Source organism: Xenopus tropicalis, chromosome 1 (genome assembly GCF_000004195.4).
Source record: "Xenopus tropicalis strain Nigerian chromosome 1, UCB_Xtro_10.0, whole genome shotgun sequence".
NCBI lineage: Eukaryota > Metazoa > Chordata > Amphibia > Anura > Pipidae > Xenopus > Xenopus tropicalis.
In genome coordinates this window covers 42110398-42374895 of record NC_030677.2, presented here as the reverse complement: position 1 = coordinate 42374895, position 264498 = coordinate 42110398, and the positions used below count along the sequence as shown (strand labels likewise).

Genomic DNA, 264498 nt, shown 5'->3' with positions numbered 1-264498 from the left:
GTGTGAGATTTTTGTGAGTGAGATGGCAGTGCATCTCTCGCATGCTTAAAAACCAATATTGTTGTTTATCCTATAGCCCATTTACGTAGATTAGTTCAATGGTCATCCATGTTTTTGACTTACCCTCCAACAATGATTGCTTTCTTTGCATGTTTTTTGTATATCTGCAACCATATTTGTCAAATTTTGTTTGCCCTTTAGTATGCTACCCTACTGATTGCACTTTCTGCACCCTGTACAAATTATAACTAAAAGTAATAGTCTCTGATGCATCAAGATACTTAACTTGCAGATGGAGGCCCTATCACAAAAAAATGCCAAGGTTTAATGTGCATATAAGTGTTTGGGACTGTTTTGATTTCGTCCCATAGTGGGACACCCAAAAATTTATATTGCAGAGCATATGAAACTATGCTTTCCAATAATAGAGATTAAAAACATATTTCTTGAAAAGAAGGGAGTAAACAGATTATTTCTCCAAATATTTGCAATTATCAGGAAAAACAAAAACAGTTTTTTTCAATGATATGAACATTTGTGTTATTTTTAGTTCAGTCTTAAAATATAGACATTATTGGGGACTTTGATAAATATCTCTGAATGTGAATCACAAGGCTTTTTACAAACACTTATAGCTGTCCCTTGCCTATCAGCATTCTTGCAATACTGCACCTACACACACAAATTCCATATGCACACAAATTCCCTGCACACACATAAACACACATACATCTGACAAAGTAAGGTCAGGGCTGGAGTAAATAACGATGAAGCATGGGAAATGCATGCTTCTGCTGCCTGTTCTATATTTACCCAGAAGGTAAATACAAAATTACATTGCCCAGAATTACCAATCCAAGTACAAACAGAGCTGTTGAGATAACTTCAAACAGACCCAGAGTAAGTATCAATGTATATCTTTATGTATATAGCGCAGCACCGTAAAGTTTTCAAATACTATAGTATAAAGCAGTACAAACAGTGCAGTAAAAAAACATTTAATGGCACATGATATGTATCTCATAGAACATGCAATCTAGGTGAAAATGAGTACATTGTATTCAGATTCATTCATGGGGTCTGACCTTTAAGTCTATCAAAAATCTTGTTGAAAGGAGAACTAAACCCCAAGGAGTTGCCTAATAGGAGTTGCCGGTGGAAAGCCCTTCGCATTGCTTGCAGAAGGAAACTTTGCGCGAATTCGGATTACGGAAGCGGTGCAAAGGGCTTTCCACCGACGACTCCTATTGTTGTTGGTGTCGGAGCAGTTTGTTGCCCGCAATTGCAGAGATCTATCGCGGGTAGCTCAACCACTTTGTTAGTTTTTACCCTAAAAGGAATCTGACTAGAAAAACTGTTTATGTCTAATGAAACTACTGTACTAGGCCAGAGGTTATGCAGCCCTTTAACAGCAATGATCAGTGCCTTCAATATTTTCTGCAGCAAAGCCATGGCTTTTTCTAGCTCAGTTTTATTGGCTATACAGTCTGGTTAATTCTTGTGGTTCCCAAACTGTGGGGCTACCCCACTAGGGATGTCCAGAGCAATGGTTTTTGGGGGTTCAGTCTGGAGGTCAATAATAAGATTTAAGAACAATGCCTATTACTATATATATATCCTTTTGGAAGCCCAGTGTGAACAAAACTTAGGGAGATATTTGGAAGAACAATAGTTGTAGTAAATATTCTTCAAACTATAGCTGAATGTTTTTATACATCTGTAACCTTAATATGAACTAGCGGGGGCTCTCAAATTTTAGACATGAAAAAAGGAACCAGAACTCAGAACTCCAAGTACAACTGAGAACATTCTTTCTATGTTTGCTCCTTGTGGTAGCTCGCTGTACACTGCTTGACTTGCCATGCTAAGTGGTGGCTTTCCTGGTTTAAATCTTTAAATCAGTCACCTGTCAGTATTCCTGATGTGAATACAGCAGAAGCAGATCCCTTGGTATTCAGTTTTGCTTATTTCACTGCATCTGTCTGTAGCTGCATCTTTCTTGAACCTACACAGAAGGTCACCAACCCATATTATATCTGAATATTCAGCCTGGTTTATTCCCTTTGGTTCTTCTCTTAGTTGTGAAAACAGGAGGTTGGGTTTCCAGGCCTTGACCCTTTCCCAGCCCTCTATCATGCAGTATAAATAGGGTTTTTAGGATAAGGTTTTTCTGCAGAAATCCCTTAACTGTATTACTTTACTATTAAAAGAATTCTAAAATCTACATTTAAATTATTTTTCTGCTATATCTAAGGGATTCTGTAAGGATTTTTATGGTATACTTTTTATTTTTAAATTACACTTTTTTACAAAGCACATAATTCACTCCACCATTTAAAATGTTATTCTTAAACCAACAAATGTATGTTTTTTACATGTAATATTGGTGTGTAGGTGCCATCTCAGTGCATTGTACCTGAGTCTGAGCTTTCTGAAGGAGCCACACATTAGAACTGCTTTCAGGTAACCTATTGTTTCTTCTACTCCATTGTAACTGGAGGAGTCCCAAGCTGGACTTGGATTTGTTACTGTTGAGTGCTAATCTGCTATCTTGCTACCTTTCCATCGTTCTCCTGAGTGGCTACTGGGGGGGGGGGGTTTGATATTACTCCAACTTGCAGCGCAGCAGTAAAGTGTGACTGAAGTTTATTAGAGCACAGGTCACATGGCTGTGGCACCCTGGGAAATGAAGAATACGGCAAGCCCCATGTGAAATTTTAAAATTAGATATAAAAAATCTGTGTTTTTGAAAAATGGATTTCAGTGCAGGATTCAGCTAAAGAAGCTCTATTAACGGATGCGTTTTGAAAAAAAACTTTTTCTCGTGACAGTATTCCTTTAAAAAGCTTCTTCTAAATTTTTTTAGAACAGAAAATACCTGTGCTAGCATAAAGTTATAGCTTTACTTTGTAAAGAAAAAAAACATAGGTAGCATTGTGTTCTGAACAAGAGGCAGCACAGGGCTAACTCAATAGCAAGGGAAATATGGTATGGGGTTAACCTCATATTTGGGGCTAGAAAGATGGAGAGGTCAGTGTGTCAGTAGGGGAAGGAGAGTGGGCAGAATCTGTACAGTGGCGTAGGAAAAGGCTGCACTGGGGGTGGGGGGTCAAGTTCTGACTAGACATATCCATACACAGAGGCGTATGTGCTGGTGATGAGTTGGATTCAGAGATACTCACTGGGTGGGAGTGAAGGATAATATGGGTGTGCTTTAGAGGTGTACAGGGGTGGGAGAGAACACAGAAGCGTATGAAGTGAAAAACACTGATGCAAAGATTTGTGAAAGTGAGACAGAGAGGAGGCAATAGCTGATTAACTGGGGAGAGAGAGAGGCAGGACTGATGTAGTGAGAAAACGAGAGGGGAAATATGAGGAACATGCAAGGTAATAAAACAGGATTCATTTTTCATAGAATCCTTTGGCCCTGATATGGAGCTTGACTAAGAATTATAAACACAGACACACATATATTGATCTATAGTTGTACATATACTTTTGAATATATATATACACATATCAAACTTTTTAATATATATACTGTATATTTCAAACGGGTTAGCCTCTCACTGTTTTTTTCAAGTTTGAAATGAGATCATCTGGTCAATTTACAACTCTATAAATCAAAGCTTTCATTTTGTTTACAATTACGGGTACTAAAATGGTAGCAAAACGAGGTCACCATGTGACTGGTGAGCCCATCTGTCAGTGGTATGATTAGAGGCACTGGGAGGTGTGTGAGGGGAGTGTGGGGGGAGTGTCTGCTGGCGAGCAATCATTTTCGGGGATGACAGTTTCTCATGTTCCATTACATACAGAACTGGAAGAATGCAGAGTAGCTTGGCAGCCACGGGCAGTTAAGTAACAGGTGTAGCCACTATCACAAAGGTTGACAAACTTCATTTCAGTAAAAGTTATGGCAATTCCAAATACCTTTACTCGTGGCATACAGGGTCTTAATCAAGGTTTACATAGCTGAGATGTTATATGAACTAGTTAAGACTAGCGGCAATATATTGTACATTTTCGAAAAATTTATGTATTTTATTAAATGTGCACTTTTAGATGCTTTTAATGTATTCTGAAAGCTGCACAAAAGCATTACTCCAAACTAAAAATTATTCTCTTTGTTGCTTTCTGCTCCCCCTACTGGAAGGAAGCCATAAATCATCATCTTCATTGCCCTGAATTCATTTTTCTACCTTCAATCATTTTATCTCAAGGGGCCATTTACTAACCGTCGGATTTTTGCGCTAACATAAGAGTCACAACTTTTTTGAGATTTACTATGTGACCAAACAGCTAATCAATTAGCCAGCTAAAACTTGCTGAGATCATATAGAAGTCAATGGCATATGCCCTTTCCCTTTTCTGAAAGATACTTCTTTTGCCTCAAAACACTGGTTTTTGTGTGACAATTCAAGTTTTCAGGTGACAATTTGAAAAAGTTGCAGTTTCTGCAGCCTTTTCAGTTTGGAAGTAACAGTGGTGGGGTAGAGGTGTCCAAAGAATGTCCAATGTTCTGAGTATGGATCCTGTTAATGCTGCACACTATATTGCACTGCTATTAATTTGCTCTGATATATTGATTTTACTTGTTTACTAATAAATATTTTATTCTGATTTAGAATCACGTAAAACATAAGTTGCTTATCCTTTTAAACAACCCTTACAGAAGAGAAATACATCATTGCTGTTTCATCATGTGTGTGTTTTAAGTGCCCTTAGTTAAAGGAAAGGTCTGTCATCCTATATTAGCAGGGAATATGAATTGGTAATGTGGGACATTCGTTGTCTTGAATAGAGGTCACCTGTCAAAAATGCATATTGGAGTGTATTACTAACCTACGCTTCAGGTGTGGCCACCTTAAGTGGCTGTGTTTGGTCAGATTTATTTTGTTGTGAATTTTATGCCTTTGGCTCACAAGGGACCCTCAAATTCATATGTGTTATGCAACTGGTAAATATTGGTTCAACTGATATCCTTCCTTTTCTGTAGTGTTCCTGAATTAAAGAGGCAGTATTCACCCCTTTCAGACTTTTAGTTTCAAAAATATAGTACCTACCCACCCCACACTTCAGTCTACACAATGTATAAACTTAGATTTATTCTTAGTTATCAACCTACTCCCTACTAATTTATGTCCACACCCTCCTTTTTAAGGATTTCACCAAGATAGCCAGTAGAACACTTATTGTATTTTTGTAGTTTGGTAAAAACAACAAATGAAGAGTGGTATAAGTGTAATGCCTTTAATGCCAGTGGCTAATCCGATTGGTTGCACACCGTGCATACGAATGACGTCAGTATGCACAGGGCGCAACCCTATAAGAGGGCCTGTCGCATGGAGACAGAAGTGAAGAGGTGTCTTATAGCCAAAGGAGCTGCCGCTGCCGAAGGAGCAGCCGCTGCTGCTGGAGGACCCGTCTCCGCCAAAGAAGGAAGAAGATGCTGGAGGAGTCGCAGAAGGAAGAAGACGCTGGAGGAGTCGCAGAAGGAAGAAGACGCTGGAGGAGCTGCAGAAGGTAAAAGGTGCCAGAGGAGCCGAAGAAGGAAAAGAACGCCGAAGAAAGAAGACGAAATCCACAACACACTTTAAAGGTAAGTCCCCCTGGCCACCAGTGCTACCCCCTGGCCACCAGTGCTACCCTCTGGCCACCAGTGCTTTTAGGGGGTCCCTGGCCACCAATGCTTTTAGGGGGTCCCTGGCTATCAATGCTTTTAGGGGGTCCCTGGCCACCAGTACTTTTGGGGGGGCCTGGCCAGGCAATGCTTTTCATGTCTGTGTGCCCTTTGTACTAATGGAGGGGGGAGGGGCTGGAGGGAGGGGCTAGGGACGAGAAGGGGGACCCAGAAAATGTTGTTGTGAGGGGACCTGTGCAAATTTTGCAAAAATTATTTTTCCCTCAGTTTCTAATACAAAAATCTGTTTTAAAAGATACTTCACATTTTATACTGCTTCTGGGGATTCACATTCAGACTTTCCATCTGCTCTTGTCCCGACAGGAGGTAATGCAAATGTTTGCACTTTGGGGGTAAGATAACTCTGCATCCATTTTGCTGATACTGTACTACCAACAGTCAACATGATGTCCTATTCATTTCAGCTTTAGACCAAGAGACCAAGGAGGTTATTTATAATTGGCTCAAACAGCAGTCTGCTAGGGCAAATTAAATATGTACATGCACAAGTGAATGCTCTTACTAAATCCAAGTGGAAGTTTCTGTCCCAGAACAATTATAAAATAGAAAAGGGAGAATTAGTTTAATTTTAGCTTTTGCAGAGAAAACAAACAAACAATCCAATTTGTTACTACAGCACTTACTGGATGTGCTAAACCTTTATTTTGGCAGGTGTTTGAAAGAAACAATGTTCCCATTCTCACAGAGAACTATTTCCCTCTAAGCATCCCAGGGAAAAAGTTTGTTCTATTAAATTAAAAAATGTTCCATGATGTTTAATACACCCTCTGTTGGCATGTGGGTGCGGACTAGTGATCTTTTCACAAAGGCATGATTTTTGTTTTGAACTTGAAGAGATGATATTTATCTTTTCCACTCTTTTGATTGTTTTGGTTTTTTTTTCAACCCTATGTAACTATAAGCTTGCAAGTGATAGGGGACAGGATCTGGGTCCCAATAATTTATAGGGTTGGGATAAAACAAAGGGAAAAATATCTAATGGGCGACACTACAGGAATGGGTTCATCTGGTGGATAAGCAGGTGTTTTGAGAAGTTAAACCCCCAAACAATGGTAAGGGTAACGCAACACGGAGCTGATTCTTGGTAAGCAGTTTGCCACTTTCCCATGTGGCATTAGCCTTAAACCGCTTTGGAGAGGTTGTGGTGGGACTGACAGTCGAAACTATAATGTTTACAAATGATGAATGGTTTTACTGAAATGCTCCTATCAAAGGCAGGTTGATTTTATGTGTTTATAGAAAACATTTCAGCACTAACAAGCAGCGTGGCAGTCCCCAGTTGCATGTATATACTGTATATATATATATATATATATATGTATATATATATATATATATATATATATGCATGTACATATAATTACTAAACATTTACTAATTTAAGTTTAAATTTACAAAGTTGTGCTCCATATGGTAAGTTTTGGTACTTCCCTGAGCATAATCTTGTCCTATACTTTTACTCTGCCTTAGGCAGCTGTTAAAAATTGGGCTCCCAATGTGCTCATGAGATTATGCATATACATGCCAATGTAGCTTATACAGTTTTTACACACTTGCATGCTTGACAGCTGTAGGCACAAACACTTTGGAGTAAGGGACACTATAGCCAAAAACACTTACAACCATTATATATCCCCTTGGTCCTTACACTCCGATTTATCATCATTCTCACTTACACATAAAACCAGTTGTGCACAATTCATCCGCAAATGTACTAGCAATTTTCCTTTCCCTAAATGCAGCCAACAGATGGCTGGCTTTCTGTCATACTGCAGAGATTTTGTTTACAGTCTGACTAATTTATGTCTCACAGCTATTTGCACTGGATCATTCTGGCAGACCAGCATCGTGCAGCACTGACATATGTTGCTATGTATGAAGCTAACAGACCTGAAAAAATGCAACAGTGTCCTGCAGAAACTTACTGTGCAAAATACAGTGGCAATATTCTTTTCCCGATGGCCCAAACATTATACAGAAATATATGGAGGACAGCTTTTTGTTCATTTTCATTTTAAAGTGGAATTTTGAATGTTATACAAAATCCACTAAACTGTAAAGGATGTGTAATCATTCAAAAAGAGGGTTTATTACATTTATTTATGAGAATAAATGGTTTGAGTGTGCATTCTCAACCTAACATTTTTTTTTGCTGCAAAAAACTCAACCGTACTGTTTGAAAGGTGCATTGCAAATTGCTGACTCATGATGGAATCAGCCAATAAGAATAGTTGAGATCTGTAAGCCATTTACATGTCATCAGTTTGTTGGTTGGAGCTAAAAAAAATGATAGGCTAAACAACTCTCAAAGAAGCCATTCATTATCATTATCATCATTTCACTACTTGTGGAACCCTAAAAATGAATGTGGCTAAAAATGCCATATTTTTAGGACTTCAAACTTGTCACTGGGGGTCGCCATCTTGGAAACACTCACAAGCTCGGTGAATTCTGAGCAGCTGTTGAGAAGCTGAACTTAGGGGTTGTCACAAATTATCAAGCAGATAATGAGGTTTGCCTGTAATATCAGCTGATGCTACATGGATGATTATTAAATTCTGATGCTGATTGCACTGATTTCTGAGCTGCCATGTAGTAATTATTTGTATTAATAATTAATCAGCCTTATATTGTGAACATTTATATTCTATATATACAGTATATTGTAAGATAAGCTCAGTAACTGACAGCAGCACAGAGCATGTGCAGCCCTAAAGGGCTGTGGGTGCCTTGGGCTAGTACAGAACCCCAGAACATAATGTACAACATTTTAAGCCTACTTCTTTAGTTAGGCTTTAGTTCTCCTTTAAACAGCTATTATAATCTCTTAGATGGGATCAAGTGCAAAGTACTGTTTTATTATTACAAAGAAAAAGGAAACATTTTTTTTTTAATTAGAATAATTTGCTTATAATGAAGTCTATGAAAGGTGACCTTCATGTAATTTGGAACTTTTTGGATAATGGGTTTCCAGATAATGAAGTTCCATACCTATATTAACCATATTATTTTCCTTAAATGTTTCTAGCTTAATGGGATTAAAGTTCCCTTTACTTTTCCTTCCTTCTATTTTACACTAAGGTAAAAAAAAAAAATTCTGAGAACACCTGGGATAAGGAAATCACTACTGATATAGCTCCCCCTAGTGGCTTTTTGTATTCCTAAAAAATATATACTTTTTTCTGCTGTTCCTGGATTCTATGGTATTAGATGCAGCAGGTTCTGGCTTCTGCAGTCCAAACTGAGCCTTTCAGCCTTTTCCATTTGTACTTAACTAACTCTCCCTTCTTTTTATAATACTGGGGCGGGGGAGCTTGCTACCAAAGGGACTTACCCTAAATTAGCCCTGGCTGAAAAAACTTGGCAGGTCATTGTTTTCAGCAACAATTAGTTTTTGTCTATTTTAGCTTTATAAATATGTGCTAATTTCCCTGGAGTTTCCCAGCTGGTGGGAGTTTCCTTGTCGGTGAATTTGTGCTAAAATTTTGACCAGACATTTATCTTGATAAATATATTCATAGTTATTTTTGTATCCAGTCAAAAAAAATAGCAGAAAGCCTTGTAGTAAACCAAGCCCCAAACCATGTTTACCAGGACAGTTAAGGCTCATGTACAGGATCCCTTATCCGGAAACCCATTATCCAGAAGGTTCCAAATTATGGAAAGGCCGTCTCCCATAGACTCCATTTTAAAGAAATGATTCTAATTTTTAGAAGTGATTTCCTTTTTCTCTGTAGTATTAAGTATTAGCCCCCGTCCCCCTTTGTACACCTGAAGCAATGGCTTCTCCAGCCTGCTCTTGTACAGCAGCATTTCCCCCATGTAAAGCAGCACTCACAGATACACTATCAACGTGGCTTTGCACAGAGACATTCCCTCCAGCATTCCCTTGCCAGACTCAGGCAAGTGCTAACTCACACACTCACTTTCCATAAGCAATTGGGAAACCTGTGTCAGTCTCTTACATGTCATCCAACCTTTTCTTATTGTCATAAAGTTCCTTCCATGGCTCTATGTAACTAAGTACACTTTGTATCTGTGTGTCTGTCTCCTCATGTTCTTTATTCAGTTGCTCCAGTTCCCTAATAGCAGCCTCTCTTCTCTCCCCCTTTAGCAACTTAGGGCTCTGGCACACGGGGAGATTAGTCGCCCGCAACAAATCTCCCTTTTCGCAGGCGACTAATCTCCCTGACTTGCCATCCCACCGGCGAAAAAGGAAAATCATCGGTGGGGTGGCATACGAGGCGCCGCGATTTCAGCGAAATCGCAGAAGTTGCCTTGAGAGGAAACTTACGCAATTTCGCTGAAATCGTGGCGCCACGTATGCCATCCCACCGGCGATTTATATTTTGTGAATGACCTTGTGGGTCTGGGAGGTTAGTTTTTCCTTGGAAACACCCTTTACACAACCTCTCAGTATGAGGGTATAGCTGGGAGCTCCCTTCCCATTCTGCTGATCAGCTGCTGGGGGGAAAGGGAGAAGGGATGTTATCACTCCAACTTGCAGCGCATCAGTAAAGAGTGACTGAAGTTTATCGGAGCACAAGTCACATGGCGGTGGCATTTTTAGTAAATGAAGAATATAGCTAGCCCTATGTGAAATTTCAAAATGAAATATAAATAATCATTATTCCATGTGGAGAAGCTATATTAACTGATGCTTTTTGAAAAAAAAAATGTTCTCCCATAACAGCATTCCTTTAAAGGAGAAGGAAAGGTAAAAACTTAGTAAGCTTTATTAGAAAGGTCTATGTAAATACAGCCATAAGCACTCACAGAAATGCTGCACTGAGTTCTCTGTCAAAAGAAACACAGATTTATTGTCTCCTTTTTTGTAAACATGTTCTTGTATCAGACTTTTCTCTCCTGCTCCTTAGGAATGTGTAATATGAGCTACAGCAGGAAGCTATGAAGACCAAACTAAAATGGCAGCTGCTATCGTAAACAAACAGAGAAAGCTTCTAGGGCTTTTTACTCAGGAATGATAAAGTTTTCTGTAGAATAAATATATTGTTCTAGGTGGCACTAATGTGGCAAATCTATTGGCAGTAAATGCCAAAATGACTTTCCTCCTCTTTTAAATGCATGTTCAAATTCTGTTGATTCTTCTTTGCAGTGTCTTGCAGATGTAATGCCCTGATCCATTCATGGAACATCCCCTCTGTGAAGCTTCCTTATTTGTCCTAGAAGATGCTTAAATTTGCATGCTTAAAATGCACAAAGCAACTGGATGCCGGTGAAATTTGAAGAATAAACTTGAATGTTCTCTACTGCAGGGTCCAAAAGTCTTTACAGAGCTTATACTTATAAAAGGGTTGTTCACCTTTCAATTAACTTTTAGCATGATGTAAAGACTGCTATTCTGAGAAAATCTGTATTGGTCTTTATTTTGTATGGGTTTTGAATTATTTAGGTTAATGTGTACCAGCTCTCCAGTTTGGAATTTCAGCAGCTACCTGGTTGCTAGGGTTCAATTTAACCAAACAACTAGGCAGTGGTTTAAAAGAGAGACAAGAATACAGAAAGAGGAAGGAAGGCTTAATTAGAAAGATAAGTACAGGTATGGGACCTGTTATCCAGAATGCTCGGGACCTGGGGTTTTCTGGATAAGGTGTCTTGAAAAAAACTTGAAAAGTTGTAAGAATAGGACATTCTATAACATACTAAAAGTTAATCTGAAGGCGAACCATCCCTTTACTCAAGATTCAGCATCTTGAGACATCTTTCTATGAAATTTAAATATATGTAAATATTCTGTTCCTAAACAGTTTGTTACTAAGAAATGCATTTCACAAATAATGTACCTCTTGCCTGCCAGCGAATATTTGCTTTTCTGGGCTGGAATTGTAGTGCTGGCACTTTGGTCAATTAGAGCTAGTGCCATACATTCTGCAATTGACAACACTTGTAGCACTAATTTAAATTGCCTTTATCAATGAATACTGGTAAGTTGCTGAATTCAAATGCTCTCTGTTAAGAGTTTTTGTTGTTACCAAGAAAAAAAAAAACATTGAAAATATTTTGCAGCTGTTTGTAACAATCTCAAGTGAGCTTTGTAAGGCGGGGCAAGGCCAAATTCACTCCTGAGTGCTGAAAACTGAAACCAGCACCAAATTGTGGCTGCATTGGAAGTTCCTAAGGGAAAAGTGCAATGCAAGCTGCAGACTTTTCAAATCCAAGTTATTTTTATACAAAGTGAGATTAAGCAGATCTGAAGTAACCACAGAATTGTAAGCCAGCCAAAACCAAGAAAGTCTTATCCTAGATTTATAGTATAATCAATATATGATAGGCAAACTTCTTTATGGGTAAGTAATAGTTTTACAACAAATGTTAATATTTAGCATGGCCAAACAATACTGGCATTTTACTGTTGAAGAATATCTTGATTACAAATGAATGGCACTTTGAGTTTACATTTGCAGTAGGACAGCTATTGTGAGAAGATGGCTACAAGAAACATAAAACTAACAGGATCAGTGGGCAGTGAAGGCCTTTAGGCTGGTTAAACTCTTGATGGCAGCAAGATCACTCTTGGATCTAACTGGAAACAACCCAACATACCAGGCCTACCAACACTAACCACAAAAATAAACTGGATTAGAGCCATGGAATCACTCAGAGATAGACTCCTGGACGGGAGCTATGAAGGGGAACTGGAGTGGTATCCCTGGGCCCAGTACTTGGAGAGCCAGCAGACCAAAAGCACTGCATAGGAACCGGTTGAGAGCCGGTAATTCCTACTTCTCTACCTCTATCCTACCTAATATACCAATTTTCACTATGCAATCAACTGCAGCATGATAGAAATGTGTTACAATCATGATAACACAAGGAAAATGTATAAAGCTACTGATTTACCATCCTTAAAGTCCACACTGTGTTTAAGAAGGAAAAGCTGTTTATTTGTATAGCTGACCTGTTGATTGTCCTTTTCTTTCCTAAAAAATTAATAAAAATTTCAAATTAGAAAAAAAACTCTTGACTAGGATGGCACTTACTGCAAGAGAGAGACCTGTGCTCTGTGTACTGGTAAGTGGCTGCAACTTGAATTCTAAACTAGAACACAGACAGGAATGATGCTGAAATTAGACTTCATAGGTGCTGCAGAGAATGGGAAACTGAGCCTGTGCCATATTAATATGCAGGAGTAAGAAGTCCTTCTGTTAGGTTCACAGAACAAGTAACAAAGCGGTTGTAATACTGGTGTGTAGGCAGCCATCCCATATCTACCACTTTTAGCAATACAGGTGCCAGGGAGCTGCTATCTTAGTACCTTCCTATTGTTCTGCTGCTGAACTTGCAGCTCAGCAGTAAAGTGTGACTGAAATTTATCAGAGCACAGGTCACATAGCTGTGGCACCCAGGGAAATAAAGAATATGGCTAGCCCCATGTGAAATTTCTAAATTAAATATTTAAAAAATCTGTGTTTTTGAAAAACAGATTACACTGCAGGATTCTGCTGGGGAAGCTCTATCAACTGATGTGTTTTGAAGAAAACATGTTTTCCCATCACAGTATTCCTGTAAACTAAGAATGTAATAGCAGGTGACTCATATTGTTCCAATGTAAACTGGTAAGTAAGGAGTAATGACCAGAGTAAAACCATATATTGACAGTAAACACAAAGTTTTGTTGACTGGTATTAATAAATATATATTTATTTAAAATAATATCTTATTTTAAAATGTAATAAGAGTAAAACTGTATATTAAGTCAACTGACTTACAATACATGTTGCTCATTATCTAATTAAATTGTGACCTCTTTAATAGTGCAAACACTAGGTTGTCCCATTGGGAGGCCTATAGCACTGCAGCAGTAAGTTTCTGGCATGGGAGTAAGTGGGCATGGTGCAAAGGTAGAGCAAATACTGGGATATAATATATACCTTCTTACATCATGTCTGAATTTGAGCTTTTCTCCAACAGACTCTTGGGGGCCCATTTACTTACTCACGAACGGGCCGAATGCGTCCGATTGCGTTTTTTTCGTAATGATCGTTATTTTGCGATTTTTTCGGAAAATTATCGCGACTTTTTCGTTACCAATACGATTTTTGCGGAAAAACGCGAGTTTTTCGTAGCCATTCCGAAAGTTGTGATTTTTTCGTAGCATTAAAACTTGCGCAAAAAGTTGCGATTTTTTCGTAGTGTTATAACTTGCGCAAAACGTTGCGCCTTTTAAGTTTTAACGCTACGAAAAAAGCGCAACTTTTCGCGCAAGTTTTAACGCTACGAAAAACATCGCAACTTTCGGAATGGCTACGAAAAACTCGCGTTTTTTCGCGCAAATCGTATTGGTAACGAAAAAGTCGCGATAATTTCCGAAAAGTCGTAAAGGCGCCGAAAAAATCGCAAAAAATACGAAAAAGTCGCAAAATGTTCGTTTTCCAATCGGAATTTTTCCAATTCGGATTCGAAATTCGTGGGTTTGTGGCACTGCCCATCTATTTCCTCTTTCGATAGAGGTTTGTCAAGGTTCTGTCCTAGGCTTTTTTATTCTCTTTATATACTTTCTTCCTTAAATAACTAATCAATTCATATGGGCTGTAATAATACCTCTATGCTTAAAAGAACAGCAACACCAAAAAAATGAAAGTGTTTTAATATAATGCACTGTTGCCCTGCGCTGGTAAAACAGTAGTGTTTGCTACAGAAACACTATTATAGTTTATATAAACAAACTGCTGTGTAGCCATGGGGAAGCCATTCAGGCTGGAAAAAAGGAGAAAAGGCACAGGTTACAAAGCAGATAACAGATAAAACACTATTGTATTCTACAGTGTTTATCTGCTATGTAACCTGTACCTTTTCTCCTTTTTTCCAGCTTGAATGGCTGCCCCCATGGCTACACAGCACCTTATTTTATAAACTATAGTAGTGTTCCTGTAGCAAACACAAAGTTTTACCAGTACAGGGCAACAGTACATTATATTTTAATTACTTTACAACATTTTCATTTTTTGGTGTTGCTGTTCCTTTAACTATTGTTACCCCCGGCATCATATGGTGGAAGTCAATATTGGAAATCTTTTAACTAAGGCAGCCACCAATATCTGCAAAGGAGAGCTTAAACATAGGTATATTGGCTACAAGAAAAACACTACAATCGTCATTCAGGCTCATTGGGGTTAACCAAATGTTTAATAACACAACCTCTTTTTTGTAGCATATTATTGCTATTTCATGCAAAATGTCTTGACACTGGTGTGTCAGTGGGTGAATTTGACTTTAAAGTTGCCTCTGGGCTCCTCTATTCTTTCCTGGCTAATGGTTTGGCCCACATTTTCAATAAAACAAGGCCACTGTAATAGATAGACATCATGTGCTTGACAGGCCGCAAAGCTTTTTAAACTGATCACATGCTAAAATATAATAATATAAATACAGGTATGGAACCTTTATACAGAATGTTTGTGACCTGGGATTTTCCGGATAACAAGTCTTTCTGTAATTTTGCTCTTCATACTTGAAGTCCACTAAAAATTCAGTTAAACATAAAATAAACCCAATAGGACTGCATTGCCTCCAGTAAGGATGAATTATATCTTAGTTGGGTTCAAGTACAAGGTACTGTTTCAATATTAGAGAGAAAAAGAAAAACATCTTTATTAATCTGAATAATTCAAATAGATTCTATGGGAGATGTCATTCCCGTTATTCAGAGTTTCTGGATAACGGATCCCATATCTGTATTGCTAAACCATTTCCTTATCTTTTGTCCTTTTGTATAATGCCCCAATACTGCTGAATAAATTCCTCTAACTACGTACTTTGTCTGCAATACTGCGTGACATAGAGGATGAGCTCACCTTTCTGGGCTTTGTTGTTTGGTTTAGAAGTCTGATTCTTTTAATGCCAGCTACATGAGTAGTAATACATACTGCCTTCTCTTCTTGTAATCACCATAAATCTCTTTGTAAGCTGTAGTGCTGCTTTTCCATATATGTCTAGCCCTCAAATATTGACTCTCAGTATTGCTTTCAATATATGGGGGCTATGGAAGCTTGTGGACAATAACATGTTGCAATGTGTACATTTTACTTTAACATTCATATAATTTAGTTTTACCATTTTAAAAGTATAGGTAAAACCAATTTGTACAATTTAGAGCTGTCAGATAATATTCAGAGCTACTTAAAGGAAAACCCCCAAACAGTTTAGGTCTCTATAAAAATATACTGCATAAACAAGCTCATATGTAAAACCCGCTTCATTTAAATAAACTATTTTCATAAAAATCTATTTTTTTAGTAGTATTAGCTATTGGTTACTCCTAAATAGAAAATTGCCATTTTAAGAATTTAAGGCCATCTCCTGGGATCATAAGAGTCACAGTGCACACAAACAAGCCAAGGCACACATACATGCTAGGCCACATCAGCCAATGAATGGACAGAGTTCTGCCTTTTGCTTCCACACTTCTTCCTGTTACAGTCAGAGCTGCATTATTTCTGGTCATGTAAAGACACAGACCATCACAACATGGTGGATCAAGGGAATGGATGTAAAAGGGCATTATTTAGTGATATATATATATTCCAGTTCCAGTTTGGCGAGATTCTTTAATAGGCAACTTAACATAATATAAACTACCTGTTGGTTAAGTATTCATTCTGGGGGTATAGTTTCCCTTAAGTAGTGGGGTCTGCCAACCGGGGGCCCCATACCCTAGCAGATTGTATTGGGTTATGTAGGTGACCTTGTACATGGGGAAAGCATTGTCAACCGCTTTCAATGGGCAAGAGTGGGGGATAAGCAGACCCCAGTTGAGCACTACTGCCATCCTAGCATAGAAGAATGCATTGGTTCCCCGGCTATGTCCTCTACCAGTCCCAGAAGGCAGGCATCTGGTGATATAACATTAGACAGAAATAAACATTGCTTCCTGAAGTCAACCACCAACCGCCTGTTGCCCGCAGCTGCACTGGGGACTGGGCGGAAGATTTTGACAGACATTTAAATTTTCCACCCACCCAGTCCTCAGAGAAGAAGACTGTGTAAGAGTGGGTGGCGGCAGTGGTGGTAAGGCATGAGTGACATGCTGCAGTGGTTGCAGTGTGGAGCAGACAGCCGGGGGTAAGTGTGGGGTGGGGGTGGGTGGAGGTGCAAATACTAGGTACTAGGGATGCACAATTTTTAAATCTGGCCCTGACTGGAAGCAAGGCTTAGCTCTGCTGCTCGATTTGGAGGCAATTGTCTGTTGGCATGCTGAGTAAATAATTTTTGGAAATGCTTTTTTTTGACACCCCCACAAGGATGCCACTCTAGGTACAGTCTCTTTGGTGCTTGTATGGTAAATATGGCCCTGGCTCTAATGAGCACAGCCATATGTCCTCCTGTAGATTAAATCTGTACGACTACAAAATACACTGGCACTTTATAAATACCTTTTAATAATAATAATCATAATAAGCTGCCAAAATTTATATAATAACCCCATGCAAATGACCTTTATTCTATTTTTACAGCAAGAGATCAAGTTAGTGGAGTGCTTTTTTTATGCACTGAATTATTGTAAAAAAAAAACATGGAATGCTCTTAAAAATATCCTGTTTCCCAAAATATCTATGCTAATTAAAAGCAGAGATAAAATCTAAAAGAAAAAACATAAAAATAGCCCCAAATTATCGTGGACATCTGTTCCAGCAGCAGTGCCATGCCTAAATAGCCTATGCAAGGATCGGTTCTCACGGGTTGTGCCAGAATCTACACAGTATGAAGGGCAGAACTACTCATTGGACCAGAAAAAAAATGTGTTATCTGAGTAGCTATAAATAATGGACATTCTCACTATGCAGTTCTGGTTGGGATAGCATGTCAGGCCATGCAGTCAGCTGCAGAAGAAATGTCAATTTTCATATATTTGAAAAAATCTTGGCAAAATGTGCAGCTCATTTGTCATTTGGGAAACCGATATATGTACAAGTTCGGAAGGTCTTGGGAAAATTTAAACATATAAAATCCTCTGACATATGGTCATAATTAGCAGTCTGTCATTCTGTATGCCTCAGATAATAAAGTAACATGTCTCCCTGAACTGCCTTCTATGTGAATTGGAGAAGAGGGCGCCTTGTGGTTTTGCTAAAGTGCCCATCATCCTTGAAACCCTGCCTATAATATATTCCATCTGCCTGGCATTTGGCAAAATAAAAGTGGGTATTGCATCAAAATGTGTTCCTTGCACTTCTGTATAGTTGTGTTCTGCACCGCTTAGTCCTTCCTGCCTTCCATTCTGAATCGAGGGCTGCTGCATCTGTTGATTCAGGGCATCCATTGAGCTACTGACAGTACCTGTATACCTTTGTGTACATGCCTTTATGCAGCAACCCAGGCACGATTAAATTGTGTTACCTGGACTTGGGTTTCGTTTCTTCTGCTATGGTGACTATTCACTGGGGTGTTACTAACATATTGGCACCTCCTAGTATATTACTCTTTCCATAAAGCTGCCCACCTGATCTTACTATGTAGGCAATTGCAGAACATTTGGCTCAGGGCCTACAATGGCCTTTTCAGCTACCAATGTGCCTTGCTGCTCCTTACATCTGGAATGCCCTCCCTGATCTCCTCCGGAGAGAATCCTCCCCCAGTCTTTTTAAAACCAAACTAAAAGACTACCTTTTGGAGCACTCGCCCAGCACCTGATCTGGGAATCAGCACTTATATTGTACTGTCACCCACTGTGACCTACAGCACTTATATTTGCCTATTTGTGTCTGTAAGTTACCCTCCCATATAGATTGTAAGCTCTATGGGGCAGGGACCTCCATCCTCTTGTGCCTTTGACTCTTAACTTATTGCAACTGTTACTTTATCTTGTATTTATTTGTATTTATTGTTATACTTTGTATTTATCTATTATCTTATTAACCCCGTTTGTATTAATGTATTCTACTGTACAGCGCTGCGTACATAAGTAGCGCTTTATAAATAAAGATATACATACATACATACATACATACATACATACATGACGCGCATTCATCCAGAGTCAGCAGGAGAGTTGTGTATGACGTGCGTTCATCCAGAGTCAGCAGGAGAGTTGTGTGTGACGCGCGTTCATCCAGAGTCTGCAGGAGAGTTGTCTGTGACGCGTGCTCATCCGAGTCAGCAGGAGTATGCGCTAGGCCAGGTATGCACGGACACATGTGGAGCGGTGGAGGGAGGTATGTCCTTCAAAGGTAAGTCCGGCTACGGGGAGAGGTGTGCGCGTGTGAGCATTGTGATGAGCCTGGGGTGGAGGGTCAGCGGAGGAAGCAAATACAGTTCCAGTGACTGTCATATTACTTTTTATGTGCACCCATGGAATGACCTTTAAGGCAGCATGGCACTTGATAATGTCATTTTTTATCCTCTATTGGCATTCCGTGGCCCTGAGTTGTCCTCTATACTATACACGAGCACATCTAGTAGAAAATAATTGAAGGATGTATCTGTGCTCTCTGTGACCCCCTCAATAACTTTCTATTGACCGTCCTGAATGTTCTGATTCCCAGTGGAAATCTTTACAGGGGTGGGAATCTGTTAGCTGATCTAACACATCAATACTGTATTGCGCATGCACTTACTCTCGTCCGGCTTCGGGGAGAGGTGTGCGCGAGGAGCGCGTTAAGCCAGAGTCAGCAGGAGTGCGCGTAAGGCCAGGTATGCATGGACACGTGGATGGAGGGAGGTATGAACAGAGACAGGTGGAGGGAGGGAGGTATGAACGGACATAAGTGGAGGGAGGGTGGGTGCGCGCAATGAGCGCGTTACATCTGCACAACGAGCCAGATTAAGTAATTGTTACAATAACTTGTTATTTACAAAAATTAAATTTGTACTAAGTCCAGCTGATCTAACACATCAATACTGTATTGCGCACGCACTTACTCACGTCTGGCTTCGGGGAGAGGTGTGCGCGAGGAGCGCGTTCAGCCAGAGTCAGCAGGAGTGCGCGTAAGGCCAGGTATGCATGGACACATGTGGAGGGAGGGAGGTATGAACAGAGACAGGTGGAGGGAGGGAGGTATGAACGGACATAAGCGGAGGGAGGGTGGGTGCGCGCAATGAGCGCGTTACATCTGCACAACGAGCCAGATTAAGTAATTGTTACAATAACTTGTTATTTACAAAAATTTAATTTGTACTAAGTCCAGCATCAAGAATTATTTTGCCCTTGTAACTACTATTGTAGTACTGTGGTGCGACTTGTACACTGGGGTCCAAGTACTTGATAATTAGTATGGCAGCTTCCTTAGCCTTCCCAAACTTTCTTTTGTCTGCTGCTGTAGCATTTTTCTTTCCCTAAAGTTATCTATTTATTTATCTGTTATTTGTTTGTTTATTGAAACTTAGCAGTAGCAGTTGTATCTTTCACCCTAGGCTTATATTCGAGTCAATAAGTCCAGTTTTCTTAGGTAAAATTAGGTACCTCGGCTTATATTCGGATCGGCTTATACTCGAGTATAGTGTGTGCCATTGTTAATCCCATATTGAAACAATGACATTTTAAAAGGAACATATTGTGCAAAAACAAAAATGTGTCAGTGCATTATACCACTCTAAATATAGAAGGAATGTGAGGAAAAGTTGTTTTGGGCTGATTTTGTGAACAAAAACCCTACTAATCCCACTTTCTACTGGCTCCTTTTTTCAGGCTGCACAGAAGAACTAGCGCAACTCAGCACAATGCACTGTAAGATAGGAATAAGCAGCTAGGCTGACCTGATAGGGAATTTAAACCTGTCTTTATTTGAATGCAGGGCTCTATAGTGATAATAAGTGGTTGATTCTAAAGATTGATTATAATAGTGATCCCCAAACAGTGGCTCAGAGGCAACATGTTGCTCCCCAACCCCTTGGATGTTGCTCTCAGTGCCCCCAAACCAGGTAGTTAGTTTTGAATTCCTGACTTGGTGGCAAGTTTTGGTTGGATAAAAACAAGATTTACTACCAAATAAAGCCTCCTGTAAGCTGATAGTGTGCATAGAGGCTGCCTAATAGCCAATCTTAGCCCTTATTTGGCACCTCCATGAACTTTTATGATGCTTGTATTGCTCTCCAAGTCTTTTTACATTTGACTGTGGCTCACGAGTAAGAAAGCTTGGGGATTTCTGGATTATAATAATAATTACAGAAGCCATAAACTCTGCTGTATCTTTCAGGAGTAGGGTGACCAGATCCAGGGCTGCCTTCAAGGGGGAGAGGTGGTACAGTTGTGCCGGGCCCCGTGAAATCTTCCCTAATGGGCCCGGTTGTGTTGCAAAAAGTTGCTCAGATTGCGTAAGTTACTTATAAAGTTACGTCAAAGCGTATGCAATTTAAATAACTTCCACAAAAACTGCCTAGAAAACTATGTAACTTGCCTAGAAACGAAAGTAACTTGCTAATCAAGCAAAGGACAAAGGCTTTGCAGGGACAAACTCCACTGACCACCGGTGAATTAAAAACTAAAGGTAAATTCCACTGCCCCTAATGAACTGACTGATTTAGGCTGATGGCAGATGTGGCGTAGGGCGGATATTTTCGGCAATCGTTTTTCCGCTGAAATATGCATAAAAACGTGAGAATGCAAAGTCTCGCCTTTTTATGCGTATTTCGGCTACATGTGCCTGCACCTGAGCGTATTTCATTCATTTGGGTGCATGCAAAAGGTAGGCGATTTTTACAGTAGCGGGGCATATTTTCGTTTTTCCGCTTGCCAAAAATATCCACTTTACGCCATGTCTGCCATCAGCCTTACTGGCACATGAATTATCCATTTTAACTATTTATATGAACTGCTTATTATAGAGCAACATCAGCTATTTATATTGAGATCTATTTACTGAATTGTATCAGTGTTTTCTACATTAAAGTGATACTGACATGAGAAAACTACTTTTCAAAATATGAATATACATAAAAAGCTACCTATAGGTCGTGTTGATGGTTTTTCGCTGACAGGTTTGGTTTTGTAAGTAATTGTTACTTGAAGTTCCTAAACCTGACTGTTTTGCCAACCTGACTGTCCCTTCCCAACCTGTCAGTTATAGCTTCTAATGCTAATAGACAAATATGGCCGCCCCCTCATAGAGGAACACAGAGGATCAGACAGGTTATGTAAACGCATCAGACAAATATTTTTATGGCAAAATTATAAATTTCTTGTAAAGACAATGTTATGATAGATGTAAAAAAAGATTTAATTTCTGGTGTCAGTATCTCTTTAACTTTTTAACAGGGGACTGACGGGTTATTGGGCCCCACAGCTTCATCATTGGGCCCCTAGTTACCTATAAACTGACCCCCAATTAAAATACTGACGTATAAGCACATTGATTATTTTTATAAACTACAACTGACTAGTTTTTGGGCCCCTAAACTTACAGTTTACTACTTAGTAACATCAATCATTTATATTGCACACAGAAGGGGTGTGCCCATATAAATGACTTGCTCAGGGTCCAAAAGGTTCTGATAACTTGAAAATTCAGGGGGGCCTTCTTCACCTCTTGTATTGGTTATTGATTGCTTTATATGTTACTCTGTATGTCCAATGTATAAAACCCACTTATTGTACAGCGCTGCGGAATATGTTGGCGCTTTATAAATAAATGTTAATAATAAAAATCTAATAAATACATGTTTCAGGGCAGCACTGATTGCATTTAAAATAATCTGTAATCAGTTTGGATTTTTTAGATGTTACCATGAATTTTTAAATTATCTTGTCGCCCTATTCAGGAGCCTCTCCTATTTAGAACCCCTGCTGCATAGGGTGAGAATGCTCTGGGCCACACCTGGATATGGTATAAGCCCCTCCAGAAGAAGCATTGCCGGTGACTGTATATTGAGAAGTGACCGACATTTTGGGGGACTTCAAGGGCCCAATAGTGTTCCACACCTTAAAGCGGCCCCCAGCACACTGACATAGCAATCATACCACACGGGTTATTAGTGTCATTTGGCTCTGCGGATGTGCCCGATGTGAGCAGCTCAGGCCCCACACAGCACGGAAGCCCCCAGGCCTATGTAGCGGGAGCACCTGGAGGGGCGGAGCCTATGATAAGCAGCCTGACATGGAATGACACATTCGCATCACCGGGAAAGGGGGGAGCAAATGGCTTCTAGTGTGTCACTGCCATAGCGGGACGCGACATCCCTGGATTGCTGCTATTGCGCCAGCCTCGGCTCCTGCGCCCCGGGTTTCCCTCGATATGGAGCACATCAGGCTTCCCAAGGTTAGTGGCATCGGGCTTGAACGCAGTGAGGCAGCTGGAAATATAGCGGTACATGGCCTGCTCCGTAGCTGCTCACCAATTCATTAGCTGGGGGGGGGATGTATAAGATCTGTAGGCTGGCGCATCAGTACGGATACAGGCCCTGCCTTTGTATCTCAGGCACCGAATGGCAGATGGATCAGTCCTGCATCCCAGCATCCTCAGGCAGTGCCTGCAGTGTGCCGATTCAGGGCCGCTTGTAGGTGGGAAATAAGGGCCTTTGCCCTGGCACTCACAACATCTGAGGGACCCAAAGGCTATGTAGAAAAATGCAGCCGTGCGGCTCTGTCAGTGGGATGCTGGAGACTTGCTGTAATGCTTGTGGGCCACTGGTTGTCCAGCCATGAATTATATGATTATTTCTCCCTCAGATGAGGGGACCCAAGCTTCTTACATTGGCAGGGACCCTTTCTCTAACCCCGCCCCCCCCAGTTACCCAGCACCTGTATCCGGAGGCGATAGGAAGCTGGCAGCACATACCGATTTGGTGGCCAATTCTTACCATATTCCAACACTGAGCGTGTATGTAGGCACCTTAGGGCCAGTAGCAAAAGCTCACTCTGCAATTCTACCCAGCCTGAGCATTTCATCTATGTATGGCCAAACATATGGTAAACATATATATGGTACATTACAAATCTGGGATTTGTTTTGTCTGTAACACAGGGTCAGGCTGGCCAGAATACCAGAACATGTCCAGGTAGACCCGACCCTCGTGGGCTTAGACGGTACCCATAAGCTGCATCTTATTTCCAACATAAACCAATGTAATTCCTGTAACATTTAGCACTGTCTGGGGGGCCCTAGGTTGGCCAGTCCAACACTGCTCCTACACTCATTGTCAATTTCTTCCACCAACCCTAATATCCATTATAAGCATTGCCTTCCACATGGAAACCATTCAGTGAAACCATTTAAAGGAAAAGGAACGATAAAAACCACTGGGGATGCTCCTGTTAGAAAACCGCACCAGCCTGGGGTAGCTGTGACATAGCTTTTCAGTCTGTCTTCATTCTTCCAAAGCCTTGGGCTGGTGCATGTGCAGTAGGTTGAAAATGACGACTTTCTTGTTAAAGTTCAGCTTTTCACTCTACTGTGCATGTGCGATTACAAGGCCATCAATTACAATCATTGGGGGATGCCTATCATTTGGCATGTTGCCTGTGATTTTTAAATTTTCTTCTACTTTAATGCCATACTCCTTTAAAGGGCACCTATCACCCCTATTGTGTTTCCCCCACCAGAGGTGTGGGCTAATAGAGTAGCCCAGTGCTGGCAGGGTAAGTTTTTTTTAAAAAACAAAAAAATATTGTTTCCCCTATCTGGAGTGTGGGCTCTATCAGCCCACACCCCTTTGGGGGGGGGGGAAACAATATTGGGGTGATAGGTGCCCTTTAAGGACGGTGTCATATGTAGCAATTCCAAACATTTTGTTGCGTGGGCATGTAGTAGGACCACTAATGGAGTCCAGCAATTGCCACTGAATTTAATGAGAAGCAATTTGTTGCCCACTAGTTAAGCTATTAAAGATTTGGGCCCATAATTACTAAGCATGGCATTGCCCTAAACAGAGATGCATCCTGATTCTTTCACTACATGGTACATTTATTCGTAAGTGATACTGACATGTTTCTTTAACTAAAGGGAACATATGTATTACTAATCATATATCACAGCACTGTCTTTGTGGGCAAATCTTGCTTCTTAGCCCCTCTGCCCAGTGGTACTATTATAGTACTCATTTGCAATAGTGCAATAGTTTCCTTACATCATGATTGGCTCAGGGAGGTACAACCTTTTCATAGGCTGGAGTAAAAACTTGCTCTATGTGTTCAGGCAGTTTATGCCAGAAGGGTGTATTTGCTGCTGGAATGAGAAAATCTTAGGGGCAGATATGGTAGAAACAATTGACCCTTCCACTGCTAAAGTGCTTATCATGGCTTCCCATAAAAACAAGAATAACTTACAAACTCCTTCTCTTAACCTTCAGGGTCCTTCGTTCCTCTGCCCCTCACTATTTCTCTTCCCTTATGTCTCTGTACATTCCTGGCTGACCCCCTCCACTCCTCTCAGAGTAACTGCTTTTTTGCCCCCCCCCCCCCCCCCACTACTACTGCAGTTTCGCGAGTCTTTTTCGGCGATTTCCGGAAATCGCCCCGCCGCGTCTGCCATCCCGCCGGCGACTTACATGTTCGCCGGTGGGATGACAGGGGTAGGCAACTCGGGGAGATTAGTCGCCCGCGAACAGGGAGTTAATCGCGGGCGACTAATCTCCCCCGTGTGCCAGAGCCCTAAACCTTTTTGCCTTGCTGCTCCTTACATTTGAAATGCTCTTCCTCATTCCATCCAGAGAGAATCCTCCCTGAGTCTTTTTAGAACTAAACTTATATTGCAGTGCAACCCACTGTAACCTACTGCGCTAATATCCTCCTATTTTCAAGTTACCTTCCCATTCAGATTGTAAGCTGGATGGAGCAGGGACTTCCATCCTATTGTCTCATTGATTTTTAACTTACTACAACAATACCTTGTATTTATTATCATACTTTGATTTTTTCTATTATTGTATTATCCCTCTGTTGTAATAATTTATTGTTCTACTGTACAGTGCTGCGTACATAAGTAGCACTTTATAAATAGAAATAAAATAGGAGTCAAGGTTGAATGGCCACCCATTGCTTCAGCTTTCCAAAGTTGCCTGCAGGAGGAAACTTTGCTTAACTTTGGAAATCTAAAGCAATGGCTAGGCCTTTCCAACCTCCCTTCAAAGTTAATGCAAAGTGTGAATTGTTGGAGCTATTTTTTGAGAATATGAAAATTAAAAAGCCTCATTGTATCTGGCAGCTCCTGCAGCAATCTAAACTGCCATAGGACCAAGTATTAATTACCTATGCAGGTGGCCTCACTTTTTTTGCACAGGGTACTTACTATCCCCTAGCTGTTAGGCCACTCTGCTCGGCTCTGGAGGGAATAGACAGGGTTCCTGAAACCAGCATAGTTTTCCTACAGCTGCTGCAGCCACTCTTCCCCCATGTCCCAGTCTCATGGTGCTGTGAGTGATCTAACAGAGACAATACTTGGAATAAGGGTAGCTGTAAAAAAGCTTTCCAAATTCAGCATATATAGCAGATATTTCAAGTAAGGGTGTGATGCATTTTTTAGCAAAATAGAAAATTTTAAATTACTGGTATAAATACATATTCTGCTGTGTTAAAGTGATACTGATACATTCCATTTTTTTTAAATAGAAAGAAAATATAAATGTCACTATAACTTTAAAAATCATCCTGCCCTTATTTTCCTTTCTGTTTAAATATATTCCAACCCACAGCCCTATGTTACAAACTTTGGCAGCCCTTAAAACCTGGTTGCTCCACTGAGCTTTTATGCCAGGCAAGGGCATGGTGCAAAGACCTGACAGACAGGAATATAGCCAGAAAGAGAAAGACTTTTGGAGTTTGGCAAAGGTATGTAATGGCGGACTGCAGAAGAAATTTGCTCTGAACACACAAAACTGTCAGAGATAGTGTTAAAGTGATACCAACACATTTCTATAAATAACCCTGGAGCTTGTAAGTGTTGTTTTGATGCATAGATTGGTCCAATTACAATTCTGCATCCAGAAATAATTTCTTTAAATCCTGTTTCAAGCTGTTGGAGATTGCTGCTAATATAGTTTGTCTTGTTTGATATGCTTCATATTGTTGGTTCAGCTATTAAAGGATCCAAATATATTTGAAACATATTATTATATTTTTTGTTTTTAAAGGTTGAAAATGTCCGTTTACTTGACCGTATATCCTCCAGGAAAGCTGCATTGGGGACCTTATATCTGACAGGAACCCACATCATTTTTGTGGAAAATATATCTGAAACACGTAAAGAAACTTGGGTATGTTAAAGTCTGAGAATTAAGTATAACTTTTGTGGTGGTGTTGGATTTCTGTGGGGTAAACCTCTGATGTACTTCTGTAATTAGCAATTACACATTCAAATATTTTATTAGATAGATGCTGTTAATGAGATCCAGAACCAGAATTAAAGAGGGTGGCCGGAAAATAAAAGAACAAATGACATCCTTGATGTAATAATGCCTTGATCTAACCTAATACATCTAATAATCTAATAAATCAGTAATTTATGATTTCATCTGTTATTATACCCAGTAGGTCACACTCCCATTATCATTCTGTTATTATCGTATTGCTTATATCAGTGCTTTCTTGTTTCCACTGTATATCTACCTTTCAGACAGCTCCACTAGTAGTGTACCATTAAGCTCAACTTGAGAAAATTTTTGGTTTAAATCAAGTCTTCTCCTCTATTCTTTATTTACAGATCCTTTACAGCCAGATCTCTTCTATTGAAAAACAAGCAACTGCAACCAGTGGCTGTCCCATACTTATCCACTGCAAAAATTTCCAGGTTATACAGCTCATTATCCCTCAGGAACGAGATTGCCATGACATTTATTTATCCTTGGTACGACTGTCAAGGCCAGGTAAGGCTTAAATTGGAAGATGCGAAGAATCTCTGTTCAAGTACTTTACTTAATTTCGGAAAGTCTTCCAAAGATGAATTAAAACCTCAAATGTGTCTCACACTTTACCATAGAATTCATAAATATCAATATAAAACATCTTAGCATTAATGACTTGATTTTTTTCGAACATGTCTAGTAACTGCCAGAGCAGTTGACCAGTCAGATATTTCACAAGGTTTTTTTTTTTCTTTTTACATGAAGTTGTCACCCCAAGAGCTCTACAGATCATTCCCCTCCTCCTGTTCAGGGCCTGCTTGGCCTCTATTGCCATGGATTTCTGGAGTTAATAAGCTAATCCAACTTCTATGAGCACCCCCCAGTATGGGAACTCTAAGCATAATGACTATGATCATGGCTTTATGTACAATATTGGGTAGTGACTGACTATGATCATGGTGTGCCAATTAGAGCCATTCTGTTCCCAGAAGATCAGCAACTTACTTGCAAAATAAACTTTAAGGGGGGCTGCAAGATTATGTCCTACTTATAGGTAAAATTCCAATAATAGCTGCATGTTTTAGTCCAGGTGTCTGAAATCTTGGTTTCCCTAGCTGCAGTATAAATCTTCTGATTAACTACCTCACAAGAACCGGGTAGTTAGAAAGAGTTTCAGTTTGTCCTCTTTAGCTCAAAAAATAACAAAAACCATAGTTTAGCACTATTTAGCCCCATTAATAGCAGCTGTCCACATGCTCTATCTGCAAATAAGTCTCGTTTAGCACTAAATAGAGTGTAGCCAATTGAAGATTGTATATCAGAATAATGGTTTGTAAGATTTGATAGTGTTTAGTAGTGTAGTGTTTGATAGATATTGCTGATTGTGATAGTGTATATATTTATTTTTCCAGTTAAATATGAGGAGCTCTATTGCTTTTCTTTCAAACCAAATTTGGACAAGACAGAGCATGAAGAAGGTTGGAAGCTGGTTGACTTGAATGAAGAATACAATCGCATGGGTCTTCCAAAAAGTCTCTGGCAGATGAGTGATGTAAATCGCGATTACAGAGTAAGTAAGGAGACCTTGGCTTTTGGGTTTTCTCCATCCAGAGAATGTGTTTTATCGTCTGGTATCCTCTCTACACTTCAAGAGAACCTGAAGAATTGCTTTTTCTACTCAAAACCTCATTTATTGATCCTTCAGTCTATTGTTTGAGCCACTGCCCAGGTGCTAGGATTAGTAAGACCCAAGTATTCAGATTAAACTGTTAAAATGAATCAACAAAAAGTTAAATAATTGAAAAACAATTAAAAATAAATAGATTAAGTTTCAAAGTTTGCTCCAGGTGTAGTAACAAGAAGCAACCAATAAGATACTTACTTTCAAACGATGGACCAGTAAATGTTATCTTTGTTTGCAATATGTGACAAGAACTATCCCAAAATTCACACCTTTTACTATATTAACCTAAAAAACTAAATACCACTTGCAACTTGGCTTAGAAAGCCATTTTGTACAGCATGCTACACATAAGGGCTCTGGTACACGGGGAGATTAGTCGCCCGCGGCAAAACTCCCTGCTCGCGGGCGACTAATCTCCCCGTGTACCAGAGCCCTAAAGGGGAAGCCCAACATTTGCAGTGTTTGTGCTTGCTTTAATTGCAGAATTTGCGCTGCTCCACTGTAATAGGTGTTTGCCTTTATGGAGATGCAGATATTAGCAACAGGGAGAGAAAATCAGTGATGACAGCACAGCGTCTAGTCTAGTGCATGTTTACTTGCCTGGTCTCATCCTCATTTGCTTGCCATTAATGATACTGGCAAGCAACAGCATTAATACAGTGCAAGTAAAAGAGAAGCTTTTAAAGCTGTTCTATCCTCACTGATTCTCTCTAGCCACTGCAGATCTATATATATGCATCTAATGTAGAGATAAGGTAAGCACTATACTAACAAAAATGCCTCCTTCATACAATATTTGTAGTTAATCTATTATAATAAATGTTACTTTCATAGGACATCCCCTTTAATATTAAGGTGAGCATCCCTTCCTTCCTATTTATGGACTTATCAAAGGAAAAGTGAACTGCACATAACCCTGACATAAAGGAGACTTTAAAGTAAAAAGAGGAAGAAAAGAAAGTGAAAATCTACATAGGAAGGCACCATAGATATAAATTTGTAATGTAGAACCCAGCAGAAGTCCTTAAATTATGTCTCTGACATCTTTATATCGGATACAGAGATACAAGGAACACTTGGGTTGATGACACTTTCTGTATTAATGGAGAGGTTCACAACATTAATTGGCAGATTTATCAAAATGTGAGATTAGAGCTCACCACAGAAAAACTCACCTGCTTTCTATTCATTCTTATGGGATTTTTAGAAGTGTATTTATCAGTGGGTGAAAGTAAGAGTTTTCCATTTGATCAATACACTTTTAAAAATCCCATAGGAGGAATGAAGTGAAAGTGGGTGCGTTTTTCTGAGGTAATATCTAATCTTACATTTTAACATCTGCCCTTAACTGTCATTTACAACCCATAAGTGCTGTTGTAGTTGTGCAACGTTCGGCTTAGTCATAGCAAGAAATAGCTTTCTTTTCAAGGAATTTACATCTAAAGCTACTCCTTGCAATTGGATATCTTTTTGTCCAGCACTGATACTTCCATCCTGCTACCTCTTGGGGATTGTGTGCATGGCAACCATTACTGCAGGGAAACACTGGAGCTACGACAACCCTTGAAAGTGGTGGTAGTTACATACAGAGTTCTCCCTGCAGCAGACTTGTGCCTAGAGGACTGGGTGCAGACATCATTTTGAGGGTGAGCAGTGGAAGTGACTGACGAATGTTGAATATTTTAAGCTCAGCTGCGTCTGATTCACATCAACGTATATGCACAACTGTGCATGTTTTTAAAGCATTTGTACATGGATACCGGTAAGCATTGGTGGGCCAGCATGCACGCGCAGATTATCGTACATCATATAGAGGCATAATTACCCTATAATCTGTTGCTGTTTCTGCTGTGATATTTTGATTTGTTGTTTGTTGATATTTTGAATTCTACTTTTTAGGCTGAATATAAGTTTCTTACATACACACACACCAAACCAAAAACAGTTATAGTAACCTCAAATGCAAATGTTTTCTGGCTGATATGTGTAAAGGATCATTTTACCAAATATTGGTATTTGAAATAAAAATGTATAGTGAAGGTATTCATTCAAATGCAAGTATATGATCTTGGCTTACTGCTTGCTGTCTTCTTTTTAGGTATGTGATTCATACCCTACAGAGCTCTATGTTCCCAAATCTGCCACTGTGCCAATTATCGTTGGCAGCTCAAAATTCCGGAGCAGGGGAAGATTTCCCACACTTTCATATTACTGCCAAGATAACAATGTAAGTATTTGTTCTTTATTCATTATTCATTTTAATTCTAATTAGCAGCAAAAGAATAATAATGATTGTTATTACCCATATTATGGAACAGGGCTGCTATAGAGATTGTCAAGTAAAGAGACTTTTGCCTGTGTTTACTTGTCTTTTCACCTCTACATTGTGGCAGTTTCTACTTGGTTTCTAAATATTGTTACAATAAGCGCAACTCGCTATGCACAATATACTATGTATCATCACATTCACTTGGTATCTGTTGATGTACATTTATCTTTAGTATTTGCATTTATTTTGTTGTTATATGGACCATACTATAAACCATTTTTTGATCACTTTTTTCCAAAGCTGAAACTATTCTAGAAAATATTGCACTAATTACCAGGCAAGTCTGTAAATAAGGCTTGATTGCACTATAAATTGTGTTTAGCGTAATGGTGTAAGTCAGGCAGAGGCATCTGAACCAGCTATCCTGATGTAAGCATTTCACAAGAATTTTAGGCTTGTTACACTGGGCTGTATGGTTAGTTGAAGCATAGATGAGAAATATTCAACTACTGATATTTAATAAAGCAGCTTCTTCCACTTTATTCCTAATACAAAAACTGCCTAGATTGACCAATTTGTGGGGCAGATATTCACTATATTATAATACAAGTTTGGGACTATTATCCAGAACGCTCGGGATCTGGGGATACCCACCATTTAAGCTGGCCATACAAGTAATGATTTTTCCTTCCTTAAAAGTAGAAGGAAAGGCTAATAAGGAGTTAATCTCAAGCTGCAGGCATACCTTAAGTTCTCTCAATAGTGCCCTTAAGTCTCCCCATATTTCTCCTGTTCAGATTATCAAAAGCCTCATTGGAAAAAAAAACACTGAGCTCTGTAATGAAACTTCCCATAATTCCTCGCTCCTGCACCAAGACCAAGACCGGTGAACATGCTCAGTGTGTAAGACTATGAGGAAGCTTCCTGCTGATTGGCTCAGATCACACATTCCTAAGGGGGGGGAGAGGGAGTTCTTAGAATTCTTGAGGGGGGGGGAAAAGGAGAGGTAAGAGAGGAGAGAGCTCTGTGTCTCTGGAACGGGAAAACAAACAGACAAGAAATCCTGTATCTTTTGAATGAGAGCTCAGTGCAGCATTTCTGTGAGTGCTTATGACTGTATTTACATAGACCATTCTGATAAAGCTTACTAAGTTTTTACCTTTCCCTTTATACTTCCAAACAATGTTGGTCTTTATGAAAAAATGTATTGCACAAACAAGCTCATATGTAAAACCCTGCTTAGTAGTATGTGCTATTGGGTATAGCCCATCACTAAATGGTGGATCAAGAGAAAGGATGTAAAAGGCCAATATTTACTGATATATATATTCCAGTTTAGCGAGATTCTTTAATAGGTCACTTAACATAATTTGTCTTCTTTGTCCAATTGTTTGCAGGCCGTGACCCACAGTTTTTCCTAGCTTCAACTAGAAAATATTGCTTGAAATGGTAATTTTCGTTAACAAACAGATAATACTGTTAAACGATTGTTCCAAGTTAAGCTTGCTTGTATTACAACAAAAATATCTTTTAAAAATCCTCACATGTATGGCCAGCTTTACTTGTGCCAGACAATACAGACAACTGACACAGCTGATGTTTCAGGGTCCCAACTGCATGATTATGATATATGTATGCAAACCAGATTATCTGCCCAAGGCTTGGGGCAGGACAGTACCCTAAGAATATATTGTTATGGGGTATAGTATCTTTAAAGTGGACCTGTCACCCAGACATAAAAAGCTGTATAATAAAAGTCCTTTTCAAATTAAACAAGAAACCCAAATTCATTTTTATATTAACACATCCAAACCCATTATAAAGGCATTTAAAAATCCCAGCTGTCATTCATATATTGCCTGCCTACCTTGGCGGGGCAGACAAGTACTTTAACTTTCATTTCAGCTCTCACTTGCCCCCTCCCTCCTAACCATCTAATTGTGTAGCCAGTGCATGGGCCTGGGCATGTGGTCCCCTATTTTGGCACATACACAAGATTTTGGGGTGATACAAAGCTTGCCTTAATAACAGTGTCCACAAAATGGCACCTGCCTATTTTCTATGATTGTGTAATTCCAGGACTGACGGAAACAAGATTTATATTGCGTATATAGTATAAGTGAACTTTATTTTGCTTAACAAACACAATAGAAAATTCAAATTCAAATTATTTCTTAGGGTGACAAGTAACACCACTGGTTCTGTGTTTCTGTTCGTGCCTTCATCCTGCAATGAGTCAGTGGGCGAGACATGTAGAAGAACAGGCCAGTGTGGTTTACTGGAGAGAAAAGACTTGCTTATACTCTGCCTATATTTTCTTTTTACTGTGCTTAAGCTTTTTACTGTACTGTTTCTTCCTAGAATATCTGTTTTTGACATTTTAAAATAGAACATGGGGACTGCCTTACCATGGTTTACGGCTGTGAGAAAACTATTGTTGATTTTGTCATATAGGCTTCTATTTGTCGAAGTAGTCAGCCATTATCTGGCTTCAGTGCGCGGTGCCTTGAGGATGAACAGATGCTACAGGCTATACGGAAGGCAAATCCTGGAAGTGATTTCCTTTATGTTGTTGATACACGACCAAAGGTAAGAAGCAGTATAGGATAGCCCTCATACTAGATAGCACCCTTATCCATTTCATTCTAGGAAGATAAGCTCATCAGTTGAAGTAGTTTTCATAGCTGCATTGCTCGCTTAGTTTTTCTTATAATATGGACAGATAGCACCTTCTGTGACAGGATAAGGAGTTTAATAACAAGTGGAATAAAGCCATTAACGAGTTTTCTTTAAAATAGAATGTTAATTTCAAGCCTCAGCCAATATTGCTCATCTTTCATAACATGCCGTAGAATAATGGCTTGCCAAGTTTGATGGAAATGACCAGTGATACTGATCCATTGGGTAATTTTTCTCCACAACTCAACTCCACCCCCCACCAGTCGCTTTGTAAACATGTCCATAGCATTAGTCACAATATCACAGTTAAAGGTTTAGACCTGGAGGGGTTTACAACCACATGGAAACAGTGCCGACAGAGTAACATCTTAATAATAAATCGATTTCCTTGAGCAACCAAGCCTAATTAAAGTACAGGTTTCCATTCCTTTTTTCCGGAGACCCATTTACCAGAAAGCTCTGAATTACAGGAAGGTCATCTCCCGTAGACTCCATTATAAGCAAATAATTCATACTTTTAAAAATGGTTTCCTTTTTCTCTTTAATAATAACACAGTGTCCTATACTTGACCAAATTATGCAAATATACCTAATCCGGAAAACCCCAGGTCCCAAACATTCCGGATAACAGGTCCCATACCTGTATAGTGAAAGTGCTGCTAACCAAATATGCAGATTTTAGTTATTTTACTTCAATCTTCTTAATCTTCAAGTATCCATAAGATTGCTTTTCTCTCACAGTTATTGTTGCTATTCCATGCATTCCATCAAGGCTCTACTAAAATCAGCAGTCTGGTATATATTTTAGTGCACATTTTGTTGATATGTTTATCTTTATACTGTACTGGTTTTATAAATGTTGTCCTGCACCAAGGTACCTCATAACAGAGCTCCAGTAGGAAAAGATTTTGCTTATTGCTCATTACATTCATATCAGCATTAAGTTACATCACATTATTGACCATTGTACTTCAGGATATGCAGCAAATATAAACAGTAAAGGTGGCAGAGCAGATTGGCCTTTTATAGTAAAGCAAACTGCATTGCATCTCATACTTATGGTTACTTTCTTATGGTTTCCAGTAATGTTCATAACCCAGACATTTAAAAGAACTGACTGTTATTGCATCCTTACATGTAAAGTGCAATTAAAATATATTTCACCAAAAGTTCATATTTACTATTAGTGGAGTAGCTGCTTTGGAGCCCAGAATCTTAGGAGCCTATTCTGATTTTAGTAGTTTTAGAGTTTTTTGAAATCACAAAAAGTCTTTCCACTAAAACCACAAATGTCTAGTCATTTATTAAAAATTCTGAAATGCAAAAGCACAAACAAATTAATATGCGGAAGAAAACGGAACACAAAAACCCAGGGCTGTGGAGTCGGAGCCGGAAGCAATTTTGGGTACCTGGAGTCGGAGTCGGCAAAAAATGAACCGACTCCGACTCCTACTAAATTTAAATGGGAATAAAGAAAAAAAAAATAAAGCAAGTTTAAATGTCCCAATTCACAAACAGTCATAATTAATTACTTCTCTGCTATAAGAATAAAGTCCAATGCACGCAATGCATAAACGAACACGTTGAGTGACCATAAAGCATGCTTTTCATTGACTGTATGCTCTCCGGAGTCGGAGAATTTATCTACCGACTCCAAAGCCCTGCAAAAACCTAAAATTTTTCGGTTTTTGGAAGAATTTTTGTGGGCTTAGAAATGAACCCCTTCTACGTGATTTTTGCTTTTAGATGGTGTATTTTTGTCATTTTTTTGTTTTTTCAATTAATCACAAGTTTTTAGTTTTTGTGTAATTAGAATAATACACTATTTTTAGCACTAAACACCACTGTTCATAAAAAAGGAAAAAAACAGTGTTAGTAAATGGGCCCGTTCGAGTCCTGTATATAGAAATGTCAAGTGATTTTTGACTATTTCTTTGTGAAATAAAGTTCAAAGTAATCGCTTATCCAGAGTTTTACTGCCTAATCTGCTACTCCCAAACTTTATTCCACACCCAGTTTAATTATCAAAATGTTATTTAACATGTATAAGTATTTGTATTTTCGTTTTCTGTATCCAGCTCAATGCAATGGCAAACAGAGCAGCAGGGAAAGGATACGAGAATGAAGACAACTACTCCGATATCAAATTTCAGTTTATTGGCATAGAAAACATCCACGTCATGAGGAACAGCCTGCAAAAAATGTTGGAAGGTAAAGCCTTGTGTGTGTATGGTTAGTAAAGGCGTGCTTGTTATGCCCTGGGATTTTCTAGCCTGTGAGATATTGCTGGAAGCTATTTTATTTACCCAAACTGAGCACAGTTATAGGTTCTGAAGTGCTCAGTGCTCAGCTTCACTGCAGTCTTTGTATGTACTATAAAAGGTTCTGGAGGCCTTTACCAAGCAATCAATAGTAAATGCTCAGAATGGGGGATGGGGCTTATTTATGTATGTATCTTTCTGTCAGTAGAACATCTTTAAGGAACAGGTTTGATCTAAATACAAGTGACTGCTTTATCTTAAAATGGTGCTTATTCCTTTCCATTTCTTATAAATGTTTTCAACTGAAATGCTGGCTTTTCTGTGCACTACTAATGAAATATTTACACTTCCATGAATGTCCTTTTAGGGCTGTGGCACACGGGGAGATTAGTCGCCCGCGACAAATCTCCCCGAAATGCCATCCCACCGGCGAAAATGTAAATTGTGTTTCCTCTCAAGGCAACTTCCGCGATTTTGGGGAAATCGTGGCGCCGTGTATGCCATCCCACTGGCGATTTACATACTCGCAGGTGGGATGGTATTTTGGGGAGACTAGTTGCCTGCGACAAGGGACATTTGTCATGGGCAACTAATCTCCCAGTCTGCCACAGCCCTTAAACAGAGTGTTCATCTTGTGACTGTACTTTTCTGCATTCAATGCCTGTATTAACTGTTTGCGTAGGTTTCCTCCCACACCCCAGAAACATGCAGGCAGGTTTATTGTCTCCTGATAAAATTGACCCTTGTGACCTGTAGACCTTGTAAGCTTCACAGTAATCTCTCTGCCGTGGAATATGTCAGCGCTGTATAAATAATGCATAATAATAATAGACACTTAGGGGCACATTTACTAACCCACGAACAGGCCGAATGCGTCTGATTGCGTTTTTTTCATAATGATCGGTAATTTTGCGATTTTTCCGGCGTCTTTACGATTTTTGCGTAAAAACGCGAGTTTTTCGGCGTCTTTACGATTTTTGCGTAAAAAACGCGAGTTTTTCGTAGCCATTATGAAATTTGCGCAAAGTCGCGATTTTTTCGTAGCGTTAAAACTTGCGCGAAACGTCGCGCCTTTTAAGTTTTAACGCTACAAAAAAGGCGCGACTTTGTGCGCAAGTGTTAACGCTACGAAAAAATCGCGACTTTGCGCAACTTTCGTAATGGCTACGAAAAACTCGTGTTTTTACGCAAAAATCGTAAAGACGCCGAAAAACTCGCGTTTTTACGCAAAAAAGACGCCGAAAAAATCGCAAAAAATACGAAAAAGTCACAAAATGTTCGTTTCCAATCGGAATTTTTCCAATTCGGATTCGAAATCGTGTCTTAGTAAATCAGCCCCTTTAATGTAAGGGCTTTGCTACCTTCCCTAAAACATAACCTATGAGAGACTGGAAAGAAATGCACCCTTATGATTGATGATTGTGCATATTCACATCTTATAAACGGCTGATAAAAATTATTTACTGCTCCTTAATTTGTTCTGCTGGCTTCCTCTGAAGGCGACCTCTAGTGACATCTAGTAATGGGATCTCCAAGAAAGTAGAGCATGCGAGAATCTATATTTAGATCCTGTGCGTCAGTAACCTTTGGTTTGTTAAATAAATAGATCAATAGACAAATGATTTTCTATTTAAATTTCGCAGCTAAAAACATACAATATTGAATAGTAGAGGCCATTAAATATTTTTCTGATCTTATTGTAACATTAAAATATTTCTACACAGATTTTCAACGCATCTTGTGAAATATCATTTTGAATAGAAAGCTCTGTTCATTGAACTAGAAATTCATGAACAGTTGAATTTTACTCAGAGCTGCCTGTAAGGCAGAGATTTTTGGTTTAGGGATGCTTGCCTCCTTGGATTAATAGAGATGTATATAGAGACTTTGCCAACTGCAAGGGAAAGCTTGTGGAATCCTCACAGATTTTTCTTAGGTCTTCCTCAGAATGCCACAGGTGACATATATAACATACTTTACCTATATATATGGTCTGGGTTGTGCAGGAGCCTTATTATTGTACCGGTCTCAAATTATAGATAACTTAGATTCAACTTGAGAGATAACTATTCCCAGATTTCAAACTCAGGTTTGCATGCTGTTCATAAGCCGAAATAAATCCTTACATCATACCTGTGTATGAGCCACAAATGCCTATTTATAGCCAGGGAACTTATTGCACAAAAACAGAAAGTTCCACCACCCCCATCTGTGTATGCTTAATGGTTTGACCTACAAATCAAGAGGGAGTAATAAGAAACATGAGGAAATTATTGGAGCTACATAGGGATATTCCCAATATCTTGATGGGTTGTGGGATAAAAACTTTTAGTGATTCCATTACTACTTCCCTTTTAGATATAACATAATGATAAATATTATTATGTAATATGTAACTACCAATAAACTGCCTGAATTACAAAACACAGAAGAAAGGAATGTGGATCTACAATGTAAAAGGCTTAATAGCCACTGATTTATCTGAATTTCTGTTTGTGTGTCCCATCAGAAAAAAAAAAACGAATTCCCAGACTTGCTAGGCATAGTGCTTGGGAGAGGTCATGGCGCATCAGGTGTGCCTTTCATACACTTATCAACTGATCTTAATGGATCTTTGTGAAGTTCTGAGATATCCTCTTCACTCAGCTGGACATTCATTCTTTGCAAGCGGAAGTGCAACAACTCATTGTTATTATTAACACAGCCCCAGTTATGCAAATAATTCTGGTTACACTTTGTTTATTATGGAAGCCTTGTAAAAATTGTTGGAGCTTTTGCCAGCCTGAAAATATTCTAATAATAATATACAATATTTTTTATAGCTTTGGCATTTAGAAATAGTAACTTCCTCTTTCCTGGCTTGTTTTGTTTCAGAACCAGGTTAAGGAGTACATTCAATTGTTTTTGCCTTGTAGGACACTAGAGGAATGTTCCCAAGCATGAGTGAATGTCTGCTATATCCTCTGAGAACCAAAACTGTGGTAGAGATTTGTCTATACTAGACTAGACCCACTCACACTGAAATATTTAGCACTACATAATTCCAGTACTTTTGTAGGTCTGTGTTTAAAGGGATTCTATCTTATCACTGCTAATAATGGCTTTTAATGGCTTTTAAATAACAGCTTTTAATTTAAGCAAACTGCAGCTTTTGTAAGGGCCCTGGCACACGGGGAGATTAGTCGCCCGCAACAAATCTCCCTTGTCGCGGCGACTAATCTCCCCGAAATGCCATCCCACCGGCGAGAATGTTAATCGCCGGTGGGATGGCATACGCTGCTTGTAAAAATAAAAAGGTACGGTGCTAAAGGAGAATCCCTCATATCATTGTTGCGTTTATCCAATCAGTCTTCAGCCCTTACCCAGATACAGAGCGTTGAGTTTGTAAGCTCATTGGCACATTTTTTTTTTAATTTGCTGATTATGGTGCAGTGCAGCATATTAAAGATTTGAAAAAAATGACAGCTGCAAAATAAACAACAGTAAAGTATGTATCTTAAAGCTGCTACAACTTTGCGAAAAGTAGCCAAAGCGTTGGTTATATTGCTTTAATTAATGGCTTCTTTAGTAATAATGATATCATTATATTGGTGTGCACCACCAGTTTGCGGTTTTTCAGCCCTCTGTTTGGGTTATGGGGCATAATGGCTGTAATACATAGCAAAACATCACTTCCAGCAGTAAGCTGCATAGGTTTTCCCTTGGCTCAATCCCTTTTCCCTAAATACCTAATAAACAAATGGAAAAGATAGCAATCAAACTAAAATGCAAATCAGAGGGTGGTACACAAAATCACTTACCCCACACCATATTTGCATTATGCCATCTCAGCATATTTTATTATTCAAATGAAGCAAAAACAAATTGAAACCCCTCTTTTTTATTTTTCCTTCTAGTTTGCGAGCTTCGATCTCCTTCTATGGGAGACTTTCTTTGGGGACTGGAATCATCTGGTTGGCTAAAGCACATCAAAGCAATTATTGATGCTGGGATTTTCATTGCAAAGGTAACCTTTAACCAAGCTTATTTTTTCAAATGTATTTAGTGGATGGACTGAGAGAAAAAGTTATATCGACGTGTTACTTTACTCATAATGTCTAATAACATAAGTTTGGTTTCTAAATACCAAACCTGGCAATACCCTGCTAAAACCGTGATAACTTGGTAAAATATTTATACTATCATAAGTGTATAAATAGTATTGGATTACTTTTTTTCTTCTTTTTTCAGTTTTCTTTACAGAATTATCTATCAATCTCTTTGCCTATCTAAGAACTTTGGTGCATGTTTTCTCCAGATGGTTTATGAGCAAAAACCATGTACTTTTGTGTTTTTTATTGAGTCATTTCATAGTGCTAACTAAAATCACATTTGCCCACAAACTAGTTACTGTTGAACTGTATGGAAGTATCTGGCAGAGGGCTCTTTTTATACCTGCTAATGAATGTTGCTTTATTTGCAAAAGTGTGTGTATCAACTAATATAAATACTGATAAATCAACTTGATTGATTGAATGTCTCTATCTACACTGTATAACTTATGTGCAGTATTTACGAAGAACTTTCTTAATAGAATGTTCCCTGTTCTGTCAGGCTGTGTCAGAAGAAGGAGCCAGTGTTCTTGTCCATTGCTCAGATGGATGGGACCGGACAGCCCAGGTTTGCTCTATTGCCAGTCTTCTAATTGATCCTTATTACAGAACCATAAAAGGATTCATGGTAAGTGAGTTTAACTCTAGCTAAATTTATACCTTGCATCTCACACACAAAAAAATATTTTTTGTTTTTGGTATCTTATGTTCTTTCGGTTCTGTTCAGCTGCTGACATTTTGTGAGCTTCTTGACAATGTTTTATTTATTATGAATTCTTTTTTCTTAGGTTTTAATTGAAAAGGACTGGATTTCATTTGGTCATAAATTCAATCACAGGTAAATCTTAATTATATTAATATTATTCCCATTACCATGTTGGATAGGGATCATAAGCTTGTTAGTCGTGGATAATCTATGGTTTTTGGTATCTCTCGGGCTAAACAGGGAAGCGGAAGCTTCACCATGTTTGATTCTTGAGAGGTAGATGCATTACCAGTGTGCACAGAATGAAACATGGAGAAGCCCGGGAGTGCAGGATGAGGATGGAACCCTTTTAACTTATCGAGATCTAATTGTAGATCAATTTAATAAATACTTCCAAAACACATATGCCTCTGCATCTTACTGTTCCATAACCAATCACCGAGAATATCTACCAGACATTGACTTCCCTTTAATCTCCCTGGAACAAGCAGCATGGTTAGACAGATATTTCTCTAGAGGAAATCAAATATGCTATATCACACACCCCATCTGGGGGCGCTTCGGGCCCAGATGGTATCCCCATTGAATATAAAGCTCATATTGATATTCTTTCCCCTAAACTAGACTAAAGCATTTGACACAGTCCAATGGCAATATATGTGGGAGGCTGTGCCACGATATCTGGGTCCCGGATTCTGTGCTTGGATCAAGCAACTGTATAACCATCCCCAGGCTAAAGTCTTAGTTAATGGGGTGCTCTGAGTTGAAATAGCCCCCCAGTGTGGGACAAGACAAGGTTGCCCTTTATCCCCAATGTTCTTCACCCTGGTGATTGAACCATTGGCTATCCAAATCCAGGCATCACTGGCGAATGAAGGACTGAGGCTACTTCTTTATATGCAGATGATATGCTCATCTATCTGGCAAACTCAAATTGCGACCTTTGGATTGTTTACAGGACTGCAGATTAATAAGACTAAATTGTTTATGGGACTCCAGATTAATAAAACTAAGTTATTTTTCCCATAGACCCCCATTCCGGTGCTCCACAAACACATATTGAGCAACTGCAGGTGGTATCTACCTTTTAAAAATAATGATTCACGAAGATTTTTACTAATCTTACACCAATTGTGCAGTGTCTCATCTCCAGAAATTCAGGTGTGGTAGGACCTCACCCTCCCAGGTAGAAATAACCTGCTTAAAATGATATTCCTCCCAAAATTCACAACTCTCCTGTAATCCTGAAAGCCCAATGGTTCAGCCACATTAATAATATAATCTGGGGATTTCTCCTGGATTGATGCACACCCCCGCTTAACATGAAAATCCTACAAGTGCCCAGCACCAAGGGAGGGTTGGTGCTACCAGACTTCAAACTTTATTTATGGGCAAGACAACTCGTCTATGCTCACTGGTGGTTCACACTAGTGGCAGATAACCCTGCTGTCATGCTTGAAACTGCAGCCCTGCAGTCCGTGGGAGCACATGCTAGGCTCCCTTACCGAGGCTCCTTACCTACTACTGCACTCTTACCCCAATGCTTGCAGTGATTATGACTTTTCAGAAAGCTTTTTGACTAACACAGGGATCCCCTCACATCTGGTCTCCCTGAACTCCTCTGTGTGGTAATACAACCCTTGCCTCCATGCCTGAGGTTAGTCAATGGGCAGATAAAGGCATTAAAACATTACAGAACATAGTGCAGGAACTGAAGCAATTTGTGACTCTCCAAGAAGAATTTGTGCTGCCCCTGCCATGTATTTCCATTTGCAATTTAGGCATGCCTTTTACGCCCAGTTTTCTCACCAGACCTTACTTACTGTCTTGAGAAAAGCTCTGTCAATGTTCTAAATTTTACTAAGGCAAGCTACCCCAGACCCCTTAGCTAAGGTCAATGGTAAATGACAGTGCGATAACAGACCTGGATGATGAAATGTGGGATGAAGCTCTCAAACAGGTTACAGAAATAACGATGTAAGCCAGAGACAGGCTCATTCAAATTACATTTATTAACCGTGCCTGTTTAACACCCTACAGGCTCGCAAAGCTGTACCCCCAAACATCAGATCTATGTCCCAAACTCAGCAGTAGGCTTTTTCTTCCATGTTTTTTGGGAATGCCCAATCATTCAGCAACTATGGTCTGTGGTTCTGAAATTATTAATGAAACACTATATTTTCCCAACATTCCGAGGTTATGCTTACTGGGTGGGGGGGGGGGGTTGCTAGACGACTTGGGGCATCATATCATCATATTAAAGGCTGTGTTACTTGCATTTGCTATTTTATCTAAAAAAAAGACATCTTGTTAAAATAGAAGTCCACTGCAGCTCCTTCTCCATCAAAAAATAGTTAATGATGTGCTACCTAAATATAAACTGGTTTACATGTCCTGAGGCTGTCCAGCCAAATTTAATGCAGAGTGGGAAATGGTTAAATGCACAATCCTTGTGAACTTGCTAGGCTCGCATATGCTTTCTACTTCTTTCTTCTTTTTCTTTATTTTTTTTTTTTCTCCTTTCTCATTCCTTTGTACTATTGTTAAAATGTTAAAACTTTAAATAAAAACATGGAGAAGTCTCAGTTTCTCTGGTTGCTCTCATAATTAAATCAATATGCTAAAAGTGTGTTCAAAACAAATAGATATAAATATTTTCAATATAAATACTCTGAGACAATGAAGTATTTATATTTCAGGTATGGAAATTTGGATGGTGACCCAAAAGAAGTATCTCCAGTAATCGATCAGTTTATAGAGTGTGTTTGGCAACTGATGGAACAGTTCCCGTGTGCATTTGAGTTTAATGAGAGGTTTCTGGTTCACATTCATCATCATGTTTACTCCTGCCAATATGGCAACTTCCTATGCAACTGCCAAAAGGAGAGGAGGGAAATTAGGTAAGTTCATTAGCAGAACTTTTGCCAACATTGGCAAAAAAAAAAAAAATTGTGGTTCCTTCATGCTTTGCTGTACAGGAATGGGACCTGTTATTCAAAATGCTCGGGACCTTGGTTTTTCCAGATAAGAGATCTTACCATAATATGGGTCTCCATATATTAAGTCTACTAAAAATTAATGTAAACATTAATTAAACCCAATGGAATTGTTTTGCCTTTGTTAAGGATTAATTATATCTTAATTTAGATCAAGTACAAGCTACGGTTTTATTATTACAGAGAAAAGTGGAATAATTTTTAAAAATGTTAATTATTTGATTAAAATGGAGATGGCCTTTCTGTAATTTAGAGCTTTCTGGATTATGGATCCCATATCTGTAGTGCTTTAATTGGGCAGCAAGTGGTACAAAAACCACCTGATAAACTTTATTCCTTTATAATTACTGCATTTCCTTAGCCATGTCTGGGGGTAAATAGCCCAAGTACAAAGTGAATATAAATATTTGTTGGAAATTATTTCTGCTGTGCACTAACATTATTTTATTGTGTTGAAGGCTTTACTGATCTTTACTGTTCTTTCCCAGAGTCCAAGAAAGAACCTACTCACTTTGGTCGTACTTGTGGAAGCAGCGCCTGGACTATATGAACCCACTGTACCGAGCAGATCACAGTCAGACGCAGGGCACCCTGAGGCCAAACACTTCCCCCTCCAATTTCAAGTATGTACATGAATACAGGGCTACACTTAATTTGAGTTATTTTTCATAGAAAGCGCCATGTGAAACTTAAGTAAAAAAGCTTTCTCTATTGTGACCAACTGTTTTCCAGTTGTCTTGTATTATATGAAACTGCAGAAAATGGTGGTTTGTTGACCACGTTGATGATAGTTAACCTCACCTATATAAAGTTTTGAATGTTACTTTTAAAACATTTAACTTAGTAGCTATCCCCCCTTGTATACTGTGGTTTCCACAAGTCTGGAAGGTTTCATAGATGTGCCAGGTATTCCGCAATATTTTGGGTTTATTTGTATGCAATAAATGATTCAGACCAAATGTCTTCAAGTTAGTTCAAATAAGTAACTGTAATTGTTGTTCTCTAAGAACTAAATATGTGCTCCCCTTAAGTATTTAGGTTTAGATTCCGGGACTTTGCTGCATCCACAAAGAGAGTGCTGAATTAATAATAACTGCCTACACAATGCTGCACTGGGTGCCTTTAATTACGGATTAGCAATTTGGAGCATTTGACCCCCTCCAATAGACCTTCAAAACACCTTTGTGCCATTACCTGTAAACACTACAGGACATCTGTAAAACAGACTTGTTGCATGGCTGATTGGACAAGGACCCACTTGAATAGTTGGCTGGATATAAATCATTATTCTAGAACCATTATGGTGAGAATATCTAGAAGTATGATTTATTTGCCAATTCATCTTAAGCTCTCTGTCAGTTAAAAAAAATAAGCATACGGGCAAAATTTGGTATGCAGGACTTCAAAAAGATGTATAAATATATGAAACATGGCTGATTAAAATGAAAACATAGAAAATGTGGCACACTCCTAAAATTGTTTATTAATACAAAATTGAAAAATCTCATCATAAAACAATCCCAATTAGTTTCAGGAGGGTTATCATTAGGAAACATTTTTAGAAGGCACAAAACACATTGAGAACAAGCATTAATATATCCAGATCAAGCAGCCAGGGTCAAACAGTGTCATTAGCACTGAATGCCACCTTGACATAGTGTTCTAATGACTATAGAGCACAAATGTTCCAAGCAACCACTATTGATCTTGATACCACCAAAGTGCTTCAGAACTATGGTGTAATGTATGTGTTCCAGACATGGAAAGAAGTAGAAGGACTCTAGGACAAATCAAAAACAGCAGGAAGGCAATTAGTATTACAATATAAATTATATATAGAGGATATGTATGAAGATCATAGACCAAAAATATGAATTATTTAACAAGTCAAATAGCTGCAAAATATTTTTTGGTATCATTAGAATGTCAAGATGCCGTCCCAAGGTCTAGTTACCAACACATCCCTTGCAAGGTCTATGATATGGAATATACAATATAGCCCTTCAGAATTGTTAAATTTGTGTGCATTTAAGGCTGGTAAATTTGTTACGCTTTTTGACACACAGAAAAATATCGGGTCTCAAAATCCCGGTTTATAGTTGGTTGGTTATACCTGGTTTATAGTTGATGATTGGTTTTTAGTGGTTTTATGTTCCATGCTGTTTCAGATTCTGGAGGGGTCTCTACAATCGATTTGAGAAAGGCATGCAACCTCGCCAGTCTGTGACTGACTTCCTCCAGGCAGTAAAAGAAGAGACACAACAACTAGAGGAGGAACTGGAGTTCATGCAAAAGGTAGTGGCCTATTTACGCATAGGTTAATTCTATACTTGAGCTGTACACTACATGAATGAATAGACTTGCTGATGTGCATTGCAGATTTCAGTTAATAGTTGGGACCAAACCATGACAGGCCAGTCTCTTAATGACAATCCTATAATCTATAATCAATTTATTGCCAGTGTGCTCTTCTGTGTTACAAATGCTACTTGCATACATAGTCGCCCGCGACAAATCTCCCTGTTTGCGGGCGACTAATCTCCCCGAGTTGCCATCAGAGAGCCGTCAGTTGCCATCCCACCGGCAAACATGTAAGTCTCCCCGTGTGCCAGAGCCCTTACAGTCTATGTTAAAGTGATAGCAGTCTGACTTCCTAGTGATGACTTCTTATATTTATGTGTTTACCTGCTATGTAGTCAGTCCTGCAATTTAAACGACCCCTACAAACTGATCAAAGCAGATTTGCCCAGGGTTATTGAGTAAGCATCATTTACAAATGCTACTTGCATACATAAGATAACAGGTGGTGTAATTTAGGGGTTGATATCATTTAAATAAATAAAAAATATATATAGATAAATATTTTATTTTCTTGATTTTAGAGATGGCAAAAATTTGAGAGCCAGCATTTAAATGGCACAAAGAGCTTTAATGAAATCCATGAAAGCGACAAATTGCAGATCTGTGCTACTGCTTACACCTCTGCTAACAGTCCCCAGGATTATAGCAGCACCCTCAAATCCTTTCCCTCCCGCAGCCCCTCACAGGGTGAAGAGGATTCTGCCCTCATCCTTACTCAGGAACACTTGAAGAGCTCAGATCCAGATCTGTCTGCAAACAGTGACCAAGAATCAGGCGTGGAGGATTTAAGTTGTAGGTCACCAAGTGGAGGTGATTCATTACCAAGTGAAGACAGTGGCAAAGACCCGGATTCAGATGAAGCCATGTTCCTGAATGCTTAAGCCCAGTTATAGGAGTGGCATTGTCTGGGTGCAGTAACTGCCCAACAGGCACACAGTGTGCAGTATGAGGGGCTTACTGTGTTCAGCCTCAAGATAAAAGATCATTTTTTGAAATGACATTTAGAACCACATAAGGGAAATATTTATTCTAAAATACAGTAGGTAGAAGAAACTGGCAAGAAGAGTAAATATGCAAGTGCAGTGACTGTGGCATGCAAATCCTCATCTAGTTTCATGGAGTAGATCAGACAAGGTCAGTGATGTTTTGCAGGCACAGAAATCTCATGTGCTATAAATCTCATGTGATTCACACCTACATCCCTACCCATGTGTATTGCTGCACATCTTTTCTTCTCTACTTCTGTATTTATGCCAGGAATGATGGACATTTGGACATTCCCAAAGGAAATTGCTTGAACCAAATTCACTTGCTTTAATTCTGGGCTGAGATTCTGTAAAATGACTATTCTGCTATTGGTTAACTAGATTTTAATAATATATTTGGGAATTCTTGTGCCACATTTAATAAATAGTAAGTTGCAGGGTATTCAGCCCTATTTTCAATTATTTCAGCTTTCAATATTCTGACTCTAATTTTTACATTTATTTTTTGTGGCATTAAATGGGCAGATTCTGAACTGCTCCTGGATTATTCATGGTTAGCGTGTAATTGGTATCTGCTGCAATACCTGGTGGAGGGGATGTCAAGGACCTAAAGGGACAGGATTGCACAGGTGGAAGGACCAAAAAAAGGTAAATTTACACAGGAATTGGGGCAGGCCAGGGGAGGAAGGAGATGGTGTTAGAAATTTACTGGCAAGTACATTGCTGGTAAGTTGTAATGTCGGCCTCGACCTTGGCTGGTATTTTATCAACTAGGCCAGTAAAATACTGACCAGGTACCATATTGGTACGGGGGCTCAAGCTAAAGGCAAGTGAGGGTGAAAACTGGGGCTGTTTACTTTCTTAGATACACCTGAAAGCCCAGCTTGAAGGTAAGATTTGGGATGAATATTTATTTGCTGTCTTAGATATTCATAAAACTGATACATAGATATTTTCCTGTATCTGTACTCAATGAAATAGTGGGGGACCTGACCAAAAACTGGGTTTGACAGCCACTGCCTATGGAGTAGTTAGATGCCTATACCTGCTGGTTGTTGTTCCCATTGCAAGTTAAGTATATGTTTGTGATAGAATTGGCTTTTCTACATTATAATGTTGCATTCCCACATGTGTAGAGTGGCAGAAAATAATAGCTCACCTGGCTGCAGTGCTTATATATTCCCTGACCATATGCACTGGCTTACACCATATAGTACAGTTTATATCTTTCCATGTAGGCAGAACTTTCTCTGCTCCTTTCTGGGATTCCAGCTCCTCATCTGTTTCAGTTTCTATAGTGCAGTCACTGAGACTATGCTGGCTTCAGATTTGTCTGCCTATGGCTCTATATGGTTAACTACTTTTAGTCACTAGCAAATTGTGATTTTCCTAGAAATGTTTATTAGGTTCATCCAGGCTGTTGCATTCCGTTTGTTTTTTGCATATTATTTGCATTTGTTGTTACAAGGGGACCGTCTTTAGAGAGTTTGAAAGAAGAGCTGACATTGTTTACTGGCCACACGGAGGGGGATGTAATGATGTGTATATGAGTGTTTGGCAGTTCTGTTCAATCCTGCAAACACTACAGTGTATTTATTAGCTATATGTATGAAGTAATTAGCAATTTTTATCCTACCTGTCTATGAATCTGCCCCTTGTACCATTCTCAGTAAAGGATTTTTGGAACCTAATACTTTTTTAATAGCCACTTGCGCTGCTATGAGCTGCATTGTGTGAGCTGCAGCTACACCAGGATGCTTGGGTATAGGGTTAGGTCTCCCTGATATATATCACAGCCTGAGTGCCAAGTGCTGCATTAATCCCAGTAGTATCAACAACCATGTGTCTGTATTAATATCGGGAAATGGGCTGCTTCTTAGGCAGATTCCCCTGTGGTTATTTCCAGTGGGGTACAGAGTTTTGCAAGGCCCCCTGGCAAAAAGGTCCCCTCTTCCCCTGATAGGCTCAGGCAGGCAGAAAGAATGGAGAACCGTACAGCTCACAGGCATAAGGGAGAGGTCGGGGGGAATGTGGGTTCTTACTGAGCTGGCCCTACTTCTCCCCGGCCCCCCCCTCCAAGGTCTCAGGGTCTGCTGTATAGCAGTTACACCACTGGTTAGAAGCATTCCAAAGACTTTTATAATACTTGCTACTTTCAGTTAGTGCATTTAAAGGGGTGTGAGGGAACATAGACAAAGTCCCATGTTATGGCACAAAGCAATACCTAGTTAGGCATATTGTAAGTAGGGTTGCCACCTCACCCTTTAATAGTGGCCATATATTGAGTACACAACCTGCATGACTAATTTAGATGCATGCTGCATGGCTGCGCAAAAATGAATTCAGTCTGCAACAAGCAGACTAAATTAATTGCTAAGTAGCCATGCAGGAGGTCTATTCAACTGGTGGATGTTTTGAAGGGGTGATGTGGCAACCCTAATTATAAGGCATATTACATCATGTACTAATATTTGCCTGGTTTTAGACATAACTGCTGTGTGGTATAACTAAGTAGGTATCGCCCAGAGTTCTCCAGTGTTAATGCACTCATATATCCAACATATAACCCAAAGAATATCTTGGGTCGGAGTCAGACATTTTGCTGCTTGCACCCACCGTTCTATGCCCAGTCTCAACCCCATCTTGACCCTGCCTAAGGTTGAGAAGAGACTTGAAGGTCCAAGCTACCCCATCAGCAGATGTCAGAGATGAGGTTAGAGGGGGTGGGCTCCAGGGACCACTATCGCACCAAAGGGATTGGGAGCCCCGTTGTAGCATTGTCAGCTGTGGCTTGAAATAGCTTACGCCCGACCTGTCCCATACCTGTCTGACCCCTGGGTTTCTAGCCAGTCCATGGATCTCTGCTTATCAGCAGACACTAGCAGGGAACCTAAAAGTACTAAAGAATGGCATGAATAAAGATGGTTTTAGTTTCCAGCCATGCATGCCCATTTAGTTTAGGCTATGTACTTAAAGGGGGCATATACCCTATGTATAACGAAGAGTAAAATTGCTTGGTGCTCTTCTGAGCACTTTTTCAATTTACACTATTTTGTTTTTATACATTTGATGATATTAGCAGTATTTATATCCGAACGTTCCATGGGGATAGGCCTGGGCGAGAGACAGGTAGAAGGGTGTAAAGCCTCCTTCCTTTCCCTGCTCAGTTCTATCAGTCACACTGAGCAAACAAAATAATCATGTCAATTTCAGAAGTGCTCAAACAACATTCTGTGCAATTTTATGTGGTTAAACATTAGGGTGTATACCTTCTCTGAGTGAGTGAGTACAGAATAATCAGCCACAATGGGTGCCTGTAAAATTCTTATTCACAGTAGAACTGGAGGGTGGGGGTAACAGAACATTCAGTTGCCATCTTGTTATTTTTTGCATAGGCTTTAAACAACAGGTTTTATCTATATACTGTCTTATGTGTTAAATAAAGATCATGTCCTTGTACTGTATATATTGTTTTGTGAATATAATATATATAAGTGAGAATATATCAAGTGCTAAATATTCAATAGAATGTCATATTCTGTATGTTAAGGATCCCAGGTGTATTTATTTTAGATGTGTATTTGGACCAGTGTAAATATGTATATAGTAGAAACTGTCAGTGCACCTTTCTGTGTATAATAAAGAGCCAATTTCTTCTCCAAAGCCTGTAAGTGTAACTCTGTTTCCCACATCTGCCTAATGGATGTCTCTAAAGGACCCTCCCCCCAGATCCGCCGCTGGATTTGCACAGGTATCATCTGGTGGAGGCTGGGGAGGTTTTTTTTTTTTTTTATTGTATAGGCACCTGAGGGCCACATCCCTAAAGCTGCCGCCCTAGGCACAGGCCTGCGTGTGCCTATATATAAATACAGCCCTGGTTATGCAGTCAGGTTGGCAAATTAAAGCTGGACATACAGAGGCCGATACATACCAGTGCATTTCACTCCACTTTGTTAGAGAAAATTGATAACCAGAATGGACTACACAATCTAAAACTGGGGGAGCGCCCTTCTGCATGTTTATCTGAACAATCAAACTAAACTAATAACTGTTTCACTACCAATAACTGCCATTTGCGGTTTATATAAATCTAATAGGTGGGAGCCCAAGGACAAACATTCAGATTAGGGTGATGAGGAAACTTTGCTCATGTGAGGGATCTATTGGCGTTTGTAGTACAGATATAGGATCTATAATCCAGAATACCTGGGATTTTCTGGTTAAGTGGTCTTTCCATAATTTGGATCACCACACCTTAACTCTGATAAAAATAATTAAAACATTAAACAAACCCAATAGAATTGTTTTACCTCCAGTAAGGGCTCTGGCACACGGGGAGATTAGTCGCCCGCGACAAATCTCCCCTGTCATGGGCGACTAATCTCCCCGAACTACCATCCCACCGGCGAAAATGTAAGTCGACGGTGGGATGGCACACGCTGCGCAGGCTATTTCGGCAAATCGTCTGCGCAGCGTGTGCCCTCCCACCGGCGACTTACCTTTTCGCCGGTGGGATGGTAGTTCGGGGAGATTAGTCGCCCGCGAACAGGGGGATTTGTCGCGGGCGCCCCCGTGTGCCAGAGCCCTAAGGAGGGGATTCGAGATAAGGCTCTATCTTGGATCTCCTTCTATCTTTCCAACCATTCCTTCAGTGTCTCCCATTCGGCCTCAACCTCCACTCCTCAGCCTCTCTCTCAGTTGGGGTACCTCAAAGCTCTGTTCTTGGACCCCTTCTATTTTCCATCTACACCACTGGTCTGGGTCAACTAATCAGCTCCTTTGGATTTCACTATCATTTATATGCAGACGATACCCAAATATACCTTTCCTCCCTAGACCTGCCATCACTCCTAGCTCGTGTCTCAGACTGTCTAACTGCAATTTCTGCATTCATGTCCTCTCGCACCCTAAAAATCAACATGGACAAAGCCAAACTGGTCATCTTCCCACCCTCCAACTCAGTTTCCCTGCCTGACATCACTGTCTGCATGGAAAATATTAATATAACCCCAGTTCCACAAGCTTGCTGTCTAGGAGTCACATTCGACTCTCTCTTTCACTCCCCACATTCAAACACTCTCCAAATCCTGTCGGTTCCACCTTAAAAACATTGCACGCATTCGACCTTTCCTCACTCATGAGACTGCCAAAATTCTTATCCACGCCCTTGTCATATCTCGCTTAGACCACTGCAACTCACTGCTCTGTGTGCTTCCCCTGGCTAAACTGACCCCACTCCAATCCATCATGAACAGTGCTGCCAGACTCATACACCTCTCCTCCCACTCCACAAGTGCCGCCCCTCTCTGCCAATCCTTGCACTGGCTACCCGTCATGTACAGGATTCAGTTCAAGATTCTTGTACTCACCTTCAAAGTACTCACTGGTGCCGCACCCCTCTATTTAACAACCCTAATCCCCATCCCCAAGTACACCCCCAGACGTAACCTTCACTCTACACATGACCTCCTTCTCTCCTGCTCACTCCTCACCACCTCTCACTCTCGCATCCAGGACTTCTCATGCGCTGCACCCATCCTCTGGAACGCCCTCCCCCATCCCATTAGGCACTGCCAGACTCTCCAAGCCTTTAAATGGTCTCTTAAAACTCACCTTTTCACTCAAGCCTATAACCTAAACCCCTTTACACACCAACATAACCTCTAACGCCATGCTATTTACCCTAACCTTATGTCTCAGCCCTCCCTTTTAGAATGTAAGCTCTTGCGAGCAGGGCCCTCCCCCTAGTGTCTCCGATCCTCATCCAATGTACCTGCAAACCATTTTTATTAATTGTTTATATGTATATGTTAACTGTTATGTCTTTTGTACCCCCCTATTCTGTAAAGCGATACATAAATTGATGGCGCTATATAAATAATAATAACAGTAAGGATTAATTATATCTTAGTTGGGATCAAGTACAAGGTACAGTTTTATTATTACAGGGAAAAAGAAAATCATTTTTCAAAATGTATTTGCTCAAAATGGAGTCTACGGGAGATGGTCTTATCGGAATTCAGAGCCTTCTGTATAATGGTTTTCCAGATAAGGGATCCAATACCTGTATAAGGTTTTCAATATTTTAGGATAGAAGCTTGGGTCAGCCAATCAGATGTTGCTGTCATTATTTAAATTGCACTAAGTTAGCAAATTCTAATTGCCCAGTGGCTGCTTAGGGTCATGATACCTGCTCAAAGTCCTGCTGCTGTTTGTAATGGGAGTGCGTGCATTATAACTGCAGTCGGCTGTTTCACTTGGAAATGGGAAAGTAATATCCTCATAGAATATTAAGCGGGTGCCTAGGAAATACATTTTAGTACAGATATGTGAAATATTTTGGCTTTATGTGAAACAGCTGCCCTGAAATTGCTGAGATGTCTGTGAGGCAAGGAGTAAATCTTAAAGTGATACTAGTTTTCTAACCAATACAGATGCACTTATTGTCAAAATCTCTATATATCTGCCTCAAGTATCCTTGGTATAAGTAGCACTGTAACAGCTGGGCTTTGCAGTAAATATCATATATTTAGAATCTTAATGTTTCGGTCCAGGAACCAAACCATAACAGCTCATAGCTGCCTGTAGTATAAACTGCCAGTGACACTCAGGACTGTATGGTAAATTGTTAATCAAGGTAATAGAACAATGGGTATTGACTACAGAGTTCATCCTGATTCCTATTACTTTGAGTAAGGGCACAAATTGTATCTCCTTAAAGACATTGAAGTGCATTGATTTATATGCATATTACTTGGGAGACCACTGGCAGCCAAAAAATAGAGGTATCCTTATACCTCTATAAGGATAGGCCTGTGGCACACACAACACTTCTCTCTCAGCTGATATCTCTCAGTGCTGCCTGTCATTCATATGAAGGGAAACTAACTGCTTCTTGTGACAAGTGGTTTTCAACTTAAAAATGCCCGTTTACTGGCACAAAGCTGAATGAGAGGCGGTTTCCATTCACATCAATGACAGCCCCCAGGGGCAAGGCTGAGTGGCTAATATTTCTCAGGTATTGGTTGTTCGTGTCTGCCAAAGAAATATTCTATTTAATTTCCCAATAGTTGGGTTCTGTCTGTGGTGGGTGAATAACTGGTTTATATACACTTGAGAAAGGAAACTAAGCAGCCTGAAACGTGTGCAGTGGTCTGAAATTAAAGTTTTTCGAAGCAGTGAATCTGCATGACAGTGGTCTCCTCTTCATTTACAACTGCTTTATATATTAGTATTTAGTCACCTGGCACTAACTGGTACAGATGGAATGAGTGATGGGCTGCCAACGTGTTCTTCCTATACCTCTATGAATGAGTCTCTCTCACAAACACACACAATAATTAGTGCGAGCCTGGTTGGAGCGGTGGTCCGCACTGGAAGAAGAAAATACACCAAAAGGGTCTTTGTGTTAAATGGATTATTTAATATTTGTCAATGCAAGAAACCATTTCAGTATAACAGGAAATAAATTATATTCATAATTAACACTTATTAATATTAACGTGTAAGCAGTTTTTTTGGGTGACCAGTTGAATGAACATGAATATAACGATCAAACATTACAGTCTTCCCACTTTTTTTCCATTTATAAATACAAAATGTGCTTCTGTTGCCCCAGTTTTTTCACTTTGTCCATCATCTGCAGAACTATCTAAAGAAAACAGAAAAGGTAAATGAATTATGTTCAGCCACGATTGCCACATTACTAAGGGGCATGTTTACTATAGTGTGTAAGGCAACATCACCAGTGGTGTTGCCCATAGCAACCAATCAGATCTTTGCTTTAGTTCTTAAATTGTAGGTGAGTGTCCAAATCTAATTGCTCATTGGTTGCTATGGGCAACATCACTGGTGATGTTGGCTAACACGCAATAATAAATATATAGCTGTTACTGACATGTCTCTCCACAGACAGGAGAGCACAGGGTGTGTGTTAGTAACAAAGACACAAGTAAAGTAGGTCCTTAATAAAAGAGGGAGACAGATATGACACGTATAAGGGTAAAGGCAATACAGTACCTATAACGGTGCATGGTATTGGCTGTGCAGTGATATTGCTTGCTGAAGCTTTTCTTCTTTGGCTCTTCTACTGTGGCAACACTAGAGAAAACATTGTACAGTGTATAATAAACACCAATATGGCAGTCATTCACTACAATGAACTCAAACCAGAGATTTTCCTGTATTCCTCTCTGCATCTTTTGTGTCTAATAAAGGTAAAGTATTACACAGAGAGCTATATCCCACAGGGTGCCACACACTAGAACCCAGCTTCCCTTTATCATTTTAAATAAAAGTTTCCATAATTGCACTTGGTACAGGGCATTATATTTGCTGAGCATTGCTTTATGGTACCACTGAGAAAATGTAAATGGCCACTAACATAAAAAACTGATTACCGTATATACTTGAGTATAAGCAGTTTTTCAGCACGCAAAATGTGCTGAAAAATTAACCCTCGGCTTATACTCAAGTCACGGACCCTCCTGACCCCTTGCCGGTGATTCCCGCTGCCCCCGCCAACATGACAGCCTACCCTCAACCAACTCTAAAGCCCCGCACGCACACACGCTGCACGGACAAAAACTCCTGCAAAACTAAGTCGCAGTTTTACATACCGGCACTTGCGACTTAAAGTTCCATCAGTCCCGCTCTCTGCCTATGCCAGCTTCCCAGAACCGCCATCCTGCTAACTGTGCGCTCTTCTGCTCTGCTGGGCGCTGCAGTCGCACCAGTGTCGTCACGCGCCCCCTTCAGTTACTCATGGCCTAGTGTCGCCGCAGTCGCGGCAGTGACGTCACGTGCCCCCTTCAGTTACTCATGGCCTCATCTTACAATACCTTGAGTAACTGAAGGGGGCGCGTGGCGTCACTGGCGCGACTGCGGCGCCCAGCAGAGCAGAAGAGCGCACAGCAGAAGAGCGCATAGCAGAAGAGCGCACAGTTAGCAGAATGGCGGTTCTGGGAAGCTGGCATAGGCAGAGAGTGGGACTGAGGGAACTTTAAGTCGCAAGTGCCGGTATGTAAAACTGCGACTTAGTTTTGCAGGAGTTTTTGTCCGTTCAGCGTGTGGGGCTTTAGAGTAAGGCAAGATGGTATTAGAGGGATGGGCTGTAACTACAGCTTGTGTATCCTGAGGAAAAATGCATCTTTGGGGTTTGTATATCCAAAGAGTCAGGGCTGTAAATGGAAATATAAATAATAGCTGCCCTATTTGTGTGTTGTACATTGGGCTCCACTACCATTAAGGATAATAACTGTAAATAGTAGCAGGCACACAGCATGTTCCAAACAAGGTACTTGCCATAAGGATTTATATCTATATAGGTATATATCTATATAGGTATATATATATATATCTATATATAAAGTGCAAATGAGTTCCAGGGTTGGACTGGACTTTTCAGTATATGGTAACAACTGGGTCATCTCTATTTAAGTGTGGACTTTGTGAATACTCGGGTATATAGGCAGCAGCAATAGGTTAATGTCAATATGCTTTCTGCTGAGAATGGGGGGATCTATGTCAGTTATCTATTATCAGTTCTCAAGCAATATCGTGTAACCAGATTATCCTGCTGTACTTCTTGTGCTTCGTGTGTTGGCTCGCTCGCACCAGCCCTACTGGTGACACCTCGAGTCTTATACTTGAGTCAATAGGTTTTTCCAGTTTTCTTAGGTAAAATTAGGTACCTTGGCTTATACTCGAGTATATACGGTATATCTCATAAGAGTGCAAAGCAAATCTGTCCAGAACGTGAAATCTTTGCAGTTCACATAAACATGAAAGGCATTTGACCCTTTCAAATGTAAAACCTAAATGTTATTTACTATGCAAACTGGAGCTTTAATGGTAGCTACATAATTAAAGGGGAACTCCACTCAAAACCTTAAGCTTTTTGAAAAGTTAACACAATGTCAAGCAACTTTGCAATATACATCAATTTAAAAATATGCAGCCTTTTCATGATGTTAATATAATAATATGGTTTGGAACAGTTCCCCAAGCCCCGTCCCCCTGTTCTGCTGATCTGGCTGACTACTTTAAGACTCAAATAAAATGTAACAGTAGTTGACTGTCCTCAGCCTGCCTTCAGCCTGCATCCCCCAAACCCCAAAATCCCCTGCACAGGTGATGTCAATAAGGACAGGGATATCACAGTGCAATGCTTTGTTGGTTATGTAGTTCCTGCATGCTGCCTGTAAAGTGTGGAGAAGTTGTTACAATTTGTAACATCAATGTTTTAGCCCTTTCTCCTCTGCAAGGAATTTAAATGATGCAGAGAGGGAACTGTTTTGCAGCTGGATTTCAGCATATAAAAATGCTGAAAATGCAGAAAGTATATTCATACTTTCTGAAAGAACAAATTATAGTAATGGGTATATTAGGGGTTTCTGTGTTGTGTGGGGCTCTTTAACAAATTTTGGTTCGGAAGCCTGAGTTCCCCTTTAATACAGTATATTTTTCTAAAAGTATCTGCGAACTTCTGCTAGTGTTACAGACTATTACTATGCTGCCTAATTTGTACAATGAAAGGGACAGAATACGCCTATATTCACATTTTCCTTACATGAGCACAAGTAAATAGGAAACAGTGCATATACATTATAAGCAGGAATCCATTATGCAGGGGGATTATCTATGCACTGGGAATGATCTACCTCGCAAAGACCAAATATAGATTAGTTTCAATTTTCCACGGATAGTTCTTGATTAAAACAATAGGCAAAAAGTATGTTCAGCACAAGCCCTATTCATTGCACTCATGATAAATAAGGTCCTGTTTCTGCTGGAACATGCTCTGACACGTTCAGCCATATTCAGTTGCCCACATCATTGTAACATCAGCCTATATGCCGGGATTACTAGACTTCTACCTTATGTTGGTTACTGGTAAGCAATTATCAGTGGCAGGAGGGTTTGTGATCAGAAGAACAAAAACTACTAAATCATAATGGCTCAGGGTGAATTATAGGAGGAGATACGTAACAATGTGAGAAGAGTTTCATTCTGAAGCTGCCAGTTATAGTGTTTCGCAAAACCCCATGCTCCACCCGTTCTGTACATATACATCCTGACATGTGAAAATGTAGGATATACCGTTCTTTTGTCCATGAAGTTAACAAGGAATTCATCAATTTCTATTTTTCCCTCAAGGAATTCATCTGCAATCTTGTCAGACTCCTCCTCGGCTTCATGTGCTGCAACCTTTAACCTTGCCTGCAAAGCACTCAGACTGCAGCTCTGGGAGGAAACGCATTAAACAGAGGATAAGAAATCAGCCTGCTTCATGCCATTCAATACAAACATTTTCTGAGAGGTAAAACCTGAGCTCAGCAGTATGAGGGTGGGTCAAACACATGAATCTGTACCAGTAACACTAAAAAATGAAAGAGCTTTAAAGTAATAAAAATATAATGCACTGTTGCCCTGCACTGGTAAAACTGGTGTGTTTGCTACAGTAACACTACTATAATTTATATAATAAGCTGCTGTGTAGCCACGGGGGCAGCCATTCAAGCTGGAAAAAAGGAGAAAAGGCACAGGTTACATAGCAGATAACAGATAAGCTCTGTAGAATACAATGGTGTTTTATCTGTTATCTGCTATGTGCCTGTGCCTTTTCTCCTTTGAATGGCTGCCCCCATGGCTACATAGCAGCTTATTTATATAAATTATAGTAGACTTTCTGAAGTAAACACACAACTTTTACCAGTGCAGGGCAGCAGCACATTATATTTTAGTTACTTTTATACACTTTCATTTTTTGGTGTTACTGTTCCTTTAATATAGGAGTCTGGGACTGGTACAGATTCATTTGTTACACAACTCAGGCACAACATGATGTAAAAACAAAAGAGATTTACCTCACTTAACTCATGTTGTCTTTGCAACTTCTTCTCAAACGACAACTTCAGCTGCATCAGCTGCTCATACTACAGCAAAACACACACAATGTGAAGCCAATGTCAAACAAAAACTCCATGTTTCTTGAACACAAACCATAAAACTGACTCACTTTGTCAAGTATTGCTTGTCGTTTTACTTCCAGAACTGGCTCCATCTGAAGATTCCTTTCTATAAAAAATAAATTGATTTTAATTTTATATATTTAGCAAAAATATATACATGCAATATACATGTTCTACAATTATTTTATTACAATGCCAACAACTCAAAGAGCAAAATACAAGGCATAAAGTATATTTGACATGAGTCTTAGTCACTGAACCCATGTTTAAAATAGTTACATATTTCCCCTTCAAAAGTTACCCATTTATATTAAGTAGATAAGTCATAAAAATCTAATAACTGTCAGGGAAATCATATGAGTTTCAGTTAATCTGCTCTCTGATTTGTTAATGTGAAGGAGGGAAATTATCCTTTATATATTTATACTACACATTCTATAATTGCCTGTATTGTGGTGCTAAAAATATGAACACAGCATACCTATTATGCCTATAACTGAAAGCAAAACTGTTTATAGAAAAAAAAAAAAAGATTCTGGGACTTATTTATGAACAAAGGGCAATTGTGCACCTGGAAGATCCCTCGCTGCACTTCCCATTAAGCAGCCAACTGTGGGAACTGCAGAACTACAGCTGTAGGGAAAGAAATATGTATTTCATGTAGTAACTATATTAACATACATACTCGCCATCTCCTCAATGTTCCGCACCAACTCCTCTTTATCAGAAATGACCTGCTTCAACTGCGGAAGATTCACAAACTGCTCCAACAGAACATCCTCTTGATCTGACATTTCAGAGAGCTGAGATACACTACACAAAGAACAAAATGAAACAAATAGGTTATTTCCCCTTTAGGGAGAAGCAGTATTAAAGGAACAGTAACACTAAAAAATGAAAGAGCTTTAAAGTAATAAATATATAATGCACTGTTGCCCTGCACTGGTAAAACTGGTGTGTTTGCTACAGTAACACTACTATAATTTATATAATAAGCTGCTGTGTAGCCACGGGGGCAGCCATTCAAGCTGGAAAAAAGGAGAAAAGGCACAGGTTACATAGCAGATAACAGATTAGTTCTGTAGAATACAATAGGGTTTTATCTGTTATCTGCTATGTGCCTGTGCCTTTTCTCCTTTGAATGGCTGCCTCCATGGCTACACAGCAGCTTATTTATATAAAATTATAGTAGACTTTCTGAAGTAAACACACAACTTTTACCAGTGCAGGGCAGTAGCACATTATATTTTAGTTACTTTTATACACTTTCATTTTTTGGTGTTACTGTTCCTTTAACTCAGGAGACTTATGGGCAGATTTAGAGCTTAACACATAAGAACTCACCCATGTTCTATTAATTCCTATAGGATTTATAGAAGTGTATTTATCAGTGGGTAAGTGATAAATAGGCTTCTAAAAATCCCATAGGAATAAACAGAATGTGGGAAATTCTTATGTATTAAGTGACAAACTCTCATATTGATAAATCTGCCCCTGTCAGGTCAAGCCCACTGAGTCACTATTACTTCGTATTTGTAAAGAGAACTGAATAAAAGCAATTATGCTTGTTTGTGCTAACATTTACATTACAACTATAAATATACAGGAAAAGGTGATGTACCGTGCTAGCCAGTCAAAAATATTTACAGGGTAACCCTTTTGAAATAAAAAATAACAAAAGTAGTATAAAGGTGATACATTTATTGGCTAACTAAGATAACCATAGCAAGCTTTCAGAACATTTTAGTTCCTTTTTCAAGCTGATTGAAAAAGGAACTAAAATGTTCTGAAAGCTTGCTATGGTTATCTTAGTTAGCCAATAAAGGTATCACCTTTATACCACTTTTGTTATTTTTTATTTCAAAAGGGTTACCCTGTAAATATATACATATTTATCTCAAACCCAGGGTGGCACTCTGCCTATATATATATATATATATATATATATATATATATATATATATATATATACATACATACATATACATATACATAGCCTAGTAATATATATATATATATATATATATATATATATATATACTAGGCTATGTACTAATGAATCCCATGGAAATATAAAATGAATGCAAAGTCTACTTATAGATGAGCCACATTTTTACTCTGAGGATACCTGAACCAAATATAATGTGTGTGTGATATATATATATAACAAAAGTCAAAAGATGGATTTTTGCTGCAATATTTAAGGAGTGCTGGTGACTTGCATGTGGTTTGCACCGAGCGAAGAGACAAGGCAGAGTGCTGCAGACACATTGGGGTATTGTGTATATATATATATATATATATATATATATATATATATAGCACTTTTTTGTAGTGTTATTGCAGTGTGTTTTGTGTTCGTTATGCAAATACTATATGCAAATGTTCTTTGTCTTACTTTGGTGATGTAATATGACATCACTACTAGCACCTTTCCATCCAAAATATGGTTATTAGACACAGGTTGTTTTGGGTTTGTTCACAGAAAGGCTATTGTTGTAACTGAAACGTCAGTATCCACAAATAAATGACCTAAGCGTTTCTATGTAAGACCTGTGAGTGCGGACCTTTCTTTCCTGGTGGATTTATATATAGCAAAACTAGTCAATTCCAAATATTTACCTGAGTTCTAAGAGTTCAGGAAAAGTTTCAGGGAGATCAGGCATCTTGTAGGTGAAGCCATTGATACCCACCTAAAGGATTACAAGAGATTATAGCTATTAAGGGGTAGCTCACCTGAAAATCTGTTATGATGCAGACAGTGGCATTAGATGGATTACAACATGAAAAAAAACATAGCTGAGCAACAGGTGACATGCTGAAATGCAGCAATCCTTGCATTATGACTGCTTTGCTTATACTTACTTCAGAAGTAGGGACTGGTAGGGGAAGATCTGTGATTAACCCATAGGTAGGAGCAGCAGCTTTGGCAGAGTTGTAGGCTGGAGGAACAGTTTCTGAAACTGGAACGGATCTACTGGATTCTTGCGCTGGGTATGGTGGAAGATATGGAAACCCCGGATGAGGGTACAGAGGTGGTCCAGTAGGATTGCTGAACAAACTAAAACAGCAAGATACACAAACCTGAAATGATTCTCATTAGCTCCAAACCTTGGTTTTTCTCTCATGCAAATAAAATATAGACTTACTAAGAGATGGCAAAAATCTGTCTCCTTCTAATCTACTTCAAGATGCATTTACTGGCACCAAAGTTACAAACGCTTTGCTAGCATTGATTAGAATGGTTGGGCAGCAAAGGTTTGTACTGTACTAGAGATCAAATTGCTAAGGAAGAGTTTTCTGTAACATATTTTATTCACTGTGAATGAATAGGTATACTGGGTAGGGTCACTACCTCTGCCATGAGCAGAGTTAAAGGGTGATTTCCCTATTTACCCCTATCAGCTGATGGCTATTGTCTCCACTGCAGAAAAAAAACATCACCCACTCACTAGTCACTCAGGTTCAGTGAGCCTGCTATTAGGCCAGTGGTTATGACTTGGGTCGCTGCGGGCTATGTGCCTGTGTGACAATTACTTTAGATCACATTTTTGCTAGATCAGACCTTAAAGGGGTAACAAAATAATAATAATAAAATGAATGCCTCATAGTCATCCAATCTGTTTATTTTTGAGCTGCTGGGGTCAATGACCCTGGCAACCAGATAGCATTTTCAAATGCAAGACAGAAAGAGTCTTAATTGGAAGTCTAAAAATATGAAAACTATAAAAAGTGACAAATGAAGACCTAGTAAAAAGTTGCTTGTAAGGACTATGTAATATAAAAAGAAGATTCACCATCTAAATATAATGTGAGTGAAGCCCAAGCAAAATAACTGGTCTCACTACAATGTATAAATGCAGATAAGGGGGAAGTTACACTCAATGCATGTTAAACCTCATAACTAAAATACACAGTTAAGATATGATAAATCTTATGTATAGCAAAGTGTATTTCTTTCTTTTAATGTATTCACAATGTACATTATTATATACATTATGTAAGCATACCATATGTCTAGGTGTGTGGCAGGCAAAGGAAAACAAACTTAACACAGAGTTACCCTAAAATCCCTTGAAGTTACAGAATGTGCTAAGCTGCATAAGGATATTGACAGGGTACATAAGGATACACTCTAGTCTCCTGCTCTGTAGGATTAACATTAATCTTCCATTCTTAGTAAGGAGGGTATGGGAACAACATCAACCTGGCGTGACTGAACTATACACCCAATTTAAAGCAGCTTATATATGTAGCCATACACAATGGTGCTTGAAAGTTTTGAACCCTTTTTAATTTAACATTTCATAAATATGGCACAAAATGTAATCTGTTTTTCACGTAAGTCCTAAATCTATATAATAAGAACCAGAATAAAACAAATGAGTCAAAAACATTATACTTGTTCATTTAGAAAAATGAACCAAAGTTGCATTATACATTAGGTATATTATATGTGACCCTCTAGGATTATCAGATCATTTGAAGGGGAAATTAGATCAGGTGTTTCATTTAATGGGATGATAAAAAGATCTGAGTGTGGGAGGTCCTGCCTTATTTAGAGTACATAAATCTGTCTCTGGACTATCAGAGTCTGATCTTAACAACACAATTTTGCAGGAGTGTTTCATGGCTCTCCAAGGACCTCCGAAAAACAGTTATTGATGCTCAACAGGCTGGAAAAGATTATAAACTATTTATAAAGTGTTTGTACTCCAATGGTCCAGTGTCAGGCAGATTGTGTACAAATGGAGGCAATTCCAAATACCGAAATATAAATATTTTATTATACACTGCAGTAATACTTACTAAGGAAAGGAGCCAGAACTGGGGGCCAGTGTGGGGGGATTTTTCCAAAACTCTTCCAGTAAAGTCTGAACTATTTTACCAAGATCAGAGTGCATTGTAAACTAAAAGGGGGAAAAAGGTGCAATTATTAAACACAACAAATTTTAACCTTAAGCTTGATTTTCTAGAATGGTTAAACCCTCACAAACATATACTGAAACAAGTATGGAAAAAGAAGGTCAATAAATATGGCATGGTCCAGTGACTATTGCCTGGATATTGTGATGGGAGCAATTTCATACTACTATATATACACCACAGGTATGCTACCAGTTAACCACAATGGAAAGGGAAAGTGGTCACTACTATGCCCTTAAAACACCTTTACCACAGTTTCAAACAGAGCAGTCCTGCAAGAGAAGAGGAAAAGAAAGGGTTTGTGCAGATAGGCTGCACAAAGTCCAGATAGGCTGGGAACTGTTTACATTTGTCCCAATCAGCTGTTTTGCCTTAACAGGAGTTCCTGCTACAAGTGGCAATGTAGCAGAATGCAGACTGCTTAAGTTGTCTATATGTATGATGATAAATGGAATGACTGAACTAGAAAGATAGGAACCAGCTTTTGAAAATGTGTACTGAGCAAATGAAAGTCAACACTGAAGAAATTCTATGCATTAGTATATTATTAAAGCATAGAAGGGCAGAGGAAGGCACCAAGCAGTTCTTAGGCATTTCATTCAAGCACATGATGGGGGGGATAACAGGCAGTTCTTTGTCACAGAAAGCTTAAGCACAGCATACATAATACACTGGCACTTACTGGCTCCTGGAAAGCAGTTTTTAATATAAAAAGAATTTGCATGCAAATAATAATAACAATTATATTTACAAACAAGGAACATATGAGTACCTTACATTATTAACAAGGGGACAGATGACATTCATGCCTTGCTTATCCACTAGGTGATGGTGAATAGGTGGGAAAACACTGATGTGAGGTTTTTCTTGAGGAAACTGCGGAGGAAGCAAACTGCAAAAATAAACAAGTAAATAAAGTGCTTAGAGAAGGGAAGGGCTGGCTGCAGAGTATTATACAGAGAAAATATCATTATCAACATCTGTTCCAATAGAGTCTTTCAACTGCAAAAGTAAATGGTTTCTAAACCCAACAATGTATCACATACATAACTGGCAGAAGTCAGTGTCTGCTCTCACTCTGTAACTTTTGAAAATGAGTGTTTAACCACCAAGACCTGGTGATCCAAATGCTGGCTACTATGACAAGGATGCTGATAACAGCTCTCAAGCTGTTAATGTTGCCACAAATACCACAGTACCACAGCAATAATTGCTTGGTTATGTCAAATCATCAGAAGCATTTATCTAACCAACCCTTAGCTTAAACTTGTTTTAGGAACCAAAACATAAAATCTGCATGTATAGAAACATTTAACATGAATGAGAACTATAATAAATGTACTGTATATATACTTACATGTTTATGTTGATGGTAAGGTTTTTAACTGTAAAAGGCAGCCTGTATTCCACATCTTTCTGAATTTCTGCAATACTGTTTAAAAGAACAAAAATTAGAAAAAGAATGAGCAAACTTAACCATTTCACATATACTCAGCCTTATATACCCAACTAGGAAAATAAACAATACTCTGGAATAGAGAAGCTGGACATCCATGGAACAGATTATATATTTTTTAACAAACTGAAAATTATCAAACAATTAATTTGCTCCAGTTGTATTTTCTTAATGCCTGGATCTAACAAATTTACCACACTGTGGGAGAAAGGGGTAGTTGACAAAAGTATTTTTAATAGTACAAGACAAACACTCAATACCTTTAATTGCTTTCTGTTTTTTTCTAAAAAGTTTTTTTTTTTTAAATAGTTTTATTTTCTTACTCTCGTATTCCCAGCAGCTGACTCTCTAAAGCATGGCACATTTCTCAGCCCTACAGATTACACTGTCTGGCATGTAGCTTTGCCAGCAACTAACATATCAAACTGTACCACTATACAGCTTAAAGGGATACTGTCATGATCTTTATGCTATACTTTTTATTTCTAAATTACACTGTAAATAATTCACTCTACCATATAAAATGTTATTCTTGAACCAACAAATTTATTTTTTTTTAGCTGTAATATTGGTGTGTAGGCGCCATCTCGGTGCATTGTGCCCGAGTCTGAGCTTTCAAAAGGAGCCAGCGCAACTGCCTTCAGGAAGCCTATTGTTTCTCCTACTCCCATGTAACATGAGTCCTAAGCCGGACTTGGATTTCTTACTATAAGGTGTGACTAAAGTTTATCAGAGCACAGGTAACAAGACTATGGCACCCTGGGAAATGAAGAATAGGGCAAGTCCCATATAAAATTTCAAAATTAAATATGTTGTTTTTGAAAAATGGCTTTCAATGCAGGAGTCTTCTGGAGAAGCTATATTAACTGATGAATTTTGAAAAAAAAAAGTTTTCTCACAACATATTCCTTTAAGGGCCCAGCTAAGCAGCCATACAATTAAATGCTCAGAAATGCTCCTCATACATTTCAATCTCAAAGGTAAACTTACTGTTATACTAAAAGTCTAATGGCACATGGGGCTAGGGAATCCATTTTTGTCCACCTGAGTTTTGCATGTAGGCAGAGAAAAGCCAATCCATGCTTATCCACTCCTGTGTGCGTCTGCTTGAACAGGCATACTGTTGGCCTGTGTGCAGATACATGAAGCAGATCTTGGCACCAAAAGGCAAACTTTTGTATTTTAGTGCTGAAAATCCACTCTGTGTGTGTCTACACATAGGCTGACACAGTTCCTGTCAGTGCATAAACACACGCAAGTTGATGGCGGCAGATTGGCTCTTCTCCTCCTGTGTACAACGCAGAGAAAAGCGGATCCTCAGCCCATGTGCCATAGCCTAGAATTCAGATTTTCAGCAGTTTAGTAAAATTAATTTAACAGAAAATCCAGGGGACAGTGAATTTACACGCTTATTTTATCTGTGATTCTAAAGTGTGACAAGACTATATACCTGCCTGCTGATGAATTACATTACGGTCCATAACACCATGCAATTGGACTGGAGAATCAGAAGGTGCTAACTTAAACGTTTTCCAGTCCTACATTTCACATAAGAATTTGAATCCCTAGTCATTTCAGATCACATACAGATTATCATATGACAAGCTAGTGTGTTGCAAGTGGCATAACAAAAAAAAATGAGGCAACAGTAAACAAATCAGCAATAAGCATTAGGTTTGCACAGGCAGGCAGTGACTTGAGGTTAAACAACTCTCATATGCAGGTTTTAGAACAGAAAGGCAAGCTGAGCCTCTTCTTTTAATCCCTATACAGGTTTACACACCTGAAAGTGATAACAATAGACTGTAACAGCATAGACTGCAATAGCAAGGGCAGAAAAGATATGCTGGCTATGAGTACAAGGATTGTTTGATAAGAAAAGGCAGTCTAGAATTAGATAACAGGCAATATGTATGCCACTTATAATACCAAATACCTATGTCAATGCATAGACTTGTTTTGAGAAATTCCTCAGCAGCTGAAAGAATGTGTGATGCAAATCAGCTGAAAAGAGGAAGGGCAGGCTACAAGAGGCACCTCTGGGTCACACTGTTACTGCACTGTTGTGGCCTTGGTCTGGTTTGGAAGTCTAACATATAAGTTTTCTAAACATTTCTATTCCCCTTTAACATTAAAATTGTAGCTCATCATGAGTACATCAAACTCTTAATACAGCTTCTGGTATTTGAAGTGACATACTTTTTGTATTCAATAAATAATACTGTTGACTGATCCTAAGCACAATGGTGTTGCAAAAAGTTAAAGAATATTACACTATGTTATATGAGTTTCATTATAGTCAAGCTCCACTTGTTTGGTGAGGCTGCCAAATAAGCAAATCTTTCCCTAATATGCCCAGGGACAAATGTTTGGATCACAACAACAGCAGATATCAACAGGCACTCACGTTAAAAAAAGATATAGCATGCCTGGGTGCAGTGTCAGACCAATATCCACATGCAAATATATGAGCCGCACTCACAGGACTTAGTGTGCAAAAAAGGAAAATTTATTATAGCATATAGCTAACGTTTCGTCTGTTTCCACAGCCTTTATCTGTGGAAGCAGCCGAAACGTTAGCTATATGCTATAATAAATTTTCCTTTTTTGCACACTAAGTCCTGTGAGTGCGGCTCATATATTTGCATGTATATATATATATATATATATATATATATATTTTATATATACACACACACACACCCCATGTATATACCAAATGGTATGAAGTTTGACATAAAAGTACAATTTACACATAAACTGTTATAATGAAAGGTATAGAAGAAGTTTCTTTAGCATGATAGGCAAACACTGATAGCTAGCTGAATATTTGCAGTGCTATTTTAGGTGTACATTGGATGAATAGTACATGGTAATTAAGCATGTATTTTTACAAGAGACCTGCAATGCAACACATACTAGTCTCAAGGCTTTATCCTACAGCCAATAGGTTGTATAAAACTTATACTGAGCTACATGACGTGCTGCCTTACCTGTTGTGGCAAGCTTTAAGGGACTCAATCTGCCTCTGTTTCTGCTGCTGCAAGCTTGTAAGTTGCTGAAGTGGTCTGGGGCTCTTAGACGAGGGGAAGAGCCAACTCATCCTGCTTGTAATTTTAGCTGAGTAGCCCAGCGCTAAATAGGATGATGATGATGATGATGATGATGATAGTGTTTTCAGACTTAGAAGGGGAGGGGGTGTTGCAAAACAGCTTAGCTGAGTTTCTGGTAGTTACACAAGAGAATCTTTTCTTTCCTCACATTCACAGAAGATATGGATTCTCAGACATCCCTTCCATGAGCTGCATTAGCAGGCTGGGGGCAATGTACCTGTACAAATGTATGCTTTGGGGGATAAAATGAATAAAAAGAGTTAAAAAAGTAACAAAAAAACAACAATCTGTACCTTAACATCTGTGTGTGTTTGTGTATTGATACAATTATAGGATACACACCAAGTGATTTCTTCCAGACCTTGCAGCTACAAAAATCCAGTTATCACATCCAGACTGGCATTAAAGAGGCCCTGGCATTACAAGTACACAGAACCCCAAACACCAACCCAATGAATAGTGACTGTCTATTTCATTTTACATTTTTAAATCCTAAATGCCTGTGGTCATGTCCATGATTTATTTTAACTCAGGGATCCAGCAAATCAGCCACTGTGCCAAGGTATAGATATATTTAATTAGCAGACACAGTCCCCAGGTAGGGAAGCAATTGTAGAGATAAGAGACCTTTTGGTAGAAGGGACAGCCAGCATGGGAATGAACTGTGATTCCCGTAATAATACAGTATGCAAAGCTATATCCTTAAGTAAACTTGTCAGCCAACTGTGCCAAGATAATAACCCGTTGATTGTAGGCACAGCCAGCAGACAAATTAAAGATGCCAAAAGAATCACGCGTGAATAGTGAAATAAAAATCCCAAAAACAGTTTTATTAAAGGGGAACTATTGTAAAAATAAAAATGTATCAAATGTTTTATAATAAAAAAAACAAACTTTCTTTAATTTGTTAAAAAAAAAATTTCACCAATTCTTAAAATCTGATAGCTACTCCTGCATGAAGAGGAAATTGTGTTTTCTAGATACCTACAATCAGCACTGATGCTTAGACAGAATTCAGATACTGAAGGAACATAATATGTCACCTGTTCTCCCAATTCCTGTTTGCACTTTTTCTGTTGGGTTTCTAAGAGTTGAAAGCAATGTCTTTTGTAATAAGGAAAATTATCTCTTTAATAAACTTCTTGTTTTCTAAAACTGCTATCTATAGTTTTACTGTGCACTGTTCATATACATATGTGATCACCTGGCGCTTTATGGATTAGGGGTCTTTTTGAAATGTGGAGAGCCTAAAGCTACTAAAGAACATCAGGAAAAATAGATAAGGAGATTGTCCTGCCGCCAATATGGATGTATGAAGCTTAGCTACCACATCGTAAGTGCAACTTACAAACCCTGTCCCCCCCCACTTCATAAGATTAGGCTGTAAGCTCTTTAGGGAAGGGACCTCATTCCTGCTGTGTATTATAGTATTATTACTATGCGTGTTATTTGTTATTATGCTTGGCCTTCCCGTGTGTAAAATTGTACATTGTTGCCTATTTGTGTAGTACCTAAAAAATAAAGTTATAACCTACCTCCCCACCAACTTCATAAGTATACCTGAATAACCACCCCATTTGATAAGTGTTCCTTATTAACCAACCCCACTCCATAAGTGTACATTCCCCCCCTCCACTTCATAAGTGTACCTTATTAACCTTCCCCTTACTTCATAAGTGTACCTTATTAACCTTCCCCTTACTTCATAAGTGTAACTTATTAACCTTCCCCTTATTTCATAAGTGTACCTTATTAACCTTCCCCTTACTTCATAAGTGTACCTTATTAACCTTCCCCTTACTTCATAAGTGTACCTTATTAACATTCCCCCCCACTTCATAAGTGTACCTTATTAACCTTCCCCTTACTTCCTAAGTGTACCTTATTAACATTCCCCCCCACTTCCTAAGTGTACCTTATTAACATTCCCCCCCACTTCCTAAGTGTACCTTATTAACATTCCCCCCCCACTTCATAAGTGTACCTTATTAACCTTCCCCTTACTTCCTAAGTGTACCTTATTAACCTTCCCCCCACTTCATAAGTGTACCTTATTAACATCCCCCCCCACTTCATAAGTGTACCTTATTAACATTCCCCCCCACTTCATAAGTGTACCTTATTAACCTTCCCCTTACTTCATAAGTGTACCTTATTAACATTCCCCCCCCACTTCATAAGTGTACCTTATTAACCTTCCCCTTAGTTCATAAGTGTACCTTATTAACCTTCCCCTTAGTTCATAAGTGTACCTTATTAACCTTCCCCCCCACTTCATAAGTGTACCTTATTAACATTCCCCCCCACTTCATAAGTGTACCTTTTTAACATTCCCCCCACTTCATAAGTGTACCTTATTAACATTCCCCCCACTTCACAAGTGTACCTTATTAACCTTCCCCTTACTTCATAAGTGTACCTTATTATCATTCCCCCCCACTTCATAAGTGTACCTTATTAACATTCCCCCCCACTTCATAAGTGTACCTTATTAACATTCCCCCCCCACTTCATAAGTGTACCTTATTAACATTCCCCCCCCACTTCATAAGTGTACCTTATTAACATTCCCCCCACTTCATAAGTGTACCTTATTAACCTTCCCCCCCCACTTCATAAGTGTACCTTATTAACCTTCCCCCCCACTTCATAAGTGTACCTTATTAACCTTCCCCCCCACTTCATAAGTGTACCTTATTAACATTCCCCCCACTTCATAAGTGTACCTTATTAACATTCCCCCCCACTTCATAAGTGTACCTTATTAACATTCCCCCCCACTTCATAAGTGTACCTTATTAACATTCCCCCCCCACTTCATAAGTGTACCTTATTAACATTCCCCCCCCACTTCATAAGTGTACCTTATTAACCTTCCCCCCCCACTTCATAAGTGTACCTTATTAACCTTCCCCCCCACTTCATAAGTGTACCTTATTAACCTTCCCCCCCCACTTCATAAGTGTACCTTATTAACCTTCCCCTTACTTCATAAGTGTACCTTATTAACATTCCCCCCCACTTCATAAGTGTACCTTATTAACATTCCCCCCACTTCATAAGTGTACCTTATTAACATTCCCCCCACTTCATAAGTGTACCTTATTAACATTCCCCCCCACTTCATAAGTGTACCTTATTAACATTCCCCCCCACTTCATAAGTGTACCTTATTAACCTTCCCCCCCCACTTCATAAGTGTACCTTATTAACATTCCCCCCCACTTCATAAGTGTACCTTATTAACATTCCCCCCCACTTCATAAGTGTACCTTATTAACACCCCCCCAATTTCTAAGTGTACCTTATTAACCTTCAACCCTCACTCAGATAACATTAAATAAAACCGCAAGATACAGTCGGCTGTCACTTCCTCTTACACCCCCAGTTGTCCCTTGCCGTGCTACACAACATGTATGTAACCTTCCCTACGCACCATGATATCTGAGAGAAGCCATACACGCAGTTGTCACATACCTGCACACACATACTAGATAGACAGTTGTGTGTTTATCCCATCAAGCACAATCCCAGTTGCCACTTACTTTCACTCTCCATGGGTCGCGCCGTATGACGCACAGCCTGTGACATCATGTCACCTACCAGCTTGAGAAGGGGATGGTTTTCCACGCCTTTGTGGCGGCTTGACGTCATCCAAGTGCGTCCGGGAGGAGGTTAGCAGGAACCTGCCGTGGGACTGGCGCGTCGCTCGCATGACGTGTAGGGGCCTCGGTAATCTCCTGTGCGAGCCCTGGGAGCGCGGTCGTGAAGTGACAGACCGGCAGCGGCCAGACTTATCTTAGGTAGGGCAGGGATAGTGTCGGGCTGTGAGCCTTACAGAACGGATACGGAGCAGTGGGATGGCACACACACACACACTGGGCACAACCAGAGGCGGCTGTATTGTCTGTCACAAGCATCAGTAGGCATTGGTGCTTAGCGCACATACCGTGACTATGGGCCAGTATCCAGTCGGGGAGCCTCCAGCTCGTTCAATCACAAGGGACGCAGAAGGGATACTTGCACCTGAACAGCTTTTATTGGCAGCTGTGTGGCGAACCCCTAGCTCGTAAACTACATTACCCAGCATCCTTCATCAGCCAAAGGATACGCTTCAGCAACAAGTGCAGCTGGACATCTTCCTGTCTACCCCGCAAGACAGTTCAGGGAGACCTGCTTCTCCCCATTCATTTCTGGCTTTTATTAAAGGGGCAGTATACCCCCTTGTTCATTATGATTGCAATGAATAGAACTTGTGCTGATCATACTTTTTGTCTGTTTTAATCAGGAAACATTTATTGTTTTTGATGTTTTCTGTGCTAAACAGTCAACTGAAGCTCATGCATGTTTTGTGAGGCAGATCATTATCAGTGCACAAAGGAAATCCTGCCAACCTGTAAGCCAAACTAGACATAACAAAGGGTGATGGGATGAGGGTTGTTTATACAGAGCTCAGTATATCTAGATAAACTAACTCATCTAATTAATGGTAAGAGAGTAAGCATAGGAGAAAACAAATGCTTCATTTCTGATTTATTATAATGTTATCACTAAGAAATATGCAATTTTTTCAGTTGATATGTTCAATGATATGCTGTATTATTTGCATATGTTCTATTTATTTTGCTAATGTTGTATATTGGCATATACTGCCCCTTTAACACATGATCTGCATAAAACATGGTCTGCATCCAGGGTGGCACCTAGAGATTCTTATGTATAGAACTCTGGTATGGTCACTTTCCAAGAGTTGTAATAATACTGCTAGCCTACATTATTACTACCCAGTTGAAGCCTAACAGTACCAGCTGTGTTCATTATCTCTGCTTAGTGATGGGCCAGAAAGCTCAGATTGCTGGGCCTTGCTGTATAGAGCACTAAGGCAAAATAGAATTATGCTACTCCCTAAAGAAGCCACAGTGTTGACTTAAAAGATGGCTTTACAACTATTACCATGGGTAGAGAGAAGAAATATTCTATTTATACACTTTTGTGCTTCAACCACAACTTCCCCTAACTCATATTAACAATGGATCACCATATATGGGCAAAATACAAAAATCAATTTTTGGGTAATGTCATGGACCAAACACACTCCATAGTCAGAGGATCCCCATTCCTAATATAAAATGTATTGCACAAAGTGCATATTGTTCAAAAGGTGGTGGCATGCACATGGGCCACCTTTCCCCTTTCTTGGCATTTCCTGATATGTTCTGCCTGCTAGTATTATACCGGTATATTATTTTTTATTTGTTAGTAAAATAAAAACTATTCTTCTTTTAATTTTAGATTTAGCAGCTGATTTCGGCCTCGGCCTACCACCTATGAAACCCTTTAATAGCTAATTGCAAAATTTTGATGCCTGCCTCTGAGTCAGTCCCCCAGACCCACTATGCCAGCTGCAACAGTGGACCTCAGCCAGCGAATTTGCGAAGTCTGGGCTTGCAACCTGGATGATCAAATGAAGAGAATCCGCCAAGTTATACGCAAGTATAATTATGTTGCAATGGTATGTTTAGGATGTTTGTTTCCCCTCCAAAAATGTTTTTCATTTTTGAAATTGGCATTAAGAGTTCAGGAATATTTAAGATTTTATAGATTTTTGAGTCTCCTCAAAGGGGAACCTATTTACTGTTTATAAGCAATCCTTGCTTGCAGTATCTGCCACACTGCTTCCGCTGTCAGGGTAATATTATATCAACTATAGACTCTAATGGCCCAATGTTTCGTGTGACATAACAATAATAGAATAATTAATTTACTTTAATATGCAATATAAGTACTTGTTTACATTAAAATATTAATATTTTTTTTGTCCAGTACAATGGGTTCGGTTTATATTGCAGTTATAATTTTTCTAGTGTGTAGAAACAAGTCAGGCTGCTTACTGCACTTATTTGTTAAAGATATTTCTAAGTAGAACTAAAGCCTAAAAAAAAAGAATATGGCTAGAAATGCTGTATTTTCTATTCTAAGCTAATTGTAGCAGCTTTATGATAGTAAAGATCCATGGGCTCAACTGCTAAAGGTGTATGGTGGCCATGGTCTGGTAAGGTGCCTGCCATTGGGTAGGCTAGGTAGCAACTAAAACTCTTAGAATAGTGGCACACGGTGCTGTTTCAGGGACTTTGATTAACATATTTTTAAAGGAGAACTTTACTTCCGGATGGCACTCTTTGCCTAGACCCCCCCCCCACCTCTCCCATATCGCATTGTTTTCAAGTTTACACTCTGTCCCTATTGCTGACTGCTAGCTAAAAATGCAGACAAGCGCAACCGCGTACCTCGCCAACATCTTACCGACTGAAGACTCTTTGGGTCTCACAGCCGACACCTAACCTGCTTGAGAATGCGCAGTTGAAGCAGATTTCCTGCTACCTACAACTACTCATGCGCAAGCAGGTTCGTATCGGCGGTGAGACCCAAAGTGTCTTCAGTTGGTAAGAAAATGTCGGCCAGGTACGCGGCTGCGCTTCTTTGCATTTTTAGTTAGTGATAGGGACAGAGTATAAACTTAAAAACTATGCGATAAGTGAAAGGTGAGGGGGTCTAGGCAGTGATAGTTAATGGTGTGTTTTGCACCCAGGTGTATAGTTCTCCTTTAAGTAGCCCAAAAACTTGAAGACAAAATTTCCACAGAGTTTTATTGAAATCAACTGATGATAGTTTGTGTCAGAGTTTGCTAGATGAGAGTTGCCTGTAAAAGTGTACAGATGCTATCTAATAAATTATGTAGACGCAGCAACACATATATAGTGAATAAAGTACCTATTATTGTAAAATATAGGGATATTATAAGTCACAGAGGAGTTCCATAACCATATAAAAGCACAAGGCCGTGTGCTCTTAAACAGGTCATGGAACTCTGAGGTGACTTCTAATATCCTCATATTTTACAACACGGGGTACTTTATTATAATATATAAGTTATAGTGAGTCATATGACAGAAGTTACATCACTAAACTATGATTTTAACTGAGGACATCACTTAGCACCGTTTATAAGGATATAATGTACAGCTTAGTCCCATAGGGAAATGACCAAACTGTATATTATAACAAGATCATTTCAATATTTGTCCTACCTATATTATTATAGTAGAAAATATAATGTGGAATCTCTAATACTGCCATAGCTATTGCTGTCTGTGAAAGCTAAGCTATAAAACAAGATTAGGCAACTTTCTTGACAGGGCGGAAGTACAAAGCGCATAAGGAAATGCAGGGGACAAGATTAACTGGACATGTTAACTGGACAAATCTGACGATAAGAAGGCATAAAAAGTAAATATATGTATTTTGTTTAAAGATATCTCTTATTTCGACACACTGTTCCAAATTATTCAGAGGTATCTTAAACATTATTTTTCCAAGTGCTACTGTTTTGATGAGCACATCCTTACAACCACCTTTAAAGGTTGCAAATTATTTGTCGCATTATCCATTGCAGGACACAGAGTTTCCAGGAGTTGTTGCAAGACCAATAGGGGAATTCCGAAGCAATGCTGACTATCAATACCAACTTCTTCGTTGTAATGTTGACCTGTTAAAGATAATACAATTGGGTCTGACGTTTGTGAATGAACAAGGAGAATACCCACCAGGAACCTCAACGTGGCAATTTAATTTTAAATTTAATTTAACGTAAGTTGCACAGATTATCTATATTTATTAGAATTAATAGAAGTAGTGGCAAAAAGTTATATTAATTAAATAGCTTAAAATATTTCATTTTTTAAATTAATGTTGTAGTTATCTAGTTACCTACAAGCATACATTTACTAATAGTTGAAGATAATGTAAAAAGTATTGATTGCTAGAATGCATATCAGTATGTCCTGCAGTGGGTGCAAGCCTCTGTTCTGTGATTTCATGTGAGTTTACCATAGTCTCAGCCGGAAACTTGCAGCCCCAGCCCCAATTACTACCTCTAGTTTAAAGGGCAACTAGATTAGCCAACATCTAGAAGCAAGCAGGAGATATAGGGAGGATAACACGACCTGCATAAGGTTTCTGCTTATGGAAAGCAGTACAGCAACCAATCCATTATTCCCCAAAAGCAAACTTTATGCGCTATTTTAACAGAAATATAGTGTAACTATAATAAAAAGCTAAAAAGAAACGTTTTGGAGCCACTACGGAAAACAAATATTTTTATAGATATGTTTATGCTGTGTTTATGCTTGTTTTCACTTTGAGTTCTTTCTATAACCAGATACTTATAGCAACATGGAATGGAAACTGGCTTATTTAAATAGGAAATGCCCTTTGTTTATAAGTCGTTTTTAAAATGATTTCCTATAACTAGCAAAATATAAGAATAATATTGATTATATATGCATTTTAGACTGACAAAGGCATATATTATTTGCTGCATTACCAAGTCCAACTCTGCTGTTCCTAAAGCTGTATCTGTTTGCTATGGTCAATATTGTAGCAGAGATAATAATATTTCAGAGATGGGATTAATGTTCTTACTAAATATTTGTTGTGGCAATAAAATTACATTTAAACTAGGAAGGTGAGGACACCATCATAACAGATGCACTTAGTCCTATTAATTTTGTTAATGTACATTTGCTGTATATTGGTAAATTGAGTCTGTGAAATCTTGTATCAGATCTCTGTATAGGAGACTTTCTATGGTCTCTTCTGCAGGGAAGACATGTACGCCCAAGATTCTATAGAGCTGCTCACATCCTCCGGGATCCAGTTTAAAAAGCATGAGGAAGAAGGCATTGAAACCCAATATTTTGCAGAGTTATTTATGACGTCTGGGGTAGTCCTTTGTGAAGGAGTAAAATGGCTTTCCTTTCACAGGTAAGTTACACTGTAATATTAAATGGCCATTAATATCCTGTAAATTATATCCTTAATAAACAGTGCTTAGTGTTGACATCAGTTATAATTGGTGCTTAGTGAAGTCATTTTTGTTACATGACTCACTGAAACCTGTGTATTGTAATAAATAAAGCACCCCCTTTTGTAAAATATGAGGATATTAGAAGTCACCTTGGAGTTCCATGACCTGTATAAAAGCATAAGGCCAAAGGTACATTATTTACTATATAATACACAAGTTTTATGAATATCCTGTAAATTATATCTGTATAATCAGCTAACTGATGTCATTGCTTAGAGTGGGCAAAAGTCCCTAAAACAAGAACTAAAAGACATGTGAACCCTTACATTTTTCTACCATGTTTTTAAGTTGGGCTCTTTTTTCCCACCCCCACTGCATCATTTGAACTGCATATATTCCCTCTTTTCCAGAACCATCACATTTTCATAAAACAAATAGCAGCTTTCACCAGATGGCCATTTTCTCTCTGACATCATCTGGGACATTTACATCTGCAAACAGCACATGTAGACTGTAAAGTTCATGCAATGAAAAATGCAGGCTTACATAGGCAGAACTTACTGATAAAAAGTCCTGCTTTAAACAGTTAAACTGAGCTCAGGACAGGAGGTTAGAAGAAAAAAAAAACATGTTTCTCCAGCAAAGTGCCATCTCTTCATTGGCTGCTAGACTGGAGGGTGTGTTTGGTAACCTGAGTTGAGAAGAACTGAGCATGCTCAGTAAGCCAAGAGCCAGAGCAAATACCTACAGGAGGGGGAAGTGGCTTAGAGGAGGAGAAGGAATCCTAAGTGATTAAGGGGATGCTGCTGCCTTACTATTAACCTTTGAACAACGCGTGTGTGTGTGTGTGTGTGTGTGTGTCCAAACTTCCTGTGTTCCTATGTTTTTAAAGTGAAATGTAATGGAACTATGTGTCAACATTTGCATATATGTTGTCTTTTAACACACTGCCTAACTAAATGTCATTTGGCAAGGGGTGCCTAAACTTTTGCATTCAACTATATGACTATGTATAATATGAGGATATTAGAAATCACCTGGCAGTTCCATGTTTAAAAGCACTCTGCTTTTGGCAATGAACCTTTACATTGCCATGTGATTTCTTCTTGTTACAATTTACTAGAGGGCTATTCTATCCAAGTATACCTCTGTCATCTCAATACAAGCAAGAGAAGCAATGCTCTTCCTCCAGTAAATTATGTTGGGAAGCATCATCTCTATTCTGGAAGTTTCCACTAGAGATCCTGTATTTTTTTAGTCTGCTGCTTTCCTCAGCAGTTCTTTTATTGCAGTGTTGTTCTTTTCTACACAGGATTTGGCGCACTCTGTGCAATCAGAACAATGAGACGGTCTTTGTCAGGTCATTGTTTTACCATAGTTGCTTACCCTTTCTACTATAGAGCAATGCCCTCTATTCATAATGTGTTATGTCACATTGCACTGTATGTTTGTAATGAGCTAGGCTGAACATTTAATAATATTATCAACATTATCTTGATATAATACGCAAGAGCCATGAATTCCCAGTGAATTATATCCTTATAATTGATTATAGCAGTTATAATTGTTGTAATTTCTGTCACATGACTCACTATAAATATAATAAACAATGTACCCCCTGTTCTAAAATAAAGTCACTTTGGAGTTCCATGACTGGTACTGCAAATGTTATTTGCCTATGTAGAATTTAAAAAGGGACATCTGATGATTAAAAGCATACATGCATTAATACACATAAGCCAAACTTGTCTGTGACTGTAAATGTGTTCCTTTTTTCCTGATCTTTTCTGTACCCCTTCCCATTGCAGTGGCTATGACTTTGGCTACCTAATAAAAATTCTGACAAATTCAAACCTGCCTGAGGTAGAACTAGACTTTTTTGAAATCCTGCGCCTGTTTTTCCCAGTGATATACGATGTCAAATACCTGATGAAAAGCTGCAAAAATCTCAAGGTGGGTGAGACTAAAATGCACTGGCCTTATTTTGTAAACCATGGTGGAAATCTGGGTACTTTTCTTCTAAAATTCTTTTAGCTAAATATTACTCATTAGTTTGGTTTTGGTTTTGGTTTCTACAGCAGACCAGCAGCCATTGTGTCGTAGATAGAGATGAATCAAATCCATCATTTTTGGATTCCACTACAAGAATTAATAGAGGGACATGGTATTTGGGTTGTATTCTGTAAAACTTTCCCATTGTCTCCTGGCAGGGTGGATTGCAGGAAGTGGCAGAGCAGCTGGAACTCAAGCGTATTGGTCCTCAGCATCAAGCAGGCTCTGACTCATTACTTACTGGAATGGCATTCTTTAAAATGAGAGAGGTAAGTTCACATGTTATTGATATGCTTGTATGTGGTAATTTTGAAGTTGGGAAGGAAATATTAGAGTAGTAGCTAATGCCAACATAAAGAAACCACTAGCAAAATAGCTTGGAAGCCCCTATTCCTTAAATCAACCCTGCATGATCCCCTTTATATGTAGTGGTTTGGCCCCTGATATTTCCTGTCCCTGCAGGCAGCTTGCGCCTTGGCAGGGGTCTGGGGTTTACCTGCTCCTGGGTGACTTTAGATGCATGTGTGTGAGATGCCTAGTTCAGCCCATAAAATTGTGCATTCTTTTAGATGCCTCTGACATGTCCAGAACCTATTGTGATCAATCAGTTGGCCAGTCAGAGAATGTGTAGCACTAGTAGTTAGGGGGGCATGCAGACATGTTACTTATATACTCAAGTGGTTGTAAGTATCTTTGAATTACTACTTGCTGTAGGTATGTTTTTCAGGGTAAACTGCCTGGATGTGTTGTTTCAGTGTTAATACTACTGTATGTCGTTTTTTAGCCAATCGCTTCTGACCAGTGGTATTTTTGTGTGTTTATGTTCATTTTCAGATGTTCTTTGAAGATCACATAGATGATGCAAAATACTGTGGCCATTTATATGGTCTGGGATCCGGATCGTCTTATGTACAGAATGGTACAGGAAATGCATATGAAGAGGAAGCCAATAAACAATCATGACACCAAGAGAAACTGCACTTTTTATTGCCAAACTACAGAAATTTGTACATGTTTTATCTCTGGTGATATTCCTTGGACACTGAATTTCCCCCATCTCCCTGCACACAGTTGTTCTGCCTTCATTCTTGTATCAATGTGGAACCACTTGGCCTTGGGGAGATCTGTGTCTCTAACTCCTATTTGCCTTACCTAGATATCAGCTGGCAGCATGGCACCGATAACAGCATCCTGTCACATCACACAGTAATGCGTCATCATTTGGTGCAAGATGGTTTGCCTTATTTTCTTACCTTTCACAACAATCATCCTCATGCTTCCAAAGCAGAAACTATCAGCAATATGCAACTATTGCCATCCAATGATTAGTACTTTAGCCTTGGGTTATTTGTCTCTTTAAATTCAGAAAAGACTCTATCCATATATATATATGCATCAGTTTGAGCATCTGTACATTGGTGTACCTATGCACTGATAACCACTGAGTAACCTGTACGTGGCATTCACTTGCCGGTGCACATAGATTTGTGCCTCTCCAGCCAAAAGCACATGAAATACTAACCCACTGGATAACTGCCGATTTGTTCTTTGTTACAAGCTTCCATATCCCTGACCCAGTTCTGCTGTTTGTAAACCTAAACATCATATGTTTATGCTTCAGCTTGACGTGATTAACACATTTATCTTGTTTGTGTTTGCCCAGGTCATCTTTTTTTTTTTTTTTTTTAATCCTATTTATTGGGTGCTTCATTTTGCAAAAGTCAAAATTTCATTGCTGGAAAAAAAGCCTCATGCAAAAATAAACAGAGACACAAAAAAGATACAAGAGGAACCAACAACAACAGAAAGTCAGGAATTAATTTGGATTGGATTAGGCGAAGGAATATACAATATTTTGTATTTGCAAAAATGACGTGTAATTATTTGTTGTAACAACAAAAACCTATTTGAAGTCATAGCTGAACAATGTTGCAGCTGTAGTGTAATACTAGATAACTTTTTTGGCAATATTTTTGCAATATATTTTTATATATATATATTGTCTGTGTAGACTGTGGAGTACTTTCCTATCTGTCACTGGATGGTAACTAGAGAAATTGTAGAATAGTTTTTTTTGGCAATGGCTCACCAGTGTTTCCCAGACAGCAAATGTGTGGATTGTATCATCACACTGACATGTAAGAAACCAGCAAGTCTCTCGTTCAGATACACCTGCCTTTCTACCTTTGTAATGGCTTTATTTTCTTTCCAAATGAGTTACAATTGTGTAACAAGAGTGGTCCTTTTTAATGCATAAGAAAAACAATTTGCAAACAAAGGATATTATTTGTTTTTAGAGCTTTTGTAAATAAAGGCTTAAAAAATTATTATTTTTTTTTGAAGGCTATTGATATCCTGTTATTGACTCTTTATGAAATAGAAGCCATAAAAGTTCCTTAGTGTTGAATCAAATAAGACCACCTTTGTTTACAAGTAATGGCACCTTACAGCTATCTGCACAGCAATGTTTGGGTTCCCCTGTCCCTTTTCAGCTTTGTTCAACCCTTGTGGCTTCTAGTGATGATTGCTGGTAGGTGGCTAATGAGCAATGTGCACAAGAAAAGGTTTTGTAGGGTGCTTTATCTTCATATCGCTGTTACTGACATATTCCGTGCTGATTATAGAAGCACTCCTCCAATCAGAGGTTAGTTAACTAGCCAACTAAGAAGTAAATTATCCTGAGCACGTCAAGGCCCAACTAGTTGTCCTGTAGTGATCATTTTGCCATGTCTTGCCCATGGTCTTTTTTTTATTTTAGGTATACTGTAGTTCACCTATGCATAAATGTTTAGCTTATTTCCTGTACATAATTTACAACACTTAGGGGCACTAAATTTTTAAATATGGCCCAGCCTCTGCAATTGCCCATTATTATTATATTAAGTGGCAGAGTTCTCAAATTTCTGTTTCCTGTAATTCAACTAAACTCATATTTTTACAAAGCAGAAGTAAAACTATCCCTGTGGAAAATGTATAATATAATCTATACAGTTATACATTCATTAAGACTTAATGAATTAGGTTAAAGTGAATGTAGGATAGGCCAGACCAGGGATGACTTTGATGTAGTTGGCCAGCTTGAATATGTTGCAATATATGAGCAAACAATCCCTGTTTTGTTTAAAGGAACAGTTCAGTGTAAAAATGAAACTGGGTAAAACAGACAGACTGCGCAAAATAAAAAATGTTTTCAATATAGTTAGTTAGTCAAAATGTAATCTATAAAGGCTGGCGTGAACAGATGTCGGTATATTACAAATATTTTTATTTTGCGCAGTCTATCCATTTTACAGTTTCATTTTTCATATTTTTACTGAACTGTTCCTTTAAAGGGGAGGACAGTTCTTAGTAGCTTAATGTACAGAATGTCTTAATGTCCTATATATGTATATATTTTTTTTTACATGAGTGCAGAGGAGCTCTTGTCTTTGTCTCAATGACACTATGTGACGCTACAGTTTTATTGCTATTACTTATCTGTTACAACCCTCTCCTATTTATCACCTTTAAAAACACAATAGTGACCGCTCCTCTTTGCTTCATACATCTGCTGATATCCCAGGCACTGATAGATATACTGCATTAGCATCTTAGATTTGTGCACTTGCCTAAACCAACCAATAATGTATATAGTTCTGGATGTATATTTTCACATGATTTTGTCAGGATGTGTATGGCATCCAGAATGGCAGGTTAGACCTGAGCCTGCTGTGCATAATGTGGTTTTTCACCTATTGTCTGGCATGGAGAGCCAAAATATAAATAACACTCCATTGCTGATTTGCCTACTTATGTATACTTATATATATATAGTGCATACTCTATTCATTCAAGTCATGCATTAATGGTGCAATGTACATTGCTAAAGCCACACACCAAAAGATAACTTTGGCAGGTCTCTTAATGAAATGATTTATTATATATTTAAAATAAAGTAGCAATACTGGCTGCATAATCCCTCAGCATTACAATATGTAAAGGAAATATAAAGTTTTCAAACAAACAAATGAGTGTAGAGTTGGTCAGATTGCTCTCCTGAGCACTTTTGCAATTTGTTATTTTTTTCAAGGCTTTAAAATATTCATAATATAATTGCACAACAGCACCACCTGCTGTCCATTTGGTCGACAAGCGAGACCATGGGGGAGATTTATTAAGACACAAAAGCTAGGAGCGTTCATTCAAAGCATATTTTCGCCGATTTTTTCGCGCTTGCACGACTTGCACGAAATTTGGAAAGCTTTTGCCGCTGTTTACAATTGTTCGGTACAAAAAGTTTGTGACTTTCGGATCGCCAATACAATATTATCGTGACTAATACGATTTTTTCGTAAGCATTTTTGTGATATTTGCAATCTTCAAAAATTATCGTATCCAATCCGAATTGTTCCCATTCCATATTCGAACTTGTGTTTTAATGAATCAGCCCCTATGTGTTAAGGTTATCGAGAAAGTCTTGTGATATTGCTCTGCTTAAAACCAACCTGAGAAATGTTAGATGGTTCTTACCTGCGCAAAGCATCACAGTCTTTTTCTGACTATGTATTCAGTCATATGAACAGCGGGTGGCACTGTTGTTCCACCATCATTATATTAGCAGTGTAAAAACTGCTGATACTGTAAAAGCTAGAAAAAAAACATAATGCAAATTGCAAAAGTACTTGGTAGTTTATATTTATTTGTTTTACAGCTTTAGGGCTCTGGCACACGGGGACACTAGTTGCCCGTGACAAATCTCCCTGTACATTTTCGCCGCTGTGATGGCATTTCAGGGAGATAAGTCGCCCGCGACAAGGTAGATTTGTCGCGGGCGACTAATCTCCCCGTGTGCCCACAGCCCTTACATTTCCTGTGATTATATAAGACACAATATATAGAAAATACTTAGCAGACTATGGAAAAAAACAGATGGATTCTAAGAGGGAGACTCCATAACCTTTTCAAGTGACATTGATGAATGCTTTGCATAGCTTTTGTTCTATATTCCTATGTTGTCATGGAGTGTAGTCTGAAAGTATGTTGTACTGAGAAATTTCTACTGTTACACATTTAGGGCCATATTTTTTAACAGTGGATACAAACATTATCAGTGTAACTTGTAAGTTACAGATTGGTTGCTATGGGCAACATCACTGGTGATTTTTGTCTCCAATGTTATTAAATACATACCCTCAAGGCTGGCTGGCTGGCTGTGAGGGGCGGGGGTTGTAGTATAACAAGATATGAAGGAGCACAAGTTGCTCAAGGCTGGCTGGCTGTGAGGGGCGGTGGTTGTAGTATAACAATATATGAAGGAGCACAAGTTGCTCAAGGCTGGCTGGCTGTGAGGGGCGGTGGTTGTAGTATAACAATATATGAAGGAGCACAAGTTGCTCAAGGCTGGCTGGCTGTGAGGGGCGGGGGTTGTAGTATAACAATATATGAAGGAGCACAAGTTAGTCAAGGCTGGCTGGCTGTGAGGGGCGGTGGTTGTAGTATAACAAGATATGAAGGAGCACAAGTTGCTCAAGGCTGGCTGGCTGTGAGGGGCGGTGGTTGTAGTATAACAAGATATGAAGGAGCACAAGTTGCTCAAGGCTGGCTGGCTGGCTGTGAGGGGCGGTGGTTGTAGTATAACAAGATATGAAGGAGCACAAGTTGCTCAAGGCTGGCTGGCTGTGAGGGGCGGTGGTTGTAGTATAACAAGATATGAAGGAGCACAAGTTGCTCAAGGCTGGCTGGCTGTGAGGGGCGGTGGTTGTAGTATAACAAGATATGAAGGAGCACAAGTTGCTCAAGGCTGGCTGGCTGTGAGGGGCGGTGGTTGTAGTATAACAAGATATGAAGGAGCACAAGTTGCTCAAGGCTGGCTGGCTGGCTGTGAGGGGCGGTGGTTGTAGTATAACAATATATGAAGGAGCACAAGTTGCTCAAGGCTGGCTGGCTGTGAGGGGCGGTGGTTGTAGTATAACAATATATGAAGGAGCACAAGTTGCTCAAGGCTGGCTGGCTGGCTGTGAGGGGCGGGGGTTGTAGTATAACAAGATATGAAGGAGCACAAGTTGCTCAAGGCTGGCTGGCTGTGAGGGGCGGTGGTTGTAGTATAACAATATATGAAGGAGCACAAGTTGCTCAAGGCTGGCTGGCTGTGAGGGGCGGTGGTTGTAGTATAACAATATATGAAGGAGCACAAGTTGCTCAAGGCTGGCTGGCTGTGAGGGGCGGTGGTTGTAGTATAACAATATATGAAGGAGCACAAGTTGCTCAAGGCTGGCTGGCTGTGAGGGGCGGGGGTTGTAGTATAACAATATATGAAGGAGCACAAGTTAGTCAAGGCTGGCTGGCTGTGAGGGGCGGTGGTTGTAGTATAACAAGATATGAAGGAGCACAAGTTGCTCAAGGCTGGCTGGCTGTGAGGGGCGGTGGTTGTAGTATAACAAGATATGAAGGAGCACAAGTTGCTCAAGGCTGGCTGGCTGGCTGTGAGGGGCGGTGGTTGTAGTATAACAAGATATGAAGGAGCACAAGTTGCTCAAGGCTGGCTGGCTGTGAGGGGCGGTGGTTGTAGTATAACAAGATATGAAGGAGCACAAGTTGCTCAAGGCTGGCTGGCTGGCTGTGAGGGGCGGTGGTTGTAGTATAACAAGATATGAAGGAGCACAAGTTGCTCAAGGCTGGCTGGCTGTGAGGGGCGGTGGTTGTAGTATAACAATATATGAAGGAGCACAAGTTGCTCAAGGCTGGCTGGCTGTGAGGGGCGGGGGTTGTAGTATAACAAGATATGAAGGAGCACAAGTTAGTCAAGGCTGGCTGGCTGGCTGGCTGGCTGTGAGGGGCGGTGGTTGTAGTATAACAATATATGAAGGAGCACAAGTTGCTCAGTGCAAGAAAGCATTGCCTGAATTAAAAACTACCAGCATCCTTTTATTATGATAATGGCCCTGCTATGCAAGCCTGTAACAGAGCCAGGCAGTGGGTACAGTTATAGGACAATGCAGAACAGCTTAAAAAGAATTAATCAAAGGCAGAAGAACCAAAACCACCATATCTCTCAAGTATTTTTTTCATCTAAATATCTTCATATTTAGGTCTATTGGAACATGTAGGGTGCAGGAAAGGGTGCTTACTTGAAAGATATTATCTTGATACTATTCAGTATTTTTTGCATCTTTCAGATCATTATGGTTCCAATTGCAAACTTCCAGGCATGTTAATAAAACAGAATCACGGAAACATATGATTTTTTTAGTCATTTAATGTCAGCACACCATATTGTGTGCCATATTGTATTGTACTAATGCTTTGAGAGGCAAAAGTAAAAAGAATCAGCTGAGTGGGTCTTTCTACAGCTGCCAGAGCCTGGAATTAGAGAGAAAGAAATACCCGAACGCATACAGCTACATACTACATAGCCTCCTTTAAAAGGAAATAAAATGAATACATAACTCTCTGACTGACTGTCAAGATAGTTCATAATATGTTATGTTAAACAATCTTCCAAAACTGGAATATATATAAATAAATAAATAAAATATTGGCCTTTTACATCCTTTCCCTTGAGCCACCATTTAGTGATGGGCTGTGTGCTCCCTCAGAGATCAGCTGACAGGAAATAATGCAGCTCTGACTGTAACAGGAAGTAGTGTGGGAGGTAATCATGTGACCTGACATATGTGTGCCCTTGGTTTGTTTGCCTGTGAATCATATGATCCCAGGGGGAAGCCCTTAGCTCAGTGGCACATACTACTAAATAAGTATATTTTTCTGAAAATGGTTTATTTAGATGAAGCAGGGTTTTATATACAAGCTGTTTTATGCATTTTATATTTAAAGAGACCTATATTGTTTGGGGTTAGTTTTCCTTTAAGGCCCATACCAACCTTGCTGTAAAATACAGAACCGTATTCAGTTTAAGGAGGGAGTTGTTGAAACACAAGGATAAGCAGACTTCGGTCCTCCAGATCATGTGATTCCAGCCTCTGCACAAGGGTGGTGAGCTAAATACCTACAGACCCATCTGCTTACATTCACGAGTACAGGAGAAGCAACAAATACAGGGCCACCTCCCCATGGCCACCAGTATTCCAGAGGCTCCATAAAATATGCCGTGCTTCTACCCATGGCAGCTCATACCAAATCAGAGTAACCCATCTGAACTCAACCCTTTACTTCTCCAGGAACATACCTGAGCAGATTCTGGAGTGTTTGAACAAATGAGGTAATTTGCCAAATTTACAAGCATTGATCTCTAGTAATCAGACAGGATAGTAATGAAATAGTCAAATAGTCTAATAGTAAAGTCTAGAGAAGGGCAACTAAGCAGGTTATTCGGAAGGTCTTGGGGTTGTTTACACTGAAAAGAGGCACCAAGGGGCCATATGATAACATGTATAAATATATAATGAGACCATGCAACAAATATTGACCAGCAGATTCTTCCAGAAGATGAGAGGGCATCCCTTGAGATTAGATGAAATGAGATTGGGTTTGTGAACTCTGTACTTGTCACCTGTGCTAACTGTCTATGGTTATAGTTCAGCACATAGCAGATTTCTAATCCTCACACAATTACCTTTATTCAGGAGATGAAAGAGTGTGAATGAAGTAATTACATATTTAAGAGCAATTTGCTGCCAGGATCGCATCTATTTTTAGGCAGGACTTCAAATTTCAAGCTGCTAAAATGACATTTATTCCACAACTACTGTATGCTTCTAGCTGTTCCTTGTACACAGCCTGTCTTTTTCTTGAAATCCTACCCTATAATCAGAGCAGCTTGATCCTGTGCATAAACGGGCAGGCAATCAGAAGCAGGGTACAGTGGAAGAATGTTAGAAACTGTTGCATGCTAGTGCTACTGGAATTCCACAGGGTAATGGTTGGCACCAGGGCTGTAATTAGGTATGGTGCCACCCTAAGTACCAGACTCTAACTATGCCCCCTAAGGTTGCGGAAGTGATGTCACTTCCGCCGTGATCGTCGTGGTAACCCCTCACCCCCCCAGTTCTACCCCTTGATTAGCCCAGAAAGCTAATCAAGGGGTTAGCTAGGGAGGGTCTTCATTTTTAAAAAAAAAAATGAATAATCGAGAGACACTCCCCTAAGGCTGCAGTCCTAGGCACAGGCCCTCGGGTGCCCATGTGATATCTGGGTGGCAGTCACCCAGTATCATTCTGCCGTGTTTAAAAAAGGTCATTAAGGCGAGGACTGCATATGCTCATTGATGTGATCATCCCTGTTGTTGATCTGATTGGCCCAAAAGGCACATGTTTGAATTAGTCTAATATAGCCAACCTTAAGGTGGGCATATCAGGGAAAGATCCACTCATTTGAGAACCTTGCTAAAGCAGGGGTTCTTTCAATTTATGGCCACCTTTAGGCTTTCTCTTCTAGCTTTTAATTAGGGGTAACTGACTCTGTCATCCAAAAAAATATTGTTCTATGAAGCTATAATTGTATTGTTATTTTTATTATTAATATTTTTATTCAGCGCCTCTTCATATTTCAGCCTCTCATTCAAACTACCACCTGGTTGCTAGGGTAAATTGGGACACTAGCAAGCAAATAGCTGCTGAAATTCCTAACTGAAGAGCTGCTGAATAAAAAGCTAAAAAATAAAAAAAAAAAAAAACAAATAAAAAATTGCAAATTTTCTCAGAATATGCCTGTCCGCATCAAACTTAATACACCAGTGATCCGCGCCCAGTCCGAGTGCAGGAGAAGTAAAAGTGAACAGTAAAATCACAGTCGAGTTAATTGAAAAAGTTATACGGGAAATTAGATGCAGGTTTAGTGGAGAGATATGGGCAGGCCTCGTATTATATCACTTTATTTTCCTACTTCATTACGGCACACAAACCCAGAACATTTTAAAAGGAATCTGTTGATAGTTGGGAAATGAACAGTTTCAAAATAAGGGCAGTACAGAGATAATCATAGGCCAATGAGGTTAGGATAAACCATTAAAATGTGCATTAGAAAGTTAAATGTAATTCAGCTTCCAACTGTTCCTATATGACAGCTTGTAACTATTACATACATTCCCATCCTTTATTTAATAATACATCTTCTGGGGGTGAAGTGGAATTTTATTAATAATATTTAATAAACTGTATTTGAACCATTTTACAGTTGTCCTTCTAGGTTCTCTTTATGCTGCCAAAGAATTGTGAATGAATTCATTTGCAGTAAAGCATTTATGTTGCTTGCCTTGGCAGCGGCATTCTCTGTAATTAACTGTGCAATAAAGTAACTATCCATCTGCCAAGCGCCACTGAGAAATCCTCGGCCCAGGGCAAGCACCATAAGTTCCACCGCATATTACTCATATCCAAAGTGCAAATTAAAATTCTCACCCTTAGTGAAGAACAGTTCTACTGACAATACCCAAATCATAAGGTTGCGGTATGTGGCCCCTTGTATTCCTCTCACTATGCATTGTGGGATGTTGACCTGACCCCAGCCTCATACAAACATATATATTGTGGCCAACTGACCGCAGGTTGTGCATTATAAGCTCAGGTGAGACAATTGTTGGAGGGGAGGTTTGTGTTGCTAAAAATCAAAAAAAGAAATAGAAACCTGGGGGGAACATTCAAGGGGCCACAACTGACAGAGCTGACGTACCAGTAAGCACAAACAGAAGTCATTTGACCGGGGTCCAATTAATCCAGCAGCCTATGTTTATTGAGGGCTCTATATGTTCTTTACAGGACTGGTCATTTCCAATATTTATAGAAAGCTCATATACCGTACACATATATTATTAATATACTCTGAAACTGAATAGGTGGTTGCTTATTCAATGTATTAGAGCTATCTGCAGATATGAGCATATACAAACAATGCAAAAAAAAATCATATTTTTCTATAAATTGCAGAGAAATAAACAGCATGTTGGGTCAGTGAATTACGGGTCAGTGTTACTGGTCTTTTAAGGTACAATACTCTCAATAAATTCATTAAAATACTCTAAATGAGTTCATTTTTTCATTCCCATTTAATATTTCCAAGTGAGCAGTGCCTATAAGGGAGGGCACTCCGGAACTCGTACAATGCTCTAATGTTGCCCCAAAGTGCTAGATTCCAACCCAAAGTAAAAATTTCTAGGAAAATTAATTTTACAGGGTAAAAAAAAATAAAGCTAGAAAAAGTCTTGGGAAGAAATGCCTTGGGAAAATACAATTGTTAAACTACCGCGAGCACTGGAATGAAATCGCATTATAGCATTTTACAGTGATTATTAAGTTCCCATTTGTGCAAATAACATTCTTTGAGTCAGTGTATTTTGTATTATTTAATGAAGTGTATGACCATCAATGACACTTATTTTGGCCTCATTAAATAGGACACTATTACTGCCACAGTACAAAATATACTGTCATTGGTCTATTTTGGAAAACAAGTTTTTTTTTTTTGCATTCAAGAAATAGAAGATAAAAGGATTTTCCTTCCTAGAGTAGGAATCACATTGATGTGGTTTGTGCTATAGTATCATAAATACAGTCAGAATACATTGCTCACAGTCAGTCTTACATTGCATACAACACAGGACGACTTCCAAGTATGTACTACAATGACTTCCTCTTCTTTAGCCCACAGTTCCACAATGGAGTTTTTTTGCTTGTTCACATTTCCCTGTTAGTATAATACCAGAGTGCCAGGAAGCTGTTGCCATGTTTGAAGCGTATGGGGCGAGCCAGTCAGGTGCTGTTGCCATTTGCTGTGATCACATCCACCTTATTACAAATGTAAAGCTAGCCAATGGGAGTGTGACTTCTTTCCGACATGAACAGCTTGCTCTCAAACCTGCAGAACAATGAAGATCAGAGCCGTTTTTACTTAAAGGGGAAGTAATATATACATTTTGCCTAATGAAAGAAAATGTAATTCTAAGCAATTCTAAATGAAGGCCACGGTGATTGGAAATCATTAAAGCAGGGGTGTCTAACCTTTTATACCCATGAGACACATTCAAATGTAAAAAGAGTTGGGGAGCAACACAAACATAAAAAAATGTACCTGGGGTGCTAAATAAGGGCTGTGACTGGCTATTTGGTAACCCCTATGTTGGACTGGCAGCCTACAAGAGGCTCTGCTTGGCAGTACACTTGGTTTTTATTCAACCAAAACTTGCCTCCAATCCAAAAACTCAAAAATAAACACCTGCTTTGAGGCCACTGGGAGCAACATCCATGGGGTTGATGAGCAAAATGTTGCTCCCTAGCCCCTGGTTGGGGATCACTGCATTAAAGCAACAGTAAAGACAAACTAATATGGAAATGACATCCTTTACTCTAATAACCTTAGTTTTTTATTATTGCTTTAAAATCCAAGCAACTTTCCACTGCAGCTCTTGGTATATCTCACAGCAGCACCTTTATGGGCAATGTTATTGTTTTCACTGAGATATTATGGGTGATAAAGAACAAGAGATGCTTTAGTGCAGTGAGAGAGAGATTTGTTGTAAAGCAGTGGAGATTTGTCTGCCTAAGTGGGGACATGTATAATGCTGTTTACATTCCAAGATGGTGGGCAAAGCAGTTACAGAGGTGGTAGAAGGCTGCGCACCTCTAATTTGGAGAGATAAGGGTGGATTTCTGGTATACAGTCCCATCTGGAATGCACCTATTATTATTAAGTTTTATTAACAGAATGTTAAATCGTGCAGTACATACAGCCCAAATGTGTTCCTTACTGCTACAATCTAATCCATATAACATTGCAACAGAATTCTCTCATTATTATTACAACAGTCATAGTAATATGAATGCAACACAACATACTTTGTACACCATCTCCAGCTTTTCTGAAGTTCTAGGTTTCATTTTCAATGGTTAATCCAGGGTTGCTCATACCTGCTGGAAGCAAACAAGTAAAGTCACATATCAATCAATGTAATACCACAGAGAAGACTTTATTTCAGGGGGCACAAGGGGCACTAGGCATCCTAGCCTTCATTTACTTAGGGCATGGAGCTCTGTTGTGTCACATAAATAGTTCCTCTTGGTGCAGCCTATTGCTATATAAAAGAAAGTAGATGAATTACTATCATTCTCTTGGAAGAAATGAGGGTGTTATAAAGTTAGGGCTGGGGACCCTGAGTTATAGGATAGTCAGTACTAAGGCCAGGTAGCAGGTATTCTATTCCACTATCAAGGAGCACAAGTGGGGCTAGTACCTGTGTGATATTAAGTAGCCTAGTCACCCAGTGTTGAGTATGAGGACACAATGACCACCGGTCATCTATATGAGAGTGTGTATAGTAACTGCTGAGGATCAACACTGACATTACTATGAGTAGCCTGTTGCTGCTGGCATCTTATAATGAATTGAAATGTGACTTCCCCTTGGTCCAGTAGGAGTGAAATGGGTTCCTAACCTGCTTTATTTTCACATCCAGTAGGTGATTTTTATAGACTCCCAGAACAGACTGTACCTAAGCAGAATTTGTAACACCTCCACCTTCCTAAAGTCGCTGAAAAATAAGTTTGTGAGAAACCGGATGTTTTTTTGCCTTTAAAAACTGGTGTTGGTCTTGAGGATTTCTCCCTTATAAAAGCTACAGTGTGGGGAGGATAAGCCTGTGACACCAGTACTTTGGTCAGCAGATACTTTCTGAAGAGATTCAGCCATGCAGGTCACCCTATTTTCTTGTTTTTGAACCAACTTGTAGATTGTAAGCTCTTTTGGGCAGGGCTCTCTTCACCTCTTGTATCAGTTATTGATTGCTTTATATGTTACTCTGTATGTCCAGTGTATGAAACCCACTTATTGTACAGCGCTGCGGAATATGTTGGCGCTTTATAAATAAATGTTAATTATATTAAAAAGTAGCTAATTTATGGGTCCAAAATTTTGTCAAAAGATTAAAATCTGACAAAAAATAACCCAAAATAGAAACCACTATTGGCCCATGAGCCACGCTTCTGACTAGTAAGCAGATAACACCACCATTCTGTTGTGATCCTACTCATTATTCATTTGGCATTCCTATTGGACAGCTCATAAATTGTGCTGCTTTAAGGGAAGGAAAGTCTCTTTTATGGAATAATTTTATTGTAAAGAACAAGGCATTATACATTATTATACTGAAACTGCTCTATATCTTACCAAGTTTTCCTTTTTCACTGTTCCCATTATTTTCATTCCATGACTGGGAATCTGTAAGAAGGTGGCTCTGAGATTCACGCAGAGGCTTTGCTGGGAAAGGATGGTTTTCAATACTGAAAAACAATATATATGTTTTCTTAATTGACACTTTATTGTCTGTGTTACCAAAATATTGAGAAAAATAAAAGCAATAAAATATGCCGTTTACTATATGCCACAGGGGTCAGTCACTGAGACTGGAGCAAAGGTGCACAAGTCAGCTGCTCTTCTGGGTGGGAGAGTGACACACAAGAAACCATTGTTGGAAAGAACCATATGAAGGAATGTCTGGAATTTGTAAAAAAACATTTCAGCTCTTGATGTGACAAATGGTTTTGTTCCCAGATAAAACCAACCAAGACAGGGTTTAGCAACAAGTGGTGCAAATCTAAAGCCAATGGTCGATGTCCCTTTTACAATTGTAATTTCTTTCTTTGCTTCATGGTTTTAGTGGTTTTGAGGGTTTTTTGACACTGGCTTCTGTGTGGACAGGAGAGGTGGCAACCCTCAAGTTAAAGGAATACTGTCATGGGAAAACATGTTTTTTAAAAACACATCAGTTAATAGAGCTTCTCCAGCAGAATCCTGCACTGAAATCTGTTTTTCAAAAATGCAAACATAGTTACATAGTTACTTAGTTACATAGGGTTGAAAAAAGACCAGTGTCCATCAAGTTCAACCCATCCAAGTAAACCCAGCACCCCTAACCCACACCTACCAATCTATACACTCACATACATAAACTATAAATACAACCACTAATACTAACTGTAGATATTAGTATCACAATAGCCTTGGATATTCTGCTTGTTCAAGAACTCATCCAGGCCCCTCTTAAAGGCATTAACAGAATCTGCCATTACCACATCTCTAGGAAGGGCATTCCCCAAACTCACTGCCCTCACCGTGAAAAACCCCCTACGCTGCTTCAAATGGAAGCTCTGTTCCTCTAATCTAAAGGGGTGACCTCTGGTGCGTTGATTGTTTTTATGGGAAAAAAGAACATCCCCCATCTGCCTATAATCCCCTCTAATGTACTTGTACAGAGTAATCATGTCCCCTCGCAAGCGCCTCTTTTCCAGAGAACAAACAGATTTTTTATATTTAATTTTGAAATTTCACATGGGGCTAGCCATAGTCTTCATTTCCCAGGGTGCCACAGCCATGTGATCTGTGCTCTGATAAACTTCAGTCACACTTTACTGCTGCACTGCAAGTTGGAGAGATATCACCCCCCTCCCAGTAGCCGATCAGCAGAACAATGGGAAGGGAGTAAGATAGCAGCTCCCAGTAGATATCAGAATAGCACTCAATAGTAAGAAATCCAAGTCCAGCTTGGGACTCCTCCAGTTACATGGGAGTAGGAGAAACAATAGGTTACCTGAAAGCAGTTCAAATGTGTAGCGCTGGCTCCTTCTGAAAGCTCAGACTCAGGCACAATGCACTGAGATGGCGCCTACACACCAATATTTCAGCTAAAATAATACATTTGTTGGCTCAAGAATAACATTTTAAATGGCAAAGTAAATTATTTTCTATGTAAACAGTGTAATTTAGAAATTATTCCATAAAAATCATGACAGAATCTCTTTAACAATGGCAGAACTGTTTGGGAGGCTGGAATTCAGGTCATGACTAAATTAAGTGCATTTTTCAGCGTAAGTAGGTTAAAATGGTTAAATATCATCTGCCGCTTTTAGGCAGTGGTCACATGGTACCGCTGAATTGCTTGCTACTTGAGATGAGATTGATTTGTAAATGTAGATTAGGCGTCCTAAGTGATTTTTAAAGTGATTTATGACTATTTTAACCCAGATTTGGGCATGGGACAATGGCAATTAATTACAAATAGTACAGAATTAGGTGCTGTAAACTGACACAAGCTATTAACAGCAGTTACAGTGAAACTATAACCCTGAATTTGGAAGCAACTATAAAAGTAAATCCCACCCAATCCAGTAACACTGGATTTGGAACTGCTGATTAGTAGTTACTGGACTGGAGCAATGGCTTGTGGGTCTTCACAACTTAATAAATGTTGTTACAATTTCAGGGATAATAGGCCTTCCTAAATTCTGTCTAATTACATGCAAAAATGCCTGATGCAGCCACTTATAGATTTGAGGCTTGATAAAGGGCTGGATTGAAGCCCAAAAAGTTGCCTTTGGCACTTGAGTAAAGATTCACATTTTTCAAAACAACCGGAGTGCTGCTGTTTTCATAATTTTTGTATTTTTTTGCCCGGGCAGTGGGTACAGCGTACACCTGGGGCTGCAAGAAGCTATTTTCACTGTGTAAGCACATGTTAACTGATTCTATTTGCCACTTATAGATTTGAATGCACTTCTAGGCTACTGTAGCCTGACTAATGCCAACATGAGTACTTGTCAGGCAAATTATGGGGGGGTCGGCTTTGCCCACTTTGGCGGTGAGTTCTCAGGCTTCTTATAGAGTTGTGTTAAGTGCTTAAAGTAGCCCCATGGGCCTTGCCCTGTGGACTTTTCCATGGTATAAACATGAGCAAAGGAAATGTAATGTCATAACTAGAGCATTGCTACTTTTTAATGTTGTGAGATTATTACTCTAAAGGTAAGAAGAATCCCAGTGATATGCCACGATGGGCCTTTTGACCATTACTGAGATTAGCAGGAGGCAAATTACAGAAAGACACTTTATCCAACATTAAGATTTCAGGCACGAGTGAACTGTGCTAAGAAGACAGCGTTGCTTTAAGGCAGAGAGCTATATGCTTTGCAGTACTCTTGAAACAGCAGTTAGCCTCATTTGCCCTACATTCCCTATTCCCAGCAGCTGTGCATTTAAGGCTTTGTTGATCAAGGTAACACGATTTGTTGATGTTAAAAAGCTTAACATTTTAGCCACATAATGGTACAAATTGCTTCCCAAAGCTATTTTCCATTAGTGAAGTGCTTAGATATTGAAATATAGAGATGTTATTGCTATGCTGACATGGGCAGCGCCTAGGTTATGTGGGGATAAGCATTGTTGCTTTGCTATATCTTGAGCACTCAAGGAATAAATTGAACATCTCTACATGTAAAATCACTACATGCCAGGAGGCTCAGACTAATCCCTCTGGTCTAGCACTTGCATACATATATATTACCTTTTTGTTGCTGTGTTAGCGCCAGTTGGTGTGGATGCCTGCTCAAGATCCTGGTTTACAAGACAGGTAGGGAAGGAGCAACCATCACCCAGACTGCAATTAAACAAACAAATCACTTACATATTTATATAGATATTATGAAGATATATCCTGAAATATAAACTGCATTAAAACATAATGTTAACAGCATAACATTCTAAACAGGGCCAAGGATATATTACAGGAATAATGGCTGCAAAGAATGCCTTTATACAAGCACTGGATTTGCTGCTATATGACTGAACATGAACATGTTATTGACACTTAAAGTGGTTGTTTACCATTAAATTAAATCTTAGTACAGGTATAGGACCCATTATCCAGAATGCTCGGGACCAAGGGTATTCCGGATAAGGGGTCTTTCCGTAATTTGGATCTCCATACCTTAAGTCTACTAAAAAATTAATAAAACATTAATTAAACCCAATAGGATTGTTTTGCATCCAATAAGGATTATTTATATCTTAGTTGGGATCAATTACAAGGTGCTGTTTTATTTCTACATAAAAAAAGGAAATCAGTTTTAAAATTCTGAATTAGTTGCTTATAATGGAGTCTATGGGAGACGGGCTTTCCGTAATTCGGAGCTTTCTGGATAACGGGTTTCCGGATAAGGGGTCCGATACCTGTATGAAGTAGTGATATTTAGAGACAATTTGCAACTGGTCTTCATTTTTTATTTTTTGTGATTTTTGTGATTTTCCAGTTATTTAACTTTTGTTCAGCAGCTCTCCAATCTGGAATTTCAGCAATTTTCATTTCATCATCTGGTTGCTAGGATCTTGTTCACCTTAGAAACCACCAAGTGGTTTACATGAGAGGTAGGAATATGAATAGGAAAAGGGCTGAACAGAAAGATACATAACAATAATAATAATAATAAAACTGTAATCTCAGCAATAGTTTTTGGCTGTTGGGATCAGTGACTCCCATTTAAAAGCTGGAAGGATGAAGAAATGGAAGGCAAATAATCCAAAAACTAGAACAAATAAATAATGAAGACCAGTTGCAAAGTTGCTAGGAATGGGACATTCCATTTAAAAAGCTAAGGAAAAACTACAATGGTATTACCTGAATAATCTTTTACAGTACAACAACAATAACAATCTGATCTCTGATGTAGCCAATGCCAAGATCCGTTGTCAAGTACATTACACAATCATGATAGTGCCACTAGTTGGAATGTGACAGTTCTAACTGTGCTTTCATATCTATTATTCTCAGGAAAATGATTACACTTAGGCTAGTGGCACACGGGGTGGATGAGCATCGTTTCTCTGCCTGCATTTACTACTCGGCGCAGTGATTTTCCTTATACCTCTGTGCATTTTCTTATATAGTTATAGAAATTATGTAACTTACCTTGTAAATACAGGCAGCAGCCAGTACTTCTTTTCGTCCCCAAATACCTGCCTCAGATTTTTGCTAAAACCAAGGCTAAAGCCATTCTTATCTGTGCCATGCCTGAATACTGGAGCTCTGAAAGCCTCTAGTGAAAAAAATAACACAATATTGATATTGTTGGGCTGTTTATAGTGTACCTTGAGATCCAGTTATTGTATGTAGAAACATGTACACAAACAATTGACATAATTCAGAATTTCTTTTCAATGAAAGCTCTATTGGGCCCCATAGTGACAGGGTCTCTCACCCCTGCCAGCTTCCTCTTCAGTTCCTTGATATACCTAAAGCAGTGCTGTCCAACTTCTGCGGTGCTGAGGGCCGGAATTTCTCTAGCATACATGGTGGAGGGCCGCTAATGGAAGCCAGTTTTGGCCACTCCCATTTTTAACCACACCCACTTCAAACCACACCCATTTTATCACAATGGTGGTAGTGCAGCAAAAACCCAAATGCTTGGTCCTCACTGCGGGGATATCAACAGTTATTCATATATGAAAGAATATTATGTAATATTAAGACACACCCTTAAATCCATATGCCTCCTCCTCCCCTGTGGATAGCACAGCAACCCCCAGCAACATAATTACACACCTTAGGGACCATTTAATGGCTATTTCCAACTACTAACAAACTCCCAGAACAAACCCCTGCCAGGTTCACCTCTCACAGTCAGCATAGGGCAGGTAGAGTATGGCACACACAGGCAGCATAGGGCAGGCAGAGTATGGCACACACAGGCAGCACTCTGCCTCCCTTATGCTGCCTATGTGTGCCATACTCTACCTGCCTTATGCTGACTGTGTGTTCCATACCTTCCCTGCCCTATACTGCCTATGTGCCATACTTTGCCTCCCCTATGCTGCCTGTGTGTGCCATACTTTGCCTCCCCTATGCTGCCTGTGTGTGCCATACTCTATCTGCCCTATGCTGCCCGTGTGTGCCATACTCTGCCTGCCATATGCTGCCTGTGTGTTCCATACTTTCCCTGCCCTATACTGCCTATGTGCCATACTTTGCCTCCCCTATACTTTCTGTGTGTGCCATATACACAAGCATAGTCCAGGCACTACATACAATGTCTGAGGTGTGAACAGTTGAACAATGTGGGTGATTACACCTTGAGCCTCAGGTGTGAACACTGCAGGGGGTGAACAATGCAGAAACTAAAAGGTGTGAAAAACACAGGGGATTACATGTTTAAACAATACAGAGGGATTACAGGCTGAATCTAAGGTGAGAACCATGCAGGGGGCCAGTTAATCTCAGTACTGATACCATTTAAAGCTTACACAAAGGTAAACCATCAAAGCAAACAGACAGGTGGGGGGCCACACAGAGGGGGGTCGCGGGCCGCATGTGGCCCGCGGGCCGCCAGTTGGACAGCACTGACCTAAAGAATCAATTTAGCACTACATCTAGATTGTAAGCTCTACAAGGGTCCCCCATCCTCTTGTCTCTTTGACTACATTAACTAATCACATTCCTACACTTGTAATGTGCATTTAATGCCCTAACATTTTAATTTAATGACACTTTAACCCCAATAATCTTTAGAAACTGCCCAGCAGTAAATGGATCTATAAATGTAAGGAGTCATAATCCAGGAATCATAATCCTGTGGCTCTCTAAGTGCTGGAGCGGAGAATGCTGGAAGTATTCGCTCATTGGTATCTCTAGAGAGACAGGGTGAATAAACCAGACTGTGGGCTGCTACAGTGTGTAATGACCCAGCTACAGATCATCTTACACACAACAAACATGCAACCAAAAAATGAATACATTACAGTCAAAATACTGCTAATACAAAAGTACCAACAATTTGAATTGATTTTTAATAAGACTTACCTAATGTCGACCTATTCTTGCACACAAGCCAACAATGATAGCCAAAAAGAGAGGAGAGGCTCACAGAGAACATGGCAGCAGCAAAAAACAAAAACATGATGTGGAATTTAGCCTGTGTGTCAGGCAGGCCATTCTGTTGGAGGAATATAGAGATGGCATCAGGCATAAATGGCAGCATAAAAATAAATTATGGCCTGGCCTTTAGAAGCTCAGGTCTGAAAATAGGAAAGATGGTGAGCAATAAAAGGTTGACCTTGGAAATGTTTCGTAGTAAGTGTTGGGTTTGTAATGATTTAGCCATCTACTGTCTGAGCATATAACTGAAAATGTGAATATTTTACAAAAAGAGTATAGGACATTTAAAATATAATTGTCAGGTTTTTAGTGGTTTATTTAAACTGTGAGAATATAAGGATGCGGTCATTCTGAGGCCAATGAACACTATAGGGGTCAGCATAGACTATCTTCCAAACCTACCCATGTTGGCACGAGACATGGCCAAATTTCTGCCTTTATTTTATTTTTTATGATTTGTTAAAAGGACTGTTAAGTAAGTCCTTTAAAACAAAACTATAGGACCAGAAGATTGTGGTCTGCCTGTCCAAATATCTCAATCCAAAATCAGGGTATTTATATGAAGCTGGATCTCTCTTTTCTTCTAAAACAGCCTTTACCCTCTGCTCTTCTGAGAAGGCTATACTGAAGAGGTTGGAACATTGTTGCTGGAATTTACTTCCATAGGGCAGTGAATTTTGTGACAGGGCCTAGCTCATATCAACATTCCAATTCATCCCAGAGGTGGTTAGTTGGGTTGCACAGAACAGTAAGTTTCTTCTCCCATCTAAATCACTAGCTATGCAGAATGTAGATTTTATATAGGGATGGCCAGGAAATACTAATAATGAGAGAGGAATAACTGGTGTCTGTCTGTATCTTAGACCCTTCAAATGATATGATCAGATAGTTTGGCTACTAGAACTGATAATTTAAACCAAAATAAATCTATAACTTTCTGATCTGATAAAATGATGCCTTAGAAGTAGCCTAAATAGAATGTTGTACTTTAAACTCAGTGTTTCAGAGTGTTTACATTCAGAACTTACTGTCCAAAATTTGACGAAATACTGTAAATCTGTGGCAACAATAAAAAGGCAGTAGAGAAGTGAATATGCCAAGAAGAGCAGGAAAAATTTATAGTTGGAGAAGCCAACACAATTATTCACCCTGAGAAGAGAAAAGTGGATAGTATTAGTGAGACAAGAGCATTCATGCCAATCTCCTAAATACAAAAAACAAAGATATATTATAAAACAGGTCATTAGGGTACATATATCCGCTTCTAAAAAAAACTCATTTTAACTTTAAAGCTCAGTCCTCACCTTGCCTCTTTCATGCCCTACAAATTTGCCTTGCTCATTAAATCAATTTGCCCTGGCGTCGAATAGATTGTATGAAACACAAGCGGCAACATAGTCCTTGAATTGCTGTGCGACATGAATAGGCTGCTCAAAATAGGTGCTCCGAGGAACAGATTGAACTTTCTAAAAATAAGCACAGAGGCACAGCAGGATTTGCTGCTAATTATGTAGTATTGTGATTTTGCATTGCTGAGTGAAACCAACCATAGACAGATGCTTTGGAAAGGTCTGACAAATATCCAAAACTGCTAAACCAATAACTGGTCGCAGAGACAATGAAATAGGGCAGGGCTGTCCAACTAAAGGCCTGTGATTTGGATGTAGACCTTTAAGGAGTTTTTACGGTCCCTAACCTGCTTAAAAACTACAGACCTATTTGTATGACATTGTGCTTTTTTTACATTCAAGCCCACAGAGTATAATGGATTCCTTTACATGATGTACAAATGTACACACACATAAAATACCCTTTATATAGCAGCAGCCTTAATGGACACTAGTATCCAAAACAAGTACGATGTGTGGCAGTAGGAGACATGGCAAGATTTGCATCTACTCAAATAGGGAAGGAGAGTACTAAAGCCAAGTTGATAGGCCTTCCTGATGAAATAATATAGCATATGGTCAAACAAATTAGCCACTCAAAAGGGACATTTAATAATATTCATGTATATGGTTAGTTTCCAAGCAACCCAGATATGTCTTTTACTATATGCAACTAAGTTACAATAAATTAGGGCCCCAACACAAGCAATGAACCAATGCTGAAAAAGGGATATTCTATCCCTTTAAGAATATTAATGTTTTGAAAAAAATAGCACCCACAGATGTGCATATTGCCTAATAATCATGTGACTTGTGATTTTTCAGAAAATTTAAGGTATTTTTGCAGCACTTCCATTGCTAATCTTCTACTATGAACAACAGTGGCCATCCTGGGCTCTGCACATAGGGAACTCAGCACTTCCTCAGCAACAAGTGAGTATCACTAGATAATAAGTATCACTAGGTAATGAGTATCACTAGGTAATCAGTATTGATAGGTAATCAGTATTGATAGGTAATCAGTATCACTAAGTAATGAGTATCACTAGGTAATGAGTATCGCAAGGTAATAAGTATCGCTAGGTAATAAGTATCGCTAGGTACTGAGTATCACTAGGTAATCAGTATCACTAGGTATGAGTATCACTAGGAAATGAGCATCGCAAGGTAATGAGTATAGCTAAGTTATGAGTATCACTAGGTAAAGAGTATCGCTAGGTAATGAGTATCGCTAGGTAATGAGTATCACTAGGTAATCAGTATCAGTAGGTATGAGTATCACTAGGAAATGAGCATCGCAAGGTAATGAGTATAGCTAAGTTATGAGTATCGCTAAGTTATGAGTATCACTAGGTAAAGAGTATCGCTAGGTAATGCGTATCACTAGGTAATGAGTATCACTAGGTAATGAGTATCACTAGGTAATGAGTATCGCTAGGTAATGAGTATCGCTAGGTAATGAGTATCGCTAGGTAATGAGTATCGCTAGGTAATGAGACGGAACTTTTTAGGCTAACAATTGCATGCAGCCAGAACAGGCCATCTCAATTTTAACAACTCAGTGCCTGATATCTATTCTGTAATGAATATAACAGTATACATACAGTGGGTTTCCAAGTAAGGAAAAAAATTGGTGCTCACCAAGGGCAATGATGGTCCATTTTCAGGATGCATCTAAACAGTCAAAAATAATTAGAAATGAAAGAATTAACAAAACTAAATCAAACTAAACTAACTGCCAACCCCTTATCGAAAAAGTGCCAACTATATCCCCTCTCACATCATTTACCAGTCTACTGCTTTCAGTTGCAATCACTTTTACAAATGACCTAAATAACACTGAAAGACTTTAATGAATGTATACAGGAAAGCTTCTTAGAATTACATTTTCTTTCATTAAGCAACATTTTCATTTTTTGGCTTTCCAACCCCTTAAAATGACAGCCAACAGCACTAGAGACATCAGTATCCTGGACTAGAGTGTAAAGTGTATCAGTACAAAGTATTATTAAGAACAACTCAGCCCAAAGACTGGTACTGTCTGTACTGTGAGTGATGCTAGGGGTGTCATATCTTTAGAATTAGTTCTGCTATCCAAAAAAAGAACACAACAGTGATACAAAACACTCATAATATCTGACTCAGTGCTATGAGACAGCTGTTACATGTTTACCTACTATGGTGCAGTCGTGATACATCAGCAGTCAGGCCTTAGGCTTATATAACATTGTGCACACTATTTTTTACAATGCAAAGCATTGTGTGTGCGGCAAATAAACAGACAAAATAAGCAGAGTTCCCTGCGTTCAGCCTACCAATTTTCTTGGACAGAAACACAGATCAGCTTTGTGGTTCATTATGGCTTTTGCTCAATTTATGACCGTAAACACTAGAGCTGAGCTCAGCTGTCAATATGTCTCATAGTGAAACAAAAAACATGATTTATTCCAGCGGATTCTGACAGTCTGCTACCATCCCCTGTATCCAATCTTGACCCAGTGATCAGAGGAAAATGAGCCCATACTTATCACAGACGGAGCAGTGATGACAGCGGTCAGGCTTCACAAGCTGGCATCTGTCACAGTATCTGATGGCTAAGAGAAGAAAATTATAGATGGGGAGGGAATGTTTATTTTCTTTGTTCAGTATCTTGATATAAATCATTTGGCTTCAGTCTGAATAATATATTATATCTGATCAGCAGCTGCCCTAGGATAATACGATTACATTAGATTTCCAAAGCTGAAAGAATCATTTAAATAAATATATACCCAACATACATTAGTTACCAGGACAGAAGGAACCACATTTTACGGAAACAAATGGTGCAAAATTGGGAGAAAGTGCAAAATACATTTGAAGAGGTCATTTGCCCTTAAGTTAACATTTATTATGTTATAGAATGGCCAATTCTAAGCAACATTTAAATTGGTCTTCATTTTTCATATTTTTCTGACTCATTCCTGCCTCTAAATGGGGGTCACTGACCCCAGCGGCAAAAAAAAACCAATTGCTCTGCGAGGCTACAATTTTATAATTATTGTTACTTTTTATTACTTGCTTTCAGTCCCTTTCTTATTTATAAATAAGTCTTTCATTCAAACCACTTCCTGATTGCTAAGGAAATTTGAACCCTAGCAATCAGATAGCTGCTGAAGTTAAAAAAAAAAATGAAGACCAATTGCAAATTGTGTCAAAGTACTACTCTCTACATCAAACTAAAAGTTAACTTTATGGTGAACAACCCCTTTAAGCAACACCTAAGAAGCAAAGGGAGAAAGCACAGGTATTTAGGAAGGCACAGGTCTTTTAATGGGTCACCACCCAGACATAAAAAGTTGTATAATTAAAGTTGTTTTAAAATTTAACATGAAATCCAAAATCCTTTTCTTTTAACACGTCCATACCCATGATAAAGGCATTAAAAAATCCCAGCTGTCAGTCATATATTGCCTGCCCTGCCTCTATGCCTTAGGCAGATAATTACTTCCACTTTCCATTAAGCACTTACTTTTCCCCTCCCTCCTCACCATCTAATTGTGTAGCCAGTGCATGGGCATGGGCATCAGCCCCCCCATTCTGGCACATAGACAAGCTTTTGGGGGTGATACAAAGTTTTGCTTAATAACAATGCCCACAAAATGGCTCCTGCCTTCTGGCTGTGATTGTGTAATTCCAGAACTGAAGAAGAGAAGATTTATATCATTCATATAGTGTAAGTCAAATTTATTTTGCTTAAGAAACACAACAGAAAATAATTTGGGATACTTTTTTACGGTGACAGGTTCCCTTTAACAAGAGGTCAACTATATGAAACCAAAATGAGAAATCCATGACAACACTGGAAAGAGATTCCTTCCCCCGAAGACCTTACAGTTCATGGTTATGAAAAACAGAAGGCAAAATGCAAGTCAGGGTATGTACTGCACACACGCGGGGCACTAATAACATGCTTTCTTTTTAAAGGGCCACCTAAGCCCGTGAGGATTTTACACTGCATCTGGGTACAGGCCTGCAGTAAATAATTCTTATGGAATGCATAAAACTCCACCACAAGGCAAACTATTTATCTGGTATTAATTCAGCACTGCCACCTTTACATAGCGATATATAGAGATTATACATTATTCACAGTAGTCCCTGCCCCAGTGGAGTTTGCAGTCTGAGGTCCCGATAACAAAAAAAAAAAGTAATTCTTTATTGGTGGCAAAACAATCCTATTGGGTTTATTTAATATTTAAATAATTTTTTAGAAGACTTAAGGAATGGAGATCCAAATTCTGGAAAGATCTCTAATCCAGAAAAATTCAGGTGCAAGTATACCTGTACATGCGTCCAATGCCATATCTGGCTTTATTCTTTCTCATTTATTATCAAGAAATCTAAAAAATTCAACTCTTCAAACTTAACAAATTAAATAATGTGAACTACCTAAAATATATTTTAATAACCAGCTACTATTTCCTCTTCAAAACTAAACTATCAGTCTTTAATCCCAGCGTGCTAATAATGGCCAATTCCTATGCCTGATGGAAAGATATTCCTACAGTACTTAACCTTAATATTAGGGATGCACTGAATCCAGAATTCGGTTCGGTATTCGGCCAGGATTCGGCCTTTTTCGGCAGGGTTCAGATTCGGGCGAATCCTCGATCCTGGCTGAACCAAATCAAAATCCTAACTAGCATATACTAATGAGGATTTGGAAGGGTTAATGTCACCGCATAAACATGGAAGTGTAAAACCTTTTTTTAACCCTTCCAAATCCTAATTAACATATGCTAATTAGGACTTGGATTCTGTATTCAGCCGAATCCCTTAACATGATTTCGGGGGTTCGGCCAAACCCAAAAAACTGGGTTTGGTGCATCCCTACTTAATATAATTACAACAGCATTTTATTTAGCTCAACGATCTGAACCATACCAGATAACTGCAATATATTATTATATACTACTAGGCATGTTGTTTACTCACACACCTGTGAAGAGTCATAGGTTGGTTATAGTTGGTCACTTAGAGGTCTGCAAAATGACAGTTAGTGATACATACCTCCTGACATTGTTCTGGTGTAGACAGGAAGGTCTTTGGCTAGCCTTCTCAAAATATCTTGCTGGGATTCCCCCCTTGGCTCTCTCTCCAGGAGTTCTTTGTCTGAATACGACAGATGAAACTAAAACAACATAAATGATATAATAATGTAGGGGTGGACACTTGAATACCAAATTGCCATATAAAAAAATGAAAGTATTTAGTGCAAGGCACTTATGGTTCCCAGTGAAATAAACCTTGCTGAAATAATGCTCTCATCTGTTTAATAAGCAGATATTCAAGTATAATTTAGACGAAAGATATTGTGGGATGCAAAGTACCAGGGAATTCCATGTGTGAGTATGAGGCTATTTCCATTCCTGATTATATTTACCTGCACTCAAGAAATCGCAATAGTGGCTTGTATGCTTGGTGACTGTGGCTGTTATTATCTTACTGCTCATAATGAACCTTTTATAATTCTAACTTATTATATATGACACCTAAAAAGATCATTTAGGCATTTTGGTGTTATCATTGCTGTGGCTCTCCCAGACAAGACCCCAACAATCAAAGTGGCCATCTCTACTGGCACTCACTACCTACTGACTTTAAAGGGGTGGTTCACCTTTGAGTGAACCTTTAACTTTGAGTATGATGTAAAGAGTAATATTCTGAGACAATTTGCATTTAGTCTTCATTTTTTTATTATTTGTAGTTTTATTATTTCATTTTTGGTTCAGCAGCTCTCCAGTTTGGAGTTTCAGCAGGTATCTGGTTGCTAGGGTCCAAATTATCTTAGCAACAAGTGAGTGGGCTGAATGAGAGACTGGTATTTAAATAGGGGAAGACCTGAATAGAAAAATAAGTAGAAATGATAACAATAAAACCGTAGCCTCACAGAGCAATAGTTTTTTTAGTTGCCGGGGTCAGTGACCCCATTTGAAAGTTGCAAAGAGTTAGAAGAAGGCAATTCAAAAACTATTAAAAATAAACAATGAAGACCAATTGGAAAATTGCTTATATTTGGCTTGGCCATTCTATAACATACTAAAAGTTAATGTAAAGGTGAACCACACACTGGTTAATTCAAGGAGTTGTGTCCTGATTGATTTCCAGCTCGGGGGGGGGGGGGGGCTTTTTAAATTCAGTGGCAATTGGCTGGATGGAACTGCAGGTACACTAGAGAGTCTGGCAATTGACACTCAGACACTGGTGTTAGCATTTTCAAAACAACAATCCACTCAAGTATAACTGTGCAACTGCAAGTCCAGGTGATTTCCACTGGAATAAACAAAAGATGATTCTGAGCATCTTTCCACCAAGCTGGTAATCGGCGACAAAACTGTCAATGTGTAACAGCTGGCCTTTAGATTTTTGGAGTTGCACACACTTTGCAGAGAACTGAAAAGGAATCGATGACTTTATTGGAGTGCATTCCTAAGTGGTTTTATTTTTTAGTCAAAATACATTTTCCAAATTAGCATGTGCACTATTATAAAACATATCTTGACAGTAGATGAAACAAAGAATTAAAAGCATCTCAATAGTAATGAATTTCTTGCGGGATGGCATATGGATTGTGGTGTTTGTATTTCTCCTGGCACACTGAGCCAACACAGTGAAGAGTTGGAAGCTCTGAGGTTTCTTTTTCTGGCATCCAATTTCCATTCAGCAGGCAGAGTAAATATTTAATGCTGCCTCTGCGTTGCTAGACATTTATTCCATTCAACTGGCTTCATATTCCTTAAATACAATATGAGCAAGCCTGCCTGGCAAAGGCCGTTCTTAGGTCTGTGGTAGAACGAGGCTCCTCAGATTGTTTTAAACTATTGTTTAGGAAGTTTAATCACATATTATATGAGTGATTGATTTGGTTTACAACTAACCACTGAAAATTTGAAATATATACGTTACAATCCTTATCATTGTATAATAATACTTGAGAGACAAAATATCTGCTATATAATATGCAGTGTCCCTTTTGCATTGTCCTTTTGGCAAGCTTTCCAAGAACCTCACTGCAAACCCAGCTTTCTATAGGGGAATCAGTTTCTCAGTTTGGGTCAGTGATGACGAGATAGGAGTACTAAATTGGATCACTGGTTGGTTGGTTTCTTTATTTCTTCATTTACTTACTTAACTTTGGTGCAAGGTTGTTGTCAAAACTGTTGATTTAAAGGAGAAGGAATGCCTAAATCACATAGCTTACCGGATACCCCAGGCCGGTGCTCCTTTTAGCAAAAAACTGCCCTGGCCCAGGGAATTTCTGCATGCACAGTAGAGTGAAGCAGCTGGCTTTGTGTTTCTACTCTATTGCACATGCGCCTGCCCAAACCAGATTGAAAAGAAGATGGAAGACTCCGGACAAGATGGCGGCATTAATCTGCTGCAGAAATACCCTGGGGCTGGTGCAGTTTTTAGCGAACTGGCCCAGGGTAAGGGATCTTAATTAATGGGGGTACCTAACATTTTGGCACCCCCCAGGGATTTTAACTTTCCTTCTCGTTTAACTGGCATCACGCACAGACACTTATATTGTTTGGTTATAATCAAATGGAAATCCTTTCATCACATTCATCTGGGAGTTATTACAGTAGCTAAACAATTTCATCAAACTGGGACATCCCAGAGACCTTCTTCCCCAACCATTACTGTAGGGCTATACTGAAAAAAATCAGATCCGTTCCTGCAGCCATACTGATGACTGAAATACCATTAATTTAAATGATACCCTCAATACAGTGTGCAGGAGAACCAGGAGTGGCTACCATGCTGATCATTGCCAAGTTACAGTTTTCCTTTCTCAGTACATATTGCTACATATTCCGGAATCTAAGAATTAAGTGAAAGCCTCACACATTCTCACATGACTTGTACCGATGATTGTTTTGCAGCCCTATTACATTACTAGCCCCATTACTAAGGCAAATTCCAAAAACAAAATTGAGCATTCTAAGTGAAAATATTAAAATGAGCATCAACACATATATTTTTTATCAAGGTTCCACTTACTTCTTTAGCAGGATTCATAGGCAATGTAAAAATGGTCTTCCAGTAGGACCACACAAAGTGAAGGAGAAAGAAGTGATAGGCTATCAGGCACAAAACTGAAAAAAATAAGAATACATAAAATTACACGTCTTCACACTGTTTATTTTATTATTAGTGTAATTCTTTTTCAGGTAAGCAGTCCAGCGCAGCAGATTTACATTTGCCAACACTTTAAAGACATTTCTCAAAGATTGTTACCCTTTTAACTGCTTTGTCCTCTTTTGAGCTAAGAAAAACTGTTGACTGCTAAAGGGCTTTATGTCAGGCAGCCAAACAGAAAGACTAAAACTCACATAACACTATATAGTTTATATGTTTATATATATAGTTTATTATGTCTAGAAGAGTCCAACTTTTTGGGTTAAAGACCCTTTTGAGCTTCAACATATGGTCAAAACTCGATCTAACCTTATATATATATATATATATATATATATGCATTTATCTTAAATCCCACTACTCATTCAATAGGACTCTCCCACTTTTTTTTTATGAATCTCTTCAAATATTTAGCAGGAATACAACTTCAGCAGAACAAACCATAATATAAGGAACAGAAGAAATGGAAACATGTTGCCATAAACACTGAGGTTACATGTTTGGTTGCACTGCAATAGGGATACATCTATGCACTGTGGAGTTAGCACTTAAGACAGTATAGGTATGGGACCTGTCATCCAAAATACTAGGGACCTGGGGTTTACCAGATATGTGATCTTTCCTTAATTTGGATCTCCAAACCTTAAGTATAGTAAAAATAATTTAAATATTACTAAACCTAATAGGGTTTGCCTCCAATAAGGATTCATTATATATTTGGATCTTAGGATCAAGTACACTATGTCTATGAAGATTTTCATTCATCCAGGTCATGGTATATCTAGTATAAATAAATCTAAAGCAACTGGACTTGTTTGGTAATCATTGAAGACGTTTCACTACTCATCCGAGCAGCTTCTTCAGTTCAACTGAAGAAGCTGCTCGGATGAGTAGTGAAACGTCTTCAATGATTACCAAACAAGTCCAGTTGCTTATTTATACTAGATAGATCAAGTACACTGTTCAATATAACAGAGAAAAAGGAAATGTTAAAAAATTTGAATTAACTGAAAAAAGTCTATGGGAGACTGTAATTCATGAGTTTCCAGATCCCATACCTGTATTAGAAATTCTGCATAAAAAAATTTGAGGTGTGCGCCATTAACAGAACAACAAATAAATATTCTGCTGTCCATAAAAAAAAAACAAAAACAGAAATGCTTGAATTATTCATGAGCTTAATTCAGAAATTCACCCTGGATGTACTCCAATGAATAATGGAGAGAATTCTGCAGAAATATTGTTACAGTCAGAATGTCATGTAAATCCCATCATTAATAATTCATTGAATGCTTCATTGCATTAAGCCTCTTGCATAGTCATATGAATAAGAAATAGCGAAGAGGACTGTGTTTGTACCTTATAATGAAACAGTGAATAGATAATGCACCCACTCATATTAAGATGTGATTAAATGCAAAACTTCACCTTTAGAGACCTGTGACTGGTACCTATAGTAATCTCTGCAAAATACTTAATATGTTCAAAACCAACATAAAACAATGGGTGAATATGTATAAAACGTTAAAGTTGGAAAAATAGTTGAAAATATCAACAGGACTGCGGCCCCCCATCTGTATGGCTTACCTTTGTGTTAACTTTAAAGGAAAATTCAGTGTAATAATGAAACAGGGTAAAATTGACTGTGCAAAATAAAAAAATGTTTTCAATATAGTTAGTTAGTCAAAAATGTAATCTGTAAAGGCTGGAGTGGGCAGATGTCTAACATAATAGTGAGAACACTATTTCCACCCTTACAGCTCTTTAAGCTGTTAGCAGTCAGTAGCCAATCAGTGACATAAGGGGGGGGGGGAGGGGGCATATGTTAGTTTGTATATGAATCTGACCCACATGCTCACAAACTAACTGAACAGTTATGTCCCATGTGCCCCCCCTAAAGTCACTGACTAACAAAGAGGTTAGAGAGCTGAAAGCAGGAAGTACAGTTCTGGGTATTATGTTAAGCATCTGCCCACTCCATCCTTTATAGATTACATTTTTGCCTAACTACCGTATTTTCTGGCGTATAAGACGACTTTTTTACCCCAAAATATCTGTGCCAAAGTCGGGGGTCGTCTTATACGCCGGATACTGCAGCTTGCTTCCTCATATGTCCGGCCAGGGCCAGGGCCGCCGTCATTGGTGACCAGCGGAGAATTTGATTGGTTGTGCCCCGTGCGTACGTACATACGTACGTACGTACGTACGTACGTACGTACGCACGCACGCACGCACGCACCTGTGCATTAATTATACCCTTTGCGGACACACTCACAGCCAAACGGGTAAACGCAGCGTGTGGTGAGATACAGATGCGTGAAAACTATGTAAGTTTCTCTAACACTTGCACAATTGATAACACATTTTCTCGAGACTTGTTTTTCAGTGGTGGTCTGTCAGACTCATGTTAGCGGGGTATGAATGCCAGTGTAACATTTACATCCTCTAGGACACTTTCTATGCTATGTGTCAATACGTGAAAGTATGAACCGTTGTAGTATCATCTAAACTTGGAATGTAATTTGGGGGGGGGATACAAGAATGGTAAAATTGCACTCTAATGTGCAAGTCTGTCTATGAAAGAGAATGCTGGGAAAGTAGGATGGAGGCTCACTGCTGTTTTAGAACATTTCCTGTGCATTTGCCTATGTTTTCCTTTAAAATGCCCATAGAATTAAAAATACTTTTTTACCCCAAAATATCTGTGCCAAAGTTGGGGGTCGTCTTTTACACCCAGTCGTCTTATACACCGGAAAATACGGTAACTATATCACAAATGTTTTTTTTATTTTGCACAGTCTATCGATTTTACCCATTGTTCCTTTAAATGGTATCAGTACAGCAATTAACTTGCATTATTCACATCTCAGATTCAGGCTGTAATCCTGTAGTGTCCACACCTGTAATTTCCTGTAGTGTTCACACCCATAAGGCCCTGCGTTGTTCACACCTGTAAGACCTCCGGCTTAGACTGTAGGTTCCAACAGTGTTCACCTGTTTACACCTCAGATGTAGAAACAGTGCAGGCATTGCGTCACTATATGTATTGCAGTACAAACTGTTCAGCTTAGAGGGGTCATGGTCAGTTACAAGGTTACATAGGTTTCCCTGTCTCCTTCCCTATTCTGCCTGCCTTGCCTGTGTGTGCCATACTCTGCCTGACCTAGGCTGCCTGTGTGTGCCATAGTCTGCTTGCCCCATGCTGCCTGTGTGTGCCATACTCTGCCTGCCCTGCTTGTATGCGCCATACTCTGCCTACCCTTTCCTGTCCTACCTGTGTGTGCCATACTCTGCCTGCCCTATGCTGCCTGTGTGTGACATTCTCTGCCTGCCCTTTCCTACCTGTGTGTACCATACTCTGCCTGCCCTAGCCTGCCTGTGTGTTCCATACTCTGCCTGCCCTATGCTGCCTGTGTGTGCCATACTCTGCCTGCCCTAAGCTGCATGTATGTGCCATACTCTGCCTGCCCTATGCTGCCTGTGTGTGCCACACTGTCTGCCCTAGGCTGCCTGTGGAAAGTGAACTTGGCAGGGGTTTGTCCTGTGATTTTGTAGCAATTGAAAATAGTTGTTTGGGGATCCCTAAGGTGTTTAATTATGTGCTTGAGGTTACTGTGCTTTCCACGGGGGAGGAGGAGGCATACCGAATTAAGGGTATGACTTAATATGACATAATAAACGTCTTTCACACATGAGTGAAGAGCAATATCCCTGCAGAGAGCAACAATTATTTGTTTTTTTTTATGTGCTACCACCTTTAATGTGGGAATGGTCTAAAAGCTCTTGTGATAACATGGGTGTGGTCTGAAGTGGGTGTGGCTTTAAAAAGGGAGTTGCCAAAACTGTCTTTCATTATCGGCCCTCCACCATGTAGGTCAGAAAAAAATCCAGCCTTTGGTACCACAGACAGCACTGTCTTAGGTAAACCTATTAAGGTTAATGGCACCATACTGATTATCCCTATGTGTGTCATAATAACTGGGTCTCATGACCAGGCAGTACTTGTACTCCCGCACAGCACATGGGCGTTTATAAGAAAGTTTGTCTACTTGCATGTAATAGCAATCTGTAATACAAAGCAATCTGTAAGCAATCTGTAATACAGATATGATACAGATACAGATACAAATCTGTATCTGTATCATATCTGTTTGGATATTATTGACAGACTGTATAATATGGTATAGGACAGTACTGGTCTGAGCTCTCTGCCCCTCTCTTCCCTAGTGATAACCTATCTCTCAAGCTTTAAGCAGAAGTTTATCTGGAAAATTTCTTTTTTTTTTTTTTTCAAAGATCCAATAAGTTGGAATTAAGTGTGAAATTAAATTTCTTGAGTTTGGGCATTATGTACTGAATTTATTGGATTCATGTTGAACACATTTGAATATGCCCCTTAACACAGTTAGAGAAGAGCAACAAGGCCTATAATGGCATGTTAAGCAATGATAATGCAGTAACTAGGGCTGGAATGGAACTAAAGGAATCCCTGCAATGATTATCTGCGCTGATCTGCTGCCATTGTGTGAAAGGGAAACCAGCAACAAAGAACAGTGAGAATGTATAGTTCTCTTTCCTGCATCTTCCCTCTATAATTATTAGGCAGTGAATCAAACAAAATCCAATTACTATGCAATTTCTAATGAATCTCATTCTCTCAAGCAATGCTTTCCTTATCAAGATGATGTGAAATGGACAATAACATGCACTGCCTTAATCTTTATGGAATATTAATTACTAAGAAAAAAAACAGAATAAAGCACTTTTACTTTAAGGGTTGGAAATTTCTAAGCTTTAAGAATTAAAATGCCATTACCCATAAGGTTGCTCTTAATGGTGCATGGATGTATACATAATGGCATGGATATATGGATGTATTATAGTAACAGCAATAAAAGCATATAAAGGCTGACATCAACCAAACCTACAGCTAATATCAAGGGGCGGTTTTACTAAGACTGGAACCCATACCAACCAATCAGATCTTTGCTTTTGTTTTCTAACTTGTAGGTGACTATTCAAATCTAATTGCTGATTGATTGCTATGGCCAATATCGCCGGTGATATTTATCTCCAATCTTAGTAAACACTGATACAGTGACTGATACACCAATGCTTTACTATACAGGTATAGGATCTGTTATTCGAATTATGGGAAGGCCATCTCCCATCGAATCCATTTAAAGCAAACAATACTAATTTTCAAATAATAACTAAGCTGCATGAATCCCAATTGGTGGCAAAACAATTCCGTTGTGTTTGTTTAATTTATAAATGATTTTTAGCCGACTCAAGTTCTGGAGCTCCAAATTACGGAAAGATCCTATATCTGGAAAACCCCAGGTCCTGAGCATTTTGGATAATAGTTTCTATATCTGTAACATTGTTATAAGGGGGTGCTGAACACAGGCTGGTGCTCAAAGTGGGGATTGAAACAAATAAAACAAGTCTGACACAGTGTCCTAGATAATTTGCCTGTTTGTTTTAATAAACAAGATATAAATGACAGATCTTTGTTGCCTCAGACTGATGAATTACAAACACAACAAATGACTTTTAGTGCAGAAGCTCTCACACTGGGGGAGCACTCCTTCCCGTTACAGTAATGGATTAAATAGAATTTATAGTACATACTTTTAGGCAGATCTCATTTAAATATAAGGGGAATGTAAGAATGAAATCTCTCGAGGACACATTTAGAGACATTTTTGGTTGGTATCGGCCAGGTGATTCATATTCCTACATGTAAAATTGAGTTATTATCAGTGAAACATTCCAGAACGGTTTTGCATAAATGTCTCTCATTAGAGGTACAGAAGAATGGCTTCTCCTAAATGAGTCTCCCTTCTGCAGGAAATTGAAAAATAGATTTGGGTTTTAAACTGGGCTCCGTTCTGCCTTATTTTATTGCTTCTAAAGCTGAAAGGCCAAGGGAAAGTACAAAGCATGTAGAAACACTTTGTATTAAAGGGGCCAAGGCTACAGTGACACCCATCTCCACTATGAAAATTTTGCAACTTGTCACTACAATCTGCAACTTGATTTTACTACAAAACACAAGGTAACTAGAGCACATCATGTGCAACTGCGCTAAAACCAGCTCAGCGTGGGGCTGCAATGATACTGGAATTTTGGGGGAAAAAACACTGCACTGTTGGGAAAAAACCCATGGGATATGTGTGTGAAAACTGAATTTTACACACTATGCTCAGTTGGTAAATGAGTCTTAGGATGCTTCATACACTAAAGGGCAGATTGGGCAAAACTATGATTAGTTTTAATATGCAATACAGCATTGTTCTGCAATTCCAGTGCAATTGGGCATAAGCCGCAACACCCATGCAATTGTAGAAATCCAAAACATAAGAAAAAAGTGCAGAACATTTATTATAGGTGGTGGTAACACTACACATGGGTGTTACCATTACCCATAATAGATGTTTTGCAGCAATCCTGCTGAAGCTTTTTTCCTGTTTTTTGGATTTCTACAATTGTATTTGGTTGCAGCACAGAGCAACAGCTAGGAGCTAAAGCTTTTTTCTTTTGAACACACATGCAATATTTTACTGTTATTAGTGTTGCTATGAGCTTTCCAGGGATTCATTAGACGTGAGAGTAGGTAATTAAGGTAATTATTAATTGCATTGTTCCCTTTTGTTTGTGCAGCTGTATGTAGCAAAGGATTGTGTGTAAAAATACATCTCAGTTTGCAGTGGTTTTAGCAACATGTACATTGCACTTGTGTTTTAACATAGGGTGCAAGTATAGAGGGCTGTGTATAGACCTCTAACAAATGGGTGTCGGTGTAAGAGTAGACAGAAGATGTAGTATGTTACTTACTTCATGAACATATAGGAACACAAAGTACTGTGTCAACACCCCCCCCCCCCTAGAAACTGTAGGAGCCAATAGCAACTACTGATACTAGCTAAATACTAAATACTAGCTAAGTACTAAATACTGAACTAGCTAAAAGCTACTATTCATAGCCTTAGTAACTAGAGAGCAGTAAAAACGCATTACCATGTCTTGAAAAGCATCATCCCTGCTTTACTGGACAGACTGCTAATTAGATACCTAGGAAGCATTTACAAAATGTATGTACAGTTTAGTAGAGGGGACGCAGACCCAAAAATAATGGTTTGCCTAATAAAAGTAAATGCAGTTTAAAGAAACTTTCAGTATTATTTTTGGGTTTACGTCCCCTTCTCATTATAAAAGTGAAGTAAACAGATTAAGGAATCTGGAAACAATTCCATTTGTACACAGCTTCCTTGATGAGTAAACTCCCCAAATGAAACAAGTTCTGTGTAGAGATGTAATCAAATGGATAAGTGAAGTGGTAGTCATTCTTTTCTAATACAGATGGGCCAGGTCTCTGTATTACAAGACAATATAACTGAGAAATGTAACTGGATGCCCCCCAATGCATACTACTCACAGCAAAACACACAGACGGCAACATTGTGAAGAACAAAAGTAAATAACAAAATAAAGAAATTAAAGAGCATTACTTACTTTTTTCAGCAATGTTATCCATGGTCACTGTGGAGACAAAAGTGTAATGAAGTGACATTATTCATACAAGAAATTAACTGCAAACAAGAAAACAATGGTTTTAAAGCAGAAATACAGTGGTGTGAAAAACTATTTGCCCCCTTCCTGATTTCTTATTCTTTTGCATGTTTGTCACACGAAATGTTTCTGATCATCAAACACATTTAACTATTAGTCAAAGATAACACAAGTAAACACAAAATGCAGTTTTTAAATGAGGGTTTTTATTATTTAGGGAGAAAAAACCTACATGGCCCTGTGTGAAAAAGTAATTGCCCCCTGAACCTAATAACTGGTTGGGCCACCCTTAGCAGCAATAACTGCAATCAAGCATTTGCAATAACTTGCAACGAGTCTTTTACAGCGCTCTGGAGGAATTTTGGCCCACTCATCTTTGCAGAATTGTTGTAATTCAGCTTTATTTGAGGGTTTTCTAGCATGAACCGCCGTTTTAAGGTCATGCCACAACATCTCAATAGGATTCAGGTCAGGACTTTGACTAGGCCACTCCAAAGTCTTCATTTTGTTTTTCTTCAGCCATTCAGAGGTGGATTTGCTGGTGTGTTTTGGGTCATTGTCCTGCTGCAGCACCCAAGATCGCTTCAGCTTGAGTTGACGAACAGATGGCCGGACATTCTCCTGCAGGATTTTTTGGTAGACAGTAGAATTCATGGTTCCATCTATCACAGCAAGCCTTCCAGGTCCTGAAGCAGCAAAACAACCCCAGACCATCACACTACCACCACCATATTTTACTGTTGGTATGATGTTCTTTTTCTGAAATGCTGTGTTACTTTTACGCCAGATGTAACGGGACACGCACCTTCCAAAAAGTTCAACTTTTGTCTCGTCGGTCCACAAGGTATTTTCCCAAAAGTCTTGGCAATCATTGAGATGTTTTTTAGCAAAATTGAGACGAGCCATAATGTTCTTTTTGCTTAAAAGTGGTTTGCGCCTTGGAAATCTGCCATGCAGGCCGTTTTTGCCCAGTCTCTTTCTTATGGTGGAGTCGTGAAGGAAGTGAGGCCTGCAGTTCTTTAGATGTTGTCCTGGGGTCTTTTGTGGCCTCTCGGATGAGTTGTCTCTGCGCTCTTGGGGTAATTTTGGTCAGCCGGCCACTCCTGGGAAGGTTCACCACTGTTCCATGTTTTTGCCATTTGTGGATAATGGCTCTCACTGTGGTTCGCTGGAGTCCCAAAGCTTTAGAAATGGCTTTATAACCTTTACCAGACTGATAGATCTCAATTACTTTTGTTCTCATTTGTTCCTCAATTTCTTTGGATCTTGGCATGATGTCTAGCTTTTGAGGTGCTTTTGGTCTACTTCTCTGTGTCAGGTAGCTCCTATTTAAGTGATTTCTTGATTGAAACAGGTGTGGCAGTAATCAGGCCTGGGGGTGACTACAGAAATTGAACTCAGGTGTGATAAACCACAGTTAAGTTATTTTTTAACAAGGGGGGCAATCACTTTTTCACACAGGGCCATGTAGATTTGGAGTTTTTTTTCTCCCTTAATAACGTAAACCTTCATTTAAAAACTGCATTTTGTGTTCAATTATGTTATCTTTGACTAATAGTTAAATGTGTTTGATGATCAGAAACATTTTGTGTGACAAACATGCAAAAGAATAAGAAATCAGGAAGGGGGCAAATAGTTTTTCACACCACTGTAAACACACTTAGGCATAGAGTTATCAAAATGTAAGATAAGAGCTCTCCAGAAAAATTCACCCACATTCTACTTATTCCTATAGGATTTTAGAAACTTATTAACATATTTATCAGTGGGTGAAACTTCTAAAAAAAAAAAAGGATAAAAAGTTGAGTGAGCTCTAATCTTACATTTTGATAAATCTGCCCCAAAGTCTACATAGGGTACCTGCACGCCCCCCCCACCCTCCTTAACTGCAACAACCTTGCACCCCAAAACAACTCCCCTGTACATGTCTCCCTTGGGCAGAGCTGCCACTAAGTTCACCCTCTTCAAGTCTTTAGGAAAAAACAATAAACTGATTAATCTAATATAAAATTCTAAGTAGTGATTTCCATAGTGGATGAAATGTTTCATTGAGTTAAAATTTGGCCAGAAACTAGATATTCATTAGATATCAAATATCATTAGATATTCAGTTATTCCCTAGCCCCTGGAACGTCTACTTATTCATTCAATCATAATCTATTGCATCCCTTATTTCATACTGTGAAACCTACAAAATTAATGGAATCTACTTTCTAAATTGCTCCTCTGTTCCTGATCTGATTAAGGCATTTTATAAAAGCTTTTATTTAGTATATATTAGCAGCTATATATATATACTGTTGTGGCCAAAAGTTGCTGCTTAAGTTTTTATAATAGCAATTTGCATATACTCCAGAATGTTATGAAGAGTGATCAGATGAATTGCATAGTCCTTCTTTGCCATGAAAATTAACTTAATCCCAAAAAAACCTTTCCACTGCATTTCATTGCTGTCATTAAAGGACCTGCTGAGATCATTTCAGTAATCGTCTTGTTAACTCAGGTGAGAATGTTGACGAGCACAAGGCTGGAGATCATTATGTCAGGCTGATTGGGTTAGAATGGCAGACTTGACATGTTAAAAGGAGGGTGATGCTTGAAATCATTGTTCTTCCATTGTTAACCATGGTGACCTGCAAAGAAACGCGTGCAGTAATCATTGCGTTGCATAAAAATGGCTTCACAGGCAAGGATATTGTGGCTACTAAGATTGCACCTAAATCAACAATTTATAGGATCATCAAGAACTTCAAGGAAAGAGGTTCAATTCTTGTTAAGAAGGCTTCAGGGCGTCCAAGAAAGTCCAGCAAGTGCCAGGATTGTCTCCTAAAGAGGATTCAGCTGCGGGATGGGAGTGCCACCAGTGCAGAGCTTGCTCAGGAATGGCAGCAAGCAGGTGTGAGCACATCTGCACGCACAGTGAGGCGAAGACTTTTGGAAGATGGCCTGGTGTCAAGAAGGGAAGCAAAGAAGCCACTTCTCTCCAAAAAAAACATCAGGGACAGATTGATCTTCTGCAGAAAGTATGGTGAATGGACTGCTGAGGACTGGGGCAAAGTCATATTCTCAGATGAAGCCGCTTTCCGATTGTTTGGGGCATCTGGAAAAAGGCTTGTCCGGAGAAGAAAAGGTGAGCGCTACCATCAGTCCTGTGTCATGCCAACAGTAAAGCATCCTGAGACCATTCATGTGTGGGGTTGCTTCTCATCCAAGGGAGTGGGCTCACTCACAATTTTGCCCAAAAACACAGCCATGAATAAAGAATGATACCAAAAGACCCTCCAACAGCAACTTCTTCCAACAATCCAACAACAGTTTGGTGAAGAACAATACATTTTCCAGCATGATGGAGCACCGTGCCAAAGGGCAAAAGTGATAACTAAGTGGCTCGGGGACCAAAACGTTGACATTTTGGAAACTCCCCAGATCTTAATCCCATTGAGAACTTGTGGTCAATCCTCAAGAGGCGGTGGACAAACAAAAACCCACTAATTCTGACAAACTCCAAGAAGTGATTATGAAAGAATGAGTTGCTATCAGTCAGGATTTGGCCCAGAAGTTGATTGAGAGCATGCCCAGTCGAATTGCAGAGGTCCTGAAAAAGAAGGGCCAACACTGCAAATACTGACTCTTTGCATAAATGTCATGTAATTGTCGATAAAAGCCTTTGAAACGTATGAAGTGCTTGTAATTATATTTCAGTACATCACAGAAACAATTGAAACAAAGATCTAAAAGCAGTTTAGCAGCAAACTTTGTGAAAGCTAATACTTGTGTCATTCTCAAAACTTTTGTGTATATATATATATATATATATATATATATATATATATATATATATATATTTCTGGGACAAACCACAGCAACCATATGGTCAGCCACATTTAACATCCTCTGTTGGAAATGGATGAAAGGCACATGTAACATATGGTATGATACCAAGTAGATAAATATAGAAAATTCACAAGTGCAGAAAATACAGTGCATGAAAATATTAACAAAATTATTATTAAAGGTACCCTGTCCATGTACAGCATGCAGTATAACCCCCAAAATACCCCCATTAATTGCAGATAGTAAAAGAAATAAGCTGCCATTTGAAAAAGTAAAAAGTAAACCTTTTAGGAGTAGAAGTCTCTGTGCTAATGGCATCCCTTCCACACCCCAACAATAACAAAAAACCCACAAAACTTAAAAATGCATAATCAATATTTTTTGGACAATTTTATTTAAAAGAAACCATTTTTAAAGGCACAGAACTGGCATTCTAATGTAAAAGAATGCATTTCCTTCTTGGTGTTACCTGCAGTATAAGCTGGCAATACCCTTTCCTGGATGGAAAAGCTTCATAATGATGTTGATGGGATGCACCTAAATACAGTTCTGATTCAGAGCACCCAGCCTGCAGTGCATTTGGACTTTTCCATACACCTTTCCTTGGGGGAGGAGGCCGTGGGATTTATTTATGTGTCACTTCAGTGTAGGAAAGGCTTCCAACGGCGACTATTAATATTAATATTCATTTAGAACTGCTTTCATTTTTCTTAAATCCCAAGCCATCAGTTTAGTTTATGTTTTCTTCTGTGCATTTATAAGAACAATGAATCTTAATTTATTTTAAATCAGAGATAGGTAAGAGTCAGATGTATTATATCATTTGTGAGGTTGTACATTTACCTACTCATGAAGGTTCATTTATCAAAAATCAAATCAGTATCATTTGTATAACGTTTTTTTCTACCACGACTAGACTCACTTTTTAAAAATATACAAATGTCTACTTATTTATTAAAAACTGTGAAAACAAAACATGAAAACCTTGAATCCTGAATTCTTCATCATCATCTACATCATAGCATGAATAGCTCCCCCAAAAAATACAAAAAAATTTGAATACCTCTAGGTAAAAGGACTGCAAAATGCTGCATTGGACATGACCTCAACAGCTTTTAAATGGCATACATTTACATTTGCATTTTTTGTGGGTTTGATGCATAATAAATGCCAAAAAAAGTCAAAGTTTTTAGTACAATATGCTGATAAGTATGCCTATCTTCCTTTTTCAATGGCATTGGTAGTCAATATGATAATTGTGCAGCACATGGGTCAGAAAGAGACTTATACAGTAGGACTCAAAGTGCAATACCTTTGATGCCTCCAGGCCCGGACTGGCAATGTGTGGGTTCTGGCAAATGCCAGAGGGGCGGCTGTAAGATGCCATAGTCAGTCACTATTTATTGGGCTGGGGGGGGGGCTGTTTTTTGATTTTGAATCCCAGTCCAGACCTGGATACCATAGTCTGCTCCTGAGCTGCTAGGTGCCGCTGTAATCAGTGATCAGAGTACTTCAAATGAAGTTATGAATAAAAAGGAGCCATTTTGTAAATTAACCCAAAATGTCAATCTGTTTATTTTGGAAAGGAAAGTATAGGCGCAAGATCAGCAACCTTCCGCGTTAAGAGGGAGTCACTTGGCACAGTTAAGGTTAAGTTGTGCCTCTAAAGGACACACTTGGCTGAAAGAAAGGCTGTTTGTCAGTAGCTTAGCATTCACACAGAGTGCATTTACAGCTCATTTCTAATTCATGAATCCAATGCATTATTACTCATAAACAGAGACAAACAAGGTATGAAATAATCCAATTAAATCTTTTCTACCAGATGTTACTTCATGAACAGGATAATAAACATTCATTTCTCCTGGGCAGGAATAAGGATTTTAGTGCATCAGAGTTCTGTCTTAAAACAAAACAGCAGCTGCTGACTCTGGAATTGGACTGATAACAGCCCGGCAGACTGTCTGGGCAACCAATTAGATGTCTGCTTTCATGGTTCTTACTGAAGCACATCTAAAAAGCTAACTGCTTATTGGTTGCCTTCCCACCACACTTTGCAGTTAAATACACTACATATTACCTATACATTCACGTGCACTCACGGATGCTTTAAAGGAGTTGTTCACCTTTGAGTTAACTTTTAGTACAGGTATCGGACCCCTTATCCGGAAACCTCCCATAGACTCCATTGTAATCAAATAATTCAAATTTTTCAAAATGGTTTCCTTTTTCTCTGTAATAATAAAACAGTACCTTGTACTTGATCCCAACTAAGATATAATTAATCCTTATTGGAGGCAAAACAATCCTATTGGGTTTAATTACTGTATAAATTTTTTTTTTCATTATATGTAGTTTTTCATTATTTCAGTTTTTGTTCAGAAGCTCTCCTGTTTGGATTTTCAGCAGCTATTTGGCTGCTATGATTCAAATGACCTTAGCAACCAGGGTGTGGTTTGAATGAAAGACTGATATATGAATAGGAGAGGGCTTGAATAGAAAAATAAGTACTAAAAAGTTACAACTAAACTTTAGTTCCACAAGGAATAGTTTTTTGTCTACCAGGGTCAGCAAATAATTCAAAAATTGTAAAAAAAATAAACAATGAAGACCAATTGAAAAGTTGCTTAGAATTGGCCATTCTATAACATACTAAAAGTTAACTTAAAGGTGAACCACTTTACCTGGTTTTTGACACCAATAAACATTTTTTTTGCCAATTTAATAAAGTGCAATAGTGTATTTTTCCTACATGAAATATATGCCCACAAAATATATTTAAAAAAAACACAAAATAAGCAAGTGAGTCATTCTGCCACTCACAATGCATCTCCCTGAGAGTATTTTGTGCTGCTGTGCTGCAAATCACAAATCCACAGAAATACTTCCCAGCCTTTCCATTACTGCTCATTTCACTTGGCTCAGCCATTTCAGAGTCCCCAGATTGTGCTGACTGGTGTATTCTTGCTCCCAACTGGCCTGTATCAGTTGTGTACTCATTTCCATATGGCAGGATTTGTCAAATGTTCATCTTTCATAGGAGCCTGTACAGCTAAATGATTATGCAGCAAAACTCTCCTGGAGTGCAGTGATGCTATCAGATGGCACAGAATATCATATTTATTTTTTTTCGGAAAATGACAGGGGACTAGAAATTAGTCTAAAGATATCATGTCTTTATACAATCACAGAACTTCCAATATCCTAGGGGTATGGGGTACATTATTCCCTATATAAATCCCCTTCTTTCCCACACACAGGTCTTTGCTTTTGGTGGGAGCATGTGGATAGGTTATAAAGTGGTGCACAATAATGAACAAGGGATCACCATAAAATAAAGGGACCTTGATAAATATATTATCAGCAGAATGGCAACACAAAGCCAGTATGCCCGCCCTGAGCAGGAAGAGACAAAGATAAAGCTGAAAGTAATGATGTCCTTAAGCAAATCTGTGGCAGGTGTATCAATACCCTAACCATGTCTGTAGCTGCCTGCATGTGCTGAAACACAAGCCTTACAGGTGCTCATTCAGGGACTGTAGAATAGGAAACTGAGATCCCACAAGGCCACGAAGTCTCTTTTCAGAAAGCAGTCCCTTAAGGATACACTACTGCCTTCAATTCCCTATGAGCTTCAGTCCAAGTATTTAGAGTGTGATACTTGCTTTTCTCTGAAAGCCCAGAGCTACATATTCACATCTTGTATATGCATCTCCTCAGTCCATGCTGTATTTATTATGAATTATTAACACCTATTACATAAAGTGGCAACATATACATTTATGGGACCTGTTATCCATATAAATATATATATATATATATGTACAGAGATCATAATGGTGCACGCCACTAACAAAAAATACAGCCTGGGTGCAAGAGCCATATAAACTAAAATATTGCAGGAGTAATGCCAGCACACACAGGGTTTCATACAAGCGTATATAAAATGATATTTATTGAGAAAAAAGGAGCAAAACAAACATAGCAAGCCTCAACGTTTCAGTCCCCACTGGAACTTTCGTCAGGAGGCAAAAACTGAAGCACCTGCAAACACATTCCAACACCATGACCTTTTAAATCCCCTCTACAGGTAGGTTTTGGCGCCTTAGTCTGCGGTTGCCTAGCAACCCATGTACACAATATCCGTGCCTCTTTTAACGTGACTGTCGGCACCCTGCCCCTATTCTCCCTCTATGACTCTGCGCTCTAATTTCTTTTACTATACCTTATACCCAATAAACGTATGAACACTTTTTTATCATGTTTAAAGAGACACGGATATTGTGTACATGGGTTGCTAGGCAACCACAGACTAAGGCGCCAAAACCTACCTGTAGAGGGGATTTAATATACAACAAGAGGCAGCTGCACTCACTGGGTGTAAATGTCTGGGTGCACAGAGCAAAATGAAATATATACAAATGAGTAAAGCACAGTGCATTCAGGCCTGGATTTGTGGAAAGGCCCAGACCCAGGGCGGCATGATTTCCATGCTGCTTCAACAGAGGGGACCAGGCAGATAGAAGACAGCTATTTAACTCTCCTGCCATCTCAGTTGCCACTACTGGAAGTTGCTAGTGTTGCGCTTCAGAGATGGGAGGAATGCAGCAGCTGCAAGGGGCAAGCAGGCACTTCGGCCTAGGGGCACCCATACTCCAAATACAGCCCTGCATGCACCATTTCCACCCCCCCCAACCCCAGAATTCATTTCAGATTTATACAAGTAAATTCTCTTGATGCAATTGAGTTGTGCCTACCATGGTTGTGTCCAATTTGCAAAAATGGATGCAACTATGCATGTGCTTTGTTGCAAATTGGGCACAGTTGCACCAAATTTGCTGAGATAAATTAACCCTTGTGTTCTGCTGTAGGTCCTGATCCACCCTGTGTCCAGGGAACATAGACAAGGACTGTACTTGCTTGTTGGTGGACAGTTGTGTGTTTTTCGGCTGCAATCCACCTCCATGTGAGCACTAACAGCAGGGCCAGAACTAGGGGTAGGCAGACAAGGCACATGCTTAGGGCCTAGGGCATCCAGCTGGCCTGGCCTTGCACTGACCGACAAAACATGGGGCAGATTGGTGTTTTCTCCACCTGTGCTTTTCCACTGCTGGATAAATGGACTAGTTTGATAAAAACCTAAAGGATTGTGGGCAGTACTGAAATGTTCAAATGGAGCAACAATGATCATAAGGAACCAAGCAAAAGGCTAAACTTGTAGCCCAAACACACATACAATTGATCTGCCAGTTATATTTATTCTATACATGTAAATATGGATTTTTAGCCATTTGGACACATAGTAAATCTTGAAAAAGTCCCATCTTTTTTCTGTGACTTTTAGTGCTAGAAGTCCAAATCAGAGAAAAAAAATCTAAGTTAGTAAATGCCCCCCTCAGTATTGAAGTTGATATATACAGTTATATATGTGAATGTATAGAGAGGTCAGTATAAGTGTGTATTTACGTGCACTGGGGTTTGTTTAAAGTGGTTGAACCCGATGGACTATTGTGTTTATTCAACTCAAATGAACCGTTTAACTATGTGTATTATAATATGAGAGATCTAAAATCTTTTCTAGTAATATTTTTAAATATGTAGGTAAAACAGTGTTTTCTATGTTCATGCACTTTAGGGTGGAGCCTTGACATCCTTGGCTGACAGAATTATAAAAAGCTCAAGCTCTTTTTCACTTGTGTAGCAAGTATTGCTATGCTGCGTAATAGTAAACATGTGATGGCCACAACATGTCTGCTGGTGTAACAGCTACCGTACTGCTATATTAAATGACTTTTACTATGGTGACACTTCTTGCCTTCAGTTTTTACACTGTATTGATTACCGGGGGGGCCCAAGGCATTGCTAGTCCTGGATTTTATTAACTGACGCACATTGGTCTTTCTGATGAACTGTTTTATTGACTGTTTAATAAATTAATTTTGCAGTCTTTGCACAGCAGTTGTTATTTGACTGAACAGAGTAACTCTTTCTCCTGTATCCAATTTTTTTTCTCTTTATATTGTTTTTATGATACATATTTATGACCTGCTTCTCAAATCCTCTGCAAAAGTAAAGCTGTTATATTATTATTTAAAGGACAACTATAGCTGAAAAGGGATTACAGCTAGCAATGCTGCATTTCATAAACTGAATTTACTGTACCAGCTCAGAGGTTCAGCAGTCATATAATTGTACAAGTATGGGAACTGTTATCCAGAATGTGTAAGACCTTCCACAGAAGAGGTCTCCATACTTTAAAAATACATTTAAAAAATAAATGTATGCATTAAATAAACCCAATAAGGATTAATTATATCTTAAGGCGGCCATACACGGGCAGATAAAAGCTGCCGATTCGGGTCCTTCAGACCAAATTGTCACCTTATTTGCCCATGTATAGAGCCCTCCGATAGGCCTCCCAGACCAGTATATGGCCAAAAGACTGCCAGATGTCATTAAGCAGAGTTAATTTTTCTGTCAAATTGAGGATTGCGTTGGCTCATTGATGTGGTCCTCGCTCTGACTTCTCATATGCCCTTCACTGTTATTTGATTGTTTGGCTCTGGGGCACAATATTACCCACCCAAGGTGGGCTATCAGGGGAGCAATTTGCTCGTCTGGCAACCTCACCAAACAAGTGAATCGTAGCGTGAATAGCCACCTTTTGGGGGATCACGTATGTGGTACAGTTTTATTATTACAGAGAAAAAAGAAATCATTTCTAAAAATGTATTATTTATTAAAAAGGAGTCTATGGGAGATGGCCTTCTCATAATCTGTGAGCTTTATGGATAACAGGTTTTCAGAAAAAGGGTCCCATACTTGCAATAATCCAAGTTGTACACAGAAGCTCACTATGACCAGACACTGCACATGCTCTGTGCATCATCAGTACAACAGCAGCAAGTGGGGTGGCATTTGTTACAGAAGCTGATACCACAGGTCTGATTATTATCACATACCCCCCAACATTTGAAAAATGAAAAGAGGGACAAAAAGACTTGGCGCACGCAGCGCAGCAAAATATTTTGAACACGCCCACTTTTGTGGTCACACCCCAATAACCACACCCCAATTACCACACCCCATCCATTTTTTTTTTCAAAAAATACTCCTTTTATATAGTTGAAATGGTGGGATCAGATGCAAATTGTGCTATACCCTCATACTGTACTACCTAAGGAAAACAATATAGCAACTCCTACATATAAAATACAAATATAGAGAGAAGGAAGTCAGTTATAAGTGAGTTATAACTATGTACTAGTTTTGTCCCCCCAAGCACAGTGCCCCCAATGGCCCAATAGACAGTACCCCCATACACAGTGCCCCCCATAGAAAGTGCCGCCAATTACCCCCATAGACAATACCTCCCCATACACAGTGCCCCCCATACACAGTGCCCCCCATACGCAGTGCCCCCCATACACGCTCCTTCTTCTTCTGGAGCTTATTTGGCTTCTTATACAGCGACAGGCCCTTTTATAAGGTTGCACCCTGTACATATGTGTGACGTCAATACACACGGAGCGCAACCTTATAAAAGGGCCTGTCGCCGCTGTATAAGGAGAGGAACCGCTGAAGAAGAAGGAGCGCCCGGTTCCAGCCAGCGCCTCCCGCTGTCCCAGATACTTCAATAAATGTCCTGCATTTCCGTAATAGATTATTAAATTATTAAAACCGGGACAGTCCCGCGGAAAGTGGGACAGTTGGGGGGGGTGTTATCAATACCAATGCACTGGCTTATGTGATGCCAGAATGTTAATTTGAATGGGTTATAATTCATCTTTGTACTGTGAACTGGTGCAGGACGTACGGTACAGCCTGTCTAGTCTAATTCTTTGTTGAGCTTTAGTTCTCCTTTAAATAAAAATACAATGCAAAAATTCCACAATTGCAAACTAAGATAACATATAATACAACTAAATGAATACAAGGCCTTTCTATTTCCTGGTGTTACTGGGAAGTGATAGAGCATGACGGCAAATGCGGCCCCAAGGTGAAGATTCTGCACCCCAAGGTGCAGGGCTGTGGTGCAGATTCTGATCCCTAAGCACACAAAAGTGGGGCACATAATGTAAGAAATAAGCTTATTCTAATTGATTTGCTTCTCTAGGATGAGCCATTATGAAATGTTTGTGTGGGAATAATCAGCCCATCTATTCAGAAAGCAGGCTGGACAGAATTAATGACTAGCACAAGTGGCTGCTGCAGCCTATAGACACTTTTTTATTTACAGCTCATGAGATGAGCAAATTACCAGTGTCCTGACTGTACAGGGAGTGCAGATTTATAAAAATCTGGCAACAGACGTCACTGGAATTATTCCAGTCCTACTAAAAATGACAAACAGCAACCATAACTCACGGCTGTTAAATGAATAGGATTTCCTTATATACAATGCATATACAACTGCTGGCTACTGCTGCCAGTTTTTCATACAAATTGTCATGTCTGCATCTTGTTCTGAAATTCAAAGGGACCAAAAATAAAGCAGAATAATCTAATTTCACAAGATGCTTGCAAGACAGGGTCTCAGTGAAATCAGTCAATGTCCAAGCTCTTCACATCATGTTTGATAGTTTCCTGGGAAGTCAATTTATCATTAATATGAGTTGCAGCACTGAGCTGCTGTCTCACAGGGGACCAGCCAAGATGTCTATTATGGTACCTTCCATTAAAACATATAGAAACACATACAAATATAAAAGAATAGGCACCACTTGCTCTCTCCAAGATGGAATTTCTTTTCTCTAATCATGCACCTAACCAACTCAACGGAAAATATAAAGAAAAGAAAAGGCTGCACCCCGCACACTCAAATATCAATCTCAGATAGACACCATTGTAATTCCTCACAAATGTAGAGAGAGGGCAGGCACTCCGGTATTATCAGTAATGAAAATCGATTGTTCGTGAGAGGTAAAAGTAAAATCAAAAAACTTTTATTAAGTTAACACATGATACAGGGAGCCTTACGCCTTTCGTACCTCATGGTACTTAATACCTATGATTAAGTACCATGAGGTACGAAACGCGTAAGGCTCCCTGTATCATGTGTTAACTTAATAAAAGTTTTTTGATTTTACTTTTACCTCTCACGAACAATCGCTTTTCATTACTGATAATACCGGAGTGCCTGCCCTCTCTCTACATTTGTGACGTATCCATGATGGCTCCCTTTGGCTGAAGGTCTGGGGCATGAGCATCTGGGCCCACCTATACTACGGGTGAGATCCTTTTCTATGAGCATATGTACTATCACAATGTTATTTAACCATTGTAATTCCCGTAGGGAATTAAATTGGTTTAAATGGGACACACAGGGTAATGTGCAAATGAAGTGTGTACATATACAGAAAATATATATATCAGATTCGACCCCAATTAAAAATCGCGTGAGGTGAACCACGATCTTAGCATTCACTGTGAGGTATCCTGTAGCTGCCTATAACTTGCTCAAACTGCTGTGGCTAAATATTGCAACTAATATAGCAAAATAAGTATCAAACTCTCCACTCTTCAACACTTAGATGGAGAATGCCGAAATAGATACTTTAACAAACTTGCAACAAATTTAGCCGTCTTATCTCCAGAAAAAGAAACAAAATAAAACATTTTTTTTACAATTTAGAGTTAGCAGCAGCCAAGGTGTATAATTCAGATCCTGCTATATCAGAACATAAGGGGCAACCCTATCCGAATGAGGGTCAGGATTGACGTTCCAAATCACCCTCCGTTTTTCATATCCACCACCCAACGGTTAAATAAAGAGTTCCATAAACTTGTGGTCGAATCTGATATACAGTGGAGGAAATAATTATTTAACCCCTCACTGATTTTGTAAGTTTGTCCAATGACAAAGAAATGAAAAGTCTCAGAACAGTATCATTTCAATGGTAGGTTTATTTTAACAGTGGCAGATAGCACATCAAACGTTTCTTGTAATTGATGACCAAGTTTGCGCACATTTTAGGAGGAATGTTGGTCCACTCCTCTTTGCAGATCATCTCTAAATCCCTAAGGTTTCGAGGCTGTCTCTGTGCAACTCTGAGCTTGAGTTCCCTCCATAGGTTTTCTATTGGATTAAGGTCTGGAGACTGACTAGGCCACTCCATGACCTTAATGTGCTTCTTCTTGAGCCACTCCTTTGTTGCCTTTGCTGTATGTTTTGGGTCATTGTCGTGCTGGAACACCCATCCACGACCCATTTTCAGTTTCCTGGCAGAGGGAAGGAGGTTGTCGTTCAGGATTTCACGATACATGGCTCCGTCCATTTTCCCGTTAATGCGAATAAGTTGTCCTGTGCCCTTAGCAGAAAAACACCCCCAAAGCAAAATGTTTCCACCCCCATGCTTGACGGTGGGGACGGTGTTTTGGGGGTCATAGGCAGCATTTTTCTTCCTCCAAACACAGCGAGTTGAGTTAATGCCAAAGAGCTCTATTTTGGTCTCATCAGACCACAGCACCTTCTCCCAGTCACTCACAGAATCATTCAGGTGTTCATTGGCAAACTTCAGACGGGCCTGCACATGTGCCTTCTTGAGCAGGGGGACCTTGCGAGCCCTGCAGGATTTTAATCCATTGCGGTGTAATGTGTTTCCAATGGTTTTCTTGGTGACTGTGGTCCCTGCTAATTTGAGGTCATTAACTAACTCCTCCCGTGTAGTTCTAGGATGCTTTTTCACCTTTCTCAGAATCATTGACACCCCACGAGGTGAGATCTTGCGTGGAGACCCAGAGCGAGGTCGATTGATGGTCATTTTGTGCTCCTTCCATTTTCGAACAATCGCACCAACAGTTGTCACCTTCTCTCCCAGCTTCTTGCTAATGGTTTTGTAGCCCATTCCAGCCTTGTGCAGGTCTACAATTTTGTCTCTGACATCCTTGGACAGCTCTTTGGTCTTTCCCATGTTGGAGAGTTTGGAGTCTGCTTGATTGATTGATTCTGTGGACAGGTGTCTTTTATACAGGTGACTAGTTAAGACAGGTGTCCTTAATGAGGTTGACTAATTGAGTAGAAGTGTCTAACCACTCTGTGGGAGCCAGAACTCTTAATGGTTGGTAGGGGTTCAAAAACGTATTTCACTCAATGAAATGCAAATCAGTTGCTATCTTTTATTTAAAGTTATTTTTTCGATTTTCCTTTTGATGTGCTATCTGCCACTGTTAAAATAAACCTACCATTGAAATGATACTGTTCTGAGACTTTTCATTTCTTTGTCATTGGACAAACTTACAAAATCAGTGAGGGGTCAAATAATTATTTCCTCCACTGTATATACTGTATATTTTCTTTTTATTTAATATAAATAAAGGCTACGTTTTAACAATTATCTTTCTTTCCATTTTTCTCAGATGGTCAATTTACCTGATATAAGTTTGGGCAATGGTGCAGTTGATTGAAGTCTAAAATGGGACCACCAGTTATGGTGTTTCCTTATTCTCTCCTTTTTGTACCTAACCAACTCACACTAAAAGCTCAGAAAATTATACATTTTCTATTCTAGGTAACTGAGCTTTTGACTTAAACCAGAAGGCTATACTTTAACAATATAAAATATTGCACCAAGAGGTGTGGCTATAAGAAGAACCATACAGTATATTTATCCTGCTTTTGGGGGTGTTATTAATGGGCCTAGTTGGGGCACTAGTGTGGCAACAGACAAATCACCAAGTGGATTGCAAGTAGCCAGTCCTTTCAGTGACCATATGTCTCTTCCAACATTTTGATTGAGAAAACAGCAGCAAAGGTGACATATACCATAAGATTTGCTCGATTGGTGAGGTTGCCAAATGAGTGGATCTTTCTCCCAATATGCCCATCTTTCACCTTTCTCCCAATATGCCGACTTATTATCATTATGGTTATTTGATTGTTTGGCCATAGGGTCAAACAATGGAATTACCACAATGGAATAGGAGCTATCAGAGCGAGGGCTGCATCAATGAGCCAATGTCCTTGATTCGTGGGAAAATCAAGCCTGATCAATTGACATCTGACGAAGTTTCGGTCAGATATGGGTGGGTAGGCCCGTCGGGGGTGCTCATACATGGCCACATTAGCTGACAATTTGGCCTGAAGGACCCATATTGGCAGCTTAAATATGGCCTTAAGGACCTCTGCCTATCCACAGTGCAATTAAATGATGGTTCAGCACTCAACGCAAGTAGGTTTCTTACTCTCTTCTAAAACTGAGTGGATCTCATTTACTAACCAAATACAAAGAACAATATGGCACTGATTCAGTAACCACAGGCCTTTCATTGTTACTATTTCCCCATTCCACTTTAAAGTGTGGTTAGCCACATATTTATTATCCTAGGTCAGGTATAAAAGGAGCACAAATCATGAAGAAGATGCCAGTGCACTATATTTCTTAAAGTCCCATTTTGCCACAAAACCATCTGTGCCTACTGTGCCGCTGCCTTAAACTTAAAAGTCAGAAAATGTACAATTATTAAAAAACTCCAGCTGCATCAGCTTCTTATTATTCATTCTTTTCAACTGAGAAAAGTGTTGCTTGGAGCATTATTATACTAGCCTTTCATGTCTGGAGAGACTGGCTGTGGGTACATTATTATTATCTCCCAATGCAGTATATTTAGTGATTCTCTTGATACGTAGGGAGGTCCCACTTAACTAGTATCTCAGATCAGGAAATAGGTTTCCCAGAGAGAGATAAATGTGTCGCATTTGTAAACAGAGCAACCATAAATATAGGGTGCCAGCAGTTCCTGTGGCTGCATAATGGCTAATTTTCATAAAATGTGGTCACTTTCTGATTAAAGTAAAGTAATGTATGCTGCCACGCCGAGATATATAACTAAACAAACTGCAATTTGCTCACACTACAGTTAATTGATTTCAAAAACTAAAATCTAAAGGTGGCCATACATGTAATAATCTTATGTGGCAAGGTCTTTCACCTATTTGCCAACCTTTACATGGGCAATGTCAGGATCTGAAAGGAGAGAGTCAGCTTTTATCAGCCTGTATTTGGCCACCTTGTATTAAGTGATGCTGATGAGACCAGTGTATATCTAAACTGGTCGCACTGCTATATAGTGATCAATGGCTTCTACAGATCAATTGCTTTAATCAGAGCAATATGGCCATCCATGGGAGCGGTAACAATGTGGAGATACCAATCCAGTTAGCCAGCTGGTCTATTGGTTGGCTGTCTTGCAAGTCAGTCTCTGTACATTGCTCCATAGTGGAGGTTGTCAAACTTTATTTAATGCCCCCTTGAACCCTTGAAGGTCAAACCACTGATTGCGCCCCCATTAATCTATGAAATGACATCTCCTGACACTACAATGAGCACAGTGGCGTAATTATAGAGGAAGCAGACCAGGCGCTCTGGGCCCCCAAATATTTTCTTAAGACATTATTGTCTAATGAATGAGTACAATGTTTTTATGGTTGTTAGAAGATGTTGTAATAGAAACTAATAAACTAAAATGTATATACTGCCCTATAACAGCCCTTGCTCTGCATACTGGATCTTGCTTTGAAAGACATTTCACTGTTAGGGCTCTGGAACACGGGGAGATTAGTCGCCTGCGACAAATCTCCATGTTTGCGGGCAACTAATCTCCCCCAAATGCCATCCCACCAGCGAAAATGTAAATCGCCGTTGGGATGGCATACGTGGCGGCGCGATTTCAGTGAAATTGCGGTAGTTGGCCGCGTATGCCATCCCACCGGCGATTTACATTTTCCAGCCTCCAGAAGAGTATTTCATGCCAACTGAAGGAAATCCTCATTCTTGCTGTAGGACCTTGCACTGTATATATATGTATATAAAATAACACATTTTCCTTCCTACAGCTACAGGTAGGTATAGTTAATTGTTTGAGTTAATCGTTTGGAGCGAATGGTGTGTGACTGTGTGAGTGAGATATGAAAGGCCAAGTGTGAAACAAGAAGGCAAGGGGGTCTAAGATTCAATCTGCTTTGCCTTCATATACATGTTTATTGGCCCCATACCCTGCTATTAATGCTTATAGCCCAATGTTCATCCATACAAAGGTTTTTTTTCCTTCCTATGGATGAACTAGAAGTTTATTAGGAATAATTTGAGCAAAGGGTAAACGTCCTAGACATGAGTAAGCCTCACTATTTGATGTTATTTATTCACTGTTGCTATATTATTAGGCCCCCTGAGGAATGTTCCACCCGGAGTGAATGGTGTGTGAATGGCCAGTAACAGGGTTGAAGCATTGATGTGGCGTTACTGCTTACATGTGTAAACATGTTCCAATTCAACCAATTATGAGACAGTGGGTATGGTATTGTTGCATTATCAGGTTATTTGGTCAAAGCTAAACTTATTCTGGCACTAATGGGGCTTTAAAATTTCGACACATTTTTGTTAATTTGCTGGCTAATTTTGTGGTTGTGGAGTTGTAATTGGAATCATGAATATTTTGCAAACAAAAAAGGGTGTGTGTTAGAAGGTGGAATGAATGACAGCTTCTTTAAGTAGGTGTTAGTTAAGGGCTCTGGCACATGGGGAGATTAGTCGCCCGTGACAAATCTCACTTTTCGTGGGCGACTAATCTCCCCGAACTACCATCCCACCGGCGAAAATGTAAATCCTTCCTTGAGAGGAAACTTCCGTGATTTTGTTGACTACATGCTCCAGTAAAACAAGGCAGTCAGCTATCCTTCAGCCTTCCCACAATGCCTTGCATGTTCTATAATTAACAGAGAAGGAGAATAACAGGCACAAGCAAGGCACTGTGGGAAATGCAGTTTTGGCTAGAAGCAACACTGATTGAATGGTGCATGTACCTGGAACCAGTATTATTGGGAATAGCAAAGGATAGACCTCTAAATTAATAAAATAAACTTTTTATAAGAAGTAATAATAATTGGAAGCTTCTCAACTGTAACTATTGCACTGACTGCCTTTATTATACTGTTATTGTCAACAGGACAGATTTGCTAGATCAATAACCTTTGTTAACTTTCACTCCCAATTTAAAAAATGATTTGTTTTGGTTGTGCTCATAAGAACAAGGAACTAGAATGTGTACTTTCAAGAAGAGCAAAACCCTAACGTGAAAGGTAGTAGAGCCCTAGCTAACCTCTCAGATCTGTTTTCTGAACTCTATAGCAAACTGATACTTTTGCCCTCACATCAATACCATTCTCTCTGAAAAACAATATTTTGTTAAATGCTTGCAGTCACAGCTAGCACTGAGCCCTTCTCTTGAGACTAATGTCCCCTACATACATAAAACCACAGGTACACCCTGATTAGACTATGAGTAATTAAACAAAGGGGTTAATTAATGGGTCACTTTAAGGGAAGTCACTCTATTTCTGTGCCAAAACAGCTCATCTGGAAATGAAGGTAGTTAGGTCACTGAAAAGTTTGGCCTTCAGACTTTGTTTGATTTTAGCCCCCTCGGCTGTCAAACATTTGGACCCTTTGCTCATAATGTGGTTAGAGATACATCAAAACATGGTTGTAATAGTCATTATGAGAGCCAGGGCCCCCTTTGCACTGGTTTGGGGCTCCCTAGAAGAGCTGTCCCACAGTTTGGGAACCATTGTTAGAGGCATCCCAACCCAAATGTCATTTTTTACAATTACATTTTATTTACCTGTAAATAATTGCTGTTTTCTGTTACTAAATCTGGCTTTCATAAAGGGTGATATTTAAATGTGGCACTGAGCTGTTTTCTCTGCCAGGCTATTCCCATCACCCTATTTATTTATCCTGTTGAGAGTTCCAGACCTTGGGCTTCAGACTGGAGTAATCACTTACTTTGGGTAACTGCACTAGGGCTCCTGCACTCATTACATAGGTGCTTTAGTAACTGATATGTATTGCTTTTTGGTTAGTAAAAAAACATTTCTTCATTTAAAATGGTTCATAGGCTAGTATACAAGAAAAATACACCAAAATGTCTTGGTGCACCCAATGATGAGTTGTCACCGCATGTGCAGGTTTCTATCCATAAACATATGAAAAGGGAAGGGGTGAGAGTACCGGCAGCTGAGGGAGTGTTGGGTGCTGCTGTTCTTCTTTAAAGGGCCACAGTAATTACACCACAGTACTACCATCTAAATGACTTTATTCCCCATCGTCCACTTCCCATACATGTGGCTTTATGGCAATGCACTGCTGGTCCTATTAAGCTGCTACTACTGAGTGCCAAAAAGCCATAAGCAGGAGAGACTGTTTTAACTGAAATGGTTCCCCATGATTGGACTAAACAAAACAGGCAACAATGCCATTTAAGTAAATATATATATATATATATACCATATATAAAAAATAAAGAAACAAAGTCAAAGTCACATCCAGTCTTTACTGGAAATCCACCGTGTCCAGTGCTGATCAGACGAACTGCTCCTACAATGCAGCCAAATGCTTTTCAGCAAAACCTATGAAGGCTTGGAAATTTGGCTCCAAAATGGTCTCTTTGCTTAGATATTCCAACAGCCTATTCACTTACTCCCGGCTGAGCTCTGTGCTTACAGATGGGAGCAGTGAGCAGTGATTCAGATACGCAGTGTATCCAATGTGACCTGAGAATAACTCCTACACACACTCACACCTATTATAATCTTTGACTGATGTTTTGTTGTTGTAGCAAGCAAATCCATTAGATATCTATTGCTATTATTACAATAGAAACAGAATACCGCACTCACAGGACTTAGTGAAAAAATAGTAGAATTTATTAAGAAACACGTCAATCTAACGTTTCGGCCGTGTCCACAGCCTTTGAGAGAAGCCCTGTGAGTGCGGTATTCTGTTTCTATTGTATACATCTGTAATTTGTATACTGCACCCAGGCATATGGGAGCCCACTTGCAAACCTCTGCCCTTTGTATCTTCACTGAAGCTACAGCCTTGTTATACTTTCCTGTTTTAACCCAAAACAACTAAGGTTAACTATCATCATGATGTAGACAGAGATATTCTGAGGCTATTTGAAAAGGTGTTTATTTGTTTAGACATTTGCTTTCAATTCTGCTTTTCTTAAGTCTAAAAGCGAAAATGTTACCTAGTTACTAGGTTCCCTGAGCTGACACCAGATCAATCCCTTGATTTTTATCACTCCTAATATTATTTATAGCTTATATTTCTCTGTACTGTTTATCTTCCTGTCTGTCATTTCCCCTTGGTTTCTAGGCAAAGCATGACCCTAGCAACCAAATTCCAGTTCCAACTTAGGATTTCTGTTTTTAGTTATTACATATTCAAGACTCCTTGCTGCAGCCCCTGACACCTGTCAGTATTGGCCATGCCCACTGCTGTACCCTGTGACTTCATGGCATATGCATATTACAGAGAGTGGACCTGTGAGGGTGGCAGAGTGAGAGCACACCAGGCATTACATTGAACGAACAGGTACATTCATCTAGGCAGAGTACTACTGTGGCATTATTATTGGCAATCTTTGCCTTAGATCCCATGAAGCTAGAGAGGGTTATCGTTTAGCTAGACCTCCCTCCATCACCTATGCCTAGCTGATCTCAGTACAGGTATGGGACCTGTTATCCAGAATGCTCAGGACCTGCGGTTTTCCGGATAAGGGATATTTCCGTAATTTGGATCTCTATACCTTAAGTCTGCTAAAAATAATTTAAATACTGAATAAACCCAATAGGCTTGTTCTGCCTCTAGTAAGGATTAATTATATCTAAGTTGGGATCAAGTACAGGTACTATTATTACAAAGAAAATTTTGAATTATTTGCTTATAATGGAGTCTATGGGAGATGGCCTTTCCGTAATTCGGAACTTTCTGGATAAGGGGTTTCCGGATAAGGGATCCCATACCTGTATAGGCAGGGAAGGCAGGGCTTGCTCCAGCAATGAATTAAAAAACATATATATTACATAACATATAAAATATATATTATGTTGGTTTACTGGTGCTATGGGAAACTGCTTCTGTGCTTCCCAGCAGCTAATTCTATGCCTCATTTGCCCCCATTGCCATCTGGTTTCTTCCCACCTCTACAGCCAAATCTTGTTCTGCCCCAGATGCAAGATAGTTAATGTGTATACACACCAATACCCTCTACATTAATTTAATAATAGCACTAACCGGCTGCAACTGTCCAGCATCATATGATGTGCACCAAAGGGACAGCTATTTGGGGCCACATCATTAGGCACAGACATGCAGTTTCCAGGGACATACAGTTAAAAGAAAAGACATTGGGGGCACTAAGGTTCTTGAATACAAAAAGAACACATTTTAATATGTATAAAGCCAACAATATTGAGACTTCACTTTGTTGGATCAATGATTCAGCACCTGTAGGAAACTCTATGAGTATACATTGCACATGGAAAGCGGATCACACTGGGAATTTATATATCTATTTTTTAAAGTTAATTTTGAAAATCTGTATATTAATCCCAATGACAAAATAGCCCAATGTCGAGCATGGAGGACAATTCACCCCCTATTAATGCCTTGGGGGGAATACAGTGGAAATAGAAGGTGAGGGAGAAAGTAAATAGCTAAACCCCTATTACAAGGCAATGGCATAAGGCAGAAAGCAGCACATTCACCCCCTGATTATTAAATACAAATGAGTTATCTGGAGACTTTAGTTGTGGGATGCAATGAGAGAAGCACCCTGAGAGCCATGTTATTAGTCTAAGTACCCTCTGAGGATTCATTAGCGGCCAATGAGGGCGCAGAGAGTAATTAGGGGCAGTGTGCGCCTATGGGGGGCTGCTGTACATTAGCTGACTTACCTATACACAGCTGGATCACATAGGCATAGTAGGACCAGCACACGATGATGGAGATAAAGAGCACCGGGATCCAGTACAGGCACCTCCTGCACCGCCGCCTCACACTGCTAGGGCCCGATGGCGCCATGATCCGGTGGGGGCTTCTTCATGGGCAGTGGGGGGTCCGTGTCCCTTCTCCCCTCCCTACAGTTTGGCTAAGGGGTCGGGCAGGGTGAGTGCCTGGGAGAGCCCAGTAGGAGTGAGTGCTGGAGAGGTGCAGTGCGTGTGTTTGTGTATGTGCAGCACCGACTCCTCCCCGACTCGCCCTCCCTCCTGTCCAGACACTTTCCCTGTGTGAGCCCAGGCTGCTGCAGCCTCTCTGCGCCCCGGCCGTGCGGAGTAAGGATTGTGCCTGCCTTCAGCAATTCATCTTAAACCCCAACTACATACGTTATAGATAGATTAAAATAATGCTGTATTTTGCTGTTATATACCGATATTGCCCAACCCCAGAGGTTTCATATTTTACCCACAGAATCACTAATATCCAAAAACATTTCACTGGCATTCTCCATACTGAGCAGACGCCCAATGGGGGTTTTGTTAAAGGACTTAGAAATAGGGAGGTGCCACCTGGTTGGTCTTCTGCTAGTCAGCAAGTAGAAAAGATACTTGATACTAATGTTAGAAGTAGTGAAGACAGGTAGAGAGAGGCTCTGTGTCTGAATGATCTCTACTGCAGCTGTCAAACACACATTAGTGTCTGTTACATGGCTGATTTACTAACATAAGCGCTAAATACTTGCAATCCTGTTGCCCATAGCAGCCAATCAGATCTTTGCTTTCAATTTTTAACTTGCAAGCAATTAATCAAATCTAAATGTTTAATGGCTGCGCCTGTCTACTACACTGGTTCAAATTTTGCAAAATACACAAATAATGGGGTTACCTTAGTCTGGGTGTTCAGCCTAGATTTATATATGTTGATTTATTTAAATAGTAATATTTGTATACTAGGCAGTGTACATTTTTTTTACAAAATAAGTGCCCACAGATAGTTTCCAATAAACCCTTTGCTTCCCAGCAGGCTCAGTACTGTAAGTATAGTAAGTAAATGTAATGTGCCGCCAGTGCTGCCCTCTGAGCCTTGTAGCAGATTTTATAAACACCATGAGCTGTAGGTGCAGCAGGACCCCAGGGGCAAGAGGTGCAGGTTAGTGGCCCTTAGTGCCAGGATTATGGTAAATTAACCCTAAGGTCTCAAAAATACCCAGAAGGAATTATCTCCCCGAAGTCATAGGTTAAATTAATATTTGTGCTATTATGGTGTGACATCACCACATGCTGTTATAGTACCCCCCCCCCCATTATATGTGGGGGTTTCCTCTGAGTGTAACCCATACTTAAAGGAGATATATTGGATAAATTGGAAAACCCTAATTTTGTGGGGCAATTATGAATAATATATGGTGCTGGTTTCACTTTGGGCTAAACATTAATCCTATCTGTAACAATGGCCCCTTTATTGGAGCTCCCAATAGATCCTCTCAGGTCCCTGTCTGTGTTTCAAAGAGGGGTGGGTGTGTCCTAACAGTCTCTGCCAGAAGCACAGTAGGAGGGGGAGAGCCAATCACAGCCCTGCAGTCACACAAGCACAGACAGGCTTTAGTTCCCTATCAGGTCAGCCTAGCTGCTGATTAGTTCCTATCCTACAGTGCCTGTACTGAGTGCTGCTGGTGCCCCTGCACATCCAGAGAATTCAGCCAGCAGGAAGTGGAACAGATGGGCGGGACTAGTGGGGTTTTTGTGGAATTTCTCAATAAATCAGTCAGAAACACAACTTTTTAAGCACAATCCTTCTATAGCTACAAGAGTATAATTCCCTGGTACATTGTTGATTTTTATAGGATATGTCTCCTTTAACTCTTTAGCAGCCTGAGGGGATTTTAGGAGTCCCCCTGGTTGCAGTAATGTTACATAAGAAAAACTTTTATTTTAACTGTCGATTTGTTGTCACATTGGATCCCCTAGGGCCCCCCAAGAAACTGACATTCAGCCCCAGACTCCATAAAAAAAGAAGTGACTAACAGTAACAAGAGCAATAAAAACCTATGTACATGGACAGAACAAATTATCACATTAAAAAAATGGGGGGTCTTTGATCATTTTGGAGTTGCACGGTGACATATGACACTTTCCATTCATGCCACTGGGAGGAATTCCACTTGTGTTTAAATCCAGTGCCACCCCAACCTGTGCCAATCAAATCAAGTAGAGACTCAGTAGCCCCTCATTCCTATATAATTGTAAACCCCACTGCAAACAGTCCTTTCATCAATTATAATTAGTCCTATAAAGCTATAAGGTCATGACTGGATTCTTGTATCTTCTACTTGTGTCTCTAAATATCCCTGTAACTGTAAGCTCTTTGGGCCAGGGAATAACTTTACATGAACAATTGTGCCTGAAGAGCTACACAAAAAGGGAAAGTCCATGTAATAACTAGTAGTTGTCTGTGGAGACTTCCACTTCAGGTTGGTGGGAAGCAGGTCTTTTGCTCATCATTTATTTCACATGGTGCCACTGTAGCAATGTTGTCACCATACGGTGAGACCATAACCCATAAGGTGAAGACCATAACCCATAGGGTGAAGACCATAACCCATAGGGTGAAGACTATAACCCATAAGGTGAAGACCATAACCCTAGCAGGACTCTGATGCAGCAGCAGATATTACTGTAACCTATTCTGTATTATAGCTTCTCCTCATTGTGTCTATACAATCATAGGCTCCTGTGATTGATTAGAGCGAGAGTAATGGATGCTTATTCATTATTTACTTGATTTTCTCATTAAAAAAAAATAAGCATCATTGCACAAATTAAGAAGAAAACATTTTATTTCAATTTAATGCCACTTTTGTGTATTCCCTCCACCCCAGTATTACTACTCACACTGTCTGGTGGGGGACTAATGATTTAAAATGGACTACAGTAGGCAGGGAAGGACCCATGTTAGTGTTGTATAGGCTGGCACAAAGCCTGTGGCGTATGGGCAGCCCGAAATCTGTCCTCTACCCTACCCCACCCACAGCATCACCGCATACTAATTCCTTCTTGTTGTGATGGCCATCACTTATTTATATACTCATGCTTGACCCGCCTTGCCCTCTCCAGCAACATAACAGTGGGTTTGCTGCAGTTAGTGAAATGAAGAAGGATCAGATCATGTTGGTTTCAGGACAGGAATCCTAAATTGTACTCTCTGTATAGCAATGCGGCTCCCCTGGTCCCCTCCAGCGCAGGAAAGGGAAGCACTGGGGGTGATGGAAATAGAACCAGCCTGGGATGCACTTAATGCATATGTACTATTATGTATATGTTGGAGTAGTAAATCTTACACAAAAGATTTGGGCAAATTCAAACCTTACCTGCTCATTCAGATTTGAGATTTGACACTAAGGATTCTGCCGGATCTAAACCCTACAAAAAGTGCTGGCGTTAGAAGGTTCTGGAGATATAGAAGCATTTACTGTAAATATGTGTGTGAGTGGCAGAGCACCCAGCAGGGAACATGCAGCTTTTCCTCTCTGTCTGCCACCGAGTTATTCACCCACAGCTGTGCCCAGCAGGAAGCAAAGGGGCAGCCCCCGGGGGCAGGGGTGGAAAAGTAGGCACCGTCCTATTCTCTATGCACAGTACATAGGCAAAGCCTCAATTCTGAAACAACTTGTACAATCTGTGAGGGAGCTGTCAGAGAATAATCAACCAAATATGTGTGTGTGTGTGTGTTGCCCAGGCTAAAACTTCATGACATTTCCTCCTTTAAATGTACTGCAGGTATACAATCCCCAGCTTTGGCTTCGTGCATGTTTCCCCTTTTTGTGATGCTTTTTATATGCCTATATGTGTCGCTTTCATAAGGGGGCACCACAGGGCTACATAGCTAGGTGCTTAAATTCCATTTGTCCTCAGTAAATTTATAGCCTAAAGTTTTGAGTAAAGCCAGGGTTGTATTTAGGTCCTGTGCTAGTCTGGACCTCCACCTGCCCAAATCCTCTGCCACTGCATTTAGCTGCAAGTGACTGGGCGCAGGTTATGGTGCATCTTCTTAAGCATCTTTTTTTTTTATAGGGCCACCACCCCACTAAAGCTGCTGCCGTAGGCAAGGGCCCCCCAGGGCTTGTGCAGACCTATGTCCCTGACCAAAAGCTTCATAAGCAAGTGGTGGAGCTCAATATACAGTAAATACATTAAGGCTACTGGTGATTTGACCACTGCCGTCCACAGAGGCCATAGACTTCTCTCATATACCTGTCATTATTAGTAATATAGTAGGAATATACACAGTATTGTCAGTGGGTGATAGATATAAATGTGACTTGCTTTGTAGTCAAGGTGATGACTGACTCATGTCAATGATGACTCCTTGGGTGATTATTTGCATTTTAAAGAGGTTTAAACTGATTCTTTATTGTAGGAAAATGTTATCCTCCATTTCAACCCTTATTATTATCCTCCTTTGTAACTATGTAGCGCTGACATATACAGTAACAATGTACAGACAATGTGCAGTCACACCAGTCACCACTGACCAGCCTTGTTAGCAAGGGGATTGCAACTTGTTTTTCTGTATTGGCCGAAATGAAGATCCATTCTATTAGACAAACCATGGACAATATATAATGAATGTACATTACAAGGCAAGTGGTGTATAGAATCCAATGCCATACTCTTGGTTCCCAGCTCCATTTCAATTTAAGGCAAATGTTTTAAGAACCCTGCTATTTTATTCATGTTTATGAAGAATAAACTCTACTCAAGCAAGTCATGTGACACCTGCCTATGTTAATTATAAAGTATACATATAAAGTATATATAATATATACTGTATATATAAAAGTATAAATTGTGCCTTTTTCCCTATATTTTGTAATTGTAACAGATTGACATACTAAGCAATCCTGAGAATTAGATTTAAATAGATTGCATCAACAACTACTTCTTAGCCACGCCCACCATAGCCCAGGCCACACCCTATTATGCCCTTGATCACATCCCTTGTCCTTCTGGGGCTTATTTGATATCTCCTAAAAAATCCACATAAGTTGACACATGTACAACTGTGTTGACAAGCTGGCTGCAATACAGACTCCATTCCCTGCAAAACACACAGGGGCCAGGATCTGTTGGCTTCCAACATGTTCCTCCCTATTCTGTAATTTAGCCCAGCCATGGGTATTACTGTAGAAAAGCAATACTATACTATAAATAAATAGAACAATCATTTTCTATTACATAGAGAATAATATCAATCAATAATATCCTCATATTGTACAACATGGGCACAATCACTTCCACTGGGGATTGGGCAGGAGATTCAAATGGATAAGAACCCCAAGCCTGAATAATGTACCCCTACTGTTAAATATAAGGATATTTGAAGTTATTTCCAGGTCACTGGTCCAGTCAGCTCCAACATGACTTCCATTATCCTCATTTTTTTTTACAACAGGGGGTACATGATTTATTATAATACAGTGAGTCATGTAACAGGTATTGCATCACTACAGCGCTGCGGAATATGTTGGCACTTTATAAATAAATGTTATTAATAATAATAATAAGCACCAATTATAACTGATGCCATCACTAAGCATTGTTTATAAACATATCATTTACAGTATATTCATGGATCCTGTTCGTTATTATATGGCTGGCTGAATTGTCATCACTTGCAGTATAATATTTGTCTAAGGACCATGATAAAGTCAAGAGAAGAGAAACATCTCATTGATCTGTGTACGGCTTCATGTTGCTGACAAACACAGCAGGAGCTTGGCCTCGTTGCTTCATTGCAAGTTGAATTTACAAGTAATTCTGCAAATTGGATGCATTTCATTTCATGTAAATATAATCAACAACTTCTTAATTACATTAAGTAAATATATATATAATGAAATCCTTTGTTGCCATCAATACATCAGTATGTGATTGGTTACATTATTTCTCAATTGCACCATAAGCATTTGCCTAGGGAAGGAAGGGAGCTATCGATATAAGTCACTGGTGAGAAGCCAAAGCAGCAGAAACGATGTGCTGACGAGGCCCAGGCGAGTTTGCCTTTATATGTTAATGTTTCATACAGAAGGGAAGTTTTAGCTAAGGCAGCCGCGGAAATCTCATGGTGGCAATACTTTGTGTGATGAGAGTGCGTTTGATTACAGGCAGAATTCAGGAAAAGATAGGAAAGATAAACGGAAATTGAGCATGGACCGAATAAATAAATCTTGTGTTTAAAATGTGTTTTGGCTGTATAAATAATTTAGATATTTTGAAAAGATATTACCCAACACATATTTTCCCTTTAAGAGAATGACCAGACACCCTGATCCCGGGCGCTATTTATATCATTCATGATAGGCCACCCAGAGAGGGGCCTTTATATAATAACTATATTCATCTGGATACAGGGATACATTGTCACCTAGCTACTAGGGTTGGCACATTGCTGGCCTACAGGGAGAGGTGCTGGGTAATGGGTCAGGGTAAAGGGCAGATTGGGGAAATTAAAGGGGTGGTTCACCTTCCTGTTAACTCTTATATGTTACACAATAGCCTATTCTAAGCAACTGTTCCACTGGACATTTTTTATTTTTCATAGATTTTTAATTATTTGCCTTCCTCCTCACTTTCCAGCTTTTAGATGGGGATCAGTAACCCACTATTGCTCTGTGAGGCTACAATTTTATTGTTATTATTACTTTTTATTTCTTATCTTTCTAGTCAGGTCCCTCTCCTACTCATCTTCCAGTCCCTCATTCAAACTACTTCCTAGTTGCTAGGGTAAATTGGACCCTACCAACCAGATAGCATCTGAAATTCCAAACTGGAGAGTTGCTGAACAAAGCTAAATCACTCAAAAAATTCAAAAACTAATCCACTAATTTAGGGTCAGCCGAACCCCAAATCCTTTGTGAAATATTTGTTTGAATACTGTACAGAATGTGAATATATACAGATTAGGATAAGGAAAGTAAAGGTGAACAACAGCTGCCTTGACCTTGCGTTACTACAGAGTGCTTCCATTTCACTTGCAAATTGTACCCCAGTGTGTGTCATTTACTAACTGCGAGTAATTGCTGCACTTCCCCCACTATGGCAGGAATAACCATAGCAGAATTGTGAGGGGCATTGTGGGTAAAAATGGGAAATGACACTGATTTTTTGGATGTAAGTCAACAATAATGGGGAACGTGGGCATCTTGCCCTCTCACTGTTAGAGAATAGATAATAACTCAGCATTTTTACAAACATAAATTCTTTTAGCAATGAATTCTAAGCCAGTACCTTTTGATAAAGAATGTGTTAGTATCAGATTTAAATCTGAGCGCTAACATGTGATAATTTTCCTCTACTAACTGAATTGAATCCAAGCAGAGAACCGCAGCCGCTTGATCCCAGATTGACCTTCTTTTCCCTCTATCACTTTACTCCAGTAAATCAGAGCTGCAAACTGGCGCCTTTCCCAAGGCTTTGCTGATTAACCAATCACTTGTCAGCTTCCAGGCCAGGCATCTGCTGGCTTCCCTGCTGAACTACAACTCTCAGAATCAAACACAACTGAGAGCAAAAGTGGAAACGTTTATGTTCCATTTTGCATTTATTTTTTCAGGGATTGTATTCTTTTCTCTCATTTCTCAATATGACCTCTGTGTGGTTGATACTCATCACACACTATATGGCTGCCTATTTCCTCTTATATTCTATCACCATGGGACCTACTGAACCTATTAACACAGTTAATAAAGATGTTTGGCCTTCGTGTAGCAGGTAGGGTTGCCACCTTGCTGGTATTTGACTGGTATAACAGTTCTCCATTTTTTATTATTTGTAGTTTTTCAATTATTTGAATTTCTGCTCAGCAGGTAATTAGCCCACAAATTCCTCCACTGCTTAATATAAAACAGAATAAAGTATGCTAGTAGGGTTGCCACCTTCTTGCATGGAAACTCAAGGCAGGGAGGGGGATGTGACGTCACTGGATACGGTAGTGATATCACAGGGAAGGGGCTATGACACAGGTAATCCTGCCCAGTTTTCCAAATTGGGAAAACCGGGCAGGCTCCCCTAACAAAAATCGGGCTGTCTGGGTCAAAACCAGACAGGTGGCAACCCTATATCCTAGGCTGCGGAGCCCCATCCTCTTGCCTCCTTCCCCATGTCTTTCTTCAGATCAGGGACACTGTATTCCACAGACTCTTAGCAGGGGGGTCAGCCTTGTGATTGAGATATTAGACCCTACTACTTAATCTAGTCCCTTTTCGGCTGGGTCCCGGTCTGGGCATGGTACCGCCAAGGCACTGGCCCCTCTCTTTTTTCCTTCTCCTGGCCTATTACTAACTCTCACCACCTGCAGTAAGTTCAATGAAACAAACCTATCACTTTCTAACTATTAACTATCTCTCTAACTAACTACTCTCGTTGGTACCTCAAAGCTCAGGCCAAAGTGGAAGGGGCCCACTGCTCTTTTACTTATTTAGCCTCTAGCGATGAGAACATTTTTTGACCAGACATGGATTCGCCATCAGCAAAGTTTTTTTGCAAAACTTCACTGAAAATTCACTGTAACAAAAATTGTGGAGAGAAAAACACCCACTGACTTTAATCTGTTTGGAGTGAGAAAAAAAGCTGTGTGCATAAAAATTCTTGTGCATGTAAAAAAAAAACCAGGCAGTAGCAGTGACAAACGCTTTTTGCAAATTTTCCACCGTTTCCACAAGCCTGCTGTTATCTTTCCCATTTACTGGGCACTATGTCTCTATGTCAGTGTGTCAAATTTTAGTTTTCTTCTTCGTCCCTTCCATGTCAGTACGCATGGGGCAGTATTGCCCCCACAGCTAGGAGGTAGGACCTATATACCAAAGCCAATCAAAATTAGCCCTTACCTATAAGACCATGTGACTTCCTCCTCACCACAGTTATTTTTTGTCCTACTGAACAGGAGGTAGGATCTCCCTCCTCACCATTTTGTGATTTCACAGTTTGATTTTTCTTTTGTTTTTGTCATTTTATTTATTTATTTTATTTTTTACCTCTGTGTATACATAGAGGGATGATTCCCAGGTAATGGAGAAGATTTTACCTGATGCCCTAATAAGTAAAGTAATCAAACTTTCACCTATTGGGAAGAAATGCAGGTGTGGGCATACCCATGGTCCTAGCCTTGTGCTAAAATAGCCCCCCTGCTCTATTCCCATGTATGCACAGTATGCGAACAGCTGCTTAGTGGGAAAGTATACAGGCGTGGGTATTTCCACTTTTCTGCCTGTGATCAATTGAGTCTCCTTTTTCCTATGGTGTTTTGAGCCTTTGAAGACATTTCAGACTAAAGGGCCATGGGTATGGATATGGGCTAGTGATAACTAAGCCTGAATCTGGTGAGTATGAATCTTCAGTCTCCACTGTGTGTTTGAAATGCTCAGTGCACTGAGAAGCCTGCATACTAATGAGCTAATTATGTCCCTCAGCTGAAGGCTGTCTGGGTTCTTGTGGGAGTTGCCATGCTGCTGACTACTCACTGCTATCTGGTAAGGTGTAAGTGCTCCTTTAGGGCACTTTGCTATTGATATCTTTAGTGTTTTTACTGTAAGCCTGAGTCCTCTGTGCAGACACAGCAGGTATGGGTGCTCATTTACACCAGGTGCTTCCAAGACTGTTCTAGGAGTTGCACTGCTGTAGCAGTATGGTATCTCCTTTTCTTACGGGGAGTCTGCACCTTATAACCAGCCTTTCTCCAGGGTTCTGACTGGAGTTTGCATTTTGCCTACAAGCCAATTTTATCCTGTAAGGTGTTTGAGTGCTTCTAGGCTTCCTTGCTATTGCTGTTTCATATTGTTAGCCTTTCTTGGTGAGTCGAGTCTGCCATGCAAACTCTGCAGGTATTGGGGCTCATTATTACACTGGGTACATCCAGACTGGCTGGGAGTTGCACTGCTGTAGCAGTATGGTATCTCCTTTTCTCGCAGGGAGTCTGCACCTTATAACCAACCTTTCTCCACGGTTCTGACTGGAGTTTGCATTTTGCCTACAAGCCAATTTTATCCTGTAAGGTGTTTGTGTGCTTCTAAGCCTCCTTGCTATTGCTGTTTCATATTGTTAGCTTTTCTTTGTGAGTCTACCATGCGGACTCTGCAGGTATGGGAGATCATTATTACACCAGGTGTGCCCAGACTGGCTGGGAGTTGCACTGCTGTAGCAGTATGGTATCTCCTTTTCTCACAGGGAGTCTGCACCTTTTAACCAGTCTTTCTCCAGGGTTCTGACTGGAGTTTGCCTTTACCTACAAGCCAGTGTTATCTTGTTAGGTGCTTGTATGCTTCTTGGGCTCCTTGTTATTGCTATTTCATATATGTAGAATTCCTTGTGAGTCAAATCTACTGTGCAGACACAGCAGGTATAGCAGCTCTTATTTCATCAGGGGCTTCCTGGTTGGGTCTTTGGCTTAAAAGGCAGTTTTTTCCTACCAGGTATGAACAGAGTTGTAGTTCAACAACTCCTTTTTCTTTCTGGTGTGTTTACAGGTATATTTCTGCCTGCTAGCATGATAGGAGCCAACATTAGTAAATGTTTGATTGCTCTGTGACTGTCATTTTGCATGACTGCCGGCTTGTGCTATGACCTTTGCTTACGTGCCTGTTGGTCGTTGTCCTGGTTATGGCCTTTGGTCAGCATGACCGCTGTTCTTGGTCCCTGTTAGCCAGTTTTTTGCTATGTCTCTGGCTTGCATGACTGATGTTCCTTGTTTTGGGCTTTGCCTTGTGTGCCTGTTGACCCTGGCCGTGATTATTGTTTTTGGTTTGCTTGGCCGTTGGTTCTGTCTATGGCCTTTGCCTCACTTGGCTGCAGTTCCTGCTTATGGCCTCCGGCTCATCTGTCTACTGTCTCTGACCCCTGGCATCAGACTTTCTGCTATAGCCCTGAATTGCTTGGCTGCTGGTCCTTTTCATGGACTTTGCCTTGTGTGTCTGTTGGCCCTGATTATGGTCTTTGGCTTGCTTGGCTGTTGGGTCTGTTTATGGCTTTTGTTGCCCTTGGCTGTGGTTCTGGGTTATGGCCTTTGGCTTGCTTTGCTACTGCCTCTCGCCCCTGGCAGCAGAATTTTTGCTATAGGCTTGCCTGCTGGTCCTTGTTTTGGACTCTGGCTTGCTTGCTGGTCCTTGTTGGCTTGAGTGGCCACTGGTCCTTGGTTTGGCAGTTTTCTTTGCTTGGTCGCTGGCCCTGGTTCTGGCCTTGACTCACTTGGCGGCTGCTTCCATTCTGGCTTTTAGCTCACTTGGCTGCTGGTTCTGTCTTCTGGTTTGCTTGGCCGTTTTTCCCAGTTCTGTCCTTTGGCTTGCTCGGCAGTGGGATCTGATTTTGGCCTTTGGCTTGCTTGCCCATTGGTTCCAGTTTTGACCTTTGGCTCGCTTGGACATTAGTTTAGTCTTTGACTTGCTTGTCCATTGGTTCAGACCTTTGGCTCTGGTTTCAGCCTTTTGGCTCTGTTTTGGGCCTTAGTTTGCTTGGCCATTGGCTCTGGTTTTGGCCATTGGCTCTGGTTTTGGCCATTGGCTCTGGTTTTGGCCATTGGCTCTGGTTTTGGCCATTGGCTCTGGTTTTGGCCATTGGCTCTGGTTTTGGCCATTGGCTCTGGTTTTGGCCATTGGCTCTGGTTTTGGCCATTGGCTCTGGTTTTGGCCATTGGCTCTGGTTTTGGCCATTGGCTCCGGTTTTGACCTTTTGGCACACTTACCCATTGGTTTTGGCCTTTGGCTGGTGTGACCGTTGGCCCGGTTCTGGTCTTTGGCTTGCTTGGCCATTGGCTCTGATTCTGGCCTTTGGCTTGCTTGGCTCTGGTTCTGGCCTTTGGCTTGCTTGGCCACTTGGCTCTGGTTCTGGCCTTTGGCTTGCTTGGCCGCTTGGCTCTGGCCTTTGGCTTGCTTGGCTCTGGCCTTTGGCTTGCTTGGCCTTTTGGCTCAGGTTTTGACCTTTGGCTTGTTTGGCCTTTAGCTTGCCTGGCCATTGGCTCAGGTTTTGGCCATTGGCTCCAGTTTTGACTTTTTGGCTTGCTTGCCCATTGGTTTTGGCCTTTGGCTTGCTTGGCTGTTGGCTCTGTTTCTGGCCTTTGGCTTGCTTGGCCGTTGGCTCTAGTTCTGGCCTTTGGCTTGCTTGGCGTTTGACCAGTTTTGGCCTTTGGTCCTGGTTTGTGGCTCATTTGACCCCGGTTTTAGCCTTGGTTTGCTTGCCAACTTGCCCTGTTTTCTGTCCTTTGGCTCCCAGGGAGACTGGCCCTGGTTAGGAGCTTAGGCTCATAGGATGCTGGCAATTGTTTAGGAGGCTGCCAGTTTTGGTGTGCTCCTTGGCGCAGGTGGCTGCTGGCCTTGGCTTAGTCCTTGGCATATATGGTTGCCAGTCATGCTGTGGTCCTTGGTGCAGGCATGTGGTTGGCTGCCTTTGATATGGTCTTTGGTTCATGTCATGGTGTGCCTTGGCGCTTGTGGCTGTCTACCTTAGCTGCTTTCTTGGCATGTGTGGGTGCTTGTTTTTCACCTTGTATTCCACTCCTTACTAGCAGTGGCTAGTTTGGGGAGCGGTTTCTTTGCAGTTACAGTATCTGAACAGTCCATCAGTGGTTGCAGAGTCATGTATTGCAAGCACAGCGCTAGTTTTTTGCTATTGCTTGTGTGTTAGCTGTCTTTCACTCTGGGCTCTTGCATGCAGGGATGGCAGCTGGCGTGTTCTCCAGTGCTTTTCTTGACATGTCCACCGCTGCTTTCTGGCAGGGTGTTGGTTTGTCCGCTGGTTGTTTAGCATGCATAGTATATGGCGCTTCTGACTTTCATGCAGGGTGGCTAGATGGTACATTGAGTATGGGCTGGCTGTGCACCAGTTGTTCCATGCATGTTTTCCAGTTGTTCCATGCATGTTTTCCAGTTGATTCCAGTCATGTTTTACTGGTTAGCTGATCTTCCATCTGCAGGTCGTGTACAGTTCCTAAACCTGGCCCTAACATTGCTGGTTAGGTAGCCTCTCAAGGTTGGTAGCTACAGTGAGTGGTAGGAAGTTGGGTTTCAGCCTGTCATGCTCTGTTACAGGCTGGAGTCCCTAGCTTGTTTGTGCCATAGGGGGGCTTGATGGCTAGTGTGCCCTTTCACTGTTCGTTGCTTCAGATCTGAGCTTGGATTATCTTTGGCTGATCTCTGGGGGTTGTTGAGTTTGACGGCTCTCAACACCAATTTAAGCTGATACCGGTGTGCTTTGGAGCTAGAGGCTTGTGTGTCACAATTATTTTTCTAGGGCCCCAGGTTAGTGCTAAGGATTGGGGGCATAGAGACAGCTCTAGTGGATAATGCATCAGAGTTGTGGTTAACTGGTCGGTTGCTGCGGGGCTGGTAACACCAGTGAACTGCCCAGTGTCAGAGTTATGATTGTGACCATTTTCTTCTTGTTGGCAGAGGATCCTCCCGAGCCGGGCTTGGATGTTTTTGGCAACCGTAGTGTGGCAATCCCTCTGGTCCCTGAGAGGATTCTTGTAGCCGGGAATGGTCCGTTTTTTCTTGTGATGCTTGATTTGTTTTTAGCATCTGTTGATATTATTGTTCCCACCCCTTATATTTTAGGGGCATGGCTTGGTAGATCCCATGCGTACTGACATGGAAGGGACGAAGAAGAAAATGAGAATTTCACTTGCCTCTTATCGTAAATTCCATTTCTTCTAGTCCCGACATGTCAGTACGGGGTTTCCCATCCCAATTATTTGCTTCTTGTATTGCTTGGCAAATGTATAACTGTGGTGAGGAGGAAGTCACATGGTCTTATAGGTAAGGGATAATTTTGATTGGCTTTGGTATATAGGTCCTACCTCCTAGCTGTGGGGGCAATACTGCCCCATGCGTACTGACATGTCGGGACTAGAAGAAATGGAATTTACGATAAGAGGTAAGTGAAATTCTCATTTTTTTTGTCTGTTTTAGTCTGTGAGGATGGAACAAGGCAATATAGGGTCCCAGGGCATCTATGAGATGGGCCCAGGGGGCGCAACTATAGAGGAAGCAGACCCTGAGGTTGCAGGGGGCCCAGGAGTGTAGGGGGCAAAGTAGGGCTCTAATTATAGGTCAATTTCAATATAATTTGGTAGAATAGGTCAACCTTAGGGGCCCCAGACTAAATTTGCTGTGGGGCCCAGTAACATCTAGTTACGCCACTGGATGGGCCCTTTTTCTTATCAATCAATCAATCAGAAAGCACAGTAAGACCCCAAACATCATTCCATTATGACATCACTTAAGCAGTAATCCAGTAATATCTTAAGGTCAGCAAAGGGAGAGAAAGTGTCAAAAAACAGTAAACTGGGCCAGGAACAGGACAAACAGAACATCAGAGTCTAGAGCAGTGATCCAGTGTTACTCCTTGCAGAGGTCCTTGCTCCCTAGAGCTTACAGTCACAGAGCTCTAGATAGTAGTGAAAGATTAATGAGCAGTTTTGCCCAAATAATATAATAAAAGCACATTTTTTATGGGTTTAATATTTCTCATCAGGATACAACTGCTGAAGTTTCACAATGTGCAAAGCCAGCGGATGGCTGCTCCTCCTTGTTTTAAACTATTAATGTATGACATTCATGTGCAGTGCACAAGGCTATTTGTACTTATGATTTGCCTTAGGGCAGGAAATAATCAATGGCTTTCTATGTAGTAGTGCTGCTCAGCATTTTAACCAACAAAGCACAGGTGCAACATGATATGTACAGGCCTGGATTTGTGGAGAGGCCACAAAGGCCCGGGCCTAGGGCGGCAGAAGTTTAGGGGCGGCACGCCGCCCCGCCGCAAAAAAAAAAAAAATTTGGCTCTGCTCCGTATGGGAGTTTAAAGGAGCGCATGCGCACTGGTGGGGTCGCCTTCGCGCATGCGCACGGGGGGGCGCGCTTTCGCGCATGCGCACGGGTGGGGAGGGGGCGACCGACAGGGGCGGCCTCGGGGGCACTGCTCCGTATGGGAGTTTAAAGGAGCGCATGCGCACTGGTGGGGTCGCTTTCGCGCATGCGCACGGGGGGGCGCGCTTTCGCGCATGCGCACTGGGGGCGCTTTCGCGCATGCGCACGGGTGGGGAGGGGGCGACCGACAGGGGCGGCCTCGGGGCGCCCAAAACAGAAATCCGGCCCTGGATATGTATGTATGTAAGGGCACTTTAATGCTTAAGGTGCCCATACACTATAAGATCCGCTCACTTGGCGATGTCGCCAAGCGAGCGGATCTTCACCCGATATCCCCACCTACGGGTGGGCGATATCGGGTAGCAAGGGACTTAAAAAAAAAATAATCCGATCGTTTGGCCCTGGGGATTACATTTGAGCTTATGGGGCAGTCGGTTCGGGGACCGCATCAACGAGCCGATGCGGTCTCCGATCCGACCGGATTTTCTAACCTGGCCGATCGAGATCTGCCCAATTTCAGGCCAGATATCGGTCGGCCAGGCAGCTCTGCTCTGCCCATACACAGGCTGATTAGCTGCCGAATCGGTCCAAGGGACCGATATCGGCAGCTATAGTCGGCCCGTGTATGGGCACCTTTAGATAGTAAGCTCTACAGGGCAGGGACCTCCTTGTTCCTGTGCCAATGGTTGATACTGTGCGTATACAGACAATAGCGCTGATTATGAACCACAATTGTGGTTAAGCAAAAATAGACACTGTCATTGCAGGAATTGATGCAAATAATTAAAGATCCTGGAATTACTTTTGCATAGTTGTACTTGTGCCACACAAAAGTGTCCCTAGGGGCCAGGGTTCCCTCAGGGGCCTGCATCAATAAATAAACCATACTTGTGCCTAAAGAATCATGCACAGATGTCATTTAGAAACTGAGCCTTGGAATTACTGCAATCCTGAATCAACTGCACTAGTGTGTATCCCTCTATGGGGGGGAATGTTTTTTCATTTTAAACTATATGCTGCCATCTAGTGGAAAAAATGAAAATGTGCATTATGGCTCCTTTATGAATGCAAGAGCATGTGCAAGGCGCTAAAATGCATGCAAAGACGCACAACATTAAGGGGAGCATTTGCTAAACTGCAATTTTTCCTGGTCAGACTTTTCGTTGCAAAAAAAGTGATTTTTCAGTGATTTATTATGCAACAAAACCGCAACAATTCTAAATGAAAAAATACTCCATCTAAAACCTCAAGATCATGTAGAAGTCAATCGCAGATGTCCCTTTAACAATTGGAAGGTCTTTATTTGCTTTGTGGTTTTAGAGGTTTTGGGGATTTTTTGACACTGGCTTTTAATGTAATTAACAGAGGTACTGGCTCCATAAGAAATTGCAGTGAGTGCCAATGTGCCTGCTCTCATCCTGTAAGCAAACGGCACAGTACCAGGTGTTTGAGTGCAGTGTAAGGGGATCCCTGGGATTAACCCCTGCTTTGGGGTGCGGGTGGTGGCACCCATCACACTGCTCACATACAGCAGCCCACTGAAAGTGACACCATTCCAAGAAAAACATTTGGCAAACTCTTAGAGGATACACATGTAACCCTTTCCTGGCACTCATTTCCAGGGCCACACTGGAGCACTAACAGGATAGATCCCGAGCCTCCGCTAAGTGGGAGATTTGCAGGGTTTGGATAAGTTATGTGCCACCACCCAGGGCTAAACCATGTACGTACCTTCCCTGGGAACTGCAATAGCAGTGATTACTATACCAAATATAGTGAAGAATAAACCACACAATATGCAGATATGAAACAAATGTTAATATTTCAGCAAGATAATATAGATGCAATGAAATGAAAACAGCAATATAGCAGTTTCAACACAACAGTTAGAATAACTGGAAATATAATGGCCGATCCCCCTTTGCATAAAAATGTCCACTGTCACTGTACAAACTCTGAGTGTGCACTCTATGGGTCTGTGCGGGGTAAGTACTTGTATGAAGGCAGTGTGAGCAGAGTTATGTGTTGCAATACCCCGGGGTGGGTAAATACACAATCTCACCAACTCACGGTGACAATGAGAACGTTGGCACCTGTTCAGTTTTCACACCAAGCCTTGGAAAACCCGAACAATAATCTGGACAATAAATGAAAAATATTTAAATACTGAGGTTTTTTTTTCTATCAACATGGCTTAGTTATCATCAAGTTTTATTAATTTCTTATTATTACAGAAATAAAAAGCAAATTTCAGAGCTTTCTGGATAACTGGTATAACAAACCCCAATAAGGATTGGGCTTACTCATCAGGCAGAATAAAGACAGAACTAGGGTTGGCAATCACCTGGTTTTGAACCAGACATCCCAGTTTTGCTTTAAAAAAACTGAATGGAATTTCAGCCAATTGTAAGTGATGCAGTAACCGCACGCTGGCACTCATAACCCCATCCAAAGTGCCTGACCCTGATGTCATTATGCCCACCCCTAGCTTTAATGCCCCTCCCTCAGTACCATCAGCCTCACCCTCTTTGTTCAGGTTTAGCCATACCTCCCAACATTTTAAAATCAGAAGGAGGGACAAAAATGTCTGCCGCGCGTAGCGCGGCAAAATTTTTTAGGTCACGCCTACTTTATGGCCACGCCCCCCCTAAACAGGCCCATTTTACAAAACCACACCTGAAAAGCATAACATACACAAAGTGCACCAGAAGACAGACACGGTGGCCCCAATCATTTTATGACATATTGTGGCCCTAAGGATTTCATTATGCACTGTGGCACCTGTATTTAATGACAGACTCATGACAGACATTGGTAGCCAGGTGTTATGTTTTGCTCCCCCAACATCCTCCCCAACATACTTCAGCCCCCCCAACATCCTCCAGCTCCCCCCAACATCCTCCCCAATATCCTTCAGCTCCCCCCAACATCCTTCAGCCCCCCCAACATCCTCCCCAACATCCTTCAGCTCCCCCAACATCCTCCCCAACATCCTTCAGCTCCCCCAACATCCTCCCCAACATCCTTCAGCTCCCCCAACATCCTTCAGCTCCCCCAACATCCTTCAGCTCCCCCAACATCCTCCCCAACATCCTTCAGCTCCCCCAACATCCTTCAGCTCCCCCAACATCCTTCAGCTCCCCCAACATCCTCCCCAACATCCTTCAGCTCCCCCCAACATTCTTCAGCTCCCCCAACATCCTTCAGCTCCACCAACATCCTTCAGTTTCCCCCAACATCCTTCAGTTTCCCCCAACATCCTTCAGCTCCCCCCAACATCCTTCAGCTCCCCCCAACATCCTTCAGCTCCCCCCAACATCCTTCAGCTTCCCCAACATCCTCTCCAACATCCTTCAGTTTCCCCCAACATCCTTCAGCTTCCCCAACATCCTCCCCAACATCCTTCAGCTCCCCCCAACATCCTTCAGCTCCCCCAACATCCTTCAGCTCCCCCAACATCCTTCAGTTTCCCCCAACATCCTTCAGTTTCCCCCAACATCCTTCAGTTTCCCCCAACATCCTTCAGCTCCCCCAACATCCTTCAGCTCCCCAACATCCTTCAGCTCCCCCAACATCCTCCCCAACATCCTTCAGTTTCCCCAACATCCTTCAGTTTCCCCCAACATCCTTCAGCTCCCCCAACATCCTTCAGCTCCCCCAACATCCTTCAGCTTCCCCAACATCCTCCCCAACATACTTCAGCCCCCCCAACATCCTCCAGCTCCCCCAACATCCTCCCCAATATCCTTCAGCTCCCCCAACATCCTTCAGCCCCCCCAACATCCTTCAGCTCCCCCAACATCCTCCCCAACATCCTTCAGTTTCCCCAACATCCTTCAGTTTCCCCCAACATCCTTCAGTTTCCCCCAACATCCTTCAGTTTCCCCCAACATCCTTCAGCTCCACCAACATCCTTCAGTTTCCCCAACATCCTTCAGTTTCCCCCAACATCCTTCAGTTTCCCCCAACATCCTTCAGTTTCCCCCAACATCCTTCAGTTTCCCCCAACATCCTTCAGTTTCCCCCAACATCCTTCAGTTTCCCCCAACATCCTTCAGTTTCCCCCAACATCCTTCAGTTTCCCCCAACATCCTTCAGTTTCCCCCAACATCCTTCAGTTTCCCCCAACATCCTTCAGCTTCCCCAACATCCTTCAGCTTCCCCAACATCCTTCAGCTTCCCCAACATCCTTCAGCTTCCCCAACATCCTTCAGCTTCCCCAACATCCTTCAGCTCCCCCAACATCCTTCAGTTTCCCCCAACATCCTTCAGTTTCCCCCAACATCCTTCAGCTCCCCCAACATCCTCCCCAACATACTTCAGCCCCCCTAACATCCTCCAGCTCCCCCCAACATCCTCCCCAATATCCTTCAGCTCCCCCAACATCCTTCAGCCCCCCCAACATCCTTCAGCCCCCCCAACATCCTCCCCAACATCCTCCAGCTGCCCTTACCTTCCTCCAGTGTCCTCCCCAGCGTCCCCCTGCTCCTACCACCACCAGCTTCCTCGGCCCCAGGGCTCTTCTTCTCATCCTCGTAACGTCACACGCACGTCTCCCCTTAGCGCCGCAGCTTCTGCACTGTGAATGCCTTTATGTTAAAACTGAAGTGAGCGGCGCAGAAGCTGCGGCGCTAAGGGGAGACGTGCGTGTGACGTCACGGGAGCGGAGCCCTTTAAAAGCGGGACAGATCGGCGCCTATCCGGGACAGCGGGACAGGGTGGCAAAAGCGGGACTGTCCCGCGTAAAGCGGGACAGTTGGGAGGTATGGTTTAGCCACTGGCAAAGTTGACAGTCCTAGTGAGAGGAGAATAGATCCTGTAAGGCAGAACAGATACAGGGAAGCAGTCTGGAAGCTTTAACCCACATTGAGTTTGCTGGGGTAGAGAAAGGCTTCCTGGTATCCTGAGGATCCACAGAGACTGCTGGGTAATCCCACATTCAGATCCAATGTACACGCTGGAAACTCACTTCAGGGCTGAAGTCCTAACTAATCCTACAGGGATTACTACCCTAGCAATAGCTCAGGCCGTCTGCATTAGTCCCATTCACTATGATGGTTGAATGGGAAGGGTTATCTAACTCCCTGCACTCAGACTATGGGGCTCCCTTAGGGTTGCCACCTGTTTGGTTTTGACCAGGACAGTCCCTGGTTTTCAGAAGGGCTGCCCGGGTCAAGACCCCCTGCCCGGATTCCCTAAATAGGAAACATTGACGCGGCAATCATCCATGCTCAGGTTTTATTTCATGAACCAACTGCAAAAAATGCAGATATCAAAGGGTTACTTTATGAGAAATGTATCAAGCCTCCTATTTCTAATGCAAATCACCTTCACTGTTTTTCAAAAGATGAACTCTATGAGCCTTTATTAATGCTCTCTTGAACCCATCTCTATCAATGATTTTGCATTACCCACGCTGAGCCTGATTCAACCGGGTGGGAAAACGGGATCCCATGGTTTGGTGTCTGGCATCTCCTTAGAAGTTTATGGGGAAATCTGGAACTGAGTTAAATCTGCTCCATCATCTTTTTCTTTTTTAATAAACACAATCCAAAGGTAGAGATTCACCAACCAGGGAGAGCTGTAGAACACAGAAAGCAGATACCTGGAAGTCTAAAGGTGGAACTGTTCAATTTAACGTGATTTAATCATGTTACTAAACCCCAAACCCTTGTGCAGAAGCCGGATATACTGTAGGTGGATATAACAACAGGTTACCTGTGATATTAGAACCCTTACCCATAATAGTCTTCAAATCCAGTGGCATAACTACGGGATCACAGGCCCTGGAACAAAAAAGGTCTTAGGGTGCACACAGTCAGGGGTGTTTCTTGGGTCTATGTCGCCCTTCATCTCTGTCTGTCTGTCTGTCTCTCTATATGTTATAGTGAAAAGGCATCCCATATGCATGCTGCCAGCAACATTCAGCCCCGCTCATCTCATGTGAGCGGCAATACATTAAACCAACATAGCATAACAAAAGAATGGGCTTGTCAAGTGCGAGCATTCTCTTCCCTTGCATTATCTGAATAAGCTTGTCAAATGAAAGAATTCTGCCTTCCAAATATGACAAGTATTCCCATTGCCCGTGTTATAGGAAACTAGTGCTAGATAAGGATCACTTGGCCCACCTAGTCTGCCCATTCTTGCTGACAAATGTGCTGTTCAGTTGCCATACAAACATCAGCTACTTAAAACAGGGGGTAGCCCTTTGGGGGAAACGATGGAATAAGAATGTGCAATTGTCTGGCTGCTCTCAGACTCTGTGATCTCCTATGTACATATGTGCAGGGGGAATGGCCACACAAGGGCAAACTGCCCAAGACGTCTAGGAGACATATTAGTGCTGTGATTATATTGTAGGAATATTGGGGATCTTTGTATCAAAAGCATAATATCAATAGCAATAATAATGTAGTTTTTTACTCCTCCCATGACTGATTGCAGTGAAGGGTTATGGAATTTTATGATTATAACTCCCCATAGGAGTATTATATGCAGCCCCAACTACATGAGAATCAAGATCTTTATATGACAAGAAAAGGATTCATTATTGGGGTACCACTTTGTTATCCCCCCATATATGAATATAATTGCTACCCTCAGACCCCAGGCCAGTATTCCTCTACACTGAAAAATGCGCCAGCCATGGAAATTATTCTAGTTAGAATAGCGCTGCCATCTCTCTCTCCCTGCCGCCCCTTGTAGTGGCCCTGGGCTGTGCGCAGTACAGTTACCCCTATATATAATAAAAGGTGCTAAGTTTGCCCAGTAGCAGTAACCCATAGCAACCAATAAAATGTTTACTTTTAAACAGGTGGCCAGTAAATGCTGCCTGCTGGTTGGTTGCTATAGGTTACTGCTCCTGGGCAAACTTAGGTGCACATTTACTTATCCACGAATGCTCTGAGCGTTCGTGCTATCGGTCCAATAGTATTTTCCGCGTCTTTTTGTACCTTGCGCAACTTTTTTCGTATTTTTTGCACTCAAAAAATCGGATCGGTTTTGCCACTTTTTACAATCGTTCGGTATGAAAATTTCGGATCGTCAATACGATATTATCGTGACTAATACGATTTTTTCGCGAGCATTTTCGTGATATTTGCGATCTTCAGAAATTTTTGTTTCTAGTCCGAATTTTTCCCGTTCGGGATTCAAACTCGTGTTTTGATAAATCTGCCCCTTAGTGTCTTTTAGTCCCCTTAAAGTTATGCTTTTACCCTACAAAGGGGGCCCCCAATCCAGACATTCATAGCAGCCACTTACTTCTCTAAGACTACAGCGCTGCGTACATAAGTAGCGCTTTATAAATAAAGATATACATACATACATACATACTACATTCACACAAATCTCCATTTCAGGAAACACTTATAGATAAATAATATACCCCATTTTTTGACATGAGCTTGTTTGCCTGGGTTTATTCAAAAGGTGGAAAAACACTATCTCAACCACCAAAAATAGTCATACAGACTCCCCTTAGGCTCACAGAGTCATTCAGCTCCACTGTCATCTTGTTCCATTGAAGACCTTCTGCTTGCCAGGGAATCTGTGCACTGCTCACTAAGGGAAGCAGGGGGACATCTGTTAAGGGAGTGTAGGACTGGCCAGACCAGGGTGACTAGTGACGTAGCCGGCCAGCTTATATATAGTACAATATATGGACAAACAATCCCTGTTTTGTTTAAAATGGAGGGCGTATTCTTAGTAGCTTTTTACACAAAATGTCATAATGTCATTAATAATATTAATACCGGTGAATGCAGAGGATCTCTGTTTCTGTCTGTATATTTGCAGGTGTTGGACAAACAGATATAAGTTTAAGCTGCAGGGTATTAGTGGCCCTACATAGCAGCGGTCCAGCTGTTTACTGTAGTGCGCTTGCTATCAGCTTTTCTATTTTCAGCCAATGTTATCTGCTGTCTCAAAAATACCCAACCCATCTCTTTTGTTCAGTGAAGCCCTAGATAACACATCATGGCATATTTATAAATGTGTGTAAGAACAGCATTAAAACTTACCACACCATGGTATGGAATGTAAAATTCTATGCATTTTTAAAGCCCTGTAACTCCACTCATTTCAGCACCATGATATGTGGTATAAAATGCTCACAATTCTTCTTCTTATTATGTATATAACATAATATGCCTAAATGCATTGTGTGTGATATACTGTATTTCTTTGGTGTTAGTGGCGAGTTAACTGATTACTATAGGACAATTGCTACAATAATAATAATCATCATCATTATTAGTAGTGTCTCTGGTTTGATTTATGCCTGGAGCAGGGAGTCACTTTGTGCGCCGTGGCGTTTGTTCTCAGTCTGATGCACTTATCCCTCTCATGTATTGTTATGGCTGTTGACTCTGTGATGTTCTGTGTACATTTAGGGTGCTGTGTAACAACAGCGACTGACAGTAATACATGGCTGTAATGCATACTGCAATAGCCCGCTGGTGTCTAATAGCTTTTTAATGGATACATAGGCCATGTTAGGGATTCTCTCAAACATCTGTTACTCTGACACATTCCCTTTTACTCAAGTTACACCTGAAGTTTTAGGCCGGTGGCACATAGGGAAGAATTCCGCTGTTTGTAATACCACATTTTTTGGGCAATTGCCATTTAATTCTGTGGGATTTCTGGTGTTTTTCAAACCTCAAAACACATGGCAAGCATGTTACTGTAAAAACCACTTTAGGTGATACACCGGAATACAATATGCGAAGAATGGGTTTGTATTGCGGCCCTGCCCTGTACACATGTAATTGCTTCTATTTTCACAAGCACATGGGTATATACACACAAAGTCTGGTTGGACACTGCCCATATGTGATGTCCCAATGCAGCACTTCTTGCTTATTAGGAGTGACCGATGCTCTCTGCGTGGCTTATAGTGGGTGGTCTGTGTAACATGAGACTGTGGGATGTCAGTCGCTCACACAGCCATTATCTTGGCGATCTGGAACCACGCCGAGGAGAAAAGAATCTTTGGGATGACAAGTGAATGTTCCAGAGGCATATAACGGTGAATAACTTGTCTGCTGGAAAATTGCTCTGCTTGACCTTAGCCTCGGGCTATTAGGTGCCAGAAACAAATAATTGGCACATATTTAAAGGAAGAATGTGGGAATATGGATTGGTATGGTTCCTCCTGTGATTCCAGGCATTATGTTCCTGGCAGTAAAGCTATAAATCATGGGAGCAACTAAATGCCCAGAACTGCTATTTCTTCAATTGCCCTAAAAGGGATCTTTGTTCTCCAAGAAAAATACCAAACAGGATCCACATTAATCAATATTTAAAGTTCCTTATATGTGACATTAGATTTAAACATTCAATATTTCCTTCTTTATATGTGGCCTTAGAGTCTGGCACCTGGAAAACCAAATGTTTTTGTATTCTTGCTGGAGTTGTTTTGTGGCTAATTTTACAATACAAGTGTTGTATGGAGTCCAGCTTGGCTACTCTGTGACTGATGGGCACTGACTTGCATGGATATGTTCCTTCCCAAATGCTCACACACTGCAGGTCAGACTAAAATGTGGGCACCTGGGCCGAGGATTTTTTTTGTACTTGAGTGGAAAATTGTCCGACAAAGGGCAGAGGTACCGCAGGGGGTCAGTGTTGGGCCCAGCCCTTTAGGAGTCTCTTCTTTAATAAAACTGTAGAGAGTTTAGGAAGTAAGGTATCCATATTTGTATATAACACTGGAACTTGTAAAGCTGTGGAATTGACTTACTAAAGAAGACTTATACACCATGGCAGAGTGAGGTTCAGTATAGATAAAAGTATCATTATGGAGCCTAGACCCACAGTAAAACAAGGAAACTACAGTTTGAATGGTTTCCCTTAGAGGATAAGGAAAGGCTAAGTCACTTGGGGGTGCCAAAATGTTAGGCACCCCCAAGTGACTTAAATCGCTTACCTCGTACCCCGGGCTGGTGCCCCTGTTAGGAAAGAACAGCACCAGCCCGGGGTACCTGCAGCGATGCGCTTCCTCCTTCCTGGTTCGTTTAGCTGCGGTTACACAATAGGCGCATGCGCAGTAGAGTGAAAAGCCGACTTCTCTGTTAAAGTTCCACTATTCACTCTACTGCGCATGCGCCTATTGTGTAGTTGCAGCTAAACGAACCAGGAAGGAGGAAGCGCATCGCTACAGGTACCCCGGGCTGGTGCTGTTTTCTCCTAACAGGGGCACCAGCCCAGGGTACAAGGTAAGCGATTTAAGTCACTTGGGGGTGCCTAACATTTTGGCACCCCCAAGTGACTTAGCCTTTCCTTCTCCTTTAATAATGTTCAAAAAATTAAAATAATACTAAATAACAAGCTGAGTTAGAATCTGCTGGGTTATGTGATTTTTTAGCACAGTGGGATATAAGATGCTCTGTTGGGGGCATTCTCCCCTCATTCAAGCCTCTTCTCCCCATGTGATGCACAAATGGGGGAATGGTGGTTACAGGTCTGAACCCAGTGATTCAGGCTCATACACAGCCCAAACAATCCATTCTTATCAACAGATCTGTACAGATGACACAAGACAATAACAATCTGATCACTCAGTACTTTTATTTTCTTATCAGTGCAACATGCAGCACAATGAAACAAGCAGAAAATACAAGAAAAAAAAAAAAAAGGTTATGCAGTCCATTATACGCAGATAAATATCCATATTGTTATATATATAAAATTAGCTAAAACTCAAATGTTAGGATTTCCAGTCAACAATCTAAATATCCATGGGCAGTTTGATTAAAGTGTAGGCTGGTGACAAACTTTGCTTAAACAGGCAACTAATCCCTCCCTGATATCCTTAATGCTGTAACAAGTAATGAGAGAAATAACAAGTATTGAGAGGAATAACGAATAAAGAGAGGAATAACGAGTAACGAGAGGAATAACGAGTAACGAGAGGAATAACAAGTATTGAGAGGAATAACGAGTAACGAGAGGAATAATGAGTAACGAGAGGAATAACAAGTATTGAGAGGAATAACGAGTAACGAGAGGAATAACGAGTAACGAGAGGAATAACGAGTAACGAGAGGAATAACGAGTAACGAGAGGAATAACAAGTATTGAGAGGAATAACGAGTAACGAGAGGAATAATGAGTAACGAGAGGAATAATGAGTAACGAGAGGAATAATGAGTAACGAGAGGAATAATGAGTAACGAGAGGAATAACGAGTAACGAGAGGAATACCGAGTAACGAGAGGAATAACAAGTATTGAGAGGAATAACGAGTAACGAGAGGAATAACGAGTAACGAGAGGAATAACGAGTAACGAGAGGAATAACGAGTATTGAGAGGAATAACGAGTAACGAGAGGAATAATGAGTAACGAGAGGAATGATGAATAAACATCAATACTGATCAGTATTTAAGGAATGCATTTTTCCTGTGAATACTGACCAATTATATTGATTTAGAAAGACCCTCTTTGAATAAATCGAATCCAATTAGTTGTTTGTGATGAGAAATTGCCCAAACTGTTCTTGGTGGATCGGACCGGGATGGGATCAGGATTGGATCAGCACCTCAGTGTCATTTTTGCTCATTGCTTAATATTTTGTTAAACAAATTTTGTGCTCTGGCTACAATGGATACAATCTGACACTGCATTTATATTCAAGAAAAAAATCTATAAACTGATCACTTATATAACAGTCTGGTTTTAATTCATCTGCATGCTGATGCACTAACACTTACACTAAGGCAGCACACTAGCTATTGCCATACACTGGCTCCAAATCAGCTGCTCACCTCTAGCTCTAACACTATATGAAATGTAGCAAAGGATATTATGTAGGAATCAAATAAATATATTAAGACTTTAATCATTACAACAAATATTTGGTTTAAATGTATTACTTACATTCTTGTTTAGACCCAAAATGCTGCCAAAATTGTGGTTGCTATCATATATTTGATTATAAGTATTTAATATGGCTAATACAAATCCTTTGTAAATAACGTGCATTTAATCTGCAGTAAAGGCACAAGAAAAAAGGAGACTTGCTTAGAGAAGAAATTATATATATATATATATGTGTGTGTATATATATATGTGTGTATGTATATGTATATGCTTTTGCTTAATAGGGTAAAGTCGCTGTGTGTGCCATTGGATCAAATTAAGTCTCTTGCATGACATTTATTTAAACACAGTTATGAAGGTTTAGGAGACAAGCACCTAAAATTTGCTTCCCATAAGGGCCATTTATAAAGTCTATTTAGGATCATTTATAATGTAGGATGCAGTGTGAAAAAAAGGCAATTTTTGCGCACAATGCAGCCACAATACAGTTTTTAGGGGGCTGATTCATTAAAATTTGAGTTTGCTATTTTGGCCATGACATGAGAAAATTGCTGCAAAAACACCTTGATAACGTTTTGGGGAAAAAAAGGTCACTTCAAGAAAAGTTTCAAACAAAAATAATCAACCACATAAAAGCAGCATTCAGTAAGGTTGTTTAGGCAAGGTGGGTATTTTTTAAAGACAAACCTTTGACTGTTTTGCTGCAATGGTAAAACACGGTCACTTTTCCCCCATGAAACAAGGCAATTTAGATAAACCCATTTGAGAATTTTAAGTAATACGGAAAATGCATTTGCGGAAAAAGTCATGATCTCATTCTGTCGCAATTATGCAAGTTTTCCCCCCAAAATTGTATAGGAATAAACATGCTTCTTCTTTGCTGAAGTTGTATGAGGAACCTGCCGCCATTACAATGGGGTGAGCTGAAGCGGCATTTCTTTGCTCTGCATTTGCATTCATGCGCTTTTTAGTGTCTGACTTTTTGAAATTTGGAACAGCAACTGTAAACACAATCCTGGGGCCAAATACATTCTCTTACTGTCATTACATTTCTTACCTCTTTGCTCTTTCTGTGAATTATAAAAAGCACAGTTTCTATAAGAAAAACCCAAAACAAAAGGCAGATCTGTCTCTATTGGCTATGATCACTTCACAGAAATATCGTACCTTTTTTATCTTAATGTACAACCCTTACTCTGTGGCCCTCCAATCCCTACTATATTATTTATACAGCCTACCAGGTAACAGTTCCACCCTCCTTATATCCTTATAGAGGCATTAATGATCAGAGCAGAATTCTGACGCCAGCTGCATTATAAGGCACAATGCTATTCCATTCCAGAACCACAACAGAAACAGGCCCAGATTTGTGGCGAGGCCACAAAGGCCTAAGCCTAGGGCAGTATGCCGCCCAGCCACACCTCACATACGGAGCACTGGGGATAGGACACGCAAAAAACTTCAGCGCATCCTGTCCCCAGCTCTGTATGTGAAATAAATGGATGTGCATGTGCGTGATACTCAGCAATGGGAGTGGGGCAGGGGATGGGGGCTGCTCTGGGCGCCTTAATTAGAAATCTGGCGTTGGAGAGAAATAGGCTACACCTATGGGTTCTCTGTGCGCATTCACATTAATGGGGACCAAAATTAAGAACAGCTTATTTATAAAAGTGCAAGAAGCAGGTGTGATATTAAAGACCTAATATCAAGCCAAACATTGGTGAAATATGATATATAACAAAAATAAATATATATATCAGTGAACATATCCTTCCATTTGTATAAATATGCAAAAAATACATAGTTTAAGAACAGTAAGCCACCTTCTGTACCTAAATGAATGCTAACAATGTGCATCACTAAAAAAGGTGCATTCAGTGATAAATAAATGGGTACAAATGAAACCATACAGTAGCTACATTGTCTGCCGGCGCTCATGCCTTCTCTGGCAGTTGAAAGAATGGCGACAGCAATGGCTGCATTTTTCATCTTATCGTATCTCTGCTTCGGAAATTCCTGAAAAACTCTCGGAGGTGCTTTCTTGTCACTGAGGTCACACACACATAGTAGTCCTTCAAACCACGTTTTGGGGGCTCCTGTTACGGAACACAACAATAACAGATTAAATTCTGAATTTGCTGCTTTCATTTATTCAGTTGTAGAGAATTGAGAATATTTAAGAAATTATGATCAGCACTAAAGTTTAAAATGCTATGGGGAATGTGTATGTAGTACATCAGTAATTTGTCTTAAGTTGGCCATACACACTACAATTATGATCTTTCCCACAACTACTGGTTGTAGGAAAGATCATATGGCCACTTTATAGCTGACGCTGCATCAGATATGCAGGTAAAAACAAAGGAATTCATTACCCCTATCTGATGATTCAGCAATAATGTAACAATGTTTGGGCAACTTCAAAAGCCCCCGATCAAAATTTTCAGTCCTGGCCAACCAAAATCCAAGGCTTTTAGCCATATCTGTAGCCTCGCCTTCCACCATACACACACCGAATATTGTGCAAAACTTTCATACGATAATATTGGTGAGAGTATGGCCTTTAAGGCTTCACTAGAATAAAGAGAGCTCTAATGCCAGGGAAAGGCACTGTCAAGACTGGGGTGGGAAATAATTATGTTTATGATTATAAAGGCGGACGTGGGGATGCAGTGGTGAGTAATGGAGAAAACAAATAGGACGTGGTAGAGAGACCACGCCGTGGTAGAAAAGGCCATAGCAAAATAATTTGCTAGCCTACCATAATAACTGTTAAGAAAAAAGCCATACAAGTTACTGAAACCTGATGATACATAGGCCAATACTGGCCTTTGACTTTTGTCAAAATTGGCAGCTGGCTGGTTCGGGATAGGCAAAAAGTTTGCCTGACTGATGTGATTGGGGCTCAGCACAATCCTGGAAGGCTAGGTGACGGCATTGTCACATGGCTGTGGTCCTTTTTAACTGATTCTAAAATGGTCATTAACCATTGATCGTCACAACCCAGTGTGGAAAACATTCCTCGTTCGGTGATCTTCCAAATGAGTGAATCATAATATATATATGATCAACAAACTGCGTTCCATTTTTTCTTACCTGTGTTGGTAAGAGTAGCTGAACATATAGAGAGTTTGTGTTACTGGACAATCAATTACACAATAAGGAAAATCAAAGTAGTGAGGGGCAAATTGCATAATGTCTTAATGGTCCAACGTTTCATTTAGAAGTAGATTCCAAAGGAAGCAAAGTAGACATCATAGACAGCAAAGTAGATAGCACTGATAGCTCTGTGAGCAACATGCAAATGCATAGAGAAATTGTGTGGCATCACGTACTTATCTGTTATTAAGTTCCTTCTTCAGGCAGGCTTTGAATGTAGTGTATTTCTGTACAGTTTTGTACCCCTGTGGAGCAAACAACACAGTGCAAGTGCAAAGAATGTGAAGCAGCCAAAGAAAAGTGAAAAGCAAACTATTAAACTATTAAAAGGGAAGAAGAAATAGAAATGTTATAATGGTTACAAAGGAAAGCAGAGGCAAGTACTAAATATACATATATACAGTAAATACATTACACTGGTGGATATTGTATATCATGCGATATAGGTGTAAGCCCCCTGAACTTCCAGGCCCTACTGACATAGATGTGGTAGAACTTGGGATTATCTGGTAGAAATAAGTCTGAAACAACTGGACTTTTCTTAGTTTTCTCAAAATGTTCCACCACTCATTTGAGTGACTTCATCAGTTCAAAATTGGGTTGCTACCCACATATGAATTATTGTATCCTTTCACAATTACTCCCATCTGGGCAATGAGGACTGGCACAAGAGAGAATGTATTCACACTGCTGTGTGGGGAATCTACAGGCGAAATGTTTGCTAGAGGTTTAGTAATCAATATCAACCAATCATCAGAGGGCACTGATTTGCTGTTTGAAAGAAAACATCTGATTTGCTAGACTAGGAGCAAACTTTACACCTGTTATTACATTACTCTAAAGTGGCTGAACAATGGATAATGTAAATATAATAATATAAAATATATATATATAAAATATAAAGTAGTTATGTTTCACTGAATTTTTTGTCCTTGATGGCTCCTTGGTCAAGTGCGAGTGCTTCTCCGCCAACTAAATTCAATGGAGAATACAACCCTATGCCATGCCTTACTGATATGCAGTAACAGAGGGACTGAAATTTTATTATATATAAATATACAGTAAATAACATCACAATATTGTTTGTCTCTATCTTGTCATCACTTTTTTTCAGAAGAGCATCATATATTGCCTACATTGCTATTAATAAACTCTGTTAAAAAAAAGAGAAAAAAAAATGACTTTTTGGTGTCTCAATTACATTATTGTAATCTGCGCCTTTGTGGATTCCTTTAGAATCATTCAACAACCCCCTCTAAAATGATGCTCTCTGGAGCCAGGGAAGCAACAATGACAAACTGAGATAGCGCCGTGCTCAAGCAGAGTGATGATTGTTACACACACTCGCATGGCATACGGCCGCTTGTTTTATAAACTATAATGCATTCAAATTATATGTGGAAAATGGAACTGGGAGGAATCTCTTTAGTGCCATTGCTACATAGAAACCAAAAATAATTATATACCCAATCATTGTGTGAATTCTTGCAAAATAATATAGCCCAGAGCACAGTATACTATAAAACATACAAAAATATGTTACTATGCCAAAAGAAGATATACAGGTATGGGCCCTGTTATCCAGAATGCTTAGGGCCCGATTCACTAAAGTCCGAAATAAGGAGTGCTATTTATAGCATGCGTTAAAAATCTTATCACTTCTTATTTTTCGCTCGATTCACTAAAAGGACACTTGTCATAATTAAGAAGCGATGTTCTTGGCGTTATTTATCTTGCGACGACATATTTTCAAGCAACGTGCTGCGTAATATGTTGTGCGCTGCGTAATATATTGCTTGAAAATATGTCGTCGCAAGATAAATAACGCCAAGAACATCGCTTCTTAATTATGACAAGTGTCCTTTTAGTGAATCGAGTGAAAAATAAGAAGTGATAAGATTTTTAACGCATGCTATAAATAGCACTCCTTATTTCGGACTTTAGTGAATCGGGCCCTTAGTGTTTTCCAGATAAGGGTTCTTTCTGTAATTTGGATCTCCATACCTTAAAGGGGTTCTGTCATGATTTTTCTGGTCTGGGTGCATGCACAGTGCAGTAAGGCTTCCAAGTCTTCCAAGACTTTCAAAATACTGGCCTTTGGGTTGGGTACGGGCCGTGATGTCATTTTGGGGCGGGGCTATGACACAAGGGGCAATTAAATGGGTGGACCGGGCAGGGAAAGCGTGAATGTGTCTGGCAAATGGGTGGGGTGGGCAGGGCAGAAGTTGGCCGGGCAGAAGTGGGCCTGTGATTATAAAGGTTGATCAGGGCGGAGAAGGTGAGGAAAGGGGGAGATTTATGAGGAATTACACATACCTTTGCCAGCCATAGCTAGTGATTTACCAGCTAGACTAGTTAAGTACCGGCAAGGTGGCAACTCTATTTCCAAGGCGGTATTGTACTGGGACAAACCCAAGGTGCTGCGAAGGTGGCTCTGACCCTTGAGGAGCCTTATTTATAGGACTCCTGTACCTACACATGAAATGTACTCACACCTAATGAATCGCACACTAACACCATTGGTGCTCAATCTGGCACGAGGTGCAAAGCACAACACTGTGAGCACAAGGCAGCCCTGTATTCAGAGCTCTCCTGCATCTTGCGCCTGCTGGGCTCTTTAGCTTGCACTGAGGAATGACAATGACAAGGGCACATCCATGTGCCGCCCACTAATACCCACCCCTGGATGGATACAGTATGGATACAGTTGCTGCCAATGCAGCCAGTGCTGCTCCTTGTGCTCTGATCTGGTATTGCCAAGAGCTGCACCTTCAGCCTGCAGGGCAATCTGCAAGAAAAATATGGAGCTTTGCGCCTATCTTCTGGACTATGACCAGTGCTTTGTATAGAAGGACTTCTTAACTACCAACAGAATAAAAATCCAGAGTGTGGACAGCAGGTGGCAGTTTAGCCTGTGATATACTATCCTTAACCACTCAAAGAAATCACTCCTCTTCTGCTTCCTCTCAAAGACAAAACAAAACAAGACACTGCTCTATTAACATCTGGAAGATCCTTACATCATGCTCAAAACATGCTGCTAAGATTATAGAAATATTTGGGCTTGCTCTAAAAATAAAACATATGTCATAAAAGAACAATATACTCGCTAGAAGGCCTGAGTGGGGAGAGTGTGATTACACATATCAAAGCCTGCTCTGTGTTTACTGCAGTCACTTAATGATGAGCTCTCATGTACGAGGCTTCCCAACTAGCCCAAATATTCATGCAGCCCATAATTCATGTTAATATTAGCTACTACAGACATATGTGAAGTTTTTTCCCATAGTACTAGGGAGTAAAGAATGATGGTGGCCATCCGGAATTTAGTGCTGCATTCAGACATCCCTTTAAAGGGAAACTGTCACTATATAAAAATTCACTAAACTGTAGTTGGTAATCAATTGTTTAGTATTCATTTTTTTTTATTGTATACTTATAGTTGTTCATATATTTAACTATTTATTTTTTAATACCTCAACCAAACATTTTCCTTCTGGATGCAACCAACACAATAATGCTGTGAGTCACTGGCATATTCCCCCTGCTCTAATAGGCTAATCCCAGGATGAGTCATCGCTTTCCAATGAGTCACTGGCATACTGCATGTCTGAGTGGCTTGCTATAGGGAAGATGTTAGGATGAGAAAGCACACTAATATATACTAATTTATATCTACAAAACTAAGACATTATTAAGCATTTACTACAGTTCGGTTGATTTAGTATGATAGGAACACTGTTTCCCTTTTAGGGCTCTGGCACACGGGTAGATTAGTCGCCAGCCACAAATCTCCCTTGTCGCGGGCGACTAATCTCCCAGAAATGCCATCCCACCGGCGAGAATATAAATCGTCAGTGGTATGGCATACGTGGCGCCGTGATTTCCCCGAAATCGCAGAAGCTGCCTTAAGAGGAATGCCATCCCACCGGCGATTTACATTCTTGCCGGTGGGATGGCATTTCTGGGAGATTAGTCGCCCGCGACAAGGGAGATTTGTGGCTGGCGACTAGTCTCCCCTTGTGCCAGAGCCCTTAAGATGCAAATTCTATTTTTCCAATAATTTTCCTCCATCAAGTTTCTAGTAACCTATTTAACTGACAGGAACCCCCCTTAAAAGTTTACTTATGCGGTTAAGGGCCATAGGCGGATTTTCAATAAGGCTTGGGAAGGCTAAGCCTCCCCAAACCTGCTTTGGCACCTTAAAACCTGGCTCCATTTCTGCACTGTCCTGCAAATCTTCTCCGGGTTCTGCAGAAATCAGCTGTGCTCTGATTGGATCTTTCTTCTTGTGGATTCTCCAATCAGAGCACAGCTTTCTTGACAGGCAGTAAAATTGACCAATCAAGGCGCAGATGCAGACAGGGATCGGGAGATTTTGCAAACTGGAGGCAGTGCAAAATTGAAGACAAAAAAAGAAGAATCTGCAGGCTGTAAACTTTACCCAAGAAACAATTTTGAACTTTTGCTGCAGTTTTAATCCCACAGGCACTATACACAGGTACTATACACAAGTACTATACACAAGTACTATACTTTATATGTTCTAAAGACTGACCCACTAGCTGAAATTAAATTGTTTTTTGTCACTATCCATAATATCCCTATCCCCTACCCTAACAGATGGAGGGTAAGTTAACTTTTCCCCCTGACAAAGCTCATTGTGCTTTTATATATTTGTTATGGTTTTTGCACTTTCTATTTTTCTTTTACTTTTGTCATTGTTTTTTTCATTTCTAGTTAGTTACAGTGGAGCCAATGCTGTGTATCAGTGCCAGTTTTATAGTGCCAGGGCCTGAATATCTGCCATCAGTTCCCACTGCTCCTCATGGCATATAATGTGCTGGTTTTGTATGTAAAGACTGCGTCTCACTGTATATAATGTGCTGGTTTAGTATATAAAGACTGCGTCTCACTGCATAAAACGTGCATGGGATGTCAGTACCTGCTGCCTCTCTCTCTATAAAGCTAACTTAAACACATCTAAAGGTGAGGTTCACTTTTAAGTTAACTTGTAGTATGTTATAGAATGGCCTATTCCTAGCAACTTTGCAATTGGTCTTCCTAGTTAATTTTTTATAGTTTTTGAATAATTTGCCTTTCGCTTCTGCCTCTTTACAACTTTCAAATGAGGGTCACTGACCAAAAAGTATTGCTCTGTGAGGCTACAGTTTTATTTTTCCATGCAGGCCCCTTAACTATTCATATTCCCATCTCTTGTTTAAACCACTACCTGGTAAATAAGACCCTAGCAACCAGATAGCTGCTGAAATACCAAATGGAGAGCTGCTGAACAATAAGCTAAATAACCGAAAAAACATTAAAAATAAAAGAGGACCTGTTGCAACTTGTCTCAGAATATCAATGTCTACATCATATTAAAAGTTAATTTAATGGTTAACTACCCCTTGAAGCTAACTGATCACAAACACAAATGTATAGAGAACCCCTAACAAAAGTGCACGTATGAATGCTTTTACATCCTAAGCATTTTAGGGTTAAAAAAAGCACCCCCACCCGCACTTTTGCACAGTATCCCTGGAAGTCAGTGGAACGGCAAGAGGTAGTTGGGAGGTTAATTTTTTACACCAGCAGCGAATCCACTAAGTCTCACATTAGCTGTAGGTCAGTCTGTGTATGGGTCATCTTTAGCCTCCCCGAACAAAAAAGTCACCCTCCGCCTATGTTAAGGGCCCCTGTTATTCTTGCATTTGCGTGTTTTGACTAGATTATGTGTTCCCCTACATGGGACTGCATGAGTACCTGAAGGCCATTCTTTCCTGTAGTGCCTGTAGCGACAAGAACAACTGTGAAGAACTATATGATGCAATGTAAGACGCAACATGCAGCATCTCATGTGTGCTGAGTGCTTAACCGCAGCCCCATCAGTATAGGCACCAGGGGATCATGCTCCTTGAGATGCTCCATGGCCAAAATAAAGGGTTGATCATAGTTCATAGGTTGATACCTTGACACCCAAACTGCACTGATTAAGTATGCTGACTTTTGGACGAAATGATCAGTAGTTTGGGAAGCCCACTTTTCATCGACTGTTTACCAGTAAATACTAAACTTAAATCATATTCCACTATGAATGACAGTCCACCAGGATTTTCTTCCTGATGGGTGGGTGACTGACACACATGGAGCAGTAGTCAAATGTGACAAAATAATATTCCTAGAGCGGCAAGATTCCTTTTAGCTATTGTTGGAGTTTTAATAAAATAAGATACTAATAAGAAAATAAGTTAATCATCAGGAAGGCTCAGTCTCACACAGGGAAAATGTAGACAGATGAAAGAATGGAGGTTTCCCCACAGTATGATGTCTCTGTGACAGTGCAGTACAGCTCAACCCATTTTACAGAAAGTCTCACATCTATGTTTCTGTCTGACTCTATATCTTACAGTCATGTTGCATGACTCTGCAAACAGATTATATGTCTGCTAATTCTGTCAGCTTTCATGTGGCACAGACACAAAACGTGTACGTTTATACTGCATTTCTAGAGTGTCCCTTTGAAAAGGACAACAGGTATGGGATTCTTTATCCAGAAACCCATAATCCAGAAAGCTCCAAATTATGGAAAGGCCGTCTCATTTTAAATCAAAAATCCAGATTTTTAAAAATTATTTCCTTTTACTCAGTAATAATAACAGTACCTTGTGCTTGTTACCGACAAAGATATAATGAATCCTTATTAGACACAAAACAATCCTATTGGGTTTAATTAATGCTTAAATGATTTTTAGTAGACTTATGGTATAGAGATTAAATTACAGAAAGACCCCATATCTGAAAAACCCCAGCTGCTGACCATTGTGGATAATAGGTCCTATACATGTACTTAAACTTTGAATGTACCAGTGAAAAACACTGCCAGTTTAACTATTGTGTATTGGCTTGATTGCCACCTTGGCATGCTACAATGAAATAGCTAACAGATGTGTCATTTTACTCTGTGTAGTAAATGGAAGAGTGATAATATAGTTTATAAAAAGTTATGGAAGATTTCTAAGAATTCACACTGGAGATTACCAGAAGTTCAAACTTATTTTTCTGACTGTAGGAAAAGTATGAACCAGCAGCTCATTATATACAGTGTCATGCACATTGCTCCCCAGACCTATGCTTCCAGTTCTTAGGATGATTTTGATATAGCGCATTTAAACATGGGTGTCTTTGGGTTCTATACCATATATTGGTTGCTATGTTGTAAACTAAATAGTAAGCAGGCATAGAGGTGACTGCAGCATGCATTTGTAACTTATAGGGGATCATTTAAGACTGGGTAAATTTGCACATGGGCAGTAACCCACAGCAACCAATCAGTGATTGTGAAAAAATCAGTGATTGGCAAACATTTAATTGGTTGCCATGGGTAACTGCCCAGGTGCAAATTTGCCCGGTCTCTATAAATGAGCCCCACATTGTACTGCCTGTTTTGGTGCAGTGGCATTTAAAGTTATAGGTAATGCCTTACCCTGAATCCTCTGTGGAGACGGTCTTTCATTATGCCAATAAATTCCTTATAGCTCAATTGATCATCTTTGTCAACATCAAAGATCTTGAAAACTGTGTTCACCAAATGTGGAGACAGCTTCAGACCTGTTGCTACATATACAGCACGCTTGAACTCATCTGTTGAGAAACACATCAAAAGCGTGAAACCAATCATTACGATCAAGAAGAAATCTTCGCTCATGTTGTGCCATTAACAGCTCCAATAATCGGCTTGGTGGCTAAGATGCATATCATTGCTGCAGGCTTGGATGTCTTTTTTTCCATGTTAGTGATTTAAACAACCAAAGTCTTTAGATTAACAGTTAACAACAGATTACATGAGACTTAAAATGACTTCTGTTTCTTTAATAAGTTACTATCAAACTTTCATTCAAACATTCAGAATGAAACACGTTTAGAAAATATAAAAAATTACATTGTTTATCCACAATTTGTGAAGGCTGCCTTACTGTACATATTAACCATCTTAGTGCGATAATACAGATGAGCTTAGGCACTGTAACTGTCAAACATAATATTGTTTCACTGATTTATTGCTGGATAAGGTACATAGCGTAGGGCTTGATTCATCTTTGATGCTGAATAAATGTCAAAATATGACAATTCTCTATCAATTCTCAAAGGCTCATAAACATTACTGAGTCATACAATCCCACCAAGGGATTATTTAGTGGTTATGCTTACTGTTATATTAAGGGATGCTGGGTAATGAATAGTTGCCTAGATGGCCATACCTTGTTGTTCCATTCCCAACAACAGGTATGGAAAACCTGTTATCCAGAAAGCTCCAAATCACACCTCCCATAGACTCAATTTTAATCAAATAAGTCAAAATATTAACATATAACATATTTTCTTGTTTTCTGAAAAAATAAAACAATACCTTAAACATGAGCCCAACTAAGATGTTATAAATCCTTACTGGAGGCAAAACAATCCTATTAGGTTTAATTAATGTATATATGATTTTTTAGCAGATTTAAGGTGGCCATACACAGGCAGTTCCAGCTGATTTGTGTCCTACCGGCCCAATATCTGGCCTGAAATTGGGCAGGTCTCGTTCGGGCAGGTTTGATTTTCCATTGGATTGGTGACCGCATTCACTAGTTGATGTGGTCCTTGGTCCAACGGCCCAATAACCCACTGTTTTAATTCAATCATTTGGCCCTAGTCTGATATCACCCACCATAGGCAGGAGAAGATATGACTTCGCCAAATGGGCAGATCGCCCTGTGTAAGGCCACCTTTAGAGTATGGAGATCCAATTTACAGAAAAGACTTGTCCTGAAAATCCCAGGTCCCCAGCATTCTGGATAACAGGTTCCATAGCTGTACTAAGCACATTGGTGTAACTGTGTAGTTAATACAGTCCTTTACCAGGTGGTTTGGGATATGTGTTCTACACTGGGCTTTTTTTTGATAGTAGTACATTTAGAAGACATTATTGCTATAGGGTAGGCTTATTATCTATGTACATATGCTTTGTAGAGTAATATGTGCTATTTACTTGCAGCAACTTTAAGCTACTTCATATGAAGTATTGCCCATAGGCAGTTTTGCCAGAAAAAACTGCATTAAAAAACATATAATTATGTATCCTCTTCCTCATTTAGAAACAAAGTTTAGGAAATATATGATAAATAAAAACAGCTATTGTGTATGCAGCCTTTTCCTGGCAAATAGCTTTTAAACTAGTAGAATAGACCCTTCTTGGAAATGTTGCTAAATTCAAAGGGTTTCCCAAAAAAGATGACAGACACAAAGAGGAAATGTCCCAACACTGAAAATGAAAAGTGAATGTTTTATGGCTGTGTGCAATTTCCTCTGTGTTTTCTTTGATGAATCACTTGGTCTTTATGGGAGAGAAAAACCAAAAAGATTGCCGTTTGGATGCAACTCCCTGCTCGAGTACAGTTATACTGGAAGTACAGGGAAAATGCTTGATTGTGAGTAAAATCATGCCAGATTTGCTGAACTCTGAAATTACACTTTGTACAAAGTACTTGTTATAAATGGGTTGTATATGACCCTAAGGGGCACATTTACTAATCCACGAACGTCCGAAAAGCATCCAAATGCGTTTTTTTCGTAATGATCGGTATTTTGCGATTTTTTCGTAAATTGTTGCAACTTTTTCGTAGCCGTTACAACTTTTTCGTAGCGTTACGACTTGCGCGAAAGTACGAAAGTTTCGGATTCATTCAAGCTTCAGTATCGTGACTTTCCTTGGGCCAGGTTGGAGCTGCAGAGTGCCATTGAGCCCTATGGGAGACTTTCCTTGGGCCGGGTTGGAGCTGCAGAGTGCCATTGAGCCCTATGGGAGACTTTCCTTGGGCCGGGTTGGAGCTGCAGAATGCCATTGAGCCCTATGGGAGACTTTCCTTGGGCCGGGTTGGAGCTGCAGAGTGCCATTGAGCCCTATGGGAGACTTTCCTTGGGCCGGGTTGGAGCTGCAGAGTGCCATTGAGCCCTATGGGAGACTTTCCTTGGGCCGGGTTGGAGCTGCAGAGTGCCATTGAGACCTATGGGAGACTTTCCTTGGGCCAGGTTGGAGCTGCAGGGTGCCATTGAGCCCTATGGGAGACTTTCCTTGGGCCAGGTTGGAGCTGCAGGGTGCCATTGAGCCCTATGGGAGACTTTCCTTGGGCCGGGTTGGAGCTGCAGGGTGCCATTGAGCCCTATGGGAGACTTTCCTTGGGCCGGGTTGGAGCTGCAGAGTGCCATTGAGCCCTATGGGAGACTTTCCTTGGGCCAGGTTGGAGCTGCAGAGTGCCATTGAGCCCTATGGGAGACTTTCCTTGGGCCAGGTTGAAATTGCAGAGTGCCATTGAGCCCTATGGGAGACTTTCCTTGGGCCAGGTTGGAGCTGCAGAGTGCCATTGAGCCCTATGGGAGACTTTTCTTGGGCCAGGTTGGAGCTGCAGAGTGCCATTGAGCCCTATGGGAGACTTTCCTTGGGCCAGGTTGGAGCTGCAGAGTGCCATTGAGCCCTATGGGAGACTTTCCTTGGGCCAGGTTGGAGCTGCAGAGTGCCATTGAGCCCTATGGGAGACTTTCCTTGGGCCGGGTTGGAGCTGCAGAGTGCCATTGAGTCCTATGGGAGGCTTCCAAAATCATGCAAAGTCGGAAAGGTTTGCCCGCTGTTTACGAGCGCTCAATACGGAAAAGTTGCGACAATATACGAGCAAGTCGTAACGGCTACGATAAAGTCGCGACAATTTGCGCAAGTCGTAACGGCTACGAAAAAGTCGCGTCAATTTACGAAAAAGTCGTAACGGCGACGGAAAAAATCGCAAAAAAAACGAAAAAGTTGCAAAATGTTCGTTTCCAACCCGAATTTTTCCCATTCGGATTCACGCAGCAAACATAAAGTAGTCGCTGTAGTTTATTGTGTCAAAAATGGCTATACACAACATTTTGGTGACTTACCCTTTCATTAAAGGAGACATATCATATACAAATTAAGAATGTACCAGTGAATTGTATTCCTCTAGTGGCAGTTTTTTATTATATTCATGTGTAATACTGCTAATGGACATTGGAAATGTCAAGTTGGCCAAGCTACTTTTATACTTGCATATATGATTGGTTGGTAATGGGATGGTCACTGCAAATGTTAAGGTTGGTAAGTAACATGGTTTTTTTAATTAAATAGAATTTTATTGTGATTATTGTATTTATTGTCAAGTTGTATTGTGTTTAGTCTGTGAAAGGCATTCAAGTAAGAATTTAATTGCACTGTGTACATTGTACTCTGTGGATATAATAACTTAAACTTGAACTGGTGAAATGCTGGTCTGTACCTTGTTTATGTGAGCTATGCTTATATTTATATCTCTTGCTCTGTGAAGCATTGCGGGAGATGATGGCGCTATATAAATAACAATAATATTAGGCAATTCCTAGCATTAGCTGCAGAGAATGGTGTAATCCTAAGATTTTTTTGCTATTTGAATTACACCAGTGTCATGAAAACAGATTTATAATGTACAGTTTCTGTACAGAATAAACAAAACAGTTGACGTGATGCTAAAATGTGATTTTCTCAGACAATCCCTCAGACATACCTTGGCCAATGGATCGATTTGCAAAGTTGTACATTTGCATGGCGATTGCAAAATCTTCCAGGTTGTTCAGAAACTGGAAGAAAGATCTAAATTCGTCAAATGAGATTCCCTAGGGAACAAACCAAAAAAACAAGGCAACATTACTTTCTATACAATTTTATCCAGATAAGCAGATGAAAGTATCGGCAGGCGATGAATAAAAGTCATTTAGAAGTTATAACATGTAATATGATATTTCCTGTACTAATCTAAATCTCTGTATCTCTCTGTGCTTCAGCCAGCGAAAGGGACAGAGATCTCATAATTACACCGAAGCAAAGACATTACTGAAGGTTACAGCTGACATTGTTTTATCATGTTCCTTAGCAACAGTAAATGGAATGCGGGAATTAACAAGCATTAAGTATATTTAAGACATTTCACAGTGATATAATATCACACGTAACTAAACTAAGCTTTGGAATTTTGAGCCCTGTTTCAAATAGAGGCACCACAACCTACAATGGCTGCAGAAATAAGTTATCTTTTTTTACTGCAAAGCTGAAAGATTTACTCCTTTTCCTCCTGAATCTGTCGGACGCATCTGACATGGCTGACCGTAATTTGCTACATCAGACTCTACAGGCCATAGGTCTATACAACATAGCTTTCTCCTGGATTTCTTCCTATCTTTCCAACTGGTTTCATAGTCTCTTGTTCTGGTAAACCACTGTCCTCTTTACCTATCTCTGCTGAGGTACCCCAATGTTTCCCTGGGTGTCTGCACAAATGCACTCAATCTATGCATCTTTATACAAAAACAAGTGCACTGCATTTGTGGACTGAGGGTCCTGGGAACTTGCCATATGCACACATCAAGATGTCTGTCTGCCATGACACAAGAAGGACCAAACAGGATCATCTAGGAACATTAGTAGTCCATAAATCCCATATTCAAAAATGCATTGGGAACAGGGAAAACTTCCACTCCTTTTATCAGATAGACATGTCTTTATTTATAGAACTGATATTGTGACCCCTAACAAACACAATCAGAGGGGCATTTACTAATGTTTAATTTCTTTTTGCAATTTGTATTTCTTGTGCAAATTTTTTTTGTTCATGCTTCTTCAATTCAGATCTTTTAATAAATGACTACACATTCATGGTTTTCATTGAAATGAGTTTAAAAAAAAACGAGAATGTAAATTGCCGGTGGGATGGCATACGCCGCGCCGAAATCGCTGAAGTTTCCTCTCAAGGCAACTTGGAGGAATGGAAAGGATGGAGCAGGCGGGGGCAAACTCTACTGACCCCCAATGAATTAAAAAACTTTAGGTAAATTCCAGTGCCCCCAAATAAACTGACTGACTTATTAGCACATTAATTATTTATTTTAACTATTCATATTAACGGTTTATTATAGAGTAACATCATAAACTTTTAGCAGTGGAATGACTGGTTACTGGGTCCCACAGCAAATGTATTCTATAGAAAAATAGGTTATTAGTGACTGGAACAGCTCCACATACCCATCCTCCTCAGTTATACAGCCTGCTCACAGAAAGACATTTGGGAGGTAGGCATAAATTCTATGACAGTAGAATTGATTTTGCTTATAAAAAACACACGGTTTCCACTATCTGAAAACATTTCCATAATGATGTGGCAATTAATTAACATTGGCTACAAGGAGTTCTACATATTTGAAACTCTACACAGTAATACTAGTGCATAGTATTTCAGATTCGGAATAGTTATAACTGTGTTTTCTGACAAATGAGCTGCTTTTATTTATTTTCATTTGGTAACGACTTTACTTGGTTTTGTTTCCCGGTTATTTATTGTTTTTACTATTGTTCTCTGTCAATGGCAAAGAGAAAAGGTTCCCAGAGAATGGGTTAACCTTTAAAGAATGGAAGGTATGTTAGATTTTTAACTGGGGTATTCTCATCATTTACGAGTCAGAAAGAAAGAAAAGGAAAACTTGAAAGGCAGTTCCAAATAGTGTTTACTTACATGAAAGACACACTAGGCAAATGTGTAAGCAAACACCTACTTTAACATTTTAACACTATTAAAAGAGCCAGACTTGACAAAGTATCTACAATACTGGACAATTCAGCTTGTACTATAGATAACCCCACAGTTAAATAACGTTAGCACAAATACAGTACTGGCTCACACTGTTAACTCTCCAACCAAAGACAGAGAAAACCACATATTTATATAGCTATAGTAAACGACTTAGCACACTCCTAAACCACTACAGAACAGAACAAACTTCCACATCTTTATTCTTTGTGCCTCTGTTTTATGGTGGTTTTGGAGTCTTCTCAGAGCTTTATGTTGCCATTACCGCCAGTCAACAATCCTGCAGCACCCCATACAAGTTATTATTATCACTGAGAGGATTTCTTTTGTCCGATGTTAAAATTATAACCCTAACCAGCTAACATGATTGATATTTAGTGTACACCATGAAAGAGAGAAACAGATTCCTATGTGTGATGAAATCTATTTAAAGGGGAACTCCACCCAAACACAATTTATACTTTTTGAAAAGTAAACCTATTTTCAAGCAATTTTGCATTACACATCAATTAAAAATATGCAGCCTTTTTATGACTGTTAATGTAATAATAGGGCTTGGAACAGTTCCCTAAGCCCTGCCCCTGTTCGCCTGCTGATCTGGCTGACTACTTTGACATTTAAAAAATGTAACAGTAGTCAAATGTCCTTAGGCTGCCTTCAGCCTGCATCCTTCAAATCCCACAATGCCCTGCACACGTGATGTCAATAAGCAAAGGAACACTGCAGCACAATGCATTGTGGGTTATGTAGTTCCTGCATTCTGTCTGTAAGCTGTAGAAAAGTTGCTACAATTTTTAACATCAGTGTTTCAGTCCCTCCTCCCCTGCCAGGATTGCAAATGATGCAGAAAGAGAAGAACTGTTTTGCAGCTGGCTATCAGCATATAAAAATGGTATTTATTTATACTTATACTTGTCCAAGGATACATATTACAGTGATAGATAATTAGGGGTTTCTGTGTTGTGTGGGGCTCTTTAACAAATTTTGGTTCTGAACCCGGATTGCCCCTTTAAAGAAATTGATTCCTCTTACCTTTTATCTGTTTTATACATATATTGACCATAGTAACCAGTCTGTGATAAGCTTTGAAAATGGGTCTGATGAGCAAATTTGGGTATTTTCATATAAAATATTAAGGGCCTCAAGAATCTGCTGATGTGCATAAGGACTCTGCCATTAAAATACAGCAAAGAGCCCCTCAGTGAAAAGCCATGTGAGGGTATGCTCTCTAACTGTGTCACTGGCCCATGATAGATGACCCTTCTGTGAGACATGCAGTCTGTCCGCACCTCTGTATGTGTGTATTCCCCTGTGACTTTATGTCGTGTCTGCCAGTATCTTTGATGTTTGGCCAACGCGCGCTCGTCTGTGTACTTGGCCACTTGTATTCATCCCTTTGTCCCGCTAAGTTGAAAGTTAATTTCTTAGCAATTATATGTGCATCCAGACTATGTGCGCTGCCTGTGTCTATACACAGTGTGACTCACTCTTTTATTTTGTTTACTATGTGTTTTGGTCTGTATTTGTCACTTCAATATTCATTTAATGTGTTCCCTTAACTTCTTCACTTCTGTCTTCCCTTCAGTGGAACTATGTCCAATGTTTCTATGTAAAAGAACACTGTCAGCAGGCCCAGACTGGCATTGTGTGGGTTCTGGCTAATGCCAGAGGGGCTGCTGTAAGATACCATAGACAGTCACTATTTAGTGGGTTGGTGGGGGGCTGTTTGGTCCCATTCCGGACCTGTTTGCTAGGTAACTAAAGAACTCATCTAAAAGATTTAATTATCAGAAAACAGTAGTACAAAATAAATGGCACTGAAATGTCAGAATAATGAAATGGGTATTTGAGGCATGGAAACCCCTCACATGGACAGGACTTACATCCTGGACACTTTAAGTAACTTCTGGGGGATCTTATGCTGTAAGTGTCCACTCATTATTTACAACACTTAATTTATTTTAGTATTTAATAGCCTTAAGGTGGGCAATATTGGAATAATCGATCGTTCAGCCCTCTGGCAAAGCGATCAGATCACATACCAGGATAGAGGCCATTGGGACAAGGACCGTATCAACATTCCAAAGAGCTATGGGTTCTTGCCGAGGTGCAAATATGACCAGTTCTAGGGCACTGCATTACAATTTTGTAGGGACCCATAGGGTTAATGGTACCTTCAAGTGCTATTCCCTTAATTGCTAGGCAGAAGCCTGTGTATCAGGGTTAACTTACATGGAAATGTTATTGACCCATAGGTTGGTTATTTCTCTCCAGGTGGAAGGTTCTGGGGAGCCTGGTGTCAAAATTTTATTACAATTAAAATACAATCCTACTTTTTTATAAATTGAGTAAATATATGATGGAAATAAAAAGCAGAGTGCTAAAGAATAGCATCCCTTTGCATTCTGCATCAATAAATGCATTTACTTGTAACCCAATTAAAGGGCATTGAGCTTTCGGCCAGTGCGTAGGATGAAAGTCACAGAAACAATAGATGTTGCACAAGGTACACTTCGAGTTTTCGAGTTCCCCAAGATCACCTGTCAACGCTCACAAATTGTAGCCTTTTTAGGCAAAGAGAAACTATTTGCTAAGTTTTCCTAAGAACAGATTAACCTGATCCCACCACAAATACAAACAGAGGAATTTATCCAAAACATCCCATGCCTCAAGGGCTGCTTGTAATACCAACCCTATAGGCTTGCATTGATGCATTTCACTGCCAACAGGCTTTTCTATTGCTCAGGTACCAAGATAACAACTCATCTGTTTCATAAAAAATGAGCCAGTCAGACAGCACAGGCTTTGGACAATCAATCCATCCCACAGATCTTAGGTCTTCAGAAACCAATAACTATGAAATGTTTTGCTCAAGCAAGGTTTCCCAAGAACTGCCTTCAAAATAGGAAAGAGTTTGGTAAAATGTGTGTATTCATTTAGCAAGGGCAATTTAGTTTAAAGGAGAAGTAAAGTTAAATTCACTGGTGATCTTAGGCACCCCCTTGTCATTAAGATTGGGCTCTTGAGTAGATTGTAATTTGGTTTTTATATTTACTTTCTAATTACTGAAGTATGAGCTGCACCTCAGTTGGAATCATGTTCTAAAACTAACAGTGGAATCACTAGGTTTAGCACAAATCTCAACACAAATACTGACTCTTTTAGTGATACTAAGGAAGTGTGCCTCCACTATGAGCATGTTAAAAAGACAGTATGAATAATTCTGGTTGTAGCTTTAACGGACACTAAAGGAACTTAATCCCATGCATCCCAGTCTATAGAACCTCCAGAGCTTAACCTCATTACCTTTTCTTCAGGAATACGAAGGCGCACATTTTCCAAGTAGCTTGAAGTGTTTTCTACATTGGTGTATCGTAACAGGATGTGTGCAAAGTCTTCTTCACTTATGGTGCTCATCCCTTTGGAGTAGGTCAGAAACTCAATTTCCAGCACCTCCGTTTGCAGGTTATCCATAAATCTATAGCATAAAATGTGAAATTAAATGAAATCATGCATAGAATAGTAACTTTTTAAAACAAAAACAGCTTCAAGGCTGAATTACATATTTAAATGCTATTTCCAAGTGTTTACAAAGCACCAATATATTATACATCACTTCCATAGTAGTACAGTTAAATAATCTGTTATCCAGAATGCTCGCGCCTTGGGGTTTTCCGGATAAGGGATATTTCCGTAATTTGGATCTCCATAACTTAAGTCTGCTAAACATCATTTAAATATTAAATAAACCCAATAGGCTTGTTTTGCTTCCAATAAGGATTATTTATATCTTGGTTGGGATCAAGTACAAGGTACTGTTTTATTATTACAGAGAGAAAGGAATTTTTAAAAATTAGAATTATTTACTTATAATGCAGTCTATGGGAGATGGCCTTTCCGTAATTCTGACTTTCTGGAAAACGGGTTTCCAGATAAGGGATCCCATACCTGAACACAACATACAACAATACATTTTATACATTACTACCAATATAGTAAGGCATATTTTACATCATCACCATAGTTAATAATTTTAACAAACAAGGATTACAGAATAAAAATATGAAAAGGAGAACCCTGCTCACAAGTGCTTACATAACTACCATAGTAATAAAAACAAGGTATGGGCTGGAAAATGAGGCACGCATAAATACAAACTTTTGCTGGCAGCTGTATTCTTGTAAGCAAATCACAGACACCAACATTTCAACATGAAAAGGACATGACATATTTTTGACACAGCTCTACCCATAGCTCCACCCACTTTTGAGAAAGCCCCACTAAATGTGCAACAAGAAACCTGGGACTGACAAAGGAAAATATGGACAACTGGAATGAAAGTATATATATATAAAGTTTGCAGCAATTCTGAAGGAGTAGTATGCTGTGTACACTAATAAGGGAATCCAAGGAATATGAACATTCCCTAAATAATTATAAATACATGTGGTCTTTTGATTATCCATAGTGTAGAAAAACAAACCATATGCCCAGTTCTAGTCTTGCTTAAAAAATGTAAGCCAAGAATAGTTATAATACAGGTATGGGATCCCTTATCCAGAAACCCGTTATCCAGAAAGGCGGGAAGATGATCTCCCATAGACTCCATTAGAAGCAAATAATTCTAATTTTTAAAAGCGGTTTCCTTTATCTCTGTAATAATAAAAAAAGAACCTTGTACTTGATCCTAACTAAGATATAATTAATCCTTATTGGAGGCAAAACATGCCTATTGGGTTTATTCATTACGTAAATGATTTTTAACAGACTTAAGTAATGGAGATCCAAATTACGGAAAGATCCCTTATCTGTAAAACCCCAAGTCCAGAGCATTCTGTATAACAGGTCCTATACTTGTACTTCTTAAATAATGCTTATTCACATTCTATGTACTTTACTCTCTGAGCAAAACAGAATATTAAAATAGATTCTAATAAAAAAAGCTTTGTATAATGGCCAACATACAAAAGCTGGCAGGCTAAACAGTATTCTAATGGATCTCATAACTCAGCTAAGCCACACGACAAGCCATGCTTTGTTCTGTCATGATAATATAAAAATAAAGGTGCAATACAAGTGTTTCATACATAAACATTCATGATTTCTAAAAATATCCAGTGAGAGCTCAGAGCATTACATGTAATGGTGCAGGTAATTGTAACTGGAATGAAAGCGGTAGCCTCAGATTACCAAGATAACCACATGCAAGTTGTACAGGTTAATATCTCATTTCATTTTACATACATAATGCAATTGTGATGTGTATATTTATGTTATTTAATTTTTATATAGTTCTGTATACTTTTTGAGGTGAGTGATGTAGAATCACAAGTTTAAGAAAGATAAGATCACGTGCACTAGGAGACAGTAAATATTTCTGACTCTTATCTCATCCATTAACCATGTACATTGTTTTATGGGGAAAAAAACATTTTTGATGCTTGTGTCCCCCTAATACAAAGGCTGTCAAAACTTTTTTCAGTTCAAACGTCCCTTGGAGGAGTAATCTTTGTACAGCGCACCACTTAGCTCATAATAAAGCAACAGATACAGGAACTCATTGGCATTTAAACCATTCAGTCATAGTCCTATGAATATCTAAAACTATAATATAGAATATAAGTGTGCTGTAGATACCCAAATATTGCCCTAAATGAGTTTCAAGGTAGTTCTTGGTTAGTATCTAGGAGAGTAAATTGTCATTATACCAAAGTTTTATCCTAATTCAGCTACTGCTCTAGTCCCCCCCCCCCCAGAAGCCAGCCCAACAGTTGTTTGGCAACAAGTGCTTTAATAGATGGCGCTTTAATAGAATTACCCCATGAATCTAACACTTGCTCTCAGATACAGTCAGCTATTTTATAAAGTGCAGTATCTTCATCCTCCGTGTTAGACAGGTATTTTTGACACATATCAATGAAATATTAAAACATTGGCCATCTTGTTTTAATAAGTATACTGAATTTGTTTTAAACCACTGAGCCCACTTACATCAGCAGCCAATTACAGGGCAGTAAGTTTTATTTTCATGGTCACTCTTGGATTCATTATGAATTGTTTCTGTTGGGTAAATTCCACCACTAAATGATATAGTTTATATGTATTTTACTCACTTATAGAAGTCCTCAAAGTTGAGTTCAGCTTTCCCTTTCTTGCCAAAAAAGTGCACAAGGAGGGTGGTGTGAATCATGGAACTGGTAAGCTCATCTGGGCCCTGGCAGAAAATGCAAAGGACTTTATTAGTGACAAATTTATATATTGTGTTTGTAGGAACATGTTGGATTAGTCTGACGTGCCTCTGTTAATCCATATTATAATAAATGAACAAAAAAAGCATAGAAGCGTTAAAAGGGTACCAGTTAGAGTATGGGGTATATATAGTAGTTTGCTGCTGCAGAAAAGGTTAAAACAAACTATAATCTTACATACATAATAATAATAATATTTGCTAAAATCACAGGGTCACCACTAATTTATTCAATAAGTCAAAACATCACTATATCAATGAATACATTACTTAATAGTGCATCTAAAAACAATATATTAAAATAGCATTAAGCCAGGCGAACCACATATTTTGTAAGGTTTGTTATACTAACATTATTGCAGTGTGTCCCGGCATCCTACATTGCTCTCCTGAATATTCACAAAGCGTTGAGCAGCACCCCCCTCTTTGTACTAGCTACAGTATATGGTTAGAAAGATTTAAAAACGGGAATATTCTATTTGGGACAATACAATAATTCCCACAGTTATGTGCAGCCTCTTTAACTGCTTTTACCTCCCAGGCGGAATGAAAAATGGAAAAAAAGAAAAATATACCCCTGAACATTGGAGGTCTCTATAAAAATATCTCACATAAAGAAGCCCATATTTACAACAGTTTTATATATATAAAAAGCCTTTTCATGAAAAATATATTTTTCTAATAGTGTGTGCCCTTAACAATCGTATATATAGAATCACTGCCATTTTAAGTACCTATTCCTCTGGCTCTATGCATTCACACAAACCTAGGGAACACATACAGTACATGTTAGTTTACATCAACCAATGAATAGACAGAGGCATGTCTTTTATTCCCACACTTCTTCCTATTACAGTTGGAACTAGCATTATTTCCTTTCATGACAGGTGATCGGCAAAAGCTTGGTAAAAGTCGTATATGCCAATTTGACAAGATTCTTTGTTAGGTCACTTATTAGGATATACATATATATACATTAAGTTTTAGGAACATGTATAGTGGTCCTTTAAAAGAAAGTAAAACCCTTACATCAAAGGTAATGTCCCTGGAAAGGCCCCTCCTGAACCGCAACAGCTTGCACTCAATAATTCCCTGTTGACCATACAATTTGAAAGGAAGCAAATTATTGCAGCAGGGTTGACAGGTGCCATCTCTAAATATATATCTATAAAACTTCTTTGCTTTCCTGGGGCACTACCTTGAAGGGTTTAAGGGTTTTGTTCTCCTTTAATGGGAAATTTCCACCACTTGTGCGCATTGTTGAAAAAAAATGAAAATCACAAACTGAAATCACAAACTGCATCACAGACAAAACCAAAATAAAGAAAAGTGTAAGAAATAATCCAGAATGCAAGAGCTGGGTGAGAAAGTTAGGTTCAAAGCATGCAGTAAATAAAAAGGACTAACAGAAAAATAACATTTTATAAAGAAAACTAATGGGATGGATGTAAGACAACAAAGTTATTTTGGACCAGAGAGGTTTTTTTGTACCTCTGCAAGGTCCGAAAAGAGCGCTTGGCTTGTACTACGCCTCAGTGTATCCCAATAGCTTCTGGAAGCATGCTCTTGTGGATCTGTTTTAAGTACCTGCAGAAGTTTTAAGAAGCACAAATACTTGAACATACATATTTACACAGGTTATAATGTATCAAAAGTAACACTTAGGTTGGATGACGTCTTTCTCGCTATACGGAGTGCGTGCAAAACAGGGGCCCTGCTTTATCATAAAAACACATGGATTGCTGGAAAACCACATCCTACTTTGCACAATTCAAAACTTGTGCCTGTACATAATTTCATAATCTGTTAGTATAGTCGGCACAAAGACAACTTTCCATGGGAGATGAAATGTACACATATGTCACTTTTATAATAATAAAACCATAAACTCCTTGAAAATGCCTTAAAAGGGAAGTTCATCTGCACGCCTTATTCGCAAATAGTAGGCCGCAAAAAATTACTTTTTTCAACAGTTTTGTCTTAAAATCTGATACTTGAGTTGATACTTTGCTCAGCAGCATGAGAGAAATAATAACTAGTTAATTGATGAGACTGCAATAGTTACTGGGGGCATCATGCTCAGTAGGGGCTGAAGCTACTGAGAAATGTTATCAACACATGTATCACACAGGCAAGAGAACTGGTGCCCATTAGTGATGTGTGGGACAGGAATTTCCATAACCGCACCCATCTTAAACCACCCCAACCAACCTTGCCTATGGTTAAAAAGGAACATGACAAACAATGCCCAACCTGCCCTCCCCAGTGATGCCAGAGAAGGCATCAGAGATGACATGATCTGGGCAGCGCTATCCTACCAACAACTGAATCAGGGGACACAGTACACAAGTAAAACAGGTTCTAACCCGCCGATCGGGCGGGTTAAAAGATTTTGATCGGGCGCTATTGAAGGCGCTGAGCAAAATCTGCCTTCAGGGCTGAATCGCCACATGTGTGGCCAGCTTAACTTATGCTGTTTATCCCTGAGACAGTAGAGGCCAAATGCTTTCCACAGAACTATTCTGTCAGTTATATCTATATAATACATGTATAGGATGCCTTATCTGGAAACACATTATCCAGAAACCTCCAAATTACAGGAAGGCCATCTCCCATATACCCAATTTTAAGCTAACAACTTGTTAATTTTTGTCTGTAACAATAAAAGAGTAGCTTCTACTTGATGATTAGTGACATGAATCCATATTGGTGGAAAAACAATTCTATTGGGTTTATTTCATGTATACATTGTTTTTAGTAGACTTAAGGTATGGAGATCCAAATTATGGAAAGATCCCTTATCCAGAAAACCCCAAGTCCCAATGATTCCCAATAATATAGCCTATCCCTGTACTTAGTTACTGACCTAGGAGAGATTAATCCTTGAGTGATTACTCACTCAAACGAGGGTGCATTTAGTGACTGTGCATCTATCCCACTGACTGAATAAATTCTTACCAAATATAAAGACAAGTTCAGTAGCCACTGCAGGTAACAATGATGACTGGTTAGTGTTTTAAAGGAAGAGTTTTGTGGGATCAATTTACTGCAGTACATTCTCTCCCATGGAGAAAGGATGAAAGAAATCATGCAAGTTACATAAGAAATTAGTAGAGCTGATGAGGAAATGTGAAAAATATCATTTTAAACAGCTGTTATTTGAGCTGTATTAGTAACTTTAGCAAACTAAGCACAACGTAAGAACAAATAAACAATAAATATCCATCACAAGACCCTGTTACCACTAATTTGTCTGGGCACTAATTCGTTTAGTAAACACTAATGAAACCTAAAGTTATATTATACTCATATTTACAAGATGCTAGGGATAGATTCCTTAAAAGTTGATTCTTAAAAAAGATATAACCAGAATTATTTATTTTTATTTTTACAGAATTTTTGCTACTCGGGTAGAACATTTCAATAGTAATAATGGTTTAGTAATATTATTTGCCCCTACGACCCCCTTGCAGTTTTCTTTTTATTTCTACATACAGAAATTTAAGGCTACAATTTTTCCCTGGATAATGCTGTTAAATATGCTTGGGCAATGGTGATACAATACTGTATTCATATCTTGGAAGAGCCATTAATACTGCCGGATTTTATTATTTCTGCCGTTTGCAAGCAAACATTTCTGCAGAGTTTATTCGGTGCCCGGCATAATGATTTCAGTAATGGTTTTTCTAATAGAAATGTAGGTTTATTCAAATTTTGTACCTAAAATTTGCATTATGGAAGCTCACATTTCAATTGTCTTAAATTTTGGGGAAGGCTCAGGCACATTATAATGCTGAATACCTTTCTTTATGGAAAATGGAGCAAGGCTGCTAATTGCAATTATGTCCACAGTGCTATTTTGCTAAACCCAAAACTGTGGCTCTGGCCCGGGCTGACAATTTTTGGATTCTTGTATATGCCACAGGGGCTGCTGTAAGATGCTTTAGGCTGATGCCACACGTGGCGTTTTTACACTGTGTATTTTCTAATTCTCTCAGCGGCTGAAAAACGCCTGATATCATCATCCATAGAAATAACTTGAAAAGACTCGAAGCAAACCACACAATGCGGAAATACGCTAGAAAACGCCTTAGCACAGATTTTTCAAGCGTTGGCTGAAATACGCCAGTATTTGCAAAGCAAGCTATTCCTATGTATACACAAAGGCAGCTGCCAGACCTAGCTGAAATACGCAGCGTTTTTTACTATTTTGCACTATTAGCACCATGGAAACGGGATTTGCTACGTCACCAGTACTAGACTGAAAAACGCCATAGTCAGGGGCTGTGTGGCTTGTGCTGCATTTTTAGGCTGAGAAAATACGCAGCGTAAAAACACCACGTGTGGCATCAGCCTTAGATAGACACAACTTATTATTGAACTAGTGGGGGGGCCACTTGGGACTATGTACGTAAAATGCCAGGGACTATTTTGAATCCCAGTCCGGACCTGCTATGGCTTCTATTTGCTTTATATGCAGTAATGGCATCTCTAGTATGGTAACAAGAGGCTTAAAGGAACAGTAACACCAAAAAGTAAGGCCTTGGATATTGGTCGTCTTGTTGAACAGGTCAGTTGAAAAACCATATAGGGGTTATGTAATAGAAGGCACTATGTTTCCCAGGTGCAGTAACCCATAGCAACCAATCAGCAAGTAGGATTTATTGGTCACCTGTTTAAATGCAAAAATCTTATTGGTTGCTATGGGTTACTGCTCTTGGGCAAACATTATCTATAAGGGCACAATTAGCCAAGGTTATGATGGTAGTACTATATATGTTATAACTTATATTCAGTACACTGCAGAACTTGTGGTATAGTCTGGGTTCCTTTGATGGCCTCAACATCAAAAAGTGATATACACACTCTAGTGAACAAAAGATTTTATCCTTGCTCCTTTGGCATTCTGACAAATAACTTCATTCTGTGGCACTAAGGAGCATTTTCAGCTATGAACAAGCATAAGGGAAGCTGAAGTGAGCGCTGAAACTACAACCAAAAAGAGGCCTATTGAATGGAGGGAATATAAAGCATTCCTTATGTAAGTTTCCTTTCTTTGCTTGCGGCTACACTGCAGTGTCTTCTTAAAATAACACACAAGACAGATACAGCCCACCAAAGCCAAGTTGTATAAATATATGTAAGTATTATTATTATTGGCCATTATAAACACAGAAACTCTGGGTGATTTTGTAATGGATTAACAAAGCTACAAATATTTTCAGCATCTATTACGCCAACATGCCTGTAAGCAGAAGTGCTTGGGATTCTTATAGCAGTGTGATCGTTATTCATCAGAACTGAAGCTTTCTTTTTTTGCATAGTCACCCTGGAAAAATGATTAATCACTTTAGGAAAAGGAGTCAATATTATTTTATGCCTTTTTTGGCAGAAGCTTAAAGGACTCAAAGATAATTAAATGCATACACTAAATTCAAGGGATTTTTTTTCATCCCTTTATTAGAGATTTCCTTGGTTACTTTACTAAAGATGTCCCGAAACATACAGCGTATAAGAGGGCAGCTAGCTCTAGAGTGAATTACATTTGACTGTGAATTTCATCCTGTCAGCCCATCAATGAATTTAAGTTATGTGATTAAAGTGCCAACCCTAAGGGGCAGTTTTATCAAAATGTGGTTTTAGAGCTTAATACATAAAAACTCACCCGACGGATTCGGCCAAATACCAAACCGAATCCGAATTAGGATCGGGAAGGGTTAAAAAATGTTTCTTGCCTAACATTTAACCCTTCCAACTACTAATTAGCATATGCTAATTTATGCTAATTACGATTCAGTCAGGACTGTGGATTCGGTCGAAAACCGAACCCTGCCAAAAAAGTCAGAATCCTGGACAAATACCGAATCCTGGATTCAGTGCATCCCTAATATAATTCTAAGCAAATTTACAGTTTACATAAATATCATGGATTTCAATTTATTTTTGTAATGTTGTTGCCGTTAGAAGCGCCATTTGTCCATCTGGTTCTTCTTTTGGTTCTGACTTGAGACAGAATTGCAGAAGTCAGGTCTCATCCAAATCTGTTAGTCATGTGTCTGCTAAATTGTTATAGGAGTCCAAACCAGAAAGGCAGACAATATCAACAGCCAGACAGATGATATGTTTATGTTCAATACAGCAATTATATTTATAAATAATCAACAAACATGTTAAATTAATTTTTATGGGAAAATTGCTTAGAATGACAGTTCCTCTCATTATACAAAAAAACTATTTTTGGGTGGAGATCCTGTTACAGCTAACATGCTCACTTCTGTTTCCATTAATATAAAACTTATCTATAATATAATGACTGCAATATCTGTAACATATATGGGGACCAATAATATATTCCTGCCTGTAAAGGTTATACCTTATAAACACTCAATATTAAGAAAAGATGTTTGAGTAAATGTGCATCTATTAGAATGCAAGCAAATGATTCTCTATTACAGCATGCAGATCAGTGTTTGTAGTGCAATGCTGTCGAAGATATGATTTAGGTTGCTGTTTAGCAAATATTTGTAGCACTGCTAGCATTAGATAAGCATGTCCTGAAACCTACTCACAAACAGCTGGTTTGTCCTTCTGGGCTTCATCATAATGAAGGTGACTGTAAAGCCTGCTCTGAGAATCCCTTTGTGACCATAAAACACATACATAAATCAATTACAACGGAGAAAATGCAAAAAAAATAAATAATTTGTAGCTAAAAGGACAGTTAGGGCAAGAGTTATATTTGTCAGTCTAGCTTGATATCTATCTATTCCTTATGTATTTTAAATTCCATTACCAAATTAGTCACCATCACATCTGCAGGAAGGCTGTTCCATGCAGTTATTACCCCTTTCTTACAAGAAGCACTTCCTTGTATTCCTTTTGGTTTTTGTCCTTCCTGCTTTATGTTCTCAACCCTTGTTACAGTCATCATTCATGCTTTTAGGTAGTAAAGTGGGGACTACTAAGCAGTTTGGGTAGGAAAACCAGGCAACACACATGGGAGCAGTTTTGTGATGTCACTGCCTTGTCATTTGGTGACATCATCGAGTCAGGTCTAGATTTTGGTGCAATGAAATGTTGGGGGATGGCAGGCCCAGAGGTGTAGTTGGGGAAGAAGAGGGTTATGGTTGAGCATCAGTTGGAAGAATTTCCACCCCGCACATCAATACTTTTATGAAATCTCTTATAATTTGTAAGCCTGTTATTTTTTATGTAACAAGCATCAAGGACTAAACCTAGATTTTAGAAAATTGTTTAATTTAGTTTATTACAGGTATGAAAACTGTTTTTCGGAAGCCCATTATTCAGAAAGCACTAAGCAGATAATTCTCTTTAAAAAATGATTTCCTTTTTCTCTGTAATAATAAAACAATACATTGTGCTTGGTTCTAACTAATATATAATTAATCTTTACTGTAGGCAAAACAATCCTATTGAGTTTAATGAATGTTTATATGATTTTTTTAGTACACTCAAGGTATGGAGATCCTAATTATGGAAAGATCCTAATCCAGAAAATCCCAGGTACTAAGAATTCAGGATAACAGGTCCCATACCAGTAGTTACCTTTCATTGTGTGGACTTTTTAGATAGCATACTATTTTACAGAAAAGATTTAATTCCACGGAATAGAATTAACCCATCTGTCAACACATCTCCAAGATTATAACATATGGTGGGTCCAGAGATAGACAGAAAAATGCCTATTATTTAACATTTATGCTTTCTAAATTGGTATGTAATCATGAACAAAGCAGGACATATGTAATGTTTGCTAGGCTAAACAAACATTTGATGAGACCCCTTTGCCACCTTGTATACAGCATGGTAAACAAGTGCACATTTAAAGTACATACACCGTTAGTTGTTGCAAGGTATCCATAAAGTTGAAGACGCTTACATACACCAACAAGGCCCAAGTGAAGTATCACATTTCAGAGTGAAGTCGTGAACAGCAGGATAAAAGGAAAGAAGACAAACAGAATAGGTTAAGGCATGCACATCATTCAAAATATACAGACAACAGAAAGCTTACGGTTTCAACATAATTTTGCAACGTCACCGAAACATTTTTCACACCATGTACAATAATCAAATACTTTTCTGTCCGTCAATGTAAGACAAGTACTTTTCCTATCTTCTTTATATTAATCAGAATGTTCATAAGAAAGAAATGAGAAAAACTGGCTATTTAAATGTAAGAAATAAGGGTATTCTTTACCCAAAATGTACATAAAGGGCTATGGCAGTTATAGAGTATCTAAATATGTTTCTCTTTAAAATGTATTGTATGTTCTGTGTATTCATTGTACTTGGGCTATAAAAAGATAAAATATGATTTTTTTTTTTATAATAAATGGGGAGTACCTATTTTTTAGGCACCACCAGTAAGCAAAAATGATTATCTTCAGCCATAGGAAAGTGAACTTCTGCTACCTGGGGTATATGGTAACCATGTGGTACATGGTCCAATGTATTTATGCTAGTGCTAGTTTACTGTGAGTATATGTGTGTGCACTATGACTTGCGAGAACTGCTATATGTTCACAGACTTAGCTAAATGCTTAGAATGAAATAAACAACAGAAATAACTTCCAGTTAGTGATTCAGGAAAGTAGCTGAGGGTAGCCGATTTCCCAGCCCATAAAATGGTGATTTAGAATAGATACCGTGCCTGAACCAATACAGTCAATCTTTGGCAAACTTGTTGAATGAACCGAATGACCTCTCCATCTTATCCGTAAGTGGGACAGAGATGCCAGGAATCGTTCTGCAAAAGCTGGAGTGCCAAAGGTATCCTATCCCTGATATACAGCTTTAAATGTCAGTTAATATGGATTAGCTCAGTGCAGAAATGCTAAGCTGTTCATAAGGTAAAATCATACTGGGTGGTCCCAAACAGAAAGCTTGGATGAAACCCACTAGCCAACCGTGCTTGTGCAGACTAGTTTTTCTACTTCTGCTACAAATGTCTATTCTTGTACAAGTCCCATAAACAGTTGTCTTAACTAAACAAGTGAGCTAAAATGTGCTGTTCAAGGAAAACTATGTGAAGATTTTAAGCATTCTGACATGTACAATAAATGTTTTAATTGAGTAATTTCGCTGCAGTTAAACATTCATGTGTGAAGAAGCCCTGGAAATACTCAGCTTTGTTTTATCAAGTGCCTGTTTGCCCTGGGCGTTCATTGTTTCCCAAGCACAATAATATTCCACATCAGAAGTGACAGCAAAGACCACAAATTCAGATATAATATGGTTGGGTGAACTGAAGAAATAACCAGAATAAAAAATAATTTTGTTTCCATCCATCACTGGCATTCAATATTTGCTCTAGAAAAATAAAAGTATCATTTGCCTATGGCTTTTCCTACTGTACAGAACAGCTGGAGCATAAATACTAATCCCATCTGAGATAACACATCTGTCCCGCTGTAAATGAAACAGGCTTTGAGCAACAAAACAATACACGACAAAGGGAGCCCACATGTTCCAGACAGTTTATTTAGAAGATACACTGAATAAAGGTTTAAAGGTAACAGCTACTACCCTGAACTCAGTGTGGAAAAGACAGAATTCTTCTTTGCTACTGGTTTGGATCCAAGGAGTATATAACACTTCATTTGCTTGATGATTTAAATGTATTTCTTCCAAAATAAATCAGATACATTGTTTCTTTTTTTATTGTATCTGATCATTGTCAGCCTTGTCAGAAATGTCTGATAAAAGGAGTATATGTGCCTTAAGCTGGCCATACACGTAGTGATTTGACGATGTTTCGTGCGACCATCGGTCGCACGAAACATCGTCAGATCCGCCACACACCATTCAGGGCTGAATCGCCAGGTAAGGAGGTAGAAACAATAGGATTTCTACATCCTTCTGCGGATTCAGCGCTGAAGGGAGATTTTGGTCAGGCGCCTTCTATGGCGCCCGATCAAAATTTTCAAACTGGTCTGATCGGCGAGTCGGCCGATATCAGTAGCTTCCTGCGACATACCATACATGCACCGAATATCGTACGAAACGAGGTTTCGTACGATATTATCGGTGCGCGTATGGCCACCTTTATGGAAATATTTTCTGGTAAATAAGGCAGCAGAGAGTATATTGTAAGGGCATTGTTATATATTTAAATGTAGTGATATCTATCCTTAATTGCCTTTTCTCCAATGTAAACAATCAAGCAAAACTTGGCCAGCTTTTCTTCATAAGAAAAGACAATGTTCTCTGGACTTCTTCTATCTGAATAATGGCCCTTTTGAGTACTGGAGACCATACCTGTACAGTATATTCTGCACAGGTCATTAGGAAAAAGGTCAAATAATAGTGGACATGTGGCATGTCGCTTAGATACTATTTACTGCACTGCCGTTTCCTACATTGCAAGTAAATTTGTTTGACATGATCTATCATGTACAAAGCCCAGCTGATTCCTACTAATAATGCTGTAAATTAATATAATCTCAATAACAGATGTCAAACTTACAGGCCTATAATTGCCAGGCTGAGACTGTAAACATTTTTTAAATAATAAAATTACATCAACTTTCCTCCAATCCAATGTAACTAAAACAGATACCTGAAATACTTGCTTGGATAAAACTGAGCTAAACTCTATTGTACTTGTGGGAAGTCCATTAAAGTGATACTGACACGAAAAAACAACTTTTTAAAATATCAATCTACAGAAAAAGTTGCCTATAGGTCGTATTGATAATTTTTTGCTGATAGGGCTGCTTTTGTAAGTAATTGTTACTTGAAATCCCAAAACCTGACTGTTTTGCCAGCCTGACTGTCCCTTCTCAGCCTGTCAGTTACAGCTTCTAATGCTAACGGCCCCCTGCTGGGCAAATATGGCCGCCCCCTCATAGAGGAACATGGGGGATCAGATAGGGAATGTAAAAGCTTGGACAAATACTTTTATGGCAAAATTATAAATAGCATGCAAAGACAATGTTATGACAATGTTATAAAATAGGTTTAATTTCTGGTCAGTATCACTTTAAGGCTCCAGAACTTTTATTAATTTTAACTTTTTAAAAACATTTAAATGGAATGTAGCCCCCTCAAAAAATGTTGCCTAACTGAAGAAAAAAAAATGGCTCTGTCTCTTGAAACAATATTACAAAAGTCAGCACTCAGTCTTGGATGTTGCTTCACAGCTGCCTTCTGCAACATTGTTTCCAAAACCAAACCAGAAAGGAAAAGGGCAGATACATACAGCTTTCAACAGAAGTTGAAATAACTTTAAACTAAATTAAAAAAACCTAATATCATATATGAGTGGATGTTTTTCCAAAGGAGGAAGATTATTGTGACCATTAAAAAAGTGCAAGGCAGGGTGCAAAATGCAAACCATATCTTAACACTTTGGCATCCTGACTTGCAGCATAAGGACCTGCACTTGCCCCATAACTAAAGTGCTGCTCGCATTGGGCATTTCCCCCAGGGCCAAACGATCGAATAAGCCTACATTTGCCCGATATCGCCCACCCGTAGGCCCACCCCGATAATAGGCTGAAGAGTCTCAGGTACAGCAATTCTTTGTCTCCCAGGACCACATGTTAGAAACTGTACTCATATTCTAATACAATGTTGTATCGCAACATACACCAGATTTGTCTACCGTGTCCATATGACTAAAAGTAGGATTTGTTACCAGTTGTGCACATTTTTCCTCTTCTCCTTTCCTTTCCTTCTTTTCATTCTTCTTTCGGAAGATTTCTTGCAACTGTAAAGCAATAAACAATAAGCATTTTTATATATGATGAGAAACTAGTAAAAAATTAATCAAAAACAGACAATAGAAATTAATATTTTAGATAACAAGCATTCATTTTTTAAGCTGATTCTCAGCCTGTGGAAAAACGCTGGCCAAGGAAAAGCAAAGCAAAAGATGCATAAACACACATCATCTTAAAAGTATCACTTACTCTATCAGTCAAAAAATAAAATTATAACTGAGTATAAATATAATTTATATAAAGAGGGTGATAAACATTTAAAGGGGGACAAAACAAAAAAACAGCAGTTATACAACCCGATTCCTCAGTATTTAAACCATCAGTTAATCTTGTACAATGGTCAGCAGAGATTCACTAGTTCTCAGATATCATCTCTCCACACCGGTTCATTTGTCTGCTTTAAATTCACCATACTCATACCGATAGATCCCATTTCATACTGTCAGCACCATTCAATTAAATACTTACATTATTATTTATGTGTGAGATTCCTAAATGGTATTTACAACTGCTAAGAAAACATTTACCACCCCTAAAAACAAAAACAAGCGAAGGCATCGAAAGTCTATTTTTAATGTATGGAATTATACTCTGTTGCTGTGAAGCTGCTATGGATACGAAAAAACATCAGTTTACTATTTACCTATTTCATTATGGATGATGAATACATTTCAAATAAATGGGGCAGGGCGCGTGCAAAAAAACTGCAAAGCACCATAGGGCTTGTTCATTATATGTGGGGCATGGAGCAAAATGCAAGAAACGGGCTCCAAACGCCATGTTTTTATATTTTGTACAGTGCTGCTGAATGTAATGTAAGGACTCACAAATATTAAACTTTTCAAACAAATTTTTTAGCTTGTGCCAGTGCGCAGAATAGGTAATTAAACTTTTTAAAGGGATTCTGTAATGATTTTTAGGGTGTACTTTATTTCTAAATTACACTGTTTACATAGCAAATAATTTACTCTGCCGTTTAAGTTATTCTTGAATCAACAAATGTATTTTTTTAGCTGTAATATTGGTGTGTAGGCGCCATCTCAGTGCATTGTGCCTGAGTCTGAGCTTTCAGAAGGAGCCAGTGCTAAACATTAGAACTGCTTTCAGGTAACCTATTGTTTCTCCTACTCCAATGTAACAAGTCCCAAGCCGGACTTGGATTTTTTACTATTGAGTACTATTCTAGCTACAGGGAGCTGCTAACTTGCTCCCTTCCCATTGTTCTGCTGATCGGCTGCTGGGAGGGGGGTGATATCACTCCAACTTGCAGCTCAGCACTAAAGTGTGACTGAAGTCACAGGTCACATGGTTGTGGCACCCTTGGAAAAGAAGAATATGGCTAGCCCCATGTGAAATTTCAAAATGAAATATAAAAAATCTGTTTTTGTTTTTATAAAACGGATTTCAAAGCAGGATTCTGCTGGAGAAGCTCTATTAACTGATGTGTTTTGAAAAAATGTTTTTCCATGACCATCTTCAAGCATGTCTTAAACATATGCAGGTAATAAATGTTGAGTGAACAGTATTACATTGTGAATGCAAATTTTTATTCTTATTTTAGTGAATTTATATTCGCAAACAGCTTTTTATTACATTCCCCCCAATATCTTTTGCATTTTGCCCCACTGTGGCCAGTTGAACCACAGAGAGGCTGAAAATGTAACGTTATTATGTAAGCAGTTCATAGTGTAAGCACCGTTTCTATGGTGCATCAATGATCAGGTACAATTTTTTCTTACTTCTTATATCATTGATGTTAATTATTATATAATAATGTATCAGTCAAATGTTATATCAGTCATTATCAAAGGGTATTATCAAATGACTGTGTGGATTAACACAGTACATTATGGCTTTCTATCTGACCACTGCCTAATCCCAGACACTAGCCTAAGAGATCCTCTTTCAGAAGTGAGGAGAACAAAGCACCTTGTTGGTTTAGCAATGTTTTTTTTCTTATTACTCCATTTAAATTTTTCGGAACATCTAAGACGCAGGCCTGGAATTTGATCGCTCGTGCTTCTGCTAGCTCTTTGTAAAGTGATGGTCTTAGTCACCCTTCTCTGAATTGATATCCTACTTGAATCCATCAAGGATGTTTCTTTTTCACATTCCATACAACACTGTTATCTATCAGTCCCAAACAAATGATCCCTTTATTTTCCTTTGGCAGAGTTCATTAACTACCACAGAGCATATTCATGGATGTCAGCTTCCATCAGAGTATTCTTGCTAAGGGAATGTTTTACTTCTTAGCTGCTGCTCTCACTTTAGCATTGGAAGGTTTGTTTTAGAGGCTGACGTCACTAAGAAGATTTGGTCACTGCAGCATGACTTAGATGTACAGAATTTAAACTTACTGAGGCATGCACATTTTTTAAATATCACTTTAATGCATTACTGATGTAAAGAAAGATGTCCAAGTCTAAATGTATCGCAAACCAACACAAAATGAACTCTATGTACGTTTAAAACTACTGAATAGAGCTCCAACATGGTAAAATACGAGAACCTTAGATTGTGTATGATATTATCTGTAATATGTGTTATGATGACTTATGATTGATGCTATATGAATAGTGTCAACGCATGCTGAAATTTGCATTTATTTGTGAGCTTTTCACATTTCAGCTGTGAACATAAATTGTAAGTTGCCTTTACTTGTACATAGCAGCTGTACATAGGAACTCACACAGCAGCCCCATGCAACTAGATGAAGATGCAAGTACTATTTGTTTACCACTGGACAGAGGAGGTAGCCAATAGAGCAGATACTATTCATTGTTTATAACCTGGCTAAATTTGCCATACCTTTAAACAATGTAGGTCTCTATAAAAATTTTTGCATAAAGCAGCTTATTTGTATATTTCAATTTGGCATGATTCTTTAATAGGCCACTTAATATGAAATAAACTATATCTGTTGGTTAAGTGTTCATTCTAAGGGTGTAGTTTCCTTTAAAATTTCTTTTTACATTAGGCAGATTTAAAGTTCTTCTAAACAAGTGTTTCTCCTGGTGCTAGATGAAAAAAGAATAGAGCTTACAACCATTCACCAGAGGGAAATTTTACAGCTCTCTATTTACTTGTATAGGACTTTTAGGGGTGAATTTATCAATGGGTTAAATCTCACATTTATCCCTAGGCAGATATGCCCTATTGGCTGCAGATGCAAAGCTGTGAGATGTGTCTCCTGTCACTCCTGCATTATCACTGACCAACTTTTAAGCTGTTGGGAGGCCTGGGCACACCAGATTTGAAGCTCATGATGCTTGGAAACGCTCTGCCCATACTACCACCCATGGAAACACACATAAAACACTGGTAACGCAATGCATTCAATAACCACACAAATTGCCTGACATTGTGTCTGTGTTGTGTCTGTCCTTGATGGATTCACCAGAGCTCCTACAACTAAATCCTATTAGAATTCTGAGCTTAAGTACAGAATATGAGCAATTATTAGAAAGCACAAGTGCCCTTTCCTAGGAGAAAAATAAATATTGATGGAAGGGAAATTTTCTTGGTATATTATAATAAATTTACATTGATTCTTGTAATTTCATGCTGATTTATGTGTTCTATTGTGAGATTATTCTAAACTACAACAGCAAATATTACTCTAAAATGTCATAAAGCTGATGGCACTTGTGGTGTGTTTTCTGCCAGGTCCTGAAATCACCCCTTCTGCTTTTCATTCACTCTAAGTGCCTGACACTGCATGTATTGGTACATTCAGCACCTCTTAACTCTCCCCAGAGTATTTTTGGACAGAAGAAGTTTGAGCACTTTTCCTCTGGATGAACAACACCAATGGAGAAAATACCCCACTGCCAGTAGCCTTAAGTTACCAGTGCAAAAAATAAAACACATGCAACTTAAGAGTGATATGACCTATATAGAAGTGCAGGTAAGGGACCCGCTATACAGTGAAACCTGTTATCCAGAAGGTTCTGAATTACAGGGAAGCCATCTCCCAAACACTCCATTTTCATAAAAAAATCATTTTTCTCTGTAATAATAAAACAGTCCCTTGTACTTAATCTCAACTAAGGTAAACTTAATCTTTTTTGGAGGCAAAACTATTTTTTAGTAGTGTCAAGTTAGGGAGATTCAAATTACAAAAATATCCCTTATCCAGAAAATCCCATGTTATAAGCTTTCACAGAGAACTTAAGGAAGGTGTGATCTGTCAGCCTTCCTCAATCATCTCTAACTTACAACTTGCTGTTGCTGCCATCTATAGATCTTTGCTACTCAGAAAGAAATCTAACCCACTATTGAAAAAAAAAAAACACTCTTCATTTGCATTTCAGTTCCATCTCCTTTAGACTGTAAGCTTTGGTGAGAATAAATAATGCACAAAAATAAATATAATTAAAATGTGGCTATGAGCAGTGACGATTACCCTAATACTGTAAATCTTTTAAACCATTATGGAGGGTACCTGTTAACTTCTGGAGTGCTATCTTAAATAAAATGAATATATAACATACAAAGGACATAGATAATATCTCCACAGAAGCATGACAGGCAGTTAAAAGGTTCCCTACACTAATCTCTGCTGTCTCACTTATAATAAATCTGACAACTTGCCAAGGAGCAGATTTTCTTTTTCACATTACCGGGACTTTATTGAGATATTTCCACATCTGGGTATATTTAGTCTGCTTTAATTAATGACTTAGCGTTTTCTTTTGATATGAGAATGCAATGAAGAGATGTCTGTGATGTGGTTGTGTTGAAAGCACAGTAGGAAAACTTTGATACTACACACACTGTACAGGAGCTCATGTCATTGTACCCAGTACAAATGCAGCTGGCTGGCTTTCTGGTGTTATACTTACCACCAAAAACTCCTCTCTGTCCACCATCTGATTCCCATCTGTGTCAAACATGTTGAATGCTATTTTAAATCCAGCATGAGGTTCTGCAAAACATTCAGGGAACCAAGATTACTATGCACTTACATAGACAATGCATGTAAACGAACAGTTTTTCTGTGGGTCTGAGATACTTACTTGTCAGAATGCAGAGCAGGAATAGGTATTCTGTGTAGGATATCATACCTTCAATAAAAAGCACAATCATAATGTTATTTCAAGGACTATAAAAATAGTAATGACTATTGTATGCATATTAAATGCAGTTGTTTATAATTTATTATAAAATAGGAGCTCTGTGCCAATTGCTTATCATTTCTTTATTTCGCCTTTGGCTAAGGTCAGCGTGGGTTTTGTTCCAGTGGTGATTAAATACCAAGAGAAATTACCCAAAATATGACAATTACTGCCTATGGAAGTATGAAGATAAATGAGAATCGGACACTACACCATTCAATAAAGGCGACGATTAGATCAGTGAGTGATTAGATCAGTAAGATCGATGGAAGTTGTGCAGTATGGACTCACAATCTCCGTGACACAGCGAGCTTCTTTTACCACCTAGTGTGCTAGTAGTAGGCTGTAATACACAGCAGTACAGGTGGCCATTCAATGGCCTATAGACTGATTCGGCAGCTTATCTGCCCATGTATAGATACCCCCAGGGGCCTACCCGACTGACATCTGGCCTGAAATTGGCCAGCACTGGATTGGGCAGGTTTGATTTCCCTGTCGGATCGGGGACCACATCGGCTCTTTGATGCTTTCCTTGGTCCTTGGTATCAGGCAGTAAAGTATAAGAACAAATATCAAGATCTTTTATGCCTATATTTGCACTTCTTCAGTATATTCTTCAGACCTACCTTCTGCTCTTGACCATGATTATAACCCATACGCATCCATATAAGTATATTAAAGGACCCTAATGCATTCTGTTCAAAAATTCGACTTTATCTTCTCACCTACCATGGACTGTAAAATTTACACCAATGGATTTTTTTGTCCATCCATTATAATACATGATGCTGGTTTACTGCACCAGAGTTACACAAAGCTATTTTATACTGTGAGATTATGGATTAAAATCTTATTGTCTCTATTAGGTAACCCTGGTAGCCGAAAAAAAAAAAGTTATTTGGTTCGAAATCCAATGTACATTCCTAGCTATTCCTGGAATTATAGTTTAGTGACAAAATAAAAATGAACATATGATTATTGCGTTAATTAACAGCAAACTGTATGTAGTATATGTTATTACTAAAATCATTACAAATAAAATTAACCTCCAGGAGCAAAAAAGCTCTCTCCTCTCATTTGGATAAAATAGAGAGGTATTTTTTGCAGTAAATTAACTGGTCATTAACTGGTGAGATATACTTTAAAGGGACATACTATGAATTTAAAGAAATGTAACACTTTAAGGGGCACATTTACAAATACACGAACGCTCGGAGCGTTCATTTAACCATGGTTTCTTCTGACATGAAAGAAAACTTGTTATACTATGAAAGACAAACAATACACAACATGTAGTACAGGTATGGTATCCTTTATCTGGAAACCCATTATCCGGAAAGTTCTGAATTACAGAAAGGCCATCTCTCATAGGCTCGATTATAAGCAAATAATTCTAATTCTTAAAAGTGATTTCCTTATTCTCTGTAATAATAAAACAGTACCTTGTACTTGAACCAAACTAAGATATAATTAATCCTTTGGAGGTAAAACAATCCTATTGTGTTTAATTTATGTTTACATTATTTTTTAGCAGGTATAAAGATCCAAATTATGAAAAGATTCCTTATCTGGAAAACCCCAAGTCCCAAGCATTCTGAATAACAGGTCCCATACCTATATTTACTAAATAATTACCGTATTTTTCGCTGTATAAGACGCACTTTTTCTTCCCCAAAACTGGGGGGGAAAAGTTTGTGCGTCTTATACGGCGAATGCGTCTTCCTCTATGTGCCGCGGCTCTCTGCCGCATACTCGCTTTTATAAGGTTGCGCCCATGCGTACTGACGTCACACGCACAGGGCGCAACCTTATAAAAGCACAGAAGCTGCTGGGAGCCGCGGCACAGAGAGGAAGCCGTGGGGGAGCTGGAGGATGCTTGGAGGCCCTGGGGGACGCTGAAGGATACTTGGGGGGGGGCCCAGGGGGAAGCTGAAGGATACTTAGGGGGGCCCTAGGGGAAGCTGAAGGATACTTGGGGGGGGGCCTGGGGGAAGCTGAAAGATACTTGGGGGGCCCTGGGGGAAGCTGAAGGATACTTGGGGGGGCCTGGGGGAAGCTGAAGGATACTTGGGGGGCCCTGGGGGAAGCTGAAGGATTCTTGGGGGGGCCCTGGGGGAAGCTGAAGGATACTTGGGGGGGCCTGGGGGAAGCTGAAGGATACTTGGGGGGCCCTGGGGGAAGCTGAAGGATACTTGGGGGGGCCCTGGGGGAAGCTGAAGGATACTTGGGGGGGCCTGGGGGAAGCTGAAGGATACTTGGGGGGGCCCTGGGGGAAGCTGAAGGATACTTGGGGGGGCCTGGGGGAAGCTGAAGGATACTTGGGGGGGCCCTGGGGGAAGCTGAAGGATACTTGGGGGGGCCCTGGGGGAAGCTGAAGGATACTTGGGGGGGCCCTGGGGGAAGCTGAAGGATACTTGGGGGGGCCCTGGGGGAAGCTGAAGGATACTTGGGGGGGCCCTGGGGGAAGCTGAAGGATACTTGGGGGGGCCTGGGGGAAGCTGAAGGATACTTGGGGGGGCCCTGGGGGAAGCTGAAGGATGCTTGGGGGGGGGGCCTGGGGGAAGCCTCATTATGTGCGAGCCCAGAGACAATTAACTTTATACAGTTGATATAAAATATTTTACTACAGTATTTGCTTCAGAATCTTTTTTTTCTAGATTTTCCTCCTTTAAAATTGGGTGCGTCTTATATTCCGGAGCGTCTTATAGGGCGAAATATACGGTAGTCTAATATCCTATTAGTAACTATTTAGTAATTATCCCACACCTACCTTTCACACAGATTTTAGAAAAAAAAGAATTTTAGCTTGAAAATTATATACGCTGAAAGAGGAGAGCATACGAACAGTAGTGAAGACAAGAGTTTATATGGACTAGAAATGGGTGAAACCTCTTGCATTAAAAGAAACAGGACTGTAGAGGAAATGCAAGTGCTCACACTGAAGGGAGAAACAGTCAGGTAAAAGGAGAAAGTGAAATAGGAAAATTACAGTATGGTTAATTAGGGTGAGAGGTTAGCTTTGAAACAGAAGGAAAAGAGCTTTTTAAGCTTTTTATCCTTTCAATAAGAAAAAGATGCAAATGGGTGTTGTGCTGTACATTTTATTTCAGTGTATGGTTTAGAGAGGATCTGGTGTCAGTATAAATGACTTCTCCCACTATGATATTTGAGGTTTTGTATAAATTATTTGGAATTATTTGGCTCTGCATAAATTACTTTGAAAGCCTCATTTACTAAAGGCACAGAAAGATGCGCAAGTTTAAAAGTCATTGTTGCACCCAAAATGCACCAACATCAGTCACCATAGAGAGTGAGCCACAGAGCAGGGGTAAAGCATAGGGCTCCCTCTGAGCATTGCAGATACAGAAATTTTCTTCTTTTGACATGGAAAAAACTAAGCATGATTTACTACCTGACTTAAACATGTTGAGTGTCATTTAGCAACATTGGGCGAATTTGCAAACCAAACTGTGTCCTAATTGTTTGGCATAATATTTGTGCTCCTTGTGATTCTGGTGGGAAAAACATTGCACTGTTGGAAAAGGAGAATGTTTTGCATATTGTCTGTCTTAGTGAATGAGGCCTTACATGTATATTTCAACAGTTTAAATTGTTTAAAATCTTAGATTAGAAGAAATGTTTCTTGTAGTTTTTTTCCATATGATTTTATAGTCCATCATGTTGAGGGCAATGACATAGGGCTAGAGTGGATAACATTTTGGATAGAGTGATAACTCAATTGCCTGCAGCTATATTGTTTTATTTTCACAGATTAGACTTTTATGTTGTCAGAAAGGATCATGCTATCACTCAACAGTGGCAGGCCAGTCACACTAAAAACACTGATCTTACAAAGGGGTTTACACCTTAAAAGGAAGGACTGTTTTATAACAAACACAAACATACCAACTACTCCTGGTCCTTTTGCTTTTGTGTATCACCTAGCGGCAACAGGGTATTAGCCACATAATTGACCTACTAAGTACTTAAAAACAAATTAAAAAAAAACTTGTGAGCCACTTTTCCAGATATCAGATAGAGGAGTGTTTTGATAAAGTGGTGTAAGCCAAACTTAAGAATATGCTAAACCTCTTTATTTTATATGAGGGCTCTTTGTTTGATGATGCTCTCTTTGTTGTGAAACAAAGAGAGGCTGAGCAACTGTCAGGCGTTGTGTCAGCCAAAGTGAAGGTAGATATCTAGGAGGCCTTGAAAGCATTCCCACCCTTTGTTTGCAGCCTTAGATTATGGACCTAGGAATAAGATAGTTCTGGTTGACTTCCTTAAGTGTTATGGGAGAAAGGCAGTAGAATAGCTATGGCACAGGTACTCCATTGAGAGGTCACAAGGGGTGAATCAATGCGCTATAGATATATAAATAATATCACTGTAAATAGTTCAATTTGACGGATTTAGAACAATTGTTGGCGGTGTCTTAAACCCCAAGCAAAGTCTCCGCTCCATATGTTTGACAGAGTTTTCTCAACAACATTGCCTTGTACGTAAGCTAATGATAAAGAGGCAATTTCTTCTGTTGACTCCTCAATATAAATCAATACAGCCTGCAATTGATTGTGCTCATGGTTCACAGACAATAGCTATATTTTGGATAACCCCCACTCTTCAGCTAAAAGCCCAACTTAACAGTATTAGCATCAATAGGAAATTCAGATGCATCTGGAAACTTGTACACCCCATATAGGACCACATGAGCTCAGTGTATGGATACTGTCCACAAAAGTTGCTCATTTGTCATTAGATGGTGACAGTCATTATAAAAGTGTTGCTAACATATTTCATACCAGCTGTTTAAAATTTGAACTGGATATAATACCAAAATCACATCTGAAAATATAAATAATTTTAAAAAAGTCACTCCCTAAGCACTGCAGGGGAATATTAGTACCCAGATGCCAACTGGAGGCTATGAAATCATATCAAGAAGACAGAAGCAAGCAAGAAAAAAGTTGGGAAAAAGACCTAAAGGGGGATTTTAGTTGGCAGGTTAATGTATAACTAAATGTATATTAGCATACAATGGGCTTTTATTGATAAACCCTAAAATGTGTCTGTCCAGCACACCAGCAGACTTTCAACCAACCCATCACATTCGTCTCTCTATCAGTCCAACATTTGGATTTTCATGATTTTATATTTTTTTGAAACCATGACTAAACTAATTTCCATGAATGTTCTTTATCAAAAAATCATAACTGAAAAAGCACAAAAAAAAGTTGCAGAAAAAACACTTCTACATGATCAGCGGGTTTTAGCTGGAGTATTTGTGCATTAGGAATTGTCACAGTTTTGCCGCATAATATATTACAAAAAAATCATGGGGGTTTTTCTGCAACAAATTTTGGCCAAAAAATTAAAAAAAATCAAGCAATATTAAATGCCCCCCCAAATTTGCATACAATGGGCTTTTATTGATAAACCCTAAAATGTGTCTGTCCAGCACACCAGCAGGCTTTCAACCAACCCATCACATTCGTCTCTCTATCAGTACAACAGCTCAGTCCTCTACAGTTTTGCTCACAAATTTTCCAGTGACCATATGCTAAATAATCTTCTTTAACTGAAAGGAGATTTTTGTGGTTATGTAATAAAAGATGTTAGAGGGGGGTTGTTAACATTTGGATTTTCATGATTTTTTTGAAACCATGACTAAACTAATTTCCATGAATGTTCTTTATCAAAAAATCATAACTGAAAAAGCACAAAACAAAGTTGCAGAAAAAACACTTCTACATGATCGGCAGGTTTTATCTGGAGTATTTGTGCATTAGGAATTGCCACAGTTTTGCCGCATAATATATTACGAAAAAATCATGGGGGTTTTTCTGCAACAAAATTGGGATTTTGGCCAAAAATAAATAAATAAAAAATCAAGCGATATTAAATGCCCCCCCAAATTTGCCCTTGAGCAGTATCCCATAGCAACCAAACAGCAGAAAACATTTACTGGTCACCTAGAATTTTGATATATTTCCCCTTTAGTCAACAAAGGATAAGTTTGAGTCAGTTTGTGAATGGAATACTATTTATAGCAAAGGACCATTCTAAATGGGACCACTACAGCAAATGGATCTAGGAAAATTGGTTGGAAATTGGAAATTTGGTTGCTGGGGTCCAAGCTACCTTAGAAACCAGGGAGTGGTATACTAATAGGAGAGGGCCTGAACAGAAAAGAACATTATAAAAAGTAACAATAACAGTAAAATTGTAGCCTCACAGGGTCAGTGTCCTCCATTTAAAAACTGCAAGAGTAATAAGGTGGCAACTAATTTAAAAACTATAACAAATAGATAAAAAGAGAGAAAACCAATTGAAAAGTTGCTTAGATTTGACCATTCTATAACAAACTAACTTAAAGGTGAACCACCCCTTTAAAGAGATGGTATGAAACCTGGCCACATAAACTGGTAAAATATTACATAATTTCATACAATTTCCAACATTTAAACATTAGGTAGAAAATCTAGACATATCTTTGTCCCCAATTTTTAGCACTGTCGCTGATCCTTATGGCCTATTAGAAGTTAGGACACAGTGGTTACCTTGACTGCTATAAAGTATTTTGGGTCCCATTGGAGAAAAACTAAATAGAAATTAAAATGTTTAACAGTGTACAGCTACCCAATAAGAATTGCAGAGATACATCTCAACTGTTTTATACTAAAATGGGACTGTTCTGAGAATGTGTTTCCCAACAGACTATAACACCTTCTATGTCTACCAGACACAACATATTCATGGTAAGCATTCCTTGCTCAATTGACTTGTGAGAGCATATTAGTATTTAGTATGACTGAAACCAGCTAGTTGGCTTATCCAGAAGTGTGATTAGTAGCTCTAAGTAAGTAGTAATGGTGTGGCTTTCTGCAGCAATTCCCCATGCAAAGAATTGCTTAGAAGTGACAGTGTTTAAAGCTTTAATGAATGTGGTGAGGCTTAAAAATCCAGAGGAAAAAAGCTTTAGAAAAAAAGTTTTTGTTTCATAGCATGAAACACAATGCCACTCTTTGACTTAAAGCTGTCTGTTATAATCAGGAGGAATCACATACAACTGTCTATCTGTGTCCAAGAGGCTAAGGAGGATGTCAACATTTTTTCATACCTTTCTAAAGGTGCTTTGTTTTGGGGAGCCTTCTTTGCTATTTTGTGGAGACTTGCTCTGGTTTGAAACTCAACACCAGGATTAACAAGTTTCATCCCAGCGCAGGTATTTGGCCAGAGTACAGAAAAATGCCTACCGCCTAAATACTTAGAAAACGGGATTTGCATCTTCAAAGATCTGAAATGAGAGGAATGGGCTCCACTAAACAGAGATAGTAAAGCATGTTAATCACTCACACTGCATGGTAAGCAAATTGTTCTGTTTGAAGTCAATTTTGTCATAGTATTATGGCTTTGTTAGGATGACTACAACTCATGATATGACGGTAAGGTCTTTTAACTCATTCATGGCCAACTGTTGCAACTAATACACTGATATAGAAAAAATGGCTTATTAAAGAAACATTAGTTGTTAATAATAAATATTTTTTTTGGAAGAAGTAAATGTGACTTTGAAGAATTACTGTCAATTGTGATTAATCTTGAACAGATTTTCTCACTGACCCTTTCAGAGAGAAACAGTGCTAAAAGAAATCCTGATACAGGCAAACAGTGGTGAGTTTGTACCTCTGCTTATGGTCTTTGGCACTCGATTGCAAGAAACAAGTATCCAGTGTTTGTATAAGACAAACTATACATGTGCTGGGGCTGTTGAACATTTTTAAAATATGTTGAACCCTGTTCTATAGTATAAATGATCTTGTCTACATTTAGCTAAAAATGAGTTGATAAATGCATTAACTGAAGGGGCGCTACTCACCTTCACGGGGTACCTCTAGTCTATAGCAATAACCTGATAAAAAGCTGACTGCAACCAAAAAATAAGTTGTTACGCTGCCTTACCCAGTAAACTGCTGCTGTGAATAATAGTGATATATGGACATATTTTCTTTATTATATACTGTGTACTTCTTTTCCTTGCTATAAGTGCTAGTGTGGCCACACCTGGATTTTAAATCACTGAAGAGTGCTCCATCAACGTAGAATGTAATGACTGCAGTTTTGTCTAAGCCATAAGTATAAGATAACTTTATACCCCCCAATACATTTATTTTCCAAGAGACTATGAAAACAGTTGTTGTTTGATATGAATGCCCTGGTTTCTTAAGTTAAGCCCATTGCTATTTGGTTAGTAGATTGTCACTAGTGTGCCTAAATAGGAATGCAGAGCTTTAGTAAACGTTTAGTGAACGTAGTTCAGCTTCAGCATAAAAAGGATATCAGACCACAAATAACTAATGCAAGCTGCTTCCTTCTCCATCTGCCACAGGTATCTTTTCCACAGGGCACTAGATCTTAAGTTATGCATTTCATCGAATGCATTTTTGTGGCAACCCTACCATGACAGCTAAGGGGCCCATCGAAGAGTAAGGTCACAGAAGAATTAAATGAAAACTATACCCCCAAACAATGTAGGTCTCTATAAAAATGTATTGCATAAACAAGCTCATATGTAAACTCTGCTTCATCTAAATAAACCATTTTGATAACATATACTTTTTTAGTAGTATGTGCTATTGGGTAATCCTAAATAGAAAATTGCCATTTTAAGAACTAAGGGCCACCTCCTGGGATCATTGGATTCACAGTGCACACAAACAAGCCAAGGCACACGTACATGCTAGGCCCCATCAGCCAATTAATGGACAGAGTTCTGCCTTTTTCTCCCACACTGCTTCCTGTTACAGTTAGAGCTGTTGGTTCAGTATTCGTTCTGGGGGTATAGTTTTCCTTTAATAAGTTTCCAGTGGCCCATGATTTTGGGCCAGGAAGGCAAACTCAGTTCTCTGCATCTTCCAAATTACATGGGAACAAACATGTTGCCAAATGACGCCTATATTTGGACAGTCAAGAAGGGGCCAGTTATAACAGATTTAATTCTACTACTACTATCACTGGTAGACCCAGGACAAAACACCACTGAAATTAACTGGCAATATATTCCACCCCCCCTTAAACACTGGCTGCATATGATACAATTTTTATTTACCATGCAGAAGGGTTATTTCCCATACAATTGCCATTACTTGTTCGTAACTAATAAAATGGTATTTGGAATTTTTTTTCCCCTAAGTGCCGAAGAAGGTTTCAAAGAAATAAAAGTAATCTTCAAATAACATAATAAGGTCAAACTTCTGCTCCGAATGAAAGTCTATATATCAGATCACTCAGGTGTTTGTCTAAGAAGACCTCTTTTCTTATACTGTAAATCAAGGTCCTTATAGAGCTGCCAACCACTGACAGATTAGAAACAAAACTGCGTCTTATCACATCTCCAAGGCAAGGCCTGCCAGGAAAAAAGGAGAATGCCAAAAGCTTTCAGAAACTGTTCATGTCATAGCTGTCATTTTTGTTCCATGTTGGAATGGCATAACATTGTATCTTTTAATAGCAGGTTTTCTATAAATTTCTCTTCTGGGGGTATGGAAACAGTTATGGAAAAAGAACTGCATTATGACGACATCTAGACAGCCATAAGCTGTCCATGCCTAATATAGACTACAATATTCTAAGACAAACTGTAATTACTTTTTTATTTTTCTTTTGTATTTACTCAATCTAGCAGGCAGGCAGTCTTTTAAATGGCAGACTATGGGGCAGATTTGCTAAAACTCCATAATTTCTATTTTTTTTATTTTCAAATTCGATTACATTTGTTTTCCAGAATGTATAATATTTATTATAAAACGTCTCAAGGAAAAGTTTCTGTGAGAAAAGTTGTAAAAAACTTGACTTTTTTTAATTGTTGGCCCAAAAATCCCAACTTTATTGATTTTTTTTCTGCAACAATTTAAAAAAGTATAGTTTTAGGACAAAACCCAGCAAAATCTGTAAAGTTCTGAGAAAAAGAAAGAACTTTAAATAAAGGGAAGGGACCTTTGCCATTGACTTCTACATGAACTCAGCAAGTTTAATCTGGCAAATTGTCGAATTCTGATTTTTACCCATTTAGACGCATAGTAAATCTCAGAAAAGTCGAAGCGTTTTTTTTTCTCTGTGACTTATTTGAAAAAAATCTGAATTTAGTTTAAAATAAAAAATCGATGGTTAGTAAAAGAGCCCCTAGGAGAAGACTATTATAGAAAGAAATGAAGAAATACAAATCTACCCTAAAAGTTACTGTTATTGACAATAGAGAAGGAAAATAATTTAAAAAAAAATTGCACACACTCTGTAAAGTGAACTTCCCCTTAAAAAAAAGCTTTATCGATTAAAAATGTTAACTTTTAATTTTCTCTGCAATTATTTAAAAAAAAAAAAAGTTTACCTTTATCACCAAGTGTTCGAAAGAAACGTGATGTGCCTTTCCAAACAGGTGGTGTGTCGAGCAGCATCTGGTTTTGTTCCTAAAACAAATGTACATATTACAATCTGTCCTTTCTCAAACTCAGACAAACTCACATTCCAAAATCTACTACGGGAATAGCATCTGTTACCCACAATGCTTGGGATCTGGTGTTTTCTAGCCTTATGGCTACTAGAAGTACATATCTGAACAGCAAAATGACAGATTTTATAGCCATTGATATGGATTTATGCTATGTTAGCTACCTTCAGCTAAACAGGTAATGTATTACAGTCTGACAACAAGAGAACATGCAAGGGACTGTGGGAACTACAGTCTTGACTGGAAGATCTGACTACTGCTACATGGCTTTGATGGAACCAGCAGTGCAGACAAATACTGAATTCAGTAGCAGTTACACTTACAAATAACTTTAATATTGTTGAACAATTTTTATTAATATATTGGAAAACTGTGTAGAATTACATTCGTTCTCATGCAAAATGTTATATGTGACCAGTAAATGCTTTCTGCTGACTGGTTGCTATAGGCTACTGAGCAGACTTGGGGGCACATTTACTAATCCATGAACGTCCGAAAAGCGTCTGAATGCGTTTTTTCGTAATGATCGGTATTTTGTCGCGACTTTTTCGTAGCCATTACGACTTGCTCGTAAATTGTCGCAACTTTTTCGTAGCCATTACTACTTGCTCGTAAATTGTAGCAACTTTTTTCGTAGCCGCCGTGCCGAGTACGAAAGTTTCGGATTCATTCAAGCTTCAGTATCGTGACTTTCCTTGGGCCAGGTTGGAGCTGCAGAGTGCCATTGAGTCCTATGGGAGGCTTCCAAAATCATGCAAAGGTTTGCCCGCCGTTTACGAGCGCTCAATACGAAAAAGTCGCGACAATTAAACGAGCAAGTCGTAATGGCTATGAAAAAGTTGTGACAATTTACGAGCAAGTCGTAATGGCTACGAAAAAGTCGCAACAATTTACGAGCAAATTGTAATGGCTACGAAAAAGTCGCGACAATTTATGAAAAATCACAAAATGTTTGTTTCCAATCCGATTTTTTCCCATTCGGGATTCGGATTCGTGGATTAGTAAATCAGCCCCTTAGTGACTTTTATTACATAACCCCATTTACCCACTAGGCCAGGTCAGCGGTTATTAGGCTTGCTTACTACATATCACTTGGCCTTTCCCAGTTTGTTACCAGCAGCAGCCTAAGGATTAGGATTGCTCAATTCTGGGTTCTGTTCCTGCTCAGTACCTGTTCTGCCCTGCTCTTCTTCATCCTCTCCATCCCCACTCATGTCAATTTCTAGTTTTTCACCCTTTTTTGGCTCCATTCACAATATACTATAACCAGTAGTTGCCTGCAGGACTCATCACCCATAGAAATCCCTTACAGTTATTAAACTAAATTTGTACAGTGTATAAAGTATCTGCAGGGTGAAATTATACAAAAATAAAGGCAAATTTATCCTAGACCCATTAAACCAATAAGCATTAACTATTGTAATGCAGTTAAAATAATAATAGCCTGGGCTGCTGCTGGGTAGTCCAGTCAGGGACCAAGTGGCAGAGGGGTGTCCCAAAAGACAGAAGGTACTATTTGTAGGTTGCAAATGGAGGTGTGGCTTGCAGGCAGTGGGATTGTGGGCATCTAGGGGAGTGGTCAGGCATGACCATGCTTGTGCAGGGCATTTGTTTTTCATTGAAGTCACTTTCTGTTTATTGGCAGTGTTCAATTAATAGCCCACCCAGGTGAAAAATTATTGCAAATCTGAACCTGAAAAAGCCTAAATACCATTTGCAATGGCATATATCAATGTAATGTGCCTGTGCACCAGTCCCTTTCCTATTAGCAGTGGAGGGAACAGGCTCTGTTCTTAAGTGTGTCCATTAGTGTATCCCACAATTTGGCCTGCGGGTGGCATGCCACCCCTAAAAATCTTGTCACTATAAGCCTGAGTCTTTACGGCTTTCCCAAGCCTGTGTATTTATTAGCTTATATATAAATAAACATAAATAAAGTTATATTAACTGAACATACTGCACTTTGTATGGTTTTACACTTTGGATATGACCTGTAGATTGCTGTGACTTGCCCTGGACTTCTATGACAATAACAATTAGTTATGCATTTTACAGCCAAGAAAGTATTTAAGGAATTACCACTTTTATCATATTTGATATGTCAATATGTGAAAATGGCTTTGAATTTTTTGAGCAAACACCATTCTGTTGTGTGGGTGCTGAGCACTATCACCTGTCCGAATCCTGACTCCCTGATGTGTATCACATGAAGGCGGAGTGGTCTGGGACAGTTACTTTTCATGCTGGAATGAATCAGGCCTGTATCTCACTTTCCCCCAATATCAGACACTTATGTCTTAAAATCCGACAAGGCAAGAGGTTTTACATCACATATATATTTGCTGTTTAAGGGAACTTCCCACCCTGCTTTTTGTTTCTGTGTTGTTAATATCAGGAACAGTAAATTGCCATGAAGTTCCAGATGGTGCAATGATATGGAGGAGATACAGGTTCCGGGTATACATACCACAGTGCTGCTATACTTCTGGGTTAGTGCAGCAGACCTTTTTAAAGTTTTGGGAATCCACATTATTGTTTGTAAAAGAGAAATTTGAGAATTTGTAGACCATTTCTATAATAAAACATTGCTTAAATCCAGATTTTAGATCTTATTTTATTCCTTGTGACTCAAAGGGTGTAAGCTAAATATGTTTCTGTATTATAAAAGAGCAGTACAAATGGGTAGCTTTTTACTGTAAAACATGTGTCATTCTAAACATGGGAGGAGATTTTTGAAAATTGCCCCAGAGTTTACAACACATAGTGACTTCTCACAGCCTGAACAACTACAGCATTTCAGACCTTGTGTGATCGAGTTAACAAGGCTGTAAAACAACTATTGGAACACACTGTAAATACTAAACAAGCTTTTGTGGGAAAGTGCATTTTTGTCTAAATTGATGGCATTTCCTGAAAATACTGAATTTGCATACATACCAAAACATGGTATTTACTTTGTTTGTATGGCATGAGTAATCGCTAAAATCAAAAGGAAGGATGAACATTTTATATAGTGAATCTAAATCTAATCTTTAAGGGCCGAAGACGCCCTTACAATAGCTCTAAATTACAGGAATTACATTACATATAGGGAACATTTTAGGCAAATTAGGCATATTGGTGGCAAAAAAAAATGTTTTTTCAGTTTTTTAATTAGACGAGGTACGGTGATCAAAATTATGGAAAGACCCCTTATCTGGAAAACCCCAGGTTTCAAGCATTCGGGATAATATGCCATATCTGTATTTTTTCAGTCACCTAAGACAATATAACCGAGTTGCATGTGTATTTCTGTTACCATGCAGGAAATACTCACTGTTCTTGAAATTGATCTCCAGTGTTTTGCACCTAAAATACAAATATATATGAAAACACAAATGTTACAAAACACATAAGTACAAAAAATCAAAGTGAAAAAATATCCAAATCTGCTGCATGAGAAATGAATTTTGTAGGCGAGAAATGTACAACAAAAATTTTTCATTTGTTAAGAACAATTCACAGCAACATACATCATGACATTGAATCAAAATTGGATATGACCATCATAATTTCTTTTCATTTGTAGAAAGCAATACATGGTGTGGTTATAGAAATAGAATGTATGCACATACACGCAAGGTAAATGATGGACATACAATATGTTTCCTGGAATGGCCATGATAAAGAAGAAGCAGCCTTTGTTGCTTTCAGATGGAGCCATGGGCCCTGTATTTATTTATTTCTGATCAGCAAAACATCACTGTACTCATGCTTCACTGAAAAGCTTCATAAAAAATATGCAGGAAAGGCCAATTATCAGCTAGTACTTTGGTGATGACAATATCGGATTCCAGCAGGTAAACCTGATCCAAACTGAAGCTGCACAAAACACTTGTAATCCAAAATATGTTATTTTATTTTCCCTGACTTTTATTAATGACTGGATGCAATTATACAAGCACAGCATTGCTAAAGCAGAATCTGAAATGGTGGGGCTCACACAGTGTCCTCTAAACCTTATACAGCTATGGGATCTGTTATCCAGAAAGCTCTGAATTACAAGATGGTCATGTTCCATAGACTTCATTGTAAGCAAATAATTTTTCTCTGTAATAATAAAACAGTACCTTGTAACTGATCACATCTAAGATATAATGAATCCTTATTGGTGGCAAAACAAATCTTTTGGGTTTATTTAATATTTAAAAAATTTTTTATTAGACTTAGGGGCAGATCTATCAAAATTTGAGTTCTTGAAAAAAAAAATGCTGGCGAGAATTACATTGTTCCATTTATTTTTAATAAGTCTAAAAAACTTAAATGTTTTAATAACAGGGAAATTCTCATTGACTTTTATTGAACCTTGCCACTTTTTGAGTATTTTTAATAAATATGACTTTTAATGGTTTTTAAGAATATTCTCAAGAATATTCGTGTTCACATTTTTTGCTGCGCTTTTTTTCTCGAATTTTGAAAAAAAACGCAAGCTGAATTGTGGACCCCTTATTGTATAGTGACTTAGGGTGCAGAACCCACCTTTACCTTGTTCTTGTAAGGTTCTTTTAAAGGGTTGACCAATTACCTTGCAATACTGTTTGATATAGCAGTCATCAAGATATAAATTAAAGGAACTATGAAAGGTAGAAAGCAATGCATGTATTGGAGGCAGTTACAATGGTTTTGATAAAAAACATCACAACAAGAGATAATCTGTAATTTAATAACAATATGCTGCTGCCCTTTCATGTTTAAACAACAGTTTAACACAAATGAATTCCTCCTTCCACTGTGCTGGTGTCAGGTGAATGATAATAGTACAGTGCCCCTGTGTATGTAGCCTCTAAATACTGTTAATAAATGGAACTTACTTCTAGGTTCATCTGTGGTAACTGATCCTAAAAAATCTCTTGGAGTCATGTACAGCTGGCCCTCGTATTCTAACGATGCAAAGATACGAAAGCGCTGCTCTCTGGATGAGGCATACATGTCCAGATCCTCTAGCTCTGGTCTCATTGTGGCGCTCTGTAACACAGAAAAGATTTTATTTGACTTTAAACATTCAGACTCAGTTATAGTAAACTCCTCTATGATGATCCAATCATTTGTCACAAACATTATGTTCCAGCAGGTACCTGTGCAGACCCAGTGGGAAGGATCAGATTAACAGCCAAATAGTGGTCCTAGCCCAACTGTATATTCACATGTAGCAGACAGATATCTGGCCGGACCCCAGAAGGCCCCATTATATTTTGGCCCCATATATGGGCCATTAAGTCACTAACTTAGTTTGCACTGCTCAAAACCCTCTTACCCAACACACACAAACATAATGACTGTATGTTATAAAACAACTCTATCACGATTAGCACCTAACAATTACGCCAGCATACTCATTCCTACCTGAAACACAATGTACTGGTTCTTTGAATTGATAGTTAAACTCTTTATATTCCTGGTGATTGCTCTCTTTTGCTGGACACCAACTGCAAACATCTTTCTAAGCTTATTCTCTTTGTTAAAAGTGTCTGGATTCCATTCTTACTAGAAAACTTTTTCTGTGCCTTGCTTTGCGCTTGGTTTAAAAAGAAGCATACACAGTAGTTCAAAGATTTCCTAATTGCTGCCTTTCATTCAATGGCTTGAAAATCAATTAGGGTACAAACCAAACTAAGTGATTTATTTGTAAGGTGAATACGGTAAGAATGACAGCTTATCCGTTTGCTTAGCTTTGTTGCTTGGATAGCTTCACTTTGCAAATGCTACCAAAAGTCCATTATATGATAACAGATCCTGTGAGAGGAGCAGGGGACTTGGCAAAGTTATAAATGGTTGTTATCATTCCGATCAATCTATAGTGATCACTGGAATTTATAAATTCAAACATCAATTCAAATGGATCAATCTCATTCAATCAGAGTTAATGTTTGCATTAATGTATTGCAATGACCTCTTTCCAGGGTGATTGCCTGGATTCATACACTTTATATAAATCACTACGTAAAAAATGTGTTCCACAATTGAACTTAATGCCATGAATAATGCCCTTGTGCATCACACCTACTCTCATTATGTGGTCAGTTCAGTGTTCCCTTTACTTTTTGCAACTATACTGCTTGATGGTTGGCTACCTGAACTATACATAACCTAGGGGAATGTATGTGCTGCCCAATGTCCCACACTTACCTTACAAGCGCAGGTTGTGTGTTTTTGCACACAATTGCCAACTGGTACAAACCTTTAAAACTAACATCTGAACAGTGTTGCACTTCCCATACATGGGGGATCTTTATTCTACATCATCTGGTTCATACTGATGTTGACATATTTTGAAAGTTCCCAAATACGCTGGTTTTATAAGCACAGTCAGTTTTTTTTATCATATATTCCGGAATGATTATTAAATAAGTAACCAAGAACATCTAAGAGGCACCTAGCTGTATATAATAGCCAAAGGGAAGATTGCTAATATTATTTTACTATATTTAGTATGCAATAGCATAAAAATGCTTTTATGGCTTAAAATGACTGAATAAATCCCGGGTGTCCTGATTTTTTTGGCCTGAATAATCTCAATTAAAATCACAAATGTCTTGTCATTTATTAAAAGATCTGAATTGAAAAAGCAGGAATAAATGAAATTGCAGAACGAAAACAAAAACCCAATAATTTCAACCACAAATTAAATAAAGATTGTTACAATTTGCCTAGGACAGCTCCTATTGACTTCTACGTGACCTCAACAACTTTTAGATGGTGAAGTTCTGTATTAGTGGTTTTCGTTGGTTTTACACTAAATAAATCACTTAAAATGTGTTTTTGTTCATGTAAAAATCATTTTACAACATTCATAAATTTGCAGCTATAGACAGAACCAGACAATGTACATATCATAAAGATGAATTCTCTGCTCAAATCTCAAATGTTTTATTTACAAAAACAGGGCAAATTAGCTAAAAACTTGAATCCAATTTTTGGATACAGCCAATATCCAAGTTACCAAACCTAATTCCAATCCTAATTTGCATATTTACATTACAAATTTAACAAATTACAAATACAAATGTTGTGGTCACGTGCTAATAACATATTTGGATCAATTATTTTTCGATCCTACGTGGTATTGTTTGGTGAGCGTATTTACACTATGCGCCTCCCCTCCATTCTTAAACTATTTGTTTGTGGGAAATGATCAATATATTAGGAGTGTCACTTATACCCTTTAATTTTCACATGGAAATGCCAATGGTACAACTTCTGGCACTTTGAGCACTGGATATTTAAGTCTTCCAAAAAATATGCGCCACCATTTCCCAAATGCCGCCCACTGACTTGCATGTAGATGGCCTCAGGTGATAATTGACAGAAAAAGTGACAGTATTGCCAGGAAAAGTGTGTTGATGTGTTTCCAGGCAACTATGACCTGAGACTTACAGGTGAATTACATGTAAATGTATGGAAATGGTATCTGGCATACTGGCAGCATGTTTTTGGGCTACTTAAAAAAGTAGTTCTCAGACATCCAAGTGTCATTACCAGAAAAGGAAATTTCACTAACCTGTGATAATTAATGTCAGTACTGAATGTGGTAATTCATTTAACTAAAAAAAAGAAGGTTATGTTCTCTAAAATAACAGATCATGGTTTCAATCTAGTGTCAGCTCCTTGAATAACCTAGTCAATAATGAACTATTATATAAAGGGAATATAATATAATCAAGGTTTGCAGAATATGATAGAAATTAAAAAGGAAGATGTTTTTGGAAAAAAAATCTAAATTTTAATGTCCAATGATAATTTTGTTAAAGCTGTTGAAATGCTATTGGAAGTATAAATAAGAATGTTTTTCACTAAAACAGTCAAAGAGGAATCTTGGACATACTACTACTATACCGCTAAACAATCATACACGATTACACCATTGCTTTCAGTCTCATTAATGTGTGAGTTAAATGGAACTTTAGATTTAAGGATAATTTTCAGCACAATTTTCTGCTTGTGTTGATACCCACTTTACCAGCGAATGTTTCATGCCTTCTTTCTCATATCATCTAAAAAATATCAGTTTCAGACAAAGTAAATGTATTGTCAGACACATAAATTATACCCCAGTCTTCGGGAATAACTCCATTATGCGATGCAGCGCATATCTATCAAAAGTGACTCCTTCAGTATAATGAGAAGGGACACCACAACTCCCAGTTTTAGCTCTAATGCTGAAATTCACACGCCAGAAGTTACTTTTGGTAGAAAAACCTGTGCGTCATTTTACGTTCTGAGATGCAAAGCAAACACAATGGGGCATATCAATCTACCTGATGCTAGGCCTTCAATGGTTATGTTACTTCATTATCCTATAGGTAAGAGGAGAAAAGGTTCACTGCCAAGGCATTGTCTCACATTACATCCAGGTCAGTAATTCAAAAGTTTCACTCAGCGGGCAAAATATTTGGTTTTCCCATACAGACAAGATTAAATGCCAGATAAGGGATTCACTGCCTGACAGGGGATACCAGTGACTACAAGCTGATAATATCTGAACAGGTAAACTGAAACAAATATATCAATTATCTATCCCGTGAACAATACACTGGCTTTCAGCATCACCTAGGTAAGGTGGGAAAGTTGAGAGGTCAAACTCCCTACCTAGACTTTAATACATGCATGTATCTTTCCCTTGCTATATTCATTTGTAGACACTGTAATTACAGAAGTACAAAATATGGTAATAATGCAAACGGCGCAGCTATGAATCTCTGTGGTTGCGCTACTTGAATATATGGTCAGGGAACTCCTTGGTGGTTATATCCTTATATTTTACAACAGGGGGTACATTATTCACTTTATAAACACTGTCATCATTTGAAATAAATGGGTGACAAAAACACAAAACAGGCCCAGCAAAGTTTTGAGCAGATATAACCTGCATTCTGGTTGTGAAGAATGGTTGCAGAGTGGCCGCCATTAATATGTCTCTCATCCAAATGGCATACATGAATTATTTGGAACATGAATACATTCAATATATTGTGAATGTGGCTGGTGAACACATATTAAACAAAAGCCACACCTGTCAAGGAATAGTAGTTCTAATACTTCTAAGTGATTTAATCATCCAGCTATGGGGCTGGAACTAGGGGTAGGCAGGGTAGGCACCTGCCTAGGAGGCAATCACTGGGGGGCGCACTTCTCAGGAAAAAAGAAATTGTGTTTTTTCTTGTCCTTTAATAATATCATTAAAAACAGGGCTGCCCTGCTGGCTCCTACTCCCTTGGTGCGTGCGCATGTTTATTTGCACTCCCCTACCCCCCTGCTAGCTTGTACAGTCATTAAAGCAATATAAAATTTGAAATAGCAAAATCTGAGCCCGATGATAGACTAGAGGACACATGCGCTGTGCATACCGATGCAACATCATTCAAATGGCTGGAGGCGGGATAAGCACTGGTGTGGCTTGCATTGCAGGTTTAGGGGGCAAGGAGAGGCCTGGGTAATTATATGGCTGCACTGCCTGATGCTGGCACAGGTTTGAAGGGGGGCAGTGGCGGCCTGGTTAGTTATGTGGCTGCACTGTCTGATGCTGGCACAGGTTCAGGGGTTTCTTTATTTGCACTTTGTTTTAATATTGTTTCACTGAAAAATAAACATTTTGGTTTTTCTGAATATTTGACATTTTTTAGTGTACCTTACTTTCTTTTTTGTATGTTTGTATATTTATATTTACATAAATTACAAGCTATGTTTATTAATGTGCTGCAAGATTTCTTTATTAAAAACTGAAATAGTAAAATGGTAAGGTGGGAAATGGTAATGTGGGACTATGGAGGGGTGCAGATTGAAGCACTGGCCTAGGGTGCCAAAATACCTTGGCCCAGCCCTGTCCAGTTCTGACTTCACTGGGTGGTTTGTGCAATACAAATTGTGGGGTGTGCTCCTACTTTACCAATATCAGTTGATATGCACATCCATCAACTACTCATTTGAATGCAATTCTGCACAGAGGTTAGAGTCTGGAAGTTGTTGTAGGTATGAGGCATGTATACATTTTGTGTCCTGGCCTCTCAAAGTTATTGTGCCAGCCAGCAACTACAGTGGGACTGCTCTAGGAAGCGTGATAAGTATTGAGCCACCAATCCATCAATTCAGTAAATGCTTTAGCATTTGATTTTGGTAAGATCACAACAGCCATTGAAATCAAAGGTTTTTTAAACTGTCCTTTGGCCTCTTCAGTAGTGCACATTTGTAGGACATCCACACAGCACCAACATCCGTGTTTTCAATCCACTTGTGTTGCTGTGTGGGTATCCAGAAAACAGCAACTGTTGACTAGCCCTGAGGTCAGGATTAAGAAGCCATAAGTAAAAGCATTTTTTGTTATGAGGTCATAGAATTTGTGGTTCTCAAAGCTCTCCTGTCCTCTTCAAGACGTCATGTATCCTGGTTCCTGGATCAAACATATGGATCAAACAGAGTAATGTTTAGACACTTATGGACTGTCTGGTGGAGAAGCCTGAGGACAGGTTAGAGAACGTTATAACTGACATTTGTATTGCGCCACCTGACAGCCACTTGTCTCTAACATTTATCTCCATGCCGAGGCCTCTCTTTCTTAAAAAAAAAATAATTGGGCTTGGTAGCCCTCCATCCTGCAAGATCTAACTGGATGTCTTTGGTGTGGTGCATGCGCATCACGGAGCCCAGGCAGGCAGTAGGGGCTAATGCATATGCACCAAGAACAGAGAGGAATAAAATATTAGAAGAATATGGTGAATATCAGATGCATACTAAAATAGGCTAAATCATGGCCTGACCAAGAGTTCTAATCCTCAAACTGTATTTCTTTTCACACACACACACAAACACTGCAGCTTAATTTACTGCAGGGAACATCATAAGTCAATTCACAACCTAAATCCATTACTGTTTTTCAAGGTATTAAACACTTAACAATATAGTAACTTGTCCAGAAATAGCCCCAGTTGGCAATGCAACTAACACCTACTCTGAAGCAGCTGCTAATCACACTTGATGCTGGATTGAAGCTTCCAATAATGCTGGGTACACAGCCCATCATGCTGGCAAGAATTTCAAACCATTAACTCCGCACTCAATTGATGAGTCAGTAACATATCAATATGAATTTATGTTGAATTAAGATGTCATGTGCTATGAATTATAGCTACCAGTATGTTTGGTAAATCAGCTGAAATTATAAACAATGCCTTTCCTGTAATAAAGAGCCTTATATTCCAAGTCAGTTGGATAAAAAATACATTATTGTAAAGTACGAATTGTGGGATTAGAACGACAATTACTTCCTACTTTGCAGGCAGTAGAATACTTAGGTAGAATTAGTTTAAAGTTACTGTATCCATCTTAACTTGGCATTCTGGCTAACCTTGAACAGTAGAAGCTTTCTTCTCTCATCAGCCAAGCGTTTGTGCTTAGGCTGTTTTCCCCGTCCTGCTGCGTTTCAGAGATTTCCATGTAACGCAAAGTATTAATTGCCATAGTGCTCTTAAAGAAAAGCAGTTGCTGCTTAGTGATACTTTATACAGGAACATTGTTTTAACTTTGTGCGACGAGAAGCAGATATAAAGATTTATGTGTATAAGTGATTTAAAGATAAAAGCAAAATATATCATACAATGTAAGCAACATCAACTGAGTAGGTCATATCTGCTTGTCTGGCGAGGACACCAAATGAGCAGGATTTTGCTAGATTTGGTGCCCTAGGCGGTGGAAAAAATACCACTGGTCTGTTTGTTTGGTCCCTGCGTCAACTGCTGGATCATACGAGGGACCTAAAAAATGATCAAATAATTGATGTTAAACCTTATAAACACATACAATGTTCCTGTTCTACCTGTATTTTACTGGCCAACTGACTCTATTCGCCTTAGAGATGCAAAATTTCTTATACCCTTCATGGTGCTTTTGGCCATCTTCAAAGATGGTTACACTAAAACATTATGAAACTTTCAAACTTTTCCTGCTCTGTTAGGGCATATGTGAACTGATGATCAGCAGAATCTGCATGATAAAATTTATGATGATGATAATAAATAAAAGTTTAAGGGCACACAAAAAAAGACATCTCAGGAGACCACTTTTCTACCACTTTCTAACAATAAAGCTGGCCATACACGCACCGATAATATTGTATGAAACCTCGTTTCGTACGATATTCGGTGCGTGTATGACAAGTTGGCGAGTCGACCGATATCACAGGAGGCTGCTGATATTGGTCGACTCGCGGATCGGCCAGGTTAAAAGATTTTGATCGGGTGCCATAGAAGGCACCTGAGCAAAATCTGCCGTCAGGGCTGAATCAACAGAAGGAGGTAGAATTCCTATTGTTTCTACCTCCTTATCTGCCGTTTCAGCCCTGAAGGTTAGTGGTGGATTTAACGATCTTTCGTGTGACCAGAACGATCGCAAATCGCCACGTGTGTGGCTACCTTTAGGAATACTATCATCCCAGTGTAAAATAAAAGATCTGAAGAAGATCTGTGGTTCTAAGTAATTCTGACAACTAAAACCTTTGAGCTGAAAAGCTGTATATCACTGTAATCTGTTCCTTCAAAAAGTAGGAATAAATACCATTTTTATATGCTGAATTCCAGCTGCAAAACAGTTCTTCTCTTTTTGCATCATCTGAAATTCTGGCAGGTGAGGAGGGACTAAAACATTGACGTTACAAATTGTAAAACTTCTCCACTGCTTACAGGTAGCATGCAGAAACTACGTAACCCACAATGTACTGCACTTGTACAGCACTGCGGAATATGTTGGCGCTTTATAAATAAATGTTAATAATAATAATTGCACTGTAATGTTGCTATTTTTATTGACATCACATGTGCAGGGAATTTGGGGATTTGGAAGATGCTGACTGAAGGAAGGCTGAGGACAGTTAACTACCATGTTAACTACCATGTTCCAAACCATATTATTATATTAACAATCATGAAAAGGCTGCATATTTTAATTGATGTATATTGCAAAGTTGTATGACATTATGTTTACTTTTCAAAAAGCTCAAGTAGTGTATGGATGGGGTCCCCCTAAGATTGTCCTGAGACATAGCCCTCCTGTAATTTGGAGCTTTCTGGATAACGGGTTTCCGAATAACAGATCCCATACCTGTATATGGAACAATTCCATTATGGTTTATTTATAAAGGGCTAAACATATCCACTTCCACTGTATACACAGGGCATATAACTAGCTTTTATTTGTAAATGAAACGGACTTGTTACTACTACCTGTAAGATTTCCATTTAGTGCATGCACAGTCAATTTTAGTTTGCATCTAATGGAACAATTGCCAAAGGAAAATAATGAATAAGTGCTTATATTGACGTAACATTAGCAAATGCAAAGACATTACAGCGGCCAAACGACAGAATGTTTGTTCTGACTGAATGCATGCTACTGACTGGTTTCTAGCTGCTTGTGTGATAAGTGATTCTGTAAAGACATCCCTGAATTATAGCAGCACGCTCTGATTTGGTGGGAAAAGTGTCCCAAAGTGCTCAAGGCAGAAAGCTTTGTGCGTGGGACAGTTTCACCAAATAGACTCCTTAGGGCATGCAAAGAGAAGGGACTTCTAAGCTGTCTGCCTTCCTAAGGTCAATACACAAAATGTAAACAATTATATGGATGGCTTATTCAAGTGACCCTTCACTGAAGTGGGCACTTACCTGCTTTCCGAAAAATACAACAACCGCTCTTTAATTGCATACACAACAAATTAATGTAAATATCAAAGAGTCCCTGAATAGCCCATAATACATGTCTGCTAATTAGATTAAGGCATTACTTGAATATTCACTCTACACTCCCACCCACTTAGGTTACGCACAACTATATAAAAGAGCTATCAGTAATGCAGGTCTAAATCCTGCTTTAAAGGGGTGGTTCATCTTTAAGTTGGACTTTAGTGTTATAGAATGGCCAGTTCTTTTTTAATTGGTCTTTGCAGATTTTTAATTGGTCTTTATTTTTATCATTTTTGAATTATTTGCAGCTTTCAACAACTATTGCTCTTTGAGGCTACAATGTCATGTCATCAAACTTTTTATTACTTATCTTTTTCATTCAGACCCACTCCTGTTCATAACCCATTTTTTTTATTCTAACCACTGCCTGGTTGCTAAGGTCATTTGGACCCTAGCAACCATACAGCTGCCAAAATTCCAAACTGGAGAGTTGCTAAATGTAAAGCTAAATAATTTAAAAACCACAAATAATAAAAAATGAAGACCAACTTCAGATTGTCTCAGAATAACACTCTCTTCAACATACTGAAAGTTAATTGAAACATCCCCTTTAAAGCATTCGCTGTGCTACAGTATTATAAAGCACTGAACTCTTTTTTTAGTGCGTAGGAGCTACAGTACTGTATTGCAGTACCTACCTACAAAGTAAGGTGGCCAGATCTCTTTTTAGTGGCTGCTAAATTGAAACTACCTGTTACAATAAACATTGCCTTCTGGTAAGGAAAATTATATAAAATCTATTAAACTACAGTTTATAGTTTTTGTGAACAAAACCCAAGATACCAAAAACTAAGATGGCTATATTGTGTGTAGAAAAAAGTAACATAGTCTGACCCTAGTAAAATCATCACTCTCAGAGGAGCAGGAAGCTGCCTCAGACCCCTATTGTAATCTATTGTAAAACACAGCAGGACATTATTCTGACAGATCATAAAGCTACTGACAACGACAGAGCAAGATAAAAACTGCTAATGGATTTCAAGTATCTATAGGGATCTAAAATTCTCAGGGACAAACGCAAAATAATAACAGCCAGTTCACAAATAGGTTACAAGGGGTCAACAACCACAAATCTCACGCTTGTATTCTGTTTTATTGTGTCTTTATCATGAATTTGTTCAGTCACAAAAGGGGAGGGGTAACAAATGATCATATTCCTCTCTCTGCTTTTAATACATATATATATATGGATAGATATCTGCACACACAGGGACTTAGTGTAAAAAGGAAAACATTTTTATTGCAAAAAATCCAATGTTTAAGCACTGACTGTGCTTTTCCTCAGGTTTTGTCCCTAAGTCAGTGCTGGAAATGTTGTTTTTTTTATTAAATAAACAATTGTTTTATTTTTAAGTTCCTGTGTGTGTGGTACATTTTCCTTATACATTTATTATACTTATATTTATTTATTTTTGACCTGCACCCAGGGCAGTAGCCCAGTGATCCTGCTAACAGTGGCAATAAGCACTATTATTTCTCATATATCCAGGAAACTTGCCTGGATATTTTTTGCTTATATAAGTATAATCTCCATAATATTACAGGTGTGGTACCTGTTATCCAGAATGCTCAGGACCTGGGATAAGGGATATTTCTGTAATTTGGATCCCCATCCTAAGGCCTCTGAAAGACAAACTTTGCCTCCAATTAGGATTAATTATATCTTACTTGGGATCAACTGCATGCTGCTGTTTTTGTATTACAGAGAAAAAGGAAATCAATTTTAAAAATTTGAATTATTTGATTAAAATGGAGTCTGTGGAAGATGGCCTTCCTGTAATTTGGAGCTTTCTGGATAATGGGTTTCTGGATAACGTATTCCATACCTGTACTTTAAAGTTCTATACTTAAGTCCAAATAAATAAGGACAACTGAAAGTTTGTCCTGGCTATTATATCCAAAAATAAAGTAAAAAAATGTAAAAAGGAAACATTCTTTTGTGATTTTTTATACCTGTAGTATAACTTGCAAAGTGACTGGAACCAGACTGTATTGTTTCCAATGTGTATTAAACTACTAATTGCCCGTTACTGCATATGGTTTGAATGCCTTGATTAGATTTACATGTATAATGTCCTTGCTACTGGGAGCCTCTGATGTACATAAGGGCAGATTTGCATTGAATAGTATAAGAGAACTTGGGGACTAACACCTTTGCAAGGCAAAACCCTACTGCTAGTAAGGCATACTGAAGGCTTTCTAATGGAATTGCTCACTGTTTACCTTTAGTTAAATGAGAGAAAATCTGATGATCTGCAGTGAGTGGATTTAATTGATTTTACTTTAGAACGATGGTACATCAGGTGTTGTGCAAGTGCACCTGCTTTACTTGCAGGTGGCATTTTAATACTGAATATGGCTGCAATGAGGACTGTGTCTATGTGCATAGATAAAATGTATCTGTTCATGGTATTTTGTTAACCCGTACGCCAAAAGTAAAAATGCCGCAAGTAATATGCAAATTTTTTTGTCGGAGGGTGGGGGTATGTAGAATCAGACAATTAGCGACATATGCCTGGGCATGTTAACTTACAGCAAAGCAGTGGAAAAGTACGGAGGGCAATATTATGTGTATCTTTACAACCAGCGGGTGCCTTTCTGGAATACATTATATGTGTATATTGATTTGCATGGAGCCACCTGAGGTGTTCAAAGGAAAGGGAATATAACTGTTTCTTGCTGCATGTACGTCAAGACTTGGATTCCAACCCCTATTTTCCAGCCAGCTTTTGGCCAAGGCACCCTTAATTCATACCAAGGTTACAAACATACAAAAACACTGCATTTAAGTGCTCCTTCCATATGCCACCTTCTTAAAATACATACCTGAGCATGCACCATGTAGAGGGTGGCCGATTAATCCAATAATTAAGACAATGAATGCTAAGTTATTGAGCAGTAATTTAGGAAGGCCCTAAAAAGTAAATCTTGACACCCATTTTCCTGTTGCAGATTCTATAATATTATAATATTGTGCCTCCTCGCACCTGCCCTTTATGAATACAGCACTGTCAAATGGCATGTCCATAGGGAAAGCCACAGAGGGGAGAGACCAGAGGAAATACAGTGTGCAGAAGTGGATAAAAATGGCTGATTGCATCCATTTTTTATTGCATTTTGTACCCTGCCTTCCTTGCTGTAAATGACCCTTAAAGGGGTTGTTTACCTTTAAATTACTTTTAGTATTATGACGACTGAGTGCCATTCTAAGACAATTTGCAATTGGTCTTCGTTTTATATAATTTACAGTTTGTGAATTATTTGGCTTTTTGTTCAGCAGCTCTCCCCAGGGTGGAATTTCAGCAGCTATCTAGGCAGTGGTTCGAAACAAAGACAGGAATATGAATAGAGGAGGGCCTAAATAGAAAGATAAGTTATACAAAGTAACTATATTGGTTAAATTGTAGCCTCAAAGAGCAATAGTTTTTTGTATGCTGGGGTCATGACCCCCATTTGAAAGATGGAATGGTTCATATAGGAAAGCAAGTAAATGAAAACATATAAAAAATGAAGACAAACTGAAAAGTTGCTAAGAATAGGTACCTTTCTGCTCACAAGCACAGTGCAACTACTACATGGCATCTTCTGTCCCTATATTTCGGAGTACCTTAGTAGTATTTTCATATTATACAAATCTCAGGATATTCTTGGACTTGCCAGCAGGTACGAAGTGGAAGCTTTCACTTGAATAAATACATTTGCAAATCAGTTGTAATTTCTTGTGATTTAAGTTTGCTTTGCTGCCATTGACAACAGTGAAATTGAATGATTTTAAAAAAGACACAAAAAACATTTTTCCACTATACTTCATTATTATTCTCGATCGTTTATCTTTCATTGCATGTTAAAGGCATTGTATGATTAAAATAGCAGTGAACCTATTAAAACGTGCATTGCTGTTATTTTTACTTTTGTTCCAAGTGGGGACGGAACCTAAACTTTTGCCACAGTACACTGGAAACACAAGAATTATTCATAAGATGGTACATGATCTCCCCCAATGGTTTAAAACCTGAGAAGGTTGGATATCTGATAACAGTGGCTCTTGTAATCCAAACAACTCAATTCTGAGTAAATTTTGTGTTTTCAGGGAAGCCCAGTGAGTTATATAACAGCTAGTCTTGTCACTGTATTCTATCAAACAGCTATCAAAGACTATGCATTTATAGAAAACTGTATTCTAAGTTAGAGATAAAAGATTGGAACATCCCAAAATAAAAATTGTCCTTTCTTTTGTTAAAGGAGAGTTACCATGTACTGATTGTGTCAATATTTTTTATTATATCAGGGAAATGTGGATCATTAACATCTGGGTTGGGACCCAAAAATGGGTTCCTAAATGATTTAGACTGTATTGTCATGATCCCTTAAATGTGACATTTTATCCTACATTACATAATAGTAATTATGGGGGCAATTAAAGAATTAAGGGCACAGTAAGGGGAAGTAAGCAAGCAAATGAGTAACAAGAGTGAAGGTAGCAACAGTAGCAGCAGTGCCGAAAGGGTTTACAGGGCAGCATCAGAGATGGGGCAACAGACCAAGTTGAACTGCCTTGGGCAGCAATGCTACATGGCCCAGCTCTGCCTTAGGGTTACATGTGTACCGGCTTTGGACACTGTCCATGAAAGTCATTGGCCCACTTTTCCTGGCATATTTGATCAAAGATGTTGGATAACAATTCTGCTCCTCAATTTTAATAAAGTCCAAGAAAGTTAAGATGAGGCCTTGACTGGGCCATTACAGGACACTCTCCTTTTTGCTCTAAACCATATAAGTATAACTTTAGCCTTGTGTTTGGGATCACAAGATAAACTTTCTCCCAAGATTCAGTTTTTTAGTAGGCTGAAACAGGTCCTTTTAAAGGAAAACTATACCACCAGAATGAATACCTAGCCAACAGATATACAGTATATATATCAGTAAACATTGCCATTTTACATCCTTTCCCTTGAGCCACTATTTAGTAATGGGCTGTGTGCCCCCTCAGAGATCACATGACCAGTGCCAGGCCAAGTTGACCGGGCATGCTAGGCAACCTGGTTGGCTTGGTCCGCCCCAACCAGCACCCCCCCCGAACCCTGTGTGTGAACATGCTCACGATGCGCACACACAGGGTGTCGGGGTTGCCAGGGCGTTGCAGTGGGGGAACGGGGTCCGGAACTAGAGGTAAGTAAAAGAAAAGGTACCAGCCTGGCGCCCCCCCATCGTTGCACCCTAGGCAGATGCCTCTTCTCCTACCCTTAGTTCCGGCCCTGCACATGACCAGAAATAATGCAGCTCTACCAGGAAGAAGTGTGGGAGCAAAAGACAGAACTCTGCCCTCTGCCTAGCATGTATGTGTGCCTTGGCTATAATCCCAGAAGGCAGCCCTTAAATCTTAAAATAGCAATTTTCTATTTAGGAGTACCCAATAGCACACATAATACTAAAAAATTATATTTTTATGAAGCAAGAGTTTTACATGCAATATGTTTTTATAGAGACCTATATTGTTTGGGGGTATAGTTTCCCTTTAAGAGATTGCGCAGCACAGCATAGACCATCTGCATATATGCCAATGACTGTGGGTAGGTGGCAAACAGGGGTATGGTAGGTCTGGCAGCACTAGATCTAAATACCTGTCCTACATACTGTAGAATATCTTTTATAGAGGCACCCAAATATAATAAACATGCCTAAAACGAACACAAATACATTTAATTACATTCTGTATAAACTTTCAAGTGGCAAAAATATTTCCTATCAATTATCAATGCATAAGAGAGCATTTTTAATAAAATGATGCAAGAATAAGGAGTATGTAGTTTATATATCACTACAGAGAAGAATACATGTATGTAACATTGATTTTCAGACACCCTGATTCAAAAAGCATACTGAAAATGTTCAGTATTGCAAATGCTAGGGAGAATGTCTTTCCATGTTTAACTTCAGACATTTATAGCATTCGTCCCTGTCTGTGGCACATTCTGGAGGGGAGGACCCAAGGGTTCAGTGACATAGGAAGATTTTACACCCTGTCAAATGTCACAGAGTCAGCAGCACAACTGCTCAAGCACTTTCCAACACTGATACGTCTTCTATTTGGGAAAGTGCAATCTCACCAAGAAAGACAATGGAGAGCAATAGAATCACCAATCCTTTTTACCTATAAAGCACTATCACAGTCCAAAATATATAATTTGCTATTTTAAAATATCATTTAACCAATCGTGTCTTAAGCTGGCCATACACGTGGCGATCTCACGATGTTTCGTACGACCGTCGGTCGCACGAAACATCGTCAGATCCGCCACACACCATTCAGGGCTGAATCGGCAGGTAAGGAGGTAGAAACAATAGGATTTCTACCTCCTTCTGCCGATTCAGCTCTGAAGGGAGAATTTTGGTCAGGCGCCTTCTATGGCGCCCGATCAAAATTTTCTAACTTGGCCGATCGGCGAGCCGACCGATTTCAGCAGCTTCCTGCGATATCGGTCGGCTCGCTGACATGCCATACACGCACCGATTATCGTACGAAACGAGGTTTCGTACGATAATATCGGTGCGTGTATGGCCACCTTTATGGTAAATTTAAGTAAATTTAAGTAAAACACTGAACACAGTCAGTACTGGGCAGCAAGCCAATAGCATATGTGTGTTTCTGTATAACTGCCAGCCTTTACAAGTAATATCCATTTACACTTTGCTGTTAGCAGGTAGGAATCGGTTTTCTGAAGTTGCCAAAGGTTCCTTGTGAGGCAACTTCAGGAGACCGAAGTGAAGCGTATACCATCCCACCGGTGATTTACATTCTTGCCAGAGACATGGCATGTCGGGAGATTAGTTGTCCGCAATAGTGAAGATTTATTACAGGCGACTAATCTCCCCTCTGCTAAAACACACATAGAGACAATTATCAGTAAATGATCAGCATTATCTATTTTTGTAGCCGTGACAAGTAGCTGCTACTAGTAGCTCCGTGTGTCTTAACTCTAACAAATAAAAGGGCCACAGAGTGCCACCCAGCATGCATAATATAACACACTGATATGATTATTAGAACATAAGGTTTTAAGATCCCTGTCCTGGAAACCAACTGTGCTTATTATTATGTGTTTATTATGGGGCAAAAACTCTAGCTTTGCCTGTCCTGGAATATAGTAAATTAGGAAGGTCCTTGTTCAGATGTACAGTAACTTCTTTTAGTATGTAGGGAAAAGGCACTAGTGCTTTAGCTCAGATATTATTTAACACCATGCAGTATTAACAGGCATCTAATGGTCTAAAAACATCTCCCTGAATTGGATACATGGGCTCAAGGCAAAAAAATCAAGACTTTTAAGACTGATTATTATTCTTTATTTATATAGCACCAACATATCTCACAGCACTTTATAGAGATAATACATCATTCCCATCAGTCCCTGTGTCAGGGAAGCTTACAGTCTAGGTCCATATATGAGTTTTTGAACAAGCAGAATATCCAAGGCTATTGTGATACTAATATCTACAGTTAGTATTACTGGTTGTATATATAGTTTATGTATGTGAGTGTATAGATTGGTTAGTATAGGTTGTGTGCTGGGTTTACTCGGATGGGTTGAACTTGATGGACAATGGTCTTTTTTCAACCCTATGTAACTATGTAACTATGTAACTATATTGCATTCACATGCACTACAGGCAATTATTATAGGTAGCCAGTTAACCTGCATGTATGTTTAGGGACTGTGTGAGGAAACCAGAATACACTGAGGAAGCGCACAAGCACAGAGAGAACACACAAACTCCTTACAGATGTACTGACTGGACCAAGGATCCCAGCACCGCAAGGCATGGGGTGGGGGTAAGTTTCAGCAATGCACAATACTTTTCTAACCGCTCACCCTCCCCTATTAACTTTTGGAACCAGCCTTTCAACTGGAAATATTAGTCCATGTATTACAGCACGCATATATGCAGTGTTGGACTGAGACCCCAGGGGCCCACCAGATAATCTTGGCCCACTTTCGAAACTATTATTCCTCTTCTCCTCCCTCAACCTCTTTAGTATCCAAGTCTCTTTTCTCTATCCTTCCATCTCTTTTTCCCACATAGTAATAGGGAAAGACCATGCAATTGGCCAAATAGTTAGAAGCAAGAGGGCCCACTGACTCCTGGGCCCACCGGGAGTTTTCCTGGTATCCTGGTGGGCCAGTCCGACACTGTATATATGTAAACTAGTCAGCTGTATAAAAGTCATTTTTTGTCTGGCAAGTCCTACCCTTTAAACTTTAATACACTGTCCTTTAATTGATACTATGCATTTACAGTAGTGACATGTGAGTCAGGAATTTCCTGCCCTACTTCTACAGTGCCCTGCAAAAGTATTCAGACTTTTTTTTATCAAATCTCTAAAGAACAAATTCTCCAGCACTGAAATTTTGAGATGAACTGTTTTTATTCGGGTTATTCATATGTTGTATATGTATCTTATTGTGATTAGTGCCGTGGCTGGGCCATTATAAGACATTCAGTAGGCCAATATAGGACATCCTCTTGAGCTACTCCAGTGTAACTTTGGCCTTGTGTTTGAGATCATTTCCAGCTGAAAGATGAACTTTCCCAGGATTCTGTTTTTTAACAGCATGGAAACAGGTTCTACATTTTCTTGTATTTTTAACAAGTCCTTTAATGAGAAGCCAAGCACCACAGCATGATTTTTACCAAGAGGCTAAGACTCACTTTCGAATTTCTTTGTCTTTCTTCTAAGGTTAAAATAAATGCTACAGGGATCACCTTTGAATGGTGATGGGGGATTTGGTAAATTGGGAATGTTGGAGGGAAGCAAATAATTCTTCTTTCTTAACAAATGGAATTCTGAGAAGGACATTGGCTTTTTCTGTTTCCATGTATACCTCAGGGGTGCCCAAATTGTAGATAGTGATCTTTGCCCACATACAACACCAAAAGATCACCCTCCTGGGTACAAAAGCTATTACTTATATTTGGAAAGCCATGATTTGGGGTATTGTTATTCTTAATACAACACTGTTTTGCAACAAAGTTAAGATGGCCACACACACCTATAATATATGTGCCCTATGCTTTCTAGTATGTATGGTGGGCTTACAACACTGACAAATATATGTATCTTCCTTGTTAATCTGCCAATGTTCCATATCTGCCAGTGAATGGTGCATAAGCAGATTCAGAAGACATGCCAGTGGTGAAAACCCCAATACATTTAAATTTCGGCCTGGAAATGTAAACTTGAGTGTTTCCAGGTCAAAATCTGCCCCATGTATGCACACTGACAGGTAGATGCCATAGGGGGATTCAGAGCAAGTGGCTGTTTTCTCCACATGTGACAGTAGACTTTCCTCTATATTTGACCCTGGAATTGCCACCCTTTGGTAAATATACCCGTTATAGTGGTGTTTGTCTTAGAGATTGTCAGCCACTGCAGCAACAATAGCTAAATATAACTTTACCTGACTAGTAAACCCTTTTTCCAACACACCCATTCATTATTTGTAATTATTGCCCATATTTTGGGCAGCACCACACCCCATGGCAGTTACTTTCTAGCTCTTTTTAATCCATTTTCTCCAAATCCTGCAATGTATTTAAATTCATGTATTTCCAGTTTACAGAAGCTCTACAATGAACATCTATAGTAATTCTCAATACCCTGTTGGAAAGTCCCAAAGAGATAGCCAAGGAGGACACTAAGGGGCTGATTTACTAACCCACAAATTCGAATCCGAATTGGAAAAATTCCGATTGGAAAACGAACATTTTGCGACTTTTTCGTATTTTTTGCGATTTTTTCGGCGCCTTTACGACTTTTCGGAAATTATCGCGACTTTTTCGTTACCAATACGATTTGCGCGAAAAAACGTGAGTTTTTCGTAGCCATTCCGAAAGTTGCGATTTTTTCGTAGCGTTAAAACTTGCGCGAAAAGTTGCGATTTTTTTCGTAGCGTTAAAACTTAAAAGGCGCGACGTTTTGCGCAAGTTTTAACACTACGAAAAAATCGCAACTTTTTGCGCAAGTTTTAACGCTATGAAAAAATCGCAACTTTCGGAATGGCTACGAAAAACTCGCGTTTTTCCGCAAAAATCGTATTGGTAACGAAAAAGTCGCGATAATTTTCCGAAAAAATCGCGAAATACCGATCATTACGAAAAAAACGCAATCGGACGCATTCGGCCCGTTCGTGAGTAAGTAAATGGGCCCCTAAGGGTGAAGACACAAGGAGCTACATAGTAGCAGCTATTTTTTCACGGGTACTAAATACCAAAAATTACCCTGCCATAGACAATACTGAGAATTGCCTCTGCTAAAACACACGTACAGCCAATTATCAGTAAAAGATTAGCATTATCTATTTTAGTAGCTGCTACTAGTAGCTCCATGTAAGATTAGCATTATCTATTTTAGTAGCTGCTACTAGTAGCTCCATGTGTCTTCACCCTTAGGGCTGTGGCACACAGGGAGATTAGTCGCTGTGCGACAAATCTCCCTTGTCGCGGACGACTAATCTCCTGAAATGCCATCCTACCGGTTAAAATGTAAAACGCCAGTGGGATGGCATACATGGCGGGGCGATTTGGTGAAATCGATGAAGTTGCCTCGAGAGGTAGGATCTTATGATGCGTATTCTTGGCAAGCGTTTTTCAGCTTACCAAAAATATACGCCATATGCATCGTGTGGCGTGAGCCTAATATGCCTCAAGACAGTAGTTCATTGCAACCAATCATTATTTATCTTTCACCAGTGGTTTTCTGCTGTGTGGCATCAGCCTAAAAGTCTAATTGGTTGATATGCATTATCGAATTGCATTATAATTGCACCTGTGTTTATAAACCAGACCATGACACACACAGAGAATGAGCCTAAAGTATATCCCCATTGCAAATTGCTATGTGACATTGACTTTATTTGTTTAACAAATGCACCTGCGCTAATGGAGATCTTGCAAATCTTGTGTGTTTTGTCACATAAACAAATGAGATGGTACAATCCATAGTAGAGTATCCTAAAAAATAGTATTATATTTTAGTCCAAAAAAAAGGCAAAGAAATGAAAATACATAAAGCAATATGGAAGACAAAGCTTTGCAAATCAAAACATAACCTCCAAATTCATTTGAGCCAAAGTTTAAGACTATGGCTTTCCCCCCTTCTCCTAAACATAACAGAAACGGGCAAGACATATGTTTTGTATGTGGGTAGGTGGCTGTATGTATTGTGGCTATGGGTGTGCTGTGGCTATGGGTGTATTGTGGCTATGGGTGTGCTGTGGCTATGGGTGTATTGTGGCTATGGGTGTATTGTGCCTGTGGATGTAGTGTGGCTATGGGTGTAGTGTTGCTATGGGTGTATTGTTGCTATGGGTGTATTGTGCCTGTGGATGTTGTGTGGCTATGGGTGTAGTGTTGCTATGGGTGTATTGTTGCTATGGGTGTATTGTGCCTGTGGATGTTGTGTGGCTATGGGTGTAGTGTTGCTATGGGTGTATTGTTGCTATGGGTGTATTGTGCCTGTGGATGTAGTGTGGCTATGGGTGTAGTGTTGCTATGGATGTATTGTGGCTATGGGTGTAGTGTTGCTATGGGTGTATTGTTGCTATGGGTGTATTGTGCCTGTGGATGTTGTGTGGCTATGGGTGTATTGTTGCTATGGGTGTATTGTGGCTATGGGTGTATTGTTGCTATGGGTGCATTGTGGCTATGGGTGTATTGTTGCTATGGGTGCATTGTGGCTATGGGTGTATACATGTCAGGTTCCTGTAAGGCAGGTGACAGCAGGGACCATCCCAGTAGCCAATCTGCTCACTGAGCGCAATGACAGATGTTCCCATTGAGGTGACAGCTGCTGACAGTAGAAAGGGAAAGCTGTATATTACTGCAAGCAAAGCGCTGGAACACAAACACCCTATTCCCGCTATTGGTATGCTCCAGTCCCAGTCCCATGATGCCTTTATACTGTGGGCAGGAGTGGGTAGGCTGGCATATGCCTGTGCCGTGACTCTGTACCACCTGCTCCGTATAACCAACCCCCCCCCCCTTACCGTCTCCTTGGCAGCGCTGACAGGCAGCAGGATACTCGCACCCAATCGGTTCCCGTTATCCGGGGACTCTGTGAGGCGATAAGGCCGCTTTCCCCGGTGCCCAGCGCTGTAATCTCGGTAAGCGACATAACAAGCCAGAGCAGCCGCTGCCCCCGCAGCCCCGGACGCGAACAGAAGGAAGGAACCTCTCGGAGGGGGCAGAGCAGCCTTGGGGCCCGGTACCCCTAATGGGTGGGGGGCACGGAGCGCCCGCAGGAGGGTACGGAGAGCAGCCATAAAGGGGAGCTGAGGTGACAGGGATGAGAGGAGGAGGAGGCGAGGTGGGGGGGGAGGAGGAAAGATCGCGAGAAGGAAGGAAGTGTCCGGCAGTTCCATCCCTGTATCCCTGCCTCCGGCTCCGCAGCCAAATTGTACGGGGACTACTCCCTGCCTGTCTATTCGCATCTGTATAAAGGGAAGCTGCTGCGCTGGCTCATCTGGCAATGGGAGGCATTCAATGTCCTAAAGATTACACCTGGGGTCTAGTAACCCATAGCAACCAAACAGCAGGTAACATTGATAGAGCAACAGTCTGAAAGCAAGCATAACTGGACGCCATGGTTATGAGCCTGGTGCAAACCTTACATCTTTTAATAATTCATGTGCCACACCTATCATGCCATTATAGATGGCACCTGTCTCTGTTCCAGGGACACCTCTGTCTGTGGCATACCCTGCACTGGCAATTTTGCTTTTTGTGTACGTCTTCTGGTTGGGACTGCTAACTGGCACTCAAAATGTTGACCAGGTTTATTTTTATATGCCACACATTCAAGACTAGGAAGTCTGAGACTGCCATATAATACACTGCTACCTGGTGTAAAAAAAAAGCAGAGATTATATGTTCTCACCCATATAGCATAGTACAACATAAAGGTTAATATGTCTTTCACCTCACTGCTCACCTTCTCCCTCTTTGCACTTCCATCCACTCTAATACCTTGTCTGGTCTCTTGGCTTACTTTCTCCTTCTACAATTTTTTCTTCCCCCTCCCTCTCTCCTCATCCATTTTTTATTTTTCCTTTTTTTTTCCATCCCCTTCCCTTTCCCTACTATCTACTAACCATTATCCAACCTTCTTGCCTCATTACCAGAGGGGAATGTGGCCACAAAAGGCCTTGCCCCCCCCCCCATAAGGCCAGCTGGGAGGCCCTCAGTACATCTCCAGTGATTCTACAAGGAGGTGATCTAGGCATTTAGAAAGGATAGGACAGCTGGGGCCCAGTGCAAGTCTTGCCTGTAAGGCAGGGGTAGGGAACCTATGGCTCGGGAGCCAGATGGGGCTCTTTTGATGGCTCGCTGCCAAATCTTTAATAAAAAAAATAACGGGGGGTGTGGCCTGCGCTCGGCGGATAGAAGACGTGTTCTAAGCCTTAGAACATGTTTTCTATCCACCAAGCGCAGGCCACGCCCTCCTCTGCATCGCATCTGCATCCAGCATCCTTGGGACTCACCCTACCTTGCCTCGCAGCTTTCGCGGCCAAACATATTGTATGGCTCTCACGGAATTACATTTTAAAATATGTGGTGTTTAAGGCTTTCTCAGCCAAAAAGGTTCCGAACCCTGTTGTAAGGCATCAGTTAAAAGAGCTTCTCCAGCACTGAAATTTGTTTTGTATAAAACATTTTTTTATATTTAATTTTGAAATTTTACATGGGGCTAGCCATATTCTTCACTTTTTAAGGTGCTACAGTCATGTGACTTGTGCTCTGATAAGCTTTAGTGATATCACCCCCCTCAATTTTTGCCCCAGCAGCTGATCAGCAGAACAATGGGAAGGGAGCAAGATAGCAGCTCCCAGTAGATATCAGAATAGCACTCAATAGTAAGAAATTTAAGTCAAGCTTGGGACTCCTCCAGTTACGTGGGAGTAGGAGAAACAATAGGTTATCTGAAAGCAGTTCTAATGTGTAGCACTAGCTCCTTCTGAAAGCTCAGACTCAGGCACAATGCCTACACACCAATATTACAACTAAAAAATACATTTGTTGGTTCAAGAATAACATTTTAAATGGAGAGTGAATTATTTGCTTTGTAAACAGTGTAATTTAGAAGTGAAAAAGTATACCATAAAAATCATGACAGAATCACTGATTTTCCCCTTCAGTTCTGCTTTCCCTACCTCCCCTTTGCTACTTCTTTAGTATTCTCTTTATTTTTCCACCATTTTATTACAATACTTTCCCATTATACTTTCTCTTATACTTCACATTTTATTGACTCCCACAGCCCCACTCAAACCTTTTTTAATCTTTTTCCCCCCACTACATCGTTTCTAACACTTCTGCCTGTGTCAGCGCCTGCACCCCCACTCCTGATACGCTTTTTAAGATCACTGGAAGAGAATGTGGCGATGAAGGAGATAATTGGATATGAGCACAAGGTGGGAGAATGACCCCAAAAACTGGTAGTCAGCAACCTGAACTATGTCTTTAGAAATGTTTGTGCCTAATAAATTCCCTGGTTTTGAAAACTGAATAACTTTAAAGAAGTTTCTGTTTTCCTATTAATGATAATAAGTGCTCAGTGTCTGTCCCTCTTTAATCTATAGTTGTTAAAAGGGGTGCTTTTATAACATGAACCATTGCATATGTAACTGCAGGATTGCGATTACCACATTATGCCCCTTTTTAAAAATTGCTGAAGTGACAAATTGTCCATAAAATAAATAGTCATGCTTACAATTATGCAGTTATGTTTTAAACAACCCTTTAATAATTATTAACCCTTTAATAGCTTCTAGAGTGAGATAGTTAGACTGTTGTGAGCCGTTTTAGAAAGAGTTCTGAGACAAAATTTGAGGCAAATCCAGAGACTGTTCCTGGAAATTAGGGACAGCTGAAAATTATGGTGGACATGGTAGAACATAATCATTGGCATCTTCAGTGGGAATGATATGACATATGCCAAAAACAATGTTTATTTGTAACTGTTGTTATTGGTCCATTAATAAAAGCTTAATAAATCAAGGCTGGGATGCATTTATCTAAAATAGAATTATCTGAAAGACATGCAGCCCCAAAAACACTAGTTTGATTACTGCTTTAGAGGCAATATACAGTTTCCATGCAAGTCACACTTGAAATGTGAAACATAACACTTTAGAGGCAAAGTTAGATTTGTGACAGTTTTGACACAAGTGCTACTGCTTTATAAACCCCTCATGGTGTCCTATCTGGGATTTAGATGATTAACTATGTACACAATTAAGGGGATTAATGAAGCTGTTGGAAATGTGTCAGAATTGAAGCTTACCAGTCATCATCAACACATTTATGACATGTGATGACTTTGCTAGGCTTAAAGCCTCACTCTGAGAGTCACTCCTGCCACAATTAGTGTGATTCACAATTCAATAATTAATTAAGGATAATACCATTTCGCTATTTATTTATATATCACCAGCAAGTTAGGCTAAGCTTTTACAATAATAATATAGGGGGGTTTTACAAATTAACAAATCTTACAGAATGAAACAGTAGGATTAGAAGGCCCTCCCTGTATGCTCTTCTTACCATTATCTAGGTTGTGTGCAATCCCTCACATTATATTCAAGATATTTCAGGTACACAGAGGCCCAAACAGCCTTCTACCAGCCCACTAAATAGTGACTGTCTATGGCAGCTTACAGCAGCCTCTCTGGCATTTGCCATATTCCACAGATTGCCAGTCAGGGCCTAGGTAAACAATAGGGTTATCCATTCAACTGTACAACCCTTATTACAGGCAAATAGTTATACTTAATAGCTAAGCCTACTTGTCTCCTGCTTCTGGCATAGGAACTAGTCAATGCTCTAAATAATTGTAGACTGTGTGCGTGCAATATATGTTGGGACTAAGAATTGATTAATTATGTCTGTGCATACAAAATTACTAAATACACCACATCTGCACAGCTTAGAGTGCTATTCAAAAACTCACATTACTGCCCACACTGAATAGATCAATGGTCAAGACACAACTGGATCCACAATCCAGGGACCATACGTCACTTTTAGAAGAAGGGCAATGCACAGTAATGCCCATATTAATATACACCATCCTTTATTATTATTAACATGTATTTATAAAGCGCCAACATATTCTGCAGTGCTGTAAAATAAATGGGTTTATACATTAAACATACAGCATTCCATACAAAGAAACCAATAAGGTGAAGAGAGCCCTGCCAAAAAGAGCATAGTGTAAAAGCATAAAACTTAAATGGGGTAAGTTATCAACACTGGGCAGGTTTGCTTGTGGGAAGTAACCCATGGCACCCAATCAAATTGCTGCATTCATTGTGATTGGTGATTGGTTGCTATGGGTTGCTGCCTATGGGCAAATTTGCCCAGTGTTGATAAATGAGCCCAAAAGAGTATTATGTCAATAAAAGAATGGTAAGTAATTACAAAATACTACCAGTAGCAGTAGTAATGTACTTCAATCTGCTTGGGCTAAGGATAGAACTTGCCTGAATTTAGAACACATAGATTCAAGCTGCTTTTCTCCCTAAACAGACAAACTGATTTGTAACTACTTCCTGTATATAACTACAAATCCTTTGCTGTTTACACAAGGGGATTTTTTAAACTGCCAATTTAGGTATTAGAGTTGATGCTGAAAGACTGAACACAGAGGACTAAGTAGAGGATTAATAGAAATAAATGAAAGGTGCTATTTTGCCTCTTCAAGAAAACATTGTTTTTTAAGTTTTGACATTCATCATGCCTGTAGTATTAAAAGAACACAAAATGCTTGTATTTGAACAAAATATAGTTTTGGCACAGAAATGTATAGCAGCAAACTTTATTTTAAGTATGGTTCAGCACAATACTGTTTTTGCATTGATCAGTTAACTGCAGGAATAACTAAAAAAAAGCATCTGATTGCCATGGGTTACTGCCCAGGTACACAGGCATATCTGGGGCTGTTGCCACTTACCTCTCTTGCACTCAGTACAGGTTATTGGAGGCTGCATTATATGCAGGGAACAAGCAGAATTTCCAGTAAAGAAGTTACCAGGACTAAAAGTTCTAACCTTGCCTCATGGTAAAAACTCCCCCTAAATGCGGTAAAAACACCCCCTACTGAGGTGCAAATTTGCCGACTGTTAGTAAATGTGCTCTAACACCTCTTTCATTAGATATCGGCGAGAAAATGCACAGTTTTGTGTTTTGCAACAAAAATGTGTTAACCCTGTACTCTGAAAAAACTATTTCTTTTGACACAAGACATACGTAATAATAAAATATCAGGGCAGCATGGAGTTATTACTTGCCCTTAATTCTAATGTTTATTTTTTTAATAATATTTTATACTGGGTTTTTATACTAAGGGATTTTATACTAAGGGTTTAATTGTTACAAATTATATTTTAAATCAGAAAGGCGTTTAACAACTAATTTTAAGTTGTAAAACATGTCTTATTTTTAGGGTACTGATCATATTGTTTTAACTAACATAGCTTACCCTTAATGCAGCTAGTGTAGGAGCTCTCAAGACCTCACAGGTTGGATCTTGATGCCAAGAATTAAATTAAACAACTCATTTTCAAGCCTCAAGTTCTCAATACGTGTATGGATAAATTGGCTACTGAAGTATATTCCACAAAATGTACTTTTCCCACAGATATTATTTGTACATTTGTAGTATAGCTTAATAAAACTGGGCAAACAACATAAAATGTATCTGCAATGCTGAGCCCAGAGGCTTCCTATAGCACCAGCAAAACAATGTCTTTCAAAACTAGGCAGGCCATGACCACCTCTGGGGTTAGCCAAATCTGGCTGATCAGAATGCTTGGTTTCTAAACCAAACATTGAATCACATAGGGGGCCTGTACAGTCCAAGGACTACAGCCAAATAAGGTCCCTGCCCATTGGCAGATTCTTCTAGAGTGACAGCATAAGCACTAATATATTATCTCCATTGCGCATTACTCTTGCAATATCTAAAATATCTTATGAAAACCAGGTGAGAGGTTATTGAAGGTATTTTAAAGAACAACTAAACACCTTGAAATAATTAATGTTACATGATATTCTAAGTTTTACACTTCTCTTTATCAGCGCTAAACCACTAATCATCTTGCTATGGGTAAAGTTGCTAATGAAGGCAGTGTCTATAAATGCTAATCTGCACCAGTTTATCCCAATTTTATTAAAAATTAAGTCTAAAGTCACCATTTTGGTGCTGGCAAATTAACCCCCGTGTGGGTGTTTAGTTGGCCAGAATAGCAGCTCGAAGCTGCTACATGATATTAGCAGTACAAAACTGACAATATTATGAAAATTCCGCAGAAGAGAAAATTCATAGAAATTGCAGAAGTACTCACAAAAGCACTCAGCAATTTTACATCATTTTTAGGGGTGTTATCTAACTGCACTGAATCAAGTCATTTTTTTTAAAGAAATCACATTTTTTAAGAGATCAGATTGCTGACTAAATTGCAAATATTCAAAGAGATAATACCTTTATTTTTTCTCTTTGAACTAAGTGTTTGCTGTATGATTAGTGACCTACCTAGTGTTAATCTGCCCAATTTTGTAAAATTGAACTGCCTGCAACAATAATTTCCCCAAACTTCCTTGCATTAGTAATTGGACTTGTACAGATCAGAAGGTTTTAAATGTGCATTTCAAAATAAATGGAGACACGAAAGGGGAGATTTTTTTTTTGTTAACTAACCCTTAAATACTTGGTGATATTCATCCTATAATGTAAAAATACACTGATTTCATGCTATAGTTAGCCATGCCCTCTTGTTGTCTGTATGCCTCTTCTCGACGCTACTCCTTTTCTTCATGAGGTCCTGCAAATTAACCCAACACAGACCTGTCTTCAAAATTCAACATTAAATCCTTCTCTTCCTGAGTCTCCTCTTGAGGCAGAGCATGGGAGGCCCCCTTACTCATGCCAATATGGTGGCAACTTTGTCTGGATAGACCGAGAGCAGCTAATATTAAGCCATGTATAATTATTTAACATAAAGGCAAACTTGCACTAGTGCATTTTCCAAAGCAACTAAACTGTAATTAGCTTTGATCTGTCTAATTCTAATACTAATGAGTGCAGGTGTCTCATTGGTTGCTATAGTTTTTACAGTACATTGGTTCAAGGAGAACCAAAGGGAGAAATGTGATCAAAATGTTTTTTAGCTACCAAAGTGATCAAAATGGTTTTTATTTACCCACTCAGATGAATGTAAAATCCTCTAGTTGTGTCAAACACTTGCAATAACAGGTGTGAATTTATCTAGAATATCAAAGCAAGTGAGCAGTTGCCTGCTGCCTGCCACCACCATTGTCTGCCATTTACCATTCATTTGAATGGGTAAATAAGGCAGGTGGGGAAAGGGAATTTTGACTACCACAGTTCTGCTTAGTGTGGCATAGTCCCAAGCCTTCATCTCCTAGCCTTTGACTTTAATAAACTAACTACATTTTGTCTTTCTGCACCATTCCCAATTCTGCTGTGTATGCTCCAAACCTAAAAACGTCACATCTGGGGACTGACACGCCACCCCGTTCTAAACCACTGTTTTAATAACAAGTAAGGTTACAATGGAGATATTTAGTAGCCTGCCACTGAGCAAGGCTAGGGTGCAATTACAATGTTGTCAGCACAGGACTGACTTGGGTAGATTTGCTGATCATGTATATATTGCCACCATATCAGGGGCTAATGGAGACCTGTCTAGCTCCTTGTTAAATAGGTGCCTTTGTGTCAGTGACAAAAAAATCAGAAAGTTGCAGTATATATTTTGATTGTGTAGTATTACATATATAAAATATCTGGGTAACAGGTATAATAAAAAATATACATCAGCTAAAACTGATGATTATTTCAGCCTTCTGGTTGCAATCTTGGGATCCATCACTTAAACCTGCAGATGGCAGAAAGCCAAAATCATTGCTTTTCAGATGTTATTGGACTATAATTCCCAGCATTCCAGCAACTCCCTATGGTGGGAGCCATATTCTGAGTTTTTAAAGGCACAGAAGGAGGAAGACACTTTTGTTTGAAGAAGCTGCTAACACAAGGCTTTCCACTGTAGGTCTTAGAACTGCATATAAATATATAGCAGCTGGTCTATTTTTTGGGGCTAAACCTCCCTAAATCTTCAGTGTTCCTTGCATATGTTTAAAAGGCTCAAACCATAAAACTGAAACCCTGCCTTTGTCACAGAACTTTTGAAACTATTGGGGTGCACATTTACTAAAGGTCATATTTTTTTTGAGCAAAAATACAATTTTGATGTGAAAAAACTAGATTTTTTGCGGCATTTATAATGCGACAAAACTGTGACAAATCCAAAAGAATAAATACACCATCTAAAAGCTGTTAAGGTTATGTAGATGTCATTGGCAGGTGTTTTTTTCAACTGGAAGATCTTTTCTTGCTTCGTGGTTTTAGAAGTTTTCTGTTTTTTTTAATGCTTTCTTTTGTGCGACAATATTACATTTTTTTAGTTTTTTCCATAATTCTTTTCATTTGTGCTTTTTTAAAAGGCTGTTTTAATAAATCACTTGGCATTCGTAGTTTTAGAGAAAATGAGTGTAGTTGTGGTTTCAAAAACCTCTAAAAATTCGAAAATAAGAATGTTGATAAATGGGCCTCCCCAAGTTGTAGTGCATTAGCAGATACTAATATCTGGTCCCAGTGGCCAAGCCCGCCTGGTGCCCTAGTGAAACCAGGCCTGCCACCTCACCCCCCACACAAACTAATGCGAATGATTGCACGTAAGGTGATGGGCAGAGTTGTGAGGTAAGTTACTAGTGGACACTGAGGGGACAAGGGCCCAGACTAGGGGAAGAGGTACGTGCCTAGCACCCCCACTTTTTCCCCCTAGGCATATGCCTCTTCTGCCTACCCCTATTCCAGCCCTGTCTGGTCCTGCAGAAATTATTATTGGAGTTAGCTGAGGGTCTGCAGGTTGTAAATCCCTGATCTGGGGAGCCACAGGCTTAATGTCACTGAAATTTACAAATTAATATTATTTGTCCCTGTGTATAGGGAACCTTGGCTTAAGCCCGTGGCTGTTAATAATCATTCTGTGGCCTGACCAGCAGCACAGCCCATTGTCTGGCCGTCTTTGTTACAGGTGAGACAGTTGTGCTCGCTGAGCGCGTACCTGCCCAGTAAATCGGTGGTTGGACTGATTTATTTTTTGTTTGTTGCAATATCAATAAAAACCCTGGGTGTGAGTTATAAACTACTCCAAATCTTCCCTTTCCATTCATTTGGATACAAAGGCACTTGCGAAATTGTTGCTTTTGGGAGATGTAACTTTGATCTCACTTTCTTTGAATTAACACTGCAATTAAGCAGATTTTGTTCAAAGCACAAACTCATTGGCTGGTGTTTTACACTGGTGTGATAATGTTTACACAGATGTGCTTTGAAATCGCGATTATGGTGGATTTCAGATCCCACCACATGACAGAATCCTGTCATTTGAAAGGTAAATAATGTAACATATACCTGCTACAAACTATTTCAATGACAACCTGAATCTATTGGGGAGTGTTTTATCTATTTACAGCTTTTAGCTAGGGGGTTAGTTATTCCCCACTAAATTGCTGCTTTAAAGGAGGCATTTTATAGTTCAGGTGCACTGAAAGCTGAGGGTTTCTCAAGGTGTGGGGATGGTGCCCAAGCATCTGCCCATTAATTCCTCCCAAACACTGCTGGGAAATTTGTAAGGAACCTCAGATCTATTTCATCTCCTCCAATCAGGCTCATGTTCAGCTATGGTGTCATTGGGGCCTCATAAAGGTTTAGTTCTCATTACACTTTTATGTACTTATGAAAGTACAGTAAATAAGGTCTGTATAAATTACATGTACCTATAGTGTTATAATAAAGTGAGATACTGATGTTTTTGTGTGTCCCTGAAAGAAAACTGATGTTTTTGTGTGTGCCTGAAAGAAAGAAAAAAGGTGTGAATGAACGTTGCCATACATTACTCTCGCCAACAGACAGATACAGTAAGAGGGGCTACAGTAAGTTGGCCCATATGTATGGCCAACTTTGTATTGTTCTGTTTCTTCGAGCAGTATGGTCAAAGTCAGCCTGACCACGTTATGTTTCTTGCAAGATCCCCTTAGTGTTTATCTAACAAGCACTTTTGCCCCTGGGAATGCTGCGCTCAGAGAGCAGGGTCTGAAGGCCCATTTAACTGCTGCTCCCTAACTTTCCATTTCCAAATGACACACAATTTAAGGGGTGAAAGGGAGGACACCTATGTGCCTCCCCCCACTTGCCCCTCTTGGATAGAGCACTGTCTAGTGCAGGTAGCAATCTAGTTAATGGGCTAGCCCTATGTTTCTGTGCTTTGAAACAGGCGTCTCTGTGCTTCAAAATGAAGCGCAATGGTCTGCAGCAATTGCAAACAGCAGAACACAGTGTGCAAAGTACCAGATAAGGCCGATTGCAGCCATTTTTTTGCACTTTGCACACTGTGTCATTTTCTGTTGTGCTTTACTTTTTGCCAATTGTGCCTAAAGACAATGTTAATGTATGCATATAGGAATATAACATGATAGGAAAATTGAAAAAAAAATGATTAAACAATTAAACTGGAAAGCGTTATTACACTTGCTAAATAATTGACCCACTAATAATGCTATAGACATACATTTAGAGTTTATATTTCTGCCATGAAATTGACTTCCCAGCATCCCCCTCGCTACCTGATGCTATATTAATATTATCTACACATTCTGGTGGTAAAAGAAATGCTAGATTCTACTTGCTACAAGACTTTATGCTGCAGATCTATAGTTGAAAATTAACTCCCTGCATCCTCTGTTTATGGAAGGAGACTATAAATGGGCGTTATGCGCACTACATATACCACTCCTCATACAACTTGCCCTTGTGCTATGCCCGCTCCAGAGCAGTTCATTATGTTTAGAAAGTTTAGTAAGAGGCGGATTTTGTTCTACTTATTGTACATTCCCATGAGGCACAACTGATACTCCCATGGTGCTGTTTTTTTAACCTTCGGTCCTCAGGTTGCTGAACTACACTGCCAGAATCCTCCAGTATATAATAATAATAAGGTTAGTACCACACTGGGGCAGATTATCAGCCTGTGGAAAAATCAGATTGGTGGTCAGTGGGGGCAATGACTAAGAAGCAGTTTTAATGTATGTTATGCAAAACATTGTATTCCTAAAGTTAAGTGGGGCCTAAAATGATTTTACTGTGGGCCCCAATAACTTTGAGTTAGGCCAGCAACATGCAGCACTCTAACAATATGTTTGCATAGAATGTCCCATCTGGTTAGTCCCATCCTGGGTTACATACAGTTGTACAGGAGAATGTTTCAGAAAGGGTGGGCAGGTACTGCAGGTAACAATGCCAGGAGTAATTCTATGCCTCTCCGGGCCCCAGGAGGGGCTGTCATTCACTCCCATTTTTTTTTAAAGAAGAAGAAGGAATTTGGGATGTGTGTGTGTGTTTGTTCCCATGATGTATGTGAGAGTCTGGGAAGGTCTAAGGAGGAGGAGCCGCCCCCTTTCCCTTCTCTACCTTTCTTTGCACCTGTCCAGGCAAGGCACTAGCAGCACCTCCTGCATCCCAGCAGCACCTTCTCTGTGGCCCCTCACATCTGCCCCCACATGTCATTTGGCATCACTCACAGGAGTCGCTGATGCTGCTCTCGCAATGTGGATTATGGTGATCATGGTGACTAACGCTGCATTTGAATGGTCCTGCGATGAAAAGAAGCCACTTTGCACATCCTTACCAGCGCTGTGCGAGGTGTGAACAGAGAGTGCTTTGAGTCACTGTCTGACAACGTGCTTCATTAACATATGTCAACTTGCCCAATATACATACCCTTCGTACATATACCGGCGACAAGCGCTCACTCGCCTACTAGCACAGAGCTCTGGAGAAGGCAACTACATGCCGAAACAGATCTGCCACTGACCTGGACACTTGTTTCTTCACCATCATTCTTTTGGGGATTTTGGGACTTGTGTGTCATCCGCCTTAGAGTCATTGTGCACATGGCTCCTGTGGCCGACGTGAGCACCTTCCTCGGTGGGTTTGATGCCCTGGGACAGGTAGGCTCCCACTTCTTGCTGCCGCCTGCCAAGGACAGCCCTCTGCTCTTCAACGATCCCCTGGCTCAGTCTGAGCGACTCTCCCGCAGCGCCCCCTCCGACCTGTCGCATCTCCAGGGAATCCTGCGCCGCCGCCAGCTCTACTGTAGGACCGGCTTCCACCTGCAGATACTGCCGGACGGGAATGTGCAGGGCACACGGCAGGATCACAGCCGCTTTGGTACGTATCGCTGCCCCATACTGTAGCGGCTTTATTATCCCTACTAATCCCCCTGCAGATAACGAGGTGCCGGGATTAGCAGCAAGGTGTGCAGGGAGCTGCCATAATCCTGTGGCTCTCACACTTTAACGTGGGACACTTGGCACCACACTGACACCTTCATGCCTCTGATATTCCAGAATTGGACCTAAATGCATAATCTTCCGCAATTATAGGCTAATTGGCAACCTTGTAATTTGGTATGAATACAGATTGTTACAGGATACCAAGATGCCCGTTTTAGGCTTTAATCTACAATAAATCAATGCAACACTTTTTTTTACATTTTTCTAAGAGCAACAGCGAGATTGTATGGCATATTTCCGTAATTATCAAACAGCGGCGTTCTGAAGGTTGTTGCATTAGCCTGCGCTGCTTTAAAGGCTCAGGAACCATGACGGCTTCAAAGCCTGCAAAACATACTTGTTGTTGAAAGCAGCACTGTAGAGCTGAAAGCCACATACAGTTGCACCTCTTTCCTCATACACCCAGGCTGATAAATCAGTGTCCTGATATGCGGCTGCACCTATGGATCATACACCCAGGCTAGTTATGTTCCTACTGTGCGCCTGTTATACACTTGTACCTAATTCTCCTTCACATAAGCTAGTCATGGTTAGTACTGCCATACAGTTGTACCTATTTATCAGGTAGCCTGACCACATATACACACACACACATATACACACACACACTAGTCAGGGTATGCAATGTGTGCCTGATATATAGTTGGAAGGCATGCACACAACAGTCATATAAAGTATGTAGCTATGTTTATTTTCCATAGCACTAATCTGCCCGCTTTCCTCCTTCTTCATGTTCAGATGGGTGCCTTCTGTACACCTGCTGCCTGGGTTTTCTCACCCTGTTCCTAAGAACAGATCCTTTCACCTTGTGTGGTTTGTAAAGAAAATACAGTAAATCCCCAAGGTATAATTCAGATTGCTAAATAGTTAATCCTGCTGTAACCTCATACCGTTCAGCAAGCAATACTTTGCAGAACCCTGCTCTTATGTTCCCCTTTAAATATACTTCACTCCCACAGAGGCACAAAAAAAAGGAAAGGGATGGAAACGCTTATCTGACAGGAAGAGTGAATAATCCTAGTGTATTTATTCAGTTTCCTTTTATCTGAACAACCCAACTGTGGTTGATAGTCTGTAATTTTTCTTTAAAGCCGTATTGATTCAGTGACTGCAAGACGAGATTAAACGTTTTCCGTAAGTCCTAATAATAACATACCTGTGTGTATAGGAACAGGCCCACTGGCACCTCAAGGGTTAACTAACCCCCTAAGCAGCTCATTGGCTTGAAAAATAAAACAAACTGCATCTAAAGTGTACTCAGTGTTAGCTAAGGGGCCCAGCTGCCAAATATGTTCAGGGGGATTCTGAGTGTCAGTGTTCAACAAATGCTTAAACTTCAAATGTGTAAACTTGTAACTTTAGTTAACTGAAGGGGTTAATTTATATGGCAACTCATTGGGCTGGGGAGCTGGAACTCCATGCATGTTTTGTAATGGGTTCAAATTCATCTAGAAACACTGGGCTGGAGCCTTACATGGGGCCAAGCTGAGCAGGGAAGATACATGAAGTGAGAGATAGTATGCACACATTAAATAATAGAGAGGAATTACAAGAGAGAGATCAAAGATGTGCTGCAGTTCTTTTATATGTTTCCCTTTTGTACTGTTCCTATTCTCCTAATGCTTCCCTCTGATGTGGTCTCATAGGCGACTGACTCACCTGCTTACACCCTTTTTTTAAGAATGGCTTTGAAAACTATATCCCACTGTAGACAAAATACCTCCATATCCTCCATATGGTAGTGGTGTTTGCATCCCATTAGAAACTACTGTAACAGCAGTAGTGCTTCTTTTTTTTAAGAATTATAGGGAACTGATTAAAACCTAATATTGTGGAATACTGAGGTTTTTTTACTGGCATTTTTGCACATTTGTAATAAATTGATCTTCTATTATTTGCAGGTATCCTTGAATTCATCAGTGTAGCTATTGGCTTGGTCAGCATTCGAGGGGTCGACACTGGCCTTTACCTTGGGATGAACGATAAAGGAGAACTGTTCGGATCGGTAAGTACTTTTGTGTGATAAGCAAGCAATAAGTACTTAACTCTGATTAATGGATGGGCTACAGTTGCACTGTGTTACTACATAATCCATTTTTTTGCAAATGCTTTGATAAATAAGTATGTTACATTTGAATTTATCTGAAGATATTCTAAAACTAGAATTCTAGTTCACCCAGCCCTTTACTAAAACTTTCTCATTACTACTGACTAGTTCTGCCCATTATAAATTGTGATTTTTTTTGTTGCATTTGTTGAGCGCCTTTTATCTTTTGTGCATGTTATATATTATCTGTTATCTCTGAGAATGGCTTTCCTTAATACACAGGGTGCCAGATACATTGTTTTGCCACTTCTTTGATGTAGAACTTCATAGTTAACAGAAAGGCAGCCAATCTGTCCCAATAACATTCCTGCACACCACTGGCCTGCCATCTTTTTTGTTATTACAATTATTATATTGTAAAATTATACTTTGTTTCAAACAACCTTGTTTAATTAAATATTCCTTTATTTATCTGCAGGAAAAACTGACTTCAGAGTGCATTTTCCGGGAACAGTTTGAGGAGAACTGGTACAATACCTATTCATCAAATTTATACAAACATGGAGACTCTGGAAGGCGGTACTTTGTAGCACTTAACAAAGATGGGACCCCTAGAGATGGAACCAGAGCTAAAAGACATCAGAAATTCACACATTTTTTGCCCAGACCTGTAGATCCTGAAAAAGTTCCAGAACTCTACAAAGATGTCATAGGATACAGCTGAAGCAGCACCTGGCCTCTACAGGGATGTACATGAAACCTGGGCTTTTCATGAAGAAAGGAAACAGTGCCTTGAAAGAGTCATGGACTTCTTGGAAGACCACAAAGACGGTGGTGCTACTGGAAATGTCTCTAGGGCTGTGTGGATGACCATGCTCCAGCCAGTGGAGAAAGGAGCAAGAAGACTGATCACATTGCGGCTCATGTGTGCAACATTGAAGCCTATGAGTGCATCTGATTTATCAATTCTAGAACCTCTACTAAGGAAATTCGAAGAAAGAGCTTAGGCCAAAGACAAACCAAACCCAGTGCTGGTCCATCATGTCACTTATGCTCGTTTGCAAGCTTGTCCGAGAATTTTATATGTCGAGCGAAGAAACGTTCTTTATATTTTCATAAAATAATATTGCTGTTTGAAACCTGTGGACTTAATAACCGTATTTATTTTTTATACTTATTTATTTAAAAAAAAACTATATTTTTTATGTTTATGTCAATAGAAATTGTGTGTAGATGTTCTATGATGGGTGAGAAGACATCTGCCAATGTTAAACCACACTCCCTAATTTTAACCACTTCATACAGACGCCTCAAAATTTCAGAGTCAGTATCTGCCTTGGACAACAAAAATAACATGGGACGTGTCATCAGAATGTCTTTTGTCCTACCAATGTTGTTATTGATGTGTATGGATGGAGTTTTGTACTAACTGCCCATTTAGCAGGAAATTAAAAAAAACCCAATGAAATTAAAGGAACAGTCTGTTTTATTTTGGCAAGTAATATTGGTATTACCTGTATGCACTGACATTAATATCCCAAAAGACTATTTAATAGAACTTCCTGGTGCTTTTTATAGAGCTTTGTCATTATAGTCAATGTTAAAGATTATTTTTTTAACTTTCTTTTGTAAGATAAGGTTGGGTACTTGGCAGAACTCATGGTAGTTAGGGTTTCATATCAGTTAACTCCTGAACATGTTTCCTCTAACAAATACATGGAGCTATCAACATCAAAGCCCTGTTTACACAAGCAACGTAGTTGGCATAGTGTCTCATTGCAAGTAATGTTCAGATGAGTTGTTACATGGGCAATAGGCTTCATTTAAAATAAACTAATTACACTGTATTTACATATGTTAAGGAAGTATTTGGTTCTCGGGCTATGGGGCTAGACCCAAAGGGGGCCCAGAGCCTTGGCTGGAAAAAAAGGGGTCCAACCTGAAGTCCAGTTAGTGCAATATTTATAGAGAATGCATATTTGCTCTTAGTTTTACAAGCCTAAACTAATGGTAAGTTAAAAAGAAATGTGAACAGAACACTTTTTGGCTTCCTTATGAAGTCTTGTTATGATTCAGCACTAACCTTCATCCTGCTTAAAGCCCTGTACTGGCCAATAAGGATTCTAATAAGGAAATGAGAAGCAAAATATGACAACACGTGTAATAACTGATCCTTTGATCCTCAAGAACTTGAATCTCTTAGGATTCATATTAGCCATAGATTATTAGATTATCCTGCCAAAGGAGTCTTATATTTAATTGTATTCATTGGTCAGGATCAGTTTATACTATTCCTTATCAGAGTGGTCAGTTAAATCTGAGTCTCCATAGATTCCTGCTGTAATACAATGGGCACCATTGGGCAAAGGGCCATGGAAAGTGGTAGACTGTGCTGTTGCTCTGAACAGATCTGCTCTACTGCGGGAAACTTAACTCCTGCAAATGCTTTCCCACAGGCAATAATGTGAATTGGCAATGGAAAAACATATGTGTTGCTTTGTTTTTTCGAAGTTGCCTTGCGAAGAAACTTTTGGCGACTTCAGAAAAACTAAGGACGCATATGTCTTCCCACCAGCAGTTTACATTGTTGCTGGTGGGAAAGCATTTTTTGGGAGATTTGTCACCCACGGTAGTGCAGATTATCACAGGTAACAAATGTCACCGTGTGCCATGGCCCTTACAGGATTATGTAATAAAAACTGCAAAGCTTTATGCAAGTGTAGTAACCCATAGCAACCAATCAACAAGTAGCATTTACTGGTCAGATATTTAAAAACAAACATCTGATTGGTTGCTATGGGTTTCTAGATCTGGGTAAATGTTCATGTGCTTTTATTACATTGGCCCACTGGTATAACAAGCTTTATATGTTTATATGGTTTCAGAATGCATGGCTGATCAGTGTAATGCCTTATATACTAATTATATACTGAAACAAAGTTGCTGCCCTCAGCTAAACGTTAAAGTTGCATGGCATCACAGACAGTTGTACAGTATAATAATTTTAACTCCAGTTATTTTTATATTGTAGTACCGTCCATATGATTTCATTTCTGTTGCTTAGCATAGTAAGCAGAATGTGAAAGGAAAGCATGTTGCAAACCCAACAGTGCCTCAGTGGAAATGATGCTAGCTTGGACTGCTTCTTGGGGTTTCTTTGTCTTTAAATATGCAGAAAGGTAAATATGAGCCTTCCACGGACATTAGCCGTACAGTCGCAAACAATGATTGTGAAGAACAAAAGAAACTGAGATTCATCCCAGCGATTCTATGCTCCATATTCACTTGCAGGGGGATGTTGCAATTAGCAGTCCTTTCAGTCAACACATTTTGTGTGATGTACTCTTTTAACAAGTCTTTTCATGTTTCTCTACTGCTCAGCTCTCTTCTTTTATTTTGGAAGCTTAATCCGCAGATACCGTTAACCCCTTCCTGATCTGCAGATGCATGAGTCCTTTAAGGGGAGGGGATGTAAACTATTTCTAAGGGGCACATTTACTAATCCATGAACGTCCGAAAAGCGTCCGAATGTGTTTTTTTTGTAATGATCGGTATTTTGCGATTTTTTCATAAATTGTTGCGACTTTTGCGTAGCCGTTACAACTTTTTTGTAAATTGTTGCGACTTTTTCGTAGCGTTACAACTTGCACGAATTGTCGTGACTTTTCCGTAGCCATCGCGCTGAGTACGAAAGTTTCGGATTCATTCAAGCCTCAGTATCATGACTTTCCTTGGGCCAGGTTGGAGCTGCAGAGCGCCATTGAGCCCTATGGGAGGCTTTCCTTGGGCCAGGTTGGAGCTGCAGAGCACCATTGAGCCCTATGGAAGACTTTCCTTGGGCCAGGTTGGAGCTGCAGAGCGCCATTGAGCCCTATGGGAGACTTTCCTTGGGCAAGGTTGGAGCTGCAGAGTGCCATTGAGCCCTATGGGAGGCTTTCCTTGGGCCAGGTTGGAGCTGCAGAGTGCCATTGAGCCCTATGGGAGACTTTTCTTGGGCCAGGTTGGAGCTGCAGAGTGCCATTGAGCCCTATGGGAGACTTTCCTTGGGCCGGGTTGGAGCTGCAGAGTGCCATTGAGCCCTATGGGAGACTTTCCTTGGGCCGGGTTGGAGCTGCAGAGTGCCATTGAGCCCTATGGGAGACTTTCCTTGGGCCGGGTTGGAGCTGCAGAGTGCCATTGAGCCCTATGGAAGACTTTCCTTGGGCCGGGTTGGAGCTGCAGAGTGCCATTGAGCCCTATGGGAGACTTTCCTTGGGCCGGGTTGGAGCTGCAGAGTGCCATTGAGCCCTATGGGAGACTTTCCTTGGGCCGGGTTGGAGCTGCAGAGTGCCATTGAGCCCTATGGGAGGCTTTCCTTGGGCTGGGTTGGAGCTGCAGAGTGCCATTGAGCCCTATGGGAGACTTTCCTTGGGCCGGGTTGGAGCTGCAGAGTACCATTGAGCCCTATGGGAGGCTTTCCTTGGGCCGGGTTGGAGCTGCAGAGTGCCATTGAGTCCTATGGGAGACTTTCCTTGGGCCAGGTTGGAGCTGCAGAGTGCCATTGAGCCCTATGGGAGACTTTCCTTGGGCCGGGTTGGAGCTGCAGAGTGCCATTGAGCCCTATGGGAGACTTTCCTTGGGCCAGGTTGGAGCTGCAGAGTGCCATTGAGCCCTATGGGAGACTTTCCTTGGGCCAGGTTGGAGCTGCAGAGTGCCATTGAGTCCTATGGGAGGATTCCAAAATCATGCAAAGTCTGAAAGTTTTGCCCGCCGTTTACGAGCGCTCAATACGAAAAAGTTGCGACAATATACGAGCAAATCGCAACGGCTACGAAAAAGTCTCGACAATTCGCACAAGTCGTAACGGCTACGAAAAAGTCACAACAATTTACGAAAAAGTCATAACGGTGACGAAAAAATGGCAAAAAATACGAAAAAGTCGCAAACTGTTCGTTTCCAATCCAAATTTTTTAGTAAATGTGCCCCTAATGTGGTTTTGTATTACCCACAGATTAGAACCCACAGATTGCCAGTCTGGGTCTGACAGCAACAGCTTTAGTACTTACTTATAGTAGGGCTATAAACCAAAGGTCATAAGGATATGCAAGAAAATACCTGTACCTTGTCTGAATATACAGTAGGTCTGCCCTTTGGCTTATGTACAAGAAAACATGAAGTAGGGGATGCCAGTGCTGCCTGTTACACCTTATCCTGCCGGCCACAGCCATTATGTAAGGGTGGAACAGCCTGATGATGCTTCTGGAGTCTTGCAGACAACTTTGGACCAAAGATGGGTTTAGGGACAAAAAGTCCTCCTCCTAAGTTTGGGTTGGAGCCACCCAAATAGGCATAAAGCATAATTTACTATACTAATATCTGGGATGCCCAACAGGTAGCATAAGGCAGGCAGAGTATGGCACACACAGGCGGCATAGGGCAAGCAGAGTATGGCACACACAGGCAGCAAAGATCTGAGATGTAAACAACAGAGGGTCTTACAGGTGTGAAAAATGCAGGGTTTTACAGCCTGAATCTGAGGTGTGAACATTGTAGGGGGGGCAGGTAATCTCAGTACTGATACCATTTAAAAATTACACAAAGGTAAGCGGTCATAGCAGCCAGACAGGTGGGGGGCCATTCAGAGGGGGGCCAACAGTTGGACAGCACTGCTGTAAAAAATAGGAGTTTTAGTTCTGAGCTGGACTGTATCATGGTGGATTTAACTGATTAGAAAATGTGATCAAAAATAACTTGCAACCCCATTTTACTTTCCAGTAAATATTTCTTAGATACAGTATGATTTATTTTTATCCTTCACAACACTATAGCACATCCCTGTTCTGTTACATCTAATGTGTATTTGAAGAACAGGAGGAATAAAATGGGACCACCATTTCTGTGCTGTCGTTTGTAGCTTGGACACTTTTATCTTAGCCAGTCTCTAGAGATGACCTATGGGCAGCAGTGAATGTTGGCATCTTAGCATTTCATAGATGGCACTCCACCATCTGTGGCTACTGCCCTATAGGTGCCTTTCTGTCTGATTTATGGCAAAATGCATGTGCAGTTGTAGCTACTTTGTTGAATGGGGCACAATTGTGCTAAGCACATTGCCCCCTTGCAACTGAAACAACAATACTGGAATTCTGTGAATAAAAGCAAAAAAATTTGGCGACTTTATTCAAAATTGCACTTTGCTCACTGCACTTGTGGATGTAATTGTGTCCTTATGTCTTGTCTCTGTATCTGCACCCATACATGAGAGGAAGTTGCTATACTACATAGATAATGTTCATACCCAGTATAGCACACCTAGTGGTCATAAACAGGTGGCACTTTATGCTGAGAATGTACAGACCATGCAAAGGGTTAAATATGTCAGCACCCATTCACATGTTCTGTGCAACAATCTAATGACAAACTGCAATGAACAAAAATGTATAATTAATTACATTAAGTAAACAGTTTGGACAGACTGATACAAATCATTCAATCCATAATGAGGTACTGTATATCTGGCCTTAAAGGGAGTCCTTCACCCAAAATCTTGTTTTGCATGATGAAAGAAAATAAATCTTCCCAGTATTAATAATACATTTATTGTGATAAAACAGTAGCTTGTACTTGATGGTAACTAAGCTGCATAAATCCTTATTGGTGACAAACAATCCAGTTTGTTTTTTAAGGGGTCATTTATTAACAGTTTATGCAATTCATTCCAGCACCTCCACATGGTCGCCAAAGCGTACACCTTGCTTCTTTCGGTAAAAGCGCCTATTGATGCTGGGGAACCCCCAAATCTCTGGATGTGATGCAACCCCTCACTGTGAAAATCCTAGATGCAACTTTCACCCAATTAACGTAAAAACGCAAGGGCAATTGCTTCCATCTGATGCATAGGGCACCATTGTGACAACTGTAATTACACTGTAATGCGTCCGAAATTTCACTTTGCACACTGCACTTGTGGTAAACCCTTCAAGATATGGTGATTCAAATTATGGAAAAATTGTATTTGGGGAAACTCCATATGCAGCTCTGGGCTGAGATCTAGTGGCACTGAAGGTCCAATGGTGCATCCCACCACCCCTTGCTGCCAGTCAAACCCCCCCCACCACTGCTGTTACCGTCGATAATCAATTGCAAGTGAATTGCAAATGCTCACTAGTCGTTGCCTTGCTCATGTCCCCTGCGCTGGTGAGTAACTTGCTTCCCCCAAGCCTGGATTGGTAAACTGTGGATTCTGGTAATTGCTAGAGTGGATGCTTAGAATTATATTTTCTTTCACTATGCAAAAAACA

General features: G+C 39.6%; 6 protein-coding genes across 14 annotated transcripts; 3 read left to right on the top strand and 3 right to left on the bottom strand.

Moving 5' to 3' along the window:
* The first annotated feature begins 22631 nt into the window (after window positions 1-22631).
* Window positions 22632-50628, top strand: mtmr7 (myotubularin related protein 7). The gene is made up of 14 exons (XM_004911192.4): window positions 22632-22914; window positions 26723-26845; window positions 27292-27454; window positions 28345-28502; window positions 30715-30843; window positions 33340-33474; window positions 35643-35775; window positions 39722-39831; window positions 40419-40544; window positions 40705-40754; window positions 43322-43522; window positions 44107-44241; window positions 45787-45913; window positions 46501-50628. Exons 1-14 carry the CDS (start codon window positions 22891-22893, stop codon window positions 46858-46860), a joined length of 1974 nt encoding a protein of 657 aa, XP_004911249.1. The 5' UTR covers window positions 22632-22890; the 3' UTR covers window positions 46861-50628.
* A 3737-nt stretch (window positions 50629-54365) lies between these two features.
* vps37a (vacuolar protein sorting 37 homolog A) lies at window positions 54366-72062 on the bottom strand. 3 transcript variants are annotated; one of them, XM_031899683.1, is made up of 13 exons: window positions 71978-72062; window positions 68313-68664; window positions 65221-65295; window positions 64641-64755; window positions 63747-63847; window positions 61803-61998; window positions 61560-61630; window positions 59623-59750; window positions 58985-59043; window positions 58833-58901; window positions 58066-58209; window positions 54985-55065; window positions 54366-54612 (listed from the first exon to the last, which is right to left on the bottom strand). In XM_031899683.1, the coding sequence occupies exons 2-12, from the start codon at window positions 68420-68422 to the stop codon at window positions 54985-54987; spliced, it is 1149 nt and encodes a 382-aa protein (XP_031755543.1). In that variant the 5' UTR covers window positions 68423-68664; window positions 71978-72062; the 3' UTR covers window positions 54366-54612.
* A 30-nt stretch (window positions 72063-72092) lies between these two features.
* On the top strand, window positions 72093-81677 carry cnot7 (CCR4-NOT transcription complex subunit 7). 2 transcript variants are annotated; one of them, NM_001102905.1, is given in 7 exon segments: window positions 72093-72235; window positions 73725-73944; window positions 75886-76079; window positions 77094-77255; window positions 79107-79251; window positions 79509-79619; window positions 80185-81677. In NM_001102905.1, coding segments are annotated over 6 exon segments (858 nt in total). In that variant the 5' UTR covers window positions 72093-72235; window positions 73725-73827; the 3' UTR covers window positions 80314-81677.
* Window positions 81678-89988: 8311 nt separating this feature from the next.
* Window positions 89989-140381, bottom strand: zdhhc2 (zinc finger DHHC-type containing 2). 2 transcript variants are annotated; one of them, XM_012964998.3, is made up of 13 exons: window positions 139694-140381; window positions 117061-117087; window positions 109405-109499; window positions 106411-106531; window positions 103883-103952; window positions 103000-103032; window positions 100999-101119; window positions 99896-100028; window positions 98009-98135; window positions 96608-96700; window positions 93442-93554; window positions 92115-92189; window positions 89989-91137 (listed from the first exon to the last, which is right to left on the bottom strand). In XM_012964998.3, the coding sequence occupies exons 1-12, from the start codon at window positions 139818-139820 to the stop codon at window positions 92146-92148; spliced, it is 1104 nt and encodes a 367-aa protein (XP_012820452.1). In that variant the 5' UTR covers window positions 139821-140381; the 3' UTR covers window positions 89989-91137; window positions 92115-92145.
* Window positions 140382-165202: 24821 nt separating this feature from the next.
* micu3 (mitochondrial calcium uptake family member 3) lies at window positions 165203-243146 on the bottom strand. Of its 5 annotated transcripts, XM_004911194.4 has the most exons (15): window positions 242727-243146; window positions 221770-221923; window positions 220236-220267; window positions 216800-216878; window positions 206314-206361; window positions 206140-206222; window positions 201208-201279; window positions 197402-197440; window positions 191037-191132; window positions 189412-189512; window positions 186605-186776; window positions 181226-181334; window positions 177118-177275; window positions 169811-169879; window positions 168482-168571 (listed from the first exon to the last, which is right to left on the bottom strand). In XM_004911194.4, exons 1-14 carry the CDS (start codon window positions 243099-243101, stop codon window positions 169811-169813), a joined length of 1587 nt encoding a protein of 528 aa, XP_004911251.2. In that variant the 5' UTR covers window positions 243102-243146; the 3' UTR covers window positions 168482-168571. The 5 variants fall into 5 exon arrangements, with proteins under 5 accessions (XP_004911250.2, XP_031751278.1, XP_031751277.1 ...); XM_004911193.4 differs by lacking the exon at window positions 169811-169879 and having other exon boundaries at window positions 165203-168571; XM_031895418.1 differs by lacking the exons at window positions 169811-169879; window positions 191037-191132 and having other exon boundaries at window positions 165203-168571.
* Window positions 243147-254681: 11535 nt separating this feature from the next.
* On the top strand, window positions 254682-258691 carry fgf20 (fibroblast growth factor 20). The gene is given in 3 exon segments (NM_001143927.1): window positions 254682-255046; window positions 257073-257176; window positions 257697-258691. Coding segments are annotated over 3 exon segments (627 nt in total). The 5' UTR covers window positions 254682-254769; the 3' UTR covers window positions 257943-258691.
* Window positions 258692-264498: the final 5807 nt, after the last annotated feature.

Bases quoted from the DNA above. Each gene is read 5' to 3' on its own strand.
- mtmr7 (XM_004911192.4), top strand. From the start codon at position 22,891: ATGGAGCACATCAGGCTTCCCAAG. The intron at 35,776-39,721 runs GTAAAGCCTTGT...TTTTCCTTCTAG, and splicing joins CCTGCAAAAAATGTTGGAAG to TTTGCGAGCTTCGATCTCCT. The intron at 39,832-40,418 runs GTAACCTTTAAC...CTGTTCTGTCAG, and splicing joins CTGGGATTTTCATTGCAAAG to GCTGTGTCAGAAGAAGGAGC.
- zdhhc2 (XM_012964998.3), bottom strand. From the start codon at position 139,820: ATGGCGCCATCGGGCCCTAGCAGTGTGAGGCGGCGGTGCAGGAGGTGC. The intron at 106,532-109,404 runs GTAAGTGGAACC...ATGTTGTTTTAG, and splicing joins CTATGAATCCTGCTAAAGAA to TTTCATCTGTCGTATTCAGA. The intron at 103,033-103,882 runs GTATGGGCTCAT...TTGACTGTTTAG, and splicing joins CACTGCTCCGTCTGTGATAA to ATGCATCCTGAAAATGGACC.
- vps37a (XM_031899683.1), bottom strand. From the start codon at position 68,422: ATGAGTTGGCTCTTCCCCTCGTCTAAGAGCCCCAGACCACTTCAGCAA. The intron at 65,296-68,312 runs GTAAGGCAGCAC...TCTTTTAAACAG, and splicing joins CTTAAAGCTTGCCACAACAG to TATTGCAGAAATTCAGAAAG. The intron at 64,756-65,220 runs GTAAGTATATAT...TTATTTTTGCAG, and splicing joins CTTACCATCAACATAAACAT to TTTGCTTCCTCCGCAGTTTC.
- cnot7 (XM_031901661.1), top strand. From the start codon at position 73,828: ATGCCAGCTGCAACAGTGGACCTCAGCCAGCGAATTTGCGAAGTCTGG. The intron at 76,080-77,093 runs GTAAGTTGCACA...TCTCTTCTGCAG, and splicing joins AATTTTAAATTTAATTTAAC to GGAAGACATGTACGCCCAAG. The intron at 77,256-79,106 runs GTAAGTTACACT...TTCCCATTGCAG, and splicing joins AAATGGCTTTCCTTTCACAG to TGGCTATGACTTTGGCTACC.
- micu3 (XM_004911193.4), bottom strand. From the start codon at position 243,101: ATGGAACTGCCGGACACTTCCTTCCTTCTCGCGATCTTTCCTCCTCCC. The intron at 206,223-206,313 runs GTAAGTATCTCA...AATGTTTTGCAG, and splicing joins CCTGCTCTGCATTCTGACAA to AACCTCATGCTGGATTTAAA. The intron at 191,133-197,401 runs GTATGTACTTTA...AAACTTCTGCAG, and splicing joins ACCTTGCAACAACTAACGGT to GTACTTAAAACAGATCCACA.